This window comes from Schistocerca americana, chromosome X (assembly GCF_021461395.2).
Source record: "Schistocerca americana isolate TAMUIC-IGC-003095 chromosome X, iqSchAmer2.1, whole genome shotgun sequence".
Taxonomy (NCBI): Eukaryota; Metazoa; Arthropoda; class Insecta; order Orthoptera; family Acrididae; genus Schistocerca; species Schistocerca americana.
The window spans coordinates 194,521,715-194,810,072 of record NC_060130.1 but is presented as its reverse complement, the minus strand read 5'-3'; the positions used below and the strand labels follow the sequence as shown (position 1 = coordinate 194,810,072).

The window sequence follows — 288,358 nt, the reverse complement described above, 5'->3', positions numbered from 1 at the left end:
ATTGTTTCCATTTAGCATGGCTACTTGTGGACAGCATATCTGCTGTGACGATGATTTGTGACATATCCATAACCTGTTGATGCACTTGGCTCCATGTATCTCAAAGTCTCAAATTTCAGGGTTTTGAAATAATATGCTGAATACCAATTCTATAAAGCATAGTGCAAAATTATGTAGACCACACAATAGTTAAATTTCGAAGTGAATTCTCCTACTTTATTTGCACTATAGCATTGTTGATTGTCAGTTCAAGTTTTACATATTACAGTTTAAACAAGTGAGGAGACATGCACCTCCTCCTTCGTAAATGTATCCAGATGAGAATTAATTCAACCACTAATCAGAGTCACAATGTTTATTGAATTTCATGGTGGTATAACATGCAGTGACAGAAATATGTAGTTAACAGTGCACATTATATAACTTGCTACACAATCACCAACATGAATTATACTGTCCAGTAAATAATAGTGATTGAACATTAACACTTTGAGTTTACATATGTGACATATGTGTCATGCAGATGATGTCAAATCACAAATTTTCACATGAGATATTAGGCCTTTGATACTTAGTCTGGGACTTTCACGCAGAATGATATAGCATGTTTCTGAGTGCTAGCGTGTCACAGAACTTTCTGATGCATTGACGTTGTTCGTTTGGTAGTGCACCCATGAGTCTAACTCAACTCGACATAGAGATGTTACCTGGTTGCTGACCATTCACAGACTTTCACTTTAATCGACACTAGTTGGACACAACCCAGTGATTTTGGGGGAGGGGTGGCTATTTAAAGAAAGGCACAAGAACTTTATGTGATTTATGAAATTACTTAATTTTTTAAAATTTGGCTAGGTTAGATTTTACTATTTTGTGTGGACTCAAGGACTTTACTATTATCTAGCTTATGAAAAATGTTTCAGGTTAATGAACCATAAAATCATGTGGAACATCATTATGTTTTCGTAGTCTGAAATCCCATATCTACAAGTAGGGCATCTCTCCTGAAATCCATATACTGTGATCCTCAGTTATCCAAAATCTTAATTAATGACTGAATTAATTAGTGACAGTTGTTATGTGATTCAGAAAAAAATATAGCAAAAAAATAATTATACCATCACAGGCCAAAATCCCACTGACATTAAAGCAAAATAGATTATTGAAATTATGAGTGTCCAAACTTTTAATGTCACTTATCCCATATGTTAATTAATTTCAGATAATTTAAAATATGGTCATGAAAAATTGGGAATGTCTGTTTTTGAATGAGTGGTAATAATACTTCCTATCCTGCCCATTAGCTCAATATGTTTTCCCATTAAGTGTTGTTGCAGGAAATTTAATTAACCACAACTTTTAATTTCTGAGTACTTAGTAAAACTACATCATATTAATCAGGAAGATAAATACAGACAATTGAACCACAAATTTAAATAAAATTTCACATAAATAACAAATTTACACATTCCTGTATATCTTGCATGTTATGTGTGTGATAGCATTAGATACAGGATGAAAAAGTGAAAGAATTTTAGTTATTCATATGAGCAGAAAACACAACAGTTGCAGTAATTTACAACTTCCTATATCTGTTCACCCTCCAACTGAATTAAACAGATACTTATGACAATTAGCTTACTGGATAATTCAGTGTTCTATAAGAGTCTTACATGTATCAAAATACATAAAAAAGAAACAATGTTATCATAATACTTTAAACTAATTTTCAAATCAGGTATCCTAACTAAATGTTACCTAACAGCCTTCCCTGGCCATCTTATGACATAAAATTTTAAAAAATTTCGAAACATACAAGCGTGTAACTACAATATTTCAAAACACATTTATGTCAGAGAACTTCATGGGTCATAACTTATTCTTGATATTTCCCAAATTTTTCACCATGTTAACACAGTTCATTACTCATCATTGGCACCACCTTCACAAAAACCACACTCATGGTTTGCTGTAGGTTCTTTCTGGGATTTCTCCTTCAAATTTTCACTCACATCCGATATATTGTATTGTATAGTATAGTATTGTATTGTTCCAAAGTGGTGTTCGGCATTTACAAACATGAAAAGACAAACAAATTTTCTAAATTGGTGCACTAATAATTCCTATCTGTATATCTCCAATAAGAATGATTACTCATTAATTGGACATTTACGTGTTATAAAATAACACAGCTATCAATATAATGTCATACAGAGAATTTACAACAAAGATCTCCTCTGACTATGACTTAACTTTCTTGAAATGAAGATTGAGTTAGTGAAATTCATTGCATTTTTAATTTCTGTTAGAAAATGATATGAAATAGGTGGTGAACAGTACAGTATCATAGAAATGAACTTTGTAACAATTTATATTCAACAAGTCATTAAATAAATTAGTACTTTACTTAGCTTCATTAAATAATTTTCAGTATTATTATCATTTTTTTTTCATGAAAGCATCACTCTGTTTCTGAATACAGTGCTGTAATGTCCAGCAGGTTCTCAACAAGTTATGTCATATTACTTAGGCATGCCAGCACAACAAAAGAATATTATTCTCTTGTGTATCATTTCACTTTCCAGTTTATCAATGCTCATTATACCACTTATTTATTCTGTTTCAGACATGTTGACTGAAGAGGTACTTTTGCAAAAGAAGCTGTTACAAAGGCAGGGTCCCTAATCATTACTGTTTCATATATACTTCAAAGCACTTAATTCAGTTTGCCACTTCATATTCACTTTCTATTTCATCAATTCATTATAATATACTTCTCAATTACATAATACATTGCTACTTCATATACTTCATTCTGTTTGGCTTTATACACAAAAAATGACTCTACTGCATAATTCTCAACAGCAACCACCCATATTAATGACAAGACATTACTCTCTATCACATAGCAGAGAAAAATGTATTCAAATAATCACTTTATTTTCCTCATATTTGAAGAGCAAGTCTATGACACACTTTGTTCTCACTAAAATTTTGTGTATGCAACAGTTATTATTACTGCAATATTCTTTATTTTGGCCTGAAAGACTTATAATATGGCACATATGCACTGAAAAGATGAACTTTCATACAGACAACTGAACTTATTTAAATTTTACTTTGGGGCAATGACTTTCTGAATTTCATATACTTAGGAAAAGTTGGGTTAACTGATTCTCAAAGCTAATTCAACCATCACATTTATAAACAATTCAAGAGGGAAAATTGTTTTTTCATACCACAAATATGTTCCCTTAGGTGGGCTGTACTGTGTGAGCTAATATGGATGTTGTCTGTTAGCTACATTTGCAGATATAGATTAAAAAAACTGAAATCCATGGGTAAGAGTAATTTATTTTTGCATTTAACAATATCTCCTACAGTTTTACTTTTTTGAGTTAGATTAATTGTTTATTGCTTTATGATACTCCATGAAATATGAACTGTGCATGGAGTCATTTTCCCTTCATGCTGAAGATTGTTGATAAAGTGAAGGTGGGGTTAACTGTACCAGTAAAATTTGTCATTAAGTGGATTGGTGCAGTTAACCCCAGACAGTTGCAAAACATCTAATAAATTACATAAATGTAAGGTTTGCACGTTCAAGTAAAAACCATTTTTCATGCAGTTTCATTTCCTTGCTGTCAGAAATTGCCTGGAAATTCAACTTTATGTTGACCTCTAAAGGCTCTGATCTCATGAGTAATTTCAAAGAAACACATTCTAGTGCCCAAGAAAAATACCATATATAACACAGCCCTCGTTGGTGTTGCATTTCCTGACATTTGGAAAGGCTTTCATGTTAGTAGTATCAAACGTATCAGTTCTCTCGTATTTTATGCCTACAATTTTTTATCGTCTTACATATTGGGCAGACCTTTCCCAGTCTGACAACAAATAACAAATGATTCACTGGGAGAACATGCAAGCATATCTGCAGATGACAATGTTCAGAATCTTGGACACCAGCCAGAAGATAAGCAAACAGAAATTACACATACATTATAAGTTTGGCCATGTACTAAAGCTGGTACAAGTAAAAAAATGAGACACAGAAGGAAAGGAAAATAAACTGTCCTTAACAGTACAACAGTTAAACAATGGACAGAGGCAGCAGCAAAAGACAGAAGAGCAAAGCTATTGCCAAATAAGCATAAATTAAATTAAGTATGCCAAATACTAGCAGAAAGGAGCAGTAGCTCTGAAGATTCTGATCACGTCCAATACACTGATTCATCTGATGCTAACTTGTACACAAGTGTTGAAAATATTGAAACAGTGCAGAAAGGTGACTTTATTGTAGTTAAGGTACAAGGTAAAACTGTCACAAGTAGTCACAATTATTTGCTAGAGTGATTAAAATGTATGGTGATGACTGAAGTAAAAATATATAAGACAGTTGTTTATACTACAAAATTTGCAGCTACAGAAGAAGAAGATAATTTTTTTGCATTAAATGAAATAATTGCCAAACCACTCAATGCACTATGTCTCACTATGCAGGTAATTTGGTGTGACATCTCTAAGGCACTGACTTCTTAATAACAATGTCGGGTATTCACAAGAGCTACAGAAAAAGTTCGCTATTTACATTGTTCAGAGTGGTATTGAGAGTGACAGGTTCAAGTGTTCACACATTGCACAAGTTCGCCGAGTGACTCAGTCGCGGAAGCAGCAGAGCACTCGAACCGACCTCAACGTTTGAGACAATGGAGGTCTGGAGAACATGCACGAGTATGGTACTATCATGACTCGAAAGCGGGTCCGGGAGCTGATACGGACAAGACTGGCGGTGCGGAGCGCGATATCTGCAGCCCGACGGTGATGCGAATCGGTAAACTGGCACGGATGTCAATCTGGCCTCAACGCCCAATGTGACAGAGGCACAGGGACACAAACGCGCATCCAGGAGCTGCGACAGACACAGGAGGCATAGTCTGGGGTTACCAGCTGAAAGCGTGGTAAGCTGGAGACTAGGTCTCTACAGCAGATGGCGGCAGGTGCACGCCTGATTCTGACGGGTTCGGCAGCTCGGGCGATTTTTTTCTGCTGTGGGTGGTGTGGCGCATTGGTGATGCAGCACTGCTGTTTGAATCGGAGACGGTGGCTGGCGAGCGGGACGTAGTCCACTGGCGGCTGTGGTGGGAGCGACCGGTGCACCAGTGGTGGGCGCGGTCCGAGTGGCCGTGCCAGCTGCCTGGGTGGGGTGGTGTTACGCACACGTGGTGGCGTGATGACAGAAGGCTGCTGCTGTGCATCACCGGCGGCTATGGGTGCGGGCTCCGTCTGGCTACTGGCAGAGGGAGTGTCGTCTGTGATCAGGTCTTCTGCTGGGTCGAAGAAAAGCGTGGCTGCTGGAGTGGGCAAGACGTAGGCTGGCTTGACGCGGTCAATTGACACTGTAGATGGCTTCCCGTTGCATTTGATGACGAGCATTTAGTCACCTCGGCGATCACTTGGTGCAGTCTGCAGTAGGGCGGCCAGAGTGATGATTGTACTGCATTGATACGCAACATGACATGCGTGCAGCACTGTAGGCCAGTGTGCACGAATAGCTTCCTGATGCCTTGCTGCATCGGTGCGTCCGCTCGGAGGCTGGCCGTGTGAGTGCACAGATGTTCTGCCAGAGTGGGTGCCACGGTGTCGTGTGGGAGTGGTACTTCTTCAATGAAATCGCCCAGGATCGTCAGACGTTGACCGTAAACGAGGTCGGCAGGTGACGCACCGAACTCCTCTTTCGGCGTTACTTGCAGGCCGAGCAGCACCAGTGGGAGTGCCTTTGGCCATGAGGTGTCGTGGCAAGTTAGGGTGGCTTACAAAGTCCTGTGGAACCATTCGACCATGCCATTCAACGCCGGGTGGTAGCTTGTTGTCCTGTGTAGCCGGATGCCACACAATCTGGTGACGTGCGTGAACAATGCACAGTCAAACTGGCGGCCGCGGACAGTTATCACATGACTGGGACATCTAAAGCATTCCACCCAGCTGTCCACGAATGTGGTGGCGATGGTCTCGGTGGTGATGTCCGCAACAGGCATTGCTTCCGGCCAGCGAGTGAAGCGGTCCACCACGTTTAAGAGATACCGCTTGCCTCGAGAGACAGGAAGCGTGCCGATGAGGTCCACGTGAACATGCGCAATTCGGCGTGTCGCATCAGGGAAGGTGCTCAAGGGTGCGTGGGTGTGCCTCCCGACTTTGCCGCACTGACATGCCGTGCAGGTGCGCGCCCATTCACGGCAGTCCTTCCAAAGCCCGGGCCAGATGAAACGCGTGGCCACAAACATCGCAGTGGTGTTGGTGCTGGGGTGTGAATGTCTGTGGGCACAGTCGAAGGCACTGCTCCGGAAGGAACGGTCGGTGCATGCCAGTTGAGATGTCACACCAAATCTTCTGTGCAGAGCCGGGGACAGGCACCAGCTCCAGTTGCAGGCCGCTGGAAGTGTCGTGCCGGAAGCGGTGCACTTCATCACCACTCTCCTGTACTTGGGCGATGTCCTCAAAGTTCAAAGAGGGTGAGATAGCGGCACACGCTCGAGACAAATAATCGGCGACAATATTTTCTATCCCCTAAGTGTGTCGAATGTATGTTGTAAATTGCGACACGAACTCTAATTGCTTGAGTTGGCGCGGTGAACACTTTGTGTGGTTGTTATGGAACGCGTGCATAATCAGTTTATTGCCGGTGAAAATGACAAATTGTCGTGCTCCTAAGGACAATTGGAAGTATTTCACCGCCACATACACCGCAAGCAACTCTCGGTCATAAGCGCTCCAAGCGTGTTGCGATTTGTATAGCTTCTTAGAGAAAAAACCGAGAGGCTGTCAGCTCCCGCCGACGCACTGCTCTAACGCCGCACCAGTGGCGGCCTGGCTGGAGTCCAAGACTACAGCTAAGTATGCGTCATCTACTGGGTGAGCGATCAGTGTCGCTTCTGTGAGATTCCATTTTGAGTCCGTGTAGCTCTGCTCCATTTCGTTGTCCAATTCACAGGGGTCTTTCCCTTTGAGGTAGGACCGTGTAACGCCTTAGTCAACGGCTCTTGCTCGGCGGCAGCGTTGGGCAGGTGTCAGCGATAAAAGTTCAACTTGCCAAGGTAACGACGTAGTTTTTTGTGTGTCTGCGGTCGCGGCATGATCAGTATCGCTTGCACTTTCTCCAGTAGTGGCGTCGATCCGGTGGGGCTAATTAAATGGCCGAGGCACTCGATTTCCGTCACACCGAATTCGCATTTTGCTGCATTAATAACGATGTCGGCTTCACTCAGGCACTGAAAGACAGTCATTATGTGGCGGCAGTGGAGCTCGGTCGTCTTGGAAGACACCAAGATGTCGTCGAGGTATGCGAAACAAAATGGCAAGCCTCACAAGACGCCATCCAGGAACCGCTGCCAAGTCTGGGCAGTATTCCGAAGACCAAAAGTCACAAATAGGCTTTCGGATAGCCCAAAGGGCGTTACAATAGCTGTTTTTTCAATGTCTTCGGGCGCCAACGGAATTTGGGTGTATGCCTTTGCGCACTCTATCTTGCTAAACACCACGCAGCCCGCCAAAGCATAACTGAAGTCTTGAAGGTGTGGAACTGGGTATCAGTCCGACACCGTTCGCAAATTAAGGGCGCGGTAGTCCCCACATGCACGCCACGAATTGTCTTTTTTGGGTACCAAATGTAACACCAATGGCCATGGGCTGCTCGATGGTCGAATGAGGCCTTGCTGCAGCATGGCTTGAACTCTGCCTTTGCTGCTGCAAGTCTATCAGGCGCGAGTCGACGTGGGCGCCACAATGTGGGTGGTCCGGGCGTGGTTATTATGTGGTGCACCATCGAATGTTTAATGTCTCTCGGTGCGTTGGCTGGGCGGGTGAGGTCGGGGAATGTTTCAAGGATGTCACCGTAAGGACTGGGGCACTTCACAGGTTTAACACTGTAGAATGCAGCCTGCCGGAGCTGTCCCACTGTCTTTAAATTTGTTGTCACGTCGATGAGCTGGCCATTTGTGATATCGGCTAGCAGCCTGTAGTGGCCGAGAAAGTCCTCACCCAGAATCGGCTCATTGACACCGGCCACAGTAAAAGTCCATGATAATGTGTGGCATAGACCTAGATCTAAATTGCGGCTGTGTGTGCTGTAACTTTTAATTGCTGAATTGTTTGCCGCTGTGAGGGAGAGTGCCTCGACCCGCCTGCAGTCTCGTATCATAGAACAGGGGAATATCGGAAGGTCCGAACCGGTGTCGACAAGGTACCTCACTCCTGCACCCCGTTCCATGACAAATAGACGCTTCGATATCACACTGCAGCCGGGTGTGCCTAGGTCCGATCGTAGCTGGCATTTGGGTTCGAGCAAGGAGCCTGGCACGTGGTTGCTTCATTGCCAAAACGGGCATGGTACCAGCAGAAGCCGATTTGTGCGTGATCTGACATCTACAGGGTACAGTTGGAGCGGCTGTTGCTGCATTGCCAGCTGCGCTGCCTGTAGCCCGGTCTGCTGCTGCTGCAATGCGTGCTGCCCTCTTGCCGCGAGCGCGCCAACCAGTCGACTTGCGTGGAGAGAGTTGCCACCTAATCGGCCAAGTTTTGCACTAGCTTGTGCAGGTCAGCATCCAATGTGGGTGTGGGAGGCGCATGCCACCACTGAGGTGGCGGGGGCGGTGTCGTAAGCTTCCACACTGTTGTCAGCGCATCGTGCACGTGGATGTCCAAGTTAGCGACAGTGTCCAGCTGCATCTCCATCTGTGCTGTTATCACTGCCTGCACCTCAGCTGGGCGGCTGCGCAGCCAGATAGTGCATAACAGCGAATCTGGCACCATGTTGGACTGTGTGAGACTCCGTAAGTGACGCAGGAACTGCGAGGGCCTCTAGTCGCCGCATTCCTCTTGCCGCAGCAGTTGGTGCACTCGTTGTTCTTCAGATGATGAGATCCGCCGGATCAGCTCTTCCTTGAGCCGTCTGTAGGATGACTGCGTCAGCGGGGCATCTTGCACTTCGGCCGCGTAATTCTGGTCGAGCTGGCTCACTACGTGTCCAAATTTTGCCAGGTTGCAGGTTATGTGGTTGCTCATAAAGACTGCCTCCACTTGGCTGAACCACATTACAGGATCGCGCGGCCAAAAGGGAGGCAGCCTGATCAACATCCGACCAGTGCTTTTTGGCGTTCCAGTGATCATAGGAGGCATCACTGTGGCAGGGATTTGCGCGCCAAAATTGTCCTGGGCTGTCTGTGGCTGTGCAGCATCCGCACGTGTAGTCCATGCTTGTAGCTCACTCTCCAGCCCCTTGTTGCATGCGAATGGGTCTTCAACAGACTTTTGCAACTCTTCCAATGTCGCTATCTTAGCTCAGAGTGGAATCCTCACTAAAGAGTAAAGCACACAAAATAACACGACAAAGGAAATCACACAAAAAAGAATAACACTAGACAGCTCACGAACGAAACATATCCGCACAAAAACAATACAAAAAAAGAGTTCATACACCAAAAAAGTTTATCACTAAGGAGCACTGTTCAGCCTACTCGCGGTTCCACATTACTCATACCGACAAACGTTCGTCACCATGTGTTTTTAGCCTTGGATCACGTCGGGGTCACCAGTTAAGCGGGGACATGTGGTATCACTGTCATGATGTGCAGTGAACCAGCTTTATTGCCGTGCCAATGCAATGTCTTCAAGGGAGAGGCTTGGTGACAGAAACAACTAGGGCAGTTTTTGGTCATGACACATTTATTCTTTACTAGTTTTACCATAAGTAACAAATACCATTCATCAGTAATGTCCATCCATACAGGTGTGTTGAGCTAGCTGTACAGCTTGATCACCAATCCTGGAGGGTGTACACTCCAGTGATGAACCTTGGCACGACAGTGTGGACTGAATGAGACAAAAGCCGTGTCACCAAAAGTTTAGCTCCTGGCACGACCGGAGGCGCCGTGATATCTGTGATGGGGTGAAAGGCACTGCCAATGGAAGAGTGTACACCACTAAACAGGCGACTACATTTAGGACTGCGCACATGCATTTGCGGTGGAGTCACTTTCACTCGATGCATGTGGTCCACGGCATGAGAAGTCAGAGACATGTGTTGCGTCGCATTGATCAGCTCGCACTGTCTGTCTGCTTTGTCCTGTATGATCTGGAGTGGGATGCACCAATGCCAAAACTTGGTATAACGGTATAGCTGCACTCGTGAATGCCGAGCGTCGCTTACTTGTGTCGTCTGTGCAATAGTTCAGCCCTTTGCGGTTTTGAATGGTGTGGCCGCCACAAGCCTATCCTCAATTCATCCCAGTGGCTCGGGGAAGTGGTGTAGCCTGCTGGCCTCGGCTGTGGGATGCAACCAGAGATGGCAAATTGCAGCATTGTTTCCTCAACCATTATCTTTGGCTCTGTGATGATCTTGGATGCAGATTTCTAGGGCTACATTATTGAGTGGAAAGTCGTAGGACCCCTGTTGACAGGTCACGGGTGTAATACACAAAGGAAGGAGCTACTCATGTAGCAGGGGTATTTGTGGAGTGCTCAAGGTTTTTTTTAAAGCCTATGTGATACTTTGTATTCATCTCATAACATACATTTACAGATTATCTGATCATGCTGTACAGAATACACGTCAAATTTAGCCTTATGATATACATAATTGCATAACAGTATTTTTACCATTACTGGTTGATACTGGACACAGCACTATTATTAAATTGTTTTTCTTATGATGTGACGGTACATTACTTTTATATATGTGTACAATATTATACACAATTCTATAATATTAAACAGTCACACTGTAGAAATGATGGCCATAGTAATTATATAAAATTGTTTTTCTTATGATGTAACAGTACATTATCTTTATATATGTATCCAATATTATACCCAATGCTATAATATTAAACAGTCACACTATTCAAATGACAATTTCATTGTTGATAAATTCCTCAATTGAATAGTAGCATTTTTCCAAGAGGATATTATATAGTTTTCTCTTCAATGAACCTATCTCCATGCTCAGTACATTTCTACCCTTGAGTTTATTGTAAATTTTCATTCCCATGGACTGAGGTGTCCGTTGGTAGAGTTTTAAGTGATGTGGAAGCATGAAATTTTCTTTGTGTCTAGTGTTGTACGTATGTTTAAAATGGTTTTCTTCTGTCAGCTCAGGTTTACTATTTAAAAAGATGATAATTTAAAATCTGTACAATGCAGGGATAGGTAATATTTTTAGGTTCTTGAATAATTGGTGGCAGGATGTTCTTGGAGGGGCAGCACAGATTTTTCTAATAATTATTTTTTGAAGTAGCAGGATTCATGACATGTAGCTTGAATCCCCCTCCCCCCAAATTAAACCATATCTAATTACAGGTTCAAAGTAACTGTGGTTCACCGCTTTTCTGCAGCTTATGTCTAGTATACCACTGCAAAGGCAAGGCTGTTTAATTTTGGAGTTAAATAATCTATACGTGCTTGCCAGCTTAGATTTTTGTCCAAGTTTATTTCCAAGAATTTAATGGACAGAGCTTCGACCATAACTTGATTTTTGCGTACAATACTGAAGTCACTGATTTTTTATTGTTTGGTTCTAAATTGTGTAAAGAAGGTCTTTGAAAAGTTAAGTTTACGTCCATTTTCTTGAAACCATGTACCTAGGTTGTTTAGTGTGTTTATAACACCATCTGGAATTTCTCCCACATTTTGTTTTTGAAGGAGTACTGAAGTATCATCAGCAAACATGACTGGCTCAGCAGTGATATTAAGAGGTAAATCATTTATGTAAAAGAGAAATAATATTGGCCCTAAGATTGAGCCTTGATGGACTCATTGTGATAATGTACCCCCATGGCGTTAGTTGTTATGATTAGCATTTGCTACCTGTTTGTCAGAAAACGCCTGAGCCACTGCAGAGCATTTTGCCTGATGCCATATCTGTCTAGTTTATGAAGCATCATGGAGTGCTTCACAGAATTGAATGCCTTTGTAAGGTCACAGTAGACATGTGACATGTGACCATAATAAACTTTATGTCCTCCTTAGCTGAAGAGCATTTCGTTACCAGCTTGTGGACTGCAATATACAACTACAGAATGGATCGTGTGTTTGACGCTGTGTATGACTGTTTAAGTGTTTTAAACTCTAACAAACGTAATTTACAATACGCTCCTCTGTCCTCTCTACCATCTACATCTACATCTACATCCATACTCTGGAAGCCACCTGACGCTGTGTGGCAGAGGGTACATTGAGTACCTCTATTGGTTTCCCTTCTATTCCAGTCTCGTACTGTTCGTGGAAAGAAAGATTAATAGTGTGCCTCTGTGTGGGCTCTAATCTCTCTGATTTTATCCTCATGGTCTACTCGTGATATATACGAGGGTCGGTCAAAAAGTAATGCCTCCCATTTTTTTTCTACTTCAAGAAATTAAGTTAAGTGAAAAATTTGAATTTGGCGCCATTCCTCAAACCTTCTTCTGCAATCCACTGCAGTAGTAACTTTCTGTGTCAACAGGTGGCAGCACAGCAGAAGTTTGTAAGATGGCCGACATCGATGTTCGTTTGAGACAGCGTTGTGTGATTGAATTCTTGAATGCAGAAGGTGAAACGCCCATACGCATTCATGAAAGACTGAAGAAGGTGTATGGTGTTGTGACAGTGGATGTCAGCACTGTTAGACGATGGGTTCGTCGTTGTAAGGAAGCTGAAGGGCAAACACCGTTGACTGACGAAAAGCGGTGCGGCAGGCCTGTGAGTGCAGTGACTCCACACAACATTCAGCAAGTTGATGACATCATTCGTGGTGACCATCGGGTGACTGCAGATGAAGTGTGTCGCATTATTTCTCTTAGTAAAGGCAGTGTGATCACGATTATTAAACAATTGGGGTACTCAAAAGTTTGTGCACGGTGGGTTCCAAGAATGTTAACCGATCAGAATAAAGAGGCAAGGAAAACAATAGCCTCCCAACACTTGCAGCGCTTCCGTTTGGAGGGAGATGAGTTTCTGAAAAAAATTGTGACCGGGGACGAAACATGGGTGCATTTTTTGGAACCCGAATCAAAGAGGCAGTCAATGGAGTGGCGTCACACAGGCTCGCCGAGGAAGAAAAAATTCAAAACTGTGCGATCGGCAGGGAAAGTTATGGCAACAGTTTTCTGGGATACAGAGGGTGTGATTCTGGTTGATTTTTTGGAGCAGGGATGCACAATAAATTCTGTTCAATACGTCACAACCCTCAACAAACTTAAAGCACGTCTTCAGCGAGTTCGCCCAACAAAATCAATGGCAGATGTTCTTCTTTTGCATGACAATGCAAGACCACACACCAGTCGTCACACCTCTGACGAGATTGTCAAAATTGGATGGGAAGTTTTGCCTCATCCCCCATACAGCCCTGACCTGGCACCATCAGACTTCCATCTGTTCGGGCCACTAAAAGAAGCTCATCGTGGGATTCATTTTGAAGATGAGGAGGCCGTCAAAACACCCGTGCGTCAATGGCTTAGGAAGCAGAGCTGTGATTTTTACCGTGCTGGGATACATGCCCTTGTTCAAAGATGGACCAAAACTGTAGAGATGGGCGGAGATTACATTGAAAAATGACAAAATGATCCTCAATGTTGTGGTTTTCAACCTATGTAATTGCATTTAAATTTCCTGACAATTAAACGTAGAAAAAAAAATAGGATGCATTACTTTTTGACTGACCCTCGTACGTAGGAGGGAGCAATATACTGCTTGACTTCTCGGTGAAGGTATGTTCTCGAAACTTCAACAAAAGCCCGTACTAAGCTACTGAGCGTCTCTCTTGCAGAGAGTTTATCTATCATCTCCGTAACACTTTCGCAATTACTAAATGATCCTGCAACGAAGTGCGATGCTCTCTGTTGGATCTTCTCTATCTCTTCTATCAACCCTATCTGGTATGGATCCCACACCAGTGAACAGTATTCAAACAGTGGGCGAACAAGTGTACTGCAACCTACTACCTTTGTTTTCGGGCTGCATTTCCTTAGGATTCTTCCAGTGAATCTCAGTCTGGCATCTGATTTACCAACAATTAATGTTATTTGGTCATTCCATTTTAAATCACTCCTAATGCACACAATTGCTCTGATAGTCCATATTCTCTTACTTTGTTCATCAAACGCCCATAGGGAACTGTATCAAACGCCTTGCGGAAGTCAAGAAACACGGCATCTGCCTGGGAACCCGTGTCTATGGCCCTCTGAGTCTCGTGGACAAATAGCGCGAGCTGGGTTTCACATGATCGTGTTTTTCGAAACCCATGCTGATTCCTACAGAGTAGATTTCTAGTCTCCAGAAAAGCCATTATACTCAAACATAATATGTGTTCCAGAATTCTACAACTGATCGACATTAGAGATATATGTCTATAGTTCTGCACATCTCTTCGATGTTCCTTCTTGAAAACGGGGATGACTTCTGCCCCTTTCCAATCTTTTCGAATGCTACGCTCTTCTAGAGACCTACGGTACACCGCTGCAAGAAGGGGGGCAAGTTCCTTCGTGTACTCTGTGTAAAATTGAACTGGTATTCTATCAGGTCCAGCGGCCTTTCCTCTTTTGAGCAATTTTAATTGCTTTTCTATCCCTCTGTCATCTATTTCGATATCTACCATTTTGTCATCTGTGCGACAATCTAGAGAAGGAACTACAGTGCAGTCTTCCTCTGTGAAACAGCTTTGGAAAATGACATTTAGTATTTCGGCCTTTAGTTTGTCATCCTCTGTTTCAGTACCATTTTGGTCACAGAGTGTCTGGACATTTTGTTTTGATCCACCTACCGCTTTGACATAAGACCAAAATTTCTTAGGATTTTCTGCCAAGTCAGTACATAGAACTTTACTTTCGAATTCGTTGAATGCCACACGCATAGCCCTCCTCACACACATTTCACTTCGTGTAATTTTTGTTTGTCTGCAAGGCTTTGGCTATGTTTGTGTTTGCTGTGAAGTTCCCTTTGCTTTCGTAGCAGTTTTCTAACTCGGTTGTTGTACCACGGTGGCTCTTTTCCATCTCTTATGATCTTGCTTGGCACATACTCATCTAAAGCATATTGTACGATGGTTTTGAATGTTGTCCACTAATCCTCAGCACTATCTGTACTTGAGATAAAACTTTTGTGTTGAGCCGTCCAGTACTCTGTAATCTGCTTTTTGTCACTTTTGCTAAACAAAAAAATCTACCTACTTTTTTAATAATTCTATTTACGGCTGAAATCACCTATGCTGTAACAGCTATATGATCGCATGATCGCTGATTCCCTGTTCTGCGTTAACTGTTTCAAATAGTTCGGGTCTGTTTGTCATCAGAAGGTCTAATATGTTATCGCCACAAGTCGGTTCTCTGTTTAACTGCTCAAGGTAGTTTTCAGATAATGCACTTAAAAAAATTTCACTGGATTCCTTGCCCCTGCCACCCATTATAAACGTTTGAGTCTCCCAGTCTATATCTGGTAAATTAAAATCTCCACCCAAAACAATAGCATGGTCGGGAAATCTACTAGAGATATTTTCCAGATTTTCCTTCAGGTGTTCTGCCACAACAGCTGCTGAGCCAGGGACCTATAGAGACATCCAATTACCATGTTTGAGCCTGCTTTAACCGTGACCATCCCTCAAATTATTTCACATTCCAGATCTTCATCAATTTCCTTCAATACTATTGCACTTTTTATCGCTATAAACACGCCTCCCCCTTCACTGTCCAGCCTGTCTCTGCAGTATACATTCCAATCTGAGTTTAGAATTTCATTACTGTTTACATCTGGTTTCAGTCAACTTTCCGTTCCTCGTACCATGTGGGCATTGTGACTGTTTATTAATGAGAGCAGTTGTGGGACCTTTCTATAGATGCTCCTGCAGTTTACTATTACCACACTAATATTGTCATGCACTGTTGCGTTTTGCCTACTGCTACCTTGTCGCGTCCTAGAAGGCGTCTTGTTGGGGCAAGGGAGGGAATTCTCTAACACAAAAAAACCCACATGCACACTCCACACGTACTCCGCTAACTTGTAGCCGCCTCCTGGGTGTAGCGCATGCATGACCTATTCATGGGGACACTACAATTCTCCACCCGATAGCAGAGCTCGAGAAATTTGCACCCCAGATCTCTGCAGAATCGTCTGAGCCTCTGGTTTAAGCCTCCCACTCGGCTCCAAACCAGAGGCCCGTGATCGGTTCTGGGAATGACATTCAAAATAGTTAGCTCCGTTTCCACCCTGCGATCTAGGCAGCCACCTTCACCAACTCCGCCAACCGTCTGTATGATTGAGGATGACCTCTGAACCCAGACAGCAGGAGTCATTGGTGCCAACATGAGCAACAATTTGCAGTCGGGTGCACCCAGTGCTCCCTATCGCCGCCGGCAGAGCCTCCTCCACATCTCAGATGAGACCCCATGGCAAGCAGAGTGAACACTGGCCTTCTTCCCTGACCTTTCCGCTATTTCCCTAAGGGGATCCATCACCTGCCTAACATTGGAGCTCCCAATCACTAATAAACCCCTCCCCCCATGTGCCTGCTCGGACCTTGCTGAAGGAGTGGCCACATGTCCACTCACAGGTTGAGCGGGCGATGCCACACGGTCAGCCTCCACATTGACCCTCCGCCTCATGCGACGCGAACATCGTTGAACCCGCCACTCCCCTTGGGAAGAGGGTGGCCCAACTGTGCCCGGTACCCGCGAAGATGTCTCGACTGCAGGGACTGTGGGTGAAGCATGTAACACCTGGGGTGTACCATGCGATGCATCAGACTCCCCACTGCCCCTACACTCCGAGGCAGCAGCCTGAAGATGGCTGACTGTGGCCATCAGCATGTTCAGCTGTTCGCAAACAGTGGCCAGCTCCTCCTGCATCCGTACACAGCAGTCACACATCCTGTCCATCCCAAGGAATCAACAATTTACTGTAGAGCATTAAGTAATCAGTTTTGAACTAGACTGCTAATTCAGTAAAGGCGGCTAATAGCTGACTAAACTGTGGTTACTAGACGCTTCTTGTTGGAAACAATGAGACTAAGCACTAACTGTCTCTGGACTGTATTCGAAACAAACACAAAATCTATGGAACACTATTACTAGTGCTCGAAAATTAAAGTTTCCTAAAAGCAAAAACACATGGAAAAAGAAGTGACAAGTAAGAAAAACACAGTTAATAGTTAAATTTACGTTGCTTGCTGCACAGGAGATGTGTAGCAGACGGCAGTTACCACTGACAATCATGTGGTGTCAGCTAACAGATACCTTTCAGAACATTTCCAGAATGCTTTTTAACGACATTCTGCAGTATGTCTACTGATATAATAGAGATATATGCAAGTTCACTGCACTACTAGAAAAGAAAACCCTCTGCATCTAAATTGACATTGATCTGTGCTAAAGATGATAAAAAGTAGGTGGATTAATCAGCTGAGAGGGGCTGTAATGAGTTATGATTTAATGGTAGACTGATGATGCATTCTAGAGACAGCGAGAAGTTGTGGCAGGTCATGTATTGCACTTTCAACCATTTTTTTCTGATGTTTTCTCATAGTGTATCAGTTGTGTGGTATAACTTTCATTCAACTCATATATATATAATTGTATGTTCTACATGTGATTTAGAGAGCTATGTACCTGCGATCATTAACAGGAAACCCCTCCATACCACAGCCAGCGGAGCACTTCCAACGCATGTGCGATGAGCCATGTCTACCAAACCGATGGAAAACCTATTTCAGCATCCTCCTCTAAACAAATGAAGATGTATGCAAAGTACTCCATTCCCCTGCCACATCTTGAACATAAATTGAGGCAGGGGTTTGTGAGGTACTGTAATCCCTGCGTATACATTTGCTTCACAGTTATTGTGTTTGGAAGAGATTGTGTTCTGTTCTCATAGATAGTGCAGCATTGGTGTAGTCTGACATGTCAAACACCACTGCTATGCGTTTGTCTTTTTCCTCATAAGATGTGGTAGTTTCATAAATTTTCCATTGCTGACAGTCATTTTATATGACTGATGCGAGCGTAGAATAATTTTTGAACCATATTTGGACATGAACAGTGTGTGCTGTACACCTCCAGAAAGCTATATAGTGCATGTTTCACTAAGAATCTATTTTTTCTTCTTGGTGTAGAAGATGGTAGTTTTACCATCATAAAGCTTCTCACCATAGTAAGTAGGATAGAAATCTTAGAGGGTGAATATATGTCAGGTGTTGGACATATATTTACTCCATTGGAGTATTAATAGCATCGCATTCCATGTGACTAACATATTGGAAACCACACTGCTTTTACATTATAGCATGTTTAAGTGTTGAATCGTGTAGTTTTACAAGTGTATGTTCATGTTCTGTGACAATTTATCTTTTTCCAATACTACAGAATTGCTAGCACAAGTGATTTATGTACAATTTTTTAAACTCCTTCCTCCTGGAGTTCCATCATGCATAAACCATACGTTTCTTCTTCTTAATCATCTGTTATATCACCGTAACAGTCTCAAATGTATCAGGCTCGTATTCGCTACACACGAGTAAAGGGTGCTAACCTCCTCAGCATGGATGCATCTAGAGAGATCGTGTGTAATTGGATGAGTGATGTAAGATTGGTATCAAACAGTCTTCACAGAACAGCAGCTACAGTAGTGGAATGTGCATACTGGTCTGTATCGCTAGTACCAGTCGGTTGTGCAAGTTTGGAAGTCGTGTTATGCTCTTTCTGAAAGCACAATATCGAAATATATTGATTACGTGGTCTGGAAGTCAAGTAATTGGGAAAATTGCCTTATGGGAAACCTGGCAAATTTACGAAAATTAATGGAAAATACGTAAAACTGAGGTAAATGCGACAGAAATGTGGAGGAATAAGGGTACTTACATGATCGCCTGGGTGTACAAAAATCATTCCATTCCTCCACCAGTGTAATTGACAACTGATTCTGCATACTATCCATGCTCTATGGGTTTAAGTCCTACAGAATACCCCCATGTTCCACATGTGGTTATGCATTGTAAGCCATAAAAATGAAAGACGCAGTGTCCAAAGATTCAGAGATCATGATGACGACTACCGAGGCCACCAAAACAGTAACCCCACATGTGAGTGCAATAAGCACCACCAGTATGAGGAATAAATGCTTTTGGACTCTTAAAAAATGGAACACTGAGACATCTGCTACCAAATCACTGTGGAACATGAGTTTAAATGCAGACGTCATCACCTTTAGATATCTGTTTGGAAATGCTCTACATTACTGCAAAATTTACCAGTTTCCATATGTTGCAGTCTCATCCACATTTTCGTCAATAAGAAACACCACCTCTGTCTTTTATTTCAACCATCCTGTGTGTTTTGGGAGCAGCTTAGTTTACGCCATGGGATGTCCAAGTTTCTGTGAGAGCTCAAGGATCGAAAAGTGTTAATGTCAGTTTAACACCTGACACAGACCTCAAAGTCAAGGTAGAAAACCAAAATGTATGGTGGTGTACAAAGCTGTAGCCACACACTGTTTCGATGCATTAAAAAAAATCAGTGTATCAAACTGCTTATGAAACATCAACACAGGAACCCTCTATTGTGACTGATGGTCTGTAGGATATGGTCCTTCCTCCAGCACAGACGAAAAAACTTTGCACTGCTCTGTGCAAGCAACTTTAACCACTGGCCACCTGCTTCAGTATGCCAATACCTACATATTTAATAGGATCGCCAGATATGACAGCATGCAGAAAATATTTGTTTTCGACATATTGGAAATGAGAGGCATGTTAAAACCTTACCACCGTTCTCTACCAGGTGGCGTTGGTGAAGTTTTAATAGTTCATCGGATATTATAAAAGCAAATTGTGTGTGTGTGTGTGTGTGTGTGTGTGTGTGTGTGTGTGTGAGAGAGAGAGAGAGAGAGAGAGAGAGAGAGAGAGAGAAGAATAAGAAAAAGAAGAAGAAGAGAGAGTGGTTGGTTGGTTGTTTGGAGAAGGAGACCAGGCAGCGTGGTCATCGGTCTTATCGGATTAGGGAAGGATGGGAAGGAAGTCGGCCGCGCCCTTTCAGAGGAACCATCCCGGCATTTGCTTGGAGTGATTTAGGGAAATCACGGAAAACCTAAATCAGGATGGCCGGACGCGGGAGAAGAAGAGAGACTTTGCCATTAACAAAGGATCTGACGATCTGACACTATTACGCTGTTGTATATCTAGCGTAGTAATCATAGGAATATGATAAAGATTAGGACATGTACTGGGGGATATTTATAGACAGTCATTCGATATCGATGAATTGTAGGTGTAGTGCTTCCGACTTTCTTTGTACCATCCATGTATACCCTGCATAGTTGAGAATTTCCTTCTGCATGTTAGTGTTCTATTTTTCTCATTGCGATATCTCTCTGACCAATCAGTGATGGGTGGAGGAATAGACAGTCTTCTAACTAATAGAATGGTGGTGTCAGGACGTAATGGGATTTCGAGAGAATGAACTGGGATGTGGGACTTCCCAGGGGACATCACTTTCTCGTCGGAATCAGGTGGATACAAATGCTATACCATGGAACCTCACTTAACGAGCACTGCTCATAACGTGCAATTCGCATAACAAGCAAAACAAATGGTAAAAAATGACCCGATTAACGAGCAATGTTATACATAATGAGTGACGATGGCTAGTGTGATGTCACCAGCCTTTTGTGCATAGCAGGAGAAACGTTCAACAACATAAACACCTTTCATTGTCTGCAGCTACCATCTTAGTGCAGATTATGATCATACATTTTTCTAAATTTGTGTTCACATAGTGTTTTTCTGTTTGCAAACGTTAATAACTTTCATACAAATGTCCCTTAGATAAAGCCATTAGGAGACGACAATAAGAGAGAGAAAGTGGCCTTAGAAATGAAACGTAAAATCATTGAAAAACGCAAATGTGGTGTGAGCATTGCTGATTTAGCTTCCATGTACACTATGTGATCAAAAGTATTTGGACAGCTGGCTGAAAATCACTTACAAGTTTGCAGCGCCCTCCATCAGTAATGCTGGTTTGCACCATGACAAATGGGGATACTTTCACGAATACCAAACCTTTATTCTTTGCAGAACACATTGAAGACAAGTTTGGTGAAGTGGACTCCCTGAGAAAGATGCGGTGGGGTTCGTTGTTGATCAAAACTGCTTCAGCTGCCCGGTCTGTGGCCCTTCGTGCTTGTAACCATCTTGGCACAATTCCTGATTCCTGTGTCAATTACCCCCCCCCCCCCCCCCCCCAGTCTCTAAATATGGTTCAAGGTGTGAATTTTCACAGGGGCCTCATCCTTCAAACTGATGAGGAGCATCGGGACAATCTCAGATGGTGGGGTGTTCACTTTGTTCGGCGTGTTCAGAAGGGTCTGAAGTACAATCGCATTGATCCTGATGTCTTTATCCTGGCTTTTGAAGGGGGATTCCCTCCCTGAGAAAGTAAAGATTATGTTTTATCAATGTGATGTGATGCCGTATATCCCACCTCCTATGAGGTGTTTTAAGTCTTCCCGCTGTTCACGGGCCCCTCTCTGTGGTGACTGTGCACGTCCACTCCATGAGAGGAGTTCCTGTGTTCCCCATCCTGTGTGTGTTAATTCTCATGCCAATCACTCTCCACGTTCACCAGATTGCCCAGTTTATAAGAAGGAAAAGAAGACACAGGAGTATAAGTCCCTTGATCGTTTAACCTACACTGAGGCTCGTAAGAGGTATGCATGTCTTCCCCTGTGTCCCTGACGTCTAGTTATGCTTTAGTTACATTTTCACCCCTTCCTCCCCCTTCCTTACCCCAGTCCCGGACGGCTCTTCTCCCCCCTCCCCTGCGGCTCCCACACCTTCTCCTCCAGGCGCTGCTCCCCCTCCCAAGCCACTTCTTCAGCGTCTGCCAGTCAAGGGCGCCCCTCCCGGGGTGCCCCTTCCTGGCACCTTCCAAGCCAAAGCTCTACTGCCATGCGACGACCGTGAGAACCGTGGTCTGTTGGGCCCCAGGTCACCCGATCTCTTTATGTTCCCAATCTTGTTGCAGCTGTCTCCATTATGCCGCACAGCCCTCCTCGATCACAAACAGAAAAGAAGAAGAAACATAAGTCCTGGGACAGGGAGCCTCTTGTGTCACCAGAGGTCCCATCCCCAGCTTCACAGCCAGATTCTGACCTGCTGTTCATGGATGTCACCCCTTTCTTGTCGGTGATGGGTGGTGACCCGGTGGTATGACTGGCTTTAGCCTGTTCAACCCCCATTTGAATCATCGTTCTGTGGTTATCCAGTGGAATTCTAATGGTTATTACCGTCACCTTACAGAGTTGAAATCAGTTATTTCGTCTTACTGTGCAGCTTGTGTAGTTCTACAGGAATCTCATTTTACTGATAATCATTCACCGACCCTCTGTGGGTTCAGTGTTTTCTGTCGAAATCGGGTCTGACACCTGCGGTCTTCTGGTGGCGTTTGTACGTTAGTCCGTACAGATGTTGCTTGCACGTGACTTCCTCTTCAAACTACATTGGAAGCGGTTGCTGTTAGGTTCCACCTGGACTCTGAGGTCACGGTTCACAATCTTTATCTCCCTCCTGACAGGACTCTTACACCTGCTGCCGTAACTACCCTTCTTCAGCAGCTTCCTCCTCCCTTCAGCCTTCCCAGGGATTTTAATGCTCATCATTCCTTGTGGGGCAGTGCTTTTCCATCTAGACGAGGTCTTCTCATAGACTAGTTTATTACAGACCTCGACTTCTGCCTTCTTAATGATGGCTCCCCTACTCATTTCTTGCTGGTCATGGTAACTTTTCTGCCATTGATCTTTCTCTTTCTTCTCCCTCCCTCCTCCCTTCATTACTGGTCGCCACATGACGACCTTTATGATAGTGACCATTTCCCGTTGATTCTCTCGCTCACTTCCCGCTCCCCAATGGACAGGTTACCTCGTTGGTCTTTCCAATGCACCGATTGGCCTCTATATACTACACAGGTCATGTTTTCTCCCTCTTTGTCGGGTTGTATTGATGACATCCTACGTGACATGTCTGACGCGATTGTTTGCGCTGCTAGCGTTGCTGTACTGCGCTCATCTGGACCATTTCATCGCCGGCAAGTCCCATGATGGAGTACTGCCATTGCCATTGCCATCCGTGATCGCTGTCAAGCTTTGCAACACCTTAAGAGACACCTATCCGTTGCCAACCATATTACCTTTAAACGCCTTCGCAGTAAAGCCCTTTATTTAATCAAACAGAGCAAACGGATATGTTGGGAGCGCTTTGTTTCTTCCCTCGGTTCTACTGTCCGTATGTCACAGGTATGGGCTACACTTCACTCTCTCCAAGGTTGCCATCGGCAGTCCACCCTCCCAGGCCTTCACCTTTGTACGGACCCGTTGATTCTTGCAGAACATCTTGCGACCCATTTTGCATCAGCATCAGCCTCCTATCCAGCTTCTTTCCTTCACTGGAAACAGCTGGCCGAATCTTCTGCCTTATGTTTTACCCCTTGTCAGTCAGAATCTTAAAACAAACCTCTTACTGAATGGGAATTTCTTTCCACACTTTCTTCTTCTCATTATACGGCCCCTGGCCCAGACTCCATTCATGACCAACTGCTTCAACATCTCAGTGCTCCACAACGGCAACATTTTCTCCGGGTGTTTAACTGTATTTGGCTCCAGAGTGACTTCCCTTCTCAGTGGAGGGATAGCATCATGGTTCCTGGCCTTAAGCCTGGTAAGAACCCCCTATTTGTTGAAAGCTGTCGTCCAATTAGTCTGACAAATGTTGTTTGCAAGTTACTTGAATGGATGCTAGCCTGTAGGCTCAATTGGGTCCTCGAATCTCAGGATCTATTGTCCCCCTACCAGTGTGGCTTTCAAGAGGGACGATCTCCGATCATTTACTTAGCTTGGAATCCGCAGTTTGGCAGGCTTATTCCCAGCTCCCTATTTGGTTGCAGTATTTTTTGACAATCGCTAGGCCTATGACACAGCTTGGCGCCATCACATCTTACTTACACTTCATCAATGGGGTCTTTGGGGCCCACTCCCAATTTTTATCTGCCAGTTCCTGTTCCATCGGTCATTCATGGTTCGGGTTGGTACTGTTTTTAGTTCTCCACGGACCCAGGAGACGGGCATCCCACAGGGTTCTGTATTGAGTGTACTTCTTTTCCTCATTGCTATCAATGGACTTGTGGGTTTGGTGGGTCCTTTGGTCACCCCTGCTCTGTATGTGGATGATTTCTGCATCTGGGTTAGTTCCTTTTTGATGGCCTCTGCAGATTGGCAGCTCCAGAGAGCTATACGGTGTGCCTCTGCATGGTCCCTCTCACACGGGTTTCAATTCTCTCCTTTAAAATCGTGGGTGGTCCACTTCTGTCACCGTACTACGATCCACCCTGATCCAGAGCTCTATCTTGATGCACAACAATTGCCTGTGGTCCCACAGTTTCGTTTCCTGGGTCTTCTTTTCGACAACAAGCTCACTTGGCTGCCTCATATAAGACTTCTGAAGGTAAGATGTTTCCGTAAACTCAATGTCCTTCGCTTCCTTGCCCACACCTCTTGGGGTGTGGACCGCTCCCTCCTTCTTTGCCTTTATCGTGCTTCAGTTCTGTCTTGCTTGGACTATGGTTGTCAAGTTTATGGCTAGGCTGCTCCTTCCACACTGCACGTGCTGGATCCAGTCCACCATCATGGTATCCATTTGGCAACCGGTGCCTTCCCTAGTAGTCCTGTTGATAGTCTCCTGGTTGAAGCAGGGATACCCACCCTTTCTGTTCGGCGGTCCCAGCTTCTGGTGTCTTATGCAATCGCTGTCCGTTCCTCTCCCATACTTCCTATTCTGTCCTGTTCCAAAACCATGGACGCCACCCACCTGATTCCCGCCCTCGGACAGGTTTACCGGTTGGGCTCTGCTTTGCATCTCTTCACCGTGATTTTCAGCTTCCTTCTTTGTCCTGTCTTCCACGCTCCCTCCACCCACCTCCACCCCTGCTTGGTTAGTTCCTCAGCCCTGAATTCAGATGGATCTCCGCCAAGGTCCGAAAGATTCCATTTTATGGGAGTTTCGGGATGCTGCTGTTTTTTACACCGATGGCTCTAAATCTACAGATCATGTGGGATATGCCTTCACATCCTCTGTTGGAATGGAAAATCATCTGCTGCCACCTACATGTGGGGTGTTTACTGCGGAATTGATGGCAATTTCCCAGGCCCTTACCTTTATTAAACAGTGCCAACAAACAGTCCCAACACAACCGCATTATGTTATGTATGAACTCAATGAGTGCCCTTCTGGCTATTGACCCATGATTTTCGCGCCATCCCTTGGTCTCTGCCATCCGTGACCATCTCGCTGATATTCGCCATGCTGCTTGTTCCGTTGACTTCCTTTGTGTCCCTGGCCATGTGGGTATCCCAGGTAATGAGCTTGCTGATCGTTTGGCTGGGGGAGCAGTCACTTACCCCCCATTTTCTGTAACCCCTCCTGTAGCGGATTTACAGCTTGAAATCAAATCCCACTCCGCACTCTTGGGAAGCTACCTCCCTGTCTAATAAACTTCATGCGATTAAGGTGACACGAGGCCCATGGCATTCTTTCTTTTGCCTCTCCCGAAAAGACTCGACCACACTGTGTCATCTCCGCATTGGCCATACAAGGCTGACCCACAGTTTTCTTTTGCGTGATGAGCCAACCCCACTTTGTGATTGTGGAGCCTTCCAGTCAGTAGCCCACATTTTGGTTGAATGCCCCCTTCTTCTGGCTCTGCGTGCTAAGTACAGACTCCTCTGCACTTTACCTTTGATGTTGGCTGACGATTCCTGGATGGTCGAACTGGTTCTCGGTTTCCTCTGGGAAAGTGGTTTTTATTCTCAGTTTTAAGGTTTTTAATCTTTCTCTGGTGTTGGGGCAGGGCGGTGAGTTGGGATATCTCCCACTGTAAGCCGTGTTTGGAGATTGCCGACTCCCCTCCCTGGTCGAGATCCTCTTTTCTTCCCCTTTTACTCTGTTTTTATCACTGTTTAGGATTGGTTAGTCCCCTTTTCCGATACGCACTTCTACATTCTAGCGGTTGCACACTTTTAAGTTGCAGGTGGTCTTGCCTCTACTGCTTCAGAGGTGGGATATTTCCTGCCTCTAGCATAGCGTTGGGTTTGCTCTCTTGCTGACTTGCTGTTTTTACCATTGACGACGTGACTGCACTTTTACATTTTTTAGCCTTTTCCCTTTTATCTTTCTGACTTTTCTGAGATGTCACACTATCGGGATCGACCACATTTGAAACAAGGGACTGATGACCTTGCTGTTTGGTCCCACCAACCCCAATCAACCAACCAACCATCCTCCCGGATAAATGGACACAACCTCCACAAAAATTTGGCAAGTCAGGTGTTTGGTATCAACTTGTTTCTAATCCACCATGATTTCAGCTGTCATAGATATGGAGTAACACATAGATGATAGATGTAACAGTGGAGATGTGGTCCAGCAGAGGGTGAACGCCAATCAGGGATACTTCGAACCACAAATAAACAGAAAGTTGAAAGAAACTCAGATTTCGTGAGGTTACACCATAAGAGGTAAAACTAAATGTGCAAATTTTTCAAGTGATCTTCTGCAGAACAAAAAAATGCTTCAAATGGCTCTGAGCACTATGGGACTTAATATCTGAGGTCATCAGTCCCCTAGAACTTAGAACTACTTAAACCTAACCAACCTAAGGACATCACACACATCCATGCCCAAGGAAGGAGTCGAACCTGCGACCGTAGCAGTCGCGCAGTTCCGGACTAAAGTGCATAGAACCACTCGGCCAAACCAGGCAGTGCTGCAGAGCAGCTCATGACATCATCATCCAGATAATTAAAGCAAACTGGGACAGGCATAGTCAATTGCTCTAAAAATTCTTGGAAAATAGCAGGAATGCTAGCCACACCAATAGGAGGGTGCAAATATTGATATAAACCAAAAGGAGTATTCAATACCAGAACTCACCAAGACACTTTGTCCACAGTAACCAGCAGATATGCTTTTGACAAATCAATTTTAGAAAAGTACTGGTCACCCAATATTTTTGACAACGGTTCCCCCTTGCATGGGAGAGCATATGTATCCACAATCGACTGTGCATTGACAGTAGTACTGAAGTCGCCACAGAGGCGAAGTTTCCCTGACAGCTTCTGAACTACAGTCAGCAGAGATGATCATTCACTATCTATAACACATTGCACCAACCCTAGAGATTGAATTCTATCCAATTCTGCTTTCGCTTGAACTCCTCACACAGTTTTTCCGATAGAGAACACTGTACCTGATTGGATATAAGGTGAACTGTGCCAGTGATAGAAAATTTAAATGCTTGAAATGTGAAATGTGTCCATCCTGAACAAGTTCTCAACACCAGCATCATCAACCACCAAAAATTTAATGGAACTCCAGTACATTTTGTGGTGCATACTTGTATGTGGGAATGTGTTGTTTTATTAGTTTATGTTGTATGGCAAGTTGTTGATGTATTATTTTTGCTACATTGTCATGTCTTCTGGGGTATTCTGTATTTGCTAGTATTGTACATCCACTTGTGATGTGATCTACTGTTTCTGTTTGTTGTTTGCAAAGTCTGCATTTATCTGCTGTGGTATTGGGATCTTTAATAATATGCTTGCTGTAATATCTGGTGTTTATTGTTTGATCCTGTATTGCTATAATGAATTGTTCCGTCTCACTGTGTATATTGCCTTTTGTTAGCCATGTGTTGGATGCGTCTTGATCGATGTGTGGCTGTGTTAGGTGATACGGGTGCTTGCCATGTAGTGGTTTCTTTTTCCAATTTACTTTCTTTTTATGTGTTGGTATGCGATCTAAAGGGTTGTAGAAGTGGTTATGAAATTGCAGTGGTGTAGCCAATGTATTCATATGACCGACTGCTTTGTGTATTTTGCTAGTTTCTGCTCGTTCTATAAAGAATTTTCTTAAATTATCTACATGTCCATAATGTAGGTTTTTTTATGTCGACAAATCCACTTCCTCCTTCCTTTCTGCTTAATTCAATCTTTCTATTGCTGAATGTATGTGATGTATTCTATATTTGTGGCATTGTGATCGTGTAAGTGTATTGAGTGCTTCTAGGTCTGTGTTACTCCATTTCGCTATTCCAAATGAGTAGGTCAATATTGGTATAGCATAAGTATTTATAGCTTTCGTCTTGTTTCTTGCTATCAATTCTGTTTTCAGAATTTATGTTAGTCTTTGTCTGTATTCTTCTTTTAGTTCTTCTTTAATATTTGTATTATCTATTCCTATTTTTTGTCTGTATCCTAGATATTTATAGGCATCTGTTTTTTCCATTACTTCTATGCAGTCACTGTGGTTATCCAATATGTAATCTTCTTGTTTAGTGTGTTTCCCCTTGACTATGCTATTTTTTCTTACATTTGTCTGTTCCAAAAGCCATATTTATGTCATTGCTGAATATTTCTGTTATCTTTAGTAATTGGTTGAGTTGTTGATTTGTTGCTGCCAGTAGTTTTAGATCATCCATGTATAGCAGATGTGTGATTTTGTGTGGGTATGTTCCAGTAATATTGTATCCATAATTTGTATTATTTAGCATGTTGGATAGTGGGTCCAGAGCGAGGCAGAACCAGAAAGGACTTAATGAATCTCCTTGGTATATTCCACACTTAATCTGTATTGGCTGTGATGTGACATTATTTGTATTTGTTTGGATATTAAGTGTGGTTTTCCAATTTTTCATTTCTATGTTTAGGAACTGTATCAATTTAGGATCTACTTTGTATATTTCCAATATTTGTAGTAACCATGAGTGGGGTGCACTATCAAAAGCTTTTTGGTAATCAATGTATGCGTAGTGTAGTGACCTTTGTTTAGTTTTAGCTTGATATGTCACCTCTGCATCCATTATCAATTACTCTTTACATCCTCGTGCTCCTTTGCAACAGCGTTTTTGTTCTTTATTATTATTATTATTATTATTATTTATTTGTATAACATTTTTTATCAAACCCATACCCTGTTTTAGCTAAGTAATCCTTGAATGTATAAAATGTATTGCATAACAGGTACTTTTCAGCTGTATTTTTGAAAATTCTTTAATCTCTTTTGGTAATTTATTGTACAGTTTTATTCTTGGGTAGAAAGTGCTGTTTTGAGTTTTATGTTTATTTTTTCTTGGTAAATGTAAGTTGAGTCTATCTCTTGTTGGATGGTCATGGACAGAGCTGTTTGTGCAGTAATTACCAATGTTATTTTTGATGTGTACAACTGACGGCTAAATGTATTCACATGGAGCAGTTAAAATCCCCAATGTTCTGAACAGATCTTCACAATGTGCTTGACTACTATTTTTGGTTATTATTCTTATGGTTCTTTTCTGGGGTTTGAAAATTGTGTTCATATTTAGTGCATTTGTTCCCCAATAAAGAATGTCATAGCTAAGAATTGAGTGTACATATGAATAATATGTAACTAAAAGACACTGCATGTTACACAGTAATGATAGGATTCTAAGGGCATAACATGCTGATGACATTTTGTTTGCAAGTACCTTTGTGTGTTCACACCACTACAACTGAGAATAAATAGCCATTCCCAAAAATTTTGCACTTGTTACACAGCCTAGAGAGGTAAAATCTACATTTAATTTAACATGGTCTTTTTTCCTCTCCAAACTGAAATTCATGACATTAGTTTTCTTCATGTTCAGTGTCACCTTATTGCTTATTGACCAATCATAAACTTCCTTGAGAGTTTCATTTGCTTTCTCAGCAAGGAGTTCTCTTGCTTTCTCAGTGACTATAATATTGCTGTCATCAGGGAAGAGCCCCCCTGCGGGTCCGGGGTAAGAATAGGCCTGAGGTATTCCTGCCTGTCGTAAGAGGTGACTAAAAAGAGTCTCAACCATTTCAGCCTTCAACGTGATGGTCCCTATTGGGGTTTGACCCCCATTTTTCAAAATTCTACAGAAGTACGAGCCTTTTGGGGAAGGACACCTTACGTGGTGTATCACCGGTCCTCAGTGCATTAAGACCTTGACACTCATCATCATAACGGCGTCGTAACTGCACCCACTGTTCATCAATTTGGGCCTAAACACCTGATGGGTTGCACAGGTTATGCCCGTAGTGTGTCCCCATCTGCACCTTCAATCATGATGGACTTTCCATGGCACGCGAAATCCAGCACAGTAGCTAGCCCATTGTGGTGGGGTCGTCATGTACCCTCTAGGTTGTAGCCCCTTGACAACACAGGGATTGTACTACCGGTACCTGAGCTGCACCCTCCCCACGTAAGACAAGGAGTAGATGCCCGTCTACCTGGGGCATCAGGACTCCCGGCAATGGTCATCCTGCCAGGTGGCCCTTGCTGAGGCTGGGTGGTGCCTGTGGGGAGAGCCCCTGGTCGGAGTGGATGGTATTGGGGTGGACGTTTCGCAGATGAAACGTCAACATGAATCGGGGCACTCTGCGGCCGCGTCTTCTAAGAGGAAAGGTTCTGTCTCTGGGTCTGGTCTTTCTGCCTTTCCCCCCTTGGCCACTCCCTGGGAAGAAGGACAGACCCACCGGCTTGGGGCGAAATACTTCCCCCGCTATTTAGTCTGTTCTCGGACCAATGGGGGATGTTCACCACCTCCAACCCCATGTTCTTTGTACAGCATATCAAGGATATCTTCGGAGAAATTGATGCTCTTAGTAAAATGTGTTCGGGGTCCATTCTCATAAAGACCACCTCCGCTACACAGTCGGTGGCGCTCCAGGCATGTGACCAACTAGGGGACATCCCAGTGTCCATTGTCCCACATCTGGAGCTCAATAGGACGCAGGGGATTATTTTCCATCGGGAACTCCTGCTGCAATCTGATGAGGAGCTCAGGGCCAACCTGGAGCGCCGTAGCATGCATTTCATCTGGCGAGTCCAGCTCGGCCCCAAAGATCATTGCGTCGACATTGGGGCCTTTATTCTCACCTTCGAGGGGGATGTTGTCCCGGAGAAGGTAAAGGTGATGTGCTACCAGTGCGATGTTCGACCTTACGTCCCACCTCCTATGCGATGCTTTCGATGTTTGCGCTTCAGGCACATGTTGTCCCGGTGTGAAGCTGAGCCCCTTTGTGGTGATTGTGGACGTTGTCTTCTCGAGGGACATACATGCACCCCACCACCTCAGTGCGTCAATTGTCCTGGCCTCCACTCGCCTAGGTCTTTCAACTGCCCCGCCTATCAGAAGGAGAAGAAGATACAAGAATTGAAAACCTTGGACCGTCTGTCTTACTCTGAGGCCAGGAAGAAATATGACCGCCTCCATCCCGTGATGTTGACGTCGTTTGTTTCGGTCGTTCCACTCCTTCTGCAGTATCCTCACCCCTATCCTGTCCCCCCTCCACCTCCTCACCCCATCCAGGGTCTATGCCTCCGCCTCCCACATCCCTCCCTTCCAAATCCTCCTCCCTCATGGCCCCTGCCCCCTCTGCCCCAGGGGCCACCCTTCCTCCTCATCCTCATCCTCGTCTTCGTAGTCCTGAGAAGCGATCCTCTTCTCAGGTGTCCATCGGGGAAACGTTACGGACCCCAGCTTCCGAGGTCCGGCGTTCAAAAAAGGACCCGGAGCGTGAGGACTTTCTTCGGGTCCAGACCCCACAGCTCACCATACCTGTGACTCATCGGTCTTCCAGGTAGACCTCCAAGAAGAAGTCTTTATCCCCCTCTCCACCCCGGTACATTTCGTCTGATGCTCCATCTGACAGCCGCTGCTCCCGGCCGTCTTCAGTTTCGCCAGGACGCTCGGCTGCCAGGCGCTTAGCAGGCCTGTTGCCAGCAGACAATGCTGCCCGTCCTGTGCAACCCAATAATGTGGCCGCAGCTGGCGACGACTCGATGGAACAGGATCCGCCTCCCGACGGTTGTAGCGATGTTCCCTCGAAACCTGGCCCTCCGCGGCCATCGAGGTGACCGGCTCTGCCCCCGTTTCGTTCCCCCTTTCTCTGACTTGTGATGGCTCTGTTACATTGGAACATAAGAGGTATTCGATCTAATTGGGAGGAATTAAAACTGCTCCTCCGCCTGCACTGTCCGCTCGTCATTGATCTCCAGGAAACGAAGTTACGCCCAACTGACCGTATTGCTTTTTCCCACTATACCTCCAAACGATCTGACCTAACCCCTGTGGACTGTATTCCAGCTCATTGTGGGGTCATGTTGCTCGTTTGGGACGATGTCTATTACCATCCCATCCCATTGACCACCCCACTCCAAGCAATAGCTGTCTGTATTACTCTTTCTGCCTTTACTTTTTCTGTTTGTACTGTCTACACTCCATCGGCATCCGCAGTTAGTCGGGCTGACATGATGCACCTGTTTGCTCGGCGTCCTCCGCCGTTTTTATCGTTTGCTAACTTCAATGCCCATCATCCTGCCCATCATCCCCTTTGGGGTTCTCCTGCATTCTGTCAGAGAGGCTCCCTCTTGGTGGATGTTTTCAACCATCTCAATCTTGTATGCCTCAATACTGGCACCCCGACTTTCCTCTCGGACTCTACTCATACCTACTCCCACTTGGACCTCTCGATCTGTTCTACCAATCTTGCCCATTGGTTCGAGTGGTATGTCTTTTCTGACACCTATTTGAGCGACCAATTCCCCTGTGTTGTTTGTCTCCTGCACCACACCCCATCCCCACTTCCCTCGAGCTGGAACATACCAAGAGCTGACTGGGGACTTTACTCCTTCGTGGCGACCTTTCCAAACCAAGATTTTCTCAGCTGTGCCAGTCGGGTTGAATACCTCACGGCTGTTATCATCAATGCTGCCAAACGTTCCATTCCTCGTACTACCGCTCTTCACGTCACGTTTCAGTCCCCTGGTGGAATGAGGCTTGCAGAGATGCTATCTGTAATCTACGACCTGCTTTACACACTTTTTGCCGCCATCCTACGCTGGCGAATTGTATTAATTACAAACGACTCTAAGCGCAATGTCGTCGAGTCATCAAAGACGGCAAAAAAGCTTGTTGGGCCTCTTTCACAAGCTCCTTTAACAGTTTCACTCCCTCTTCTGTCGTCTGGGGTGGCCTACGCCATCTGTGGGGCATTAAGGCCCACTCCTTGATACTTGGCCTGACTTCAGGTAATGATGTACTTGTAGACCCTGTGGATGTCTTCAACGCCTTCGGCCGCTTTTTTGCGGAGGTTTCAAGCTCCGCCCATTACCGCCCTGCCTTCCTTCCCAGGAAAGAGGCAGAAGAGGCTCGGCGACCTTCCTTCCGCTCGCTGAATCTGGAGGATTATAGTTCCCCCTTTACCATGCGGTAACTCGAACGTGCACTTGCACTGTCCCGGTCCTCTGCTCCAGGGCTAGATGCCATTCACGTTCAGATGCTGACACACCTTTCTCCGGCAGGCAAATGCTTTCTTCTTCGTACCTGTAACCGCGTCTGGACCAAAGGTCAGGTCCCCACGCATTGACATGAGGCCGTCGTTCCCATACCCAAACCCGGGAACGATAGACACCTTCCTTCTAGTTACTGCCCCATTTCTCTTACAAGCTGTGTCTGTAAGGTGATGGAGCGCATGGTTAACGCTCAGTTGGTTTGGATTGTTGAATCTCGACAACTACTTACTAATGTTCAATGCAGCTTTCGTCAACGCCGCTCCGCTGTTGACCACCTTGTGACCTTGTTGACATTCATCATGAACAACGTTTTGCAAAAGCGCCTAATGGTAGCTGTGTTCTTCGATTTGGAGAAGGCTTATGATACCTGTTGGAGAGGAAGTATCCTCCGCACTATGCACAGGTGGGGCCTACGTGGTCACCTGCCCCTTTTTATTGATTCACTTTTAACAGATCGAATGTTTAGGCTACGTGTGGGTTCCGTATTGTCCGTCTTCCTCCAGGAGAACGGAGTGCCTCAGGGCTCCGTTTTGAGCATAGCCCTTTTTGCCATAGCGATCAATCCCGTTATGGATTGCATTCCACCGAACGTCTCCGGCTCTCTATTCGTCGATGACTTCGCGATCTACTGCAGTGCCCAGAGAACATGCCTCCTGGAGCACTGCCTTCAGCGTTGTCTTGACAGCCTATATTCATGGAGTGCGGCTAATGGCTTCCGGTTCTCTGAAGAGAAGACGGTTTGCATCAACTTTTGGTGATATAAAGCATTCCTTCCACCATCCTTACATCTCAGTCCTGTTGTTCTCCCCTTCATGGAGTCAACAAAGGTTTTAGGGCTCACACTGGACAGGAAACTTTGTTGGTCTCCGCATGTCTCTTATTTGGCTGCCCGTTGTACATGTTCTCTGAATATCCTACGTGTTCTTAGTGGTTCATCTTGGGGAGTGGATCACACTGTCCTGCCTCACTTATATCGGTCCATAGTCCGATCAAAGCTGGATTATGGGAGCCTCATCTACTTGTCTGCTCGGCCATACCTCTTATGCCGTCTCAACTCCATCAGTCGTTGGGGGTTACGTCTTGCAACCGGAGCTCTCTATACCAGTCCCGTCGAGAGTCTTTATGCTGAAGCTGCCGAATTACCATTGACCTACCTGCACGACATACTGCTTTGTTGGTATGCCTGCCACTGTTGTCAATTCCCGACCACCCCTCTTATCAGTCCTTCTTCGACGATTCTCTCGACCGTCAGTGTGGGTTGCATGTGTCTGCCCTGCTGCCCCCTGGAGTCCGCTTTCGTCGCCTGCTTCGACAATTGGATTTCACCCTCCCTAGCACCTTCAGAGAGGGTGAGAGCCCAACACCACCTTGGCTCCAGGCTCCGGTTCACATTCATTTTGACCTCAGCTCACTCCCGAAGGAGGGTACTCCGGATCCAGTGTATTGCTCGGGGTTTGTCGAACTTCATGCGCGACTCACCGGTAACACTTTTATTTACACTGATGGCTCCAAAACTGATGATGCTGTCGGCTGTGCCTTTGTCGTCGGGGACATCACCTTTAAATACCGGCTCTTCGACCAGTGTTCCAGCTTCACGGCTAAGCTTTTTGCTCTCTCTCAGGCCGTTCAGTACGTCCGCCGCCACCGCCATTCTCCATATGTACTCTGCTCTGATTCACTCAGTGCTCTTCAGAGCCTTGGAGCTCCGTATCCAGTCCATCCCTTGGTGCATCGGATCCAGCAATCCCTCCATTCTTTGCTGATGATGGCTCTCCTGTTAGCTTTATGTGGGTTCCAGGCCATGTAGGACTGCCTGGGAATGAGGCTGCTGATGCTGTGGCCAAGGCTGCAGTCCTCCTGCCTCGGCCATCCTCCCTTTGTGTCCAATCATCTGACATTAGTGGGGTTGTTAGTAAGAGGTTTGTGTCATTATGGTGGGATACTTGGTAGTCACTTCAAGAAAATAAGCTCTGGGCCATAAAACCGTTCCCAACAGCTTGGACAACCTCCTCCCGACCATCTCGGCGAGAGGAAGTCATTTTGGCCAGGTTTGTGGATTGGGCATTGCCAGTTTAGCCACCGCTACCTGCTATCTGGTGACCCCGCCCTGCAGTGCCCTTGTGGTAATGCATTGACAGTGCGCCATGTTTTATTGTTGTGTCCCCATTTTACTCAATCTCGTGTTGTCCTGTCTCTGCCCTCTACCCTACAGAAAATTTTAGCTGATGACGCTTGAACAGCTGCTCGTGTTCTTTGTTTTATTACTTTGACGGACTTATCCAAAGAAATCTAACTGTTTTAATTATTTTATCTGCGTCTTTGTAAGAACTTTCTTGTGTCCCCCCTCCCCTTGAGTTGTACCGAATTATGTGTGCACTTACATTTGTGACTCGGCACTAATGACCTCAGTAGTTGAACGCCCTAAAACCCTACAAAAAATAAAAAAAAAATTAAAAAAAAGATTCAGGGAAGGTGATTTCTTCACCGTGAGTAACACTACTGGAAAAGTCATTGATGTATATCAGGAACAATATTGGTCCTAATATGCTACCTTGCGGAACCCCTATTTTAATGTATTTTGGTTCTGATAAGTGTTTTACTAAATGCTTAGATCTATTTGAAGTATGTGTTATCTCTACTCTTTTTACTGTATCTGTTAGGTATGATCGAAACCAGTCATTAGCTACTCCTCTTATTTCTGATGCTTCTAATTTATTTAATAGAATCTTGTGGTCGACAGTATCAGACACCTTAGAAAGATCCAAAAATATGCCAGTGGCACACTCATCTTTATCAAGGCCTTCAAGTACAACTTTTGTGGATTCTAATGTGGCCGACTCCATATTTTTTGCCACTTCGGAAACCAAACTGAAAAGATTGTATTTATTCAGGTAATTCATTAATCTGTCTTTCATAATTGCTTCTATTATTTTTGAGAATGCCGACAGCAGGTAAATGGGCTGGTGATTGTCTATGTCTTCTGCATTACCTTTCTTAAGCAAAGGTACATTTCTTGCCTGTTTTAACTGCTCTGGAAATGCCCCTGATGTGAAGGATTCATTCATTATATTTTTTAAGGGGCCTTGTATAATCCCTATCCATTGTTTCAGTACACACATTGGTACTTCATCTAAGCCTACTGACTTTTTATTTTTTAGTTTCTGAATTGTTTTACTGACTTTACTCTCTGTGGTTGGAAGTAACATCGCCGTGTTTAGTGCAACATTATTTACAGGTGTTATGTTTATTTGGGGGAATTTTTGTCTCTGCAATACTTCAAATATGCTAGTTTACATAGTTTGCTAAGTGCTGTCAGTCATTTATTACTTTATCCCCCTCCCTTAGCAGTATGTTATTCTGCATTCCTATTTTTATAACATCCCAGACTGATTTGCTTTTATTCTCTGCATTATATATTATTTTATCATTAAATGACTTTTCTGCAGCAATCAGCCCATTCTTATAGATGTTTTTGTATCTATGACAGAAATTTAAGAATTCTGGATCTTTGCGAATCTTTTTCATGGAACTGAGGTGTTTAAGTGTTTGGGAGCACTTCTTTCTTAATACTTGCTGTTATCCATCTGTTTTTGTGAGATGTTGATACAGACATGCATACTTTTGGAAATTCCTTTTCAAAGTTAAATTTAAACAATGTGGAGAATTTAGAGAATTTCATATTCACATTGGTTTCCGTATACACTTCATCCCATCTTTGTTTTTCTAGTTTTTTTGAAAAATCTTTTATTTTTATTTCTGATAGATGTCATTTGTAGGCATGTAGTTTAGGGAATGATTCGATGCCTGACATTACCTAGTAATACATGAAACACATCAAAGTAACACAAATAAATGTTTTATTCGTAAACCTCTGAACAGTAACAGAAATAGGCCTCTCACGAATCCACACAATACGAGACACAGAACAATGAATGTAAAAAGTACAACTGGATAAACAGAGAGAGTCAGCTCTGCTCCATGCATAACGCCTCCCAGGGGCAGTCACCAGTCAGTAGTAGATAGACACGATAAAAAAGAAACACACACACACACACACACACACACACACACACACACACTCACACTCACACAAATTTCAAGCTTTTGCAACCCAAGGTTGCTTCATCAGGAAAGACGGAAGGAGTGGGAAAGACGAAAGGATGTGGGTTTTAAGGTGAGTGCATACCTGTCCTTTTTTTCCCCCTAAGGTCAGTTTTTTCACTCCCGGGATTGGAATGACTCCTTACCCTCTCCCTTAGAACCCACATCCTTTCGTTTTTCCCTCTCCTTCCGTCTTTCCTGATCAAGCAACCTTGGGTTGCGAAAGCTTGAAATTTGTGTGAGTGTTCATGTGTTTTTTATTGTGTCTATCTACCAGCGCTTGGTAAATCACAGCATCTTTGTTTCTTATATAAAATTTTCCCACGTGGAATGTTTCCCTCTATTATATATGTCACATGCACTGGCAGCAGGATACAGCATTGTCACAGAGCTTCTCTCAGTGAAATCCTGTATCAACAACTAGCTGCTCTTTGTTGTGGTTCTTTACCTGGTTTTGCAATATGTTGTGACTGTTTCTGTATTATAGCTTGAATTTAATTTATTTGTAACTCAGTTAAAATGGCATCTGAAGGTAGGATTTCTTTTCACGTTCATGATATTATGCATGTTCCTGAATGTGAGGTCATATTGCTGACCAGTAATGCAGATGATACCAATTTGTTATTGAAAATTGCTTGTTTACAATTTGTTTGCAGGTTAGAGAGAACAATGCTTTAAGGATGGCACAGATAGAATTACTCAAAATGAAATGAAAGTTTGATGCCTTGAGAGTTGTGGAGACTGAGAAAAAAATGATGGTTGCCTTGTTGCAGAGAAAGGATGAAGACTTAAAAACTCTGAAAATCTTGCTTGAAAATGAAAGGAAAGAAAAAACGACTATAATTAATGAAAAGGAATATTTTGAAAAAGAAAAGCAGAAGAAGTAGAAAGAATTAATAAAGAAAATCTTAGATTAAAAGCTGAGCTTGACAAATTAAATGAGAGAATAAAATCTAATCAGTTTGGAGCAGCAGGTAAACCAGTAGCACATTAAACATATGTCATTCATAAATACCAAAGTTTCACCAACTTTATTTTACTTTGTTTCTACTTTGATTTATTTATTTAAATTTGAAAGTTATTTGATCGGTTAAATTTTGTAGATCTGTAATATTGACATACAGCTTGCAGATGAGATTACTTACTTGGGATCATCAGCACTTAATACCTCTTTTCTATGGTTTATCTCCTTCATTTGCGCCCCTTTGTTTCCTTCCTCTCTTTTACTTTTTATGCTGTCACTCTGTCCATGCCACTTGCTGTCCCCTTCCCCCACCTCCCCACCCACCCCCACCCCCAGGAGGCTCATAACTCTTTCATTATTACATGCATGGTGAGCACGGCCCCCCAATCTATTGTAGTATCTCCATGCTTTCTTGTGCTGCAGTCTCCCATCTCCAACTATACTCATCTTACTTTCTCATGGAGGCAACCTTTAATGTTGACCTGGCTGTTGCCTAGGTTCTGCTTTATTTCCCTGAAATCTTAATTTAATTATATTGCACCAATTTTAGTTCCCTTCTAGGTTTAATCTTCATTTTTAATTTTCTTCTGTAATGTGGAATAACTGGAGAACAACACTGTCAGTAGCATCCACTACATACAGTGTTAAAGATAATCTGTGCATAATAACTGCTTAGACTCATACATGTGCTTAAAAGCCAATGTGGTAGCCAATCTGACATGGTGGGGTCATTACATACCCTTTCAGTGGAGCCCTCTGACAACACAGGGATCACACTTCTGATACTAACTTTCCATGCATGCCAAGTAGTAGATTCCCAACTTCATGGGGCATCAAAACTCCCGGCAATAGTCATTGTGCCAGATGGCCTCTGCTGTGGATGAGTTTTGTCCATAGGGAGAGCCCTAGACTGGAGTAGGTGGCATCAGGCAGACACTTTGCACATCAGACATAGAAAATTAAATTGTCACAATGGCTGTTCTGATCTGGTTGTCTCATCAGAGAGGTCTAGAAATTTCAATGCAGACAGTTCCAGTTCTGCTGGCGAGAAATGTACTAAAGCCCATAAATAATAGTCAAAGTAGGTATGGTATCCACTGGAATATAAATGCTTTAAACACTGATGCTTCTAACAACAAAAGCTCCAAAATAGATGAATTGGAAATCATTCGGTCAGAATGTGCAAATGTTACAGTTGCTTGTTTAAATGAGCACTGGTTTACAGAGGACGCAATTAAAATTCTAAACAATATAGGAAACTTCAGATTAGCAAGTAACTTTTGCAGAAGAAACAAGTCACGTGGAGGCTCATGTATACTTCTACATAGTGATACAAATTTTATGAGATGAGAAACTGTTTTTAATTATTTAAATGAAGAATGTGTGTTTGAGAGCTGTTTTGTAGAAATAGTGGACTCACTGACAAATATCATAATAATCTCAATATACAGAATTCCAGGGGCACCAACAACAGAACTATTTATATCTAAGCTTAAAATTATGCTAGAAGACCTTTGTAGATGAAAAAAAGAAAAAAATTCTAATATCTGCTGATTCTAGTATTGATATCATGTGTGATGGTAGCCACACTTTGATTCAATGACTTAGTAAAAAAATACGGTTTCAGATTGAATTTCCTTGAATCTACCAGAGACAATTGGAAATCAGCGACATGTATTGACAATGTTCTAACTAATTATGTATATGAAGATGTGTACAAATTTTTTCTAGATCAAGGTATTTCAGATCATTGTGCATTGTTCATTGACCTGCTAAAGACAGACAGGAACATTTCACGTGTGAGAACCCATACAAGGAGGAACTTTAGCAAAGAAAACTTGCAAACATTTAGTGAGAAGCTAAAAGAGAAAACATGGCCTTTTGATCATTGTAACTCAAGTGATGAAAACTTTGAGAAATTCCTAAATAGCTGTCTTGGTGTGTCTAATGAAACATTTCCACCTAGACTATGCAGCAATAAAATAAAAAAATAAAGTGAATTACCCAGGGCATAAACATTTCCAGTGTAAAGAAAAGGCAACTGCACGGAGAAGATTTCACTAAATATGTTAGATTCTATAAAACCATATTTAGGAGTTGTCAGGGCAGCAAAACAACTGGCAGATAACAGGCTAATATTAAACCATAAAAATAAGACAAAGGCTGTGTGGTCAGTCATTAAATCAGAGTTAGGTGTTTAATCCTGTAACCAAGCAATTTCAAATATTGACATTGAAGGAAATACTATTGTAAAAAAATCCAACTCAAATAGCAGAGTACTGTAATTAATTCCTTATAAATGAAGCAAAGTCTGATGTAGATGTAATATATTGCCACAACAAAGTAAATCCCTTTGTCCTAGGTGAAACCTCTGAAAACTTTACAAAATTCTTAAAAGTTTCTGTGGAGGATGTAGAAAATGCTATTCTAACATTGAGAAAAAAAAAAAAAAAAAAAAATATGCAGGTTGGGATGGAATACCCACCAAAGTTATTAAAGTGGTACACAATAAAATTGCAAACCAACTACCTCAAATAATGAATCAATGTTTTGAAGAGGGCTGTTTCCGAGAGGAACTAAAATATGCTGAAGTCAAACCACTCTTCAAGAAGGGATCAAGAGAGATCACAGGAAATTATCATCCTATCTCAATTCTCCCAGTCCTATCTAAAATATTTTATTTGAAAAACTTTCTGTTGAACAAATCCAAAACTTCATTGCAAAATATTCTGTTATTCTAAACAATCAGTTTGGTTTTCAGCAGGGGGAAAACACTGTAGATGGAGGAAACAGTTTCATTGAGAAAATAAGTACATCATTAGACAAGAGAAATAAGATGGCAGGAATTTTCTGCGACCTCACTAAGGTGTTTGATTCTGTAAACCATACATTGCTTGTTTACAAACTTGAAAAATATGGCATTAGCGGCAGTGCCCTACACTGGCTTAAATCCTACTCATCCAACAGAAAGCAAAGAGTTAGTATTTCTTCAAATGGCATATATTATTTTTCTGACTGGAAAAAAAAAAAAAAATTTCAGGTTGTTCCACAAGGCTCCATATTATGCTCAGTCCTATTTCTCTTTTATGTTAATCACTTACCATTAAATATCAGCTCCCCATCAGTTCTGTTTGCAGTTGATACTTCTGTCGTAGTTGAAGATCAGGATTCAGAAAAAAATGCCCAAATCTGTGATCAGTACCCTCAGTGCCCTAGAAACTTAGTTTCAGCTAAATGGGTGGAATCTAAACATATCTAAGACTCGCGTGATGCAGTTCAAAACCAAACAGTTAAAATGTGAGCATGCTAAGATTGTACACAACAACCAAGGTATAGAAGAAGTTGACTCAGTCAAATTCTTAGGTTTAAATGTAGATAAAAATTTGAGCTGGCAGGCACACATTGAATACCTGGCAAACAAACTGAGCAGCTTTGCATTTGCAATGCAAATATTATCAACTGCAACTGACATGGACACACAAAAAGTAGCATATACAAGCTACTTCAAATCCATTATTAGGTACAGTATTTTTTTGGGGGGTAACTTGACAAATAGTGCAGATACTAAAAAGACAGGAGAACAAATCATACAAAATATGTGCACTGCAAATCACAAACAACCACAATGACCAGTATTTAGAAAACTTAAAATATTAACTCTGCCATCCTTATACATTTATGAGATTATTATATTCCTGTACACCAGACATGAATTATTTGAGAGAAACCATTATGTCCATTCACGTGATACTAGAAACGAGAAAATTTTATGCTCCCCACCCACCACCTCAGACTGTATGCCCAGGGCCCTCAATACATGGGAATGAAAATTTGTAATAAATTAAAAGGGAACAAGTTAATGCAGATGAATTTAGACTCACTTAAAAGAAAGCCATATGAGGTACTGACACTGAAGTGTTAGTACTCAGTGGATGAATTCATGCAGGACAAACTGGAAATTTTTGAGCTGGACAATGTGTTACACGTTACAAGAAATATCCTTATAGTGTTATTATTTATTATAGTGCTATTATTTATTAATGTAACTGTTTTATAAATTTTTGACATGTCTCCTATATGCAAACCAAATGGATTGCAAATGTACATCATGAGATGAATAAAACACAAAACACAATTCCCCACATTGTCTACCTAATGGGCTAGACAGTTGGGAGCAAAACAATTTATTCAGTACCTGGTATGTACTATAGTAAATGGGAATACTGCTACAGTGAAAACACCATAATTTTTGTGTAGAACAAATTGAAGATAAATTTGTAGTTGACTCCCTCTGAGAAATGCACAATGGATCACTTTTAAGGCCACCTCTGCTGCACAATCTCAAGCTATTTAAACATGTGGACGACTGGGTAGCTTATCAATGACTATTCACTAAGCTGAACTCTGTCCTTGAGCTCTGGCAGGCTCATCAGTACTGACTTACTGCTGTGTCATCCTCAGTCAATGGGACTATTGGATGTGCAAAGGAGGGGTGTCAGGCCAGCACATGGCTGACCCAACTGTCAATTTTCATAACCTGGAACCGCTACTTCTAGGTCAAGTAGCTCCTCAGTTGGCATCACGAGGCTGAGTGAACCCTGTTCCAGTCCTCCCACCGAGGAAAAATCCCAGCAGTACCGGAAATTTAACCCAGGTCCACTGCGTGGCAATCAGTACTCCTGACTACTCTCTATAGCCCCATGTAAATCTCTAATCTGGTCCAAGGAAACCTTACACTGTAGATAGTCAAGAAGCTATAGGTTACTCTCAAATGGCACGGTTTCCATTTTTTTGCATGTTCAAAAATGTCCAAAGAATAACCGAACAGATACAGCTGCTTTCATCTTAGTATTTGAAGCAAATCTCCTCCCAGTGGAAGTTAATCATGGTTTACAGGTGTGAAATGAAACATTATGTCCTATCACCCATGAGGTCCTTCCAATGCATATGCTTTGGTCATATGTCATCCCGCCACATACCTTAAAATGTGGCAACTGTAGATGGCCATTCCATGAAGAGCCCTTTAAACAACCACCTTTGTAAAAGGTTTTTAGTTGTGCTGAGTCACAGTCATGCAGTATTTTTTAAAAGAATAAACCGCCATTTGACTGTGTATTACTGTATTTTTCTTCTGTACTATCTATATTTCAGATATTATGCCATTATCAAGTGCAATGCTAAAAGTTCTTAGACAATTAACACATTATATATGGTGAAAAACCAGATATAAATAGATATGATGACTGATGACCTCAGATGTTAAGTCCCATAGTGCTCAGAGCCATTTGAACTAGATATGATGCGTTAATGGTCTAAGAGCTTTTAGCATTGTACTCAATAATTATGCAAAATGTGAAATATAGGTAGTACAGATGAAAAATATAGTAATTTACAGTCAAATGGTGGTTTATTCTTTGTGTCTCACTTGCAAAAAAAAAAAAAAAAAAAAAAAAAAAAAATACACTATCCTCCACATTCACTGGCTTGCCCAGATTTAAAAAAGTACAAAATATAAATAAATTGAGCACCTGTCATACATTGATGCTAAAAAAAAAAACATGAATACTTACATCCTGCCCTGCCTTCTCTCATGGTTTCCATGGCCCCATCTTTCGGAACCACAATCTGCTCCCATCCAGAGAAGCAGCTCCCTCCTCTAGCAGGGCTCCCTCTTGGGACCCCTTTTCCCAGAAACCCCAACATCAGAGGTTTGACACCAACTATTGGCTGGAGTTGCCACATCCTGGGGGTGCCAGAGTTGTCTGCCCTTCATCCTTATCCACAACTGCTGTGGATAAGTCCTCGTTGGCCGTTGTGGCCAAGCGCTTCTAGGCGCTACAGTCTGGAACCGCTATGGTCACAGGTTCGAATCCTGCCTCGGACATGGATGTGTGTGATGTCCTTAGGTTAGTTAGGTTTAAGTAGTTCTAAGTTCTAGGGGACTGATGACCACTGAAGTTAAGTCTCATAGTGCTCAGAGCCATTTGAACCATTTTTGATAAGTCCTCACAAGATTGTTAGTGACCAACGGTTGTGAAACAGAAGGGAAATATCAGGAGAAGGCCATTCTAGTGACTCCAGAGGCATCAGATCTCTCCACTCATATTGATATGGAGCAAATGTTAATCGATATGATTGCATCCCCACTGGTGACAGATAGTGATTCTGGGGCATAACTGATCCTTCTGGCCCTTCTAGCCTAATCAGGACACCCAGCACATGATGATCTAATGAAACTGTAATGGATATTACTGTCACCTGCCAGAACTACATCATCTCATTTACTCATCTTCTGCAATTCGTGTTGCTCTATAACAAACATGCTTCACTGATGACTATTTCCCAATGCTGCATTGTTATCATGCCATCAATGAGTGAATTTCTGTTTGTACTACAGTGGAAGCAATTGCAGTGCATGTGAGAATGACCTCAGCAATCACTACCATCTCCAAGGCAGGCTATTATTTACCTTGAGATGACCAACTTAATCCAATAACTCCCCTCCCCCTCCCACCCTTTCCACCCTAAGAGGCTCATGGCTCTTTTGTGAGTTCGTGTGTGGTGCACATGAGGCCCTGAGCTATTGCAGCTCATTTTTGATTCCCTCGCTGCTTTTCCTTCTCCCTGCCCCCTCCCTCCCTATCCCTGCTACTTCCCTGTGGCCACCTCCTTCCCCTCTCTTGGTGTTCTGCTTCATGTTGACCTGGGTGTTCCCCTGGTTTCCTGTATAGGTTTCAATTTTGTTCATTTTGCCTGTTCTTTAACACTTTTGACGTTACAGTCCCCCCTTGAGGTTTGACCCCCACTTCAAAATTTCCTGTTTTTATTGTGAGCATATAGGAAAAAACTCCCTCCCTAGCATCTAAGGTGTGGATTCCTCTCCCCTCTCAGTTCCCCTCTCCCTTCCCCACTCTAGCCCCCTTCCACCCTGCTAGGTCACCAATACGTGTAGCCAGTCCGTGTGGTGGGGTTGTAATGTACTCATATGGCTGAGCCCCCTGACATCACAGGGATCACACTGCTGATACCTCAGCTGTTCCCTCCCCATGTGTGCCAAGGAGTAGTTGCTTGTCTTCTTGGAGCATTGGAACTCCTGGCAATGGCCACTGTGCCAGGCGGCCCTTGCTATGGCTGGGTGGCGCCCATGGGGAGAGCCTCTGATCGGAGTGGGTGGTATCAGGGCGGATGCTTGGCGCATGAAGTATATCAAGCTGCAAAAATCTGGCCATTCTCACACAGCTGTCTCTTCAAATGTTGAAGGATCCTTAAATGCTGTCTTGTATGACCTGGCAACCTTCCTCTACCAGGCTACACCATGGGAGGAGGGCCAGGATCCCCGTCTTGCGCTGAAACCTTTTCCCCGTTACCTCAGCTGTACTAGGACAGATGGGGATACATTCACCACCGCAAAGCCTTTATTTTTGTGGAAAATATAGAGGACAAGTTTGGTGAAGTGGAGTCCATTAGTAATATGTGGTCAGTCTACCTGTTGATCAAAGCAGCTTCATTCATACTGGCTTTTGAGTGGGATACCCTCCCAGAGAAGGTCAAGGTTATGTGCTACAGATGTGATGTGAAGCTGTACATCCCTCCACCTATACGGGGCTTTTGGGGCATATGCCTTCCCGCTGTACGGCGGACCCCTTGTGTGGTGACTGTGGCCACCTCGTCCATGAGGGAAGCCCTTGTGTTCTGCCGCCTGTTTGTGGTAATTGTGCTGACTGCCACTCCCCTCACTCACCGGATTGCCCGGCCTACAAGAGAGAAAAGACAACACAAAAATATAAGCCCCTGGATCGCATGTCTTACACTGAGACTCGCCAAAAGTATGAGAGACTCCATCCGGTGTCACTATCTTCAACTTTTGCCTCTGTTACTTCCTTTCCTCCTCCTCCTCCTCCTCCTCCTTTCCCCAGCCCTGCCCCACTCTCACCTCCACCTACCCTGCCATTCCCATGACCTCTCGTCAGGGAGTCACCCCCACCACATCACTCCAGCTGAAGAAGTGCCCCCCTTCTTCGGCATCTGCTGGTGATCGGGCTCCCTCCCGGGAACACTCTCCCCGGCATCTCTCAGTCCAGAAGACTGTTACCACCACTCAGCCACAAGGCCCACCATCTGTGGGCCCCAGGGTCTTTTGGTACCTGTACTGCCCCTCTGTTCTGCCCTCCTCCACCTGAGGAGGAAGAAGAAGAAGAAGAAGAAGAAGAAGAACAACAACAACAACAACAACATAAATAACGAAACAAGGCGTCCCTGGTGGCACAGAGGTGCCAACTCCCCTCTCGCAACCTTAATCTGACGTCTTATTTTTGGATGTGACCCCATTCTTGTCAGTGACAACTACTGACAAAGTGACCTGACATCCTCCTCGGCTCCTTCATGCCTACCTTGGACTTGTGCCACACGATCATCCAGTGGAATGGCAATGGCTACTATTGTCACCTACCAGAAATGCAACATCTTGTCTCCTCTTATTCTGCATTCTGTCTTGTTCTCCATGAAACACATCTCCATGGTGACCACTCTCCCACTTTACGTGGTTATCGGGCATTCTGTCAGAACCGTGCTGGACCTGGGATAGTATGTGATGGGGTCTGCACTTTGGTTCACTCTGATGTCCTTAGTGACTGGATCCCCCTATGTACCACCTTGGAAGTGATAGCGGTTAGAGTGCAAACGACTCTGGCAATCACCATTTGCAATGTCTACCTCCCTCCTGGTAGGCCACTTGCTTATGTTGCACTATCCACCTTAATTCAGCAACTCCCGCCTCCGTTCTCCTCCTTGGGGTTTCAATGCCCACCATCCACTGTGGGGGAGTGTCACATCAACGGGTCAGGGTATCCTAATTGACCAACTTATCACGGACTTCGATTTGTGTCTTCTCAGCGATGGTTCTCCTACACACGTCAGTGCCACTCATGACACCTTATCTGCTATCGATCTCGCGATCTCCTCCCCTGCCCTTGTGGCTTCCCTATATTGGTGATGCCATGATGACCAATGATCTTTGTGACAGTGACCATTTCCCACTGGCACTATCGTTCCCCTGCTGCCGCCAGGCAGACAGGCCCCCATGTTGGGAATTCCGCAGGGCCAATTGGCGTTTATACATGTCTACTGCCTGATTTGACACCTCCCTCTCAAATTCCATTGATGTAGTCGGGCAAGGCATCTCTGCCGCTCTTCTTCATGCTGCTGGCACTGCTATCCTCCTATCCACAGGGCCCCCTCATCATTGGCTGCTACCATGGTGGACAAAGGACATCGCAGTCACTGTCCAGGCCCGCCGACGGGCACTGCAGTGATTTAAGCAATACCCCTCCCAGACCAACCTCCTCCCTTTTAAGCATATTTGTGCTAAGGCTCATTACATTATTAAGCAGAATAAAAAGGAATGCTGGGAGCATTGCGTTTCCTCTCTGGGGACGTATACCTCTTTATCACAGGTTTGGTCGAAGGTCCGTAGTGCTCTGGGCTACCAGCAACAGTCAACTGTCCAGGGTCTGTACATCAAAGGAGCTCTGTACACTGATCCATTGGTCCTCGCAGAACACCTTGCGACACACTTTGCAATGCCATCATCGTCCGCTTCCTACCCTCCTGCCTTTCTCCAGCAGAAACACAGAGTTGAACAGACCCCCCTCCATTTCATCCCGCACCATGTTGAGCCCTACAATGGTCCTTTCGCTGAATGGGAATTGGTGGAGACTCTTAGCTCTTCACAAGACACAGCCACAGGGCCAGACTCCATTCACAATCAGATGACTCAACACTTGGACTTTCCCCAGAGGCAACAGCTCCTAAGGGTCTTCAATCAAATCTGGCTCAATGGTGCTTTTCCATCACAATGGCAAGACAGTATAGTTATCCCCGTCCTTAAGCCAGGGAAAACCCCAACATCTCTCGACAGCTACCACCCCATTAGCCTTACAAATGAGCTTTGTAAACTGCTTGAAAGGATGATAAACTCCAGATTATGCTGCATACTCGAATCTTGGGGCCTTTTGTCTCCACATCAGTGTGGCTTCCGAGGCAGGGCTATCTCCAACTGACTACTTACTCTGATTGGAATCAGCCATCTGACAGGCTTTTACTCACTGCCAGCACCTTGTCGCAGTGTTCTGTTACCTACATAAGGTGTATGGCATGGCTTGGTGCCATCGCATTTTAGTTACCCTCCATGACTGGGGCTTCTGTGGTTACCCTCCGATTTTTATCCGCAAGGTTCAAGTTGACACTTCACCACAGGGTTCTGTGCTAAATGTCATGCTCTTCCTCACTGCCATTAATGGGCTTGTGACCTCTGTTGGGCCTCTGGTTACCCTGGCATTGTACGTTGACGATTTTTGCACCTGGCGCATCCAATGGGCCTCTATGTGGGCCACCGCCCATGGCTTCCAGTTTTCCTCCTCCAGAATGCGGGTTATACATTTTTGTCGTCAACTCACAGTACACCCTGATCCAGAACTTTACTTAGGCAACCAGCTCCTTGATGTTGTAGCACAGTCCCGTTTCTTGGGCCTTATTTTTGATAACAAGCTGACATGGCTGCCCCACATTTGCCACCTAAAGACCACATGCATGCGGAAGCTTAATGCTCTCCACCTCCTGGCCCACACATCTTGGGGTGCAGACCGTTCCACTCTTCCACTCTTCTCCTTCTTTACCATGGTCTGGTTTTGTCCAGACTCTATTATGGTAGTCAGGTTTATAGCTCAGCAGCTCCTTCCACTTTGAAACTTCTTGACACTGTCCATCATTGTAGGGTGCATCTCGCTATTGGTGCCTTTCGCACTAGTCCTGTTGATAGTCTCCTCACAGAAGCAGAGATTCCCCCTTCCCCCATACGCACCCAACGGAGCCAACCCCTGGTTTCTTACACAGTCACCATTCACCAATTCCCTGGCCATCCTGTATACACTGTGCTCTTTGCCAATGAGGAATGTGTCCCTCCTAACACCTGCCCAGGGGTGGGATTGCCGGTTGCCATGCATCTCACTACCCTCTGCCGGGATCTCCATCTGCACTCACTGGACTGCACCCCATGTCTTTCCTCCCCCCCTTCCCCTCCCCTTGGATGGTACCTAGACCACGGATTAGGACCACTCTCTTCCAGGGTCCTAAGATCTCTCTTGCTCCTATGGTTTACTGGCAACTTGTAAGTGCCATCCTTGCAGAGTTCCAGGGTGCCACCGACTTTTACTCTAATGGTTCTAAGACTACTGATAAGGTGGGATACGCTTTCACGTCTCCTACCAGCATTGGGCACTATTTGTTGCCAGGATCATGTAGTGTATTTACAGCGGAGCTTCTAGCCATTTACAGGGCCCTCCTTTTTGTTTCTCAAGCCTCCCTCCATAGTGTTTTAATTTGTTCAGACTCCATGAGCAACCTTCAGGCTATCGATCGATGTTACTCTCATCATCCCTTGGTCTCTGCCATCCATGACCCTGTCTCTGCCCTTGAGCATGCTGCCTGTTCAGTCATCTTTCTCTGGGTCCCAAGTCATGTGGGAATCCCAGGGAATGAATTGTCTGACCGTTTGGCTAGAGAAGCAGATACTTACCCCCGTTTTCCTTTCACAATTCCAGCTGAGGCTATGCGAATCTATGTCAAATCTCTATTTGCCCAACAGTGGAATGTCATCTGGAGCGCTACTGCTCATAGTAATAAACTCCGCACAATCAAGGAGTCTACTGCAGTTTGGGGTACTTCTTCCTGCCCCTTTCGGAAGGAGTCCACTGTTTTATGTTGCTTACGCATTGGCCATGTGATGCCAGACTGGCGATATCTCACATATTGGCGCCATATTCCTTCTTTCGACCCTTCGCGCCAAGTATAGTCTTTCTGATTCCTTAAATTTAATATTAGAGGATTATTCACAGGTGATTGACCTGGTCCTCACATTCCTCCATGAAAGTGGTTTTTATTTCCTGGTATGAGGTTCTCCTTTAGTCTTGGAGCATGGGCGGGTTGGTTGTGATTGGGACTTCTTTTGGAGTCTTCACGGTCTGTGATCCCATGACTGCCTCCCCCCCCCCCCCCCCCCCCCTTTTTTCCAGTTTTTAGATTTAGTCTCACCTTTTATGCTTATATGGTGTGTGTTTAACGTTCATTCTTTTATAATTTTACTCCTCTGATTGAATCTGTTCATTTTTAGCATACTCTCTTTCTTATGTAACCCCCTTTGGAATCGCAGGACTGATGACTTCTCCGTTTGGTCCCATACTCTCTTAATTAATTAATTAATTAATTAATCAATCAGTCCCACCCTTTCCTCTTACTTTACAACTACAGTGCACACCACCACACCCTGGGGAAGTTCCATTTCTTCTGGTAGGCCTTCTGATTAGCCAACTTCTTTCCAATCTTGGTCTGTCTCCTCTCAATGACAATACTCCTACCCACTTTGTTGCTGCCCATAGCATCTATTCAGCTGCTGACCTTATGATCTCTTTCCCCTAAGTTCATGGCTTCGCTACAATGGCCTTTACACAATGATCTTCATAAGTGACCATTTTCAGTGTCCTATCACTTGTCACAGCCCTATGGACCAATAACCATGTTTGGCACTTAACAGAGCCAATGATAGTTGTATGCTTTTGCTATCATCTTTGTCCCCTGTCTGTCAGATTGCTTCAACAAGGTTGTGGGAGATGTCTTTGATACAATCTCCCATGCTGCTGGAACTGCTATTCTTCTTTCTGAAGGTTGCCTCAACCATTTTATGTGCTGTGGTGGACCAAAGACACTGCAATGCCCATTCAGGACTGCTGAAGAGCTATTAAACACCTTAAACAACATCCTTCACAGACAACCATCCTCCCTTTCAGGCAAATGAATGTAGGGAGCACTATGAACATTTAACTGCATTGGAACTACTTCAGGCACTTTCCTCATCTCACAGTATGGTCCCAGGCCTTGATTAAATTCATTATCAAATGATCCAACATCTGAATGAATATTACTCAGTTGCTCCATCTACTGAGGATCTTTAACCATATTCCTCTTCACAATGGTTGGGTAGCATTATCATACCCGTTCTTAAGCTAGACAAAAACCCTTTGTCCAGTGACAGATACGTCAGTTAGCCTCAACATTGACTTGGCTGCATGATATTTGTCAACTAAAGACTATCTGCCTGCAGAAGCTTAACTGTCTCTGCTTTCTTGCCCGCACCTCTTCAGGTGCTGATTACACTACTCTTCTCTGTATTTATCAGGCCCTGCTATTGCCACAGTAGGATTACGGTTGCCAGGTTTGTGTTTTGGCACCCTCTTACATTTTGAAACCGTTAGACCCAGTTAATCATCATGGGGTTAAGACTGGCCACTGGCACCTTCCTGACTAGTCCCCTAGACAGACTTCTTGCTGAAGCAAGAATCTTTCCTCTTTATTTCTGACTATACCAACTGTTGCTCACTTATGCTGTTACCATCAGACAATTCCCTAATCATCCAACTGATCACACATTTTTGACCGAGCGAAGTCGCGCAGTGGTTAGCACACTGGACCCGCATTTGGGAGGACGACTGTTCAATCCCATGTCCGGCCATCCTGATTTAGGTTTCCTGTGATGTCCCTAAATCAGTTCAGGCAAATGCTGGGATGGTTCACTTCCTTCCCCATCCTTCCCTAATCCGATGACACCAAACCCCAGATAGGATTACCAGTTGGCGTATGTCTCACAGCCCACTTAACTTCTTGAGAACGTACTCCCTGCATCCTCCCCTTTGGTCAATACCCAAGCTATGAATTAAGACCAATCTGTTTCAAGGTTCTAGAGTTTACAGTGCCACCATGACTTTTCAGCATCTGTTACTTTGAGTTTTAGTATCAGGGTGTTACCTGTCATTTATGCTCAGAAACCACAGACAGGATGACATGTGCTTTTACATCTCTCACCAGTCAGGAGAAACATTCAGCCCCAGGAACATGTAGTGTTCACACAGTGGAGCTGATAGCCATTAACAGAGCAGTAAGTTTTCTTAAACTGGCCTCCATTAATAGCTTTTTAATTTGTGGTTCAAGGAGCAATTTTCTGGGCATTTATCTAATGCTATTCTTGTAATCCTGTAATATCTGATACTTATAACCTCTCTCACCTTAGTCATACTGCTTGCATAGTTGTCATTCTCTGACCTCTAAGTCATGTGGCTATCCAGTGGAATGAAAACAATTGGCAAACAGTAAATATATAGCTAATGCCTCAAATAAATCAAAAGCAGTATGGCAGGTTGTCAAGAAAGAAACAGGTACTGAAGAAACAAAACATTTTAATTTCAAACTAGAAATTGGTGGGAATACTGTTACTAACACTCAGCACATCTGTGAAGAATTTAATGAGTACTTCATAACCACAAACAAAATTCGTAACTTCTTACTTCCACAAATAAGACCTGATGCAATACTGCAGAAATCGAGAGAGTTTAAATTTACTGCAGTATCGTGTCATGAAGTGGCTAACATCATACAATCCCTAAAAGATCTTAAATCTGTGGGCTGGGATGAAATTCCAACAAATATCATAAAGGCAGGAAGTGACAGCATTGCACCTCAACTCTGTAAAATAATAAACCAATCATTTGATGAGGGCTGCTTTCCAGACAGACTGAAATATGCTGAAGTCTGTCCAGTCTACAAAAAGGGAAAACATGATGATTTAGTAAATTTCCGCCCAGTGTCTATACTCCCAGTTTTCTCTAAAATAGTTGAACGAATAGTATGTAATCAATTAGAAAAGTACAATAAGGAAGGTAATATTATTCTCAATAACCAATATGGGTTTAGGAAGGGATGAAACACTTTACAAGCTGTAAATGAACTAATCTCCAAAGTAAGTAAATGCCTTGACAACAAACAAAGTGTATCTGGTATTTTTTGCGACCTCTCAAAGGCGTTTGACACAGTAAACCATAAGCTACTGCTCCAAAAATTGGGTACCTATGGCTTCCATGGAAAATCTGTAAGATGGTTTTCATCTTATCTCAAAAACAGATACCAAAGGTTGATGATACATCAAAAGGGAGAGAAAACTTGCTCTAGCTGGAAAGAAATTCAAGCAGGCGTGCCCCAGGGCTCGATATTAGGACCACTTCTGTTCTTATATTACATAAATGACATGCCTAGCAAAGTAAATACAGATACAATACTTTATGCAGATGACTCAACTGCTGTAGTCTGCTGCAAAAACACTGACGAATTAGTAAGGACCACGAAACAAACTCTACAAGAACTTGAACAATGGATAAAAGATAGCCGGCCGAAGTGGCCGTGCGGTTAAAGGCGCTGCAGTCTGGAACCGCAAGACCGCTACGGTCGCAGGTTCGAATCCTGCCTCGGGCATGGATGTTTGTGATGTCCTTAGGTTAGTTAGGTTTAACTAGTTCTAAGTTCTAGGGGACTAATGACCTCAACAGTTGAGTCCCATAGTGCTCAGAGCCATTTCAATTTTTTGATAAAAGATAATGCTATGTAATTAAATCTTGAAAAAACCCAAATCATACACTTCAGGACCAAACAAACTACTGAATGTATATCACAAATAGAATATTCAGGTAAAGAACTGACCACAGTTGATTCTGTAAAATTTCTTGGGATAGCTTTAAATAAAAACTTGCAATGGACCGACCATGTGGACAGTTTACTGAAGAGATTAAATAGTTTATTTTATGCAGTGAGGGTACTACACAAAGTAACGGATTTAACAGTGAAGAAAACTGTATACCACGTGTATTTCATAACACTTATAAGATACAGAATAATATTTTGGGGTACTGAAAAGACAAACCTCCTTCGAATCTTCAAACTAAAAAAAAAAAAAAAAAAAAAAAAAAAAATAGACATTCATGCAAACAACTATTCAAAAGCCTGGACTTCATGACAATCCCTTCCATCTTCATATATGAAATACTTCTCTTTGAACAGAAAAACTCGCATCTGTTTGAAGGAAATACATTCACACATGCCTATGAAACTAGACATAAATTGAAATACATGCTACCTTGTCACCGACTCACAGTATATGAAAATACTCCATATTACATGGCTCTGAAGATCAGAAATAAGATAAGGTCAATATTTGGGGAATCTACATTGGAGACCATTGGCACATACCTAAAAAGCAAATGTTATTATAGTCTAGAAGAATTTCTAAATGAATAAAAAGCAATGTTATAGTTTAGAAGAATTTATAAATAGGAATAGGTAGTAAAGATGCAAGTACAAATGGTATACTTTCAAAGCCGTATAGATCCAAAGTATACATGTTCACTTTATATTCGTGTTTATATATAGAATTATATGGCGGTTTGTATCCCGTTCAGTACATTCATACTTCATATAGGCGTGTGAAGGCTATAGTAATGATTTGATGAGTTACAAAAAGATTTAAAATATAATGTTGTATTTTTATTATAATAAGCAATGCACGTATGACGTATTTCCTGTAGTATACAAAATACTGTAACAACTTGGGTTAAAGACTGACGAGTCACCAATGTTCTCACTCGAATGATTGTATAAAAACATGTTATGTGACAATAAAGTATCTTATCTTATCTTACCTTATCTTATCAACTGGCTGACCATTTGACTAGAAAAGCAATTAAATGCCCACATATACTTTGATCACCCCAGATGGACATTTGCCTGTGCAAATAGTCTTTGCTCAGACTGAGGTGGAACATCTGGTCTGCTACTGCCCCTTCTAATAAACTCCACACTATCAGGGAGACTACTGCTACATGCCACTCCTCCTTCCATCCCTCCCAGAGGAAATCTACTGTTCTATGTCACTTCCTTATCACTCATACCAGACTAACTCACAGCTTTACTTCATGTAACAAGCTACCTCCACATTGTGGTTATGGGACCTTACAGACAGTAGTACACACAGCCCGGTCGAGTGCCTCCTCCTGGCTTTAATTCTTTGCCTCTAATATTGACAATTGACTCATGGGCAGTTGGACTGGTTTCCTGTTGTTCTCCATGAATTTTTTTTGTCAGATATGATGATTTTCCCACATGAACCATGGACCTTGCCATGGGTGGGAAAGTTTACATGCCTCAATGACATGGATAGCCGCAATGGAGGTGCACCCACAATGGAGGGGTGTCTGTCAAGAGGCCAGGCAAAAACAGTCTGGGTGATTGACTGATCTGGCTTTGTGAAATCAACCACAATGGCCTCACTGTGCTGCCACTGTGAACGGTTGAAAGCAAGAGAAAACTAAAACAGTAATTTTTTTACAAGAGCATGCAGCTCTACTACATGGTTACATGATGATGACCTCATCTTGAGTAAAATATTCTGGAGATAAAATAGTCCCCCGTGCAGATCGCTGGGCGGGGAATACTCAGGAGGATGTCATTATCAGGAGAAACAGGGTTATAAATTCAAAATCAAATAGGGGCTTTGTAGGAGTTGGTTTAATAATTAATAACAAAATACGAACACAAGTAAGCTACTATGAACAGCATAGTGAATGCCTTATTGTAGCAAAGTTAGACACAAAGCCCACACCCACCATGGTAGTACAAGTTTATTTGCCAACTAGCTCTGCAGATGAAGAGGAGATTAAGGAAATGTATGGTGAGGAAAAAGAAATTTGTCAGATAGTTAAGGGAGATGAAAATTTAGTAGTCATGGGAGACTGGAATTTGACTGTAGGAAAAGGAAGAGAAAGAAAAGTAATAGGTGAATGGGGACTGGAGGGAAAAGAATGAAAGAGGAAGCTGCCTGGTAGAACTTCGCACAGGGCATAATTTAATCGTAACTAACACTTGGTTTAAGAATTGTGAAAGAAGGTTGTATACGTGAAAGAGATCTGGAGATACCAGAAGGTTTCAGATTGTTATACAATGGCAAGACAGATTTCTGAACCAGTTTTAAACTGTAAGACATTTACAGGGGGCAGATATGGACTCTGACCACAATTTATTGGTTATGACCTGTAGATTAATACTGAAGAAACTGCAAAAAGGCAGGAATTTAAGGAGATGGGACCTCAACAAACTGAAAGAACCAGAGGTTGTAGAGCATTTCAGGAGGAGCATTATAGAATGACTGACAAGAACAGGGGAAAGGGATGCAGTAGAAGAAGAATGAGTAGCTTTGAGAGATGAAATAGTGAGGGCAGAAGAGTTCCAAGTAGGTAAAAAGATGTAGTAGAAATCATTGGGTAACATAAAAGATATTGAATTTAATCAGTGAAATGAGAAAATGTAAATATGCAATAAATGAGGTAGGTGAAAGGGAATACAAATGTTTAAAAAATGAGATCAACAGAAAGTGCAAAATGGCTAAGCAAGAATGGCTAGAGGACAAATGTAAAGATGTAGAAGCATATATTACTAATGGCAAGTTTGATGTTGCATACAGGAAAATTAGAGAGACCTTTGGAGAAAAGAGAACCACCTGTATGAATATCAAGAGCTCAGGTGGAAAACCAGTCCTAAGCAAAGAAAGGAAAGCAGAAAGGTGGAAGGAGCATGTAGAGGGTCTATACAAGGGAGATGTACTTCAGGGCAACATTATGGAAATCGATGAGGACATAGATGAAGATGAGAAGGGAGATATGATACTGCATGGAGAATTTGACAAAGCACTATAAGATTTAAGTCAAAATAAGCCCCAGGAGTAGACAACATTCTGTTAGGGCTATTGATAGCCTTGGGAGAGCCATCCATGACAAAACACTTCCATCTGGTGAGCAAGATATATGAGACAGATGAAATAACTGCAGACATCAAGAGGAATGTAGTAATTCCAATTCCAATGAGGGCAGGAGGTGAGAGGTGTGAAAATTACTGAACTATCAGCTTAATAAGTCACGGTTGCAGAATATTAACATGAATCCTTTACAGAATAATGGAAAATTTGGTGGAGGCCAACTTGGGAAGGATCAGTTTGGTTTCCATAGAAATGTAGGAACACATGAGGCAATATGACAACTTGTCATAGAGATAGGTTAAGAAAAGATAAGCCTACATTTATAGCATTTGTAGACGTAGAGAAAGCTTTTGACAATATTGACTGGAATACACTCTTTCAAATTCTAAAGGTGGTAGGGGTAAGATACAGAGAGCAAAGGGCTATTTATAATTTGTGCAGAAACCAGATGGCAGTTGTAAGAGTCAAGGTGCCCGAAAGGGAAGCAGTGATTGAGAAGGGAGTAAGATGGGCTTGTAGCCCATCCCTGATGTTATTCATTCTGTGTATTGAGGAAGCTGTAAGAGAAACAAAAGAAAAATTTGGAGTAGGAATTAGAAGCCCAGGGAGAAGAAATAAAAGCTTTGATGTTTGCCAATGACATTGTAATCTGCCAGAGGCAGCAAAGGACTTGGAAGAACAGTTGAACATAATGGATAGATGGATAGTGTCTTGATAGGAGGATATAAGATGCAAAATGAGGATAATGGAATGTAATAGAATTAAATCAGGTGATGCTCAAAGAATTAGATTGGGAAATGAGTTTTGCTGTTTGGTTAGCAAAATAACTGATGATGGTCGAAGTAGGGAGGATATAAAATGTAGACTGGTAATGGCAAGAAAAACATTTCTGAAGGGGAGAAATTTGTTAACATTGAGTATAGAGTGAATGGAATTAGGGAGATTAGAATTTTGTGGTGCAACTGAATTAAAGAAGGGATTGGTTGGTAGTACACATCAAGGGATTACAAATTTAGTACTGGAGGGGAGAGTGTGGAGCAAAAATCATATAGGGAGACTGAGAGATAGATGCTGTAAGCAAATTCAGAAGGATGTAGGTTACAGTAGTTACACAGAGATGAAGAGGCTTGCACAGGATAGAGTAGCACAGAGAACTGCATCACACCAGTCTTTGGACTGAAGACCACAACAACAACATAATGTTTTCAACTACTTTTGTGGTGGGGGTGGGTGGCTGTGGTTGAGGTGTCTCCCACCTTATGCTAGGTTTGGGAGACCATCAACCATACCCATCCCTCCCATTTGTTCCATACTTGTCTCCAACAACACGATGTGACACCATTGCTTATCAGTTATCCACAGAATCACGGAATGTAGATGCACACTTTCACTGAGATGTTATTTAGGAGAGCATATGGAATTTATGATACCCCTAGCCTGATATAGGCTCATATCTTTAGAGTATGCTAAACACATTGGTATCTTTTCCTCAGCTGTATGTGTATAAAGTTATCTTTGGTAGTGAATGCCTCTGTATGTTTGGACCAACTTTCATATCAAGGTGTATTTATTCATGTAATTGTTAATTCTTAATTGTAATTGTTAATTCATTGTAATATTGCAGGACCATATTGATGGGAGAAGAAAAGCCCTTAGATGCCAAATATAATCATTCTTATAACAATTTATTCTGCCACTCACATTTTAAAAAATCCACAGGAAAGCTTGTGATTGAACTACCTAGCTGACATCAAGCAGCTACTTTGTGGAAAGTGACACTAAGAAATACTTTCATCTCTTCTATTCTCACACCTTGTTGAATATTGAAACAACATTCTTTGAAAAGTGACATTGCATTTAAACTCATTTGAGAACTTCATTCTGGCCATTATTTTTCATTATTGAGCCTGTAATATTCAAAATTGATAATACTTTGTGTGTAATTTTTAACTGTCAGTATCCCGTGTTAAAAAGTCCTTTGAATACAAAAGAAGCACCTTGTACTATGTATTCAGGAGTGTAAAATTACACAGTAGAGCAACAGCTTTTTCAGTTGGTGACTTATGCTTGTTTTCAGTTAATCATTTACTATCTGATTATAGTTGAGCTTAAATTTATCAGAATGATTCATGTTTGTATTATTATTCTATGACACTAAAAAAAAATTTATTCACTTATTTTGTTGTCACTCAGATTTGTATATCCAATAATGCTTCTTTTGATGCTATCAACATTTATTGAGACTAGTATATTATGTATGGTAAAATGAAAACACCCTTTTAAGGATATACTGTAGTTAATTTTTCTACTGGACATGCTACCCTAAATGGTATATATTTTAGTGATGTTACACAATAATTTTCTTTAATTTTAGTAGAGAATCTACAGGCCTGTGTTGAGCTAAAAAGGCTGATGCTGAGCAAAGATAGAGATGGATATCAGAAACTCCTGGAAGAGCACAACCTGTTGAAAAAACAAAATAAAAGCTTGAAGAATGAAATGGGTCACCTGCAATGGCATGGGCATTCTAAAACTACTCATCAGTGTTCTTTTTATAGTCCAATCACTGTTAGTGCACAAGATAAAACTATAAGTAGTGTATCTGAGCATGGGGAAGATGTAAGTTTTTATTCCTTTATTATCACCACTGTGTTTTTCTTGTGTTTGCAATGTCTGTATACTATGGGATTTACTTGTAGGTGAAATGCATTTTGGGGTAATGTAGAATCAGATAACTTACACAGATTAAACAGTTTTGTCTTCACATATTTTTCAAATTCAAAATAATAATTAAAACTTCAGGCTTATCTCATGTGAATGTTAAAAGGAAGAAGGGAATTCCAGCAATAGAAAAATCGGTACTCAAGTTCCACAGCTTGCTGAAGTAGATGGAACAGTATCAATATTTTGCTCTGTTGATTTGAATATATCCACCTGATGATGAATGTATGATCACTTTGGTTATTCCAGCACTTGTAAAATGAACCATAAACAGGGTTATAATTTGAATATCTTCTTCTGTAGCAAAGTATCTAGCAATGAGTCAATTTGTTTCTATGTTAAAGTACATACCATGGCCTTTTGGCCTTTGTACTGGTGACCCAAGAGAAATGGTCAATATTCAGGGATATGACAAGAAGGACTATTCCAAGGAAAAAAGTCTAGTAAGCATGGGCTCTAAAATTCATTCCTTAAGCTCTATGAGAATATGTGCATCTTCGCTACTGGGAAATGTATCTCTTCTATTGAATAAGTGCTCACAGATCTTAAGGTATGCATTTCAGAGCCCAAGTTTACTAGATTATTATTATTAATTCCCCCCCTTCCTCAAATGATCATTCCTGTCATATTCCTGAATGTTGTCCCAGTAGAGTGCACGCAGAGTACCATTCCTAGAGTTACTGCGAGAACTGTCAGCCATTTGATGCTTCCAAAATAAATTTCATTATAGAGTATATGGTCAAAAAAGTATGTGCAAACATGTTTATAATTTTATTCATTGTTACCACTTTGTAGAAAATATAAAATGTAATGAATTTACCTGGAAACAGATGGAAAAAGTAAACAAACTGTTCATTATTTTGAAAGTAATCACCATAACTGTTGATAAACTTAACCCACTATGTGATACACAGCCAATACCATCATGGAAACATGTTTGTGGTTGCCTACCAAACCATGGTTGTACCCAGACATGCACCTCTTCATCCAAAGCAAATCTGTGGCCACAAACATCTTTCTTCAGGTGTCCAGAGAGGTGACTTATAATTAGTCTGATGAATTCCATTTCCATATTCTTCTGGAAACTTCATCTTGGGACACCAGCATAAAGGCCATGTTATGTACTTTAATATGAAAAGAAAATTGACTCTGTGTGTGTTGTGTGTGTGTGTGTGTGTGTGTGTGTGTGTGTGTGTGTGTAGCTCTCTAACCAGTCTCAAACTCTGCATTCGACTGTTTGCTGATATTCTTGAAAACCAGGCTTTACACCTCAAAAATACAAGATATGGAAGTAAAACTCTACCAGTAAGGAAGCTTTATTGTTGATTCATGTGTTTGTCATGCTTTTTGGTGCTTTATTTGTTTTCAGACTGAAGGTGTTCAATTGGTTCTCAGGCTCCACCAGAAGGTAAACGAAATGGAAAAAGAAAGAATCGAGTTGCAGAAACAAGTGGAAGAGGTAGAGAAAGAAAAAGATAGTCCATGTGGTGATACAGCATTTACACATGTTGGTTTTAGTGTATGACTTGAAGTGATGATTTAACTTTCAATTCTGTGTACTATAGTTCAATAATCTGTTTGATAGTATATTGGAATTTGATATCAAAAATAATATTGATTAGGGGGTTATTTTTTCTGTGTCTGTTTTTTGTAAGAATAAGATGTGTGTAACTCATCTACGATGGTTTGAGCATGTTTTACGGGCTGGTGATAACTCTATTGCCAAGGTGGATTACATGCTTGAAGTTGTTGGCAGTAGACCCTAAGGATGACCTAAGCAATGATGGGCTGATACAATTCATAAGGACCTTAAATGTTTGAACATCCACCTAGATGCAGCCCTTGATAGAGCAAAATGGAGACAACGGACCCATATAATGGACCCTGCAGGCACATGGGACAAATGCTGAAGGGAAGAAGAAGAAGAAGAAGAGTATTAGATGAGGACTTGAAATGCAATAAAGAACCATTTTGAATCATGGATGCTGTGCTGCTTTGATCTATACGATGGTTTTTTTTATGTATATTGACATAAGTTGCTTGCATTTATTTTGTTATGTTTCTTCAAACTTTCTTGCCTGACCAGTTCTGGACATTAACACTAGCTAACAACACATAGATGAATTTTGTAACCTACAATTTGAATGATACATTAGGATAGTACAAACTTTCTCACAAAATATACATACAGCTTATACAGTAAATGGATATTAAAATGCATCATCTCTGTGGTCAACTCCATTGTCATCTCTTGCTTCAAATTTCAGAAACAACATCCAAATGTTTCAAGGCTTTTTGTGGAGTGGGAACATATTGCTACTGAAATAGGGTTACAGTTGGTGGTTTTTGTAATTGACATCAAGAGGTGGTTTTATTGAGCCATCTCAAGCAGGGAAATCAACATTCACGAAGGTAGCTCATTGATGGTCAGATGAAGCAGGTTTTCAGGTTTTGGAGATGATGATGATGGGATGATGATGATGATGATGATGATGATGATGATGATGATAAAGCAAATTGAAAAAAAGTCATGAAGATCATGAAGATGATGTCAATTAATTTAAACCAAACAAGGGCTGTTAGGGGTCAAACAGGTATGGATTATTTGTTTAGGTTGCCCACAAACAGGTTATCATTTAATGCAAAACTGATACTGATCACAATTCCATGGAGTTTTTGTAGATTTAGGCTTCAAAAGAAAGAATTATAGGTCAGAATGTTACTGACTGAAAGGATTAGGATTTAAGTGGTGGATTCATATTGGGAGGTTACTGGGAAACGTTGTGTTCATGGCAATAAGGCTATGAGGATAGGGGATGATGTGTCAGGAAATAGCATCCACAGTGCAAAGCACAGGAGGAAGTGATTTAGTCTTTGATGTAAGAAGGCAGGCTGTGGACAATTGATTGGAGATGATGCTCAACAAAGGCTGGAGGATCTTTCTATGAGTGTGCTATATCCAGCTACAGTGAGGTGAATTGTAAGGGGATTAGTGGTATTAGTTTTGTGAAATTTGGGGTGTAAGTGAAGATAAGGGTTCAAGTGACTGACAATGTGTGCTCACATGGATTAAGGTAAGAGCTTTGGAAAGAGCTGCTGATGGTTGTGTAGGGATAGCATCCTACATCTACATGATTATTTTGCAATTCACATTTAAGTGGTTGGCAGAGGGTTCATCGAACCACAATCATACTATCTCTCTACCGTACCACTCCCGAACAGTGCGCGGGAAAAACGAACACCTAAACCTTTCTGTTCGAGCTCTGATTTCTATTGTTTTATTTTGATGATCATTCCTACCTATGTAGGTTGGGCTCAACAAAATATTTTCGTATTCGGAAGAGAAAGTTGGTGACTGAAATTTCGTAAATAGATCTCGCTGCGATGAAAAAGTCTTTGTTTTAATGACTTCCATCCCAACTCGCTTATCATATCTGCCACACTCTCTCCCCTATTACGTGATAATACAAAACGATCTGCCCTTTTTCGCACTCTTTCGATGTCCTCCGTCAATCCCACCTGGTAAGGGTCCCACACCGCGCAGCAATATTCTAACAGAGGACGAACGAGTGTAGTGTAAGCTGTCTCTTTAGTGGACTTGTTGCATCTTCTAAGTGTCCTACCAATGAAACGCAACCTTTGACTCGCCTTCCCCGCAATATTATCTATGTGGTCTTTCCAACTGAAGTTGTTCGTAATTTTAACACCCAGGTACTTAGTTGAATTGACAGCCTTGAGAATTGTACTATTTATCAAGTAATCGAATTCCAACAGATTTCTTTTGGTACTCATGTGGATCACCTCACATTTTTCGTTATTTAGCGTCAACTGCCACCTACCACACCATACAGCAATCTTTTCTAAATCGCTTTGCAACTGATACTGGTCTTCGGATGACCTTACTAGACAGTAAATTACAGCATCATCTGCGAACAACCTAAGAGAACTGCTCAGATTGTCACCCAGGTCATTTATATAGATCAGGAACAGCAGAGGTCCCAGGATGCTTCCCTGGGGAACACCTGATATCACTTCAGTTTTACTCGATGATTTGCCGTCTATTACTACGAACTGCTACCTTCCTGACAGGAAATCATGAATCCAGTCGCACAACGGAGATGATACCCTATAGGCCCGCAGCTTGATTAGAAGTCGCTTGTGAGGAACGGTGTCAAAAGCTTTCCGGAAATCTAGAAATACAGAATCAACTTGAGATCCCCTGTCAATAGCAGCCATTACTTCATGTGAATAAAGAGCTAGCTGCATTGCACAAGAACAATGTATTCTGAAACCATGCTGATTACGTATCAATAGATCATTCCCTTCAAGGTGATGCATAATGTTTGAATACAGTATATGCTCCAAAACCCTACTGCAAACCAACGTCAATGATATAGGTCTGTAGTTTGATGGATTACTCCTACTACCCTTCTTAAACACTGGTGCGACCTGCCGAATTTTCCAACCTGTAGGTACAGATCTATCGGTGAGCGAGCAGTTGTATATGATTGCTAAGTAGGGAGCTATTGTATCAGCATAGTCTGAAAGGAACCTAATCGGTATACAATCTGGACCTGAAGACTTGCCCATATCAAGCGATTTGAGATGCTTCACAACCCCTAAGGTATCTACTTCTAAGAAACTCATGCTAGCAGCTGTTCATGTTTGAAATTCTGGAATACTCCATTCGTCTTCCCTGGTGAAGGAATTTTGGAAAACTGCGTCCAATAACTCCGCTTTAGCAGCACAGTCGTCTGTAATAGTACCATCGGCACTGCGCAGCGAAGGTATTGACTGCGTCTTCCTGCTTGTGTACTTTACATACGACCAGAATTTCTTTGGATTTTCAACCAAATTTCGAGACAATGTTTCATTGTGGGACCTATTAAAGGCATCTCGCATCGAAGTCTGTGCCAAATTTCGCGCATCTGTAAATTTTAGCCAATCTTCGGGATTTCGCATTCTTCTGAACTTTGCATGCTTTTTCCGTTGCATCTGCAACAGCGTTCAGACCTGTTTTGTGTACCATGGGGGATCAGTTCCAATTCTTAGCAATTTATGGGGTATGAATCTCTCAAGTGGTGTTGCTACTATATCTTTGAATTTGAGCCACATCTCATCTACATATGCATAGTCAGTTCGGAAGGAATGGAGATTGTCTCTTAGGAAGGCTTCTAGTGACACTTTATCCTCTTTTTTAATTAAATTTATTTTGCGTTTCCAGAATGAGATTTTCACTCTGCAGCGGAGTGTGTGCTGATATGAAACTTCCCGGCAGATTAAAACTGTGTGTCCGACCGAAACTCGAACTCAGGACCTTTGCCTTTCGCGGGCAAGTGCTCTACCAACTGAGCTACCAAAGCACGACTCACGCCCGGTACTCACAGCTTTACTTCTGCCAGTACCTCGTCTTCTACCTTCCAAACTTTACAGAAGCTCTCCTGCGAACCTTGCAGAACTAGCACTCCTGAAAGAAAGGATATTGCGGAGACATGGCTTAGCCACAGCCTGGGGGATGTTTCCAGAATGAGATTTTCACTCTGCAGCGGAGTGTGCACTGATATGAAACTTCCTGGCAGATTAAAACTGTGTGCCCGACCGAGACTCAAACTCGGGACCTTTGCCTTTTGCGGGCAAGTGCTCTACCATCTGAGCTACAGAAGCACGACTCACTCCCCGTACTCACAGCTTTACTTCTGCCAGTACCTCGTCTTCTACCTTCCAAACTTTACAGAAGCTCTCCTGCGAACCTTGCAGAACTAGCACTCCTGAAAGAAAGGATATTGCGGAGACAAGGCTTAGCCACAGCGTAGGGGATGGTTCCAGAATGAGATTTTCACTCTGCAGCGGAGTGTGCGCTGATATGAAACTTCCTGGCAGATTAAAACTGTGTGCCCGACCGAGACTCGAACTCGGGACCTTTGCCTTTCGCAGGGACACAGTCGTTTTTTGTTTTGCGTTTGTTTCTGGTGGATTTGGAAGAAATGGTATTGAGCCTAGCTACAACAACCTTGTGATCACTAATCCCTGTATCACTCATGATGCTCTCTATTAGCTCTGGATTGTTTGTGGCTAAGAGGTCAAGTGTGTTTTCGGAACCATTTACAATTCACGTGGGTTGGTGTACTAACTGCTCGAAATAATTTTCGGAGAAAGCATTTAGGATAATCTCGGAAGATGTTTTCTGCCTACCACCAGTTTTGAACAAGTATTTTTGCCAACATATCGAGGGAAGGTTGAAGTCCCCACCAACTATAACCGTATGAGTGGGGGTATTTATTTGTGAAGAGACTCAAGTTTTCTCTGAAGTGTTCAGCAACTATATCATCAGAGTCTGGGGGTCGGTAGAGCGAGCCAATTATTAACTTAGTTCGGCTGTTAAGTATAACCTCCTCCTATACGAATTCGCACGGAGTATCTACTTTGACTTCACTACAAGATAAACCACTACTGACAGACACAAACACTCCACCACCAATTCTGCCTAATCCATCTTTCCTGAACACTGTCTGAGACTTCGTAAAAATTTCTGCATAACTTATTTCAGGCTTTAGCCAGCTTTCGGTACCTATAACGATTTCAGCTTCTGTGCTTTTTATTAGTGCTTGAAGCTCAGGGACTTTCCCAGTACAACTACAACAATTTACAACTACAATTCCGATTGATCCTTCATCCAAGCACTTCCTGTATTTGCCATGCACCCTTTGAGATTGCAGCCAACCCCGTACTTCCCTGAGGCCTTCTAACCTAAAAAACTGCCCAGTCCATGCCACACAGCCTCCGCTACCCATGTAGCTGCCAGCTTAGTGTAGTGAACTCCTGACCTATTCAGCGGAACCCGAAACCCCACCACCCTATGGCGCAAATCAAGGAATCTGCAGCCAACATGGTCGCAAAACTGTCTGAGCCTCTGATTCAGACCCTCCACCCGGCTCTGCACCAATGGTCCACAGTCAGTTCTGTCAATGATGGTGCAGATGGTGAACTCTGCCTTCATCTCGTAAGCAAGACCGGCAGCCTTCACCAAATCAGATAGCCGCTGGAATCCAGAGAGAATTTCCTCAGATCCAAAGCGACACATGTCATTAGTGCCAACATGTGCCACCACCTGCAGCTGGCTGCACTCTGTGGTCTTCATGGCATCCGGAAGGACCCTTTCCACATCAGGAATGACTCCACCCGGAATGCACATGGAGTGCACACTGGATTTCTTCCCCTCCTTAGCCGCCATATCCCTAAGGGGCCCCCTTACGCACCTATCATTGGAGCTCCCAACTACCAATAAGTCCACCCTCTGCGATTGCCCGGACCTTGAAGGCTGAGAATCATCCTCTGAAACAGGGCAGGCAGCTGCATCTGACTCAGCCAGAGACAGTACCTGAAACCTGTTTGTCAGAAGCACCGGGGAGGCTTTCTGATCAGCCTCCAGGGACGTCTTTCACTGCCTGCCACGCCTTGAAACGACCTCCCAATCAACCACAGGTGAGGGCTCAGCCCCACTTCGGGCAGGGGCAGCAACTGGGGCAACCACAGCGGCAGACAGATCTGGGGACAGACGGGACAAGGTTGACATCCCTGTGATACCCAAGTCCGGCTCCCCACAGTGGTAAAGTATGTAAGCAGTGGTGTTGAAAACATGAGGAGAGTTCCCTCTGCCTTGTGGTTACTTTGATCCATGACCATGCTTCTGGAGCCCTTTTCTGAAGGGGGCTGAAGTTCATTTTAAGGCTGAGGTTGTTTTGTAAGTGTGCAGTTCACCTTATTGGAAAGAGATCTGAGGCAGGAAGGTAATGTTAAGTTGGATGTGAGGAGTTCCTGGAAAGTTATCAGGAATGGCTGCTTAGAATGGATTGAGGACCACAATTAGTAGTGTTTGAGACAAGCTGCTGTGTGATTTTTTGCTGGCTGAGCTCAGTTGTGCAGATGATAAACAAACGAGTTGACTGAAGGGAACAAATAAAGGAAAGCAGGGCCTTGGCTATTCCATCATTCTTAAACTGGATTTGGAGCTAAATGAGAGGCATTTTGAAAGTACTGTAATGTTGCAGGGGCCATGTTCTTGCAAGACAATATATTGACAGTATTTATGTAGAAAGGGGTTAGGTGAAGGTGATTTCTCTACCTTAATGAATAAGTGACATATAAAACTATCTCTAGAAACATACTGCACCAGCCTTGCAATAGTTGTAGCAGCAATAGTTCACATGATCTCCAAAAGTAACAGTGTCACACTACCCTTAGGTCTATCAACAACTGTATCTTTCAGCCTAAGTAGGATCCAAGATGGGCCAGTTTCTCTCAACAGAATTCCAGGTGGCCACACTAAATAAAATTGTGTTCAGATGATCTTGAGGAAACAAAGCATGTGTAATGGAGTCAGGATGATGTTAGTGCTATTAATCTCACAATGGATGAGAATGATAGACTGAAAAGTAGGTTAGAAGAACCAGTTTCTCAGCTGTCATAGAATTGTAAAGACAGTGAAGGTAACATTATTATTTATATAGCCAAAGTCACGCAAGTCAAGTAGTCAGTGTCCCAGTGACGCGTGTTGACCCTGGGCTGTGGTATTTCCTTTGCTTGACACATGGCAGTGGGAGATTCCACTAGTGCAAAGAAGTCAGGCTGGGCAAGTGGCCACAGAAGTACTGAAGTCAGCACATTGTCTGGTGTGGAGCTGTGTCATGCCTGCCAACATCAGACACACAATGACAGAAAACTCTGGTGTAGGCTGGCTATGCTATCAGGTGCCAATGCAGCAGGCCAGGAGCTCGCATTGGACATGGTGCAGAAAATATGCAAGGATGGGCAATGAACCAAGGACACCAGAAGGTGCCCCAGAGTCAGTTGATGACAGCCAGCAGTATGCCTCTAGCTGGCAGGCAACAGTTTGGCTACTGGCAGCATTGAGATTACATGTGGGTCATAGATGCATAGGTAGAGGAGGTAGCACCTTGTTGTAGTTGAGATGACCCACTTTGCGTCGACGATCACCATGGAGTACTTTTCAGTGTATGGTGCAGTTGACAACAGTTGGATGAGGCATGCGATATTTGGGGCTGCTCGATCTGGCTCTGTTATGACAGTATGTCACTTTTGGCCACTTAGACCACAGAAGCAGCAGAGTGCCATGCCCTGGCAGGATGTAATCCAGGTAGTCACTGCAATAGCCTGGATCTCACACCATGCTGTGTGAACAGTGTTCCAGCCCCAGCAGCAGCTGGCAGGGTCTGGTATGTGGCAAATGTACACACTTCAGTGCTGGAGCAGAGGTTTCCTTCATGTCAGCTCAGTGTGTGTCCAGTACAGGCACCATAATTTGGTAAGGTACCTGGTGGTACATCTGGGTGTAGGTTGCAGACATTGATTTGGAAATGTAGTGCCATAACACATGATTAGTTCACATTTTCGTGTTTAAATGTGTAAGTACTACCACTAGCCTGAACTGAATCTTGCTGCTAAGAGTGATCCATCATTTATTGTGGTTTTTATGTGCTTCTACCTTGCCACTGCTGTGTAGCAATGTGTAATGTGACTCACCAGTCAAAGAGGAATCTTTCATGCTTCAGATATGCAGTGGCTGGTGTTTATGCTCAGAGCTCTCCTTCCACCCTATTACATGCATTTAGCAGAGTTACTTCAGGGCAGTGACTTCAGTACATGATAAAAACTGGATGATACTGGAAGATACATTTGCTCGCACATGATGTTGTTGGACAATTTTCTGCACTGTGCCCAGTGTGTATACTGCTACAATCAAAACTGAACAATGGTGCATTTGTCATTTATTTTGTATTGGACACACCAGTTTACACTTCCAGCAGAAATGTTACGTAACTGAGGTACTGCCAGTATATTTCGCATGTTGTCCCATAAGTGGCTTAGCTTCAGTGAGGAAGAGCTGTATGTTTTTGTGACTGAATCTTCCATTATCATATATACTGAGGTTTAGTCTTCTCTATTCCAAGCACAAATGTCAGATTTATTAACACATGTATATGTTTTACAAGGAAATAATTTTCTAGAACGTTAAAATATGGACACAAGAAATGGTGAATTTGGCTCCTCATAAACTTTATAATCATTAATGGGTTGTCTACATATATTAATACTACAATCATTTCTCTTTGAACTGTGCACATACTTTTTATGAAAATCTGTCTGGATCTTTGTATTTTTCCTATTAGACATATTGCTGTATTATAACTGGCATTTTTGCCTACCACCTATCCTTTTTAAAAGATCTTCACCTTTTCCAATTCTCCAGTTTTACTGGCTGGTCTGTATTATTATTATCTTCCCTTTCTCAGACGTTATGTCTGGCTAAAAATGGAAAGTGACGCGGACCTTGATCAAGCGTGACTTCCTTTTAACTGTACGGTATATGTTACATTGCATTTAGGAACTTTCGGCTAATTGAACATGTATCAATAATTACAGATTTCTGTAGTTGTGGTCCGCAGCTCATGGTCGTGCGGCAGCATTCTCGCTTCCCACTCCCGAGGTTCCCAGGTTTGATTCCTGGCGGGGTCAGGGATTTTCTCTGCCTCGTGATGACTGGGTGTTGTGTGATGTCCTTAGGTTAGTTAGGTTTAAGTAGTTCTAAGTTCTAGGGGACTGATGACCATAGATGTAAAGTCCCATAGTGCTCAGAGCCAACATCTGTAGTTGTATATATATGTTTGGATGTAGCTGTATTGCGTTGATGTACTGGTGGATATTGTGTGGTATAACTCCTGTAGTTGATAGTACAATTGGTATAAAGTCAGCTTTATCCTGATGCCACATGTCCTTGACTTCCTAAGCCAGTTGGATGTATTTTTCAATTGTTCTCCTGTTTTTTTCTGTATATTTGTTGTATTGGGTGTGGATATTTCGATTAGTTGTGTCAATTTCTTCTTTTTATTGGTGAGTATGATGCCAGGTTTGTTACATGGTGGTGTTTTATCTGTTATAATGGTTCTGTTCCAGTATAATTTGTATTAATCATTCTCCAGTACATTTTGTGGTGCATTTATTTATTTATTTATTTATCCATCTTTAAGCATTTACATGCAATCGATATTGTCATGAGTAATGTACAATTTACATATTAAGAAATATAACTATTGTGAGGTATCACACAAAGCTAAGGTATACATTTTAAAAGAACATACATAATAAAGGAATACATTTGATACATAAAGATAGCCCACATAACTAAAGTGTGCATTTTAAAGAATGTGCATAATAAAAGTATACATTTCATACATAAGGATTTCTCCACATGTTTAACAGTTAAATGTGGAACTACAGAGACAAAAAAAGCTTAGGGAGAGGTACAAACAGAGTTGCAAGTTGTTTCATAAGTCAGGTCTATTTTTGAAGAGTTTTCAAATTCTTTAACACTGTAAAAAGCTTTGTCTATCAGCCATTTTTTAGTCTTACTTTTGAACATATTAAGAGAGACACTTATTCCCATGTATTCATAACTCTCTTGTGTTTTCTTGAGTCGAGTTGTTGGTATGTCTATCTTAAATGTTTGACGAGTGTTATGATTATGAACGGACTGCCTAAGGTTTTAACTGTTAAAGTTTTCTTTTATGTACAAAAGGCAGCTGTATATAAAAAGAGAAGGGACTGTCATTATCTGTAATTCTTTGAAGTATGACCCACATGATATGTTATTTTTGGTAATCCCAGAGATGATCCTGATGGTTTTCTTCTGCCAAATAAAAATTTTCCTGGACCATGGAGAATTACCCCATAGAAGAATACCATAGCTAATATGGCAATGAAAGAATGCATAATAGGAATTAATCAGCAGGCTTTCAGAAACACATGTGCGTAATTTTTTCTGTAGATAGATAACTCGCGAAAGCTTTCGAGATATGTTGTCTATGTGACTCTGCCAGGTTAATTTCGTATGTATATGAAAAGAAGTTTGGTAGAAGTGTACTCAGTATCAGCATTGGATTAGCTGAAGGATATATTTACAGTCATTTCATAGTTAATAGCTAACTCATTGGCTTCGAACCAAATGTTGGATAATCTGAGAATATCTTTACTTTGCTCCTTCAGTTTATTTATGTCCTTCCCTGAATTGATGAAAGTTGTATCATTTGCGTAAAGCCCAGATTTGCATGGCATATTGCTGGTCAGGTCATTTATAAATATTATAAACAGTAATGGCCCAAGCACTGATCCTTGGGGTACACCTCTAGTGACGTTCAGTAACTGTGACTTTTGACCGTTGTAGCTTACAGTTTGCTTTCTGTTACTGAGATATGATTTAATGAGGGAGAGTTCCAGATCCCTAATGCCATAACACCATAGTTTCTCCAGCAGTATTGTTTGGTTTACAGAATCAAATGCTTTGCTTAAGTCCACTAGTGCGGCTTCAGCATATAATTCACATTCAAAAGAAGATTGCACAATAGAAACAACATTTTCAACAGCATTAATTGTTCATAACTGGGCCTTAAAACCACATTGAGACTTAGTCAGTACACGGTTTTTTGACAAATGCATGTTAATTTGCTTTTGTATGCAATATTCGATTAATTTTGAAAGAATAGGTATCAGAGAAATTGGACGATAATTATTAGTGCAGTTTTTATCACCCTTTTAGCGTAATGGAATTACTACTGTCTTCTTTAGACATTCTGGAGGAATACCACAGTCAAATATCCAGTTTATGAGTGTGAAGAGGGGGAATGATATCAAATTGATTATTTTTTTAAATCACAAAATTTGAGAGGCCATAAAGATCTTCTGATCTGGAATCACTTAACTTTGCCACTGAATTAATTACATCACGTATTTCCACATGTCCCCAATTACAGGTTGGCACAGTATCAGCAGAGTTTTGTAAAAACTGGTTTATATAAGTGGATTGTGAATTTGATTTTGAACTCTTCTTATGAGGAGATGAGGGATTAGGGTTTGCTGCATTGATAAAAAAGGTGTTAAATTCATCTGGGGTGACATTAACACCAGTTGTAACTTTTACACTATGACTACCTGTACCTAATTCTGCTTTAATGACCCTCCACGCAGCCTTACACTTATTATTGGAGTTTTTAAGGAAGATATCATTTGCTCTACATTTTGCTACTCTGATTTGTGATCTATAGTGTCTCTTGAGGCTAACATATGTTTCATTCTCAACACTACCATTTTTTACCTTATCATAGCATACCAAGACCATTAATCTTAGCTTCTGTAAATATGGTGTGAACCACCTATGTGGAGTAATTCTACCATGCTTTCTTGCCATAGTTTTGTTTTGTTTGGTAACGATTGGACAGGAGGTATTGAAAATTTCAGTTAAAGTACTAACAAACCTGCTACAAGCCTCCTCAACATTGTTGGAAGCATATATTATATTATTCCAGTTTAGTACCTTCAGCTTATCCCTGAAGCTATTTATGCCTTTATCATTTAATAACCTGACAAACCGGGTTGGTTCACTATCCCCCATTGTTTCATTAATTGTTAGTTTTGCCCATATACCTTTGTGATCTGTCAGATGGTCAACATTAAGGAGTCCCAATTCAAAATCATCTTTATGTATATTTGTGATAAAACTGTCGAGACAAGAAAGTTGCCTTGTGGGACTATAATTTGCACAGAAGAGATTATGGGATCCTAGCATTATAGGCAAATTAGTATTTTTGTGTGTGTTTTTTTTTCCTTACATCAAAATTTAAATCTCCTAAAAATACTGTCTTGTGTTTGGTATATTTTTCTGTATGGTGAATAAGTTTATCTAAACACTCTACAAATTGATCGGCATCACTATCAGGAGAATGGTATATTGAAATAATGTTGGTAGTAGCATGACAGCCGCTTCAAGAATGCCTTTAACACATATGTCCTTAACATCAACCACAGTATATCTTAACCCTAGGTTGTCACTTATATATATTGAGGAACCCCCATAACCTTCATTGGGTCTGCAGTAACTTGTAATTAAATTAAAACATGGTGGTACATACAGTTTTATCACTTCTTCTCTTAACCAGTGTTCATTAATACATAATACTATTCTATTGTTTCCATTCAATACAACACCAAGTTCATCAGCTTTATATTTCAGAGATCTAATATTTATGTGCATGAATAATATTGATTTTTCACAGCAAGAGGAAAGATGCATGATGTCTTGGGCCCAACGGGATGCACACATGGTGGTTTGCCTTTCACTGGTCCTCATGTTTGGTGTGGTGATGGTATTATGTTTCGGTAGTGGCTGGACTTCCTTGTGGCAGGCCATAAAAAATCATTACTTCTCTGTGGTATTTTTTTTGGTTCTGTTTGAGGCTCGGGTGGCAGACTTTTTTATTTCACTTCCTTCATAAATTATCTGGCATGGGGGATTTGATATAGGCCTACTTGATAACATATTTGTAAGGGATGGCTGATTTGATGCACTAGAGAACACTTCACTATGGGATGGAGATGATCAAATACTTACTTAGGTTTCTGTCTTCTTATCCGCTTAACAAGGTGACATTTTTGTTGTCTGTTTCTCAAGGTTCTTATTTGTCTCACATTTTACATAGTTTATGTGGGCAGGCTGAGTGGAGGCACTTGATAACACTTTGGCATAGGATGGTGGTGGTGATACAATACTCACTGTGGTTTCCTTCCTCTTTTCTACCAGTGACTGCAGTGGAACTGCTACAGTTGTTGTTGACACCATCTCTGCTTCTGTTGCTTGTGCTGCTGCTGTTATTGGTCTTGTTGCTCGAGCTGGTTCAGATGTTGCTGGTTTTGATGGTGCTGCCGTTGTTACTGAATTTCATCATGATGCTGTAACAATTTGTGGTTCTGCAGCTGCTTTAGTTGTTGTCTCCAGGACATATTCACTTCCTACATGGTTGCTTTCAGTAATGTATCAGTAGTTCATTGCAATAGTTGGTACTGACTCATACATACTCTGTTTTTCATATGTTTCTAATGTTTCATAAATTGCTTTGCACAGAGATGACTTGCCTCTTCTATTCAGGTGCATGCCATGTTTTGTAAAGCTGCATCTATCCAGGAAATCGACTGATAGAAATCTTATGTTTGGGTACACTTGACATACTGTTTGTATCTGTTTATTTGCTTCCTTAATTTCGGCTTTCACACATGAAGCAGATATGAGGTCATGCCTATGAGGTATATCAATAACAGTTACTTTTTGGTTTTCTATTGAACTGAAGGCACTTTTGAGACTGATAATAGCGTTAGCTAACTCGTTACAATACACGTCATTTGCTCCTCCAATTAATACAACATGATGATTTTTGTTGTCTTGTTGGTCCCGTAAAACGTCCCTAATAATTTCCCACATTGGTGCTCCTGGTTTCACATGACTGCATACTTTGTGTGTTTTCCCTTGACTATGCTATTATTCTTACATTTGTCTGTTCCGAAAGCCATATTTATATCATTGCTGAATACTTCTGTTATCTTTAGTAATTGGTTGAGTTGTTGATTTGTTGCTGCCCGTAGTTTTAGGTCATCCATGTATAGCAAATGTGTAATTTTGTGTTGGTATGTACCAGTAATATTATATCCATAATTTGTATTATTTAGCATGTTGGATAGTGGGTTTAGAGCAAGGCAGAAACAGAAAGGACTTAATGAATCCCCTTGGTATATTCCACACTTAATCTGTTTTGTCTGTGACGTGATATTATTTGAATTTGCTTGGATATTAAGTGCGGTTTTCCAATTTTTCATTACTATGTTTAGGAACTGTATCAATTTAGGATCTACTTTGTATATTTCCAATATTTGTAGTAACCATGAGTGGGGTACGCTATCAAAAGCTTTTTGGTAATCAATGTATGCGTAATGTAGTGACCTTTGTTTGGTTTTAGCTTGATATGTCACCTCTGCATCTATTATCAGTTGCTCTTTACATCCTCGTGCTCCTTTGCAGCAGCCTTTTTGTTCTTCATTTATAATTTTGTTCTGTGTTGCATGTGTCATTAATTTCTGTGTAATAATTGAAGTTAATATTTTGTATGTTGTTGGTAGGCATGTTATGGGGCAATATTTAGCTGGGTTTGCTGTGTCTACTTGATCTTTAGGTTCCAGATAGGTTATTCCATGTGTAAGTGTATCAGGAAATGTGTATGGGTCTGCAATGTAACTTAAATAATTTAGTTAGATGTGAATGTGTTGAGGTGAACTTCTTTAGCCAGAAATTTGCTATTTTATCTTTTCCAGGGGCTTTCCAATTGTGCATAGAATTAATTGCTCAGGTGACTTCATGTTGCAAAATTATCACTTCAGGCATTTGTGGTATTATCTCGTATGTGTCTGTTTCTGCTTGTATCCACCGTGCACGTCTGTTACGTTGTTCCGGGTTTGACCATATGTTGCTCCAGAAGTGTTCCATGTCTGTTATGTTTGGTGGGTTGTCTATTTTAATGTGTGTGTTATCTATTGTTTGGTAAAATCTCTTTTGGTTTGTGTTGAATGTTTGGTTTTGTTTCTTTCTATTTTTACTTTTTTTGTACCTTCTAAGTCATTTGGCCAATGCTTGTAATTTCTGCTTTTTTTCATTTAATTGCTCTATCGGTTCTTGTTGTGAGATTTTACCTAACCTTTTTCATTTTTTGTCTAATATTTCATTTCTTATGAATTGTGTTAGCTGTCCGATGTCTCTTCTCAGTTTTTCTATTCTAATCTGTAGCCTGTGTTGCCATGCTGGTTTTGGGGTTTCTTCTGTGTGTTGGTTGGTTCTGATCTCTGCCTAGTGTGTATATTTAGTATAGTGAGTGCTCCTATATAAACCAGTAGTTGTAACTCTTCCATAGTTGTATTTTCATTTATTTTGTTGTGTATGATTGTGTTGATAGTTGTTGTTGTTGTTTCGACTTGTGGGTTGTTTGATGGTCTATGCAAGAATGGTCTACTGTCTGTGTTTGTGTCTTTGTATTCCATATATATATATGTCAGCTGAAATTTTTCTTCTATATCTAACATGTGTGTCACTTCGTGTTCTATTTGTCCTTGTTCTGGTGGCTGTCTTAAGATTTCGTTTTCCTCTGATTGTTTAATTGATGCGTGGTGTTCTTTGTTTGTTTGCTCTGGGATGTTTGAGTCCATTACTGTATTTTATTCTTCTTCTGATTGCATATTATTTTGTTCCAGTATTTGTTGTACTTGCTGTTTGATGTTTTCTGATTCTGACTGAGGTATCCTGTTATTTTTGATTATTACACGGATCTGATCAGCTAGTCATTGTTCTGTTAAAAATTTTAATTCTGGATACCTGGTAATAAATGTTGTGTATACTTGTGATCTGTATCCAGTTGTGTTGGTTCCTAAGTTTGTTGCTTGGTAATAACAGAACATGAGGTATCCGTTAACTTCATCAGACCATCTCATCCTCTGTCTTAGTTTTCCTTCTAGGGTCGTTGCAGGATGCATATCCTGCAAAACACCTCTATTTGGATTTAAATCATTTTCCATGTGGCAACAGTGTCGTTACCATTGGGGACAGGCATAGGGTTCAAGCGTCATCCCCGACCATGACAGCACTTGTCCGAGGCTTCATTAGTTCTGTCCTGAACCAACTAATCACACTAAAAGGGGGGTTAGCCCTGTTAGTGGTTTGTTCTTTTCGTTGTCTTTTATGACTGGTGTATTATTATTATTATTATTATTATTTCTATTTTTCTCAGACCTTATGTCTGGTTAAAAATGGAAAGTGACGCGGACCTTCATCAAACGTGACATCCTTTTAACTGTATGGTATATGTTACATTGTATTTAGGAACTTTTGGGTTATTGAACACGTATCAATAATTACGGATTTCTGTAGTTGTATATATAAGTTTGGATGTAGCTGTATTGCATTGATGTACTGGTGGATATTGTGTGGTATGACTCCTGTAGTTGATAGTATAATTGGTATAATGTCAACTTTATCCTGATGCCACATGTCCTTGACTTCCTCAGCCAGTTGGATGTATTTTTCAATTTTTTCTCCTGCTTTCTTCTGTATATTTGTTGTATTGGGTATGGATATTTCGATTAGTTGTGTTAATTTCTTATTTTTATTGGTGAGTATGATGTCAGGTTTGTTATGTGGTGTTGTTTTATCTGTTATAATGTTTCTGTTCCAGTATAATTTGTATTCATCATTCTCCAGTACATTTTGTGGTGCATACTTGTATGTGGGAACGTGTTGTTTTATTAGTTTATGTTTTATGGCAAGTTGTTGATGTATTATTCTTGCTACATTGTCATGTCTTCTGGGGTATTCTGTATTTGCTAGTATTGTACATCCACTTGTGATGTGATCTACTGTTTCTATTTGTTGTTTGCAAAGTCTGCATTTATCTGTTGTGGTATTGGGATCTTTAATAATATGCTTGCTGTAATATCTGGTGTTTATTGTTTGATCCTGTATTGCAATCATGAATCTTTCCATCTCACTGTATATATTGCCTTTTCTTAGCCATGTGTTGGATGCGTCTTGATCGATGTGTGGCTGTGTTAGATGATATGGGTGCTTGCCATGTAGTGTTTTCTTTTTCCAATTTACTTTCTTCGTATCTGTTGATGTTATGTGATCTAAAGGGTTGTAGAAGTGGTTATGAAATTGCAGTGGTGTAGCCGATGTATTTATATGAGTGATTGCTTTGTGTATTTTGCTAGTTTCTGATCGTTCTAGAAAGAATTTTCTTAAATTGTCTACCTGTCCATAATGTAGGTTTTTTATGTCGATGAATCCCCTTCCTCCTTCCTTTCTGCTTAATGTGAATCTTTGTGTTGCTGAATGTATGTGATGTATTCTATATTTGTGGCATTGTGAGTGTGTAAGTGTATTGAGTGCTTCTAGGTCTGTGTTACTCCATTTCACTACTCCAAATGAGTAGGTCAATATTGGTATAGCATAAGTATTTATAGCTTTTGTCTTGTTTTGTGCTGTCAATTCTGTTTTCAGTATTTTTGTTAGTCTTTGTCTATATTTTTCTTTTAGTTCTTCTATAATATTTGTATTATCTATTCCTATTTTTTGTCTGTATCCTAGATATTTATAGGCATCTGGTTTTTTCATTGCTGCTATGGAAACACTGTGGTTATTCAATGTAATCTACTTGTTTAGTGTGTTTACCCTTGACTATGCTATTTTTCTTGCAATTGTCTGTTCCAAAAGCTATATTTATACCATTGCTGAGTACTTCTGTTATCTTTAGTAATTGGTTGAGTTGTTGATTTGTTGCTGCCAGTTGTTTTGGATCATCCATGTATAGCAAATGTGTGATTTTGTGTGGGTATGTTCCATTAATATTATATCCATAATTTTATTATTTAGCATGTTGGATAGTGGGTTCAGAGCAAGACAGAACCAGAAAGGACTTAATGAGTATCCTTGGTGTATTCCACACTTAATCTGTATTGGCTGTGATGTGATATTATCTGAATTTGTTTGGATATTAAGTGTGGTTTTCAAGTTTTTCATTACTATGACTAGGAACTGTATCAATTTAGGATCTACTTTGTATATTTCCAATATCTGTAGTAACCATGAGTGGGGTACACTATCAAAAGCTTTTTGGTAATCAATGTATGTGTAGTGTAGTGACCTTTGTTTAGTTTTAGCTTGATATGTCACCTATGCATCTATTATCAGTTGCTCTTTACATCCTCGTGCTCCTTTGCAACAGCCTTCTTGTTCTTCATTCATAATTTTGTTCTGTGTTGTATGTGTCATTAATTTCTGTGTAATGACTGATGTTAATATATTGTAGATTGTTGGTAGGCATGTTATGGGGCGATATTTTGCTGGGTTTGCTGTGTCTGCTTGATCTTTAGGTTTCAGATAAGTTTTTCCATGTGTAAGTGTATCAGGGAATGTGTATGGGACTGCAATGTAACTGTTAAATAATTTAATTGTTGGGTTCAAATTAATGATATGAATATAATAGAAGGTAACATTCCATGTGGGAGAAAAAATATATCTTAAAAACAAAGATGATGTGACTTACCAAACGAAAGCGCTGGCACGTCGATAGACACACAAACATACACACAAAATTCTGGCTTTTGCAACCAACGGTTGCCTCGTCAGGAAAGAGGGAAGGAGAGGGAAAGACGAAAGGATTTGGGTTTTAAGGGAGAGGGTAAGGAGTCATTCCAATCCCGGGAGCGGAAAGACTTACCTTAGGGGGAAAAAGGCCGGGTATACACTCGCACATACACACATATCCATCCACACATATACAGACACCAGCAGACATATACAGAGGCAAAGAGTCGATTAACTTAATCTGACCATCTCATCCTCTGTCTTTGTTTTCCTTCTAGGGTGGTTGCAAGAAGCATATCCTGCAAAACACCTCTATTTGGATTTAAATCATTTTCCCCCCCTCTGAATTTTTTGCTTGGTAATAACAGAACATGAGGTGTCGATTAACTTCATCTGACCATCACATCCTCTGTCTTTGTTTTCCTTCTAGGGTGGTTGCAGGAAGCATATCCTGCAAAACACCTCTATTTGGATTTAAATCATACAAGTAACACAGAGTAGTCACAACCATGGTGATACCAGACGCCAGGACATTGTGTCATGTTTTTTATGAATAACTGATCATGGTATTGCCACACATGCTGGAGCACCTGCTCTGCAGTAATGCATGATTTCTGTGTAGCTGTAAGCTTAACCAGTGAAAGGAAGTCAGGTTTTAAGCGTTGCTTACGTAAGTTTAAGTCTGGATTGGTAGTAGTTTCAGTAGTTTTTTTTTTTCAGCTAATACAACAATGGCTGTATCATTTTCATTACAGTGGTTCCATTGATATTAGCTGTAAGGCAGTTCCTGCTATGCCACAAGTTGTACCATTTACCAGTAGCACACTACCTCATAATTTTAGCCTCATCCTTTCTTTCTGTCATCCTTGCTCATAGCAGTTTATAACAACTATTTTGGTTGTAAATATGGATTAGATATAATACATTCCAGCCCTTTGAAAGTAAGGATACAGTGCCATGACATCCCTTTGGCATCCTAAGGCATCTTTTATCCCTAAAAATAACACCCCCCCCCCCCCCCCCCCCCCCCATGGGCCTCTCGGTCCTTCTGTGAGTACGTGCATGGCGAGCATGGGGCCCCGAGCTATTGCAGCCTTCCTTCTTTCCAGGGCTGCATTTCCTTGCCCTTTCCTTCCTTTCCTCTCCTTGCTCCTTCCCCTTCCCCCTCTCCTCTCCCTCTCTTGGTGTCCTTTTTTAAGTTGGCCCTGTTATCCTCCTGGTTCTGTTGGCTTTGCAATTTGGTTTTGTTGCGTAATCACCTCATCCTTTTGGCGTTCCCTGGTTCCCCTCTGGGGTTTGACCTCTATTACTAAACTTCTGTTCCGTAGTGTGAGCAATTTGGGGAAGAGTGCCTTACCTAGTGTCTCCGACATGTGCCCTCCTAGTTCATTCCACCTTTTCTTTCACATCCTTGTCTGATGCTAGGATGCATAGCCTGTACGGTAGGCAGCCCGTGTGGTGGGGTCGCTATGTACCCTTTTGGTTGAGCCCCCTGAACACACAGGGATCACACTTCTGATACCTGAGCTGTGACCTCCTCGTGTAAGCCTAGGAGTGGTTGCTTGTTGCTCTGGAGCATCAGAACTCCTGGCAATGGCCACCGTGCCAGACAGCCCTTGTTGTGGCTGGGTGGCGCCCATGGGGAGAGCCCCTGATTGGAGTGGGTGGTATCAGGGCGGACGCTATGCAAATGAAACGCATACAGGTCCAGAACTCTGGCCGTTCTTCTGCGGCCATCTCTCTGCGTGGAACTGATTCTTTTAGTGCTGCTTCTCCTGCTCCTTCGGCCTTCCTATCCATGGCTACCCCCTGGGAGGAGGGTCAGGCTCATCAGGTAGGAGCAAAACCTTTCCCCCACTATCTAGTTTGCACCAGGACTGATGCGGATACTGTCACCGATACCAAACCTTTCCTTTTTGTGGAACACATTGAAGACACGTTTGACGAAGTGGACTCTCTGAGAAAGATGCAGTCATGTTCGTTGTTGATCAAAACTGCTTCAGCTGCCCAGTCTGTGGCCCTTCGTGCCTGTACCCATCTTGGCACAATTCCTGTGTCCATTACCCCCCAACAGTCTCTAAACATGGTTCAAGGTGTGATTTTTCACAGGGACCTCATCCTTCAAACTTATGAGAAACTACGGGACAATCTCAGCTGGCAGGGTGTTCACTTTGTTTGGCGTGTTCAGAAGGGTCCGAAGGACAATTGCATTGATACTGGTGTCTTTATCCTGGCCTTCGAAGGGGATAAGCTCCCTGAAAAAGTAAAGATCATTATTTATCAATGTGATGTGAAGCCATACATCCCACCACCTATGAGATGTTTTAGGTGCTTGCGTTTTGGGCAGTCGTCTTCCCGCTGTTCGCAGGCCCCTCTCTGTGGTGACTGTGGACGTCCACTCCCTGTGAGGAGTTCCTGTGTTCCCCCTCCTGTGTGTGTTAATTGTCATGCCAATCATTCCCCACGTTCACCAGATTGCCCAGTTCATAAGAAGATACAAGAGTAGAAGTCCCTTGACCATTTAACCTACACCGAGGCTCGTAAGAAGTATGCACATCTTCACCCTGTGTCCATGACGTCTAGCAATGCTTTAGTTAAATCTTCAGCCCTTCCTCCGCCTCCCTTACCCCAGTCCCGAACCCCTCTCCTCCCCCCTCCCCTGCGGCTCCCACACCTTCTCCTCTGGGCGCTGCTCCCCCTCACCAGCCGATACGTGTCCCATTTCTTCGGCGTTTGCCGGTCAAGGGCGCCCCTCCTGGGATGCCCCTTACCGGCACCTTCCAGGTCAAAGGTCTGCTGCCACGAGATGACCACGAGAACCATGGTCTGTGGGCCCCCAGGTCGCCTGATCTCTTTCTGTTCCCGATCTTGCTGCAGCTGGCTCCTTTATGCCACACAGCCCTCCGTGATCTAAAACAGAAAAGAAGAAGAGACATAAGTTCCGGGACAAGGAGCCTCTGGTGTCACCAGAGGTCCCATCCCCACCTTTGCATCCTGATTCTGATCTGTTGTTCGTGGGTGTCGCCCCTTCTTGTCGGTGACAAGTGGTGACCCGGTGGCATGACTGGCTTTAGCCTGTTCAACCCCCATTTGAATCATCATTCTGCGGTTAGCCAGTGGAATTGTAATGGATACCACCATCACCTTCCAGAATTGAAATCCCTTGTTTCGTCTTACTCTACAGCTTTTGTGCTTCTACAGGAATCTCAATTTACTGATGATCACTCACTGACCATCTGTGGGTTCCATGTTTTCTGTTGAAATGGGGTCGGCCCCCTGCGGGCCTCTGGTGGTGTTTGTACGTTGGTCCGTACGGACGTTGTGGATTCCTCTTCAAACTACATTGGAAGCGGTTGCTGTTAGGGTTCACCTGGACTCTGAGGTCACGGTTTGCAATCTTTAGCTCCCTCCTGACAGGACTCTTACGCCTGCTGCCTTAACTGCCCTTCTTCAGCAACTTCCTCCTCCCTTCCTCTTTCTCGGGGTTGCTCATCATCCCTTGTGAGGCAGTGCATTTCCATCTAGATAGGGTCTTCTCATAGACCAGTTTCTTGCAGACCATCTATCTTTCTATCTATCTTTCTATCTATCTATCTATCTAGGTTGGTCTTTCCAATGTGCCGATTGGCCTCTATATACTGCACAGGTCGTTTTTTCTCCATGTTTGTCAGGTTGTATTGATGAAGTCCTATGTTACGTGTCTGACGCAATTGTTCGCGCTGCTAGCCTTGCTGTACTGCGCTCAAGTGGACCATCATGCCGCCGGCAAGTCCCATGGTGGAGTACGGGCATTGCCATTGACATTTGTGATCACTGTCAAGCAAGTCCTGTGGTGGAGTATGGCAATTGCCATTGCCATCCGTGATCGCAGTCAAGCTTTGCAACACCTTAAGAGGCACTCATCTGTTGCCAATCTTATTACCTTTAAATGCCTTCGTGCTAAAGCCCCTTTACTTAATCAAAAAGAGCAAATGGATGTGTTGGGAAAGCTTTGTTCCTTCCCTCTGTTCTACTGTCTTTATGTCATGGGTATGGGCTACACTTCGCTCTCTCCAAGGTTGCTGTCCAACCTCCCAGGCCTTCACCTCCTGGATGGCCTTTGCACAGACCCGTTGATTCTAGTGGAACATCTTGTGACCAATTTTGCAACAGCATCAGCAGCAGCCTCCTATCCGTCTGCTTTCCTTCACCAGAAACAGCGGGCCGAAGCTTCCACATTATGTTTTACCCCTTGTCAGTCAGAATCGTACAACAAACCTTTTACTGAATGGGAACTTCCTTCCACACTTTCTTCTTCTCATTATATGGCCTCTGGCCCAGACTCCATTCATAACCAACTGCTTCAACATCTCAGCGCTCCTCAATGGCAACATCTACTCTGGGTGTTTAAGGGGCTCCGGAACGCCCCTATACTTGCAATGTTAAAATAACGCTTATAAATTACATATTTCCTCACAAAGTATTTGAGGTAGGAAGTTGAACTTTTTACAGATTATTTATTGGAATATGGGCTACAACTTAACACAGGGATTTTACAAAATTTTAGTTCAGTTATTAAAGATGATTTTTTTTCAATTGTAATGAAAATTCACAACATTTTTTTGCAATTTTTTATTTATATATTCAAAAATATACAGTTTTTGGGAAAAAGGCTGTGTTAAATTATGCAGAAGGTACTGTGTAACATTTACTGAAAGTTTGAAACAAATATGTTTGGAAGATCCTTAGAAAACATGTAATTAGTATGAGAAAATAAAAGTTTTGGGAATCGAGCGACAAAGATTGGATTAACTTTTTAGTGCATTCCAGGTCCATAGCATGGATTATCTTCATCCTCTGCAAACTCCTCCTCCAGCTTCCTCTTGTTCCTCCTCCTGTTTACTCTTGCTTGTATTTCTAGACTCTTTACAGCCCTGTCTGCAGCCCGAAGGTGTTCCTTGTCTAAAGCAAGCATCACTCGTACCATGTTAGAATCTATCTTCATTCCCATATTTCTAAATACCTTCACCTTACAATGTTGCCATCATTGAAAGTTGCAACAGCATCATACACACCAAAGTGAAGTGTTTCTATTCCAACTAATACAGTCTTGGGGATTCTCGACCATATAACACTATTTACACTTTCATTGGGGTTTTGAGTTTTTCCGTGAATACACTTTTTCAACAGTTCAGGTGCTGCTAAGTCTCTGAAAATAGGTTTTATCACCTCCATTATTGCATGAGGCAGACTATGCTTATGAGTGTACACTTCACCAGTTAGCAATCCTTTGTTATATTTACACCAACTGTCTTCTTCTTTGGGACACAAGCTATGTTGGGGATTTTCATCGGTTGAAGAAGTATGAAAAAAAAGAGCCCAAACAGCCTTCTTCATTTCGTCGACACTTTGTGTATTTTGCCTAATAGCCATTCCATAATAGTTCTATATTTTGTCAATTACACTGTCAGTTAACCTTCCCTTCCCATCCAACCCTTTACCATCACTGAGTTTTTTGTTTTTAGTACGAAGCTTTCAGTCGCCAAAGTCTTGTTCCCATTCGCTTCTGTACGTGTCCAACACACTCAAATTTCTGCACTACAACATCATCACCATAGGGCTTCAGTCCTTGAACATGTTTGAAACTTTTAGAATCACCGTCACCAAGGTAATTGACATATCGCACTTTATCACACGCCTCAGAACGCTGGAATATACTGGCAACACCAGCCACTTCCATTCCTCCACTACTGCCACTATAGTTAGCTTTGCAATTATTTTCATGTGTACCTTTATATTTTTGTGGACATCTACAATACTTTGATATTACTGCTACATCTAAAACTTTCCCTGTATACATACTGGTGGCAGATACTACACCATGAAGAGATGTGTGTCCCCGTTTATGCCAGGTACCATCGAACGCTGCAGTCAAATCTCTGTTACCATTATTTTCCATTACTGCCTCTTCCACAGCGTTCTTCACAGATTCTATACAGACATCTTCTACTTTAGACCCTATTAATTTATTATAGGTCGTAAACTTGGTTGGGGGATTTGGAAGATTCATGATGCCACAGAAAATTGCACCTGCAGTAGCACCCTTACCAAGTGAACGCAAGGAATAAACAAACCTAATGTTGTGTTTGTAGATTTTGCTACCATTTTCTTCAGTTGCAGTTACTGCAACACTGTTCCAAAAGGTGGTCATGTATGAACACTTATCACATTTCAGTTGTATTTCACTAGCAAGTCCTACATGCTTTATTATAAAGAGTTCCAGACCAGCTTCACTGCAATGAATACATCTTACACAGTTTGAAAAAATTCGTTTGAGAACAAACATATCAAATATTTCATTCACATCCGATTCGCCCATAAAACATTCATAGTTTTCACTCATTGAACCAAGCTTCTTCTGTGAAATATTTTCTTTCCCACTTTGACTGCTATGGGCAGGTGTACTTGAGAGGTTAGGTTCACTCACTTGGTTATCATCTTTATTGTTTACATTAATAACACATACCTTTGGCTTTCCAACATTTCTCCTTTTCTAAAAAGCCTTCAGAGGATTTCTAATAACTTTACTTTTACTCATTATTATACTTCAACAAAACAGAGACTCAAGAAACAGAATTAATTACGAATATTTTCGAGATAACGACAGATTAAATAAACATGAAACAATCGACAATCACACCAGCGATATATATTGAACCATCACAGATTAGCCACAACACATACTTTATCTCACATCACTAAAATGTACCTGATGAACACGGACGTTAATAATAACACCATTTGACAGCAGTTTAACAGCGCTACAGTGGGTCACGCCCATGTAAAACACATTTCAAAAAAAATTTAAAAATAGTTGTAGTCTTCGGAATTGAATAAATTATATATCTATTAAAAGGTAATAGTCTACAGATTCAGAAAACGCAAAAAAGTAAAAATTGAACTTTTCATGATTTTGAGCCTTTCCGGAGCCCCTTAACTGTATTTGGCTCCAGGGTGACTTCCCTTCTCAGTGGAGGTATAGCATCATGGTTCCTGTCCTTAAGACTGGTAAGAACCCCCCTTTGTCGAAAGCTACCGGCCAATTAGCCTGACAAATGTTGTTTGCAAGTTACTTGAATGGATGGTAGCCCGTCGGCTCACTTGGATCCTCGAATCTCGGGGTCTATTGTCCCCTTACCAGTGTGGTTTCCAAGAGGGGCGGTCTCTGATTGATCATTTACTTCACTTGGAATCCACAGTTTTGCAGGCTTTTTCCCAGCACCCCATTTGGTTGCAGTATTTTTCAACTTTCGCAAGGCCTATGACACGGCTTGGCGCGATCACATTTTACTTACACGCCATCAGTGGGGTCTTCCAGGCCCACTCTCGATTTTTATCTGCCAGTTTCTGTTCCATCAGTCGTTCAGGGTTTGGGTTGGTACCGTTTTTTGTTCTCCACAGACCCAGGAGAATGGCATCCCACAGGGTTCCGTATTGAGTGTAGAACTTTTCCTCATTGCTATTGATGGCCTTGTGGCCTCTGTCAGTTCTTTGGTCACCCCCTGCTCTGTATGTGGATGATTTCTGCATTTGGGTTAGTTCCTCTTCGATGGCCTCTGCAGAGCGGCAGCTCCAGGGAGCTATACGGCGTGCCTCTGCATGGACCCCTCACACGGGTTTCAATTCTCTCATTTAAAACCATGGGTGGTCCACTTCTGTCGCCGTACTACAATCTACACTGATCTGGAGCTCTATCATGATGCACAACAATTGCCTGTGGTCCCACAGTTTCATTTCCTGGGTCTTCTTTTCGACAGCAAGCTCACTTGGCTGCCCCATATCAGACTCCTGAAGGTAGGATGTTTCCGTGAACTCAATGTCCTTCGCTTCCTTGACCACACCTCTTGGGGTGCAGACTGCTTCATCCTTCTCCGCCTTTATCAGGCTTTAGTGCTGTCTCACTTTGACTATGGTTGTCAAGTTTATGGTTCGGCTGCTCCTTCCACACTGTACCTCCTGGATCCGGTCCACCATTGTGGTATCAGTTTGGCCACTGGTGCCATCCATATTAGCCCTGTTGATAAACTCCTGGTGGAAGTTGGGATCCCCCCCCCCCCCCCCCCCCCTTCAGCCCTTTCCGTTCGGCAGTCCCAGCTTTTGGTTTCTTATGCAATCACTGTCCATTCCTCTCTCACTCATCCTTCCTATTCTATCTTGTTCCCAGACCGTGGACATCACCCACCTGCTGCTTCGAGGTCCGAAAGATTCCACTCCCCCGATGGTGTTCCGTTGTTTTTTCCGCCAAATTTTATGGGAGTTTCAGGATGCTATTGTTTTTTACACTGATGGCTCTAAATCTGCTGATCATGTGGGATATGCCTTCACATTCTCTGTTGACATGGAAAATCATCTACTCCCACTTACATGCGGGGTGTTTACTGCAGAATTGATGGCAGTTTCCCAGGCCCTTACCTTTATTAAACAGTCCCAACGCAACCATGTTTTGTTATGTACGGACTTAATGAGTGGCCTTCTGGCTATTGACCAGTGTTTTTCCTGCCATCCCTTGGTCTCAGAATTTTGGTGGAATGCTGCCTTCCTTTGGCTCTGCGTACTAAGTACAGACTTCCCCAAACTTTACCTTTAATGTTGGCTGACAGGTCCCAGATGGTCGAACTGGTTCTCAGTTTCCTCCGTGAAAGTGGTTTTTATTCTCAGTTTTAAGGTTTTTAACCTCACTCTGGTGTTGGGGCAGGGCCAAGATCCTCTTTTCTTTCCCTTTTACTCTGTTTTTATCACATTTTAGAATTAGTTAGTCTCCTTTTCCAGTACACATGTCTACGTTCTAGTCGTTGATGCAGTAGAGGCAAGACCACCTGCTATTTAAAAGCATTCAGAGGTGGGATATTTCCTGCTTCTAGCATAGCCTTGGAGTTGCTCTCTTGCTGACTTCCCTCATTTTGTTTTTACCGTTGACGGCACGACTGCACTTTTACATTTTTTAGCCTTTTCCTTTCATCGTTCTGACTTTTCTGAGATGTCAGACTGTCTGAATGGACCACATTTGAAACAAGGGACTGATGACCTTGCTGTTTAGTCCCTTCAACCCCAACCAACCAACCAACCAACCAACTGACCAACCAAAAATTACTCTCACACACCTTTGTGTCAGTCTGGAGCATCTGAGTTAGGCATATTGTAACCCATCCTCTCTGCCATTGACAAATCTCATCCACTAACATTAACACATAGCATCCCCCTTGTTTGGAGATCAGCATCACCTCGTGTGTCCTTAGTTGTGTGTATTTCTCCAGAGCTTTCCACTATTTAGAACAAACAAACATAATTTTGGATACACCCTCAAACTGAATACACAACCCATAGCTCACTACATAAACAGTACAAATAACAATAAAAAGTGCACAAAAAATACTACAGTTTGGAATGGTTCCCATAATCCAAGCATACTCTTCTTGACATGAAACCACAAGAAATGAACACCCTATCCCAAGAAAAATTCATGCAAAAGTAAAATAATATTGCAAGTAACCAAAATTCCTTGCAAAGACTGCACTCATGCCCATTTTTGGTGGCAACACCACCTGGGGAAATGGAATCTGCATCACCCTACGTCCCCCACATGAGAACACTGCCCATGGTCCATTGTTATACACCAGACATGATATAACTCATTCTGTTTTGCTGATATACATGTGTTCCACTCCTGTATTGCACTTCATACCAAGCCTATTACTAGAAAACAGATCAAAGTGAAAACACTAACAGAAAAATAAGAGAACTATACAAACACAACAGAATCTACCATGAAGTTTATCATGTACTCCATATCTCCCATACAATAAATCATACAAAAAATATTCATGAAATATGCATACAAACCACTTATGTGCGTGACCTGAGAGCATATGGTATCTTGTGTGCAGCCTGCATGCGAGTTTGATTCTTTACTCCCCTTTACTCTTGCCATCTATCTTCTTTCCAAGTAGTGGTGCTGGCAATTGTAGTAGTATCTGAAGCGCCTTTAAAAGATTAACTGTGCTCCACCTGAGCAATGGTTTGTGTGTCAGAAACTGCAATGGAATGTTTACTAGTGATGTCATTTCCACAGCTTGATATGGCCCATAATATTGCGTAATAAATTTCTTCAGTTTACTCTTTGGTTATAGGGGCCAGTTAACATTACCCTTCACTTGGCTCTGTACTCTGGCAGTTTAACTTTATACTGTCCCATTTTCTCTTGCCAATCGAATGCCTTATTGCTTGCCTTTTGCATTTGCTTTCTTATATCTTTTAATGCTTTGCGATAATTCCATATGTTTCCCATTTTTTCCCTATCATAGGTTTAATACCTCAAAAAGTTATGGCATCTTTCTTCCATGTGTCACCTTATATGGTTACAACCCAACACTAATGTGCGCCTTTCAATTATACACAGCCATTACACAGGGTAATTAAACATCCTAGTCATTATGGTGACTGTTGAAGTAATAGCTCAGCACCTTATCTATGGTTTGGTGAATGTGTTCAGTCCTCTCTTTAGACTGCAGGTGCAAGGACTGGTTCTTTGTTTCCAGATGTGTGATGGATGTAATGGCTGTTTCATTATCTCTGACATAATGATGGTGCCCTGTTCAGTGATTATCATGTTGGGGATGCCAAACTTCAGTAACCAGTTATTCACAATTGCTTGTGCTACTGTAATTGCTAGCTGATTTGTAATCTTTGCAAGGTAACACAAAAAGTGGTCTATGATAGTCAAAAAGGAGTGGTTTCCCATCATTTTTGGCTCAATGGACCCTAAACTGTTCATTCCAACCATCTAAAATGGCCTGGGTGATCCTGGTAATCATTGAATTGTGTAATCTTACCCTCCCTTGCATCACCAGTTGATTTTCACTCTTGTAAATAATTGACCGGCTTTGAGAGAAGTAAGATTTACGAATAAACTTTTTTACATATCTTCTTTCCTTATTGTTGGCTCTAGTTTGTCACATCTAGGGGTTGATTCTTGAAGCTTAAATTTTTTTGACTCTGTAGGTTTCAAATTACATGCTAACTATTAAGTAAGTCTGCTGTGTAATTTCTATTTTTGTGCTTTTTTGATATCACACTGTCTTTACAATTTCCATTTCCATAAAGCCAAGAATTGCATTGTTATTGCCAAAATTAAAATCTCATTCAATTCCATCAGATCCATACCCACTACTACTTCATTCTGCAGTACTAAAAATATTCAAGAGATTTTAGAAAACAAAAAGAGTTTACAAACTTTCTTGACAAAAGAGGGATCTTCACCAAGCTATATCATTTTATAGATGAGACCAGAAATAAATATTATCAGATTGTGCAATTAACAATAGGAATTTTAAGTATGCCAGATATTTTGTAATTTAAAATATTTCTAAAAGAAAAGTAATTGTAACTGTACATAGAGTGTCAATACATATAGATTGTGATAAAGTAATAAAATAATTTCTCCTTGTGCATTTTAGTCTGAAATATAATCATCGTCGTCGGCTGATACTCGTATCCGAGTTTTCATTTCTCTCCTGAGATTTCCTTTGTCACGGTTCAGGCATGGAAGTGTCGTTGATGGCTTAGCAATCCAATCCTAGCGTGGAACAGGCGGCCACAGACATTACAGCTGATGGAAGGTGGAAGACGTGGCTGAGCCTGGAGGAGTTTACGTCTCTGGCGTTTGTCATTCTCCATTCTTCGACGTTCCAGCTCAAAGTTTTGAAGAGCATTTGAGGTAACTGAGCGCCAGCGACTTCGGTCTTCTGCTATTGTGGACCAGTTACTCGGATCGATGTTCAAGTTTTTCAGATTTTTCTTGTACTGATCCTTATAACGTTTGAGAGGGGCACCTCGTGGCCTTTTACCTGTGCTCACTTTGCTGTACAGCATTTGGCGTGGAAGTCTGTCATTTTCCATCCGCTGGACATGTCCGACCCATCTGAGTTGATGCCCAATGATAAGAGCTTCCATGCTATGCATTTTTGCTTTCTCTAGAACAGCCGTGTTGGATATGAAGTCATCCCATTTCAGGTTCATGATATATCTTAGCTTCTGTTGGTTGAAGCGTTCTAGTTTCTTCAGATCGCAGCGATACAACGTCCAGGTTTCGCAACCATATAGCAGGGTGGAAATGACTACAGCTTTGTACACCATCAGTTTGGTGTACAGTGTTAGGTCTTTATTCAGGAAGACACGCATTGTAAGACGACCAAATGCTACATGTGCAGCACGTACTCTATTCTCCACATCTTTTCCAGATGAGCAGTTGGATGACAGTATGCTTCCCAGGTAGAGGAAATGGTCCACTTGTTCCAGGAGTGTATCATAGATGGATATGCTGAAGTCAGGAACAGAGGAGCCAGGAGTTGGCGGCACCATCACCTTTGTCTTTGAAATATTGATGGAGAGACCAAATCATTTGTACGCCCTGCTGAAGGAATCAACTGACAGCTGCAACTCTGCAGGTGAATGAGCTGGAGAGGCATTGTCATCAGCATACTGCAGCTCTGTCACACGAGTGGTACTGGTGAACCTTTTTGAATGGAGTCTGGACTGGTTGAATAATCCTCCATCAAACCTGTACTTTAGTTCTATTCCTGCATTGTTTACGGTTGTCTCGTAAAGCATAGCTGCCAGATACAATGCAAATAATGTAGGTGCAAGAATGCATCCTTGTTTAAGCCCACTTGTTATTGGGAATTCACCAGTCATTTCATTCTGGCAGAGGACCTGTCCAGTCATATCAACGTGGAGAGCTTCAATCAGATCAACAAAATGTTCAGGGCAGCCGAAGCGTTTTAAGACCATCCACATGGCTTCTCTGGGAACTGTATCAAAGGCCTTTTCTAGATTGTAGAAAACAAGTAGTAAAGGCTTTTGCTGTTCTCTGCACTTCTCCTGTAGTTGTCGTGCACAGAAGATCATGTCAATTGTCCCTCTTGAAGGTCGAAACCCGTATTGAGACTCAGGTAGTATAGTCTCTGAAAGTGTCTGGAGGCGATTTAAAAGGATTCTTGCAAAAATTTTTCCAGTGACAGAGAGTAGAGATATTCCCCGGTAGTTACCACAGACGCTTCTGTCGCCCTTTTTGAAGATGGTGACAATTGTGGAGTTCTTCAAGTCAGCTGGTACCTTGCGGGTTTCCCACATTAATATAATAAGTGAGAAGAGTCTAGTTTTTAGAGGCAAGCCGCCACCCTCAATAAGCTCCATCGGGATGCTGTCAGGTCCAGGAGCCTTCCCAGGTTTCACACTCTTGAGTGCCTTGCAAAATTCTTGAAAAGTTGGAGGATCAGCCAGCCAGGGTTTTGGAGGGTGCTGTGGGACATTTTTGAGAAAATCTCCAGCGGCAGTAGAAGAGCTGTTTAACAGTGAGCTGAAGTGCTCTTTCCAACGATTTAAGATGTCCTGACTTTCAGTAAGAATGGTGGAGTTGTCAGCAGCTTTAAGTGCTCCTGATGATGAGCAGATAGGTCCATACAGCTCTTTAATACCAGCGTAAAAGCCACGCAGGTTCCTTGCATCAGAAAGATTTTGGAGTTCTGTGGCTTTCTGTTGCCACTATTTGTTCTTGATTACTCGTATTTCACTTTGACATTTCTGCTTGAGGTCTAGAAAGTGTGCTTTCTTTTCTGCGCAGGATGGATCTTGAGCAAGGGATAGGTAAGCATCCCGCTTTGCATTGATGATGGCTTGGATTTCTCCGTGGTTGTCATCAAACCAGTCACTTCTTTTCCGTGCACTACAACCAACAACATTCTCAGCAGTTTCTTTGATGATGTTCTTTAATGTGGTCCATTCTTGTTCGACGTCATCTGTGGTTGCTGGAGCTTTGTTAAGTTGTTCGGACAGTATGTCTTGGAAGTGTGAGCGAACATTTTTGTTGTTCAGGTTGCTTATGTTGAATTTTCTGCGTGGTGGGTTTGAAAAGTGGGATCGTGGCCTGCGATACTTTGGTACTCTCAAATGGCTGACTAAAAGTCTATGGTCCGTCCAGCACTCATCGATGTTTAGTGCTGCTTTTGTGATGAGAATGTCTTTCTTGTCACGCTGTCGCGTAATAACGTAGTCTATAAGATGCCAATGTTTGGAGCGTGGGTGCATCCATGTGGTCTTATAACGGTTACGCAAACGGAATTGGGTATTGGAGATGAAAAGCTCGTGCTCAGCACATAGACCAAGAAGTAGCAACCCATTTGCATTGCAGTTTCCCACCCCTTGTTTACCCATGACATCTCTCCAAAAACGGTTGTCCCTTCCCACTCTGACATTGAAATCACCAAGTAAAATTAATTTATCTTGAATGGGTATTTTAGAGAGAGTACTGTTCAGTTGGTGGTAGAACTGATTCTTTGTGTCTTCATCACTGTCTAAAGTAGGAGCATATGCAGAGACGAAGGTGATGAATCTGTCTGAACCAATGGGTACTCTAAGAGTCATCAGTCTTTCATTAATTGAGACAGGTGTAAGTCGAAGATCTTTCACTATTTTCGTTTTTACGGCAAATCCTGCACCATGGATGCGTGGTTCTCCTGCATCCTTTCCCTTCCAGAAGATGGTGTACCCTGAACGTACCTCACTAATGTGTCCCTCACCTGAGAGTCTTGTCTCACTCAAGGCAGCTATGTCTATATCTAGACGGGCTAGTTCTTGGGTGATAAGAGCGGTTCTTCTCTCTGGTCTGTAATTGTTCGCGTCCAGGAGGGTCCTGACATTCCATGTCCCTATTGTCATAATCATTTCATTCTTCTTTTATTTACGTCTGCAGTATAAGGAGTGACCTACTGGGTGCGGATTCCCAGCCCGGTTCAAGTGTGACTTCCGATGTTTAGCCCACATTTTCTAGGGCCTTCCCCATTCAGGGTGGGCAGCGGTCATCCTAAATAGGCCTGCCCAGTCGCAGATGCAGGACCGGATTCCCGAGTAGTCACACGGGTTCTCAGGAAGGCGACCATCACACACCTGCCGCCAGTGTGCAGGTCCAGACTAGTAGCTTCCAGCCTCACTCGGAGCCTGCTACCATCGTCCTTATCCCATCGCCATTGGTCTTTAGAGAAAATGACAGGAGAAATTGCCATTTGCGTGAATTTCTTTAAGGTGGATTACAGCTTGCGAGGAAGTGACCCACACACTATAATTCTGGAACAATTCATCACGGCACATATGTATGTGACATGTGACTTCAGGTAGCAGAACTGCAACGAACTGCCGCGAGCTCTATGATGGCTGAGCGGCGCCTTTACAGCCAGTTCATCTGGCATGACCTCTTCCGCCTCCACGATCTTTGAGAACCTGGGATATAAGATTCTTCTTCCGCTCGCTTCGCCGTTGGGTTGGAGGGTAGATAATAGATACTAGAGAGGAAAGTGAAAGACACCCTTGGGCCTCGGAAACCTAATACCGTTGGGGTCGAAGAAACCAAGAGTTGGCCGAGGGGGGCCGGATAGGAAAGTAAACAGGAGAAGCCTGACACAAGTAAGTGGAAGTAATGCCAGGCTTAGCTAAGGGCCCGTGTGGTTGCCACCCACATACTCCCAAGACGGGAGCCCCCTGTGGACCTGAAATATAATACATCATATACAACATCATATGAAATTCTTTCAGTTAAATAGCTGAGACAATATTAACCTGTTCAAAAGGTAGAAAGTATTTTTTGTATCTATAACTTCTGTTGAATAAAGGTAATGTTAGAGGATGGTGTCCCTTTACAGTATCCCCTTCACAAAATTTTGAAACTGTTTGTTTACAATATTTTGTGACAGACTATAAAGTTTGACAATCGGTGTACAAAATGATGCCAAAAGGTTGAATACTGATGTATAGAAGTATCTGGTACATAACATATTACAGAAAACAGAAAAATATCTGCTATACAAGTCATAATCTATACATATGTCAGGGCATGGCATTCAGCTTTTCAGATCTGTGGAGCATACTGTTAAAAGACAAATAATACAAAGTCAAAACCTTATAACACTACACTATGGAAATAAGTACAGAGACTATAATTACAAATTGTAAGTACACATCCATAAAATCACACCTTCAAAGCCTTAAAAAGAGACGAGAAAAAATTCAGAGCCTAAGTGTGTGATGAGTGAACCGACTCTAAAAATACGACGATGGGTACAGACCAGAGGAATATACTCAATTATGAGTAGGAATATAGTACAAAATCAATCAGCTACATAAACCAGAGTATTTGAGGATATGTTGATTCATGAAAGGAGGGAGAGTCATAAATAGCTTTAAATGATGACATAATAAAGTAGCTTGAGGACAAAAATCAGTGTATGGAAGTAGACATGTATACATCTTGTTATATTGACCATTCTAGCAAATAGTATGGAAGACATACAAACTAACCTACATACATAAAGGTCTAGAAGACTCATTTACAACTGATAAAAAAAAAAATATACATACTGATTCAAAGTTACATAATGTATTGGGAATTTAATCCCCCTACTTAAAAAAAAAACTTACATTTATGTGAAATAACACTGTCTTTGGTAGTCTTGGTTAACAATTTACAAATCTCAGTCACAACACTGATGTAGTTGGCAGGTGCTTGAGTACATTACCCAGCACCTATGATTTCTTGTAAGTTGACTGGTCCAGCCAGGTACAGCCATACAGCAGTGTGGGAGTGAATCTACCCACAGCTTTCAGTTTCCTCCCTAGAGTTCTCAAACTTTCAGTCTAGCATTCAACCAAATCCTGAAACATTGTTTTATGTACTAATTATGCTGTTCAATACCTTCTTTACATCACACGGAGTATGCTCTCCCTATTAAGTTTCCAAAAGCAGTTACTTATGTGAGATGAGATTTAAAAATGGTTCACATATGAAACTTTGATAAACGGAGTTAACTGCAATGGAAAGAATAAACTAACAAGGTGATACACACAGATATACTAACATACTATTCATATTTTTTACAGTACAAATTATGTATATTATCCCATTTCAAAATTGCAAAAGGATCTACTCATGTAGTCTCATAGCATATATGTATCATATTCTAAAGCACAAATCTATTACAAAACATCATTATATAGTGCATCATAAATTTGAACAGCCTATAGATAAGACAAAACTCTAGGAATGACATTATCTTACATACTACATCCTTGATAAACACACCACAATTATGTAGTCCTATGAATCTGCAAACGTAGTGTGTATTTTCTTCTAGATAATTAAGCATCCATGGTCATAGGTCTTGTCCTCTATACTACAAGTTAACAGTACTTTAACATTTTACATACTTGCTTTACTTACCACTAGTTCCTCCTATCTTTACACGTGCAATGGACATTTCCACAAAACTCTTATTATGCTGGATCTTGTCTCTAAACAGTTCAGATATACCACAAATTGGTACCTGTCTCAAACAAACAGTTCCCTTCCCACTGATCAATCTTAATGTTAATGTATGGACATCCAAAACCTGAATCATCATCTCTGATAATAGACATTTCATGTAAAATATCACTTTCAATTTTGTCAAATGCTACATCCACACTGTTTTTACAGGGTTTAATCAACTTTACTGATATCATATAATCACTTTGGTTATTCATTTTGTCAGGTATAGATTAAAGACAAGGAATGGATTCCATAGTGCAACTGACCTCACTTATTACAGAAGGAACACAAAAAATATATTACTGTCAAAATTACACTTCCTGCTCAGATCTTCTTTGACTTCATTCCACCAATTTGGATATAAATTTTGACTAACTACAGCTAACTTATTCCAGAATGTGCATTTATCTATGTTACCATCAGTCTCGTCCAAAACAAACTTAAAAAGGTTTTGACCTTTTTCTCTTGGCTTACAGATAACTCATTACTCTGTGTGACATTAATGAAAAACTGCTTTGACTGGACTGGTATTCCAAGACTCTCACTTACATCAACACATACATCACCTTACCTTTATTCACAAATAACTCTGAAACTTCATTATTCTTAAACTCCACAACTACACGATAATCATCATAATCATAATCCCTGATGATGATTATGATTGATGATTATGATTGATGAGTATGATTGATGAGTATGATTCATGAGTATGATTGATGAGTATGATTGATGAGTATGATTGATGAGTATGATTGTTGATTATGATTGATGATCATACATTCATTCTGAATAAGCTACCAGTCTCAGACATACCAACTTCAGTCATTTCACGGCTCTCATTCGCATCTACATAAAAAATACTATCTAGTTCAGATCCAGTGGAGTCATCACCTGACTGGTATACATCAATAACTCTGTTTTCTGACCAAAAGAAGAAATCCTTAGTACATACTGCATCAAAACTCCCATTAGTGTCACATTCTGGTTTGTAATTGGTACTGACAACACTATAATTAAATATAGTATCTCAAAACTTTTTATCAAAACATAAGTGATAAATTAAAAGTGTAAATTGAAGGTCCCATGCTTTTTGTGTTTCCATGCCCCAAAACTATGGACCTTCATTGAGGCGGATTGCTGTTTCCCGAGTAGTTACATCTACGATTGTTTTTTCTATTAAATTGCCCTAGGTTATCCCCATTATTCCTATCCTGCTGATGTTAAAAATTTCTGTCTCTATTAACATTTTGATCCTGATAGAAGCTACCATTATGTCTGTTTCTGTAGTTATTACCGTTGTAATATCTCTCATTTCGATTATTATGGTACTTGCTTCTTTCTACTGCCCTATCCAGCCTGTCAACATATTGTAAAAATTGTTCAAGGCAATCATCAGGTCTGTGCACTAAATCCCACTGCAACCTTTTTGGTAATCTCCTTTCGAGTGCATCAGTCATTGCCATTTCATCAAATGGTTTATCAAGGTGCATAAATTTCTGAAGTTGATTGTTACAAAACTCTTTCAGGGTATTGCCCAATTCCTATAATTAGGACTATTCAAAAGTTCACTTTTAATTCTCCCCTGTTCAGCTTCTGACTATAATTTATTTAAAAAACTTTTTTTGAAACTTTGAGATGTTTCCCACTGACTTAAATTTAGATTTACCCAAGACAGAGCTTCGCCTTCAAGACATCTTTTAACAAATTTAATTTTTTGACTGTCACTCATGCCTGACACACAACTCTCTTTACAGTGGTGCAGAAGATCTACTGGATGTGAATTGTCTTACAGAAAAAATTTTGATTGGAATGTTGCACCATGCAACACTATTGTTTGAATGCAGATTTTTGTAAATACAGTTTTCCTGAACTGCTGAAATTTTTTGATCTAAAACATTTACATTAGTTTGCATATTGTTTTCAACATTTAAAATTCTTTGATTTAAACTACTAAAGTTCTGTTCCATTTTTTCTGCTATGACCTTCTGTTCAACTCTGATGTCATTAACATTCTTCATCTGTCTTGCAGACTCGGCAACTAACTCATTTTCCAAAACAATAAATATATTTTCTAAGACATCAACTTTTTTGTTCACACTTCTTAATCCCTCGGACAACCCATTTTTTAGCTCTGAAACGTGATTACTAAGTTGGTCTGTTTGGTATTGTACCTTATCCATTTTACTATTGTTTTCAACTTTTAGGTCATTTAATTGTCCTTGTAGTGAAGTAAATTTTCTATCATTGTCCGTGCTTATTTCAGTTGACTGCTCATTAATGCACTAAATTTACTGTTATTATCTGTCTTCATTTCCTCTAGCTTTGCTCAAATTAACTGCAAAATATTAGTTTTTATTGTTTCTTTGCTGACTACATTTTCACTTGGCTCATACATGTCCTGACTGGGTCCCACAGCTTTCACTTCTACGTCACACCTGCCCTCATCTCTATTCATTTTGTTAACAATCACACAAGTACACAAACAAATTAATTTCACAAATACTTTGTACTTAGCTTTCCTTTTTGATGTCCCTCATTGTAGTTGTAAAGTCCTCTTTCAATTGATCCGGTCCATCATTATGGGAAATATCTCATCACTGTTGTTATAACTTGGCTGTGCAGCTCTCGGTCTTCTTTCTCTGAGTGATGGGAAATTCAATATAAACTGCAAATGGCACAAATCACTGTCCCTTCTCTAACAGACAAAACTTCATTATCAGTCAATTGATCACGCCACCAATTGTAAAATTACCCTCCCTCACATCAACAGTTGATTTTCACTCTTCTAAATAATTGACTTGTTTCATAAGCTTTGAGAGGAGTAAGATTGACAAATAAACTTTTTTACTTACCTTCTTTTATCATCATTGGCTCCAGTTTGTCACATCTTGGGGTTGATTCTGGAGGCTTCCATTTTTTGACTTTGTAGGTTTTCATATGACATGATAACTGTTAAGTGAGTCTGTTGTGTAATTTCTGTTTTTGTACTTTTTTTATTGTATCACATTTCTCTATATCACACTGTCTTTACAATTTACACTTCCATAAAACCAAAAATTTTATTTTTATTGCCAAAATTAAAAACATGTCCAATTCCATCAGAGTTGTGCCCACTATTACTTCATTCTGTGGTACTAACAACAGTCCAAAGAGTTTACAAAACAGGGTTTACAAACTTTCTTGACAAAAGAAGAATTTTCACAAAGCTATATAATTATTTTATAAATGAGACCAGAAATATATTTAATAAATATTATCAGATTGTGCAATTAATAATAGGAATTTTAAGTGAGCCAGATATTTCGTGATTTTATTTTGTGATTTCAAATATTTCCAAAAGAAAATTAATTTTAACTGTAAATATACAGTTAATACATATCAATTGTAATAAAATAATGTCTTTTTATACATTTTAGAGTGAAGTATAATACATCATTCACAAAATCATATGAAATTCTTTTAGTTAAACCGATGAGATAATATTAACCTGTTTATAAGGTAGGAAGTTTTTTTTTTGCTATCGATAACTTCTGTTGAATAAAGGTAATGTTAGAGGAGGGTGTCCCTTTACCAGTGGTACTTGCTGATGAAGCACACTATGCACCTAGCACACAATTTCTCACATACTTTTCAACATCCTGTCTTCACACTCTTCACCAATATTGTTGAGCAACCTTACAATCTATTGTTCTTTGACCTCTGTGCCCAGTTAGAACGTGGTTGTGAACTTCTTTCAATACTTCTTCCCATAATGCAGCAGACATCATGATTAATGGCTCAAGCTTCAGTGCCCTACCTAGCATTCCATTGTGCATGGCAGATTGTGGCTATGTTTTGAATAGCTTGAAGTCAGCATCAGCAGTTAGCAGCTTCTATCATTCTGTATGGTTACAGCCAAGTGTCCATATGACACCAAACTTTCTGCTTAATCCGTCTGCATTTTATGTGCTTTCTGCCTGACTTATAAATCTCCTCCAGTCAAATTTGTTTAATTTCAATTCCCACCAAGTCCACCTGCTTGGAGCCTCCTTCAAGCTTAATAGCCATTTTGACACTGTGTGATCATTTAAGACTTTCAATTTCCTAGCATAAATATAGCGCCTGAAGTACATGATACCACACATCAAACTCAACATTTCCTTTTCCACACTCAAGTAATTTTGCAGCTTCATTTAACTGTTTTGATGCGTAGGCTGCAAGATGCTCTTTCCCATTCACATCTTTGCTTATAGTACAGCCTCCTGGCTAGCTATTTGCATCACAGGACAGAACAAATTCCTTCTCATAATTCAGAAATATTAACACTACGTTGTCTGGTGATACAACAGTGGTGTCGTGCACAAAATAGCGGTCAATGGCCGGCGACGCCACAGTGGTGTCGTCTGCATAGTATCGCTCAGTGGTCGGTGACACCACAGTGGTGTCATGAGCATAGTATGATGCAGGGGCCAGCGCCAGCACTTCAGTATCTTTTGCATTCTGTTGGTGTTTTGTTTAGGTAACAATAAGTTACACACATCAATAAGTTTTTTGTTTTTATAAGTACTTGCACCCTTTCATCATGGCAGATGAAAGAGAAAATAGGATTATTTACAATGAAGGTGCAGACGTCTTGTCTGACATTTTGAATGACTTGGCTGATTAGGAAGAAGACATAGAATATCAAAAAAATTAAAGTGAAGCAGAATCGTAGGAAGATAGTAAAATACGTCCAAGAAGAATTCAGTGAAGGCTACGGTTTCCAACTGATTCGGCTGAATCAGATGAAGAAGACAGTGCACAGGGGTCAGACTTTGATTTACCAAGGACCAATAATAAATTTTAAAGATCCTCGGGTCCAAACATATTTCCCAAAAATACACAGAGCATTGAGGATATCGTAGAATTAGATGTCGGGAACGATCTATTTCAATATATATGAGCAACGTATCCAACAAGTACTATAGTCAAAATTGCAAGAGAAGGAAACTGGATTTAAAAAATGCCAAATTTGTCAACGTTATGGGACCCAAGCATACAAATTGGTTTGGGCTGCTATACTTATGAGAATTATAAATACAGCAAGGATTGATTATTATTGGTCAACAAATCCATTGATAGACACACTGATATTTTGCAAAACGATGTCCTGCAACCGATTCAGACAAATATTATCATTTTTACATTTTTCCAACAGCAACAGTAAACTGGATAATGCCGACCGGCTAGTCAAAGTGCAATTCGTAATAGATTATTTTTCCAAAAAGTTTGAAGAAATGTTTAATCCAAGTCAGAACATCTCAACTGATGAAGGAATGACACCACTGGGTGGACAGTAAAATTTTAAAGTTTATAATCCATCAAAAATTATGAAATACAGCATACTCATTCGGATGCTGTGTGATTTGAGTACAGGATACATTTCTTCATTTGAGATATATTCCGGTGCTGGACAGCCTTTAGCAAAAACAGTGATGGAACTATTGACGCCTACTGAGGGAAAGTGGCACCACTTCTGCATGGCTGATTATTATAACAGTGTAGAACTTGCAAAGAAGTTACTTAAAAAGAAAATTTTAGTTTGTGGAATGACATGGCAAGATAGAGGATTTCTGGAAAATTAAAGCTCAGAAAAGTCAATGTTTTAGAAGCTTGTCATCTATGGAAAGGTGACAAGTGGCCAGTGACAAGCCAAGTAATCTGAATTAGTGCTGCCGGCACCAAGTGTATAAATTTGTATGAGATGTGTGGACGGCAAAGTGCTAACATGAGGCTAGTTGTTAGTGCTCCTTTTATCTTTTTTGAATATGAAATTGGGAAGATCTTAGCTGTAAGTTGGTTAGTTTTAGTGATGTACAAATCAGTGAAGTTGGCCATACATAAATATAACATTTCTGAACCTCATTCCATGTTGATTAAGTATGATGTGGAGTCATTTAAAATATTATGGAGGATTTATATTAATGCATGGTTTTGCAGTGATATGTACCACTAAAACTCTCTTGAACTTCCAGCTGCAGCAAGTGGTTTAAAACTCACAAGCTTTCAGTCAAGTACTCCTTGGCAACTGTCAAGTAGTGACTGTCTTTTGGTTGCTGCTAACATCCTTTACTGCTGCACTGCCTTACATGACATCACTGGTGCTCACTCCAGCACCATAAAGGGTAATGTTTGCATTGCGCCCCTGCTGCACCTGCTTCAGCTTTCTGATGGCTGTGTTACAATCCTTGCTCAACGGTAGGCTACCACCTTTGCTGAGGGTGTTTTCACAAACTTTTATCTATCACTTCTTTAATTATGCTATCCCAGAAGCAACTAGTCCATGTAATAAATGATGTCTCTTTGAATGCAGTATAATGTGAATATTCTAGAGCACGCTCTACTATCACTGATTTCTTATGACATGACAGGGGAAAGCATCTCTCGTGTTCTGTCTGACAGAAAACTGTCAATGCTCACACAGTATTTCATATACTCCTGGCATTCTGAGGCCTACATCACTTTTACAGGTCTCGTGAGTTGTCAAATTTTTGTTGGAGGCCTGTAGACTGAATCTGTTTCATACCCCTTTAAGAAGTGGCTAAAATTTCTGATTAATGAACCACAGAACGGAAAAAAACATAAGCTTCATTGAGTTTTATTCAGGGTCCTTCTGCTCCTGTGTTTTCAGGAAGGTGGTTTGTGAAATCTGGTAACTAGTGTATCTGTTTTCCTTGAATACTTTCTGTATGTGGCTCAGTTCCTTCAGCAGGTTTTCAGCATCTGAGACACCTTCCACACAATGCACTAAGATCCTCAGAACAGAATATTTTTGTGACAGATAGTGATAGCTGTTAATGTGCAGGTATCTGCAGTCTGCAGTATGTGTGGGTGGGTTTCCAGTAAACACTGTGGCTGACACACAAATTGCTTTATGGCAGATGAGGACATCAAGGAAGTGCAAGGCACTACCAGTCTCTACCTCCATTGTGAATTTGATGGTGTCATGGATATTGTTGATGTGGTCCAAGAATTCCCCAAGCTTTTTACATTCATGAGACCAGATGATGAATGTATTGTCAATGTAATGATAAAAGCAACTAGGCTTTGCAGGAGCCACATCCAGTGAAAAGCATTTGTCTGATTAAAACATTCTATATTCTCCATCATACAAAATCAGATGGACGGCCTCACATTGGAAAGTCCATTAGCTCTAGTTATACCCAACTTGTTTATGGAGAACATCATGCTGGACATGCCTCCTGCAAAGTCTGATTGCTTTTATCATTACATCAATGACACATTCATCATCTGGTCTCATTGATGTGAAAAAACTGGGGTAATTCTTGGATCACATCAACAATATCCATGATAAAATAATGTTCACAATTGAGGTGGAGACCTATAGTGCCTTGCTGTTCCTTGATGTCCTCATCTGCTGTAAGGCAATGTGTGTCTCAGTCACAGTGTTTACTGGAAATCCACCCACACACATCGGGATCTGCAAGCTAACAGCTATCACAATCTGTCACAGAAATGTTTTGTTCTGAGGACCTTGGTGCATCAATAGAAAGCTCTCTCATACACTGGAAGGTTGCCAAAGGAACTGAGTCACTTACAGAAAGTATTCAAGGAAAACAGCTACAACAATCGCCAGATTTCAAAAGCCGTCTTCCCAGAAACATAGAAGCAGAAGGGCCCCGAGAAGAAATATAAGCTTGTGTTTTTTCCATTCTATGGCTCAATAATGGGAAAGATCAGCCATTTCCTAAAGAGGCATGAAATAGATTCAGTCATCAGGGCTCCAACAAAAGCTTCACAACTCATCAGTCCTTTGAAAGATGGTATAGGTGTTTGAATGCCAGAAGTACATAAAATACTGTGTGGGTGTGGATATTTTTATGTTGGACAGACTGTGCATACTAATGAACAGTGCTGAGTAGAACACAAGATACTTTCACTTTTGTTACCCTGAGGGATCCATGGTAGCAGAGCATGCTCTGGAAAACAGACATCACATTTCATTCAAAAAGACATCAGTTATTACACAGATGTGTTGTTTCTAGGATATCATAATTAAAAAAGCAATAGAGATAAAAATTTGTAACAACACTCTCAATGAAGTTGATGGCCTATAGTTAAGCAAGCCTTGGGACCCTACCATCAGAAAATTGAAGTGGGTGCTGTGGGTGTGCAATGAAAGTATTACACTATATGGCAGTGGAGCAAACACCAGTGACATCAAAGAAGGAAGCACTGCTGTATAAGTATGATGGCAGCAACCAAAAGATAGTCACCACTTGACAATGGCAGAGGAGTACTTCGCCCAAGGGCTTGATGATTTTACACCATTTGATGTTATTGTGAGGTCAAGAGAATTTTATCATAATGGTTAATTGTTTATCAGATCACTGTTGATGTTAACCTACAGCACTATCCCAATTACAGTAAGCTGTGATCAGCAAGCCCGACCTCATGCACTTGCATGGCAGGTCTTAATTTTTTGTGGAGGTAAAGTTGCCTATTTTTCCCAGGTTTCAAACACATGTTTTTTATTTTTCCTAAATCAGTTATGGTGAATGATGAGATATTACTGTTGAGGAGGACATGGTTGATTTGTCATTACCAGAAGGATGTTGAGCTAATCTTCCTCAATACTTTATTAAATTGTACGCAGCTCATGTCACCCACATAAAACAAATGTCAGTTTCTAATCTGCAATTATCCTATATCAGTATCAAATAACCAGTATTGATTAAGAAGTGAAACTTTTTGCTCTCAACTCAGTCCTCTTGTTACAGGCTCATAACAGTTATCTACACTGCCTGTAGTTAATAGCTGTGATTTATGGGAACATTTCCTATTGTAAAGATTCAATTCAGTAATGACTTTCAATATAGTAGTAAGAAAGATTTGTTAGGAGGGATATTCTTAATGTAAACATATATTTAGAGGACTATACCATGACATGAAAGAATCCAGTTAGAGAACTATACCATGATAAATCAGAAAACTTAGACAGGCTGCAAATGACACTTTCTTAAAAGGGTACTTTTTCTAACTGTTGCTAATTAACTTTGTCTAATTATCAGAAATTGTTATTCACTTAGCAAATAAGATGGATAAATGGTACAAACTTGGATCCTCTTTGCAACTATTATTGAGAAATATTTCAAACAGTTGATTATACACTTTTTAGCGAGCTTCTGTGCAATGTATTTCTATCAGTGGAAGCAAAAGTTTCAGCATGGCATACTCCTATTTTTATGAGAATGTTTTATAGCTGTGTTATCATAAGACTTCTGTATCAAATGAGCAGCAGCAGGAGGCCACTTTTGTAATCATAATGTGGATGTGCCAGTTTCTACCCTTTGTATAGGTTTTTTTTCTGTGGTTGTGCAGTATGAAATAAGTGAAATGATTGGATGTAGATGTAGATATGAAGTGGAATGAATACCTCAGAATGGCAGTAGGGAAGGTGAATGGTAGACTTCATTTTAGTTGAAGAATTTTGGTAAAGTGCAGCTCATCCATAAAGGAGATGGTGTATAGAATGCTAGTGCTATTCATTCATTCAAGTATTTGGCATCCCCATCAGGTTGGATTAAAGGAAGACATTAAGCAGTTCAGAGTGGGCAGCTGGATATGTTACCAATAGATTCAATCTGCAATTTGTCCCATGGGTAGATGCTTGATAAGAAATAGTAAGATACAGCTAAACAAGAACAAAGGTCTATTACAACCACAATAGAGAGATTTAATAACAAAGGAAAACTCTTCTCAATAAAATACAATATAACTTCTCTGACACTAACAGGCACACACCTGGAACACTCAGTGAATAAACATTGTGGGGCATGAAGCCCATGCCACAGATAGTCCCTAATGACAGAGGTTGAGTGCTCAACATAGCTGGTTGACAGGTATGTCTCAGGATATCACTGGAAAGTTATAAGTGCTGCTGTGGTGGCTTCTGATCAGGCCCTGACTGATTAGCTGCTTAGAGGTTGTGTGTGAATTGGCCCAGAACCATGGTGTGGTGAACCGTCAAATCGTATTGGCTTGCACTGTAGTGTATAGATGGGACATGGAGGAATTCATGCCAATCCAGTTCTGCACACAACCCAGTTGAGGAAATAGGTCCCTGACGTGGAGGACCTCTGGTGGTGCTCGTCCTGCTGTCTGTCATCCTTTATGTGATCAGTTCAATGCAGTGAGGCAATACCTTGTACCTATGCAAGCCCATGATGGTTCAGTGTCTGAGGGGTTGCTGATCCCTTTAGGTGAATGAGGGGTACATGGCACCATCAGCACGCAAGTGTTATGAAGATGCTTTATGAACTTAAATGAGAATCCCTTGAGGAAAGATAATGCTCTTTCTGCAAGGCATTATTCCTGAAATTTAGAGAACCAACATTTGAGGCTGACTACATAATGAATCTACTGCTACCAACATGCATTTCACATAAGGATCATGAAGATAAGATGTAAGAAATTAGGGCCTGTATGGAGGCTTTTAGATATTCATTTCTTCATTGCTCCATTTGCAAGTCAAACAGGAGAGGAAGTGATTAATAGTGGCACAAAGTACCCTCTGCTGTGCACTATATGGTGGTCTGCAGTGTATGTATGTTGATTTGTTATTAGTAGTCAACCTGCTTAGCTGAGTGGCAATGTGTTTGCCTGCCATGCAGTGGGCCCAGGTTCGATTTCCGGCCGTGTTGTGTCACCACCACCACCACCACCACCACCACCACTGACATGCAAGCCACCCAGCGTTGCGTCACCTGAAATAAGACTTGCAACCCGGGGCTGAACTTTCCTGGATGGGGCCTCCCAGGCAACGAGGCTACAATGTCATAATTTTTGTTTTTTAAAAAGTGCTCATTCATAGTTAGCATTAGAGTATTTTAAACATGTTTATTATGGCATTTAGACATGGTGTTGAAACTGAAATAAAACTTGGATGTAGATTTTAGTCCATAACATAAAACAACTATTTCTTTAGGCAACATTTGATGTTGCAGGCTACACATGACACTGTTATACATTTGGTATGTGCAGTGGCTGTGGGTGTTTATTATTGGTATGATGAAACTGATTATAAAATAAACAGAGCTGCAAAAGACCCAACTATTAATATGAACAACCCCATTCACCAGTAGTGTTAAAAAGTATAAATAGCTCCATTTTCAACTAACTGTTAGGGAAGAGGACCAGAGAAAATTGACATTTTTACGGCATGTTTGTTTAACAAATACTCTGTTGAGAAATAGACTCCAATGTAGACACAGTTAAGAGACAAGGTTCTTCATACTTATAGATGTGTGACAGACTCTGAGGTAATCTCAAGTATGCAATACTACAAAGAACACGGCATATTAAGGTACCTCAAATTGTACATAAAAAATGATAAGTGACATCATTACATAAAAATCTTTTTTGAGCCAGGAACATAAACTGAGCAGTGTTGAGTCAGTTTAATTCTGTTTTAAGTATCTGTTACCTCTGAGGCATCATTCTTGAGACACCTTTTATATGTCAATTTCAGTTGCAGCAACTGGAAGTGGAAAATCGAAGATTACATGCAAATATGACTAAACTTCAGCTATCATTCAATGATTGCTGTTCTAATCAAACATTAGATGATGGTCCAGGATGAGAAGAATTGCTAAGTAAGATCAAATTGTTCCTTCATCATAGTAAGGATCTTTCTTGTTGCTGTTGTTCCCAAATGGCCACGTTCATGGTTTTCATTCTGAAAAACAGTTTTTTTTTCCTCCATAGATGCTCTTTCTAATAATTGAGGACTTCTGTAAGTGCAGGTTTTTACAAATACTGCCAGTTCTAGACAGAAATAATTATTCTATCATACTACATGCTAAAGGTATAAAATTGCTATAACACTAAAACAAATATAATAGATATAATGTTTGAGAATGTGTTCCTGATGTGCATTTTAAGTCTGTGTATCCAAATACTCTAGGGATGGTAACTTGACATTCACAGGTGACTGTTCAGCAGCATAACATCTGATTTTCTGCACGACTGGTGTTATTTTGTTATACTTGAATTAGTATTAATTTTATTTATTTATGACAGTGTTATAAATTTGTTCTCATTCAGAGCAGTACAATCAGCTGCAACTTGAAGTTGACAGATGGCGAGAGGAATGCATTCAGTTACACAGTATTCTAGCAAAGCAAATTGAAGGTTTGAAGAATGTTGCTAGTATCAACCATGGAAGTCATGTACACTTAATAAATGAGGTTGTGGAGCTAGTACTGGCATTTGAAGCACAGAAGAAGATAAACAGGTATGTGCAAAAATGCAGTACCATATCTTATTTTTGTTTGTTAAGTCTGGGAATCATTAACTCTTTAAACTGTAAATTCATGTAGGCAGCTGGAAGACGAATTGCACCAAGAGAAAAATAAGTGGCAAGCAGAAAGAGAACAACTCCAACAAGAAAATGAGAAACTCAGAGAGGAGAATGATAATCAGCACAAGCTTTTGTCTCCAAGCTTAACTAAAAGCCCACAAACTCAAACTGAGGCTTTTATGCAACATGAAATTATAAGAGTGACTTCAGAAAAGCTGGTGAATATTAATTCAGATCATATTAATGTTTAAAAACTTCATTAAAACAGCTTATAGCATGTACAGGATGTCTTAGGAGGAAACACACATGCATGAAGAGGTGATAATACAGACTGCTGTAATGGGGAAACAATGTATTATTCTATGCTTTCTTCTCAGTAACAAAACTTAACAATAGGAGAATGCATAGAGGACTGAGACCAAATCAGCAATAACAGTTGTAGTTTTCTGTGGTCTTTTTAAGAGTTCATAATTATGGCAATTTTTTAGATGTTTCCAGTTAGTCCCTTACTTAATGCTGAACTTCATGGCTAAGCACAAATACCATGCTGTTTTCTCTGTCAGGTACTAGTGGAAAATGTTTGTTGCTTTCATCTTGTGACCCAGCAGTGAAGTGTCCATTTCATTTTTCTTCTTTCTTTTTTTATTTTTTCTCTTTTTTTTCTTGTGTAGTTGACTGTGCTGAGTGCTTTTGCAGTGCAGTTTTTTTCTGTCATTGCAGATTAGCGTGGAATGAAAGTAAACTCTCACTTCACATACTTCATTCTTCAAATCAAATCCTTGGAGGGTGTTTGTAAAACTTTACATTCACATTTGATTGAGGAATAACCAACAGTACAAAATGCCCTCTCATAGTGACTGAGTGACACACTTTAGGGATGTTACCCCACCTCTCTTCTCTGCTTCCACCTTTTCCCTGCCTCATCCCCTTGTCCAGATTCCTGTGATGAAACTTTCTTCCATCACCACCATTAAAGCTGGTATCCTCTGGGTGAGCACCTACGCACTAACATGAGATAATTACCTTTATTATTCAATTAAGCAAAACTCTGACAGAAATTGTCTTTCCAGCCAAAAAAATTCATATTCTTGTTAATAAAAAAAACAGTTTATTTTCTATTGGAATCAATTTACACCTGCAGTTGTTACACAACTCATCTTCGGTCTTAATTTCTTCATGTTTGTTTTTTTTTCTGTGAAAAATTTCATTCTCTCTTTGTCAAACTAGTATTTGTATACTATGCTACTCCTAATTTCCTATAAACCATATTATAATTTTATCACTACTTTCATAACTTTTTATTCTATTTTAATAACAGCTATTAAACCCCACTATATTACTAAAACAACAATCACCCTTATGGCTGCATTCATTACTATGCAATGTTGGGTTTGAAACATTCCTTTTGTCCATATGTCAGAGCTTCTGTGACATTGCATGCAATTCCATCCATGGCAGCATTTGGAATGCACTACTCTTAGCAATGACCAGTGTGCTACACAAATAATGTGATTTACTGCTCTGTAGATTTAATCTGAAGCATTATTAGTAGAACTGGATAACTTCTCGGCACTGCCACACTACCCAGTAAGTTGAAATAAGGGTTGCCAGCCTTGACTTGACCTGTGAGAGAGGGTTGAACTTCTCACTACTCCAGAGTCAATAACTGAAAGCCCTGAACTTACCAAACTACTTTCAGGACAGATTCAGAGATATGAGCTCTGGACTGGAAAATGATAAATGCTGTCAGTTGAATACATCACTTCCAGCTGGCTACTGGCAGCTGTTGTCAATAATAACTTAAAAGGAAGTTCAAAGTCGATGTAAATGGAGAAAGAATCACACAAAGACATTACTCTAAAAATTTCTATCGAAGCTAAACATTCCCACATTGATCTCACTGTCTCAAACACTACTTTCCAGCTAACTAATGTCACTCCAATGTGATGGAAGTGCTGTGCTTACCTAAGAAATGTACTTGCACTTAAAAACACACTTTCCTGGAGCACTGAAAAGTTCAAACTGAAATCCATACTCCTTCTGAGTCTGTTTCCTGTAGTATGAGAAGTAACTTGGTTTATCATGAAGCTCTGCAGCTGGAAACTGGCTGAGGCAACTAAGATAATGGACAGGACTAGTGCACATGAGTGGCTGAGAAACAATATGTTAAAAGTTGAACAACAGCAATGCACATTCACCCAACCTCATCACGATTCCACATAATGGTCACTCACCTTCATTCCTATGTCAGTGGCATTCTTTCGTGAAGAGTAGAGTTGACTGGAACTGATGCTAAATTAACTTTCACATCTACTTTGCAGAATGTGGCAATAAGGCGTGTGTGAATATGTAAGTTATTAGATTACCAGTACATTTTTATTACGTTAACAGCAACTTGATATGAAATATTCTTTACGCAGAAATAAAATGTTGTAATGTCAACATATCTGTAATGGTTTCACTTCTCACACAGGCATGTTGGAAGATATACATGTGTTATGAAAATTGTCATGAACATTAGATTGATTATGGAAATTTTGATTGAAAGCATTATATTTACAATGATATGTGTTGCAGACATGTTGACTGTGTTGGGTACTAATCAAAGACTCAACTGGCTGTCATTTACCCTGTGCCAAGCTGCAGCTCATCTGAGAAAACTTTGCTGATACCATGAATAATTATGTAAGTTCCAGTTGTTATATTTTAAAATATTATTATCCAATTTATTGCTGTTTTTGTAATGAGTTAGCAGTTCATTGCCACTATATGCAAGCAGTATAGTGAAACTTCCTGACAGGCACACACTCCGCTGCAGAGTGAAAATCTTATTCTGAAAGCAGTTTAGTTTCTCCCAGTATTGCATCATCTGCTTCATTTCTTTGATTATGGTATACAATCTACTGGTTTCAGCATAGAAAAATCCTGGCAGCTTTGCATCTGTCATTTAGCTGCAGATTTCATGCTCATAATGCAGTAAAGAACTGAGCCAGAAATGTTAAAGCATTGTACTCCTTTACATTACTTACTGAATGCTTCCTCTCAGGATACTCTTGGTATGCCCAGAGTTACAGATTTCACCCTCCTGATACGACTATAAGATTGTAAATGCTGTGATCATCTTCTGTAGCTTCCCAACCTGTTTAATATATCCTTGAACTATGAAGTCCCTATTTTAAGAATGCTGATGAACTGTATTTAGTTTCTTGTGTTTTGTTAAACTTCACCCAATGTACATGGACCAATAATTACAAATGATTTGTGAGGAAATAAGTATAAGGTTTAATTGACAGAGATACAATGAATATATCTTATGATTTTTTGTGGCCAGAGAATGTGACTCCTGAGGATAACCTTTCGTGATACCTTCTCACTAGATAATAAGGAACTGTACATAAATCCTGCACATCCATCATTATTGAAAAAATCAGTATGGTCCAAGGAGAAATGCAAGATCTTTTTCATCTAACATCATCACTGGAATTTTTCTTGTAATGGTTTGCAAATAGATGCAATTTGTAGTGCAATCATTTCCCCAGCAGTTTTATAATTAATCCCACATTTATTATTCTTTGTTATTTTTTCCCAATCCATTGCCTGCAAATACAGTTTTGTTTCCTTATACTTTTACCACAATCAGTGCAAATGGCAAAATACATTTTGGATATATTAATTATTTCTAAATGTGTTGTGTACAAGTTCCAGGTTCTTCAAGAAAAACTAGATTTAGCTAAAGAGGAACTTTCACAATGCAAGAACAGCTTAAAATTGCAAACTGAAGTGCTGATGGATGCAGGGTGTAAGTATATTTTTAAGACCAATAAACAGGATGTTAAAATTATTCCATATTTTGAGAGGTGCTGTCATAATGATTGTGTAACTGCTTCAGAAACAATATTACATTTTTTCCCCTAGTGTTTTCCAGCAAATTAGATAACAATGCTGAAACAGCTGAAAACTCAATAGAGGAAATGCTAGTGAAGAGGCAAGGTCAAAGGAATAACAGAAGAGGGATAAGAAAGAAGGAAAGACATTACCAAGGAATTTTTGAGTTTCACAAAGAGGATATTAGACATATTGTTAGGCATGTGATATTTGGTCAGTATATATCCCTGAATAATTTTTCATTATGTTCACTCATGTGTTCTCTTTATTGAAGTGCTTCCATTGTTTATGAATTTTACATTCTTTTAATTGCAGAATTAAAGCCACATATTGCTGTAACATTACTGCCAGGATTGCCTGCATACATTTTGTTCATGTGCATTAGGCGTGCCGACTGTCAAAATGATTATGAGAAAGTATGATTACTCCTGACAGCAACTATCTACACCATCGAAAAAGTTACTAAGAAAGGCCATGATGATATTGATATAATGGTTTTGTGGCTTTCAAATACTGTGAGACTTCTGCATAATCTGAAACAGTATAGTGGAGACAAAACATTCCCAAGTGAAAACACATCACTACAGAATGAACAGTGTCTACAGAATTTTGATCTCACTGAATACAGAGAAGTTCTTTCAGATACAGCTGTAGAAATCTACCAGGTATGCCTTATATTTACTGCAATTTTGTAGCTGTTGTACAAACAACAGATTCCAGATGATGATGATAATTGGTGGTGGTAATGTAATCAATAGACAAGACTTGCTGCATCGACTGCAGTCAAGAAGTGTAGCATGGCCTCCAATTGCTTCTAAAAAATACTCTGTGGAATTTCTCATTTCTCAGTCCTAAGACCACCTGCGCACCAATTTCTACTTTCTTCTGAAACTCGTAAGTCCAACCATTCAATACATCTCATTATGGCTTGCTGCTATGAACCCACTGAAGAAATCTTCACTCTTGCCTATCAACACCTATAGTCTACTGCTTCCAGCCTAAAACACTACACCAGAGGTACTAATTACTTCTTCCATCAATTCTCGACATGTTAATCACTGTATCATCTCCATCTGCACTATTACACAAAGAGTAACTCCCCACTAATTCACCATAATTCTCCCTCAACAATCCTCTTACCCACCTTAATCCCTAATTTCTACACATTGAGAGAAGACTGTCAAGAGAAGCAGTCATCAGCTGAGTTCTGTGATTCTCAGAAAGTCGTTTTGGAACACAACGAGCACAGAACCCGTTATAGCCTAATCATTTGGACGTGATCCCATACAAAATGCATGAAGAAGTCTGTAAAAAGTTATGGCAGTGGAGATATGACAAAACTGATAGTTTTCATGAATTTCTTTAGTGATTTTCCTGCACCAGTTTGTTGCTGACTACTGATGGCAGTGTGGCTGGTGATCATGTTTTAACATGCTACAGCTCACTGTAAACATTGCACTAAAATTATACCATTTCTCATAAAATGTGTGCTGGTATGCAAATAAAATGGACGAAAAAATGTTTTGTAGTGCTCTCCATATGATAACCAGAAACAAGTGTCAAGTGCTGAAATGGTCATCCACACTATGCTCAACTCAAAAAAGCAATAAAACTGTCTGTTTTGATTGCACATGCTCTGGTGTGACATTATCCCTGGTGGCACTAAGGGCATGATGTCATTCACAAGTCAGTATTTTTCTTTGAAGATGTCTGTAAGGTGCTGTGAAAGCAATATGGTAAATTCAGTATATGTTCTACTGAAGAGGCCCTTTTCCAGTAGATTTTTGGAGAAGAAAGGAAGAATTAGAGTTAGGTACACCTATTCCAAATTTAAATCCTAACAAATCTGGATCAAACTGTGTGAGTAGAAATGGGTGGATGCCCCTTTGAACTTACTATCATATGTCACCTGCATGGGCCATAAAAAATGTAAAGATCTCTCTAATAATTTGTGAGTAAAGTATGAGGGATTTGTGAGCAATACTTGACATATCAGTGCCATGGTGCACTGGTCAAGCATGCCAGCTGGCAGTTTGTCAGCTCACATTTGATTCTTGTTGCTCTGTGCTTCTTTTCCCTCATCATAATGATAAAGTTTCAATTATAAAATTTTAAATACATTTAAACAGTTAAATTTATATTGGTAAAATTAATATATTCAATTTAGTAAAGATTACTACACTTGTAAGTCAAAAGGTTGTAGGTGGTGGTAAAAAAGTGAGTATATGAGGAGATTTAGTATGAAAGTGTATGAAGAGCATTGGATTTGTGTTTGTGATGTGTACAGTGTGTTATTTTCTTTCCATGTTTGTTATTCATGAACAGTAATGCGTGGGGTAGAAGGGGTGAAAGATCTAGGACATCAGTGCATTAACAAAAAAGAAACAATGGAAATCATAAACATATAGGGTGGGCAGCAATCTGTTTATTTACTGATAATAATGTGATGTACAGGAACTTTTCACTGTTGTGTGACTGTAATGGGATACAAGATGCCTTAGACAAGATTTCTACTTAAGATACAATATAGCACTGCTTGTTTTCATAAGAGGTGTGATGCAGTGGTCCTCTGGACATAAATACATGTCAGACAGACCACTACATTGTACTTCTGAACAACACAGGCACTGCAATATCTTATTTAACTACCAGCACTGGGCAAGTGACTTTCAATTAAAATGTCTCCCCTGTATGGGAATAGACATAATGGATGTACTAGTGTAGGTTATAGACATATGGTTAACAACATATAGAAGATCAATTCTGCCCATGAGGTATGCTTGGGTAGCTTAATGGTAAGATGACCTCTTGCAATAAGCAGAAAATCAGGGTTCAAATCCCAGCCCAGCACAAATTTTCATTATCGTCATTCCATTATAGGGCTGCTTGTTGTCCATATTTCAACTACAAATTTATTTGAAGATTCCTAGTTGTCATGAATGGCAGCTAGCTCTTCATGTACAAAAATGTAAGTTAATGTGGATGAGTAGGGAAAGAAATTTGTTCTGTAACAGCATTAGTAGTGTGCCACTTGGCACAGTCAAATCATTTAAACATGTGAATGTAATGTTGCAAAGCAATATGAAATGGAATGTGCATGTGAGGATTGTGGTTGTGAAGGTGGATGATAACCAGTTTTGTGGTTACCTGTAAAGCAGATGTCATATAGGATACTAGTGATCTATTCTCGAATATTGATTGAGTATTTTGGATCTGCAGCAGATCATATTAAAGGAAGACATTGAAGCAGTTCAGAGGTGTGTTGCTAGACTTGTTACCAGTTGGTTTGAACAACACACGAGTATTATGGAGATACTTCAGCGACTCAAATGGGAAGACGATGTTTTTGAAGAAAACTATTAAGAAAATTTAGAGAAATGGTATTTGACTCTGACTACAGAATGATTCTACTGCCACCAAATATACTTTCCATATAAGTACCAAGAAGATAAGACATGAGAAATTAGGGCCCACACAAAGGTGGACAGTCATTTCTCCCATGCTATATTTTGAGTGTAGCAGGAAAGGGAATGACTACCACTGGTAAAGGCTACACCCTGCCACGCATCATGTGGTCAACTGACGAGTATCTACATAGATGTAGATAAAAATATCATACATGAGCTTAGTTCATTATGTAAGGCTAATATCACAACAGTATTAAGTCAATCCTGTCATGACGATACAGTCAAAAAAAATCTGTTTATATTTGTAGTATTGTAGCACATTGGTAAAATTTTGCATGAGCCACCAGTGTTAGATGGACAGCAATTTTTGTCATCATCATCATCATCATCACAATAGAACAATTATGAAAATATATATTCACATAAACAAAGATTTCTTCATACTGTTGATGGTCTTGATTTTTTAGGAGTGGACACAGCTCCCAGGATATTTCCAACAACATTTTTCAGTGTATAAAATTCAGAATCCAACGTTCCCTAACCACATATGTGAAATATTTCATGAGAAAATTCCAAGATAAACAAGGCTTTCAGAATCTGCATTTCAAAAAGAAACCAGAGAAACATAAAAATGACTTTTTAACTGATTTGAAGTTTGAGTGAAAAGAATACTTGGCAAACCCTTAGGCAAAAGCAAATACTAACTCATCTTGAAAAAAGTAAATAAATAAATTTGAATTTTGTATAACTACTAATTAGCAATATTAAAGAAAAATACTTACACTAAGACAAAAACTGTAAAGCAAATATTAACGCATTAGGGGCAACAAGACTAAAACTAACACTCAGCAATCTGAAAATTTTAACTTGGATGCAGAAAATTCTAAGATAAATGATTTGTTTTCTTATTCAATTGACTTCCTAAAGTTACTAAATTTTTTGAAAAGTTAATACTATTTTGAAAACAGTCTTTTCTGTTACTTTCATCATAACTGTAAAATACTATATCATCTGCACTATTGTAGATTACTATACCAATTTCGCTACTGAAAAATGCGATACCATATCTTAGAAACAAGTCCTCTGTACCTTTTTGGCACTACCATGGCTACAGTACTATTTTAAATTGTCAGTAGTTCATGAAATACTGTGTGCAGCATAGACACTACTAAAACGTCAAGGCATTTGTTAAAGTTTTGTGTGCTACATAAGCACTACTCAGTTCCAGGATACTAGATTGTGTGTATAGTAGTTCAAACATAAGTCCGGTGTGCTAACATGGCACAGCTTCAATTCGGGATACCACATTGTAAAATCTAGCACTTAACTAAAAGTTCTTTATGACAATTTAAGTCCAAGTCCAGTTGAGGGTACCATGTAGTGTGTTTAAACACACAGCCCAGTTCACTATCAGTTTGGTTCAACTCGTGGGTGAGGATAATATACAACATCAATGAAATAACATATTTATTAACACTATGGTAAATGTCCATAGAACATGTCATATAACAAACACTGAAACCATAAAAATGAAAATATCCTCTCCAGATCATGGTGTTGTCTGAAATTTACATACCATTTCTGGTTGAATATTCACTTAAAACCGGATTTAATTGGACAATGTCCACAAAGGTAATACACAAAATTATATACTGTACACAGATGATATTATGTATCAAATTTAGGAAAGCAAGTGCCCACAGATGTCAATAACTCGCCCGATATCATTTACGCACTTCGGTGAAAATAGGATTTGCTTGCTTTGTGTCATAGACATCTACATAAAATCGCATGGTGCCTTCTGTTTACAAGTAGTTCAAAGACAAAGAATAGTATACATATATTACTAGTTATCAGACAGTATCTTCAAGGTATTTACAAAAATGATAGTGTTATGCAGTTTTTTTTTTATGCGGTGTGGGTATAGTATTCAGTGGCAAAGTAGTCTTTGTACCTGTTAGTATCATTCAAGAATCACTCCCATACTCATAGTTGCTTACATAAATAACAAAACAGCAAAGAAAATATGTAACACCACTTAGATATTAAAAGTCATTGTGTGGGATATGGTTGTGGTGAAACACTTTAAAAACTTAAAAACTAGAATTTCTGTACAAATAAATGCAGATCATTACATGTTTTAGTAATTCACTATTGGGTTGTAACACTTGGTGCACATCAAGCACAAAACAAATTCATTATAAGTCTGCCATCTGGGGTAAAATGTTTCAAAAACTTAGTATATACCTCATCATGTTTTCAGAAAAGTAACTATATAACTCCCATCATTCATCAGATTTTCAGAAATAGTAACAGAACAGTTATATGTCTCAAGTATATAGTCTGATACAATAAGTAGTTCAATTTATAGAGCCTTTTGAATATTGAATACATCTACCCACAAGTGTTCAGATGTGTTTTCTTGACTTACCTTGTAAGATTCAGTGTAAGTAAAAAGATTTCATAAGTTCAGAAATAAACATTTCTGACTTCTCATTATCTTTCAACAGTGTACAAGTATGTAGTGGTGTATAGGTATAGTTGTTAATTCCCTAAAAACATTCTCCAGCTTACTTCCTATTTGAAAGTGTCACGTACTTCACATTAATTACCAACAAGACACTTAATCACTTTCCAGTGCACAGATTACTGACATGTTGCCTAATTACAAAAGGTGTCACACTTCACATAGACCCAACCTTTCTGCATAAATTTAACTGAGTATTTACTTGCATCTGTTACTTCAGACCGAAAACAACTTGCTCTACAAACCTTGCAGACTATATGTGTCTTTCATAAACTTTCTCCATGGTAAGAAAAAGTTATGTTCCCTATCCAGTCCCTACCCAACATCATTCTCCTCATCACATAAGTAATACATAAATACTTCATTAAATACATCTAATATCTCCTCATTGTATCAACATAATAACTTTACCTATTATCCTCATAATATCACCTTATTACTCCACTAAATACTTGTTGTTGTTGTTGTTGTTGTGGTCTTCAGTCCTGAGACTGGTTTGATGCAGCTCTCCATGCTACTCTATCCTGTGCAAGCCTCTTCATCTCCCAGTACCTACTGCAAGCTACATCCTTCTGAATTTGCTTAGTGTATTCATCTCTTGGTCTCCCTCTACGATTTTGACCCTCCACGCTGCCCTCCAATACTAAATTGGTGATCCCTTGATGCCTCAGAACATGTCCTACCAACCGATCCCTTCTTCTGGTCAAGTTGTGCCACAAACTTCTCTTCTCCCCAATCCTATTCAATACTTCCTCATTAGTTATGTGGTCTACCCATCTAATCTTCAGCATTCTTCTGTAGCACCACATTTCGAAAGCTTCTATTCTCTTCTTGTCCAAACTATTTATCATCCATGTTTCACTTCCATACATGGCTACACTCCATACATATACTTTCAGAAATGACTTCCTGACACTTAAATCTATACTCGATGTTAACAAATTTCTCTTCTTCAGAAACGCTTTCCTTGCCATTGCCAGTCTACATTTTATATCCTCTCTACTTTGAGCATCATCAGTTAATTTGCTCCCCAAATTGCAAAACTCCTTTACTACTTTAAGTGTCTCATTTCCTAATCTCATTCCCTCAGCATCACCCGACTTAATTCGACTACATTCCATTATCCTCGTTTTGCTTTTGTTGATGTTCATCTTATATCCTCCTTTCAAGACACTGTTCATTCCATTCAACTGCTCTTCCAAGTCCTTTGCTGTCTCTGACAGAATTACAATGTCTTTGGCGAACCTCAAAGTTTTTATTTCTTCTCCATGGATTTTAATACTTACTCTGAATTTTTCTTTTGTTTCCTTTACTGCTTGCTCAATATACTGATTGAATAACATCGGGGAGAGACTACAACCCTGTCTTGCTCCCTTCCCAACCACAGCTTCCCTTTCATGTCCCTCGACTCTTATAACTGCCATCTGGTTTCTGTAAAAATTGTAAATAGCCTGCCGCTCCCTCTATTTTGCCCCTGCCACCTTTAGAGTTTGAAAGAGAGTATTCCAGTCAACATTGTCAAAAGCTTTCTTTAAGTCTACAAATGCTAGAAACGTAGGTTTGCCTTTCCTTAATCTTTCTTCTAGGATAAGTCGTAAGGTCAGTATTGCCTCACGTGTTCCAGTGTTTCTACTTAATAATACTTAAATACTACTTGATACTTAATTCTTAAATAATAACAATAATAATAATAATAATAATAATAATAATCCCCGTGGAGGCCCGGGAAAAGAATAGGCCTCTGGTATGTTGTTCTGCCAGTTGTAAAAGGCGACGAAAAGAACAAACCACTAATAGGGCTAACCCCCCTTTTAGTGTGATTAGTTGGTTCAGGACAGAACTAATGAGGCCTCGGACAAGCGCTGTCATGGTCGGGGACGACGCTTGAACCCTTTGCCTGTCCAAAATGGTAATGACACTGCTAGCCACACGGAAAATGATTTAAATCCAAATAGAGGTGTTTTGCAGGACATGCTTCCTGCAACCACCCTAGAAAGAAAACAAAGACAGAGGATGAGATGGTCTGATGAAGTTAACTGACACCTCATGTTCTGCTATTACCAAGCAAAAAACTTAGGAACCAACACAACTGGATACAGATCACAAGTATACACAACATTTATTACCAGATACCCAGAATTAAAATTTTTAACAGAACAATGACTAGCTGATCAGATCCGTGTAATAATCAAAAATAACAGGATACCCCAGTCAGAATCAGAGAACATCAAACAACAAGTACAACAAATACTGGAACAAAATAATATGCAATCAGAAGAAGAATAAAATACAGTAATGGACTCAAACATCCCAGAGCAAACAAATAATGAACACCACGCATCAATTAAACAATCAGAGGAAAACAAAATCTTAAGACAGCCACCAGAACAAGCACAAATAGAACACGAAGTGACACACATGTTAGATATAGAAGAAAAATTTCAGCTGACATATACAGAATACAAAGACACAAACACAGACATTAGACCATTCTTGCATAGACCACCAAATAACCCGCAAGTCGAAACAACAATAACAACTATCAACACAATCTTACACAACAAAATAAATGAATATACAATTATGGAAGAGTTACAACTACTGGTTTATATAGAAGCACTCACTACACTAAATATACACACTAGGCAGAGATCAGAACCAACCAGCATGGCAACACAGGCTACAGATCAGAATAGAAAAACTGAGAAAAGACATCGGACAGCTAACACAATTTATAAGAAATGAAATATCAGACAAAAAACAAAAAAGGTTAGGTAAAATCACACAACAAGAAGCGATAGAGCAATTAGATGGAAAGAAGCAAAAATTACAAGCATTGGGCAAATGACTTAGAAGATACAAAAAAAGTAAAAATAGAAGGAAACAAAACCAAACATTCAACACAAACCAAAAGAAATTTTACAAGACAGTAGATAACACACACATTAAAATAGACAATCCACCAAACATAACAGACATGGAACACTTCTAGAGCAACATATGGTCAAACCCGGTACAACATAACAGACATGCACGGTGGATACAAGCAGAAACAGATACATACAAGATGATACCACAAATGCCTGAAGTGGTAATTTTGCAACATGAAGTCACCCGAGCAATTAATTCTATGCACAATTGGAAAGCCCCTGGAAAAGATAAAATAGCAAATTTCTGGCTAAAGAAGTTCACCTCAACACATTCACATCTTACTAAATTATTTAACAGTTACTTAGCAGACCCATACACATTCCCTGATACACTTACACATGGAATAACCTATCTGAAAACAAAAGATCAAGCAGACACAGCAAACCCAGCTAAATATCGCCCCATAACATGCCTACCAACAATATACAAAATATTAACTTCAGTCATTACACAGAAATTAATGACACATACAACACAAAACAAAATTATAAATGTAGAACAAAAAGGCTGTTGCAAAGGAGCGCGAGGATGTAAAGAGCAACTGATAATAGATGCAGAAGTGACATATCAAGCTAAAACTAAACAAAGGCCGCTACGCTACGCATACATTGATTACCATAAAGCTTTTGATAGTGTACCCCATTCATGGTTACTACAAATATTGGAAATATACAAAGTAGATCCTAAATTGATACAGTTCCTAAACATAGTAATGAAAAATTGGAAAACCACACTTAATATCCAAACAAATTCAAATAATATCACATCACAGCCAATACAGATTAAGTGTGGAATATACCAAGGAAACTCATTAAGTCCTTTCTGGTTCTGCCTTGCTCTGAACCCACTATCCAACATGCTAAACAACACAAATTATGGATACAATATTACTGGAACATACCAACACAAAATCACACATTTGCTATACATGGATGATCTGAAACTACTGACAGCAACAAATCAACAGCTCAACCAATTACTAAAGACAACAGAAGTATTCAGCAATGACATAAATATGGCTTTTGGAACAGACAAATGTAAGAAAAATAGCATAGTTAAGGGAAAACACACTAAACAGGAAGATTACATATTGGATAACCACAGCGACTGCATAGAAGCGATGGAAAAAACCAGATGCCTATAAATATATAGGATACAGACAAAAAATAGGAATAGATAATACAAATATTATAGAAGAACTAAAAGAAAAATATAGACAAAGACTAACAAAAATACTGAAAACAGAATTGACAGCAAGAAACAAGACAAAAGCTATAAATACTTATGCTATACCAATATTGACCTACTCATTTGGAATAGTGAAATGGAGTAACACAGACCTAGATGCACTCAATACACTTACACGATCACAATGCCACAAATATAGAATGCATCACATACATTCAGCAACAGAAAGATTCACATTAAGCAGAAAGGAAGGAGGAAGGGGATTTATCGACATTAAAAACCTACATTATGGACAGGTAGACAATTTAAGAAAATTCTTTCTAGAACGATCAGAAACTAGCAAAATACACAAAGCAATCACTCATATAAATACATCGGCTACACCACTTCAATTTCATAACCACTCCTACAACCCTTTAGATCACATAACATCAACAGATACGAAGAAAGTAAATTGGAAAAAGAAAACACTACATGGCAAGCACCCGTATCATCTAACACAGCCACACATCGATCAAGACGCATCCAACACATGGCTAACAAAAGGCAATATATACAGTGAGATGGAAGGATTCATGATTGCAATACAGGATCAAACAATAAACACCAGATATTACAGCAAGCGTATTATTAAAGATCCCAATACCACAACAGATAAATGCAGACTTTGCAAACAACAAATAGAAACAGTAGATCACATCACAAGTGGATGTACAATACTAGCAAATACAGAATACATCAGAACACATGACAATGTAGCAAAAATAATACATCAACAACTTGCCATACAACATAAACTAATAAAACAACATGTTCCCACATACTAGTATGCACCACAAAATGTACTGGAGAATGATGAATACAAATTATACTGGAACAGAACCATTATAACAGATAAAACACCACCACATAACAAAGCTGACTTCATACTCACCAATAAAAAGAAGAAATCAACACAACTAATCGAAATATCCATACCCAATACAACAAATATACAGAAGAAAACAGGAGAAAAAATTGAAAAATACATCCAACTGGCTGAGGAAGTCAAGGACGTGTGGCATCAGGATAAAGGTGACATTATACCAATTATACTGTTAACTACAGGAGTCATACCACACAATATCCACCAGTACATCAACGCAATACAGCTACATCCAAACTTATATATACAACTACAGATATCTGTAATTATTGATACATGTTCAATTACGTGAAAGTTCCTAAATGCAATGCAACATATACTGTACAGTTAAAAGGAAGTGACGCTTGACCAAGGTCCGCGTCACTTTCCATTATTGACCAGACATAACGTCTGAGAAAAGAAAGAATAATAATAATAATAATAATAATAATAATGATAATAATCACCTACAAAAAATCACCTGCTTCATCCTGCACAATAGATAAACTTCACAAAATAACGTAATGTAGTATAAGACATTAGATTAGATTTACTGTCATTCCTTTTGATTCGTAATCAGGAGGTCCTCCAGGATGTAGAACATGTCAGACAAACAATAATACATGACAAATAAAGTATTTACAACTAAAACACATAAGCTAATGTACCTTCCAAAGGTCCCAAGTGGAATGATTGTCATTTTTTTAATGTACACTATATAAAAGGATCATTTTACAACACTCATTTACTAAGGTCACATTAATACACAGATTTTAAAATTTTTAAAAATGTTTATTTTATTTATAAGGTAATAAACACATAACTACTACAGTACTTATTTACAGTGAACACATTATTGCACTGAAATGGTGCAGAAGTTTGATTGTAACACACACAAAAATCTGTTGGTTCGACTGAGAAATTCATGAATGGAGTAGGAGGAGTTGGCTACCAATAAATCCTTTAGGCTTCTCTTAAACTGAATTTCATTGGTTGTTATGTTTTTTATGGCTGTTGGCAAGTTATTGGAAATGTGTGTTCCTGAATAAGGCACACAATTTTTTACAAGAGTAAGTGACGTCAAATCCTTGTGAAGTTTATTCTTATTTCTAGAACTGATTCCATTAACTGCGCTGTTTTTTTGAAAAAGTGATATATTTTTAATGACAAATTTCATTAATGAATGAATATATTGTGAAGCAGTAGTTAGTATCCCTAGTTCCCTAAACAGGCCTCTACAGGATGTTCTTGAGTTCATACCACATATAACTCTTATTGCACATTGCTTTAGCTTGGCTTGATGAATTACCCCAAAAAATAATCCCATATGACATGATGGAGTGAAAGTAGTCATAGTATGCCAGGTTTTTCATTTTTATATCTCCTATGTCTGACAGAATTCGCATTGAAAATGGAGATTTGGTTAGACACTTCTGCAGTTCTGAAGTGTGCTCCTCCCAGTTGAAATTATTATCAAGTTGTAATCCTAAGAATTTAACACTGTCCACTTCTTCTATCTGCTTGTCATCATCTGTTAGGCATATACTCGTGGGACAATCCTTACAAGTTCTGAACTGCATTTAGTGTGTTTTTTTCAAAATTTAGTGACAATGAATTGGCTAGGAACCAGTGATTAATGTCCACAAATATTTTATTAGCCGGTCTTTCTAAGACTACACTTGATTTGCTATTTATTTCAATGTTTGTATCATCGGCAAACAAAATGAACTTGGCATCTGGTAATGTTACTGATGAAAGGCCATTGATATACACAAGAAAAAGTAAGGACCCTAAGATGGAACCTTGTGGGACCCCAGATGTAATTAGTTCCCAGTTGGCTGATGCCTAATAGCTCAATACATGTTTCTTTCTTAATAACACCCTTTGTTTCCTGCCAGAGATATTAGATTTGAACCATTTTGCAGCATTTCCTGTTACACCATAATACTGTAATTTACTTAAAAGGATATTGTGATTTACACAGTCAAATGCCTCTGACAGATCACAATATATACCAGTTACTTGCAATTTTTTGTCTAATGAATTAAGTACATTTTCACTGTAAGTGAAGATAGCCTTCTCAATATCAGAACCCTTTAGAAATCTGAACTGCAACTATGACAGTATGTTATTTGTGATAAGATTCCACTGATAAATGACTGGTTACACAGATAGCTTAATATGTTACTTAACTCAGAATCACATTCTTTAATTAACTGTGTTGATATTTCATCATACTTACCAGATGTTTTTGATTTTAAGGATTTTATGATGGACGTTGTATCGTATTGTATTGTGTGGAACTGGGAACCTAGAAATGATGGAGAGGCTTTTTCCATGCCATAGCCCTCAGTGGTTTACAACCCAACAACAGGCTACAGCAGTCCACTCACCCCACTACCGCCCCACACCAAACCCAGAGTTATTGTGCGGTTCGTCCCCCAGTGGACCCTCTTCCCTAGTAACGCTTCACACCAGAGTGTAGCCCCAATGTTTTATGTTTTTGTGGTAGACTAAATATGGTGTACACATACGCGGAGAAAATTTTTGCACAGCAATCGCTGACATAGCGTAGCTGAGGCAGAATAAGGGGAACCAGCCCGCATTCGCTGAGGCAGATGGAAAACTGCCTTAAAAACCATCCATAGACTGGCCGGCATACCGGACTTCGACACTAATCCATCGGGCAGATTCGTGCCAGGGACTGGCAGTGACTAGCAGTGCATTAGACGGCACAGCTAATGGTGTGGGCCAAGATGGACATTACTTCTGTTGGGGTAGTGAGGGTCAGATTCATATTATGGAAGTTACTTGAAATGTCTGGTCTAAGGTATCCCACGGCAGCATCTACAGAATCTGGCAACCCCATCTTTTCAGTAACAGTTGTAAAATGTTTGTTAAGAAGTTCTGCAACATTATACACATCTGTCACCAATGTATTATTTACTCTTAATGCTATTTGCCCCGCTTCATATCTGGTTCTACCAGTCTCCCACTTCACTATATCCCATGTTGTCTTTATTTTGTTATCTGATATGACTATCTTTTCCATGTAATATATTTGCTTTGATGTCCGTATTACAGTCTTTAATATTTTGCAGTATCTCTTGTAATGTGCTATAGCGTCATCATCAGAACTGTTTTGGATTGACAGATACAGTTTTCTTTTTGTTTTACAAGACACCTCTATTCCTTGAATAATCCATGACTTCTTTGTAGACTGTGCTCTAACCTTGGCTAGTTTTGGGGGAAAAGTGTGTTCAAATAAGGTAAGCACTTTATTAGCAAAAGTGTTATATTTTTCATTCATGTCATGAGCACTGTAAACATCACTCCAGTGAATGTCTCTGAGGAGTGTCCTAAAATAATCAATTTTTGCCTTATTGATTACCCTCTTGAGTTCAGATTTAACATATTTTATATCCTGTTCAGTATTAACATTTAACAGAAGGAACTGCTTGCCATGCTCTGAGAGGCCATTGACTATTGGTTTTGTAATATAATTCTGCTGATTGTTAAAATTCTTAACCAGCAGCTGTTTATGCTGATGTAACAAGCTAGAATTATGTTTTTTTGGTTTCTTTCTCAAACTGAAGGTTTGTCTCAATCCTAACCTCTCTTAAAACTTGGTTTCTTTCTGTCCTCACTACCCTAAAAAGAGTCTTCCCTGAACACTATAACCACTGGTATTTTATCACTCATGACAGTCCCTCCCCCCTTTAACTGTCCTGCTATTTGCTCAGCCAGTTTATCCTTCCCTTTTCTGTTGAGGTGAAGGCCATGCCTAGTATAATCCCACATATTGAGAGAACCAACAGGAACCACAGCAATGTGTGACCCTGCACCTGACATAAGCAGCCATTCCAACTCCAAATTCGGGAGGACGACGGTTCAATCCCGCATCCGGCCATCCTGATTTAGGTTTTCCGTGATTTCCCTAAATCACGCCGGGATGGTTCCTCTGAAAGGGCACGGTCGACTTCCTTCCCCATCCTTCCCTAATCCGATGAGATCGATGACCACGCTGTCTGGTCTCCTTCCCCAAACCAACCAACCAACTCCAAATTAACTCTACTGACAGAAGAGTTCAAATTGGGTTGGTCATGGTGCCCAAGAGCATATACTAACTCAACACTAGTATGGTTCGATGCTGATGCAATCTTTGCCAGGTCACACTATGCACTGCACCCAGGAACTCTGTCAATATCTTACCTGGCCCACCCACTGTAACCACGGTGTCTTCCGTAGTGAAATCTTTGCAAAGTGATCCTAAATCCTCTGTCACCTGCTCCAGACCAGCACTAGATTTAAAAAAATTGGTGACCTGGTATTCTCATTCTAGTTCATCGTGCAAAACTTGGCCAACACCTCTTCCATGGGAACTACCTAACACCAACACTTTCTTTCTCTTTACTGATTTCCCTACATTCCTACTTTTCAATTTGCTGCTGAAAGTTTGTTGTGCCCTGTCTACACCTGCAACTGCTTGAGGCTCACCAGCTTCTAACCAAAGCAACAGGTCAAATCTATTTTCCACATTCACCACGAAGCTGTCAGACAAAGTTCTAGGCCTGTTCCTCCTGTTGCCATTTCTCGCCTCTTTTTGCCCTTCTCCCTCCTTAACGTGTCAAGATCCCCCCTGGCCTCATCTAACTCAGCCTGAAGGGTGCCAATTTTCCCCTCCTGTTCTAGTATCATCCTACCTCTACTACATATCCTATGAAACCACTGACGAGTATCATTTACTTCCCCCACTCCCACGCCACTACAGTCGCCCACATGGAAAAAACTTCAGCACCCGTCACACCAAAGCGCCGATCTAAGATTCTATGGCAAGTCAAGCACTTTTCACTCATGATAAACGTAATAGTTGATTAAGAATAAGTCAATTAAATTACAGGTAAACACGAAAATATGATTCCACAAATTTGGCCTATACGCAACTGTGTGTAAAGAGAAACAACAGCGTGAATTTTCTGAAACAACAACTTAAACTTTACACTACTTTCTGGAAATGTGAGTTAAATAATGAAAAGGTATTCTACAGTTAAATGGCTGGAGAGAGCAAATAACAATTGAATGAAATTCTATCACCTAGCTGCATTCAGAGAAGTATTTGAATTACTCATGTCAATCTGTGTCAGTAATTATACTGTCTGAATATACAACAGTGGATGAACAACTGGTTGCATTTAGAGGCAAATGCAGTTTCCGACAGTATATACCAAGCAAGCCTGCAAAATGTAGTTTGAAAATTTTCACCTTATGTGACGCTAAAACATGGTATACTTTGGGGATGGAAATCTATGTTGGGGAAACACTTAGAGGGTCCCTTTGCACTGTCAAACTCGCCTAAGGAGATAGTAAGTAGACTTGTACAGCCTATCGGAGGCACAGGACGCAATGTGACACTAGACAACTGGTTTTGTTCCATACCACTGACTGAAGAGCTCCTGAAAAAGAAACATACAATAGTAGGAACTTTTAGGAAGAATAAGAGGGAGATCCCTCCAGACTTTGTTTGCTCAAGAGGTCATGAACTTAGAAGCAGCCTTTTTGGATTCAGAAAGGATATCACCATGGTTTCATATGTGCCAAAGAAGAGCAAAAACATTATTCTTCTTTCACCTTTGCATCATGACTGTGCCATTGACACAAATACTGCAGAGGAAAAGAAACAAGAAATTATAACAATGTACAATAAGACCAAATCAGGTGTGGACACAATAGATGAAATGTGCGCTACTTATTCAACCTCAAGAAAAACTAGACGCCGGTCACTTGCCCTATTTTTTTGAATGATTGACATTGCTTACAATAATGCCTTCATCATATATGCAAATAATAACAATGAGAGGATTTCCCGAAGAATGATTTTACGTGATGTCAGAAGGTCATTAGTAAATCCCATAGTGTGTAAGAGAGCAGCCACTCACTCCCTGCCTAAACAAGTTAGACAGAAAGCCACAAAAATGGCAGGAATTGAAGACAGCAACAATGCACCACCTTCTGAACAAAGGATACTTAAGCCCAGGTGCTGCACAGTTTGTCCTCGGGCTAAAGATATAAAAGTTAAATTGCACTGTGCTCGATGTTTGAAAGTTATGTGTGTAAAGCACATGAGAAATGTGTGGGAAAAGAGCTATGATAACGCACTCCTTGCAGCCAGTGATAGTGACTGATTTCATAAAATGTTTGTATGAATTGACTGAACAAACTTTTAATTATAAATATAAAGTCTTACACCTGTAATACAGTATGAAGAATAACAGAAATAAATAATTAAACAAAATATTGTAAGAAAATGGGAATTATTGCATATGTTTCAAATAACCCAGTTTAGTACTAAAGTAACATTAAATAAAACGCTAATATACTGGGAGATAACATTCTAAATAGCCATTTGTGAAGTAAACATATTCATATCAGTGATATGCTGCACAACAGTGTCATTATAGCCACTATTATTTTGGGTGTTAGCAACACCCTACGCGACTATTAACGTTACGAAAAGCCACGTGACCACATAAGGGTTAAGGGTCAGAAAGGTAACACTCCCTACAATCACTTCATTACTTTCAAATACACTTCACTAGGCAACTGTACTTTCACTTATTACATTATACAAACCCTTTACAAGCTAGTGCATGACGCTAAATAGCTCTGGTGTATTCTTCTACTAATACCTATATATACCCTATACTTCCTCAATATTCCCCAAAAAATTGTGTACATACAGTGTACTAACCTCATTACTCCTGCCATTATACATCCTTTTACACTTTCATGTTTACTGGTTACTCAGGGCACTCAAAATAATTTGATACACTTGTACATTTTGTAAAATTCCATTACCTTACCTTTTTGCTATAATCAAAAAACTTTTTTCCCTATGAACAGAAAAACATCCTTCTGATTACTTTTGTACTCATAAAATAATCAAATAGTTGTTAACTCTCTGAATTTTACATAATCAGTGTTGTATAGGTTTTATGTTACTGTTTACTGTCAAAAATGACTGTTCACCAATGTTTCTGCCAACCGGGAGGGTTTCAGTTTAATCTATCACCTCTACTATCATTATCTCTCACATGTGTGGGGGACTAGTTACTATTTGTCCATTTTCCACCACTATTTTCAAAATTCCCATCACCATTTCTGTTCCCAGAATTTCTATTCTCATAAAACTGTTGGTCCCCATGGTTTGATGCTACATCCTGATAATTTCTAAAATTATTTGGATTCCTGTCATTCCTTGCCAGGATGTTGTTGTTATGTCCTTGGTTAAAACTGTCATTATTATTTGAATTTCTATTATTATTGTGATTACTCCAGTTAAGCCTCCTGGAATCTGTACTGTGGTGGCCAAACCTGTTACACACCCTGTCCAACGTTTCTACATATTTCAGGACTGGTCTACAGAATCATCTGGCCCATAGAGTAACCCCATTTCAATTATTTCTGGTAGCCTTCTCTTAAGTGCACCTATGTGAGTTAATTCATGAAAAGGTTGGTCTAAGTGAGAATGTTTCATGATCTGGTCTTCGCAAAACTCTTTCATATCCCCATTCTGCTCCCTGTACATCGGACCATTTAAAAACTCACTCTTTATCTGTGCCTGTTCAGTGTCAGACCAAAACTTTTTCAAAAACACTTTTTGAATTCATCTATGGATAAATTGCTACAGTCACGTTGGATGGCCTATGACAGCCCTTCCCCTTCTAATGTTCTTTTAATAAACTTAATTTTTAATTCATCACTCAGACCAGGGAGAAAACTATCATGGCAATGTCATATAAAATCAACTGGATGGAAATGCTTGTCACCGAGGAAACATTTTAGTGGCATAGTAGGAAGGCTTGGGTGTCCTACATTGCAGATTTTTTTTAGATAAGCCCCATCTTGTTTTTTTTTGGTAATAGTGACATCACTATGTAAGTCTAACACATTTGAGTCTGTTATCTCAGATATTTGCTGAACTTTTTTTATCTATTTCTGAGGCAACACTGTCTATTTTTTCATTTTGCTTATTTATAAAGTTTACAGCTTGTTTACTAGTGTCTCCAACAGCATCTTTACATCTAACTTCAAAAGCACCTATCTCAGATCTGAGACCCTTGTCTACTTCCTATGGTTTTGTCTCTAATGATTGAATTTTGGATTCTGAAGCCTCTAACTTCCCCTCTACTTTTTTCACATGTTCATCTGTAGCTATCACTTGCGAAAAAACACCAACTAAGTCTTTTTTAATATCTGAAATTTGTGCATTAAGCTCTGCTCTAATGACATTACATTCTGAGACTATTGACTTTCAAGTTTTTCACTATTTTTCTCTGTCGATGACAGTTTTTTCACTATTTTTCTCTACCAATGACAGTTTTTCACTATTTTTCTCTATCAATGACAGTTTTTCACTCTTTGTTTCATTGATGACATCAATGCAGTAAACATGTCTTGTAAATTTAACTGTTTCGGTTTTTCACTCGCATTGTTTCACTTACGTGCAACTGTACTTGTTTCTCATGGTCTGGAATCAAATATAACACACTACTGTCTAAAAATTTCGATTCTGCATGGATTTCATTTAACTTTTTTGGTCAACTATTGCCTAATGCATCCTGAAACATGCCTTTATTGGCTATGTCTTTTTTAAAGTCATTAGTTGAAGCTGGTAGCTTCAGCATATTTATTTCATTGTTCTGATCATGATCCATTTGTTGTAAATTTGTTCATAAATTATCAGTGCTAGAAAAAATGCCAGTCAGAATGTCCACACAACATTGCACTGAGAAAGTACAAAAATAAATTTTTTAATTGGTACTTAGCTTATTATTGTCCTGGATTGGGTAGGTGGTGTCAACTTTCGTAATAATGATTCAACCTTTTAAAACCATGTATGTCCATAGTGTTGTGTCATTCCAAAACTTCTCAACATGTACTATGTCAAACAATATTTGGTTTAAGATCATTACACTTTGCAACACAATTACATGCTTTTTGATCACCTGAAACATAAACACTGTCAAAAATCCAAACGTATAAGTATCCTGGCCACAAGGGCACCACTTTAACGACCTCCTTTGTTATGCACATTGGATGACTGTTAATTGTAATAATTGTTCATTGAGTAGAAATACTGTTGGGCAGATCTAGTGGTAGATTTAAAGAAAAAATACTCTTCTTGTTTCCTTTTTTAAAGGATCTCCTTCAATCCATTCCTTGAATTTCTTCTGTGTGGAAGCCAGGTTCTCTTTTAGGTCTGGAAACCCTATAGATTGACATGCTTCTTGAAATGACATAGACTACAAACTGATTCATATGTAGTTTTAAATTTTAATAGTCCTATATGCCTTGCTGACGTCAACTACAATGATCACTCAGCGAAATACATTCCATTTGTCTGAAACTCCAGACAACTTTACATTTTTCCTTCCTTCCTTCCCGACAGACAACATACAACCAACTGGCACCCACTTCACATCATTTCATAGTACATCAGTAAAGATTTAGGCATACTAAGAGCAAAACAGAACATTAAATCAAGAATAATTTACAGAAAATGAAATTCACTCAGCAGCACAATAGAACAATTATGATAATATATGTATTCACATGAACAAAGCTTTTTTTTTTTGTTTTTTGTAGTACAGTAATTTTTATGAAATTCTTTTATCACAGGGGTTAATTGTGTTAGCACGACATATTATACAGTCGGAGTTTAAAACATTTCAAATAAGATTGAAAAATGGCTGAGATTGTAAATTTGAGAATATACATGGTCCAAATGGCTTATTGCACATTACAATGAGCACCACCTTCATTCATCACATTCAGTTCCCATACAATAATTATTTTTAATGAATGTCAGTGACACTGAGATATTTATGCCACTAAAAGCAATGTTACTGAATGGCTTTCCATATCTGCCATGATTTTTAATTGCAATTCCCATTCTGAACAGTTACTATAGCAAACAAGAAGTTTGGTGTAACAGTATTTTAGATTGAAATTTGGAAGGTTCACTTGTATATTAGATAAGAACTGTCATACTGAAAACTTCTCCACTTTTGAGAGAAGCTAGTACTAACAACGTCTCATTTGATGTATCATTGCAAATTTCAGTAGTGAATAACTATTATGAGCAGTGGACATGATTTTGCTGTGTTGCTCTGTATGAAATTGACAGCTTCTGTCATGTAGTTCAATTGGGAATTTTGTTTGAAGTGGGTCCGATAACAAGTCATTGCCTTCAGATATCAGATGTGCCATTTGAGGCCTTTTATTTCTGTGGTTCTGGTATTTCATCAGTTCAAGAAGTTAAACTTTCCTGGATATTTGCTTAAAAAGTTGTAAATTTAAAAAAGAATAAGGTTTGACGTGACATCCATATTGTCTCTAATACATTTCTTTCTTTTTTTAGTCTGAATGTGGAAAAGGGCATGTTGTTGTTGTTGTTGTTGTTGTTGTTGTCTTCAGTCCTGAGACTGGTTTGATGCAGCTCTCCATGCTACCCTATCCTGTGAAGCTTCTTCATCTCCCAGTACTTACTGCAACCTACATCGTTCTGAATCTGCTTAGTGTATTCATCTCTTGGTCTTCCTCTATGATTTTTACCCTCCACAGTGCCCGCCAGTGCTAAATTTGTGATCCTTTGATGCCTCAGAACATGTCCTACCAATCGGAACCTTCTTCTTGTCAAATTGTGCCACAAACTCCTCTTCTCCCCAATTCTATTCAATACCTCCTCATTAGTTATGTGATCTACCCATATAATCTTCAGCATTCTTCTGTAGCACCACATTTAGAAAGCTTCTATTCTCTTCTTGTCCAAACTATTTATTGTCCATGTTTCACTTCCATACATGGCTACACTCCATACAAATACTTTCAGAAACGACTTCCTGACACTTAAATCTATACTCGATGTTAACAAATTTCTCTTCTTCAGAAACTCTTTCCTTGCCATTGCCAGTCTACATTTTATATCCTCTCTACTTTGTCCATCATTAGTTATTTTGCTCCCCAAACAGCAAAACTCCTTTACTACTTTAAGTGTCTCATTTCCTAATCTAATTCCTTCACCATCACCTGATTTAATTTGACTACATTCCATTATCCTCGTTTTGCTTTTGTTGATGTTCATCTTATATCCTTGTTTCGAGACACTGTCCATTTCATTCAACTGCTCTTCCAAGTCCTTTGCTGTCTCTGACAGAATTATAATGTCATCGGTGAACCTCAAAGTTTTTATTTCTTCTCCATGGATTTTAATACCTACTCTGAATTTTTCTTTTGTTTCCTTTACTGCTTGCTCAATATACAGATTGAATAACATTGGGACACTGAACTCACATTCGGGAGGACGACGGTACAATCCCACGTCCGGCCATCCTGATTTAGGCTTTCCGTGATTTCCCTAAAATCACTCCAGGCAAATGCTGGGATGGTTCCTTTGAAATGGCACGGCCGATTTCCTTCCCCATCCTTTCCTAATCTGATGAGACCGATGACCTCGCTGTTTGGTCTCTTCCCCCAAACAACCCAACCCAATAACATCAGGGAGAGGCTACAGCCCTGTCTGACTTCCTTCCCAACCACTGCTTCCCCTTCATGCCCCTCGACTCTTATAATTGCCATCTGGTTTCTGTACAAATTGTAAATAGCCTATCGCTCCCTGTATTTTACCCCTGACACCTTCAGAATTTGAAAGAGAGTATTCCAGTCAACATTGTCAAAAGCTTTCTCTAAGTCTACAAATGCTAGAAACATAGGTTTGCCTTTCCTTAATCTTCCTTCTAAGATAAGTCATAAGGTCAGTATTGCCTCACGTGTTCCAATATTTCTACAGAAGCCAAAGTGATCTTCCCCGAGGTTGGTTTCTACCAGTTTTTACATTCGTCTGTAAAGAATTCGTGTTAGTATTTTGCAGCTGTGACTTATTAAACTGATTGTTCGGTAATTTTCACATCTGCCAACACCTGCTTTCTTTGGGGTTGGAATTATTATATTCTTCTTGAAGTCTGAGGGTATTTTGCCTGTCCCATACATCTTGCTCACCAAATGGTAGAACTTTGTCAGGACTGGCTTGTCAGGACTGGCTCTCCCAAGGCCATCAGTAGTTCTAATGGAATGTTGTCTACTTCCGGGGCCTTGTTTTGACTCAGGTCTTTCAGTGCTGTGTCAAACTCTTCATGCAGTATTGTATCTCCCATTTCATCTTCATCTACATTCTCTTCCATTTCCATAATACTGTCCTCAAGTACATCGCACTTGTATAGACCCTCTATATACTCCTTCCACCTCTCTGCTTTCTCTTCTTTGCTTAGAACTGGGTTTCCATCTGAGCTCTTGATATTCATACAAGTGGTTCTCTTTTTTCCAAAGATCTCTTTAATTTTCCTGTAGGCAGTATCTGTTTTACACCTAGTGAGATAAGCCTCTACATCCTTACATTTGTCCTCTAGCCATCCTTGCTTAGCCATTTAGCGCTTCCTGTTGATCTCATTTTTGCCTGCTTCATTTACTGCATTTTTATATTTTCTCCTTTCATCAATTAAATTCAAGGATTTATACTAGCCCTCGTCTTTTTACCTACTTAATCCTCTGCTGCCTTCACTACTTCATCCCTCAACGCTACCCATTCGTCTTCTACTGTATTTCTTTCCCCCATTCCTGTCAATTGTTCCCTTATGCTCTCCCTGAAACTCTGTACAACCTCTGGTTTAGTCAGTTTACCCAGGTCCCATCTCCTTAAATTCCCACCTTTTTGCAGTTTCTTCAGTTTTAATCTACAGTTCATAACCAATAGATTGTGGTCAGAGTCCACATCTGCCACTGGAAATGTCTTACAATTTAAAACCTGGTTACTAAATCTCTGTCTTACCATTATATAATCTATCTGATCTCTTCTAGTATCTCCAGGATTCTTCCGTGTATACAACCTTCTTTTGTGATTCTTGAACCAAGTGTTAGCTATGATTAAGTTATGCTCTGTGCAAAATTCTACCAAGCAGCTTCCCCTTTCATTTCTTAGCCCCAATCCATATTCACCTACTATGTTTCGTTCTCTCCCATTTCCTACTCTCGAATTCCAGTCACCCATGACCATAAAATTTTCATCTCCCTTCACTACCTGAATAATTTCTTTTATTCATCATACATTTCATCAATTTCTTCATCATCTGCAGAGCTAGTTGGCATATAAACTTGTACTACTGTAGTAGGCGTGGACTTCGTGTCTATCTTGGCTACAATAATGCGTTCACTATGCTGTTTGTAGTAGCTTACCCACACTCCTATTTTCTTATTCATTATTAAACCTACTCCTGCACAACCCCTATTTGATTTTGTATTTATAACCCTGTATTCACCTGACCAAAAGTCTTGTTCCTCCTGCCACCAAACTTCACCAATTCCCACTATATCTAACTTTAACCTATCCATTTCCCTTTTTAAATTCTCTAACCTACCTGCCCGATTAAGGGATCTGACATTCCATGCTCCGATCCGTAGAACGCCAATTTTCTTTCTCCTGATAACGACGTCCTCCTGAGTAGTCCCCGCCCGGATATCCGAATGGGGGACTATTTTACCTCTGGAATATTTTACCCAAGAGGATGCCATCGTCATTTAACCATACAGTAAAGCTGCAGAGACATATGCAGGAATAATTTTAAAGGAGGCATATAATGGGGCCATTGCCATGTGGCTTGAAAGGATATATAGCTGCAACTGACGAAAGAAGGTACCACACTCTGAAAATGGCATATTAGTAAAACACTATTAACAATCTCTTGATACTGCCATTACTGATTTTGGCTTACAGTTAATTCATGAAGAAGGAATTCATATATGTATGTATTATCATACTGTGATTCATCAGTTAAGCACTAAGAAATCACCACTAACACAACAATAATTTGTTATAATTTTGAGATGCTGAATGTATTATGTTGCACGTAAAGAGCTATTATCATTACTTGTTGGGCAATATGTGTCTGCTGGATTGACTGGGAATCAAAGGAAAGAGAAGAGAAAATGATATGGGAAGAGCCATGCTGCTACGGGATACTATATTAACACTTTGCTGGCTGCATATATCGTACAAATTGATCCCAACAGTGGTAATTCAGATTACTTGGCTTGTCACTGGCCATTCTTGACATTATTAGGAGATATCATCACTAGTTCTTGTAAGTTCTCGATCCTGTTCCCCTACTTACATGAAATTTCGAAGATATACGTATGTAAATAAATACAAAATTTGTTTGTTTCAAATGTTTGTTCATTTAAACTTTTTGGAAAAATAATCAATTATGAGTTGCACTTTGAAAAGCTGGTAAGCATTATCCAGTTTATTTTGCTGTCAGAAAAATGTAAAAATGATAATATTTGTGTGAATCGCCTGCGGGACAGCGCTTTGTCAAATATCGGTGTGTGTAGCAACAGATTCGTTGACCAATAATCATCAATCCTTGCTTTTTTTTTTTTTTTTTTTTTTTTTTTTTTTACAGTTTCCATAAGGATAGCCAGCCCAAATACACACGCGCACACACACACACACACACACACACACACACACACACTCTCTCTCTCTCTCTCTCTCTCTCTCTCTCTCTCTCTCTCTTTCTTTATTTCAATACACGAACACTATCCCAATAGCTTGAAGTGCATATAGGAATCTCTGTTATATTCCAAAGAATGATTGGTGTCAAGACAATGTCCTGCAGTGGCAGATTTACTTGGCTGTTGTAAGTGTGCATGCCATTTATGCTCAGAATATTGGCCTTTCACAGTCCTGATAGTCTGACCAATATATGACATGAAACAGCTGCAAGGAATACAGTAGACAACCACCTTACGTGAACCAAGATCATCCTTTATGTTACCTAAAAGGACCCCAATTTTAAATGGTTATTAAAACACACACATCACATTGTATTTCCACAGAATATGACCAATCCTGTTTGAAATGCTTCCTGTGTAAGGCCAAAAAGCCGTAGAATTTGGTACCACCTCAGTATTATCATGGCTCACACAGTGCATAGTTGGTCAAGAGTGCAACATATGTCTTATCTCTCTTTCACTACAACCATTCCGACAAAAGGTGACTTCAAGATGGACTAACTCTGCTGACAAACTCTCAGGGCCCAGGATGACATGGGCCCTGTGAACCAAGGTTTGAAGTACCCCTTCATGTTAAGCTGTATGGTGAAAACTATTAGCCTGCAGATACAAGTTAGTGTAAGGAGGCTTCCTATAATTGGCATGTCCCAATGCACAATCCACCTTCCTCCTAACCACCACATCAAAGAATGGAAGACAGCCACCCTTTTCCACCACTGTTGTGAAGTGAATATTGAGGTGGGTTGAATTCAGGTGTTCTAGAAAGTCATTCAAATTCTCACTGCCATTAGGCCAAACAACAAAAGAATCTTCTACATATCTAAAAAAAAACATGCAGTTTTCAAAGCCATAGACTCCAAGGTAAGTTCTTCAAAATCTTCCATAAACAAGCTGGCAATGATAAGTGACAACTCCATCTGTCCACTCATAGTACTGCTCATTGAATAAAAAGGAAGTGAGTTAACACATGTTGAAATGGGTTCATTAATTCAGCACCAATCCTAACCTCAATCAACTGTAATGAATCGGACAGAAGTATATGAGTGAAAAGAGAGAGAGACCACATCAAAACTTACAAGAATATGTCATTCAAATGCATTCACTCTAACTGATCTACAAAATCTGCTGAGTTCTTAACATGGTGCTTACATTGACCTACTATACGACTCAACAGAGTAACAAAGTTTTTTTCTACACAATGTCAGAGCAACAGTCTTAATCACAATCTTATGAAGAGGAGCCTCTTCCCTGTGGACCTTAGGGAGGCCAAGTACCCTAGAGAGAACAGCACAATAAGAATTGAGGCTCTTGATATTCTCCTACCATAAGGAACTTTTTCCAGGAGGTTGTTAGTCTTTCTCTCAACACTTTTTGTTGGGTCAGAACCGATCCTGCGATATCAGACAGTTGACGGGTCAACTCTAAGTGAATGTAAAGCAGTCCTCTCAGCTGCTGTGATATTACTCTTGGGTGTACGTCCCCCAGTCAACACACAATATGCCTTCCTCCTAGTATATTCTGCAACATAAGGAGGTAGTTTAAAAACAGTGTGTACAAGAGAACTTATAGAATCAACCACTGGCAAATGCTTTGGAGCACCAATAAAGCTGCTTCATCAAAAAGCTTTCTCCATGAGACATATCACAGAATGTTGAGATACAGTATAGATTCCAAGCCACAGAAACATTCAAACTTTGCCAAATGCCTGGCAGTTACAGAATGAAATTCCCAGTGCCATGAAGCATCATCCACCAATCCCAAGAAAAAGCTGAAATTTTGAAGCAGGCGTTGAATGAAGCTGAAAAAATTCCTTGGAAACAAAATCCAGCTGTCAGTGAGTGTAATGGATCCTCTCATAAACAATATCTAGGCTAGTGCATTGCTTGATAAGACTAGTGGAAGGAGAATTAATATGATGCACTACTTTGGCAAACGTTGGAACAATATTTTGATCACAACGCTGCAGTAAAAACGACACTGCACATTGCAATCTTACTGTACTGCTGCAGAATTTATCCAACCTCCACAAGCAGTGATTAGTTCTATTGGGAGGAAATTAACAATGTGAGATTTAGTTTCTTCTGGCATATACAGTGTTCAAATAACTTAAGAGAATGCAGCTGGGTGGCATTGTTGACAACTGCAGATACTTCAACAGGAACATACCTTGCCATTTTCAATGCAAAACTGCAGAAAGTAAGCACTGTGTTGACACCCACTTACTTTTTATTCAATGACCAGTACTGTGAGCAGACAGATGGAGTTGTAATGGGAAGCCCATTGTCACCCATCATTACCAATTTGTATATGGAAGATTTCGAGGAACACACCTTGGAGTCTGCAGCTGAAACTAGCATGTTTTTTCAGATACGTAGATGATAGTTCTGTTATTTGGCTTCATGGCAGTGAGAACTTGAATGACTTTCTAGAACACCTGAATTCATTCCAGGGAGGAGAGAGAGAGAGAGAGAGAGAGAGAGAGAGAGAGAGGGAGGAGGAGGAGGAGGAGGAGGAGGATTGTTATTGAACTTCGCTATTTGAGCAAGTGTAGGTGGATTACCATTTACCATATGGGTACCCAACTTTACAGTGTTCAGACTGTGTGCTGCAGAATTTGCATTGTCAGTAGTGGTAGCATCATGACTTGCCATTAGTAGGAATACTAGTACAGAGACAAAGTGCTGAAACGTAAGTATCAATGTGCATTACAGCTGCAGACAGTCAATAAGGGTCTGGGCATGTGAGCAGAGCTTTACTCATATAACTTTTTTTTATCAAAACAGCAGCACTAGTGTTGCTGCTCTTCACAAGTGTCATGCATTAAAGTTATATGAAGAGGTCCTCTTTCTACACCAGTGTTGAAGAATATGATTCAGAAGTCAGAACTAACTGACAATTTGGGAATTACTCCTGAAAAAGGCCGGTGGCCAGTTGTGTCACATGTTGTTGAAGAATGTACTGTTGCCATGGCTGAGAAAGCTGGACACAATAATGATCTTCAAGCTGTGCCACAACTGCTGAACATTCCATTGTCCTTTGTTCAAAAAGTGCTGCAAACAATTGAGATGGTATCCAGGCTATCATGGATGCAGGAGGTCATAACATTGAGCAATATTTGTAACTTGGAATGTAAACATGGCAATTTATGTGTTGAAATTTCTCCCTACTCACTCTATATGTGACTTATTATAATTTATGCTCTGTATTTTATGCATGCCCAAGCCATAGAACAGATTTCTGTTAACTATTTTGTGTCTGTCTAAATTTTTCATGTGCAAAATCCAGATCTATCTTAACTTTCTGAGAATCTTTCTTAAATACCACCTAATGTTCTCCCATTGTGTTTAATAGTGCAATAATTCTTCATCATGTGACCTGTGAGTATTATCTAACAATTCCCACCTAACTGATTACCTCATGAGGCTATGCCTAGAAAGTGATTTCATTACATTTCAAGTGTAACCTTCATATGCTCCTTGCAAGACTCATGACCTGAACTGAAATTTAGTCTCCTCCTTAACCTCAGCTTCTTAGTGTGTCATTGCATAGGATAGCTTTTGAATTGGAACACAACTTATTGATGCAGATTAAATACTGAATAAGACGTAGATACTGTACTCAAAGTATGAAGAAACAAGCTAATTTTATACAGTGTTATCATGGAAATGTGACTCTACTAAGAACCATGCACAGACTGCACAGTTCAGTGTCAAATTTTTGAGTAGTTGGAGCTAGGTTCATTTGGTAAAACTCGAAAATTTTCATTAAGGTGATAGGCACTTGATTCACTTATTGTATTTATGAAATATTCAAAATAATACCCAAGTTCTAGCTCAAATTAGATCACACCTACTGAATATTGTACCCTTATAGTGTGTAACTACTACACGGCTACATGATAAGAAAGTGCAGACTGATTCTGGGATAACTGTCCAAATCATGTAGCATGTAATACCCCGAGATGATATGCACACCATAGTATGAGATGCAACAGAGGTGCACAGAGGTGAAGAAACAATGTTGATCAGGTCTGTTTAAAGTTTTGTGGATTTTGTAAATTTCTTCAGTTTTGAAGACATGGTTTATAGTCTTTGTATTCTCTTTGGTTTTCTTATGTAAGTGCTGAGAAACATTACAGACTCAATTATACGCTTCCTTTGTTAATTAATTAATTAATTAATTCTTAAATCTTTGCATGGAGGACATAAAGTAGGGATTTTTTTCTGTTGGCTATATAGAGGATTGAATATCTGCATTAAAAGATTGAAGTAAGAACATGTTTTAGTCCTATTTTGAGTTTCCTTAACAGATTGTTTTGGTCTCATTTCATCTATGAAAGTAGCAGTTTTATGAATTCATCTACAAGGTATATAATAACGGTCCCCAAAATAATGTCTGTCATTCACATGCCATTATTCAGAGTCTTGCTGGGCACATACAAGAAAAGATAGAGCCACTGGTGGTGCCAGCTATTCTTGAACATGAAGAAATAAGTGGTTTGACAAGTCAGATAGCTAGTGGAAAGAGAGGAAGAGCTGTGTTGTCATCATGGGATTCTGAGCCATTTTTGGGTATACAGAAGTCATTGGATGCACTCTTGCAGGAACTAAATTATATCTATAAAGTTATGGGGAACCATGGTGTTGACCCAGAACTTACTGTCCAGATATTTCAGCAGGTGAGATGACCAATTTTCTAACAGTAAGTTACATGATCCTAGACTATAAGGAAACTGCTGTATTTTGTAAATACTGAAGTCTCTAGTAGATTGCAAACCAGAAATAAAAGAAAATACCCATGACAATGTTACCATTTTAAGTGAAGTTGTGTGTTTTAATTTTGCAGGTATTCTACTTCATCTGTGCCATTTCAATGAATAATCTACTGCTCCGAAAGGATTTGTGTCATTGGAGTAAAGGAATGCACATAAGATATAATCTATCACATCTTGAACAGTGGTGTCGTGACATGAGACTACAGGTACATGTAGTGTTATCAGTAGTCTATTTTTTTTCCTCCTCCCTGCAAAGAACAACATTAATGAAACGTGGAGTATTCATAGGCTTTGGCTTATGGAACCACTTTTGTATTGTCAAATCAACAACAATAAGGATTTAGGGAAATCAATGCAGTCCCTTTAATCTCATTATGTTGTGGGAAAAATAATGTTGTTTTAGACTATTATGTAACTAAAAATTAAATCTGGTCTGATTAGGTCACTTACTTGGGGTATTATACAGTGTTTTGCCTTGGGACACCCTCTTTTCCTGTTACTCAACAATGACTTGTCATCAAGTGTAGCAGATGACTCCAAAGTAACTTGCAGATAACATAAGGAATAGACTGTCATCTCGAACCGCATAATGTAGCCCTACAAATAACATATCAGAGGGAAATCTGTTGATGTGTCACATATAAGAGTGTAACTCTGTTACAATAAAAATGTACTATAAGTAAATTTTATTGAATAATTCCTTTTGGATTGGCGTTATTACAGCCATCAATAATGTCCTAATCATGTAGTGTGGTACGTCAGACTTCTAGGACTGAAGACAAGTGTGGCAACTCTTGTGGAAGGCATGTACATTTCATCTGCAAATGGTGAATGTAGATAACATGCTTTACAATAATAATACCAATATCTACAGTCAGCACCTGTGGTATGCTTTAACTACTTTACTTTGAATTGTATTTAATTCCTTGATGTCATGTGGGATAATATTGTGAGGTATCTCAGCACAGGTGCCTAGGATACCTTCTACTCTAAAAACATGACAGATACACTTACATTAAACTAACTTCATGACTGATGTTTCATTGTATGGAGCAGTAGATCTGTATTGAAATAATTTACAGAAGAACCTCCCATCTCCATAGTGAACTGGATTTTATTGTACAAGGTGTACAACTTTGCTTCCGCCATTTTCCCCCTACATTTGAGGCTTTAATGAAACAAATGGTTACACGTGTTTCATTCAAAGTATTTTCCATTGCTGGCCACTACTTTCTCCCATCTTTCAGGCAGTGTATGAATCCTGCATCAAAAAAATTGTTCAACTTTTGAAGCAATCCATGAATCGATCCAGTTTGTGGCTTCTTCATGAGATCGTAAGTGTTGGTCAGCCAGGCCACGTGCCATTGATCTAAACAGGTGATAGTCTGAGGGAGCAATGTCTGGAGAGTACAGCAGGTGGGATAGGACTTCCCATTTTAATGTTTCCACGTATGTTTTGACCTCTCTTGCAATGTGGGGTTGAGCATTGTCGTGCTGCAAAATCACTATATTGTGCATCTCACTGTATTGTGGCCGTTTGTCTTCTAATGTTCCACTCAAATGCACCTAATTGCATTCGATAGCAAGCATCTGTGATTGTTTCATGTGGTTTTAACACCTCATAGTACACGATGCCAAGCTGGTCCCACCAAATGCAAAGCATTAAATTGGAGCCATGAATATTCGGTTTGGCCATCAATGTGGAAGCATGGCCAGGATATCCCCATGATTTTTTGCATTTAGGGTTATCGTAATGAACCCATTTTTCGTCCCTGGTCACAATATGATGCAGAAATCCCTTCTGTTTTTGCCTTTAAAGCAACTGTTCACAAACCCACAAACACCATTAAACGTCTCTTGGTTTCAGCTCACATGGGACCCAACTTCCTTCTTTCTGAATCATGCCCATAGCCTTGAGAAGTTTTTAAATTGCTAGATGTGTCACTCCCACTAATTGTGGCAATTCTTCTTGAGTTTGACACGAGTCTTTACTCAGCAATGTCTCCAATTCTGCATCTTCAAAAACATTCTCTCTTCCACCATGCCAGTCAACGACATTAAAATCACTGTTCTTGATGCATTGAAACCACTCAAGACACATTCTTTCACTAATAGCATCCTTACCATCCATACTTGAGAGCATTCAATGAGACTCAACCACTGTTTTCTTCATATTGAAACAAAACAGTAACATCTCCCACAAATCATGAGAACTAGGCTCATAAAATGACATTTTCAATCAAGTACAACTTCATGATGCAGACAAAAATTGACTAATGTTTGACTGAGGTTATGTTGACTGAGGTCCAAGCTAACTGCCTGATGTCTGCGATCTGTTTGTTTCGACTGCTACTTACTATTGTCGCCACCTATTGGCAAACAGTGTAAGCAAAGTTGTACACCTTGTATTGTGACTTTAAATGTTGTAGGAATGCATTTATCTAGTGATACCATTCCATAAACACTTCACATTGCCAACATACCTGATCCAGTATTTAATTTTTCAGCTCATTGTTGCTTTCACAGGAAGAGCACTTGTTCAATTTGTTTGTAAAACACCATGTAGTTAGGACTAATAAAAGAAATCCATAGCTATGTCATTAGATGGTCTGTAGTAAGTGTTCTCAAACAGAAAATAATTCTGTTTTGCATATGTTTCAGTGGTAATTGTTGATGTGTAGCACTATGGAATTCAGCTTAGGTATGTGTAAAAGGTATCTCGATTTGTTTTTGCACTCATCAGTGGGAGTATTTGTATACAAGCTAGTGATGTTAAACGAAACTACCCTACCTGACAAAGAAAGTGAACCTGCAAGAAGGGAAAAAAAATAAACTTCACAGTTTGAGAAGTTATGTGATGTTGCAGCAGTGGTTACAAAACTGAATCAAATTTACAAAGAGCTTAATAGTAGGAGTCCACTTATCAGTATGATGTTGCAGCCCTCTGAGATTGATGTATGCACTTCTTTGGTTGAAAAAGGTGTCATAAGGAGTTTGTGACCTCTCCTGAGACAAGTTGGCCAACAACTTTTGTAACTAGTCCTTAATATGCTGCATGCCAGCATGGGATGTTAGTTGAGATCCAAGCTGATTGCACACATGTTCCGTCAGGGGCAGTTCTGGGGATTTTGTTGGCCACCGGCAAACCTCAACATCATGCAGACAGTTCATAGATACACATCTTGTGTGAATGACCATTATCCTGTTGAAAAATGGTACCATAATCTTCTTGCATGAGAGGTAACACACAGAATGCCTGTGGTGTACCATTGTCTTTCAGAGTTTTCTGCGTCAGTATAACCTGTTACCTGGAGTTACACCCAATGGCTTTACACCTCGTAATGCCAGGAGTAGCACCTTGTGCCTCTACAAAACCATGAAAGAATGGGACCTCCCCCAGACTGGCATTGTACTCACCAATGATGGTTATCCAGGGTAGTACAAACTTCAGTTCATCAACAAAGACAATGTGACATCATTAATTAGCAATTTATTCTTCCTGGCCGTACCATGACTCAAAAAAAAAAAAAAAAAAATAGTCTGTATTGTGGTTTTAATGACAACCTCATGGGATGGTAATTCTCTGGTGAAACTGCTGCTGGTTTCTGACCAAAGGTATGGAATGACACAGAATGTAGCAAGAGTTCATTATTTGTTCTCAGAAGGCAGATGTAAGTCAGAAGGGGTTACAGTGTTGTTAGTGCAAACTATGAGAGTCCCTCTATGTGGTGGTTAGGTGCGGTTCACTGAAACATTAACAATAAGTATATGAGCCCTCACACTCCCATACAGTCAAACAGTCACTGTCACATACAAATGCCATCAGATCTGGATATTGTACAATATGATGAGGCAGCCAATTGAAGACCCACAATGAGGCCCCTTTCAAACTCTGTCAGGTGGTGATAACACTGTCTAAAAAGAGTATGTGGCACCTCCACGTTCTTCACAGTGATCATTCAACATCTTACACTGTCCATGCTCCTTATATATCCTACCAGGCTTGGTAACAACAATTAACTCAAACAACAGTAATGGACTACCTGCAACTCTAATCATTACATACTCAACAATCGTGCATATGTATATGAAAGTAAATTGATATCTGACCATGGCTATTAAGTGACTTTTTGTCAGGCAGTGTAGTTAAAGCCAATATTGTTTGAATTTTAGCTACAAGAGCTGAGGAATTTCTGATGCCAAATATTAGTTTAAGTTTTGTTTTCTTATTGTGATGTAATCTAGTTTCTTCCATAGTAATCAACAAGAAGCAGAGAAACTGGACACTACTGGCTGTCATACGTATGTAACATAGGTAAACCAAAACATCTAGGAGCCATTGGAGTAATATTTTTAAGTGTCCAGCTGCTGGTTTCTGACCCGAAATTTTTACATGATTTTATAATGTTTTGTTCCTCTTGGTTGTTAGAAGCTGCAATTGGATCTTCATACAGATTGTGAAATTTAGAATTATTTAGGCATTTTTATTTTTTGACTTTGTTAGTGATAACATCGCTAGACACAAGTTTCCTCGTGAACTTGATAATTGTATTAATTTCACCACACAAAATAGCATCACTATTGGCAGCAGCACTTTTTAATTGTGATCTGGCAAATGTTTCATAGAAGGATCTCCCATTAACACAATTAAAGGTCTATTTATCACTTACAGAAAAACAGCTACTTCTACTGTGACCTGTGCAGGATGGTACCATCCAGTCACAAGTAAGCAGCTTTCAGTTCCTTTGGTGTGTCACCTCTCACTGGTTCCATTATCCAAATCTGATTTTCAAACAATATCCATAACTTAATCATTATTTTAAATTAAAGACACAATGAAATATTAAGAGCAGATCAGTGTGTACAAAATCAACTGCAAACACATTGGAAAAGTATAAGTGGTCAGTCAAGCAGATCTGTTTCAGTTAGGTTGTCAGAACACCAGAGAAGATGGACACTATGGAAGATGGGTTCAACCTTGCACAACATCTCTTAAAAGAAAATAATGCATTAAGATGTGTGCTGCAACATTTTACATAACTTTAAGAAAAAAGGTAAATGGATAGTTTAAATCAATAAACGTATGATATAGAATACCACCTTAGTTTTGAATGACAAAACAGTTTTCATTCTCATTTCAAATTAAGGTTCATTTATGCAGATGTTAGATTAGAACATTAAAATCAATTTCATCATTATTTTTTGTCAAATAAAACAATTACCATACAATGACACTCTGTCTCATCATTTTATATATCTTCATATGTGTTTCAATAATATTGTGTAGAAGCCATATCATTCTATCTACAGTTGTGATGATTGGCTGTTACCTGTCTGTTGTGCTGCCACAAAGAACAAAGTTAGTTTATCCACATACAAGTAAACAGCAAACACACAAATGGTACAATAAACAGTAGAACATAATCTGAGGATGAGCACCTGCTGTGCTGTCCTTATATGGAGGAGATCTCCAGCAGATGCACCATGTGCCATACCATATGCCCAAATTACGGGCAGCCTCTGGTGGCCATCTCGCACAGATGCCATTGGTAGAGTATGAGTGTAGTGCACTGGTAACCTGGTAACATGGATCATATCCATATGTACAGGATTATAGCACCCCTCCCCCTTACCAAAAGGGCACTCGTCTGATGACGGAATTGGGGCAAATGATGACACAACCATGACCTATGTGGTGGGCATCGGAGATGCTGGTGGCTGTGGGAGGAGACTCTGGCCTGGAACTGATGAGTAAAGGTGGAAGTGACGTTGCCCCTGACATGTGCAGTGGCCACCTCTTGCACAGTGCCATAAGTGAGGGCCGGTGAGAATGGTGTTGGTAGCATCTAGACATCTGGGTCCTCAGAGTGGCAGAACTGCACCAATGCTGAAGTCACTAACCACCTAGGCCAGGAAGAGAGCTTTACCACCTGATGGGTTGAACACTGACAGCAGGCCGTGACAAGACACACAATGTCTTCGTCAATGCCAGGCCAGAAGATGTGTCGATGGGTCAGTGACTTGGTATATCATTTGCTAAGAGAAAACCACCATTACACACTGGAAGGTGGTGACAAAGGACAGAATAGCTACATAAAAAATCAGAAGTCCTGCCCAAAGACCTGTCTGGCCAACCAAGTTGAACAACTTGGTGCAAAGTCAGGTTGACAGCAACAGCAGCTGCAATCCAGAAGCCTGCAATAGGAAACCCTTCCACTATACATTATGCCTCAACATCTAAATGAAAACAAAGGCACTCTTCCTGATCAAAAGTAGGGTATGGCCCTGTCAGAATCAGGGACAGTCCATTGACATTGACATGCTGTGCAGTAGGCCAAAAATGTATTTCATAGTTGTAGTGAGACAGAAACAAGGCCCCACACTGGAGGCAATCTGCTGCTTTGTCAAAGTACAAAGCAGAAGGACTAAACAACAGAACCATGGGCTTGTGGTAAGTAATGAGGTGGAACTTAGATCCATACAAGAATACATCAAACTTTTTGAGGGTATAGATGATAGCAATGCCTCCTCCTCAACTAGGCAGTAGTGCTGCTGAGTGGAATTGAGCATTTTTGACATGTCAACTATCAGACATTAAGAACCATCCTCATGACCATCAGGCCATACTTAGAGGAGCCTGTAGCCAAGACCATTTGGTGGCCAGGGTGCCAGGAGAAGAATGCAGCATACATTTCAGAAGCATTAATGCATGCTGCCAGGCCGATGTTCAGTCAAAAGAAATGTCCTTGTGGTGAAATTTGTGGAGGGGAAGGTCTGCTGTGGGCACAGCCAGAATGAATTTATGGTAGTAAGCAATTTTCCCTAAAAGCAGTTGGGTGTTCTTTGACATTGGAAGGGTGAGGCAAAGAGCTGTGACAGCAACATGATGACATGAAGGTTTTACAACAGGGCCAGCCACATTGTGCCAAACTTCACGCATGCAATGGGTGTGGACCGTGGGCAGGACAACGCCCAGCCTGTCACTTGGCTTTGCTCAGTCCTCCTTGGACATACAGGGAATGTTGTGACATTTCATTTACCAGTGTGGTGCAGCATTTTTCAGTTGGCACAACTTTCTGAGTTTGGCAGAATTGCACTGTCAGTGCTGTTTAACCTTTGCTGTTTGTTGATGGTATGGAAGGATGTTCAAAGGTCCACTGGTTGTTTTACAAAAAGAGGCAGTCTAGCAATTTATCACTGCAATCCTTTAAAGTGAATAGGAATGACAGAAGAGAGGGATGAGAATTCTCTGTTCGCGTAAGTGACAGGTACTGTATATTTGCTATGAAATGAAATTACAATACTATGCAACAAGAATTTGAAGGTTTAGTTGACAATGAAGGAGCAAAAAACTGTTATGATACATATGGGATTCATTGTTCTGTAAGTCAAATTGCATGTTATGATACATTTGCAGGCCTGGAGTGCCTGAAGAAATTGATGGTATGACCAGTAAAATTTCTGAAGTCACACACATTATTCCATTGTCAGTTGCAATAGATTTCAATAGAACTGAACAAAGGGTGCAGAGATTTCATATATTACTGAAAGTACATTCATTAAGTCAAGGGGCATGCCTGGAATGATTTCTTGACTTAAAAGTCACTATTGTTGAATTTATGAAGGAAAAAGGAGAGCAGGAATGAAAATTTGAACATCCACAATGGAGTACAGACTTTGCATTTGAAGCAGACTCGACTGCACACTATCCACACTTCTTTCTGATTTTATGTGGATGCATTTGAAAAGAAAATTGCGGTGTAGAACGGATACATTCTGGCAAAGACAGTCCAGTTCCATAAGCTGACTAGCACGGAAGAAAATACAAGGTTTGAGGAATCCATTGTGGCCTTGCAAGAATTTCAAGGATAGTTTTATAAAGATTTTGAGGACACTGTCAATTGTATATCTATTTCTTAGACCCTTTGTTTCAGTTGAAAGTGCCCCTAATCTTATACAGATGCAATTGATTGAACTGCCTTGTAATTCTAGTTTTCATTAAAAATCTTTCTGCATTAAAACTGTCCAGAACGTCTATATTTTACCAGGTAGAGTTTCAAAGTCATCATAATGAGATTACAAAAGTGCTACAATGTTTCAATCATCATATTTGTGTGAAAAACATTTTTTTTTGACTGTGAAACTAAATAAGTCACAATTATGTGGCAACTTGAGTGCAAAACTGTGAAATTGTCTGCATCTGTCCATATACCAACAGTTGCTACCAGATAAAAATTATGTCTTCGATGAGCCAAAAATAATTAAATAATACCAAAAATTTGTTTCTTTGTTAGCTATGTTGTTGGTAAATGTGAAATATAAAACCACGTAGTATGCAGTGTGCTTGTACTGCCATTTACATAAGGTGTGTTCCATTTTCCCATCTTCTCCCACCTTGCACTGAGACAGTGTATCATGGCAATAGCGGAAACATGAAGGGAGGCTGAGCACTTTGGCCCTTGTGTCTGGGCATGGCCTGGGAGCTGAAATCTTGATCAACCCTACTTTATGTTATCCTGAGAGAACTCAAACCCCAAATACACAATTGATGGCTGCAGTATGTAAGGCCATGACCAAATAGCATAAGTTGCATAAATGCTGTTCCTTGGATACACCCACCGTGACAATATCATCAGCATAGTTGATGCATGCCAGAACAGACATCATCAATTGTTCCAAAAATGCTGAAAAAATCACAGGTGTGCCAGCCACACCAAATGGGAGGCACTGATTTTGTTATATCCCAAATGGCGTCCCAGTCACAAGGAGCCTTTTTGGATCCTCATCCAATGCAACCTGTAAATAGGTTTCAGATAATTCGGTTTTAGCAAATAACTAGCCTCCTATAAGTCTGACCAACAACTCATCCTGATGGGGCAAAGGGTGAGTGTCAATAATAGTGTGAGTGTTATCGGAAACTTTATAGTCACTGCAGAGGTGCTACTCACCATTTGAATTTTTAGCAGACAGTTAGGGTAGGCCACATATTTGTTGTAATAGGCTGTAAGACCCCAAAATCATCAGCCTATACAATTCCGATTTCATTTGTTTGTTCGAAGCTACAGGAATAGGGCACGCATGTAAAAATGTGGCTGCACAGTAGGTTTCAAGGTAATGTGGGCTGTAAAATTAGTGGCACAACCTAAAACATAAAAAAATGTGAACTCAGAATCTGCGAATCTAACTGCAGCTAAAGGGACCTCATCAGAAGCAAGGTGCACTGCATCTACAATAAAAAACCAGAAACATGGAAAGCATCCGGACCAAATAAATTGTTGGCACCTGCATCATCCACTACCAGAAGAGTTAAGGAATGAACCACAGATTTATACACAGTCAAGCTGTAAATTGCCCCAGAGCTGGAATACGTTGTTCAGTTGTAACTCGCCAGATGTTAAGTACACAGACACGATGCCATACATACCAAATTAACATAGGTTCACAAGTTCAGCAATGTCAGAGCTGCATATGTGTGTCTATTACTCACACTTCAATAAACAGTTTGTTAAAAGTCATAAGCATTGGAGATACACAATTAACACCTGCAGAAGAGGGCTTGGAATGACGCATGCAAAATATTATATATAGTGCACGCAGCTTCTGCACCCTCATCGACAGTGACAAATGACAACCAACCACCTCGCCCATCTTTCCCACACTATTTCATGTAGCATGTCAAGGCTATGTGCCCTAGGCACTGGGTAACTTGCCATCTACATCTACATGGTTACTATGCAATTAACACTTAAGTGCCTGGCAGAGGGTTCATCGAATCATTTTCGTACTACTTTTCTACCATTCCACTCTCGAATGGCGCGTGGGAAACAGGAACAGCTGAATCTTTCTGTTCGAGCTCTGATTTCTCTTATTTTATTATGATGATCATTCCTCTCTACATAGGTGGTTGTCAACAAAATATTTTCGCATTCAGAAGAGAAAGTTGGTGATTGAACTTTCATAAATAGATCTTGCCATAAAGAAAACTGCCTTTGTTTCAGTGACTGCCACCCCAACTCACGTATCATGTCAGGTGACACTCTCACCCCTATTATGCAATAACACAAAACAAGCTGCCCTTTTCTGCACTTTTTCGATGTCCTCTGTCAATGCCACATGGTAAAGATCCCACACTGTACAGCAATATTCCAGCAGAGGATGAACAAGTGTAATGTAGGCTGTCTCTTTAGTTGGTTTGTCGCATCTTCTAAGTATTCTGCCAACAAACCGCAGTCTTTGTTTCGCCTTCCCCAAAATATTATCTATGTGGTCTTTCCAATTTAAGTTGCTCATACTTGTAATTCCTAGGTATTTAGTTGAATTGACAGCATTTAGATTTGTGCGATTTATCATGTACCCGAAGTTTATCGGATTTCTTTTAATACCCATGTGGATGACCTCACACTTTTCTTTGTTTAGTGCCAACTGCCACTTTTTCCACCATACAGAAATTCTCTCTAGATCATTTTGTAATTGGAATTGATCGTCTGATGATTTTAATGGACAGTAAATTACAGCATCATCTGCAAACAATCTAAGGGGGCTGCTCAGATTATCACCTAGATAATTTATGTACATCACGAACAGCAGAGGGCCTATGACACTACCTTGTGGAACACCAGATATAACTTCTGTTCTACTTGATGATTTACTGTCTATTACTACGAACTGTGACCTCTTTGAGAGGAAATCACGAATCCAGTCACACCACTGAGACAATACTCCATATGCACGCAATTTGATTAATAGTCACTTGTGAGGAACAGTATCAAAAGCCTTGTGGAAATCAAGGAATATGGAATCGATCTGAGATCCCTTGTCAACAGCCCTCATTATTTCATGGGAATAAAGAGCTAGCTGCATTGCACAAAAAAGATAATTTCTGAATCCGTGTTGGTTATGTATCAATAAGTCATTTTCTTAAAGGTGATTCATAATGTTAGAGTACAGTATATGCTCCAAAATCCTACTGCAAATTGAGGTCAGTGATATGGGTCTGTAGTTCAGTGGGTTACTCCTATTTCCTTTCTTGAATATTGGTGTGACCTGTGCTTATTTCCAGTCTTTAGGAACAGACCTTTCGTCAAGTGAGTGGTTGTATACAATTGCTAAGAAAAGCGCTATTGTGCCTGCATACTCTGAAAGGAACCTGAGTGGTGTACTCCACCCTCCCCTCCTCCTTCCCCCAAGAACTAACTGATTTCAAACAACCAGGAACAGACGTTGCTGTGGTGACATCACACCAAGCCTCAGTCTAATCACCAATAGCATGAAATGCCTCAAAAGATTGACTAATATTCAACACTTCAGCCAAAAATAGATTATCAGACTGTAGTCTGTATTGATGCCCCTCCTTTCCGGAGCCAATCGAATGGTGGCAACACAGACCATAGAATCAGCATGTGAATCTTGACAAGCATCAGTAACAAACTGATATTTGCAACTGAGGCCAAAAATAGATTATCAGACTGTAGTCTGTATTGATGCCCCTCCTTTCCGGAGCCAATCGGATGGTGGCAACACAGACCATAGAATCAGCATGTGAATCCTGACAAGCATCAGTAACAAACTGATATTTGCAACTGAGGCCGTAGGACTGATGGGGCTATTTATGTCAACAATAGAACTCAGCATGTGCTGCAGTTACATGCATGCACTTTTGGTGATAATTGGAGAAATTACACACTTACACATTTCATCAAATCAAAGTGATGATGGTTCCTGGAGTGGGACAAGATGGAACAACAACTGGTAAATTTGAGGGGAAATCCAAGAAGTGAACAAAGCCTTAAGCATGATTGCACTGGTGACACCAAAAACAAAGTGGTGTTACCTAAGCCACTTCTCATAAGCCAATTGTCTTCAGACCCAACACAATAATGGGGAAAGGGTAGTGGTTATGCTGACAACATAGAAGCCTACCTACACAGTCAGTGTGGCTGACAAATTTGTGGTAGCAACTGAAAGGGCCTCCTTTTCCTAAAGGAGAGATTTCAGCACTGCTTGCATGGACATGAGAACTGACAGAAAAACCAAATACACTGAGCATGATGAAGTGAACACCACACTCAACACCAATTGTGTCATAATGTTAGACATAAACAATAGTGCGGCCCAAAGAACAATGTTTGTTTATTCATGTACAAGTAAACAGCAAACATAGAAATGGGGAGAATTTTGGGAGAACAGAAGAGGCTCTCTCCTGGAACTGCAGAGTATGCAGTAGGAACATTTTGATTGGGGAACAGGAAAGGAAAATCTATGCCCTTCAGACACAGTCGGAGGGAGCAAGGAAGGAATTCATAAGGATCAAGGGAGATAGGGGGAGGAGGGTGGCTGGGAAGTGGCAGCTGGTAGGAGGATAGGAAGAAAGAGAACATTATCTGACAGTTTTATCGTCAACAGCAAAAACAGGCATCTACCAGTACCAGAGTTACATGGAGAAGAGCCTCAGGTAGAATGAGGAGCAGGAAATATGCAGCACACTTCAACCATGGCCAAGAAGTCTAGGAATGTACAAAGTGTTAGGAAGAAGAAAGTGCTGCTGCTAGGTAGTAGCCATGGTTGAGGTGTAGGCCCTCAGTTAAAGGAAAGTTTAGGGGCAGCGTACCAGGCCACCAGTATATTCAAGCCAAATGCAGGGCTAAGTCATTTGATAGAGGACCTAGGGTCTTTATGTAAGGATTTCACGGAAGAGGACCATGTAGTGATAGTGGGTGGGATGGGAAACAGATTGGACAGGGATGGGGCATATGACATAGGTGGTGACACGGACAAGATAGCTTCCCTGACTCATGGCACCAACGTACACTTTGTTGAGCTGTTCCTGGTTCATGATCAACCACACCTTGATGGAGCTGTGAGGTGAATCAATGTGGGGTTAAGGATGGCTCTGAGGACAACCAACTTTGCTCATGTTTCTCTGCTGCCCATCGGGATTATCAACAGATGGGGTTTCACTAGGCATGGCCTGCACCTAAACAGGACTGGGAAGGGAAGATTGATACAGCTGATTCATGAAAGTATAGGGAGTGGATCTTGGGCCACACATGGTCAAATAACTGTTGTCATAGGTAGGAAAAGTAGGTCTTTTTTAGGATAAATCCAGACACCAGGTTCCCCTCATAGAGATTATCTCAAGCAGTTTAAAAAATACTGAAACAATCACTCACAAGACATATTTTAACACTTCAAATTTCACACGTACCAGATGTCGCAAAGAAAAACAAACCATCGGAAAGAGTAACATGGGGCATTTCACAGACTTAACAATCCTCCATCAAAACATGCAATCAATAAAAATTAAAATACAACTATTAGAAGTTGAGCTCCAATCTTTGAACTGCACAGTAGTTTGTATTACTGAACACTGGTGTAGAGACACAGAAATCGAATATGTAGTATTATCATTGTATGGAATGGCAACTATTTCAAGGGGTGGAGGATCATGTATTTATATTAGAAAAGGAATACAGTTCAAATGAAGACATGACCTCAGTACAGTAAGTGAAGTTAAACACTTTGAAATATCAGCTACTGAATTAACAGGGCTTGATATAGCCAAGAAATTAATCCTTTTGTGTGAGTATAGATCTCCCAGTAGTAGTGTGGACATTTTTTTCAATAAATTAACAGAAGTTCTAGAAGTAGTCTGAAGTGCAAAGGTCAACATTATTCTGTGTGGGGATATTAACATCAACAGTAATATCATAGATGAATCCAGCAGCACCTTCATAAACATCCTTCAGAGTTTTGGCATGTCCCTATTGGTCAATAGTGCAACAAGGGTTACTACAATGACTGCATCAGTAATTGACCCTGTGGCCACAAATATGGACAGGGAAAAATGTGATTTAGCTGTAAAAGATCTCAAACTATCAGACAATCTCTGTCAAATAACAGTAGTAAAATCAGGCATCGAATCATTCCCTAAACTCCAAGTCTACAAATGACATCTATCAGAGGGAAACCAATGTGAATATGAAATTCTCTAAATTCTCCACATTGTTTGAATTTAACTTTGAAAAGGCATTTCCAAAAGTATGCATGTCTGTATGAACATCTCACAAAAACAGATGGATAACAGCAGGTATTAAGAAGTCCTCCAAACAATTAAACAACTCAGTTCCAACAAAAAGATTTGCAATGATCAAGAATTCTTAAATTTCTATCACAGATACAAAAAGGTCCTACAAGAATGTGCTGATTTCTGCAGAAAAGTCATTTAATGATAAAATAATATATAATGCAGAGAATAAAAGCAAAACAGTCTTGGATGTTATTAAAAAAGGAAATGGAGAGAGGCAAACAAATGCAGAATAACATACTGCGAAGGGAGTGGGATAAGGTAATAAATGATCCACAACACTTAGCAAACTATATAAATGAGCATTTTTCAAGTATTGCCAACAAGTTACAGCAAAAATTCCCCAAAACAAATATAACACCCGCAAATAATGTTGCACTAAATACAATGATGTTATTTCCAACCACAGAGAATGAAGTTAATAAAACTGTTCAGTAACTAAAAAATAAATTGTCAGCAGGCTTAAATAAAGTACCAGTGTTTGTACTGAAACAATGCATAGGGATTATACAAGGCCCCTTAACAAATATAATAAATGAATCCTTCACATCAGGGATATTTCCAGAGCAGTTAAAGCAGGCAAGAGTTGTACCTTTGCTTAAGGAGTACAGTATAATGCAGAAGACACAGAAAATTACCAGCCCATTTCCCTGCTGTCAGCATTCTCAAAAATAATAGAAGCAATTATGAAAGACAGATTAATGAATTACCTGAATAAATACAATCTTTTAAGCGAATCACAGTTTGGTTTACAAAGTGGCAAAAATACGAAGTCAGCAATAGTAGAATTCACAAAAGTTGTACTTGATGCTCTTGACAAAGATGAGTATGTCACAGGCATATTTTTGGATCTTTCTAAGGCGTTTGATACAGTCAACCACAAGCTTCTATTAAATAAATTAGAAGCATTACGAATAAGAGGAGTAGCTAATGACTGGTTTCCATCATATGAAGCAGATAGGGCACCAAGAATAGAGAACACATACTTCAAATAGAACTAAACATTTAGTAAAACTCTTATCAGAACCAAAATACATTAATATAGTGGTTCCACATGGTAGCACATCAATGACTTTCCCACTTGTGTTACTCGTGGTGAAAAAATTGTCTTTGCTGATGACAGCAATATTATAGTCATGGAGAAAACAAGAGAACTCCTTGCCAAGAAAGCAAATGAAACTCTCAAGGAAGTTTATGATTGGTCAATAAGCAATAAAGTGACATTTAACATGAAGAAAACTAATGCCATGAATTTCAGTTTGAAGAGGAAAAATGACCATGTTAAATTAAATGTAGATTTTACCTCTATAGACTGTGTAATAAATGCAAAATTTTTAGGAATGACTATTGATTCTCAGTTGAAGTGGTGCGAACACACAAAGGTACTTGCAAACAGAATGTCATCAGCCCTTAGAATCCTATCATCAGTGTGTAACATGCAGTGTCATTTAGTTACATATTATTCATATGTACACTCAATGATTAGCTATGGCATTCTTTTTTGGGGAACAAATGCACAAAATATGAACATAATTTTCAAACTTGTAATGTTCTGTTCAGAATACTGGGGATTTTAACTGCTCCTTGTGAATTCATTTACCAGTCAATTGTACACATCAAAAATAACATTGGTAATTACTGCACAAACAGCTCTGTCCATGGCCATGCAACAAGAGATAGATAGACTCAACTTACATTTACCAAGAAAAAAAAAACATAAAACTCAAAACAGCACTTTCTACCAAGGAATAAAACTGTACAATAAATTACCAAAAGAGATTAAAGAAATTGCAGATATACACTTCTTTAAAAAGACAGCTAAAAGTGCCTGTTATACAATATATTTTATACATTGAAGGATTACTTAGCTAAAACAGAGTAGGGGTTTGATAAAAAAAAGTTATACAAATAAATAAATAAATAAATGATGATGATGATGATGCTGATAAAACATACAACATTCCACATTCCACATAACACCTTCACTTAGTTTTTTTCCTTCTCTTTTCCTTTCTAGAAATACTTACCCCCAAGCTATGCATGGCACAATAGTAACGTCTCTTCCTCTTTCTGAGCTCAACATCTTACTCTTTATGGAGGAATGCTGATTCAGTTTTTCAGGATAGCAAATGGGAAGTTGCGGTACAGAAAATGGCCCATGTGCAGTGACTGATAGTGAGATATGACTGAACAGTGTGGCATTACATTATTTAACAAATTATTTGTTAAAAAAAGTATTCTATACCAGGAGTAAATCTAATGGTTGTCTCTAACTAGAAGTCTAGAAATGTGTGTGTCTACTAATTAGCTTATTTTAAATTGTTCTAAACTTGTAAATACTTTTACATGTCCAATATCCTTGTAATAAGAGATCTACGGATGAATAAATCTGCTGCTGCTGCTGCTGCTGCTGCTACTACTACTACTACTACTACTACTACTACTACTACTACTACCACTACTAATAATACTACTACTACTACTACTACAAATGGCAATTATTATGACTTGAAACCTAAGTTGGTTAGCTCTTTGTGAGCTACTGTTCTCAGTATCCATGGAAAGTGGTTGAAGGGCAGTGAAAGTATGAGTAGGTGACATGTTGGACAGCTGCACCCCACCAAAGGACACGGAGATTGAAAGTTTGTCTGCTCTGTAACACAGATTAAGAAAGATCCAACAACATAGTACAACACTGATGCAAGCACAAATGTTTCAGAGCACACCATGCTTTGCACATTGATATTTACTGGTCATTTTATGAATGTAACAATCTCTAATCTTCTTTATTATGTGTCATATCAATCTGGTATTGACAGTACTTAATGAGTCTTCATTTTACAGAGTCCCTCTAACAGGGATACCTGAAAAACAGTGATTATTTAATTCAGTATCCAGTAAAAATGTGTATCAAATATAATTATGAAAGGCCAGTATAGTGAGAAAAATATCAGTGGTACAGTAGCAATGTATGAATATCAGTATTGTTTTGGCAGTTTATTGATATTTCTAACATATTGGTGGTCTATCACTGTCATCTGTAGCCATTCATTTCAGTGAGTAGGAATAACTGCACCAGCCATCCCAGTTTCCCATTTGTGACTGAGTTAAGTGATTTAATAATGCAGTGAAGTGGATCTGCGTACTCCTGCAGGGAATAGAGTTTTATAGGAGAAAAGCTATCATTTGTAGGAACCCCACTCTGCATTTGTGTTGTAGAGTGCTCCCCTTTTTTGTGAATAATAATCAAAGATGTCCATGTGACACTAAAATCATTCATCTGTCTTTGTTCATGGAATTTCATACAGGACCAGTCCTAAATTTTCTACTCCTCACCACTGATTTCTTTTTTGACCCTTTCACATTATCACAAGTGTTCCTCCCTTTCCTGGCTGTACTATCAACAGAGCATTAAAATTTGAAAGGAAATGGGAATCTACATAGATCTTTTTTACCAGTATTCCACTAGTTTTTACATAAAATGGTACTTCAGATGATCACCAGCAGAAGTCCACTTATGACACATAACTTGATTATATCAGTGCCCACATTTGGTAAACTGAAGAATTGAGATTTCTTTTGTGGATGTCTATTCAATTCTGCTGTTCAATACAGACCAAAACATAGTACTTGGTGTTCTCTTAATTATTTTAAATGCAGCAAAATTCAGTGTTTCAAATGGTTAATTATCGCATTTGTTCCAGTATACTGATGTGCCAACCACATTACAGCCCATAATTCAGGCTGCCCACTTGCTACAGGCTCGTAAGCTGGATGAAGATGTTCAGCATGTATGCAATATGTGTGATAAACTTTCAATGTTGCAGGTATGTATTCAAAATTAACTGTATCATTGTTTCAAATTCGTGTCAGTTATAACTGATTTAATAAATTTTGCACATGATTAGATTGCTCACTGTGATGGTTCTTACATAGTAATGCATCCACTCATGTTAAAGACTGGTTTATATACCATATGGGTTAGGAAGAAACATATTTATAAAGACTTGTGAGCTACAGTTGTTTTTTCATTAAAGTAATTAGCATTTCTTGGTGCTTCATATGTATATTATACAGCAACTGATGATGTAATTCTCTGCAGCTAGAACAGGTTGTTCCAACTTATGTGCTTGTAATAATTTGTGGATTGCTCCAACCAGTGTTGGTGTCAGTGAGGAATTGAATTAGCCTGCACAGCAGCACCTTGTAATCTGACAACTATAACTGGTGCACATTATGTTATTGCCAACAACAAATTTGGAGTGTTACATTAACTAAAAAATGCAGGAAACAAAGGAAGTAAATAATAAGGAACTCTATTAATAGTATGTAATATGTTCATTAGGCTTCTGAAGTTTGACGTTTTTCCATATTAAGAGGAAATATTGAGAATCAAAGTGTTTGCAGTGTTACTGTGGAAGATTCATTGTAACCTCATAAAGAAAACTCCCTTCTTTGCTTTTTACTCTTGCTATGAACAAAAAAAGTGATAACATTAGTATATATATACCCAAACATGCACATGATCATGACCATATTTTTGTATAGGTTGTGAAACATTTTTGCTGTAATGAAAAATCCCACTAGGACAAAGTCAGTGTGCTGTGGTATCTTTCTTCCATTGAAGTTAGAAATACAAGATTCACATATTTTAACTTTGGTAGCGGTGACAGATCATGGAATGAAACCAGGAAAGGATTGTTGAATAATTTAATTTCCATTTCCAAAATATTGAGCTCCTGCAGTCCCTTTTTAAAGACATGCTTAACTGGTTTATCTTGACTTGGTAATCAGTAAAACTAGTAATCTTAAAGAAGCCAGGTGACCCAAAAATGTTAAATTGCAGTTTCTCATTTGTGTCTCAAACATAGCTTTTCCAAGAACACTCAGATTTTGTTTTGCACATCAACCATTTAATTCTCCATCCATTGCAGTAACATTTTAAATTGTTCAGATATATTTTCATGTCTGCCAGGAATGCTAGCTCTGATAAACATTTTAAATCTTTCAGATATTACACTTCTTTCCCTATCACTTTCGCAAATGGAAAAGCTTGCTCACAAATGTGAAAGTAATTAACAAGAAATTACCAATCAAGCTAACTGTGGTGTGGTTAGGTATGTCCTCATACTTTGCATCCATATCATTCTCCTGCCATGGTTGCCATGTCCAAGTTCCAGCGAGTTGCAATTTGTTGGGAAGGGAAACTCCTTAAAATCTCTGTAACTCCTTTCGAGACAAATATTATGCATCTGCTACCAGACTTATTGCTACAATAAACTTTTTTTTTCAGATGTAACCCTCTTGATATTTTGCTTTTAAGTCTGTTAGATCTCTGAGTATTTTGCCCACTATCTGCTCCTAATGCCCTGCGTGGGAGCATGTACAAGGGTGTGCTGAAAATTTATGCCTCCAAGTTTTTTTATACATAAATTCTTAATGCATTTTAAATAAAGCACATGTTATTAACATTCTACATCTTTATTCTTCATTTATATATAGTTACAGCCCTCTGCCATGAGAGGTCTCTGAATTGTAGCATGTAACATGGTGGTGAGTAATGTAACTATGTCAGTGGATTAGAAACAGCATGCTAAAATCAGATTCTGGGTTAGAAGAGTTTGTCCACACATGCTGCTCCTTTAGTATGACAAAGGTAGATCACAAATTAGCATTGTGACATCTGCAACAATCATCCACCTTTGTTTCACTGTCATCGATCATCCTCCATTTAATTCCAACTTGGCACAATCAAATTTTCATTTTTCCAAAACTTAAAGAACACCTTCAAATATGTTACTTTGACAATGAAAAAGAGGTGCAAGCCGAGGTGAGGTTCTGGGTCCATCAAGCAGGTCAAATATTCTGCAATGACTGTACCAAGAAATTGTCGTCTCAGGGAGAAATGTGTTACCAGGATTACTATACTGAGAATAGAGATACAGACTGGTAAGAATATTTGTTTTATTTAGGAATCTTAGAGTTTTCGTGTAGAAAATTCAGAGGCATTGCTTTTCAGGATGTCTTCGTACAGTCATGTTGTATGGTATACATATTGGCAAAATTAAATACTTCGTGACATACACAACACTGCAGGCATCCATCTATATAAGTAAATGGAATTGTCTCCTCCTGCAACAAAGGCATGGGGCTTTCATGGCTAACGATATCTGCCATTGTCAGTGTGAGAACACAAATGTGTTGGCATTCGTTATATCAGATATGGTGACATGATACTTGCAGACAGAATATCATTAGAATTTTATGTGCTTGAAGTCTTAATGAGTATCAGCTGTTGTCTCTGAATTATGTACTATTTGTATGTACAATTAATTCTTCCTTCTGAAATTCTTCTTTGAGGAACAGTTTTGTCTGTCTCCATTTTATCAGATACTGAAGTTAGGAGAAAGTTGACATCCTTACAAATGTAATGTTGCAGCAGTAGTAGTAGTACAGCTATTAATTTAATGAATATTTCTGCTGTAGTTATTACTGCATTTTATTTTGTATGGATCTAACTGCTACACATGTTTTTCAGATAATCAAAATACTCAATCTGTATACAACCATTGATGAATCTGAAGAATGTGTTCCTGTCAGCTTTATTTGTAGAATACAGGCCAAGCTCCTGGAAAGAAGTGAACCTCAGAAACAGGTATGGAGAAATGAGAGCAAATTGCTGCTCTTGCAATGTTTCATAACTACTGAACCTTTTAGAGAAATTGTTAGACGTCTATAAACCATGTAATGTGTTGCATTTTCTACACTGACAAAGGTACCACAATTAGCCTTCTTCATTTTAATTCCTCTCAGCAGTATGATGTTTTTGTAGTCCAATGAAAAATTAATTAGTCCTGGAGAGCTCTTTGAGAGTAGTGTTCCATTTTCTGACTGACCACCTCGATAGCTTTGACAGTGACATCTCCCACAGTTTCTCCCTGACCTATACTATTACTCACTATCTAGTATTTTGTGTGTGATATCACTGATCAGCAAGATGGTTGAATGATACGACATCCAATCAATTCCCTAAGGATGACAGCTGAAATTTTGTTAGCTACATGGGTTTAGACTATTTTTTGTTTATTATATACTTAGTTGTGAATGCCATATATCCATATTCAATCCCATCTAACTGTTTACCCTTTGCAGATGGTAAGTACCTAATAAATATTCAAGATTTAGAAAGAATGATATGGTGTCTAACAGTCTCTGCAGTACCATAGCTGTTAAATTGCAGTGCTAGTTTATCGTTACCAAAAGACAAAAAAAAGTTTTGCAGCACCTTAGTACCTATAGATATGTATGGGTAAGAATTCTACAGGAGCAGGGAGGGGAAGAATAAGCCTTCAGGAAAGAAAATATTTACCATGAAACAAAGCAATCAGCAAAATAAAAGCAGTCTGAAAATGCATATCCGTATAACCAAAAACTGCTGCTGGGTAACACTGGAGACTGTATTCTTGAAGTCTGTCTCCTCTTCAGTGGCAGCCCTCCTGTGGTCCAGAGTGGTTTCTCCTTCTGTAGTTAAAAACTTGCCTTCACAGGTGTTGCAGCAGGAATCTTGGAAGATCATAGGAAACTAGTCCTGTACTTCAGCTATTGAGTACGAGGGGTATGCCCCCACAATGGTTACATGATCTGCCCAACTCTCCCCCTCCCCCTCTCCCTCCCCCTTTCCCTCGCCCTCCCCCTCCCCCTTTCTCTCGCCCTCCCCCTCCCCCTCCCCCTGCCCCTTCCTCTCGCCCTACCCCCATCTACCCCACCCCTTTACCCCTTTTTGTGTAGAAAGGATGGCACTATTCCAGCTGGGTAATAAAATTTATTGCATTGAGTCAGCCTAAAGGTTTCATTGTGCCCTGTACCCATTGCTCTTTCACACTAGAGAGGCATATTCCACGGCAGAAAAATAATGTCACTGTAGTTGCACAGATTGTTGTACAGTGTGCAGCAGCTGGACTCTTGTCCCGGGAGCAATTGGTCCCTGCAAGCAGCAGCCACTTGGGCGTGGTCACTCATTGGCTACCTCTGCAAGATTCCTGTTCGCCTTCATTCACCACTGACACCTGTTGTTTGTGGCTCTTGTGACAGTCATATGCCAAGCACCAACTGCAGGTGTCAGCATAGCTGTGTGTGAGTGGGTTGCAGCCAGCTGGCCAATTGCTTGCTGTCATCCTGCTGCCCACCTGCCCTCTTCCCATTAAGTGAGGGCATGGTCGCCTCCTTGCACTGATGCAGTGCTAACGTAATAGTGTGAAATAAAGTATTAATTTTGGCAGCCACCTCTTTCTGAACCTTCACCAGCCTGCTACCTTGCCTCAACCATTTGCTGTCTGCCATCCTTACATTGTAGTAGCCCCTCCATCTCAGGCTTGGCCATAATTGGCACCAGAATTGGTGGCATCTCCAGTAGGCACCAGATGGTGCATTGTCCAAGCAACACGATGTCTGGACCACTGCCTACAGTGTCAGCACAGTAGGGGGAGTGAGAGAACTATTGGTTATCTTTGTTGTGTGTGACAGACATGGGATCTAGCAGTAACTATCACCATAACTTGAAGTTATTTGTTTTAGGTCAGAGCAACTGGATAATGTGTCTGAGTTTCAGGACAATGGTAAGGCTCAGTATATGGAGCATGTTAGATATTCACAAAGTAATCTGCTCGGGAATTCTGCAGTGTGGGCTGAGTGAGTATATGTAACTTGCTTTACGTCCTACAATATGGCCATGTTGCAAGGCTGTATATGGAGTGTAGTGTTAATGATAAGGTGTAGTTTGTAATTTATTTATTTTTTCAGGTTGTGAACTGTTGCATATTTATACTTTGTGTATTGTGTGTGGATGATGAGTAAAGGTGTTGCAATGGCAGTCACACATGGTGCAGTTTGGAGCTTAAGGCAGTTCATTTTTTTTGAAAGAAAAGATAGTACAGTTGTCAGCAGATAAAACAGTAATGGGGGCAAACTGCAGTTAAGGATGAGGAAATGGCATTGCTCCAGGCACCAGACCAAGTAATAGATCAGCTGCTGCACGCCCCCCCCCCCCTCCTCCTTTTCCTGGAAGGTCATCTGAGGACGTGGTGGTATATGTTGAGAACCCAATGATGTCAGCAGGTATTGGTGATTAGTCCAATGTTCAGTTGTTGTTGGTGTCAAAATTACATCTAGTGGAAGAACTGAAAACTACTGTGGGATATACAAAGGCACTAAGAAATCATAAATCTTTGAGCAGATAAACTAGGGGCTTCTCAAGAGGTACAAGAAGCAGAGCTGTGCAATGTTCTTTCAGGAATGATTGAGTACTGTTACAAGGAGGCATTGACAAGCCATAGCGGATTATGCCAACAGTATATGCAAGGTGAATATGTACATACATATGAGCTGGGACAGAAGAATGAAGCAAATATTCAATACAATGGAAAAACAGACAAGGCTGAAAATTTCACTTTCATTTACTCATTGACAAGTTTTGGCTTGGGATACATTTTCAAATTATGCAGATAGTCAAAATGGTATTTCCCAAAATATAAGACCCATATCAAGATAACAAACGTGTATACCCCCCCCCCCCCCCCCCCTGCAGGTATGGGGGTTAGAATAGGTCTGAGGTATTCCTGCCTGGCATACGAAGTGACTAAAAAGAGTTTCACACATTTCGGCCTTTATGTGATGGTCCCCTGTATGGTTTGACCTCCATTCTCAAAAATTTTCCTGAAGAGCGAGCCAATTGGTGAAGGGTGTCTTACAAGGTACATCGTGTCCATCATGCATTGAGATCTTTAGCCCACTTTCTTGTTGTCGCATTGCAGTCCTGCCCATTCTCCATCTCTTGGGTTAGGACAAATTCCTGGGTGTGAGTTCCACCATGCACTATGCAGTGTCAATGTCTGTGTTGACTTCTTGGCACCTGATATCCAGCACAGTAGCCAGTCCGTTATGGTGGGGCTGCCATGTACCCTGTTGGTTGTAGCCCCTGACCACACAGGGACCGCTCTGCTGATGCCTGTGCCATTAACTCCACATGTATGCCAAGTGGTAGATGCCCATCCTCCTGGGGCATCAGGTCTCCCAGCAATGCCCATCCTGCCAGGTGGCCTTTACTGCAGCTGGGTGGCACCCGTGGGGAAGGTCCCTGGTCGGAGTTGGTGGCATCTGGGTGAATGACAAGCGATGAAGCGTAGTCCATCATCTCTTGCTGGTGGTGAAACACTAGCAGCCTCTAAGCGATCACAAGCTCAATTCAACGCACAGAATTATGAATAAGAATCGTTATCCTCCCTGGCCACACCATGGGAGAAACGTCAGGCTAAGGATGGCGACGGATCTTATTCACCCCAGTACCTTGAATGTTCAAGAGCTGATGGGGAATCTCTCATGACGATGAATCCTCACTTTTTTGTTGAGCATTTAGAGGACAAGTTCATGGAGGTGGAGGGCTTGTCCAAAATGAGATCTGGGTCAGTCTTGATCAAAACCACATCCTCTGTCCAATCACAGGAGTTACTTGGTTGTGACAAGCTGGGGGATGTTTCTGCAACCATCATGCCCCACAAGAGCTTACATATGGTCCAGGGTATCATATATCACAGATAACTTCTTGTGCAGTCCTACAATGTGCTGCGTGCCAATTTAGAGCGGCGAGCTGTACATTTCATCCAGTGTGTCCACTGGGGTCCGAAGGATAATCAGGTTGCCACCGGTGCCTTCATCTTGGCCTTTGACGGTGATACCTTGCCCAAGAAGGCCAAGGTGATGGTCTAATGGTGTGATGTAAAGCCCTATATCACTCCGCTGATGTGGTGCTTTAAGTGCTGGAAGTTCGGCCATATGTCTTCCCGCTGTATTTCCAGCGTCACGTGCTGAGATTGCAGACGCCCATTACATCCCAATTCTCCGTGTGCCCCACCTCCCATCTGTGTCAACTGTGGAGAGCACCATTCACCTTGCTCGCCTGACTGCAGGATTCTCCAGAAAAAAAGGAAAATCATGGAGTACAAGACCCTGGACAGACTGACCTACACTGAGGCTAAGAGAAAATTTGAACGCTTGCATGCTGCGTGTATGACATCGTCTTACACCACCGCTACAACAGTTCTGGCACCATCAGCTCCTCCAACCCCAGTCACCTCTCAGAGCCAGAAGACTACACCTGCCCCGTTGATGGTGAGGGCGTTTCCCTCCCTGTTGCTCCTGCACCACCTACTTTGGGAGCAACACTCCACCAACCATCGGGAACGTCCGTCCCCACTTCTAAGCCAGAGAAGCACAAGTCTTCTTCAGCTTCTCTGGCTAGGAAGGGGTCCCTTGGGTCACTCCCTTCCCAGGTTTCTTCTAGTGGGAAAGATGACGCCCGCCAGTGGCTGAAGAGCCCAAAAGCAGCTGGTTGTAGGGCTTCACGCTCATCATCAGTCCCAGAGACTGAGCCAATGAAGTCCTCCCAGCCAGGGAAACCCAAGGAGCAGCGAGAGAAATCCAAAAAGAAAACCCCTAAGAGGAAGGAAATTTCAGTGGCACCCACACCACTGCTACCTACAAGCTCTGCCTCTGACGATGAGGTGGAGATTCTGGCGTCTGCTGAGGACCTAGATCTCACCAGACCCTCAGACACAATGGATATAGACTGCTCAGGCAATAAATCAGAGGCAGCAGGTGACTCTGAGGCGTAAACTGCCTCAGTGAATGTTCCATGTCTTCCCAGTCTCACGATGTCATCCTCAAGTTGAACTACGGCTTGTTTTTCCACCGCCTGGCTGAGCTACGGCAACTGTTAAGCTTTACACCTGCTATCTGCATTACCCTCCAGGAAACCTGGTTCCCAGCAATGCGAACCCCTGCCCTCTGCGGCTATAAGGGATATTACAGAACCATAGCAACGATAATAGTGTGTCAGGTGGAGTTTGCGTTTATGTCCTAAACTCAGTCTGTAGTGAACATGTGCTCCTTCAAACCCCTCTTGAAGCTGTGGTTGTCAGAATAAGGACGACGCACAAAATAACTGTCTGCAATGTATATCTTCCTCTGGATGGTGCAGTGCCCCTGAATGTATTAGCTGCACTAATTGATCAACTCCCTAAACCTTTCCTACTTCTGGGAGATTTTAATGTCCATAACCCCTTGCGGGGTGGTACCATGCTTACTGGCTGAGGCAGAGATGTCGAAACTTTACTGTCGCAATTCGACATCTGCCTCTTAAATAATGGGGCCGCCACACATTTCAATGTGGCTCATGGTAGTTACTCGGCCATTGATTTATCAATTTGCACCACAGGACTTCTCCTATCTATCCACTGAATAGCACATGACGACCTGTGTGATAATGACCACTTCCCCCGCGTCAGGCACAAGGACGCCTGCCCAGATGGGCTTTGAAAAAGGTGGACTGGCGAACTTTCAGCTCTGCTGTCACCGCTGAAGCTCCCCCACATGGTAACATCGATGTGATGGTTGAGCAGGTGACTAGCACAATTGTTTCTGCGGCAGAAAACGCGTTCCCTCGCTCTTCAGGCTGCCTGAGGCGTAAGGCAGTCGCTTGGTGGTCGCCGGAAGTCGCTGAAGCAATTTAGGAGCATCAGCGAGTTCTACAGCAGCATAAGCGGCACCCTTCCCTGGAGCACCTCATACCTTTTAAACGGCTCCGTGCCCATGTTCACTACCTTATCAAACAACGGAAGAAGGAGTGTTTGGAGAGATAAGTCTCCAGCACTGGGTGCCACATGGCACCTTCGCAAGTCTGGGCTAAGATCAAACGTCTTTTCAGGTACCAGGCCCCAAAAGCTGTCCCTGGTGTTACCGTATATGGCGAGTTATGTACCGACGCAAAAGCAATTGCCGAGCACTTTGCCGAGCACTTTGACCTGCACTTTGACCTGCACTTTGCCGAGCACTTTGACCTGCACTTTATCGAGCACTTTGACCTGCACTTTGCTGAGCACTTTGACCTGCACTTTGGCCTGCACTTTGGCCTGCACTTTGACCTGCACTTTGCCGAGCACTTTGCCACGCACTTTGCCACGCACTTTGACCTGCACTTTTACCTGCACTTTGACCTGCACTTTGACCTGCACTTTGGCCTGCACTTTGGCCTGCACTTTGCCGAGCACTTTGCCGAGCACTTTGGCCTGCACTTTGGCCTGCACTTTGGCCTGCACTTTGACCTGCACTTTGCGTTGGAGAATTACCCTGCAGCCTTTCGCACACTTAAACAGCGGCTGGAAGGGAATGTCCTCTCATTCACTACATGCTGCAGTGAATCCTATAACGCCCCATTTACAGAGTGGGAGCTCCTCAGTGCCCTTGTACATTGCCCTGACACAGCTCCTGGGCCTGATCACATCCACATCTAGATAATTAAACATCTCTGATCTGCCTACAAGTGACATCTTCTCGTCATCTTCAACCAGCTCTGGTGCTATGGCATCTTTCCATCGCAATGGCGGAAGAGCACCATCATTCTGGTACTCAAAACCGGTAAAAACCCGCTCGATGTGGATAGCTATCGGCCCATCAGCCCCACCAATGTTCTTTGTAAGCTGCTGGAATGTCTGGTATGTCGGCATTTGGGCTGGGTCCTCGAGTCACGTGGCTTGCTGGCTCCATGTCAGGGCGGCCTTCACCAGGGTCACTCTACCACTGATAATCTTGTGTCCATAGATTCTGCCATCTGAACAGCCTTTTCTTGACAGCAACACCTGATTGCCATCTTTTTTTGACTTACATAAAGCATAAGACATGACTTGGCGACATCATATCCTTGCTACATTGTATGAGTGGGGTCTCCATGGACCACTCCTGATTTTTATCCAAAACTTCCTGTCGCTCCATACTTTCCATGTCCAAGCTGGTGCATCTCAATAGTTCCATCCATATCCAGGAGAATGGAGTCCCTCAGGGCTCTGTATTGAGTGTCTCTCTATTTTTAGTGGGGATTTACGGTCTAGCAGCAGCTGTTGGGCCCTCTGTCTCACCTTCTCTGTTTGCAGACGACTTCTGCATTTCGTACTGCTGCAGAAGTACTGTTGTTGCCGAGCGGCACATACACGGAGCCATCGACAAGGTGCAGTCATAGGCTCTAGCCCATGGCTTCAAGTTTTCAGCCACAAAGTCGTGTGTCATGCACTTCTGTCGGCGTCGTACTGTTCATCTGGAACCCGCACTTTACCTTAATGACGATCCACTCACTGTAGTAGACACATATCAATTCCTAGGACTTTTTTCGACGCTCGATTGACTTGGCTCCCTCATCTTTGTCAGCTTTAAGCAGAAGTGCTGGCAGCACCTCAATGCCCTCCGTTGCCTGAGCAACACCAATTTGGGTGCAGATCGCTCTACACTGCTGCAGCTCTACAGAGCCCTTGTCCAATCCTAAATTGACTATGGGAGTGTGGTTTATGGTTAAGCAGCGCCTTCAACATTGCATTTACTCGACCCTGTGCACCACTGTGGGATTTTATTATCGACAGGAGCTTTTAGTACGAGTCCAGTGACCAGTTTCCTGGTGGAGGCTGGTGCCCTCCACTGTAGATCGGACGTGCGCAACTGCTCATAGTTACCCTCAGCATCCGAATTACCATCTCCTTTTCCTGCCCGCGGCAGTCCATCTCCCGCATCGGCGGCCCAGATCAGGGCTAATGATTGTGGTTTGCGTGCGGTCCCTTCTCTCCAAACTGGAGTCCTTCCCTTTACCAGCTCTAGTTGCGGTCTGTTCACGTACGCCTCCATGGTGTACACCTTGGCTGCAGCTTCGTCTGGACCTTTTGCATGGCCCTAAGGACTCCGTTAACCTTGCCACTCTCGACTGTCACTTTCCTCTCAATTCTTGACGTGTCCCGGGGCTCTGAAGCGGTTTACACCGATGGCTCAATGGCTGGTGGTCATGTAGGCTTCGCATATGTTCATGGAGGACATGCTGAGCAGCACTCCTTGCCAGTTGACTGCAGTGTTTTCACTTCAGAGCTGATGGCCATATCTCGTGCTCTTGAGTACATCCACTCATGCCGTGGCGAGTTATTTCTCCTGTGAACTGACTCATTGAGCAGCTTACAAGCTATCGACCAGTGCTACCCTTGCCACCCTCTGGTAGCGTCCGTTCAGGAGTCTATCTATCTTCTGGAACAGTCCCGCCATTCCGTGGTGTTTGTGTGGACACCAGGATACGTCAGAATCGTTGCTGACAGGCTGGCCAAACAGGCAATGCAGAAACCGCTTCTGGAGGTAGGCATCTCCAAAGCTGACCTGCGTTCTGTCCTGCACCACAGGGTTTTCCGGCTTTGGGAGACAGAATGGATAACAGCATGCACAACAAACTGCATGTCATTAAGGACACTACGGATGTGTGGAAGTCTTCCATGCAGGCCTCTCGCAGGGAATCAGTTGTCCTCTGCCAGCTCCGCATTGGCCATATGTGGCTAACGCATGGTTACTCCACTGCGAGGACCCACCTCAGTGTCACTGTGGCCCCCTAAATGACAGTTGTCCACCTCTTGCTGGACTGCCCACTTTTAGCCACTCTGCAGCAGACTTTTAACTTTCCCAGCACCCTGACTTTGGTGTTGGTCAACAATGCCTCCACAGCAGCTTTAGTTTTACGTTTTATCCGTGAGAGTGGGTTTTATACTTCTATCTAGGTTTCGGTACATGTCCTTTGACCCTTTGTGTCCTCCACCCTAGTGCTTTTAGGGTGGAGGTTTTAATGTGTTGCAGAGTGACTGGCTTTCCCTTTTTTTCTCGTGGTTGGCTAGCCACTGTAATCTGCTTTCATGTTTTACTCTCTTCTGTTTCTAGCATCCCTGTTGTTTCCTTGTCCTCTTTTGTTCCTTTTAGTGTTCATTGCCTTCCCTTCATTCTTGTGGCTTTTCCTTTCTTTCTGTTTTGTGTTATATGTTTCGTCCGTTTTATTCTCACACTTGTGGCATTATGTTATTAGGAACAAGGGACCGATGACCTCATAGTTTGGTCCCTTCTCCTGCCTTTAAACAAAGTAACCAACCAAACATGATAGGTAACAAAGTGAAAATGAATAGTTATAGAGTATACAATTATTTTTTGGGGTTGCGATTCTTTTTCCCCATTAGTGTCATCAATTTTGTAGCAGTTTTTCTCAAGCAGCAGTTCCACAAGGGCACAGGGCTATAGCAGACAAGGAGATGACATGGAGTCTGTGCTTCAGATTTAGTACCACAGTGCAGCAGACCTTCCTGGCTCACTCCAGCAGCAGCCCAACTCCTGTCATGATGGCAACGAGGCAACAAATTGCAACCTATGCACAGCAGCTGTTTCTCACCACCGCAGTGGACATGCCTCTGTGCCACATGCAGAGGCTGCCTGGGTGCAGTGACTCATTTGCAGGATTGTCTACCTCTGCAAGATTACTCTTCACCTTCATGCATTGCTGACACCCATAGAACGGGGCAAGGCCATCTCCCAGTATGGATACAGTGATAATGTAACAGTGCAAAACAAAACATTAATTTTGACAGTCTCTTCTCTCTCGTCCTTCACCAACCACGAACTCCCCACTGTCTCCCACCCTGACATCATAGCCAACTGTCCACCCCAAGGTCACCTATAACATGCAACTGTTATGAGCACCCACAGAAAGTGGTGGTTGAAGGATGGCGAAAGCACTGGTAGGTGATGAGATGCTGAATCTCCAGGTCAGAGACTTGCCGGCTCTATAAAGGCAGACAGGGAGTGCTCAGTGGTAGATCTGATGACACAGTGCTGAACAGGCAGAAGTGTTAAGGGGCGCATAGTTTTGTGCACATTAATGAAAATAAGCCCCCACAACAGACAACCCTTGTGTGTTCACATGTTGACCCAATGACACTGCCAGTTGTGATCGCAGTGGCCACAGAATCAGGGAGATTAAGCCATGAATCAATGTAAATGTCTTGCTTAGTTAGATGGATCACATTTCTTGTTACACAAGATCAGTAATTGTGTCTGGATATACAGGCCAGGATGCAGGCCAATTGGAGTAGTTTTATTCTCTGTTGGACATTCACCTTGTTTTTCGTGGGAAGTATAGAAATAATCAGACACATTAAAGCTATGGAGTATATGGACACTGTTGTAGACCATTTACATTCCTTCATGCTTGATTTCTTTCTGCCAGTGATGGCATCTTCCAACATAACTTTCCATGTCTCATGCCTGGAAACATCCTGTAGTGATCTAGGAGGCAATACAGTTACCTTACGTTGATGTCTTTACCACCAGATTCACCTTATTTGAACCTACACATTTAGTAGCATAACAATGCTTCAATCTGGTTCCTGACAATACTATATGTAGCTCACAATGAGTTGCTCCACCCCACAGATGAAATGCACAGACTTGTCTTAACAAGGTTTGGTCTTGGCTGGTTCTGATTATACAAACATCAAAAAACATTTTGCATCACCCCGGTTCCCAGAACTCCTAAAGATAGATGTTGACTGTGGATATTGTATCACAGACACAGTCCCTTTGACTGTTCAGAGATCCCCCTGCGGGTAACGGGGGTTAGAATAGGACTGAGGTATCCCTGCCTGTTGTAATAGGTGACTAAACGGAATCTCGCACTTTTTGGCGCTATAAGTTCTGGTCCCATTTTATGATTTGACCTGCCAGTTTCCAAATTTTACAGATGTGCAGGCCATATGGGGAAGGACACCTTACATGGTGCAAGAGTTGTCCATAGTGCCCTTAGATTCGATCGCCTGAACCTCTTGTCATGGCTTTGCATATCCACCTGCAACTCAAGTATTTGCGCGAGGACACTTTACAGGGTATGTCACTTGCTTCTGTTGTCTCCTGTCCTCATTCGCCCCCATGACAGTATTGTATTTCTCTGCACCCACTATCCAGCATGGTAGCCAGTCCGTTGTAGTGGGGCTGTCATGTACCCATTTGATAGTAGTCCCCTGACAACACAGGGATTGCACTGCTGATGCCTGAACTGTAAACTCCCCATGTATGCCAAGAAGTAGATGCCTGTCTTCCTGCAGCATCAGGACTCCTAGCAATGGTCATCATGCCAGGTGGCCTTTGCTGTGGCTGGGTGTCACCTATGGGGAGAGCCCCTGATCGGAGAGGGTGGCATCAGGGCAGATGACCTGCAATGAAGTTGACTAAGTCATCTCTCGCTGGTGACCATATGCCACCAGCAATCTCTGCGAAGGGCAAGATCGAGTACAATGCTGACAGATATGACACTAAATTGTTTCCCCCCCCCTCACTACACCATGCGAGGAACAGTGGGCTACAGAAAGAAGAGAGCCATATTCGCCTCGGTATTTAGTCTGTAGCAGAATAGACGGGGACTCTTTTCTACCTATGAAGCTTCAATTTTTTGTTGAACATCTTGAGGATAAGCCTGGGGAAGTGACAGCACTGTGCAAGAAGAGCAGTGGTGCAGTCTTTATTCAGACAGCACCCCAGCCCAATCCTGGCGTTACTCGCTTGTGACCAGCTGCATGATATTCCAGTTTCCATCACTCCCCATAAAAGCCTCAACATGGTCCAGCGGATTATTTTCCATTGCGATCTACTCTTGCAGTCTGATGATGAGCTACGTGGCAATCTAGATTGTTGGGGTGTTCATTTCATCTAGTTCGTTTACAGGGGACCCAAAGACAACAGGGTTGCTACTGGTGCCTTCATCTTGGCCTTTGAGGGTGATTCATTGCCTGAAAAGGTCAAGGTGATGGTTTACCACTGTGGTGATAAACCATACATCCCTCCCCCTATGCAGTCCTTTAATGCTGGAAATTCAGGCACGTCTTCCCACTGCATTTCCACCACCACATGACAAGACTGCAGACATCCACTGCATCCAGACACTCCCTACCATCTGTATCAACTGTGGAGACCAGCACTCCCCCTGCTCACCAGACTGCACAGTACTCCAAAAGGAGCTAAAAATCATGAAATACAAGACCTTGGACCGGTTGACTTACTAAGAGGCTAAACGTAAATTTGATCGATAACACCCCATTTGGTTGATCTCCACATGTGCTGCTGCTACATTACAATTGCCATCACAAGTACCACCCATACCACACTCTGTGCGCCACGAACAGGGGGCCCTCTAGGCCACCAGAATACATCCGCCCCCTTGGTGGTAGGGGGAAAATCTCCTTTCGTTCCTCCCATAGTACCTACTTCGGGAGCAAGGCCCCCCAAATGCAGGGGACATCAGTCCCCTCTCTCCAGCCAGAGAAGCAACAGCCTCCTCCAGCTCCTCTCATGCAGAAGGGGCCCTTGGTACCCTCTCTCCCAAGGTCTCTACTAATGACACAGGGGGGACACCCACCAGTGGCTAAAGGAGCCAAAAGCTGCTGGACGAAGGGCTTCTCGGTCTTCCTCTGTGCCTGAAACTACTTCAGAGAAGTACTCCCAGCGCCCATAAAGAGAAGCAAGAGGGCAAGCAAACAAAGAAGTTCGCTAAGAAAAAGGACCCTCCAGAGACCAATTATGCACCTGCAGTTGAGGTGGATATCTCACCATCCCTTAAGGACCTGGATCTCACTGACATGTCATCCACAATAGGAATGGATACAAATACTCAATCGGTGGCAGCAGGTGACCCTGAGGCGTAACCTGCCTCCTTGCATGCTTCATGCCTTCCCAACCTCACGATATCGTCATCCTCCAGTGGAATTGCTGCAGTTTTTTCCACAACCTGGCTGAGCTACGGCAACTGTTAAGCTTTACACCTGCTTTCTGCACTGCGCTTCATGAATCTTGGTTCCCGGCAATGTGAGCCCCTGCCCTCCATGGCTATACGGGATATTACAAGAACAGTAGTGCCTATTATAGTGTGTCAGGTAGAGTTTGTGTCTATGTCCTGAACTCAATATGCAGTGAAACTGAGCCCCTTCAAACCCCTCTTGAAGCTGTGGCTGTCAGGAAAAGGACGACGCAGGAAATAACTGTCTGCAACATATATCTTCCTCCAGATGGTGCAGTACCCCTGAACACATTGACTGCACTGATTCATCAACTTCCTAAACCTTTCCTACTTTTGGTAGATTTTAATGGCCATATCCCCTAGTGGGGTGGCACTGTGCTTACTGGCCAAGGTAGAGATGTCGAAACTTTTCTGTTTCAACTCGACCTCTGCCTCTTAAATACTGGGGCCACCACACATTTCAGTGTGGCTCATGGCACTTATTCGATCATTGATTTATCCTTCTGCAGCCCAGGACTTGTCCCACCTGTCCAATGGAGAGCCCACGACGACTTGTGTGGTAGTGACCACTTTCCCATCTTCCTGGACGTCCAACAAGATGGGTTTTAAACAAGGCAGACTGGGAAGCTTTCACTTCTGCTGTCACCACTGAATCTCCCCACAAGATGCCATCAATGGTAGTTGAGCAGGTCACTATAATGATCATTCCTGTGGCGAGAAACACAATCCCTTGTTCTTTAGGGTTCCCCCCAGTGAAAGTCAATACCTTGGTGGTAATCAGAAATCACTGAGGCCATTAAAGAGTGTCAGCGAGCTCTACAGCGAGATAAGCAGCACCCTTCCCTAGAGCACCTAATAGCTTTTAAAACAGCTCTGTGCCCACGTTTACCACCTAATAAAAAGATGGAAACAGGCATGTTGGGAGAGGTATATCTTGACCATTCGGTGCCATATATCACCTTCCCAAATCTGAATGAAGATCAGATGTGTTTGTGGGTACCAGACCCTGACAGGTGTTACTGGCATTAACATCAATGGCACTTACCTACTGACACAAATGCAATTTCTGAGCACTTTGCTGAGCATTATGCCCCAACCTCCATGTCGGAGAATTATCCCCCAGCATTTTGCACCCTCAAACAGTAGATGGAAAGGAAAGCCCTCTCGTTCACTCAATGTCACCATGAACCATATAATGCACCATTTACAAAGTCGGAGCTCCTCTGCATCCTTGCACATTGCCCTGACACAGTTCCTGGACGAGATCGGATCTGCAGTAACATGATCAAACATATCTTGTCTGACTACAAGCTACATCTCCTTGTCATCTTCAACCAGATCTGGTGCGATAGCATCTTTCCATCGCAATGGTGGGAGAGCACCATCATTCCAGTGCTCGAATCCAGTAAAATCCCGCCTGATATGGATAGGTATCGGCCCATCAGCATCACCAACGTTCTTTGTAAGCTGTTAGAATGTATGGTAAATCAGCGTTTGTGTTAGGTTCTGGAGTGACGTGGCCTACTGGCTCCATGCCAGGGCGATTTCCACCAGGGTCACTCTTCCACTGATAACCTGTTTCCCTCAAGTCTGTAATCTGAACAGCCTTTTCCAGATACCAACATCTGGTTGCCGAATTTTTTGATTTATGAAAAGCTTACAACATGACCTGGTGACATCATATCCTTGCCGCATTATATGAGTGAGGTCTCCAGGGCCCGCTCCAGATTTTTATCCTAAATTTCCTATTGTTCAGTACTTTCCGTGTCCAAGTTGGCACCTCTCATAGTTCCCCCATATCCAGGAGAATGGGATCCCGCAGGGCTCTGTATTGAGTGTATCTCTATTTTTAGTGGCTATTAACTGTCTAGAAGCAGCTGCCGGGTGTTGGTCTCGCCTTCTCTGTATGCAGACAACCTCCTCCAGTACTGGTTTTACAAGTGACGCCTACAGGGAGCCATCCACAAGGTGCAGTCATGGGCTGTAGCCCAGTGCTTCCAGTTTTCAGCCGCGAAGTCGTGCGTCTTGCTCTTCTGTCAGTGTCGTACCATTCATCCAGATCTTTTAACTTAATGATGATCCACTCACTGTAGAGGATACATATAGATTCTTAAGACTGGTTTTTGATGCCCAACTGACGTGGCTTCCTCATCTTCATCAGCTGAAATGGAAGTGCTGGCAGCACCTGAATGCCTTCTGCTGCCTGAGGAACACCAACTGGGATGCAGATCGATCTGTGCTACTGCAGCTCTACAGAGACCTTGCTCAATCCTGCCTTGAATATGGGAGTCTTGTTTATGGTACACCGGTGCCCTCAGTATTGCATTTACTCGACCCAGTACACCATCGTGGCATTCAACTAGCAACGGGAGCTTTTAGCACAAGTCCAGTGACCAGCTTCCTGGTGGAGCCCGGAGTACCTCCATTGAAGGTTAGGCATGTACAGGGGTTCATTCCCACATTGGAAGCCCAGGTCAGGGCTTACAAGTGCAGTTTGCATCCGATCTCTTCTGTCTGAAGTGGAGTCCTTGCCTTTACCACCATATACTTGAGGTCTATTCACGTACACCTCCATGGTGTACAACTAGGCCAAAGCTTTGCCTGGACCTTCCACATGGCCCTAATAAATACAAATGTTTGTGGGAGTTGCATTCACTAGTAGTTCATAAGAAATATAAACTGTCTTACCAAGCTACACAAGTGATGTGTGGAGTGGTACATTACAAACAAGCGCAGATATGATAATTTAACAGTGAGTTTGTACTATCATAGTATTTTAACAAATGAGTAAAAAATACAGGGCAAACAAATTGTGGTTATCATATGTTAAGGACGGGCTGCAAAAGTTGACATGTAGCTATAGGAATACTAAAACTCAAGCAGTTGAACTCAGCTGGGTATGTTTTGAGAAGATTTAACAAATACATAAAAAAAAGTGTGATGGCTCTTCACCAATGTGAGGAGTTAATGTACAGTGTTTCCTGTTAAGTGCTATTTAGTGATTATAACATATTTGTATTACAAAAAGGCATAGATGTTTTGTGTTTATTCAGGACCCCTAGGCAATACTCTTTTTGAATACATTCATGAAATCATTAACATGCCAACTGATGAGTTCGTTTCCACATTATTTCATTTGATTGGCAAGCATCAAGTATAAAAGTATAATTTTAGCATTCAACAATGATGAAATCAAAGTATGCATTGACTGCCAGACATGGTCAAACACACCAGGAGTTTCTTTGATTGCAACACCTGCAAAGAATATTCTTGTGACGAGATCCATTTCAGACTACACAAGCTTACGATACATGAGAGATTTCATGGCTCTCCAGAAAGAAACCAAGACTCAAATCGAGTGACCTGGTCCACCATGCCCAATCAATTAATGCAATAATGACTTATTCAAACACCTATGAATATCCAATCCAAAATGAGCATGCACCCCATTATGCTGGAACCACATGCTGTGCGTCACATTTACTGTAGCATTTTCAAGCAAACTGGGAAGAACCTGTTCCAGAAAAGTCTGATAATAAGCGGGATGGTAAAAGGTACTGCTCAATGAAGCACTCACTGACCAAACCCTCCCACATGTTAGCTGTGAATTGATGTTGTGCAAAATGGTGCTGCATGCCGCGAGCATTTCCTGGTACCCATAACTGCTCATTGTGGTAAAGGAATACACCATCTCCCCTCCAGATGTGTGTGTGTGTGTGTGTGTGTGAGTGTGTGTGTGTGTATGGGTGTTTTGCTATGGAAGTACACTGGTTCATGTTGTGTATTTTATTCATCACTGTTTGCATAACCTTGTTGCTCTTGCAGGCCACATTGCTGATGGACACAAAATTCATGTTCCCAGTAAGATTTCCTTTTAATCCATCAAAAATCAAGCTTGAAGATATAGAAGTACCAGAGGTGTTGAACCTACCAATGCTGAAGAAAGTTTCAACTTGTGAGAGTAGTGTTCATCAGGAAAACAGAAATGTGCCCTACTACAAGGTTTACGTAGATTTCCTTCTGGAGATCTGAGTTCTGAAGTAATAAATGTAAAAATTGTAATGAGATATGTATTTAATGTTAAACAGTCATCAGCATCCTATAAATGTAAACTTCTTTATTCCTTCACTCTAATATTCATTTCATTCTTAATATATCGTTATTATGTTAATCTATCTGCTTACAGTTATTTTGTTCATCAAAAATATTATATATAAAATATCTTTTATAATTATTTAAAATGTTTGCAATTTGTGTACATATGGCTTTTGTTGAAATATGTGATTAATGTTTGGCTTTCATGTGCGAGTGCGGGGGAATGGGGTGGAGGTACTGGGGTTTTGTTTGTGTGTGTGTGTGTGTATGTGTGTGTGTTTGGATCTGTATAATGTCCTAAATCACTGTCAACAACAAATATTTGCAGATGTAAAAACAGATGTTGTCATGACAACTTTGTTTACTTGCAACACAACTGTCATTTTTCCTCCTCTATCTGTGAAATCAAAACTTTGTTCTAAAAGTCAAAGAATGTGTATATACTATGTGGAGCAGTGTTTTAAGCTCTCTTAATTCTCCACAATGATGGTTTATTTAAATGTCATGGCACTACTAGACTATTATTCCTTTTTGTTAAAATTATTTCAAGAAAAATAGGATTCAGGAGACAGAGAAATAAAATGTTGTCATCTGACAGATCAGTAACCATGAAGAAACTGAAATACATAAGCCATTTTTCTTTCAAGGACATTGATTGTTCCTCCGTATTCTCACTTTTGCCTAATATGAAAGAAAAATTTCTATCGTATCTTTGGTATTCTGTTTATCTCGCCACCTTCTTCCTCTTATATTGCTTCTTCATCATCTGTTCCTCATTAACACTTAGGTAAAACTTGCATGATTAATTTCAGGATGATCTTGTTTTTCATTTGTAGTCATTTCTCAGTGTCTGCCAACTAGGTATCTATTATAATTTACTCCAGGCCTCTTAAATGTAAAGTTGTATCTCCTGTACTCAGGCAGGACTGCTTTTTTTATTTTCCTTTTTTTAGTGACAAGTTACTTCCAGCCACTTATGAGTGCCAAATTACTTTGTTGTAATCATAATGTGGTTTGTCTGCAAATGAACAGTACAAATATAAGTCTGGAAGTTGTTACAAGAATTTGGTTTCTGGCCGGTACTGCCATGTAAATGAATATCAGATCTGCTATATGTAAGTGATTTACAGATATGACTGGTTTTTAGTATCAATTTTGTACTAGTTACTGTGTGCATAATGGGCCTCCAGCGAGCCTTTGTTATTATTTAGCTAGAGATTTCCATTCAGACTAAGGCATTTCATGTTAAAAGGTAAATAATGAGTTGTACCCTGATAAGGATATTTAAAAATGGATTTTCTGTTTCATTTCATATGGGTATCAGTTAGTATGGTCTCATTTTTTTTAAACATTTTAGCTTTTTCACAATATCCATATCAACCATACAAAAGAAATTACTGTGATGATAAAGAAATCAAGTTAACTTCTTTCTTTCTGTCCGTTCTGTGTAAGTGATTTTTGTCAGAAATAATATAATTTTTTAAATTGTTGGGACTCGCCATGATAATGTAATTTGACCATGTGTTACAGAGATATTGCAAGTTACTGGTTGACATGCACAGAACATTATGGTCACCAACCTTCCATCAATAGCAGTGTCATCTTGTGAGGAATGACTGCTACACACACACACACACACACACACACACACACACACACACTGTGTGTGCATGTGTGCGTGTGCGCGTGTAGAATGGGGAAGGTGCGCAGTCTGAGTTCGACTGACGGCAGTGAGGGCAGATGGTAATGGCCCGAGGCTCAGCATGAGCATATTGGAAACTCCACAACTTGTCAGGTATTTGAGAAGTGCTGTGGTGATTGCCTTCAACACATGGTGATACCACATCCAAACGTCATGGGGTTGAGGGACTGCCACTCATAACAGATGTCGGACGTTGTAGGCTGAGCAGACTGGTAAAACAGAACAGGCAGTAAACTGTAGCAAAACAATCCTCAGTCTTAAATACTAGGCAGAGTACAAGTATGTCTGAACACACAGTGCACTGAACACTCGTAATGGTGGGCCTCTGCAGCCAATGACCCAAGCATATGCCCATGTTAACACCACAAAGAGCAAGTGACCATTGGCACTGTACATTGGTGCAGTGGCAGAGCATTGAATCCCGATGCCATCATCATCATGCCAATGGGTGGGTGCAAATCTGTCACCTTCCAGTGGAACATCTCCTTCACACCTTCACTTGGAATGGAGACAAGCTGGCAGTGGCTCCATTATGCTTTGGGGAACATTCAAGTAGACACTCACGGGTCCAGTGGAGCTTACGCTAGGCCATGATGGATAAGGAGTATCGTACATTGGTTGCAGACCACATGTACCCCTTCATGACAATCATGTTTACCGACAGCAGTGGCATTTTTCAAAAAGATAATGTGATATATCACAGGGCCATGAGTGTGACAGAATGGTTCAAGGAACACAGTGGTGAGTTCCAATTTATGTGCTGGCCACTTCAATTAGCCAGATCTGAACCTGATTGAATGTGGCATCAGAGGTCATCCCCCCCCACCCCCCCCCCCTGGAATTTATGGAAATCGGGTGCCTTGGGTGTCCAGGTGTATTGCCAGCTCCATACAGTGACCTACCAAGACCTCACTGCTTACATGCCATTATGTGTCACCTCACCACTGTTATCCATGTGAAAACGGTGGACATGCTCCCTATTAAGTGTGTGTGTGTGTGTGTGTGTGTGTGTGTGTGTGTGTGTGTGTCTGTGTTCCAAGTGTCTCATACAGACAATCACATTTGACATCAAAGAATGATTCATTGTCAATAAAATGAAAATTAATGAAGAAATAACACATCATATCATATGCAGCCTTAGCAACTTTGGAAAGCCATGATAATCTGGAGGCTGTCAAACTGCTGTGATTCATGACTGACAGTAAACCTTTGATTTTAAAATGTAATTGCCTATTGAAAGGGTGAGAGGGGGGGGATGAACTTCCTTTGATAGTTTCTAATTCTTTTATTTTTTGCTCTTACGCCATGTTTTTCTAATTATGACTCAACATAATGACATTACTTATATCTTCTTATTTGTGTGAAAGATTATTATTATGTATTGGTTTAAAATCTGTACTGTAACATTTGTTAACTGTGGGTATCATGTATCAGGCAGAAGTTTGGTGCTCATCTTGCAAATTCAAGTAAATTATTGAAATATTATTTTCTCTGCTGACTAATATTGATTGTTAATCAAAAATCACTTTTTCATTTTTAAAAATTTAATACTAATAGGCCCTCAGATGGCTAAAAGTAAAACAAATGAGGTTATTAGTAAATCCATCATAAATGTGATAGGCAGACCCACTCTTTGAGAAGATCTGCATGAGGAGAACTTTTCATCTTAATGACTCTTTTTGTTTTTCCTGTTACATATTTTGTGTAACACCTACTAGATATTTCTAAATCAGTCATTGGCTTTAGCTGAAGTATAAAATATTTCTTGGGCTAAAATGTAGGTAAAAAGGAACAGAGACTTGAAAAAATTTATTTCCATCATAATTCAAGATTATGGTGTTAACTATACTATGGAAAGATGCATAATTTTACTTCTGTTGTCAGTAAATAGTGTGAGACTTTGAGAACATAAGATGTAGAAACGAATTGTATTGTTCCTCTGACTATGACTGAATAAAAATTTTAAATCCATAAAAAGCTATTTTAGTCACTGTTAACTGTAAATATTGCCGAGCTTATCAGCGATCATGAATACTGGCCACATCAAAGAACAGAATTAAATGGGAATAGTGACCTAACTACAGGGTCTTTAAATCAGAATTTATCATTCAGGCATTGCCGGTGCTACTGTAGTAATGACCCTCCACTTGAGGTGTGAGTAGTTACAGTGCTTATTGTAAATTATTCTCTTCTAAGATAATCCAAAAATCACATTTCCTTATTTTTATTAAAAAAGTAGAATTACTATAAAGATACAGAGTTGTTTCAGATAAATGAGAAATATATTTTCAAAAGTCTAGTCATGATAATTTCATCCCTTCTGTATCTTTAAATGACCACACTGAATAATACGAGGGTAGTCCACAAATTAAGTTCTGTTTCTATTTCTATCTGCAGCAGCTACTCTGCCTCAATGAGAGGACATGTAAGCCATTTTCAAATTGCTACTGCCGACATGTGCTTTGTAGTGCTTCTTTATAATGTCAGCCATAATTGAAAATGCCGTCACGTGTGAAATCAGATCTGCGATTCATTTTCTAAATGCAAAGAAAGTTAAACCAAAGGAAATTCATTGGAAAATCTGTGAGGTTTATGGACAAAATGCTATGAGTGATTCAATGGTTAGAAGATGGGTCAGACTGTTAAATGAAGGACGTGATCAAGTTCACGATGAAGAATGGAGTGAACGCCCGTCTGTGGTTACTGATGAACTGGTTCACACAATTGAAGAGAAGATTAAGCACAACCATAAGTTTACACTTAGTGCCCTTGCTATGAAAGTTCTGCAAATCTCACTATCACTAATTCATGAAATTGTTACTGAAAAACTGAAACTTCAGAAACTTTGCTCATGTTGGGTACCCAAATTTCTTGCTGAAAAACACAAAAAACAATGGATGGGCAGTGCACTTCAGTTTTTGACACAGTACAGTGAAGAAATCGATGGTTTTCTTTCTCAGATAGTCATGGGGGGGGGGATGAAACTTGGGTAATGTAAGACACCCCTGAAACAAATCAGCAATCAATGGAATGGAGGCACACTTCATCCCCAACAAAGGTTAAGCCTAAGCAAATCTTGACACCTCTGAAAGTCATGTGCACCGTTTTTTGGGACAGAAAAGGCATTTTGCTGATTGATTGATTGATTGGCCTCATGGTAAGAAATCAATGCACATGGTTACTGAGAGACCATCAAGAAATTGTGCCGTGCAATACAGAACAAGCGCCAAGGATTACTGTCAAAAGGTGGTGTTTTTTCCCCTACCTCACAGCTCTTATGAGAATTTCACTGGAATGCATTTGATCATTCTCTGTACAGCCCAGACCTTGCTCCTAGCTCTCTTCTTACACCTAAAATCTGTCCTTGGTAGTCAACACTTCAATGATAATGACAAGCTAAAAGAACATGTTACCACATAGTTGAATACACAGGTGGTAACCTTCTATGAAGAAGGCATACAAAAACTTGTGCCACGGTATGACAAGTGTCTACAAAATTTTCGAAGCTATGTAAAAAAGTAGTTTAACAGTTGCAGACTTTTTACAATAAATATTTTTTTTGTCTGTGTCTGTGCACGTTTGTTTTATATAACCAAATGGAACTTGCTTTGTGGACATATCTTGTAAATTAATAACTGTGAAGATCTATAATCAAAAGTGATGTCTAATTATTTTAAGCATATAACTGAAATTTTTGATACTTCAATTATGAACTTTTTTTAACTGCATTTCATAGTTCACTCCCACCTTCATAGTTTAGTGGTCAGTGTGGCTGAATGACATTTAAGGGGCCTGGATTTGATTACCAGCAGAGTCAGCAGTTTCTTCTGCTTGGGGACTGGGTATTGTTTTGTCCTCATCAATACCGGCATGTAAGTCATCAAAATGAAATCAACTAAAACGACTTGCAGCTGACAAACTCCCTGAAAGGGTACCCCTGGCAAAATATGCCATATGCACATTTCATTTTCATAGTTCAAAAGTCAGAGAAGAAGGAAGACTAATGTTGTAAGTTGAGGTCACTTGTGTTTATTTCATAGTAATGTCCTGCAACCAATTCAGACAAATATTATCATTTTTACATTTTTCCAACAGCAACAGTAAACCGGATAATGCCGACCGGCTAGTCAAAGTGCAATTCCAAAAAGTTTGAAGAAATGTTTAATCCAAGTCAGAACATCTCAACTGATGAAGGAATGACACCATTGGGTGGACAGTTAAATTTTAAAGTTTATAATCCATCAAAAATTATGAAATACAGCATACTCATTCGGATGCTGTGTGATTCGAGTACAGTATACATTTCTTCATTCGATATATATTCCGGTGCTGGACAGCCTTTAGCAAAAACAGTGATGGAACTATTGACACCTTCTGAGGGAAAGTGGCACCACTTCTTCATGGCTGATTATTATAACAGTGTAGAACTTGCAAAGAAGTTACTTGAAAAGAAAATTTGAGTTTGTGGAATGACATGGAAAATAGAGGATTTCTGGAAAATTAAAGCTCACAAAAGTCAATGTTTTAGAAACTTGTCATCTATGGAAAGGTGACAAGTGGCCAGTGACAAGCCAAGTAATCTGAATTAGTGCTGCCAGCGCCAAGTGTATAAATTTGTACGAGATTTGAGGACGGCAAAGTGCTAACATGGGGCTAGTTGTTAGTGCTCCTTTTATCTTTTTTGAATATGAAATTGGGAAGATCTTAGCTGTAAGTCGGTTAGTTTTAGTGATGTACAAATCAGTGAAGTTGGCCATACATAAATATAACATTTCTGAACCTCATTCCATGTTGATTAAGTATGATGTGGAGTCATTTAAAATATTGTGGAGGATTTATATTAATGCATGGTTTTGCAGTGATATGTACCACTAAAACTCTCTTGAACTTCCAGTTGCAGCTAGTGGTTTAAAACTCACAAGCTTTCAGTCAAGTGCTCCTTGGCAACTGTCAAGTAGTGACTGTCTTTTGGTTGCCGCTAACATCCTTTACTGCTGCACTGCCTTACATGATGTCACTGGTGCTCACTCCAGCACCATATGGGGTAATGTTTGCATTGCGCCCCTGCTGCACCTGCTTCAGCTTTCTGTGGCTGTCTTACAATCCTTGCTCAACGGTAGGCTACCACCTTTGCTGAGGGTGTTTTCACAAACTTTTATCTATCACTTCTTTAATTATGCTGTCCCAGAAACAACTAGTCCATGTAATAAATGATGTCTCTTTGAATGCAGTATGATGTGAATGTATGTGTATGATGTGAATACTCTAGAGCATGCTCTACTATCACTGATTTCTTATGACATGACAGGGGAAAGCATCTCTCATGTTCTGTCTGACAGAAAACTGTCAATGCTCACACAGTATTTTATATACTCCTGGCATTCTGAGGCCTACATCACTTTTACAGGTCTCGTGAGTTGTCAAATTTTTGTTGGAGGCCTGTAGACTGAATCTGTTTCATACCCCTTTAAGAAGTGGCTAAAATTTCTGATTAATGAACCACAGAACGGAAAAAAACATAAGCTTCATTGAGTTTTATTCAGGGTCCTTCTGCTCCTGTGTTTTCAGGAAGGTGGTTTGTGAAATCTGGTAACTAGTGTATCTGTTTTCCTTGAATACTTTCTGTATGTGGCTCAGTTCCTTCAGCAGGTTTTCAGCATCTGAGACACCTTCCACACAATGCACTAAGATCCTCAGAACAGAATATTTTTGTGACAGATAGTGATAGCTGTTAATGTGCAGGTATCTGCAGTATGTGTGGGTGGGTTTCCAGTAAACACTGTGGCTGACACACAAATTGCTTTATGGCAGATGAGGACATCAAGGAAGTGCAAGGCGCTACCAGTCTCTACCTCCATTGTGAATTTGATGTTGTCATGAATATTGTTGATGTGGTCCAAGAATTCCCCAAGCTTTTTACATTCATGAGACCAGATGATGAATGTATTGTCAATGTAATGATAAAAGCAACTAGGATTTGCAGGAGCCACAGCCAGTGAAAAGCTTTTGTCTGATTAAAACCTTCTATATTCTCCATCATACAAAATCAGATGGATGGCCTCACATTGGAAAGTCCATTAGCTCTAGTTATACCCAACTTGTTTATGGAGAACATCATGCTGGACATGCCTCCTGCAAAGTCTGTTTGCTTTTATCATTACATCAATGACACATTCATCATCTGGTCTCAATGATGTGAAAAAACTGGGGTAATTCTTGGATCACATCAACAATATCCATGACAATATCAAGTTCACAATTGAGGTGGAGACCTATAGTGCCTTGCTGTTCCTTGATGTCCTCATCTGCTGTAAGGCAATGTGTGTCTCAGTCACAGTGTTTACTGGAAATCCACCCACACACATCAGGATCTGCAAGCTAACAGCTATCACGATCTGTCACAGAAATGTTTTGTTCTGAGGACCTTGGTGCATCAATAGAAAGCTCTCTCATACACTGGAAGGTTGCCAAAGGAACTGAGTCACTTACAGAAAGTATTCAAGGAAAACGGCTACAACAATCGCCAGATTTCAAAAGCCATCTTCCCGGAAACATAGAAGCTGAAGGCCCACAAGAAGAAATATAAGCTTGTGTTTTTTCCATTCTATGGCTCAATAATGGGAATGATCAGCCATTTCCTAAAGAGGCATGAAATAGATTCGGTCATCAGGGCTCCAACAAAAGTTTCAAAACTCATCAGTCCTTTGAAAGATGGTATGGGTGTTTGAATGCCAGTAGTACATAAAATACTGTGTGGGTGTGGATATTTTTATGTTGGACAGACTGTGCATACTAATGAACAGTGCTGAGTAGAACACAAGATACTTTCACTTTTGTTACCCTGAGGGATCAGTGGTAGCAGAGCATGCTCTGGAAAACAGACATCACATTTCATTCAAAAAGACATCAGTTATTACACAGATGTGTTGTTTCTAGGATATCATAATTAAAAAAGCAATAGAGATAAAAATTTGTAACAACACTCTCAATGAAGTTGATGGCCTATAGTTAAGCAATCCTTGGGACCCTACCATCAGAAAATTGAAGTGGGTGCTGTGGGTGTGCAATGAAAGTATTACACTATATGGCAGTGGAGCAAACACCAGTGACAACAAAGAAGGAAGCACTGCTGTATAAGTATGATGGCAGCAACCAAAAGATAGTCACCACTTGACAATGGCAGAGGAGTACTTGGCCCAAGGGCTTGATGATTTTACACCATTTGATGTTATTGTGAGGCCAAGAGAATTTTATCATAATGGTTAATTGTTTATCAGATCACTGTTGATGTTAACCTATAGCACTATCATAATTACAGTAAGCTGTGATCAGCAAGCCCGACCTCATGCACTTGCATGGCAGGTCTTAATTTTTTGTGGAGATAAAGTTGCCTATTTTCCCAGGTTTCAAACACATGTTTTTTATTTTTCCTAAATCAGTTATGGTGAATGATGAGATATCACTGTTGAGGAGGACATGGTTGATTTGTCATTACCAGAAGGATGTTGAGCTAATCTTCCTCAATACTTTATTAAATTGTACACAGCTCATGTCACCCACATAAAACAAATGTCAGTTTCTAATCCGCAATTATCCTATACCAGTATCATAGAACCAGTATTGATTAAGAAGTGAAACTTTTTGCCCTCCACTCAGTCCTCTTGTTACAGGCTCATAACAGTTATCTACACTGCCTGTAGTTAATAGCTGTGATGTATGGGAACATTTCCTATTGTAAAGATTCAATTCAGTAATGACTTTCAATATAGTAGTAAGAAAGATTTGTTAGGAGGGATATTCTTAATGTAAACATGTATTTAAAGGACTATACCATGACATGAAAGAATCCAGTTAGAGAACTATACCATGATAAATCAGAAAACTTAGACAGGCTGCAAATGACACTTTCTTAAAAGGGTACTTTTTCTAACTGTTGCTAATTAACTTTGTCTAATTATCAGAAATTGTTATTCACTTAGCAAATAAGATGGATAAATGGTACAAACTTGGATCCTCTTTGCAACTATTATTGAGAAATATTTCAAACAGTTGATTATACACTTTTTAACGAGCTTCTGTGCAATGCATTTCTATCAGTGGAAGCAAAAGTTTCAGCATGGCATACTCCAATTTTTATGAGAATGTTTTATAGCTGTGTTATCATAAGACTTCTGTATCAAATGAGCAGCAGCAGGAGGCCACTTTTGTAATCATAATGGGGATGTGCCAGTTTCTACCCTTTGTATAGGTTTTTTTTCTGTGGTTGTGCAGTATGACATAAGTCAAATGATTGGATGTAGATGTAGATATGAAGTGGAATAAATACCTTAGAATGGCAGTAGGGAAGGTGAATGGTAGACTTCATTTTAGTTGAAGAATTTTGGCAAAGTGTAGCTCATCCATAAAGGAGATGGTGTATAGAATGCTAGTGCTATTCATTCATTCAAGTATTTGGCATCCCCATCAGGTTGGATTAAAGGAAGACATGAAGCAGTTCAGAGTGGGCAGCTGGATTTGTTACCAGTAGATTCAATCTGCAATTTGTCCCATGGGTAGATGCTTGATAAGAAATAGTAAGATACAGCTAAACAAGAACAAGGGTCTATTACAACCACAATAGAGAGATTTAATAACAAAGGAAAACTCTTCTCAATAAAATATAATACAACTTCTCTGACACTAACAGGCACACACCTGGAACACTCAGTGAATAAACATTGTGGGGCATGAAGACCATGCCACAGATAGTCCCTAATGACAGAGGTTGAGTGCTCAACATAGCTGGTTGACAGGTATGTCTCAGGATATCACTGCAAAGTTATAAGTGCTGCTGTGGGGGCTTCTGATCAGGCCCTGACTGATTAGCTGCTTAGAGCTTGTGTGTGAATTGGCCCAGAACCCTGGTGTGGTGAACCGTCAAATCGTGTTGGCTTGCACTGTCCTGTATAGATGGGACATGGAGGAATTCATGCCAATCCAGTTCTGCACACAACCCAGTTGAGGAAATAGGTCCCTGACGTGGAGGACCTCTGGTGGTGCTCGTCCTGCTGTCTGTCATCCTTTATGTGATCAGTTCAATGCAGTGAGGCAATACCTTGTACATATGCAAGCCCATGATGGTTCAGTGTCTGAGGGGTTGCTGATCCCTTTAGGTGAATGAGGGGTACATGGCACCATCAGCACACAAGTGTTATGAAGGTGCTTTGTGAACTTAAATGAGAATCCCTTGAGGAAAGATAATGCTCTTTCTGCAAGGCATTATTCCTGAAATTTAGAGAACCAACATTTGAGTCTGACTACATAATGAATCTACTGCTACCAACATGCATTTCACATAAGGATCATGAAGATAAGATGTAAGAAATTAGGGCCTGTATGGAGGCTTTTAGATATTCATTTCTTCATTGCTCCATTTGCAAGTCAAACAGGAGAGGAAGTGATTAATAGTGGCACAAAGTATCCTCTGCTGTGCACTATATGGTGGTCTGCAGTGTATGTATGTTGATTTGTTATTAGTAGTCAACCTGCTTAGCTGAGTGGCAATGTGTTTGCCTGCCACGCAGTGGGCCCAGGTTCGATTTCCGGCCGTGTTGTGTCACCACCACCACCACCACCACCACCACTACCACCACTACCACTGACATGCAAGCCACCCAACATTGCGTCACCTGAAATAAGACTTGCAACCCGGGGCTGAACTTTCCTGGATGGGGCCTCCCAGGCAACGAGGCTACAATGTCATCATTTTTGTTTTTTAAAAAGTGTTCATTCATAGTTAGCATTAGAGTATTTTAAAAATGTTTATTATGGCATTTAGACATGGTGTTGAAACTGCAATAAAACTTGGATGTAGATTTTAGTCCATAACATAAAACAACTATTTCTTTAGGCAACATTTGATGTTGCAGGCTACACATGACACTGTTAAACATTTGGTATGTGCAGTGGCTGTGGGTGTTTATTATTGGTATGATGAAACTGATTATAAAATAAACAGAGCTGCAAAAGACCCAATTACTAATATGAACAACCCCATTCACCAGTAGTGTTAAAAAGTATAAATAGCTCCATTTTCAACTAACTGTTACGGAAGAGGACCAGAGAAAATTGACATTTTTACAGCATGTCTGTTTAACAAATACTCTGTTGAGAAATAGACTCCAATGTGGACACAGTTAAGAGACAATGTTCTTCATACTTATAGATGTGTGACAGACTCTGAGGTAATCTCAAGTATGCAATACTACAAAGACCACTGCATATTAAGGTACCTCAAATTGTACATAAAAAATGATAAGTGACATCATTACATAAAAATCTTTTTTGAGCCAGGAACATAAACTGAGCAGTGTTGAGTCAGTTTAATTCTGTTTTAAGTATCTGTTATCTCTGAGGCATCATTCTTGAGACACCTTTTATATTTCAATTTCAGTTGCAGCAACTGGAAGTGGAAAATCGAAGATTACATGCAAATATGACTAAACTTCAGCTATCATTCGATGATTGCTGTTCTAATCAAACATTAGATGATGGACCAGGACGAGAAGAATTGCTAAGTAAGTTCAAATTGTTCCTTCATCATAGTAAGGATCTTTCTTGTTGCTGTTGTTCCCAAATGGCCAAGTTCATGGTTTTCATTCTGAAAAACAGTTTTTTTCCCTCCATAGACGCTCTTTCTAATAATTGAGGACTTCTGTAAGTGCAGGTTTTTACAAATACTGCCAGTTCTAGACAGAAATAATTATTCTATCATACTACATGCTAAAGGTATAAAATTGCTATAACACTAAAACAAATATAATAGATATAATGTTTGAGAATGTGTTCCTGATGTGCATTTTAAGTCTGTGTTTCCAAATACTCTAGGGATGGTAACTTGACATTCACAGGTGACTGTTCAACAGCATAACATCTGATTTTCTACACGACTGGTGTTATTTTGTTATACTTGAATTAGTATTAATTTCATTTATTTATGACAGTGTTATAAATTTTTTCTCATTCAGAGCAGTACAATCAGCTGCAATTTGAAGTTGACAGATGGCGAGAGGAATGCATTCAGTTACACAGTATTCTAGCAAAGCAAACTGAAGGTTTGAAGAATGTTGCTAGTATCAACTATGGAAGTCATGTACACTTAATAAATGAGGTTGTGGAGCTAGTACTGGCATTTGAAGCACAGAAGAAGATAAACAGGTATGTGCAAAAATGCAGTACCATATCTTATTTTTGTTTGTTAAGTCTGGGAATCATTAACTCTTTAAACTGTAAATTCATGTAGGCAGCTGGAAGATGAATTGCACCAAGAGAAAAATAAGTGGCAAGCAGAAAGAGAACAATTCCAACAAGAAAATGAGAAACTCAGAGAGGAGAATGATAATCAGCACAAGCTTTTATCTCCAAGCTTAACTAAAAGCCCCCCCTTTTATGCAACATGAAATTATAAGAGTGACTTCAGAAAAGCTGGTGAATATTAATTCAGATCATATTAATGTTTAAAAACTTCATTAAAACAGCTTATAGCATGTACAGGATGTCTTAGGAGGAAACACACATGCATGAAGAGGTGATAATACAGACTGCTATAATGGGGAAACAATGTATAATTCTATGGTTTCTTCTCAGTAACAAAACTTAACAATAGGAGAATGCATAGAGGACTGAGGCCAAATCAGCAATAATATTTGTAGTTTTCTGTGGTCTTTTTAAGAGTTCATAATTATGCCAATTTTTTAGATGTTTCCAGTTAGTCCCTTACTTAATGCTGAACTTCATGGCTAAGCACAAATACCATGCTGCTTTCTCTGTCAGGTACTAGTGGAAAATGTTTGTTGCTTTCATCTTGTGACCCAGCAGTGAAGTGTCCATTTCATTTTTCGTCTTTCTTTTTTTCATTTTTTCTCTTTTTTTTCTTGTGTAGTTGACTGTGCTGAGTGCTTTTGCAGTGTAGTATTTTTCTGTCATTGCAGATTAGCATGGAATGAAAGTAAACTCTCACTTCACATACTACATTCTTCAAATCAAATCCTTGGAGGGTGTTTGTAAAACTTTACATTCACATTTGATTGAGGAATAACCAACAGTACAAAATACCCTCTCATAATGACTGAGTGACACACTTTAGGGATGTTACCCCACCTCTCTTCTCTGCTTCCACCTTTTCCCTGCCTCATCCCCTTGTCCAGATTCCTGTGATGAAACTTTCTTCCATCATCACCATTAAAGCTGGTATCCTCTGGGTGAGCACCTACGCACTAACATGAGATAATTACCTTTATTATTCAATTAAGCAAAACTCTGACAGAAATTGTCTTTCCAGCCAATAAAATTCATATTCTTGTTAATAAAAAAACCATTTATTTTCTATTGGAATCAATTTACACCTGCAGTTGTTACACAACTCATCTTCAGTCTTAATTTCTTCATGTTTGTTTTTTTTCTGTGAAAAATTTCATTCTCTCTTTGTCAAACTAGTATTTGTATACTATGCTACTCCTAATTTCCTATAAACCATATTATAATTTTATCACTACTTTCATAACTTTTTATTCTATTTTAATAACAGCTATTAAACTCCACTATATTACTAAAACAACAATCACCCTTATGGCTGCATTCATTACTATGCAATGTTGGGTTTGAAACATTCCTTTTGTCCATATGTCAGAGCTTCTGTGGCATTGCATGCAATTCCATCCATGGCAGCAGTTGGAATGCACTACTCTTAGCAATGGCCAGTGTGCTACACAAATAATGTGATTTACTGCTCTGTAGATTCACTCTGAAGCATTATTAGTAGAACTGGATAACTTCTCGGCACTGCCACACTACCCAGTCAGTTGAAATAAGGGTTGCCAGCCTTGACTTGACCTGTGAGAGAGGGTTGAACTTCTCACTACTCCAGAGTCAATAATTGAAAACCCTGTCCTTACCAAACTACTTTCAGGACAGATTCAGAGATATGAGCTCTGGACTGGAAAATGATAAATGCTGTCAGTTGAATACATCACCTCCAGCTGGCTACTGGCAGCTGTTGTCAATAATAACTAAAAAGGAAGTTCAAAGTCAATGTAAATGGAGAAAGACTCACACAAAGACATTACTCTAAAAATTTCTATCGAAGCTAAACATTCCCACATTGATCTCACTGTCTCAAACACTAATTTCCAGCTAACTAATGTCACTCCAATCTGATGGAAGGGCTGTGCTTACCTAAGAAATGTACTTGCACTTAAAAACACACTTGCCTGGAGCACTGAAAAGTTCAAACTGAAATCCATACTCCTTCTGAGTCTGTTTCCTGTAGTATGAGAAGTAACTTGGTTTATCATGAAGCACTGCAGCTGGAAACTGGCTGAGGCAACTAAGATAATGGACAGGACTAGTGCACATGAGTGGCTGAGAAACAATATGTTAAAAGTTGAACAACAGCAATGCACATTCACCCAACCTCATCACGATTCCACATAATGGTCACTCACCTTCATTCCTATGTCAGTGGCATTCTTTCATGAAGAGTAGAGTTGACTGGAACTGATGCTAAATTAACTTTCACGTCTACTTTGCAGAATGTGGCAATAAGGCGTGTGTGAATATGTTAGTTATTAGATTACCAGTATATTTTTATTAGGTTAACAGCAACTTGATGTGAAATATTCTTTACACAGAAATAAAATGTTGTAATGTCAACATATCTGTAATGGTTTCACTTCTCACACAGGCATGTTGGAAGATATACATGTGTTACAAAAATTGTCATGAACATTAGATTGATTATGGAAATTTTGATTGAAAGCATTATATTTACAATGATATGTGTTGCAGACATGTTAACTGTGTTGGGTACTAATTAAAGACTCAACTGGCTGTCATTTACCCTGTGCCAAGCTGCAGCTCATCTGAGAAAACTTTGCTAATACCACGAATAATTATGTAAATTCCAGTTGTTATATTTTAAAATATTATTATCCAATTTATTGCTGTTTTTGTAATGAGTTATCAGTTCATTGCCACTATATGCAAGCAGTATAGTGAAACTTCCTGACAGGCACACACTCTGCTGCAGAGTGAAAATCTTATTCTGAAAGCAGTATAGTTTCTACCAGTATTGCATCATCTGCTTCATTTCTTTGATTATGGTATACAATCTACTGGTTTCAGCATAGAAAAATCATGGCAGCTTTGCATCTGTCATTTAGCTGCAGATTTCATGTTCATAATGCAGTAAAGAACCGAGCCAGAAATGTTAAAGCATTGTACTCCTTCTTTACATTACTTACTGAATGCTTCCTCTCAGGATACTCTTGGTATGCCCAGAGTTACAGATTTCACCCTCCTGATATGACTATATGATTGTAAATGCTGTGATCATCTTCTGTGGCTTCCCAACCTGTTTAATATATCCTTGAACTATGAAGTCCCTATTTTAAGAATGCTGATGAACTGTATTTAGTTTCTTGTGTTTTGTTAAACTTCACCCAATGTACATGGACCAATAATTACAAATGATTTGTGAGGAAATAAGTATAAGGTTTAATTGACAGAGATACAATGAATATATCTTATGACTATATTGTTCCAACTTATGTGGCCAGAGAATGTGACTCCTGAGGATAACCTTTCATGATACCTTCTCACTTGATAATAAGGAACTTTACATAAATCCTGCACATCCATCATTATTGAAAAAATCAGTATGGTCCAAGGAGAAATGCAAGATCTTTTTCATCTAACATCATCACTGGAATTCTTCTTGTAATGGTTTGCAAATAGATGCAATTTGTAGTGCAATCATTTCCTCAGCAGTTTTATAATTAATCCCACATTTATTATTTTTTGTTATTTTTTCCCAATCCATTGCCTGCAAATACAGTTTTGTTTCCTTATACTTTTACCACAATCAGTGCAAATGGCAAAATACATTTTGGATATATTAATTATTTCTAAATGTGTTGTGTACAAATTCCAGGTTCTTCAAGAAAAATTAGATTTAGCTAAAGAGGAACTTTCAAAATGCCGGAACAGCTTAAAATTGCAAACTGAAGTGCTGAAGGATGCAGGGTGTAAGTATATCTTGAAGACCAATAAACAGGATGTTAAAATTATTCCATATTTTGAGAGGTGCTGTTATAATGATTGTGTAACTGCTCCAGAAACAATATTACTTTTTTCCCCTAGTGTTTTCCAGCAAATTAGATAGCAATGCTGAAACAGCTGAAAACTCAATAGAGGAAGTGCTAGTGAAGAGGCAAGTTCAAAGGAATAACAGAAGAGGGATAAGAAAGAAGGAAAGACATTACCAAGGAATTTTTGAGTTTCACAAAGAGGATATTAGACATATTGTTAGGCATGTGATATTTGGTCGATATACACTCCTGGAAATTGAAATAAGAACACCGTGAATTCATTGTCCCAGGAAGGGGAAACTTTATTGACACATTCCTGGGGTCAGATACATCACATGATCACACTGACAGAACCACAGGCACATAGACACAGGCAACAGAGCATGCACAATGTCGGCACTAGTACAGTGTATATCCACCTTTCGCAGCAATGCAGGCTGCTATTCTCCCATGGAGACGATCGTAGAGATGCTGGATGTAGTCCTGTGGAACGGCTTGCCATGCCATTTCCACCTGGCGCCTCAGTTGCACCAGCGTTCGTGCTGGACGTGCAGACCGCGTGAGACGACGCTTCATCCAGTCCAAAACATGCTCAATGGGGGACAGATCCGGAGATCTTGCTGGCCAGGGTAGTTGACTTACACCTTCTAGAGCACGTTGGGTGGCACGGGATACATGCGGACGTGCATTGTCCTGTTGGAACAGCAAGTTCCCTTGCCGGTCTAGGAATGGTAGAACGATGGGTTCGATGACGGTTTGGATGTACCGTGCACTATTCAGTGACCCCTCGACGATCACCAGTGGTGTACGGCCAGTGTAGGAGATCGCTCCCCACACCATGATGCTGGGTGTTGGCCCTGTGTGCCTCGGTCGTATGCAGTCCTGATTGTGGCGCTCACCTGCACGGCGCCAAAAACGCATACGACCATCATTGGCACCAAGGCAGAAGCGACTCTCATCGCTGAAGACGACACGTCTCCATTCGTCCCTCCATTCACGCCTGTCGCGACACCACTGGAGGCGGGCTGCACGATGTTGGGGCGTGAGCAGAAGACGGCCTAACGGTGTGCGGGACCGTAGCCCAGCTTCATGGAGACGGTTGCGAATGGTCCTCGCCGATACCCCAGGAGCAACAGTGTCCCTAATTTGCTGGGAAGTGGCGGTGCGGTCCCCTATGGCACTGCGTAGGATCCTACGGTCTTGGAGTGCATCCGTGCGTCGCTGCGGTCCGGTCCCAGGTCGACGGGGACATGCACCTTCCGCCGACCACTGGCGACAATATCGATGTACTGTGGAGACCTCACGCCCCACGTGTTGAGCAATTCGGCAGTACGTCCACCCGGCCTCCCGCATGCCCACTATACGCCCTCGCTCAAAGTCCGTCAACTGCACATACGGTTCACGTCCACGCTGTCGCGGCATGCTACCAGTGTTAAAGACTGCGATGGAGCTCCGTATCCCACGGCAAACTGGCTGACACTGACGGCGGCGGTGCACAAATGCTGCGCAGCTAGCGCCATTCGACGGCCAACACCGCGGTTCCTGGTGTGTCCGCTATGCCGTGCGTGTGATCATTGCTTGTACAGCCCTCTCGCAGTGTCCGGAGCAAGTATGGTGGGTCTGACACACCGGTGTCAATGTGTTCTTTTTTCCATTTCCAGGAGTGTATATGCCTGAATAATTTTTCATTATGTTCACTCATGTGTTCTCTTTATTGAAGTACTTCCATTGTTTATGAATTTTACGTTCTTTTAATTGCAGAATTAAAGCCACATATTGCTGTAACATTACTGCCAGGATTGCCTGCATACATTTTGTTCATGTACATTAGGCATGCCGACTGTCAAAATGATTATGAGAAAGTACAGTTACTTCTGACAGCAACTATCTACACCATTGAAAAAGTTACTAAGAAAGGCCATGATGATATTGATACAATGGTTTTGTGGCTTTCAAATACTGTGAGGCTTCTGCATAATCTGAAACAGTATAGTGAAGACAAAACATTCCAAAGTGAAAACACATCACTACAGAATGAACAGTGTCTACAGAATTTTGATCTCACTGAATACAGAGAAGTTCTTTCAGATACAGCTGTAGAAATCTACCAGGTATGCCTTATATTTACTGCAATTTTGTAGCTGTTGTACAAACAACAGATTCCAGATGATGATGATAATTGGTGGTGGTAATGTAATCAATAGACAAGACTTGCTGCATCGACTGCAGTCAAGAAGTGTAGCATGGCCTCCAATTGCTTCTAAAAAATACTCTGTGGAATTTATCTCATTTCTCAGTCCTAAGACCACCTGCGCACCAATTTCTACTTTCTTCTGAAACTCGTAAGTCCAACCATTCAATACATCTCATTATGGCTTGTTGCTATGAACCCACTGAAGAAATTTTCACTCTTGCTTATCAACACCTATAGTCTACTGCTTCCAGCCTAAAACACTACACCAGAGGTACTAATTACTTCTTCCATCAATTCTCAACATGTTAATCACTGTGTCATCTCCATCTGCACTGTTATACAAAGAGTAACTCCCCACTAATTCACCATGATTCTCCCTCAACAATCCTCTTACCCAACTTAATCCCTAATTTCTACACATTAAGAGAAGACTGTCAAGAGAAGCAGTCATCAGCCGAGTTCTGTGATTCTCAGAAAGTCGTTTTGGGACACAATGAGCACAGAACTCGTGATAGCCTAATCATTTGGACGTGATCCCATACAAAATGCATGGGCCATAAAAAATGTAAAGTTCTCTCTAATAATTTGTGAGTAAAGTATGAGGGATTTGTGAGCAATACTTGACATATCAGTGCCATGGTGCACTGGTCAAGCATACCAGCTGGCAGTTTGTCAGCTCACATTTGATTCTTGCTGCTCTGTGCTTCTTTTCCCCCGTCATAATGATAAAGTTTCAATTATAAAATTTTAAATACATTTAAACAGTTAAATTTATATTGGTATAATTAATATATTCAATTTAGTTAAGATTACTACACTTGTAAGTCAAAAGGTTGTAGGTGGTGGTAAAAAAGTGAGTATATGAGGAGATTTAGTATGAAAGTGTATGAAGAGCATTGGATTTGTGTTTGTGATGTGTACAGTGTGTTATTTGCTTTCCATGTTTGTTATTCATGAACAGTAATGCGTGGGGTAGAAGGGGTGAAAGATCTAGGACATCAATGCATTAACAAAAAAGAAACAATGGAAATCATAAACATATAGGGTGGGCAGCAATCTGTTTATTTACTGATAATGCTGTGATGTACAGAAACATTTCACTGTTGTGTGACTGTAATGGGATACAAGATGCCTTAGACAAGATTTCTACTTAAGATACAATATTGCACTGCTTGTTTTTGTAACAGGTGTGATGCAGTGGTCCTCTGGACATACATACATGTCAGACAGACCACTACATTGTACTTCTGAACAACACAGGCACTGCAATATCTTATTTAACTACCAACACTGGGCAAGTGACTTTCAATTAAAATGTCTCCCCTGTATGGGAATAGACATAATGGATGTACTAGTGTAGGTTATAGACACATGGTTAACAACATATAGAAGATCGAGTCTGCCCATGAGGCATGCTTGGATAGCTTAATGGTAAGATGACATCTTGCAATAAGCAGAAAATCAGGGTTCAAATCCCAGCCCAGCACAAATTTTCATTATCGTCATTCCATTATAGGGTTGCTTGTTGTCCATATTTCAACTACAAATTTATTTGAAGATTCCTAGTTGTCATGAATGGCAGCTATCTCTTCATGTACAAAAATGTAAGTTAATGTGGATGAGCAGGGAAAGAAAATTGTTCTGTAACAGCATTAGTAGTGTGCCACTTGGCATAGTCAAATCATTTAAACATGTGAATGTAATGTTGCAAAGCAATATGAAATGGAATGTGCATGTGAGGATTGTGGTAGTGAAGGTGGATGATAACCAGTTTTGTGGTTACCTGTAAAGCAGATGTCATATAGGATACTAGTGATCTATTCTCAAATATTGCTTGAGTATTTTGGATCTGCAGCAGATCATATTAAAGGAAGACATTGAAGCAGTTCAGAGGTGTGTTGCTAGACTTGTTAGCAGTTGGTTTGAACAACACACAAGAATTATGGAGATACTTCAGCGACTCAAATTGGAAGACGATGTTTTTGAGGAAAACTATTGAGAAAATTTAGAGAAATGGTATTTGACTCTGACTACAGAATGATTCTACTGCCACCAAATATATTTTCCATATAAGTACCAAGAAGATAAGACATGTGAAATTAGGGCCCACACAAAGGTGGACAGTCATTTCTCCCTTGCTATATTTTGAGTGTAGCAGGAAAGGGAATGACTACCACTGGTAAAGGCTACACTCTGCCATGCATCATGTGACCAACTGCCGAGTATCTACGTAGATGTAGATAAAAAGATCATACATGAGCTTAGTTCGTTATGTAAAGCTAATATCACAACAGTATTAAGTCAATCCTGTCATGACGATACAGTCAAAAAAAATCTGTTTATATTTGTAGTATTGTAGCACATCGGTAAAATTTTGCATGAGCCACCAGTGTTAGATGGACAGCAATTTTTGTCATCATCATCATCACAATGGAACAATTATGAAAATATATATTCACATAAACAAAGATTTCTTCATACTGTTGATGGTCTTGATTTTTAGGAGTCGACACAGCTCCAAGGATATTTCCAACAACATTTTTCAGTGTATAAAATTCAGAATCCAATGTTCCCTAACCACATATGTGAAATATTTCATGAGAAAATTCCAAGATAAACAAGGCTTTCAGAATCTGCATTTCAACAAGAAACCAGAGAAACATAAAAATGACTTCTTAACTGATATGAAGTTTGAGTGAAAAGAATACCAGGCAAACCCTTAGGCAAAAGCAAATACTAACTCATCTGGAAAAAAGTAAATAAATAAATTTGAATGGGTTACTTCTCGCAAAAAAAAAAAAAAAGGTCCGATGTCATAATGCTGATGAATTTTGTATAACTACTAATTAGCAATATTAAAGAAAAATACTTACACTAAGACAAAAACTGTAAAGCAAATATTAATGCATTAAGGGTAACAAGACTAAAACTAACACTCAGCAATCTGAAAATTTTAACTTGGATGCAGAAAATTCTAAGATAAATGATTTGTTTTCTTATTCAATTGACTTCCTAAAGTTACTAAATTTTTTGAAAAGTTAATACTATTTTGAAAACAGTCTTTTCTGTTACTTTCATCATAACTGTAAAATACTATATCATTTGCACTATTGTAGATTACTATACCAATTTCGCTACTGAAAAATGCGATACCATATCTTAGAAACAAGTCCTCTGTACCTTTTTGGCACTACCATGGCTACAGTACTATTTTAAATTGTCAGTAGTTCATGAAATACTGTGTGCAGCATAGACACTACTAAAACGTCAAGGCATTTGTTAAAGTTTTGTGTGCTACATAAGCACTACTCAGTTCCAGGATACTAGATTGTGTGTATAGTAGTTCAAATATAAGTCCGGTGTGCTAACATGGCACAGCTTCAATTCGGGATACCACATTGTAAAATCTAGCACTTAACTAAAAGTTCTTTATGACAATTTAAGTCCAAGTCCAGTTGAGGGTACCATGTAGTGTGTTTAAACACACAGCCCAGTTCACTATCAGTTTGGTTCAACTCGTGGGTGAGGATAATATACAACATCAATGAAATAACATATTTATTAACACTATGGTAAATGTCCATAGAACATGTCATATAACAAACACTGAAACCATAAAAATGAAAATATCCTCTCCAGATCATGGTGTTGTCTGAAATTTACATACCATTTCTGGTTGAATATTCACTTAAAACCGGATTTAATTGGACAATGTCCACAAAGGTAATACACAAAATTATATACTGTACACAGATGATATTATGTATCAAATTTAGGAAAGCAAGTGCCCACAGATGTCAATAACTCGCCCGATATCATTTACGCACTTCGGTGAAAATAGGATTTGCTTGCTTTGTGTCATAGACATCTACATAAAATCGCATGGTGCCTTCTGTTTACAAGTAGTTCAAAGACAAAGAATAGTATACATATATTACTAGTTATCAGACAGTATCTTCAAGGTATTTACAAAAATGATAGTGTTATGCAGTTTTTTTTTATGCGGTGTGGGTATAGTATTCAGTGGCAAAGTAGTCTTTGTACCTGTTAGTATCATTCAAGAATCACTCCCATACTCATAGTTGCTTACATAAATAACAAAACAGCAAAGAAAATATGTAACACCACTTAGATATTTAAAAGTCATTGTGTGGGATATGGTTGTGGTGAAACACTTTAAAAACTTAAAAACTAGAATTTCTGTACAATTAAATGTTGATCATTACATGTTTCAGTAAGCCACTATTGGGTTGTAACACTTGGTGCACATCAAGCACAAAACAAATTCATTATAAGTCTGCCATCTGGGGTAAAATGTTTCAAAAACTTAGTATATACCTCATCATGTTTTCAGAAAAGTAACTATATAACTCCCATCATTCATCAGATTTTCAGAAATAGTAACAGAACAGTTATATGTCTCAAGTATATAGTCCGATACAATAAGTAGTTCAATTTATAGAGCCTTTTGAATATTGAATACATCTACCCACAAGTGTTCAGATGTGTTTTCTTGACTTACCTTGTATGATTCAGTGTAAGTAAAAAGATTTCATAAGTTCAGAAATAAACATTTCTGACTTCTCATTATCTTTCAACAGTGTACAAGTATGTAGTGGTGTATAGGTATAGTTGTTAATTCCCTAAAAACATTCTCCAGCTTACTTCCTATTTGAAAGTGTCACATTCTTCACATTAATTTCCAACAAGACACTTAATCACTTTCCAGTGCACAGATTACTGACATGTTGCCTAATTACAAAAGGTGTCACACTTCACATAGACCCAACCTTTCTGCATAAATTTAACTGAGTATTTACTTGCATCTGTTACTTCAGACCAAAAACAACTTGCACTACAAACCTTGCTGACTATATGTGTCTTTCATAAACTTTCTCCACGGTAAGAAAAAGACATGTTCCCTATCCAGTCCCTACCCAACATCATTCTCCTCATCACATAAGTAATACATAAATACTTCATTAAATACATCTAATATCTCCTCATTGTATCAACATAATAACTCTACCTATTATCCTCATAATATCACCTTATTACTCCACTAAACACTTAATTAAATACTTAATAATAATAATAATAATAGATAACACACACATTAAAATATTGTGATCTCTATCCAGTTGTGTTGGTTCCTAAGTTTGTTGCTTGGTAATAACAGAACATGAGGTGTCGGTTAACTTCATCAGACCTTCTCGTCCTCTGTCTTTGTTTTCCTTCTATGGTGGTTGCACGAAGCATGTCCTGCAAAACACCTCTATTGGGATTTAACTCATTTTTCGTGTGGCTAGCAGTGTCATTACCATTATGGATGGGCATAGGGTTCAAGTGTCGTCCCCGACCATGACAGCGCTTGTCCGAGGCTTCATTAGTTCTGTCCTGAACCAACTAATCACACTAAAAGGGGGGTTAGCCCTATTAGTGGTTTGTTCTTTTTGTCGCCTTTTACAACTGGCAGAACATACCAGAGGCCTATTCTTTTCCCGGGCCTCCACAGGGATTATTATTATTATTATTATTATTTCTTTCTTGTCTCAGATGTTATGTCTGGTTAAAAATGGAAGTGACGCGGACCTTGATCAAGCGCGACTTCCTTTTAACTGTACAGTATATGTTACATTGCATTTAGGAACTTTCGGGTAAATGAACAAGTGTCAATAATTACAGATTTCTGTAGTTGTATATATAAGTTTGGATGTAGCTGTATTGCATTGATGTACTGGTGGATATTGTGTGGTATGACTCCTGTAGTTGACAGTATAATTGGTATAATGTCAACTTTATCCTGATGCCACATGTCCTTGACTTCCTCAGCCAGTTGGATGCATTTTTCAATTTTTTCTCCTGTTTTCTTTTGTATATTTGTTGTATTGGGTATGGATATTTCGATTAGTTGTGTTGATTTCTTCTTTTTATTGGTGAGTATGATGTCAGGTTTGTTATGTGGTGTTGTTTTATCTGTTATAATGGTTCTGTTCCAGTATAATTTGTATTCATCATTCTCCAGTACATTTTGTGGTGCATACTTGTATGTGGGAACATGTTGTTTTATAAGTTTATGTTGTAAGGCAAGCTGTTGATGTATTATTTTTGCTACATTGTCATGTCTTCTGGGGTATTCTGTATTTGCTAGTATTGTACATCCACTTGTGATGTGATCTACTGTTTCTATTTGTTGTTTGCAAAGTCTGCATTTATCTGTTGTGGTATTGGGATCTTTAATAATATGCTTGCTGTAATATCTGGTGTTTATTGTTTGATCCTGTATTGCAATCATGAATCCTTCCGTCTCACTGTATATATTGCCTTTTGTTAGCCATGTGTTGGATGCGTCTTGATCAATGTGTGGCTGTGTTAGATGATACGGGTGCTTGCCATGTAGAGTTTTCTTTTTCCAATTTACTTTCTTCGTATCTGTTGATGTTATGTGATCTAAACGGTTGTAGAAGTGGTTATGAAATTGCAGTGGTGTAGCTGATGTATTTATATGAGTGATTGCTTTGTGTATTTTGCTAGTTTCTGCTTGTTCTAGAAAGAATTTTCTTAAATTGTCTACCTGTCCATAAGGTAGGTTTTTTATGTCAATAAATCCCCTTCCTCCTTCCTTTCTGCTTAATGTGAATCTTTCAGTTGCTGAATGTATGTGATGTATTCTATATTTGGGGCATTGTGATCGTGTAAGTGTGTTGAGTGCTTCTAGGTCTGTGTTACTCCATTTCACTACTCCAAATGAGTAGGTCAATATTGGTATAGCATAAGTATTTATAGCTTTTGTCTTGTTTCTTGCTGTCAATTCTGTTTTCAGTATTTTTGTTAGTCTTTGTCTACATTTTTCTTTTAGTTCTTCTTTAATATTTGTATTATCTATTCCTATTTTTTGTCTGTATCCTAGATATTTATAGGCATCTGTTTTTTCCATCGCTTCTAAGCAGTGGCTGTGGTTGTCCAATATGTAATCTTCTTGTTTAGTGTGTTTTTCCTAGACTATGCTACTTTTCTTACATTTGTCCATTCCAAAAGCCATATTTATATCATTGCTGAATACTTCTGTTATCTTTAGTAATTGGTTGAGTTGTTGATTTGCTGCTGCCAGTAGTTTTAGATCATCCATGTACAGCAGATGTGTGATTTTGTGTGGGTATATTCCAGTAATATTTTATCCATAATTTGTATTATTTAGCATGTTGGTTTGTGGGTTCAGAGCAAGGCAGAACCAGAAAGGACTTAATGAGTCTCCTTGGTATGTTCCACGCTTAATCTGCATTGGCTGTGATGTGATATTATTTGAATTTGTTTGGATATTAAGTGTGGTTTTCCAATTTTTCATTACTATGTTTAGGAACCGTATCAATTTAGGATCTACTTTGTATATTTCCAATATTTGTAGTAATCATGAATGGGGTACACCATCAAAAGCTTTTTGGTAATCAATGTATGCATAGTGTAGCGACCTTTGTTTAGTTTTAGCTTGATATGTCACCTCTGCATCTATTATCAATTGCTCTTTACATCCTCGTGCTCCTTTGCAACAGCCTTTTTGTTCTTCATTTATAATTTTGTTCTGTGTTGTATGTGTCATTAATTTCTGTGTAATGACTGAAGTTAATATTTTGTATATTGTTGGTAGGCATGTTATGGGGCGATATTTAGCTGGGTTTGCTGTGTCTGCTTGATCTTTAGGTTTCAGATAAGTTATTCCATGTGTAAGTGTATCAGGGAATGTGTATGGGTCTGCAATGTAACTGTTAAATAATTTAGTTAGATGTGAATGTGTTGAGGTGAACTTCTTTAGCCAGAAATTTGCTATTTTATCTTTTCCAGGGGCTTTCCAATTGTGCATAGAATTAATTGCTTGGGTGACTTCATGTTGCAAAATTATCACTTCAGGCATTTGTGGTATCATCTTGTACGTATCTGTTTCTGCTTGTATCCACCGTGCATGCCTGTTATGTTGTACCGGGTTTGACCATATGTTGCTCCAGAAGTGTTCCATGTCTGTTATGTTTGGTGGATTGTCTATTTTAATGTGTGTGTTATCTATTGTATTGTAAAATTTCTTTTGGTTTGTGTTGAATGTTTGGTTTTGTTTCCTTCTATTTTTACTTTTTTTGTATCTTCTAAGATGTTTGGCCAATGCTTGTAATTTCTGCTTCTTTTCATCTAATTGCTCTATCACTTCTTGTTGTGTGATTTTACCTAATCATTTTTGATTTTTGTCTGATATTCTGATATTTCATTTCTTATAAATTGTGTTAGCTGTCCGATGTTTTTTCTCAGTTTTTCTATTCTGATCTGTAGCCTGTGTTGCCATGCTGGTTTTATGGGTTTCTTCTGTGTGTTGGTTGGTTCTGATCTCTACCTAGTGTGTATATTTAGTGTAGTGAGTGCTCCTATATAAACCATTAGTTGTAACTCTTCCATAGTGGTATTCAATTATTTTGTTGTGTATGATTGTGTTGATAGTTGTTATTGTTGTTTCGACTTGTGGGTTATTTGGTGGTCTATGCAAGAATGGTCTAATGTCTGTATTTGTGTCTTTGTATTCTGTATATGTCAGCTGAAATTTTTCTTCTATATCTAACATGTGTGTCACTTCATGTTGTATTTGTACTTGTTCTGGTGGCTGTCTTAAGATTTCGTTTTCCTCTGATTGTTTAATTGATGCATGGTGTTCTTTGTTTGTTTGCTCTGGGCTGTTTGAGTCCATTACTGTATTTTATTCTTCTTCTGATTGCATATTATTTTGTTCCAGTATTTGTTGTACTTGTTGTTTCATGTTTTCTGATTCTGACTGGGGTATCCTGTTACTTTTGATTATTACACGGATCTGATCAGCTAGTCATTGTTCTGTTAAAAATTTTAATTCTGGGTATCTGGTACTTTGTGATCTGTATCATCTAACACAGCCACACATCGATCAAGACACATCCAACACATGGCTAACAAAAGGCAATATATACAGTGAGACGGAAGGGTTCATGATTGCAATACAGGATCAAACAATAAACACCAGATATTACAGCAAGCATATTATTAAAGATCCCAACACCACAACAGATAAATGCAGACTTTGCAAACAACAAATAGAGACAGTAGATCACATCACAAGCGGATGTACAATACTAGCAAATACAGAATACACCAGAAGACATGACAATGTAGCAAAAATAATACAACAACAACTTGCCATAAAACATAAACTAATAAAACAATATGTTCCCACACACAAGTATGCTCCACAAAGTGTACTGGAGAATGATGAATACAAATTATACTGGAACAGAACCATTATAACAGATAAAACAACACCACATAACAAACCTGACATCATACTCACCAATAAAAAGAAGAAATCAACACAACTAATCGAAATATCCATACCCAATACAACAAATATACAAAAGAAAACAGGAGAAAAAATTGAAAAATACATCCAACTGGCTGAGGAAGTCAAGGACATGTGGCATCAGGATAAAGGTGACATTATACCAATTATACTGTCAACTACAGGAGTCATACCACACAATATCCACCAGTACATCAACGCAGTACAGCTACATCCAAACTTATATATACAACTACAGAAATCTGTAATTATTGATACATGTTCAATTACCTGAAAGTTCTTAAATGCAATGTAGCATATACTGTACAGTTAAAAGGAAGTGACGCTTGACCAAGGTCTGCGTCACTTTCCATTTTTGACCAGACATAACATCTGAGAAAAGAAAGAATAATAATAATAATAATAATGCTAATAATCACCTACAAAAATCACCTGCTTCATCCTGCAGAATAGATAAACTTCACAAAATAACGTCATGTAGTAGAAGACATTAGATTAGATTTACTGTCATTCCTTTTGAGTCATAATGAGAAGGTCCTCCAGGATGTAGAACATGTCAGACAAACAATAATACATGACAAATACAGTATTTACAACTAAAACACATAAGCTAATGTACCTTCCAAAGGTCCCAAGTGGAATGATTGTCATTTTTTTAATGAACACCATATAAAAGGATCATTTTACAGCACTCATCTACTAAGGTCACATTAATACACAGAATTTAAAAGTTTTAAAAAATGTTTATTTTATTTATAAGGTAATAAACATATAACTACTACAGTACTTATTTACAATGAACACATTACTGCACTGAAATGGTGCAGATGTTTGATTGTAACACACACAAAAATCTGTTGGTTCTACTGAGAAATTCATCAATGGAGTAGGAGGAGTTGGCCACCAATAAATCCTTTAGGCTTCTCTTAAACTGAATTTCATTGGTTGTTATGTTTTTTATGGCTGTTGGCAAGTTATTGGAAATGTGTGTTCCTGAATAAGGCACACCTTTTTTTACAAGAGTAAGTGACGTCAAATCCTTGTGAAGTTTATTCTTATTTATAGTATTGATTCCATTAACTGTGCTGTTTTTTTTTGGAAAAGTGATATATTTTTAATGACAAATTTCATTAATGAATAAATATATTGGGAAGCAGTAGTTAGTATCCCTAGTTCCCTTAACAGGCCTCTACAGGATGTTCTTGAGTTCATACAACACATAACTCTTATTGCACGTTGCTTTAGCTTGGCTTGATGAATTACCCCAAAAAATAATCCCATATGACATGATGGAGTGAAAGTAGTCATAGTATGCCAGGTTTTTCATTTTTATATCTCCTATGTCTGACAGAATTCGCATTGAAAATAGAGATTTGGTTAGACACTTCTGCAGTTCTGAGGTGTGCTCCTCCCAGTTGAATTTATTATCAAGTTGTAATCCTAAGAATTTAACACTGTCCACTTCTTCTATCTGCTTGTCGCCATCTGTTAGGCGTGTACTCGTGGGACACTCCTTACAAGTTCTGAACTGCATTTAGTGTGTTTTTTCGAAGTTTAGTGACAAAGAATTGGCTAGGAACCAGTGATTAATGTCCACAAATATTTTATTAGCCAGTCTTTCTAAGACTACACTTGATTTGCTATTTATTTCAATGTTTGTATCATCGGCAAACAAAATGAACTTGTCATCTGGTAATGTTACTGATGAAAGGCCATTGATATACACAAGAAAAAGTAAGGACCCTAAGATGGAACCTTGTGGGACCCCACACGTAATTAGTTCCCAGTTGGCTGATGCCTAATAGCTCAATACATGTTTCTTTCTTAATAACACCCTTTGTTTCCTGCCAGAGATATTAGATTTGAACCATTTTGCAGCATTTCCTGTTACACCATAATACTGTAATTTACTTAAAAGGATATTGTGATTTACACAGTCAAATGCCTCTGACAGATCACAAAATATACCAGTTACTTGCAATTTTTTTGTCTAATGAATTAAGTACATTTTCACTGTAAGTGTAGATAGCCTTCTCAATATCAGAACCCTTTAGAAATCTGAACTGCAACTATGACAGTATGTTATTTGTGATAAGATTCCACTGATAAATGACTGGTTACACAGATAGCTTAATATGTTACTTAACTCAGAATCACATCCTTTAATTAACTGTGTTGATATTTCATCATACTTACCAGATGTTTTTGATTTTAAGGATTTTATGATGGACGTTGTATCGTATTGTATTGTGTGGAACTGGGAACCTAGAAATGATGGAGAGGCTTTATCCATGCCATAGCCCTCAGTGGTTTACAACCCGACAACAGGCTACAGCAGTCCACTCACCCCACTACCGCCCCACACCAAACCCAGAGTTATTGTGCAGTTCGGCCCCCAGTGGACCCTCTTCCCTAGTAATGCTTCACACCAGAGTGTAGCCCCAATGTTTTATATTTTTGTGGTAGACTAAATATGGTGTACACATACGCGGAGAAAATTTTTGCACAGCAATCGCTGACATAGCGTAACTGAGGCAGAATAAGGGGAACCAGGCCGCATTCGCTGAGGCAGATGGAAAACTGCCTTAAAAACCATCCATAGACTGGCCGGCATACCGGACTTCGACACTAATCCATCGGGCAGATTCGTGCCAGGGACTGGCAGTGACTAGCAGTGCGTTAGACCGCACAGCTAATGGGGTGGGCCAAAATAGACATTACTTCTGTTGGGGTAGTGAGGGTCAGTTTCATATTATGGAAGTTACTTGAAATGTCTGGTCTAAGGTATCTCACGGCAGCATCTACAGAACCTGGCAACCCCATCTTTTCAGTAACAGTTATAAAATGTTTGTTAAGAAGTTCTGCAACATTATACACATCTGTCACCAATGTATTATTTACGCTTAATGCTATTTGCCCCGCTTCGTATCTGGTTGTACCAGTCTCCCACTTCACTATATCCCATATTGTCTTTATTTTGTTATCTGATATGACTATCTTTTCCATGTAATATATTTGCTTTGATGCCCGTATTACAGTCTTTAATATTTTGCAGTATCTCTTGTAATGTGCTATAGCATCATCATCAGAACTGTTTTGGATTGACAGATATAGTTTTCTTTTTGTTTTACAAGATACCTCTATTCCTTGAGTAATCCATGACTTCTTTGTAGACTGTGCTCTAACCTTGGCTAGTTTTAGGAAAAAAGTGTGTTCAAATAAGGTAAGCACTTTATTAGCAAAAGTGTTATATTTTTCATTCATGTCATGAGCACTGTAAACATCACTCCAATGAATGTCTCTGAGGAGTGTCCTAAAATAATCAGTTTTTGCCTTATTGATTACCCTCTTGAGTTCAGATTTAACATATTTTATATCCTGTTCAGTATTAACATTTAACAGAAGGAACTGCATGCCATGCTCTGAGAGGCCATTGACTATTGGTTTTGTAATATAATTTTGTTCATTGGACTTTTCTATAAAGATATTATCAGTAGCTGTTTGTGAGTAATTGGCTACCCTAGTTGGGAACTTTAAAGGGGGGTTAAGTTGAATTATAGTCTTACTAACTCAAATAAGTTCATATTGGAAGAGTCTTCAAGCAAATCTACACTGAAGTTGTTTTTGGTTGTTAACTGGGCCAGTACAGATTCAATGTGGATTATGAACAGATTAAAGTTTGCCTGCATGTGCTCGATATACACTTAATATTATGAAGGATTTGTTTATGAAATTCTGCTTCTGTTGCACATGCTTCCATATGCCATTCTAGGCAAAATTTATGAATGTCTATGTTCTTAAATTTATGACAGTTCCTGATGACTGTGACAACTCCTCCTTTCTCCATTTCTGCTCTACAAAGGTGAGATGCTAACCTAAACCCTGTAACACTTAAAAGTACTATACCAGTGGTCACATGATTTTCAGAGAGGCAGATTACGTCAGCTGGGTTTGAGGACTCTAATTAATCTATGCAGCTAATTACTTCATTAATGTTATTTCTCAGTCCTTGAATATTTTGATGCAATAAAAATAGCTGACATTTCACATTGACAGAGTTAAAATTTGGTAGAGTTGAGACTTCTGCTGATTGTTAAAAATTCTTAACCAGCAGCTGTTTATGCTGATGTAACAAGCTAGAATTATGTTTTTTTGGTTTCTTTCTCAAACTGACGGTTTGTCTCAATCCTAACCTCTCTTAAAACTTGGTTTCTTTCTGTCCTCCCTACCCTAAAAAGAGTCTTCCCTGAACACTATAACCACTGGTATTTTATCACTCATGACAGTCCCTCCCCCCTTTAACTGTCCTGCTATTTACTCAGCCAGTTTATCCTTCCCTTTTCTGTTGAGGTGAAGGCCATGCTTAGTATAATCCCACATATTGAGAGAACCAACAGGAACCACAGCAATGTGTGACCCTGTACCTGACATAAGCAGCCATTCCAACTCCAAATTAACTCTACTGACAGAAGAGTTCAAATTGGGTTGGTCATGGTGCCCAAGAGCATATACAAACTCAACACTAGTATGGTTCGATGCTGATGCAATCTTTGCCAGGTCATACTATGTACTGTACCCAGGAACTCTGTCAATATCTTACCTGGCCCACCCACTGTGACCACGGTGTCTTCCGTAGTGAAATCTTTGCAAAGTGATCCTAAATCCTCTGTCACCTGCTCCAGACCAGCACTAGATTTAAAAAAATTGGTGACCTGGTATTCTCATCCTAGTTCATCCTGCAAAACTTGGCCAACACCTCTTCCATGGGAACTACCTAACACCAACACTTTCTTTCTCCTTACCGATTTCCCTACATTCCTACTTTTCAATTTGCTGCTGAAAGTTTGTTGTGCCCTGTCTACACCTGCAACTGCTTGAGGCTCACCAGCTTCTAACCGAAGCAACAGGTCAAATCTATTTTCCACATTCGCCATGAAGCTGTCAGACAAAGTTCTAGGCCTGTTCCTCCTGTTGCCACTTCTCGCCTCTTTTTGCCCTTCTCCCTCCTTAACATGTCAAGATCTCCCCTGGCCTCATCTAACTCAACCTGAAGGGTGCCAATTTTCCCCTCCTGTTCTAGTATCTTCCTACCTCTACTACATATCCTATGAAACCACTGACGAGTATCATTTACTTCCCCCACTCCCACACCACTACAGTCGCCCACATGGAAAAAACTACAGCACCTGTCACACCAAAGCACCGATCTATGATTCTATGGCAAGTCAAGCACTTTTCACTCATGATAAACGTAATAGTTGATTAAGAATAAGTCAATTAAATTACAGGTAAACACGAAAATATGATTCCACAAATGTGGCCTATACGCAACTGTATGTAAAGAGAAACAACAGCGCGAATTTTCTGAAACAACAACTTAAACTTTACACTACTTTCTGGAAATGTGAGTGAAATAATGAAGAGGTATGCTACAGTTAAATGGCTCGAGAGAGCAAATAACAATTGAATGAAATTCTATCACCTAGCTGCGTTCAGAGAAGTATTTGAATTACTCATGTCAATCTGTGTCAGTAATTATACTGTCTGAATATACAACAGTGGATGAACAACTGGTTGCATTTAGAGGCAAATGCAGTTTCCGACCATATATACCAAGCAAGCCTGCAAAATGTAGTTTGAAAATTTTCACCTTATGTGACGCTAGAACATGGTATACTTCGGGGATGGAAATCTATGTTGGGTAAACAGCCAGAGGGTCCCTATGCACTGTCAAACTCGCCTAAGGAGATAGTAAGTAGACTTGTACAGCCTATTGGAGGCACAGGACGCAATGTGACACTAGACAACTGGTTTTGTTCCATACCACTGACTGAAGAGCTCCTGAAAAAGAAACGTACAATAGTAGGAACTTTTAGAAAGAATAAGAGGGAGATCCCTCCAGATTTTGTTTGCTCGAGAGGTCATGAACTTAGAAGCAGCCTTTTTGGATTCAGAAAGGATATCACCATAGTTTCATATGTGCCAAAGAAGAGCAAAAACATTATTCTTCTTTCATCTTTGCATCATGACTGTGCCATTGACACTAATACTGCAGAGGAAAAGAAACAAGAAATTATAACGATGTACAATAATACCAAATCAGGTGTGGACACAATAGATGAAATGTACGCTACTTATTGAACCTCAAGAAAAACTAGACGCTGGTCACTTGCCCTATTTTTTCGAATGAGCTATGATAACGCACCCCTTGCAGCCAGTGATAGTGACTGATTTCGTAAAATGTTTGTATGAATTGACTGAACAAATTTTTAATTATAAGTATAATGTCTTACACCTGCAATACAGTATGAAGAATAACAGAAATAAATAATTAACCAAAATATTGTAAGAAAATGGGAATTACTGCATATGTTTCAAATAACTCAGTTTAATACTAAAGTAATATTAAATAAAACGCTAATATACTGGGAGATAACATTCTAAATAGCCATTTGTGAAGTAAACATATTCATATCAGTGATATGCTGCACAACTGTGTCATTATAGCCACTATTATTTTGGGTGTTAGCAACACCCTACGCGACTATTAACGTTACGAAAAGCCACGTGACCACATAAGGGTTAAGGGTCAGAAAGGTAAAACTCCCTACAATCACTTCATTACTTTCAAATACACTTCACTAGGCAACTGTACTTTCACTTATTACATTATACAAACCCTTTACAAGCTAGTGCATGACGCTAAATAGCTCTGGTGTATTCTTCTACTAATACCTATATATACCCTATACTTCCTCAATATTCCCCAAAAAATTGTGTACATACAGTGTACTAACCTCATTACTCCTGCCATTATACATCCTTTTACACTTTCATGTTTACTGGTTACTCAGGGCACTCAAAATAATTTGATACACTTGTACATTTTGTAAAATTCCATTACCTTACCTTTTTGCTATAATCAAAAAACTTTTTTCCCTATGAACAGAAAAACATCCTTCTGATTACTTTTGTACTCATAAAATAATCAAATAGTTGTTAACTCTCTGAATTTTACATAATCAGTGTTGTATAGGTTTTATGTTACTGTTTACTGTCAAAAATGACTGTTCACCAATGTTTCTGCCAACCGGGAGGGTTTCAGTTTAATCTATCACCTCTACTATCATTATCTCTCACATGTGTGGGGGACTAGTTACTATTTGTCCATTTTCCACCACTATTTTCAAAATTCCCATCACCATTTCTGTTCCCAGAATTTCTATTCTCATAAAACTGTTGGTCCCCATGGTTTGATGCTACATCCTGATAATTTCTAAAATTATTTGGATTCCTGTCATTCCTTGCCAGGATGTTGTTGTTATGTCCTTGGTTAAAACTGACATTATTATTTGAATTTCTGTTATCTATTCTATTTATCGTCCATGTTTCACTTCCATACATGGCTACACTCCATACAAATACTTTCAGAAACAACTTCCTGACACTTGAATCTATACTCGATGTCAACAAATTTCTCTTCTTCAGAAACTCTTTCCTTGCCATTGCCAGTCTACATTTTATATCCTCTCTACTTCGACCATCATCAGTTATTTTGCTCCCCAAATAGCAAAACTCCTTTACTACTTTAAGTGTCTCATTTCCTAATCTAATTCCCTCAACATCACCTGATTTAATTTGACTACATTCCATTATTCTCGTTTTGCTTTTGTTGATGTTCATCTTATATCCTTGTTTCAAGACACTGTCCATTCCGTTCAACTGCTCTTCCAAGTCCTTTGCTGTCTCTGACAGAATTACAATGTGATCGGTGAACCTCAAAGTTTTTATTTCTTCTCCATGGATTTTAACACCTACTCTGAATTTTTCTTTTGTTTCCTTTACTGCTTGCTCAATGTACAGATTGAATAACATTGGGTCACTGGACTCACATTCGGGAGGACGACGGTTCAATCCCACGTCCGGCCATCCTGATTTAGGCTTTCCGTGATTTCCCTAACATCACTCCAGGCAAATGCTGGGATGGTTCCTTTGAAATGGCACGGCTGACTTCCTTCACCATCCTTTCCTAGTCTGATGAGACCGATGACCTCGCTGCTTGGTCTCTTCCCCCAAACAACCCAACTCAACACTCTCTCTCTCTCTCTCCTCTCTCTCTCTCTCTCTCTCTATCTATCTATCTATCTATATATACATATCTCAATTTCAATACCTTTCGTAGGAACACTATCCCAATAGCTTGAAGTGCATATAGGAATCTCTGTTATATTCCAAAGAATGATTGGTGTCAAGACGATGTCCTGCAGTGGCAGATTTACTTGGCTGTTGTAAGTGTGCATGCCATTTATGCTCAGAACATTGGCCTTTCACAGTCCTGATAGTCTGACCAATATATGACATGAAACAGCTGCAAGGAATACAGTAGACAACCACCTTACGTGAACCAAGATCATCCTTTATGTTACCTAAAAGGACCCCAATTTTAAATGGTTATTAAAACACACACATCACATTGTATTTCCACAGGATATGACCAATCCTGTTTGAAATGCTTCCTGTGTAAGGCCAAAAAGCCGTAGAATTTGGTACCACCTCAGTATTATCATGGCTCACACAGTGCATAGTTGGTCAAGAGTGCAACATATGTCTTATCTGTCTTTCACTATAACCATTCTGACAAAAGGTGACTTCAAGATGGACTAACTCTGCTGACAAACTCTCAGGGCCAAGGATGACATGGGCCCTGTGAACCAAGGTTTGAAGTACCCTTTTATGTTAAGCTGTATGGTGAAAACTATTAGCCTGCAGATACAAGTTAGTGTAGGTAGGCTTCCTATGATTGGCATGTCCCAACGTACAATCCACCTTCCTCCTAACCACCACATCAAACAATGGAAGACAGCCATCCTTTTCCACCACTGTTGTGAAGTGAATATTGAGGTGGGTTGAATTCAGGTGTTCTAGAAAGTCATTCAAATTCTCGCTGCCATTAGGCCAAACAACAAAAGAATCTTCTACATATCTGAAAAAAAAAAAACATGCAGTTTTCAAAGCCGTAGACTCAAAGGTAAGTTCTTCAAAATCTTCCATAAACAAGCTGGCAATGATAAGTGACAACTCCATCTGTCTGCTCATAGTACTGCTCATTGAATAAAAAGGAAGTGAGTTAACACATGTTGAAATGGGTTCATTAATTCAGCACCAATCCTAACTTCAATCAACTGTAATGAATCGGACAGAGGTACATGAGTGAAGAGAGAGAGAGAGACCACATCAAAACTTACAAGAATATGTCATTCAAATGCATTCACTCTAACTGATCTACAAAATCAGCTGAGTTCTTAACGTGGTGCTTACATTGACCTACTATATGACTCAACAGAGTAACAGTGTTTTTCTACACAACGTCAGAGCAACAGTCTTAATCACAATCTTATGAACAGGAGCCTCTTCCCTGTGGACCTTAGGGAGGCCAAGTACCCTAGAGAGAATAGCGCAATAAGAATTGAGGCTCTTGATATTCTCCTGCCATAAGGAAATTTCTCCAGGATGTTGTTAGTCTTTCTCTCAACACTTTTTGTTGGGTCAGAACCGATCCTGCGATATGTGGAATCAGACAGTAAATACTGCATCCTTTTTTTGGGTCAACTCTAAGTGAACATAAAGCAGTCCTCTCAGCTGCTGTGATATTACCCTTCGAGTGTACGTCCCCCAGTCAACACACAATATGCCTTCCTCCTAGTAAATTCTGCAACATCAGGAGGTAGTTTAAAAACAGTGTCTACAAAAGAACTTATAGAATCAACCACTGGCAAATGCTTTGGAGCACCAATAAAGCTGCTTCATCAAAAAGCTTTCTCCATGAGACATATCACAGAATGTTGAGATACAGTATAGATTCCAAGTCACAGAAACATTCAAACTTTGTCAAATGCCAGGCAGTTACAGAATGAAATTCCCAGTGCCATGAAGCATCATCCACCAATCCCAAGAAAAAGTTGAAATTTTGAAGCAGGCGATAAATGAAGCTGAAATAATTCCTTGGAAACAAAATCCAGCTGTCAGTGAGTGTAATGGATCCTCTCATAAACAATATCTAGGCTTGTGCATTGCTTGATAAGACTAGTGGCAGGAGAATTAATATGATGCACTACTTTGGCAAATGTTGGAACAGTATTTTGATCACAACACTGCAGTAAAAACGACACTCCACATTGCAATCTTACTGTACTGCTGCAGAATTTATCCAACCTCCACAAGCAGTGATTAGTTCTATTGGGAGGAAATTAACAATGTGAGATTTAGTTTCTTCTGGCGTATACAGTGTTCAAATGGCTTAAGAGAATGCAGCTGGATGGCATCGTTGACAACTGCAGATACTTCAACAGGAACATACCTTGCCTTTTTCAATGCAAAACTGCAGAAAGTAAGCACTGTGTTGACACCCACTTACTTTTTATTCAATGACCAGTACTGTGAGCAGACAGATGGAGTTGTAATGGGAAGCCCATTGTCACCCATCATTACCAATTTGTATATGGAAGATTTCGAGGAACACACCTTGGAGTCTGCAGCTGAAACTAGCATGTTTTTTCAGATACGTAGATGATAGTTCTGTTATTTGGCTTCATGGCAGTGAGAACTTGAATGACTTTCTAGAACACCTGAATTCAAACCAGGGAGGAGGCAGGAAATGGGAGAGGGAGAGGGAGGGGGAGGGACAGCATTGTTATTGAACTTCGCTATTTGAGCAGGTGTAGGTGGAAAACCATTTACCATATGGGTACCCAACTTTACAGTGTTCAGACTGTGTGCTGCAGAATTTGCATTGTCAATAGTGGTAGTATCATGACTTGCCATTAGTAGGAATACTAGTACAGAGACAAAGTGCTGAAACGTAAGTATCAATGTGCATTACAGCTGCAGACAGTCAATAAGGGTCTGGGCATATGAGCAGAGCTTTACTCATAGAACTTTTTTTTATCAAAACAGCAGCACTAGTGTTGCTGCTCTTCACAAGTCTCATGCATTAAAGAAATATGAAGAGGTCCTCTTTCTACACCAGTGTTGAAGAATATGATTCAGAAGTCAGAACTAACTGACAATTTGGGAATTACTCCTGAAAAAGGCCGGTGGCCAGTTGTGTCACATGTTGTTGAAGAATGTACTGTTGCCATGGCTGAGAAAGCTGGACACAGTAACGATCTTCAAGCTGTGCCACAACTGCTGAACATTCCATTGTCCTCTGTTCAAAAAGTGCTGCAAACAATTGAGATGGTATCCAGGCTATCATGGATGCAGGTGGTCATAACATTGAGCAATATTTGTAACTTGGAATGTAAACATGGCAATTTATGTGTTGAAATTTCTCCCTACTCACTCTATATGTGACTTATTAAAATTTATGCTCTGTATTTTATGCATGCCCAAGCCATAGAATAGATTTCTGTTAAATATTTTGTGTCTGTCTAAATTTTTCATGTGCAAAATCCAGATCTATCTTAACTTTCTGAGAATCTTTCTTAAATACCACCTAATGTTCTCCCATTGTGTTTAATAGTGCAATAATTCTTCATCTGAGAGTATTATATAACAATTCCCACCTAACTGATTACCTCATGAGGCTATGCCTAGAAAGTGATTTCATTACATTTCAAGTGTAACCTTCATATGCTCCTTGCAAGACTCATGAGCTGAACTGAAATTTAGTCTCCTCCTTAACCTCAGCTTCTTAGTGTGTCATTGCATAGGATAGCTTTTGAATTGGAATACAACTTATTGATGCAGATTAAATACTGAATAAGACGTAGATACTGTACTCAAAGAATGAAGAAACAAGTTAATTTTATACAGTGTTATCATGGAAATGTGACTCTACCAAGAACCATGCACAGACTGCACAGTTCAGTGTCAAATTTTTGAGTAGTTGGAGCTAGGTACATTTGGCAAAACTTGAAAATTTTCATGAGGGTGATAGGCACTTGATTTTCTTATTGTATTTATGAAATATTCAAAATAATACCCAAGTTCTAGCTCAAATTAGGCAGACTGATTCTGGGATTACTGTCCAAATGGTGTAGCATGTAATACCCCGAGATGATTTGCACACCATAGTATGAGATGCAACAGAGGTGCACAGAGGTGAAGAAACAATGTTGATCAGGTCTGTTTAAAGTTTTGTGGGTTTTGTAAATTTCTTCAGTTTTGAAGACATGGTTTATAGTCTTTGTATTCTCTTTGGTTTTCTTATGTAAGTGCTGAGAAACATTACAGACTCAATTATATGCTTCCTTTGTTAATTAATTAATTAATTCTTAAATCATTGCATGGAGGACATAAAGTAGGGATTTTTTTCTGTTGGCTATATAGAGGATTGAATACCTGCATTAAAAGATTGAAGTAAGAACATGTTTTAGTCCTATTTTGAGTTTTCCTTAACAGATTGTTTTGGTCTCATTTCATCTATGAAAGTAGCAGTTTTATGAATTCATCTACAAGGTATATAATAACTGTCCCCAAAATAATGTATATCATTCACATGCCATTATTCAGAGTCTTGCTGGGCACATACAAGAAAAGATAGAGCCACTGGTGGTGCCAGCTATTCTTGAACATGAAGAAATAAGTGGCTTGACAAGTCAGATAGCTAGTGGAAAGAGAGGAAGAGCTGTGTTGTCATCATGGGATTCTGAGCCATTTTTGGGTGTACAGAAGTCATTGGATGCACTCTTGCAGGAACTAAATTATATCTATAAAATTATGGGGAACCATGGTGTTGACATAGAACTTACTGTCCAGATATTTCGGCAGGTGAGATGACCAATTTTCTAACAGTAAGTTACATGAACCTAGACTATAAGGGAACTGCTGTATTTTGTAAATTCTGAAGTCTCTAGTAGATTGCAAACCAGAAATAAAAGAAAATACCCATGACAATGTTACCATTTTAAGTGAAGTTGTGTGTTTTAATTTTGCAGGTATTCTACTTCATCTGTGCCATTTCAGTGAATAACCTACTGCTCCGAAAGGATTTGTGTCATTGGAGTAAAGGAATGCAGATAAGATATAATCTATCACATCTTGAACAGTGGTGTCGTGACATGAGACTACAGGTACATGTAGTGTTATCAGTAGTCTATTTTTTTTCCTCCTCCCTGCAAAGAACAACATTAATGAAACGTGGAGTATTCATAGGCTTTGGCTTATGGAATCACTTTTGTATTGTCAAATCAACAACAATAAGGATTTAGGGAAAGCAATGCAGTCCCTTTAATCTCATTATGTTGTGGGAAAAATAATGTTGTTTTAGACTATTATGTAACTAAAAATTAAATTTGGTCTGATTAGGTCACTTACTTGGGGTATATACAGTGTTTTGCCTTGGGACACCCTCTTTTCCTGTTACTCAACAATGACTTGTCATCAAGTGTAGCAGATGACTCCAAAGTAACTTGCAGATAACATAAGGAATAGACTGTCATCTGGAACCACAAAATGTAGCCCCACAAATAACATATCAGAGGGAAATCTGTTGATGTGTCACATATAAGAGTGTAACTCTGTTACAATAAAAATGTACTATAAGTAATTTCTATTGAATAATTCCTTTTGGATTGGTGTTATTACAGCCATCAATAATGTCCTAATCGTGTAGTGTGGTACGTCAGACTTCTAGGACTGAAGACAAGTGTGGCAACTCTTGTGGAAGGCATGTACATTTCATCTGCAAATGGTGAATGTAGATAACATGCTTTACAATAATAATACCAGTATCTACAGTCAGCACCTGTGGTATGCTTTGACTACTTTACTTTGAATTGTATATACTTCCTTGATGTCATATGGGATAATATTGTGAGGTATCTCAGTACAGGTGCATAGGATACCTTCTACTCTAAAAACATGACAGATACACTTACATTAAACTAACTTCATGACTGATGTTTCATTGTATGGAGCAGTAGATCTGTATTGAAATAATTTACAGAAGAACCTCCCATCTCCATAGTGAACTGGATTTTATTGTACAAGGTGTACAACTTTGCTTCCGCCATTTTTCCCCAACATTTGAGGCTTTAATGAAACAAATGGATACACTTGTTTCATTCAAAGTATTTTCCATTGCTGGCCACTACTTTCTCCCATCTTTCAGGCAGTGTATGAATCCTGCATCAAAAAAATTGTTCATCTTTTGAAGCAATCCATGAATTGATCCAGTTTGTGGCTTCTTCATGAGATCATAAGTGTTGGTCAGCCAGGCCACGTGCCATTGATCTAAACAGGTGATAGTCAGAGGGAGCAATGTCTGGAGAGTACAGCAGGTGGGATAGGACTTCCCATTTTAATGTTTCCACGAATGTTTTGACCTCTCTTGCAACGTGGGGTTGAGCATTGTTGTGCTGCAAAATCATTTTATTGTGCATCTCACTGTATTGTGGCCGTTTGTCTTCTAATGCTCCGCTCAAATGCACCTAATTGCATTTGATAGCAAGCATCTGTGATTGTTTCACTTGGTTTTAACACCTCATAGTACACGATGCCAAGCTGGTCCCACCAAATGCAAAGCATTATCTTGGAGCCATGAATATTCAGTTTGGCCATCAATGTTCAAGCATGGCCAGGATATCCCCATGATTTTTTGCATTTAGGGTTATCGTAATGAACCCATTTTTCGTCCCTGGTCACAATATGATGCAGAAATACCTTCTGTTTTTGCCTTTAAAGCAACTGTTCACAAACCCACAAACACCATTAAACATCTCTTGGTTTCAGCTCACATGGGACCCAACTTCCTTCTTTCTGAATCATGCCCATAGCCTTGAGAAGTTTTTAAATTGCTAGATGTGTCACTCCCACTAATTGTGCCAATTCTTCTTGAGTTTGACACGAGTCTTTACTCAGCAATGTCTCCAATTCTGCATCTTCAAAAACACTCTCTCTTCCACCACTATGCCAGTCAATGACATTAAAATCACTGTTCTTGATGCATTGAAACCACTCAAGACACATTCTTTCACTAATAGCATCCTTACCATTCATACTTGAGAGCATTCAATGAGACTCAACCACTGTTTTCTTCATATTGAAACAAAACAGTAACACCTCCCACAAATCATGAGAATTAGGCTCATAAAATGACATTTTCAATCAAGTACAACTTCATGATGCAGACAAAAATTGACTAATGTTTGACTGAGGTTATGTTGACTGAGGTCCAAGCTAACTGCCTGATGTCTGCGATCTGTTTGTTTCGACTGCTACTTACTATTTTCGCCACCTATTGGGAAACAGTGTAAGCAAAGTTGTACACCTTGTATTGTGACTTTAAATGTTGTAGGAATGCATTTATCTAGTGATACCATTCCATAAACACTTCACATTGCCAACATACCTGATCCAGTATTTAATTTTTCAGCTCATTGTTGCTTTCACAGGAAGAGCACTTGTTCAATTTGTTTGTAAAACACCATGTACTTAGGACTAATAAAAGAAATCCATAGCTATGTCATTAGATGGTCTGTAGTAAGTGTTCTCAAACAGAAAATAATTCTGTTTTGCATATGTTTCACTGGTAATTGTTGATGTGTAGCACTATGGAATTCAGCTTAGGTATGTGTAAAAGGTATCTCGAATTGTTTTTACACTCATCAGTGGGAGTATTTGTATACAAGCTAGTGATGTTAAATGAAACTACCCTACCTGACAAAGAAAGTGAACCTGCAAGAAGGGGGAAAAAATAAACTTCACAGTTTGAGAAGTTGCGTGATGTTACAGCAGTGGTTACAAAACTGAATCAAATTTACAAAGAGCTTAATAGTAGGAGTCCACTTATCAGTATGATGTTGCACCCCTCTGAGATGGACGTATGCACTTCTTTGGTTGGAAAAGGTGTCATAAGGAGTTTGTGACCTCTCCTGAGACAAGTTGGCCCACAACTGTTGTAACTAGTCCTTAATATACTGCATGCCAGCATGGGATGTTAGTTGAGATCCAAGCTGATTCCACACATGTTCCGTCAGGGGCAGTTCTGGGGATTTTGTTGGCCACCGGCAAACCTCAACATCATGCAGACAGTTCATAGATACACATCATGTGTGAATGACCATTATCCTGTTGAAAAATGGTACCATAATCTTCTTGCATGAGAGGTAACACACAGAATGCCTGTGGTGTACCATTGTCTTTCAGAGTTTTCTGCGTCAGCATAACCTGTTACCTGGAGTTACACCCAATGGCTTTACACCCCGTAATGCCAGGAGTAACACCTTGTGCCTCTACAAAACCATGAAAGAATGGGACCTCTCCCAGACTGGCATTGTACTCACCAATGATGGATATCCAGGGTAGTACAAACTTCAGTTCATCAACAAAGACAATGTGACATCATTAATTAGCAATTTATTCTTCCTGGCCGTACCATGACTCAAAAAAAAAAAAAAAAAAAATAGTCTGTATTGTGGTTTTAATGACAACCTCATGGGATGGTAATTCTCTGGTGAAACTGCTGCTGGTTTCTGACCAAAGGTATGGAATGACACAGAATGTAGCAAGAGTTCATTATTTGTTCTCAGAAGGCAGATGTAAGTCAGAAGGGGTTACAGTGTTGTTAGTGCAAACTATGACAGTCCCTCTATGCGGTGGTTAGGTGCAGTTCACCGAAACATTAACAATAAGTATATGAGCCCTCACACTCCCATACAGTCAAACATAGTCACTGTCACATACAAATGCCATCAGATCTGGATATTGCACAATCTGATGAGGCAGCCAATTGAAGACCCACAATGAGGCCCCTTTCAAACTCTGTCAGGTGGTGATAACACTGTCTAAAAAGAGTATGTGGCACCTCCACGTTCTTCACAGTGATCATTCAACATCTTACACTGTCCATGCTCCTTATATATCCTACCAGGCTTGGTAACAACAATTAACTCAAACAACAGTAATGGACTACCTGCAACTCTAATCATTACTTACTCAACAATCGTGCATATGTATATGAAAGTAAATTGATATCTGACCATGGCTATTAAGTGACTTTTTTGTCAGGCAGTGTAGTTAAAGCCAATATTGTTTGAATTTTAGCTACAAGAGCTGAGGAATTTCTGATGCCAAATATTAGATTAAGTTTTGTTTTCTTGTTGTGATGTAATCTAGTTTCTTCCATAGTAATCAACAAGAAGCAGAGGAACTGGACACTACTGGCTGTCATACGTATGTAACATAGGTAAACCAAAACATCTAGGAGCCATTGGAGTCATATTTACAAGTGTCCAGCTGCTGGTTTCTGAACCGAAATTTTCACATGATTTCATAGTGTTTTGTTCCTCTTGGTTGTTAGAAGCTGCAGTTGGATCTTCATACCGATTGTGAAATTTAGAATTATTTAGGCATTTTTATTTTTTGACTTTGTTAGTGATAACATCCCTGGACACAAGTTTCCTCTTGAACTTGATAATTGTATTAATTTTACCACACAAAATAGCATCACTATTGGCAGCAGCACTATTTAATTGTGATCTGGCAAATGTTTCATAGAAGGATCTCCCATTAACACAATTAAAGGTCTATTTATCACCTACAGAAAAACAGCTACTTCTACTGTGACCTGTGCAGGATGGTACCATCCAGTCACAAGTAAGCAGCTTTCAGTTCCTTTGGTGTGTCATCTCTCACTGGTTCCATTATCCAAATCTGATTTTCAAACAATATCCATAACTTAATCATTATTTTAAATTAAAGACACAATGAAATATTAAGAGCAGATCAGTGTGTACAAAATCAACTGCAAACATATTGGAAAAGTATAAGTGGTCAGTCAAGCAGATCTGTGGCAGTTAGGTTGTCAGAACACCAGAGAAGATGGACACTATGGAAGATGGGTTCAACCTTGCACAACATCTCTTAAAAGAAAATAATGCATTAAGATGTGTGCTGCAACATTTTACATGACTTTAAGAAAAATGGTAAATGGATAGTTTAAATCAATAAACGTATGATATAGAATACCACCTTAGTTTTGAATGACAAAACAGTTTTCATTCTCATTTCAAATTAAGGTTCATTTATGCAGATGTTAGATTAGAACATTAAAATCAATTTCATCATTATTTTTTGTCAAATATAACAGTTACCATACAATGACACTCTGTCTCATCATTTTATATATCTTCATATGTGTTTCAATAATATTGTGTAGATGCCATATCATTCTATCTACAGTTGTGATGATTGGCTGTTACCTGTCTGTTGTGCTGCCACAAAGAACAAAGTTAGTTTATCCACATACAAGTAAACAGCAAACACACAAATGGTACAATAAACAGTAGAACATAATCTGAGGATGAGCACCTGCTGTGCTGTCCTTATATGGAGGAGATCTCCAGCAGATGCACCATGTGCCATACCATATGCCCAAATTACGGGCAGCCTCTGGTGGCCATCTCGCACAGATGCCATTGGTAGAGCATGAGTGTAGTGCACTGGTAACCTGGTAACATGGATCATATCCATATGTACAGGATTATAGCACCCCTCCCCCTTACCAAAAGGGCTTTCGCCTGATGACGGAATTGGGGCAAATGATGACACAACCATGACCTATGTGGTGGGCATCGGAGATGCTGGTGGATGTGGGAGGAGATTCTGGCCTAGAACTGATGAGTAAAGGTGGAAGTGACATGGCCCCTGACATGTGCAGTGGCCACCTCTTGCAAAGTGCCATAAGTGAGGGCCGGTGAGAATGGTGTTGGTAGCATCTAGACATCTGGGTCCTCAGAGTGGCAGAACTGCACCAATGCTGAAGTCACTAACCACCTAGGCCAGGAAGAGAGCTTTACCACCTGATGGGTTGCACACTGAGAGCAGGCCGTGACAAGACACACAATGTCTTCGTCAATGCCAGGCCAGAAGATGTGTCGATGGGTCAGTGACTTGGTATAATAGAGCCCTCCACTTTCCCAGCTGTAGGAACTGAAGCACACCATACTCTACAGCCACTGAAATCACAACCCTGGATGATAGCCCATCATTTGCTAAGAGAAAACCACCATTACACACTGGAAGGTGGTGACAAAGGACAGAATAGCTACATAAAAAATCAGAAGTCCTGCTCAAAGACCTGTCTGGCCAACCAAGTTGAACAACTTGGTGCAAAGTCAGGTTGACAGCAACAGCAGCTGCAATCCAGAAGCCTGCAATAGGAAACCCTTCCACTATACATTATGCCTCAACATCTAAATGAAAACAAAGGCACTCTTCCTGATCAAAAGTAGGGTATGGCCCTGTCAGAATCAGGGACAGTGCATTGACATTGACATGCTGTGCAGTAGGCCAAAAATGTATTTCATAGTTGTAGTGAGACAGAAACAAGGCCCCACACTGGAGGCAATCTGCTGCTTTGTCAAAGTACAAAGCAGAAGGACTAAACAACAGAACCATGGGCTTGTGGTAAGTAATGAGGTGGAACTTAGATCCATACAAGAATACATCAAACTTTTTGAGGGTATAGATGATAGCAATGCCTCCTCCTCAACTAGGCAGTAGTGCTGCTGAGTGGAATTGAGCATTTTTGACATGTCAACTATCAGACATTAAGAACCATCCTCACGACCATCAGGCCATACTTAGAGGAGCCTGTAGCCAAGACCATTTGGTGGCCAGGATGCCAGGAGAAGAATGCAGCATACATTTCAGAAGCATTAATGCATGCTGCCAGGCCGATGTTCAGTGAAAAGAAATGTCCTTGTGGTGAAATTTGTGGAGGGGATGGTCCGCTGTGCGCACAGCCAGAATGAATTTATGGTAGTAAGCAATTTTCCCTAAAAGCAGTTGGGTGTTCTTTGACATTGGAAGGGTGAGGCAAAGAGCTGTGACAGCAACATGATGACATGAAGGCTTTACAACAGGGCCAGCCACATTGTGCCAAACTTCACGCATGCAACGGGTGTGGACTGCGGGCACGACAAGGCCCAGCCTGTCACTTGGCTTTGCTCAGTCCTCCTTGGACATACAGGGAATGTTGTGACATTTCATTTACTAGTGTGGTGCAGCATTTTTCAGTTCTGAGTTTGGCAGAATTGCACTGTCAGTGCTGTTTAACCTTTGCTGTTTGTTGATGGTATGGAAGGATGTTCAAAGGTCCACTGGTTGTTTTACAAAAAGAGGCAGTCTTGCAATCTATCACTGCAATCCTTTAAAGTGAATAGGAATGACAGAAGAGAGGGATGAGAATTCTCAGTTCGCATAACTGACAGGTACTGTATATTTGCTATGAAATGAAATTACAATACTATGCAACAAGAATTTGAAGGTTTAGTTGACAATGAAAGAGCAAAAAACTGTGATGATACAGATGGGATTCATTGGCCAGGAGTGCCTAAAGAAATTGCTGGTATGACCAGTAAAATTTCTGAAGTCACACACATTATTCCATTGTCAGTTGCAATAGATTTCAATAGAACCGAACAAAGGGTGCAAATGGCTCTGAGCACTATGGGACTTAACATCTTAGGTCATCAGTCCCCTAGAACTTAGAACTACTTAAACCTAACTAACCTAAGGACATCACACACATCCATGCCTGAGGCAGGATTTGAACCTGCGACCGTAGCAGTCCCGCGGTTCCGAACTGCAGCGCCTAGAACCACACGGCCACCTCGGCCGGCCTGAACAAAGGGTGCACAGATTTCATATATTACTGAAAGTACATTCATTAAGTCAAGGGGCATGCCTGGAATGATTTCTTGACTTAAAAGTCACTATTATTGAATTTATGAAGGAAAAAGGAGAGCAGGAATGAAAATTTGAACATCCACAATGGAGTACAGACTTTGCATTTGAAGTAGACTCGACTGCACACTATCCACACTTCTTTCTGATTTTATGTGGATGCATTTGAAAAGAAAATCATGTTGTAGAAGGGATACATTCCGGCAAAGACAGTCCAGTTCCATAAGCTGACTAGCATTGAAGAAAATACAAAGTTAGAGGAATCCATTGTGGCCTTGCAAGAATTACAAGGATAGTTTTATAAAGATTTTGAGGGCACTGTCAATTGTACATCTATTTCTTAGACCCTTTGTTTCAGTTGAAAGTGCCCCTAATCTTATACAGATGCAATTGATTGAACTGCCTTGTAATTCTAGTTTTCATTACAAATCTTTCTGCATTAAAACTGTCCAGAATGTCTATATCTCACCAGGTAGAGTTTCAAAGTCATCATAATGAGATTACAAAAGTGCTACAATGCTTCAATCATCATATTTGTGTGAAAAACATTTTTTTGACTATGAAACTAAATAAATCACAATTATGTGGCAACTTGAGTGCAAAACTGTGAAATTGTCTGCATCTGTCCATATACCAACAGTTGCTACCAGATAAAAATTATGTCTTCAATGAGCCAAAAATAATTAAATAATACCGAAAATTTGTTTTTTGTTAGCCATGTTGTTGGTAAATGTGAAATATAAAACCACGTAGTATGCAGTGTGCTTGCACTGCCATTTAAATGAGGTGTGTTCCGTTTTCCCTCTTCTCCCACCTTGCACTGAGACAGTGTATCATGGCAATAGGGGAAACATGAAGGGAGGCTGAGCACTTTGGCCCTCGTGTCTGGGCATGGCCTGGGAGCTGAAATCTTGATCAACCCTGCTTTATGTTATCCTGAGAGAACTCAAACCCCAAATACACAATTGATGGGTGCAGTATGTAAGGCCGTGACCAAGTAGCATAAGCTGCATAAATGCTCTTCCTTGGATGCACCCATCATGACAATATCATCAGGATAGTTGATGCATGCCAGAACAGACATCATCAATTGTTCCAAAAATGCTGAAAAAATCACAGGTGTGCCAGCCACACCAAATGGGAGGCACTGATTTTGGTATATCCCAAAGGGCATCCCAGTCACAAGGAGCCTTTTTGGATCCTCATCCAATGCAACCTGTAAATAGGTTTCAGATAATTCAGTTTTAGCAAATAACTAGCCTCCTATAAGTCTGACCAACAACTCATCCTGATGGGGCAAAGGGTGAGTGTCAATAATAGTGTGAGTGTTATCGGAAACTTTATAGTCACTGCAGAGGCGCTACTCACCATTTGATTTTTTAGCAGACAGTTAGGGTAGGCCACATATTTGTTGTAATAGGCTGTAAGACCCCAAAATCATCAGCCTATACAATTCTGATTTCATTTGTTTGTTCGAAGCTACAGGAATAGGGCACACATGTAAAAATGTGGCTGCACAGTAGGTTTCAAGGTAATGTGGGCTGCAAAATTAGTGGCACAACCTAAAACATAAAAAAATGTGAACTCAGAATCTGCGAATCTAACTGCAGCTAAAGGGACCTCATCAGAAGCAAGGTGCACTGCACCTGCAATAAAAAACCAGAAACATGGAAAGCATCCAGACCAAATAAATTGTTGGCACCAGCATCATCCACTACCAGAAGAGTTGAGGAATGAACCACAGATTTATACACAGTGCAAGCTGTAAATTGCCCCAAAGCTGGAATACATTGTTCAGTTGTAACTCGCCAGATGTTAAGTACACAGACACAATGCCAAACATACCAAATTGACATAGGTTCACAAGTTCAGCAATGTCAGAGCTGCATATGTGTGTCCACTTGTTGCCTGAACTCTTTGTCTATTACTCACACTTCAATAAACAATTTGTTAAAAGTCATAAGCATTGGAGATACACAATTAACACCTGCAGAAGAGGGCTTGGAATGACGCATGCAAAATATTATATACAGTGCACGCAGCTTCTGCACCCTCATCGACAGTGACAAATGACAACCAACCACCTCACCCATCTCTCCCACACTGTTTCATGTAGCATGTCAAGGCTATGTGCCCTAGGCACTGGGCAACTTGCCATCTACATCTACATGGTTACTATGCAATTCACACTTAAGTGCCTGGCAGAGGGTTCATTGAACCATTTTCATACTACTTTTCTACCATTCCACTCTCAAAGGGTGCATCAGAAACAAGAACACCTAAATCTTTCCATTCGAGCTCTGATTTCTCTTATTTTAATATGATGATCATTCCTCTCTACATAGGTGGTTGTCAACAAAATATTTTCGCATTCAGAAGAGAAAGTTGGTGATTGAACTTTCATAAATAGATCTTGCCATAAAGAAAACTGCCTTTGTTTCAGTGACTGCCACCCCAACTCACGTATCATGTCAGGTGACACTCTCACCCCTATTATGCAATAACACGAAACAAGCTGCCCTTTCCTGCACTTTTTCGATGTCCTCCGTCAATGCCACGTGGTAAGGATCCCACACTGCACAGCAATATTCCAGCAGAGGATGAACAAGTGTAATGTAGGCTGTCTCTTTAGTTGGTTTGTCGCATCTTCTAAGTATTCTGCCAACAAAGCGCAGTCTTTGTTTCGCCTTCCCCAAAAATATTATCTATGTGGTCTTTCCAATTTAAGTTACTCATACTTGTAATTCCTAGGTATTTAGTTGAATTGACAGGCTTTAGATTTGTGCGATTTATCATATACCCAAAGTTTACTGTATTTCTTTTAGTACCCATGTGGATGACCTCACAATTTTCTTTGTTTGGTGCCAATTGCCACTTTTTCCACCATACAGAAATTCTCTCTAGATCATTTTGTAATTGGAATTGATCGTCTGATGATTTTAATAGACAGTAAATTACAGCATCATCTGCAAACAGTCTAAGGGGGCTGCTCAGATTATCACCTAGATAATTTATGTACATCAGGGACAGCAGAGGGCCTATGACACTACCTTGTGGAACACCAGATATAACTTCTGTTCTACTTGATGATTTACTGTCTATCACTACGAACTGTGACCTCTTTGAGAGTAAATCGTGAATCCAGTCACACCACTGAGACAATACTCCATATGCACGCAATTTGATTAATAGTCACTTGTGAGGAACATTATCAAAAGCCTTGTGGAAATCTAGGAATATGGAATTGATCTGAGATCCCTTGTCAACAGCCCTCATTACTTCATGGGAATAAAGAGCTAGCTGCATTGCACAAAAAAGATAATTTCTGAATCCGTGTTGGTTGTGTATCAATAAGTCATTTTCTTAAAGGTGATTCATAATGTTAGAGTACAGTATATGCTCCAAAATCCTACTGCAAATTGAGGTCAGTGATATGGGTCTGTAGTTCAGTGGGTTACTCCTATTTCCTTTCTTGAATATTGGTGTGACCTGTGCTTATTTCCAGTCTTTAGGAACAGACCTTTTGTCAAGTGAGTGGTTGTATACAATTGCTAAGAAAAGCGCATACTCTGAAAGGAATCTGATTGGTATACTCCACCCTCCCCTCCTTCTTCCCCCAAGAACTAACTGATGTCAAACAACCAGGAACAGAAGTTGCTGTGGTGACATCATACCAAGCCTCAGTCTAATCACCAACAGCATGAGATGCCTCAAAAGATTGACTAATATTCAACACTTCAGCCAAAAATAGATTATCAGACTGTAGTCTGTGTTGATGCCCCTCCATTCTGGAGCCAATCGAATGGTGGCAACACAGACCATAGACTCAGCATGTGAATCCTGACAAGCATCAGTAACAAACTGATATTTGCAACTGAGGCCATAGGACTGATGGGGCTATTTATGTCAACAATAGAACTCAGCATGTGCTGCAATTACATGCATGCACTTTTGGTGATAACTGGAGAAATTACACACTTACACGTTTAATCAAATGAAAGTGATGATGGTTCCTGGAGTGGGACAAGATGGAACAACAAATGGTAAATTTGAGGGGAAATCCAAGAAGTGAACAAAGCCTTAAGCATGATTGCACTGGTGACACCAAAAACAAAGTGGTGTTACCTAAGCCACTTCTCATAAGCCAATTGTCTTCAGACCCAACACCATAATGGGGAAAGGGTAGTGGTTATGCTGACAACATAGAAGCCTACCTACACAGTCAGTGTGTCTGACAAATTTGTGGTAGCAACTGAAAGGGCCTCCTTTTCCTAAAGGAGAGATTTCAGCACTGCTTGCATGGACATGAGAACTGACAGAAAAACCAAATACACTGAGCATGATGAAGTGAACACCACACTCAACACCAATTGTGTCATAATGTTAGACATAAACAATAGTGCGGCCCAAAGAACAATGTTTGTTTATTCATGTACAAGTAAACAGCAAACATAGAAATGGGGAGAATTTTGGGAGAACAGAAGAGGCTCTCTCCTGGAACTGCAGAGTATGCAGTAGGAACATTTTGATTGGGGAACAGGAAAGGAAAATCTATGCCCTTCAGACACAGTCGGAGGGAGCAAGGAAGGAATTCATAAGGATCAAGGGAGATAGGGGGAGGAGGGTGGCTGGGAAGTGGCAGCTGGTAGGAGGATAGGAAGAAAGAGAACATTATCTGACAGTTTTATCGTCAACAGGAAAAACAGGCATCTACCACTACCAGAGTTACATGGAGAAGAGCCTCAGGTAGAATGAGGAGCAGGAAATATGCAGCACACTTCAACCATGGCCAAGAAGTCTAGGAATGTACAAAGTGTTAGGAAGAAGAAAGTGCTGCTGCTAGGTAGTAGCCATGGTTGAGGTGTAGGTCCTCAGTTAAAGGAAAGTTTAGGGGCAACGTACCAGGCCACCAGTATATTCAAGCCAAATGCAGGGCTAAGTCATTTGATAGAGGACCTAGGGTCTTTATGTAAGGATTTCACGGAAGAGGACCATGTAGTGATAGTGGGTGGGATGGGAAACAGATTGGACAGGGATGGGGCATATGACATAGGTGGTGACACGGACAAGATAGCTTCCCTGACTCATGGCACCAACGTACACTTTGTTGAGCTGTTCCTGGTTCATGATCAACCACACCTTGATGGAGCTGTGAGGTGAATCAATGTGGGGTTAAGGATGGCTCTGAGGACAACCAACTTTGCTCATGTTTCTCTGCTGCCCATCGGGATTATCAACAGATGGGGTTTCACTAGGCATGGCCTGCACCTAAACAGGACTGGGAAGGGAAGATTGATACAGCTGATTCATGAAAGTATAGGGAGTGGATCTTGGGCAACACATGGTCAAATAACTGATGTCATAGGTAGGAAAAGTAGGTCTTTTTTAGGATAAATCCAGACACCAGGTTCCCCTCATAGAGATTATCTCGAGCAGTTTAAAAAATACTGAAACAATAACTCACAAGACATATTTTAACACTTCAAATTTCACACATACCAGATGTCGCAAAGAAAAATAAACCATTGGAAAGAGTAACATGGGGCATTTCACAGACTTAACAATCCTCCATCAAAACATGCAATCAATAAAAATTAAAATACAACTATTAGAAGTTGAGCTCCAATCTTTGAACTGCACAGTAGTTTGTATTACTGAGCACTGGTGTAGAGACATAGAAATCGAATATGTAGTATTATCATTGTATGAAATGGCAACTACTTCAAGGGGTGGAGGATAATGCATTTATATTAGAAAAGGAATACAGTTCAAATGAAGACATGACCTCAGTACAGTAAGTGAAGACAAACACTTTGAAATATCAGCTACTGAATTAACAGGGCTTGATATCACCAAGAAATTAATCCTTTTGTGTGAGTATAGATCTCCCAGTAGTAGTGTGGACATTTTTTTCAATAAATTAACAGAAGTTCTAGAAGTAGTCTGAAGTGCAAAGGTCAACGTAATTCTGTGTGGGGACATTAACATCAACACTAATATCATAGATGAATCCAGCAGCACCTTCATAAACATCCTTCAGAGTTTTGGCATGTCCCTATTGGTCAATAGTGCAACAAGGGTTACTACAATGACTGCATCAGTAATTGACCATGTGGCCACAAATATGGACAGGGAAAAATGTGATTTAGCTGTAAAAGATCTCAAACTATCAGACAATCTCTGTCAAATAACAGTAGTAAAATCAGGCATCGAATCATTCCCTAAACTCCAAGTCTACAAATGACATCTATCAGAAGGAAACCAATGTGAATATGAAATTCTCTAAATTCTCCACATTGTTTGAATTTAACTTTGAAAAGGCATTTCCAAAAGTATGCATGTCTGTATGAACATCTCACAAAAACAGATGGATAACAGCAGGTATTAGGAAGTCCTCCCAAACACTTAAACAACTCAGTTCCAACAAAAAGATTTGCAATGATCCAGAATTCTTAAATTTCTATCATAGATACAAAAAGATCCTACAGGAATGTGCTGATTTCTGCAGAAAAGTCATTTAATGATAAAATAATATATAATGCAGAGAATAAAAGCAAAACAGTCTTGGATGTTATTAAAAAAGGAAATGGAGAGAGGCAAACAAATGCAGAATAACATACTGCGAAGGGAGCGGGATAAGGTAATAAATGATCCACAATGCTTAGAAAACTATATAAATGAGCATTTTTCAAGTATTGCCAACAAGTTACAGCAAAAATTCCCCAAAACAAATATAACACCCGCAAATAATGTTGCACTAAATAAATACAATCTTTTAAGCGAATCACAGTTTGGTTTACAAAGTGGCAAAAATACGAAGTCAGCGATAGAAGAATTCACAAAAGTTGTACTTGATGCTCTTGATAAAGATGAGTATGTCACAGGCATATTTTTGGATCTTTCTAAGGCGTTTGATACAGTCAACCACAAGATTCTATTAAATAAATTAGAAGCATTAGGAATAAGAGGAGTAGCTAATGACTGGTTTCCATCATATGAAGCAGGTAGGGCACAAAGAATAGAGAACACATACTTCAAATAGAACTAAACATTTAGTAAAACTCTTATCAGAACCAAAATACACTAATATAGTGGTTCCACAAGGTAGCACATCAATGACTTTTCCACTTGTGTTACTCGTGGTGAAAAAATGGTCTTCGCTGATGACAGCAATATTATAGTCGTGGAGAAAACAAGTGAACTCCTTGCCAACAAAGCAAATGAAACTCTCAAGGAAGTTTATGATTGGTCAATAAGCAATAAAGTGACATTTAACATGAAGAAAACTAATGCCATGAATTTCAGTTTGAAGAGGAAAAATGACCATGTTAAATGTAGATTTTACCTCTATAGACTGTGTAATAAATGCAAAATTTTTAGGAATGACTATTGATTCTCAGTTGAAGTGGTGTGAACACACAAAGGTACATGCAAACAGAATGTCATCAGCCCTTAGAATCCTATCATCAGTGTGTAACATGCAGTGTCATTTAGTTACATATTATTCATATGTACACTCAATGATTAGCTATGGCATTCTTTTTTGGGGAACAAATGCACAAAATATGAACACAATTTTCAAACTTGTAAAGTTCTGTTCATAATACTGTGGATTTTAACTGCTCCTTGTGAATTCATTTACCAGTCAATTGTACACATCAAAAATAACATTCATAATTACTGCACAAACAGCCCTGTCCATGGCCATGCAACAAGAGATAGACTCAACTTACATTTACCAAGAAAAGAAACATAAAACTCAAAACAGCACTTTCTACCAAGGAATAAAACTGTACAATAAATTACCAAAAGAGATTAAAGAAATTGCAGAAATACACTTCTTTAAAAAGACAGCTAAAAAGTGCCTGTTATACAATATATTTTATACATTGAAGGATTACTTAGCTAAAATAGAGTAGGGGTTTGGTAAAAAAAAGTTATACAAATAAATAAATAGATGATGATGATGATGATGATGATGGTAATAAAACATACACCATACAACATTCCACATTCCACATAACACCTTCACTTAGTTTTTTTCCTTCTCTTTTCCTTTCTAGAAATACTTATCCCCAAGCTATGCATGGCACAATAGTAACGTCTCTTCCTCTTTCTGAGCTCAATATCTCGCTCTTTATGGAGGAATGCTGATTCAGTTTTTCAGGATAGCAAATGGGAAGTTGCGGTACAGAAAACGGCCCATGTGCAGTGACTGATAGTGAGATGTGACTGAACAGTGTGGCATCACATTATTTAACAAATTATTTGTAAAAAAAAGTTTTCTATACCAGGAGTAAATCTAATGGTTGTCTCTAACTAGAAGTCTGGAAATGTGTGTGTCTACTAATTAGCTTATTTTAAATTGTTCTAAACTTGTAAATACTTTTACATGTCCAATATCCTTGTAATAAGAGATCTACGGATGAATAAATCTGCTGCTGCTGCTGCTGCTGCTGCTGCTATTACTACTACTAATACTACTACTACAAATGGCAGTTATCATGACTTGAAACCTAAGTTGGTTAGCTCTTTGTGTGCTACTGTTTTCAGTATCCATGGAAAGTGGTTGAAGGGCAGTGAAAGTATGAGTAGGTGACATTGTTGGACGTCTGCACCCCACCAAAGGACATGGAGATTGAAAGTTTGTCTGCTCTGTAACACAGATTAAGAAAGATCCAACAACAGAGTACAACACTGATGCAAGCACAAATGTTTCAGAGCACACCATGCTTTGCACATTGATATTTACTGGTCATTTTATGAATGTAACAATCTCTAATCTTCTTTATTATGTGTCATATCAATCTGGTATTAACAGTACTTAATGAGTCTTCATTTTACCGAGTCCCTCTAACAGGGATACCTGAAAAACAGTGATTATTTAATTCAGTATCCAGTAAAAATGTGTATCAAATATAATTATGAAAGGCCAGTATAGTGAGAAAAATATCAGTGGTACAGTAGCAATGTATGAATATCAGTATTGTTTTGGCAGTTTATTGATATTTCTAACATATTGGAGGTCTATCACTGTCATCTGTAGCCATTCATTTCAGTGAGTAGGAATAACTGCACCAGCCATCCCAGTTTCCCATTTGTGACTGAGTTAAGTGATTTAATAATGCAGTGAAGTGGATCTGTGCGCTCCTGCATGGAATAGAGTTTTATAGGAGAAAAGCTATCATTTGTAGGAACCCCACTCTACATTTGTGTTGTAGAGTGCTCCCCTTTTTTGTGAATAATAATCAAAGATGTCCATGTGACACTAAAATCATTCATCTGTGTTTGTTCATGGAATTTCATACAGGACCAGTCCTAAATTTTCTACTCCTCACCACTGATTTCTTTTTTGACCCTTTCACATTATCACAAGTGTTCCTCCCTTTCCTGGCTGTACTATCAACAGAGCATTAAAATTTGAAAGGAAATGGGAATCTACATAGATCTTTTTTACCAGTATTCCACTAGTTTTTACATAAAATAGTACTTCAGATGATCACCAGCAGAAGTCCACTTATGACACATAACTTGATTATATCAGTGCCCACATTTGGTAAACTGAAGAATTGAGATTTCTTTTGTGGATGTCTATTCAATTCTGCTGTTCAATACAGACCAAAACATAGTACTTGGTGTTCTCTTAATAATTTTAAATGCAGCAAAATTCAGTGTTTTAAATGGTTAATTATCACATTTGTTCCAGTGTACTGATGTGCCAACCACATTACAGCCCATAATTCAGGCTGCCCACTTGCTACAGGCTCGTAAGCTGGATGAAGATGTTCAGCATGTATGCAATATGTGTGATAAACTTTCAATGTTGCAGGTATGTATTCAAAATTAACTGTATCATTGTTTCAAATTGGTGTCAGTTATAACTGATTTATTAAATTTTGCACATGATTAGATTGCCCATTGTGATGGTTCTTACATAGTAATGCATCCACTCATGTTAAAGACTGGTTTATATACCATATGGGTTAGGAAGAAACATATTTATAAAGACTTGTGAGCTACAGTTGTTTTTTCATTAAAGTAATTAGCATTTCTTGGTGCTTCATATGTATATTATACAGCAACTGATGATGTAATTCTCTGCAGCTAGAACAGGTTGTTCCAACTTATGTGCTTGTAATAATTTGTGGATTGCTCCAACCAGTGTTGGTGTCAGTGAGGAATTGAATTAGCCTGCACGGCAGCACCTTGTAATCTGACAACTATAAATGGTGCACATTATGTTATGGCCAACAACAAATTTGGAATGTTACATTAACTAAAAAATGCAGGAAGCAAAGGAAATAAATAATAAGGAACTCTATTAATAGTATGTAATATGTTCATTAGGCTTCTGAAGTTTGAGATTTTTCCATATTAAGAGGAAATATTGAGAGTCAAAGTGTTTGCAGTGTTACTGTGGAAGATTCATTGTAACATCATAAAGAAAACTCCCTTCTTTGCTTTTTACTCTTGCTATGGACAAAAAAAGTGATAACATTAGTATATATATACCCAAACATGCACATGATCATGACCATATTTTTGTATAGGTTGTGAAACATTTTTGCTGTAATGAAAAATCCCACTAGGACAAAGTCAGTGTGCTGTGGTATCTTTCTTTCATTGAAGTTAGAAATACTAGATTCACATATTTTAACTTTGGTAATGGTGACAGACCATGGAATGAAACCAGGAAAGGATTGTTGAATAATTTAATTTCCATTTCCAAAATATTGAGCTCCTGCAGTCCCTTTTTAAAGACATGCTTAACTGGTTTTCTTGACTTGGTAATCAGTAAAACTAGTAATCTTAAAGAAGCCAGGTGACCCAAAAATGTTAAATTGCAGTTTCTCATTTGTGTCTCAAACATAGGTTTTCCAAGAACATTCAGATTTTGTTTTGCACGTCAACCATTTAATTTTCCATCCACTGCAGTAACATTTTAAATTGTTCAGATGTATTTTCATGTCTGCCAGGAATGCTAGCTCTGATAAACATTTTAAATCTTTCAGATATTACACTTCTTTCCCTATCACTTTGGCAAAAGGAAAAGCTTGCTCACAAATGTGAAAGTAATTAACAAGAAGTTACCAATCAAGCTAACTGTGGTGTGGTTAGGTATGTCCTCATACTTTGCATCCATATCTTTCTCCTGCCATGGTTGCCTTGTCCAAGTTCCAGCGAGTTGCAATTTGTTGGGAACGGAAACTCCTTAAATTCTCTGCAACTCCTTTAGAGACAAATATTATGCATCTGCTACCAGACTTACTGCTACAATAAACTTTTTTTTTCAGATGTAACCCTCTTGATATTTTTCTTTTAAGTCTGTTAGATCTCTGAGTATTTTGCCCTCTATCTGCTCCTAATGCCCTGCGTGGGAGCATGTACAAGGGTGTGCTGAAAAGTTAGGCCTCCAAGTTTTTTATACATAAATTCTTAATGCATTTTAAATAAAGCACATGTTATTAACATTCTACATATTTATTCTTCATTTCTATACATTTGCAGCCCTCTGCCATGAGAGGTCTCTGAATTGTAGCATGTAACATGGTGGTGAGTAATGTAATTATGTCACTGGATTAGAAACAGCATGCTAAAATCAGATTCTGGGTTAGAAGAGTTTGTCCACACATGCTGCTCCTTTAGTATGACAAAGGTACATCACAAATTAGCATTGTGACATCTGAAACAATCGCCCACCTTTGGTTCACTGTCATCATCATCCTCCATACAATTCCAACTTGGCACAATCAAGTTTTCATTTTTCCAAAACTTAAAGAACACCTTAAAATACACTCCTGGAAATTGAAATAAGAACACCGTGAATTCATTGTCCCAGGAAGGGGAAACTTTATTGACACATTCCTGGGGTCAGATACATCACATGATCACACTGACAGAACCACAGGCACATAGACACAGGCAACAGAGCATGCACAATGTCGGCACTAGTACAGTGTATATCCACCTTTCGCAGCAATGCAGGCTGCTATTCTCCCATGGAGACGATTGTAGAGATGCTGGATGTAGTCCTGTGGAACGGCTTGCCATGCCATTTCCACCTGGCGCCTCAGTTGGACCAGCGTTCATGCTGGACGTGCAGACCACGTGAGACGACGCTTCATCCAGTCCCAAACATGCTCAATGGGGGAAAGATCCGGAGATCTTGCTGGCCAGGGTAGTTGACTTACACCTTCTAGAGCACGTTGGGTGGCACGGGATACATGCGGACGTGCATTGTCCTGTTGGAACAGCAAGTTCCCTTGCCGGTCTAGGAATGGTAGAACGATGGGTTCGATGACGGTTTGGATGTACCGTGCACTATTCAGTGTCCCCTCGACGATCACCAGTGGTGTACGGCCAGTGTAGGAGATCGCTCCCCACACCATGATGCTGGGTATTGGCCCTGTGTGCCTCGGTCGTACGCAGTCCTGATTGTGGCGCTCACCTGCACGGCGCCGAACACGCATACGACCATCATTGGCACCAACGCAGAAGCGACTCTCATCGCTGAAGACGACACGTCTCCATTCGTCCCTCCATTCACGCCTGTCGCGACACCACTGGAGGCGGGCTGCATGATGTTGGGGCGTGAGCGGAAGACGGCCTAACGGTGTGCGGGACCGTAGCCCAGCTTCATGGAGACGGTTGCGAATGGTCCTCGCCGATACCCCAGGAGCAACAGTGTCCCTAATTTGCTGGGAAGTGGCGGTGCGGTCCCCTACGGCACTGCGTAGGATCCTACGGTCTTGGCGTGCATCCGTGCGTCGCTGCGGTCCGGTCCCAGGTCGACGGGCACGTGCACCTTCCGCCGACCACTGGCAACAACATCGATGTACTGTGGAGACCTCACGCCCCACGTGTTGAGCTATTCGGTGGTACGTCCACCCGGCCTCCCGCATGCCCACTATACGCCCTCGCTCAAAGTCTGTCAACTGCACATACGGTTCACGTCCACGCTGTCGCGGCATGCTACCAGTGTTAAAGACTGCGATGGAGCTCCGTATGCCACGGCAAGCTGGCTGACACTGACGGCGGCGGAGCACAAATTCTGCGCAGCTAGCGCCATTCGACGGCCAACACCGCGGTTCCTGGTGTGTCCGCTGTGCCGTGCGTGTGATCATTGCTTGTACAGCCCTCTCGCAGTGTCTGGAGCAAGTATGGTGGGTCTGACACACCGGTGTCAATGTGTTCTTTTTTCCATTTCCAGGAGTGTATGTTACTTTGACAATGAAAAAGAGGTACAAGCCGAGGTGAGGTTCTGAGTCCATCAACCAGGTCAAATATTCTGCAATGACTGTACCAAGAAATTGTCGTCTCGGGGAGAAATGTGTTACCAGGATGACTATACTGAGAATAGAGATACAGACTGCTAAGAATATTTGTTTTATTTAAGAATCTTAGAGTTTTCATGTAGAAAATTCAGAGGCATTGCTTTTCAGGATGTCTTCGTACAGTCATGTTGTATGGTATACATATTGGCAAAATTAAATACTTCGTGGCATACACAACACTGCAGGCATCCATCTATATTAGTAAATGCGACAAAGGCATGGGGCTTTCATGGCTAACGATATCTGCCATTGTCAGTGTCAGAACACAAATCTGTTGGCATTTGTTATGTCAGATATGGTGACATGATACTTGCAGACAGAATATCATCAGAATTTTATGTGCTTGAAGTCTTAATGAGTATCAGCTGTTGTCTCTGAATTATGTACGATTTGTATGTACAATTAATTCTTCCTTCTGAAATTCTTCTTTGAGGAACAGTTTTGTCTGTCTCCATTTTATCAGATACTGAAGTTAGGAGAAAGTTGACATCCTTACAAATGTAATGTTGCAGCAGTAGTAGTAGTACAGCTATTAATTTAATGAATATTTCTGCTGTAGTTATTACTGCATTTTATTTTGTATGGTTCTAACTGCTACACATGTTTTTCAGATAATCAAAATACTCAATCTGTATACAACCATTGATGAATCTGAAGAATGTGTTCCTGTCAGCTTTATTTGTAGAATACAGGCCAAACTCCTGGAAAGAAGTGAACTTCAGAAACAAGTATGGAGAAATGAGAGCAAATTGCTGCTCTTGCAATGTTTCATAACTACTGAACCTTTTAGAGAAATTGTTAGACGTCTATAAACCATGTAATGTGTTGCATTTTCTACACTGACAAAGGTACCACAATTAGCCTTCTTCATTTTAATTCCTCTCAGCAGTATGATGTTTTTGTAGTCCAATAAAAATTAATTAGTCCTGGAGAGCTCTTTGAGAGTAGTGTTCCAATTCCTGACTGACCACCTCGATAGTTTTGACAGTGACATCTCCCACAGTTTCTCCCTGACCTATACTATTACTCACTATCTAGTATTTTGTGCGTGATATCACTGATCAGTAAGATGGTTGAATGATACGACATCCAATAAATTCCCTAAGGATGGCAGCTGAAATTTTGCTAGCTATGTGGGTTTAGACTATTTTTTGTTTATAATATACTTAGTTGTGAATGCCATATATCCATATTCCATCCCATCTAACTGTTTACCCTTTGCAGATGGTAAGTACCTAATAAATATTCAACATTTAGAAAGAATGATATGGTGTCTAACAGTGTCTGCAGTACCATAGCTGTTAAAATGCAGTGCTAGTTTATCGTTACCAAAAGACAAAAAAAAGTTTTGCAGCACCTTAGTACCTATAGATATATATGTGTAAGAATTCTACAGGAGCAGGGAGGGGAAGAATAAGCCTTCGGGAAGAAAAAATATTTACCATGAAACAAAGCAATCAGCAAAATAAAAGCAGTCTGAAAATGCATATCCATGTAACCAAAAACTGCTGCTGAGTAACACTGAAGACTGTATTCTTGAAGTCTGTCTCCTCTTCAGTGGCAGCCCTCCTGTGGTCCGGAGTGGTTTCTCCTTCTATAGTTAAAAAGTTGCCTTCACAGGTGTTGCAGCAGGAATCTTGGAAGATCATAAGAAACTAGTCCTGTACTTCAGCTATTGAGTAGGAGGGGTATGCCCCCACAATGGTTACATGATCTGCCCAACTCTCCCCCTTCCTCTCCCCCTCCCCCTTTCTCTCGCCCTCCCCCTCCCTCTTTCTCTCGCCCTCACCCTCCCCTTCCCCCTTTCTCTCGCCCTCACCCTCCCCATCCCCCTTTCTCTCGCCCTCGCCCTCGCCCTCACCCTCCCCCTCCCCCTCCCCCTTTCTCTCGCCCTACCCCCATCTACCCCACCCCTTTACCCCTTTTTGTGTAGAAAGGATGGCACTATTCCAGCTGGGTAATAAAATTTATTGCATTGAGTCAGCCTAAAGGTTTCATTGTGCCCTGTATCTATTGCTCTTTCACACTGGAGAGGCATATTCCACGGCAGAAAAATAATGTCACTGTAGTTGCACAGATTGTTGTACAATGGACAGCAGCTGGACTCTTGTCCCGGGAGCAATTGGTTCCTGCAAGCAGCAGCCACTTGGGCATGGTCACTCATTGGCTACCTCTGCAAGATTCCTGTTCGCCTTCATTCACCACTGACACCTGTTGTTTGTGGCTCTTGTGACAGTCATATGCCAAGCACCAACTGCAGGTGTCAGCATAGCTGTGTGTGAGTGGGTTGCAGCCAGCTGGCCAATTGCTTGCTGTCATCCTGCTACCCACCTGCCCTCTTCCCATGAAGTGAGGGCATGGTCGCCTCCTTGCACTGATGCAGTGCTAACGTAATAGTGCGAAATAAAGTATTAATTTTGGCAGCCACCTCTTTCTGAACCTTCACCAGCCTGCTACCTTGCCTCAACCATTTGCTGTCTGCCATCCTTACATTGTAGTAGCCCCTCCATCTCAAGCTTGGCTATAATTGGCACCAGAATTGGTGGCGTCTCCAATAGGCACCAGATGGTGCATTGTCCAAGCAGCACGATGTCTGGACCACTGCCTACAGTGTCAGCACAGTAGGGGGAATGAGAGAACTATTGGTTATCTTTGTTGTGTGTGACAGACATGGGATCTAGCAGTAACTATCACAATAACTTGAAGTTATTTGTTTTGGGTCAGAGCAACTGGATAATGTGTCTGAGTTTCAGGACAATGGTAAGGCTCAGTGTATGGAGCATGTTAGATATTCACAAAGTAATCTGCTCGGGAAATCTGCAGTGTGGGCTGAGTGAATATATGTAACTTGCTTTACGTCCTACAATATGGCCATGTTGCAAGGCTGTATATGGAGTGTAGTGTTAATGATAAGGTGTAGTTTGTAATTTATTTATTTTTTCAGGTTGTGAACTGTTGCATATTTATACTTTGCCTTTGTGTATTGTATGTGGGTGAGGAGTAAAGGTGTTGCAATGGCAGTCACGCATGGTGCAGTTTGGAGCTTAAGGCAGTTCATTTTTTGAAAGAAAATTTAGTACAGTTGTCAGCAGATAAAACAGTAATTGGGGCAAACTGCAGTTAGGGATGAGGAAATGGCATTGCTCCAGGCACCAGACCAAGTAATAGTTCAGCTGCTGATTGCCCCCCCCCCCCCCTTTTCCTGGAGGGTCATCTGAGGACGTGGTGGTATTTGTTGAGGACCCAATGATGTCAGCAGGTATTGGGTATTAGTCCAATGTTCAGTTGTTGTTGGTGTCAAAATTACATCAAGTGGAAGAACTGAAAACTACTGTGGGATATACAGAGGCACTAAGAAATCATAAATGTTTGAGCAGATAAACTAGGGGCTTCTCAAGAGGTACAAGAAGCAGAGCTGTGCAATGTTCTTTCAGGAATGATTGAGTACTGTTACAAGGAGGCATTGACAAGCCATAGCGGATTATGCCAACAGAATATGCAAGGTCAATATGTACATAAATATGAGCTGGGACAGAACAATGAAGCAAATATTCAATACAATGGAAAAACAGACAAGGTTGAAAATTTCACTTTCATTTACTCATTGACAAGTTTTGGCTTGGGATACATTTTCAAATTATGCAGATAGTCAAAATGGTATTTCCCAAAATATAAGACCCATATCAAGATAACAAACATGTATACCTCCCCCCCCCCCCCTTCAGGTATGGGGGTTAGAATAGGTCTGAGGTATTCCTGCCTGGCATACGAAGTGACTAAAAAGAGTTTCACACATTTCGGCCTTTATGTGATGGTCCCCTGTATGGTTTGACCTCCATTCTCAAAAATTTTCCCAAAGAGCGAGCCAATTGGTGAAGGGTGTCTTACAAGGTACATCGTGTCCATCATGCATTGAGACCTTTAGCCCACTTTCTTGTCGTCGCATTGCAGTCCTGCCCATTCTCCATCTCTTGGGTGAGGACACCTTCCTGGGTGCGTGTTCCACCATGCACTACGCAGTGTCAATGTCTGCGTTGACTTCTTGGCACCTGAAATCCAGCACGGTAGCCAGTCCGTTATGGTGGGGCTGCCATGTACCCTGTTGGTTGTAGCCAATGACCACACAGGGACCGCTCTGTTGATGCCTGTGCCATTAACTCCCCATATATGCCAAGTGGTAGATGCCTATCTTCCTGGGGCATCGGGTCTCCCAGCAATGGCCATCCTGCCAGGTGGCCTTTACTGCAGCTGGGTGGCGCCCGTGGGGAGGGTCCCTGGTGGCATCAGGGTGAATGACAAGCGATGAAGAGTAGTCCATCATCTCTTGCTGGTGGTGAAACACTAGCAGCCTCTAAGCAATCACAAGCTCAATTCAACGCACAGAATTATGAATAAGAATCGTTATCCTCCCTGGCCACACCATGGGAGGAACGTCAGGCTAAGGATGGCGACGGATCTTATTCACCCCAGTACCTTGAATGTTCGAGAGCTGATGGGGAATCTTTCATGACGATGAATCCTCACTTTTTTGTTGAGCATTTAGAGGACAAGTTCGTGGAGGTGGAGGGCTTGTCCAAAATGAGATCTGGGTCAGTCTTGATCAAAACCGCATCCTCTGTCCAGTCACAGGAATTACTTGGTTGTGACAAGCTGGGGGATGTTTCTGCAACCATCATGCCCCACAAGAGCTTACATATGGTCCAGGGTATCATATCACAGAGACCTTCTTGTGCAGTCCGACGATGAGCTGCGCGCCAATTTAGAGTGGCGAGGTGTACATTTCGTCCGGCGTGTCCACTGGGGTCCGAAGGATAATCAGGTTGCCACCGGTGCCTTCATCTTGGCCTTTGACGGTGATACCATGCCCAAGAAGGTCAAGGTGATGGTCTAATGGTGTGATGTAAAGCCCTATATCACTCCGCCGATGTGGTGCTTTAAGTGCTGGAAGTTCGGCCTTATGTCTTCCCGCTGTATTTCCAGCGTCACGTGCTGAGATTGCAGACGCCCATTACATCCCAATACTCCGTGTGCCCCATCTCCCATCTGTGTCAACTGTAGAGAGCACCATTCGCCTTGCTCGCCTGACTGCAGGATTCTCCAGAAAAAAAGGAAAATCATGGAGTACAAGACCCTGGACAGACTGACCTACACTGAGGCTAAGAGAAAATTTGAACGCTTGCATGCTGCGTGTATGAAATCATCTTACACCACTGCTACAACAGTTCTGGCACCATCAGCTCCTCCAACCCCAGTCACCTCTCAGAGCCAGAAGACTACACCTGCCCCCTTGGTGGTGAGGGCATTTCCCTCCCTGATGCTCCTGCACCACCTACTTTCGGAGCAACACTCCACCAACCATCGGGAACGTCCGTCCCCACTTCTAAGCCAGAGAAGCATAAGTCTTCTTCAGCTTCTCTGGCTAGGAAGGGGTCCCTTGGATCACTCCCTTCCCAGGTTTCTTCTAGTGGGAAAGATGATGCCCGCCAGTGGCTGAAGAGCCCAAAAGCAGCTGGTCGTAGGGCTTCACGCTCATCATCAGTCCCGGAGACTGAGCCAGTGAAGTCCTCCCAGCCAGGAAACACAAGGAGCAGCGAGAGAAATCCCAAAAGAAAACCCCTAAGACGAAGGAAATTGCAGTGGCACCCACACCACTGCTACCTACAAGCTCTGCATCTGATGATGAGGTGGAGATTCTGGCGTCTGCTGAGGACCTAGATCTCACCAGACCCTCAGACACAATGGATATAGACTGCTCAGGCAATAAATCGGAGGCAGCAGGTGACTCTGAGGCTTAAACTGCATCATTGAATGTTCCATGTCTTCCCAGTCCCATGATGTCATCCTCAAGTCGAACTACGGCTTGTTTTTCCACTGCCTGGCTGAGCTACGGCAACTGTTAAGCTTTACACCTGCTATCTGCTTTACACTCCACGAAACCAGGTTCCCAGCAATGCGAACCCCTGCCCTCTGCGGCTATAAGGGATATTACAGGAACCATAACAACGATAATAGTGTGTCAGGTGGAGTTTGTGTTTATGTCCTAAACTCAGTCTGTAGTGAACATGTGCCCCTTCAAACCCCTCTTGAAGCTGTGGTTGTCAGAATGACGACAACGCAGGAAATAACTGTCTGCAATGTATGGATGGTGCAGTGCCCCTGAATGTATTAGCTGCACTAATTGATCAACTCCCTAAACCTTTCCTACTTCTGGCAGATTTTAATGTCCATAACCCCTTGCGGGGTGGTACCATGCTTACTGGCTGAGGCAGAGATGTCGAAACTTTACTGTCGCAATTCAGCATCTGCCTCTTAAATAATGGGGCCGCCACACATTTCAGTGTGGCTCATGGTAGTTACTCAGCCATTGATTTATCAATTTGCACCACAGGACTTCTCCTATCTATCCACTGAATAGCACATGGCTACCTGTGTGATAGTGACCACTTCCCCATCTTCCTGTCACTGCCCCAGCGTCAGGCACAAGGACGCCTGCCCAGATGGGCTTTGAAAAAGGTGGACTGGGGAACTTTCAGCTCTGCCATCACCACTGAAGCTCCCCCACATGGTAACATCGATGTGATGGTTGAGCAGGTGACTAGCACAATTGTTTCTGCAGCAGAAAACGCGATCCCTCACTCTTCAGGCAGCCTGAGGCATAAGGGAGTCGCTTGGTGGTCACCGGAAGTCGCTGAAGCAATTTAGGAGCGTCAGCGAGTTCTACAGCAGCATAAGCGGCACCCTTCCCTGGAGCACCTCATACCTTTTAAACGGCTCCGTGCCCGTGTTCACTACCTTATCAAACAACGGAAGAAGGAGTGTTGGGAGAGATAAGTCTCCACCACTGGGTGCCACATGGCACCTTCGCAAGTCTGGGCAAAGATCAAACGTCTTTTCAGGTACCAGGCCCCAACAGCTGTCCCTGGTGTTACCATAAATGGTGAGTTATGTACCGACGCAAAGGCAATTGCTGAGCGCTTTGCCCTGCACTTTGCCCTGCGCTTTGCGTCGGAGAATTACCCTGCAGCCTTTCGCACACTTAAACAGCGGCTGGAAGAGAATGTTCTCTCATTCACTACATGCTGCAGTGAATCCTATAATGCCCCATTTACAGAGTGGGAGTGCCTCAGTGCCCTTGTGCATTGCCATGATACAGCTCCTGGGCCTAATCACATCCACAGCCAGATAATTAAACATCTCTGATCTGACGAAAAGTGACATCTTCTCGTCATCTTCAACCAGCTCTGGTGCTATGGCATCTTTCCATTGCAATGGCGGAAGAGCACCATCATTCCGGTACTCAAAACCGGTAAAAACCCGCTCGATGTGGATAGCTATCGGCCCATCAGCCTCACCAACGTTGTTTGTAAGCTGCTGGCATGTCTGGTATGTCGGCGTTTGGGCTGGGTCCTCGAGTCACATGGCTTGCTGGCTCCATGTCAGGGCGGCTTTCGCCAGGGTCGCTCTACCACTGATAATCTTGTGTCCATAGATTCTGCCATCTGAACGGCCTTTTCTAGACAGCAACACCTGATTGCCGTCTTTTTTGACTTACATAAAGCATAAGACACAACTTGGCGACATCATATCCTTGCCACATTGTATGAGTGGGGTCTCCATGGACCACTCCTGTTTTTTATCCAAAACTTCCTGTCGCTCCGTACTTTCCATGTCCAAGTTGGTGCCTCTCAATAGTTCCATCCATATCCAGGAGAATGGAGTCCCTCAGGGCTCTGTATTGAGTGTGTCTCTATTTTTAGTGGCGATGTCGAGCCCTCTGTCTCACCTTCTCTTTTTGCAGACGACTTCTGCATTTCGTACTGCTGCAAAAGTACTGTTGTTGCCGAGCGGCGCATACAGGGAGCCATCCACAAGGCACAGTCATGGGCTCTAGCCCATGGCTTCCAGTTTTCAGCAACAAAGTCGTGTTTCATGCACTTCTGTCGGCGTCGTACTGTTTATCCTGAACCCGCACTTTACCTTAATGATGATTCACTCACTGTAGTAGACACATATCAATTCCTAGGACCTTTTTCAACGCTTGATTGACTTGGCTCCCTCATCTTTGTCAGCTTTAAGCAGAAGTGCTGGCAGCATCTCAATGCCCTCCGTTGCCTGAGCAACATCAATTTGGGTGCAGATTGCTCTACACTGCTGCAGCTCTACAGAGCCCTTGTCCAAACCTGAATTGACTATGGGAGTGTGGTTTGTGGTTAAGCAGTGCCTTCAACATTGCATTTACTCACCCTGTGCGCCACTGTGGGATTTTATTAGCGACACGAGCTTTTAGTACGAGTCCAGTGACCAGTGTCCTGGTGGAGGCTGGTGCCCTCCACTGTAGATCGGACGTGCGCAACTGCTCATAGTTACCATGAGCATCCGAATTACCATCTCCTTTTCCTGCCCGCGGCAGTCCATCTCCCGCATCGGCGGCCCAGATCAGGGCTAATGATTGTGGTTTGCGTGCGGTCCCTTCTCTCCAAACTGGAGTCCTTCCCTTTACCAGCTCTAGTTGCGGTCTGTTCACGTATGCCTCCATGGTGTACACCTTGGCTGCAGCTTCGTCTGGACCTTTTGCATGGCCCTAAGGACTGTGTTAACCTTGCCGCTCTCGACTGTCACTTTCCTCTCAATTCTTGACGTGTCCCGGGGCTCTGAAGCGGTTTACACCGATGGCTCAATGGCTGATGGTCATGTAGGCTTCACATATGTTCATGGAGGACATGCTGAGCAGCACTCCTTGCCAGTTGACTGCAGTGTTTTCACTTCAGAGCTGATGGCCATATCTCGTGCTCTTGAGTACATCCACTCATGCCGTGGCGAGTCATTTCTCCTGTGAACTGACACATTGAGCAGCCTACAAGCTATCGACCAGTGCTACCCTTGCCACCCTCTGGTAGCGTCCTTTCAGGAGTCCATCTATCCTCTGGAACAGTCCCGCCGTTCCGTGGTCGTAGTGTGGACGCCAGGATACGTCAGAATCCCCGGCAACGAACTTGCTGACAGGCTGGCCAAACAGGCAATGCAGAAACCGCTTCTGGAGGTAGGCATCTCCGAAGCTGACCTGCGTTCTGTCTTACACCACAGGTTTTTCCGGCTTTGGGAGACGGAATGGATAACAGCATGCACAACAAACTGCATGTCATTGAGGACACTATGAATGTGTGGAAGTCACCCATGCAAGCCTCTCGCAGGGAATCAGTTGCCCTCTGCCGGCTCCGCATTGGCCATATGTGGCTAACGCATGGTTACTCCATTGCGAGGACCCACCTCAGTGTCACTGTGGCCCCATAAATGGCAGTTGTCCACCTCTTGCCGGACTGTCCACTTTTAGCCACTCTGCAGCAGACTTTTAACTTTCCCAGCACTCTGACTTTGGTGTTGGTCAACAATGCCTCCACAGCAGCTTTAGTTTTACGTTTTATCCGTGAGAGTGGGTTTTATACTTCTATCTAGGTTTCAGTACATGTCATTTGACCCTTTGTGTCCTCCACCCTAGTGCTTTTAGGGTAGAGGTTTTAATGTGTTGCAGAGTGACTGGCTTTCCCTTTTTTTCTCGTGGTTGGCTAGCCACTGTAATCTGCTTTCATGTTTTACTCTCTTCTGTTTCTAGCGTCTGTGTTGTTTCCTTGTCCTCTTTTGTTCCTTTTAGTGTTCATTGCCTTCCCTTCATTCTTGTGGCTTTTCCTTTCTTTCTGTTTTGTGTTATATGTTTCGTCCGTTTTATTTTCACACTTGTGGCATTATGTTGTTAGGAACAAGGGACTGATGACCTCATAGTTTGGTCCCTTCTCCTGTCTTTAAACAAAGTACCCAACCAAACATGATAGGTAACAAAGTGAAAATGAATAGTTATAGGGTATACAATTATTTTTTGGTGTTGCAATTCTTTTCCCCCATTAGTGTCATCAATTTTGTAGCAGTTTTACTCAAGCAGCAGTTCCACAAGGGCACAGGGCTATAGCAGACAAGGAGATGACATGGAGTCTGTGCTTCAGATTTAGTACCACAGTGCAGCAGACCTTCCTGGCTCACTCCAGCAGCAGCCCAACTCCTGTCATGATGGCAACGAGGCAACAAATTGCAACCTATACACAGCAGCTGTTTCTCACCACCGCAGTGGACATGCCTCTGCGCCACATGCAGAGGCTGCCTGGGTGCAGTAACTCATTTGCAGGATTGGCTACCTCTGCAAGATTACTCTTCACTTTCATGCATTGCTGACACCCATAGAATGGGGCAAGGCCATCTCCCAGTATAGACACAGTGATAATGTAACAGTGCAGAATAAAACATTAATTTTGACAGTCTCTTCTCCCTCGTCCTTCACCAGCCATGAACTCCCCACTGTCTCCCATACTGACATCATAGCCAACTGTCCACCCCAAGGTCACCTATAACATGCAACTGTTATGAGCACCTACAGAAAGTGGTGGTTGAAAGATGGCGAAAGCACTGGTAGGTGATGAGATGCTGAATCTCCATGGCTGATCATAGAATGTGGAGGTCAGAGACTTGCCAGCTCTGTAAAGGCAGACAGGGAGTGCTCAGTGGTAGATCTGATGACACAGTGCTGAACAGGCAGAAGTGTTAAGGGATGCATAGTTTTGTGCACATTATTGAAAATAAGCCCCCACAACAGACAACCCTTGTGTGTTCACATGTTGACCCAATGACATTGCCAGTTGTGATTGCAGTGGCCACAGCAGCAGAGAGATTAGACCATGAATCAGTGTAAATGTCTTGCTTAGTTAGATGGCTCACATTTCTTGTTACACAAGATCAGTAATTGTGTCTGGATATACAGGCCAGGATGCAGGCCAATTGGAGTAGTTTTATTCTCTGTTGGACATTCACCTTGTTTTTCATGGGAAGTATAGTAATAATCAAAGACACATTAAAGCTATGGAGTATATGGACACTGTTGTAGACCATTTACATTCCTTCATGCTTGATTTCTTTCTGCCAGTGATGGCATCTTCCAACATAACTTTCCATGTCTCATGCCTGGAAACATCCTGTAGTGATCTAGGAGGCAATACAGTTACCTCACGTTGATGTCTTTACCACCAGATTCACCTGATTTGAACCTAGACATTTAGTAGCATAACAATGCTTCAATCTGGTTCCTGACAATACTATATGTAGCTCACAATGAGTTGCTCCACCCCACAGATGAAATGCACAGACTTGTCTTAACAAGGTTTGGTCTTGGCTGGTTCTGATTATACAAACATCAAAAAACATTTTGCATCACCCCGGTTCCCAGAACTCCTAAAGAGAGATGTTGACTGTGAATATTGTATCACAGACACAGTCCCTTTGACTGTTCAGAGATCCCCCTGCGGGTCCGGGGGTTAGAATAGGACTGAGGTATCCCTGCCTGTTGTAACAGGTGACTAAAAGGAATCTCGCACTTTTTGGCGCTTTAAGTTCAGGTCCCATTTTTTGATTTGACCTGCCACTTTGCAAATTCTACAGAAGTGCAGGCCATATGGGGAAGGACACCTTACATGGTGCAAGAGTTGTCCATAGTGCCCTTAGATTCGATCTCCTGAACCTCTTGTCATGGCTTTGCATATCCACCTGCAACTCAAGTATTTGCGCGAGGACACTTTACAGGGTATGTCACTTGCTTCTGTTGTCTCCTGTCCTCATTCGCCCCCATGACAGTATTGTATTTCTCTGCACCCACTATCCAGCATGGTAGCCACTCCATTGTAGTGGGGCTGTCATGTACCCATTTGGTAGTAGCCCCCTGACAACACAGGGATTGCACTGCTGATGCCTGAACTGTAAACTCCCCATGTATGCCAAGAAGTAGATGCCTGTCTTCCTGCAGCATCAGGACTCCTAGCAATGGTCATCATGCCAGGTGGCCTTTGCTGTGGCTGGGTGTCACCTGTGGGGAGAGCCCCAGATCGGAGAGGGTGGCATCAGGGCAGATGACCTGCAATGAAGTTGACTAAGCCATCTCAGGCTGGTGACCATATGCCACCAGCAATCTCTGCGAAGGGCAAGATCAAGTAGAATACTGACAGATATGACACTAAATTGTTTCCCTCCCTCACCACACCATGCGAGGAACAGTGGGCTACAGAAAGTAGAGAGCCATATTCACCTCGGTATTTAGTCTGTAGGAGAATAGACGGGGACTCCTTTCTACCTATGAAGCTTCAATTTTTTGTTGAACATCTTGAGGATAAGCCTGTGGAAGTGACAGCACTGTGCAAGATGAGCAGTGGTGCAGTCTTGATTCAGACAGCACCCCAGCCCAATCCTGCGCGTTACTCGCTTGTGACCAGCTGCATGATATTCCTGTTTCCATCACTCCCAGAGAAAGCCTCAACATGGTCCAGCAGATTATTTTCCATTCCGATCTATTCTTGCAGTCTGATGATGAGCTACGTGGCAATCTAGATTGGCGGGGTGTTCATTTCATCTAGTGCGTTTACAGGGGACCCAAAGACAACAGGGTTGCTACTGGTGCCTTCATCTTGGCCTTTGAGGGTGATTCATTGCCTGAAAAGGTCAAGGTGATGGTTTACCACTGTGATGATAAGCCATACATCTCTCCCCCTATGCAGTGATTTAATGCTGGAAATTCAGGCACTGCATTTCCACCGCCACATGACAAGACTGCACACATCCACTGCATCCAGACACTCCCTACCACGTGTATCAACTGTGGAGAGCAGCACTCCCCCTGCTCACCAGACTGCACAGTACTCCAAAAGGAGCTAAAAATCATGAAATACAAGACGTTGGACTGGTTGACTTACTAAGAGGCCAAATGTAAATTTGATCGATAACACCCCATTTGGTTGATGTCCACATGTGCTGCTGCTACATTACAATTGCCATCACAAGTACCAGCCATACCACACACTGTGCGCCACGAACAGGTGCCCTCCAGGCCACCAGAATACATCTGCCCCCTTGGTGGTAGGGGGAAAATCTCCTTTCGTTTCTCCCATAGTACCTACTTCGGGAGCAAGGCCCCCCAAATGCAGGGGACATCAGTCCCCTCTCTCCAGCCAGAGAAGCAACAGCCTCCTCCAGCTCCTCTCATGCAGAAGGGGTCCTTTGGTACCCTCTCTCTCAAGGTCTCTACTAATGACACAGGGGGGACACACACACCAGTGGCTAAAGGAGCCAAAAGCTGCTTGACGAAGAGCGTCTCGGTCTTCCTCTGTGCCTGAAACTACTTCAGAGAAGTACTCCCAGCCAGCCCATAAAGAGAAGCAAGAGGGCAAGCAAACAAACAAGTTTGCTAAGAAAAAGGACCCTCCAGAGACCAATTATGCACCTGCAGTTGAGGTGGATATCTCGCTATCCCTTAAGGACCTGGGACTCACTGACACGTCATCCACAATAGGAATGGATACAAATACTCAATCGGTGGCAGCAGGTGATCCTGAGGCGTAACCTGCCTCATTGCATGCTTCATGCCTTTCCAACCTCACGATATCGTCATCCTCCAGTGGAATTGCTGTGGTTTCTTCTACCACCTGGCTGAGCTACGGCAACTGTTAAGCTTTACACCTGCTTTCTGCACTGCCTATTATAGTGTGTCAGGTAGAGTTTGTGTCTATGTCCTGAACTCAATATGCAGTGAAACTGAGCCCCTTCAAATCCCTCTTGTAGCTGTGGCTGTCAGGAAAAGGACGACGCAGGAAATAACTGTCTGCAACATATATCTTCTTCCAGATGGTGCAGTACCCCTGAACACATTGGCTGCACTGATTCATCAACTTCCTAAACCTTTCCTACTTTTGGGAGATTTGAATGGCCATATCCCCTAGTGGGGTGGCACTGTGCTTACTGGCCGAGGTAGAGATGTCGAAACTTTCCTGTTTCAACTCGACCTCTGCCTCTTAAATACTGGGGCCACCACACATTTCAGTGTGGCTCATGGCACTTATTCGATCATTGATTTATCCTTCTGCAGCCCAGGACTTGTCCCACCTGTCCACTGGAGAGCCCACGACGACTTATGTGGTAGTGACCACTTTCCCATCTTCCTGGACGTCCAACAAGATGGGCTTTAAACAAGGCAGACTGGGAAGCTTTCACTTCTGCTGTCACCACTCAATCTCCCCCACAAGGTGCCATCAATGGTAGTTGAGCAGGTCACTATAATGATCATTCCTGTGGCGAAAAAAACAATCCCTTGTTCTTTAGGGTTCCCCCCAGTGAAAGTTAATACCTTGGTGGTCATCAGAAATTGCTGAGGCCATTAAAGAGTGTCGGCGAGCTGCACAGCGACATAAGCAGCACCCTTCCCTAGAGCACCTAATAGCTTTTAAAACAGTTTGCCACCTTATAAAAAGATGGAAACAGGCGTGTTGGGAGAGGTGTGTCTCGACCGTTCGGTGCCATATATCACCTTCCCAAATCTGAATGAAGATCAGATGTATTTGTGGGTACCACACCATGACAGGTGTTACTGGCATTAACATCAATGGCATGTTACCTACTGACACAAACGCAATTTCCGAGCACTTTGCTGAGCATTATGCCCCAACCTCCATGTCGGAGAATTATCCCCCAGCATTTTGCACCCTCAAACAGCAGATGGAAAGGAAAGCCCTCTCGTTCACTCAATGTCACCATGAACCTTATAATGCTCCATTTACAAAGTCGGAGCTCCTCTGCGTCCTTGCACGTTGCCCTGACACAGTTCCTGGGTGAGATCAGATCTGCAGTCACATGATCAAACATCTCTTGTCTGACTACAAGCTACATCTCCTTGTCATCTTCAACCATATCTGGTGCGATAGCATCTTTCCATCGCAATGATGGGAGAGCACCATCACTCCAGTGCTCAAATCCAGTAAAATCCCGCTTGATATGGATAGGTATCGGCCCATCAGCCTCACCAACGTTCTTTGTAAGCTGTTAGAATGTATGGTAAGTCAGCGTTTGTGTTAGGTTCTGGAGTGACGTGGCCTACTGGCTCCATGCCAGGGCGATTTCCACCAGGGTCACTCTTCCACTGATAACCTGTTTCCCTCAAGTCTGTAATCTGAACAGCCTTTTCCAGAAACCAACATCTGGTTACCTAATTTTTTGATTAATGAAAAGCTTACAACATGACCTGGTGACATCATATCCTTGCCGCATTATATGAGTGAGGTCTCCAGGGCCCGCTCCAGATTTTTATCCTAAATTTCCTATTGTTCAGTACTTTCCGTGTCCAAGTTGGCACCTCCCATAGTTCCCCCATATCCAGGAGAATGGGATCTCGCAGGGCTCTGTATTGAGTGTATCTCTATTTTTAGTGGCTATTAACTGTCTTAGCAGCAGCTGCCGGGTGTTGGTCTCACCTTCTCTGTATGCAGATGACCTCCTCCAGTACTGCTGTTACAAGCGGCACCTACAGGGAGCCATCCACAAGGTGCAGTCATGGGCTGTAGCCCAGTGTTTCCAGTTTTCAGCCGTGAAGTCGTGCGTCTTGCCCTTCTGTCAGTGTCGTACCATTCATCCAGATCTTTTAACTTAATGATGATCCACTCACTGTAGTGGATACGTATAGATTCTTAAGACTGGTTTTTGATGCCCGACTGACGTGGCTTCCTCATCTTCATCAGCTGAAATGGAAGTGCTGGCAGCACCTGAATGCCTTCTACTGCCTGAGGAACACCAACTGGGATGCAGATCGATCTATGCTGCTGCAGCTCTACAGAGACCTTGCTCAATCCTGCCTTGAATATGGGAGTCTCATTTATGGTACACCGGTGCCCTCAGCATTGCATTTACTCGACCCAGTACACCATCGTGGCATTCAACTAGCGACAGGAGCTTTTAGCATGAGTCCAGTGACCAGCTTCCTCGTGGAGGCCGGAGTCCCTCCATTGAAGGTTAGGCATGCACAGGGGTTCATTCCCACATTGGAAGCCCAGGTCAGGGCTTACAAGTGCAGTTTGCATCCGATCTCTTCTGTCTGAAGTGGAGTCCTTGCCTTTACCACCTATACTTGAGGACTATTCACGTACACCTCCATGGTGTACAACTAGGCCAAAGCTTTGCCTGGACCTTCCACATGGCCCTAATAAATACAAATGTTTGTGGGAGTTGCATTCACTAGTAGTTCATAAGAAATATAAACTGTCTTACCAAGCTACAGAAGTGATGTGTGGAGTGGTACATTACAAACAAGCACAGATATGATAATTTAACAGTGAGTTTGTACTATCATAGTATTTTAACAAATGAGTAAAAAATACAGGGCAAACAAATTGTGATTATCATACGTTAAGGACCGGCTGCAAAAGTTGACATGTAGCTATAGGAGTACTAAAACTCAAGCAGTTGAACTTCAGCTGGGTACGTTTTGAGAAGATTTAACAAATACGTTAAAAAAAAGTGTGAAGGCTCTTCACCAATGTGAGGAGTTAATGTACAGTTTTTCCTGTTAAGTGCTATTTAGTGATTATAACATATTTATATTACAAAAAGCCATAGATGTTTTGTGTTTATTCAGGACCCCCAGGGCAATACTCTTTCTGAATACATTCATGAAATCATTAACATGCTGACTGATGAGTTCGTTTCCACATTATTTCATTTGATTGGCAAGCATCAAGTATAAAAGTATAATTTTAGCATTCAACAATGATGAAATCAAAGTATGCATTGATTGCCAGACATGGTCAAACACACCAGGAGTTTCTTTGATTGCAACACCTGCAAAGAAAATTCTTGTGACGAGATCCATTTCAGACTACACAAGCTTACGATACATGAGAGATTTCATGGCTCTCACAGAAAGAAACCAAGACTCAATAAATCCAGTGACCTGGTCCACCATGCCCAATCACTTAATGCAGTAATGACTTATTCAAACACCTATGAATAGCCAATCCAAAATGAGCATGCACCCCATTATGCTGGAACCACATGCTGTGCGTCACATTTACTGTAGCATTTTCAAGCAAACTGGGAAGAACCTGTTCCAGAAAAGTCTGATAATAAGTGGGATGGTAAAAGGTACTGCTCAATGAAGCACTCACTGACCAAACCCACCCACATGTTAGCTGTGAACTGTTGTTGTGCAATATGGTGCTGCATGCTGTGGGCATTTCCTGGTACCCATAACTGCTCATTGTGGTAAAGGAATACTCCATCTCCCCTCCAGAAGTTTATATATATAATAGAGGGAAACATTCCACGTGGGAAAAATATATCTAAAAACACAGATGATGTGACTTACCGAACGAAAGTGCTGGCACGTCGACAGACACACAAACATACACATGAAATTCAAGCTTTCGCAACAAACTGTTGCCTCATTAGGAAAGAGGGAAGGAGAGGGAAAGACAAAAGGATGTGGGTTTTAAGGGAGAGGGTAAGGAGTCATTCCAATCCCAGGAGCGGAAAGACTTACCTTAGGGACAAAGAAGGGGTATACACTCGCGCGCGCGCCCCTCCACACACACACACACACACACACCCACACCCACACCCACACACACACACACACACACACACACACACACACACACACACACATATATCCATCCGCACGTACACATTGTGTGTGTGTGTGTGTGTGTGTGTGTGTGTGTGTGTGTGTGTACCCCTTCTTTCCCCCTAAGGTAAGTCTTTCCGCTCCCGGGATTGGAATGACTCCTTACCCTCTCCCTTAAAACTCACATCCTTTTGTCTTTCCCTCTCCTTCCCTCTTTCCTGATGAGGCAACAGTTAGTTGCAAAAGCTTGAATTTCATGTGTATGTTTGTGTTTGTTTGTGTGTCTATCGACCTGCCAGCACTTTCATTCGGTAAGTCACATCATCTGTGTTTTGCTATGGAAGTACACTGGTTCACGTTGCGTATTTTATTCATCACTATTTGCATAACCTTGTTGCTCTTGCAGGCCACATTGCTAATGGACACAAAATTCATGTTCCCAGTAAGATTTCCTTTTAATCCATCAAAAATCCATCTTGAAGACATAGAAGTACCAGAGGTGTTGAACCTACCAATGCTAAAAAAAGTTTAAACTTGTGAGACACTAGTTCATCGGGAAAACAGAAATGTGCCCTACTACAAGGTTACATAGATTTCCTTCTGGAGATCTGGGTTCTGAAGTAATAAATGTAATAATTGTAATGATATATGTATTTAATGTTAAACAGTCATCAGCATCCTATAAATGTAAACTTCTTTATTCCTTCACTCTAATATTGATTTCATTCTTAATATTTCGTTATAATGTTAAGCTATCTGCTTACAGTTTTTTTGTTCATCAAAATTATATATAAAATATCTTTTATAATTATTTAAAATATTTGCAATTTGTGTGCATATGGCTTTTGTTGAAATATGTGATTAATGTTTGGCTTTCATGTGTGTGTGTGGGGGGGGGGGGGGGGGGGGAGGAGGGAAAGTAGTCGTGTTTTGTGTGTGTTTGGATCTGTATAATGTCCTAATTCATTGTCAACAACAAATATTTGCAGATGTAAAAACAGATGTCATGACAACTTTGTTTACTTGTAACACAACTGTCATTTTTCCTCCTCTATCTGTGAAATCAAAGCTTTGTTCTAAAAGTCAAAGAATGTGTATATACTATGTGGAGCAGTGTTTTGAGCTCTCTTAATTCTCCACAATGATGGTTTATTTAAATGTCATGGCACTACTAGACTATTATTCCTTTTTGTTAAAATTATTTCAAGAAAAATAGGGTTCAGGAGACAGAGAAATAAACTGTTGTCATCTGACAGATCAGTAACCATGAAGAAACTGAAATACATAAGTCATTTTTATTTCAATGACATTTATTGTTTCTCCGTATTCTCACTTTTGCTCTAATATGAAAGAAAAATTTCAACCATATCTTTGGTATTCTGTTTATCTCGCCACCTTCTTCCTCTTATACTGATTCTTCATCATCTGTTCCTCATTAACACTTAGGTAAAACTTGCATGATTGATTTCAGGATGATTTTGTTTTCCCATTTGCAGTCATTCCTCAGTGTCTGCCAACTAGGTATCTATTATAACTTACTCCAGAGCTCTTAAATGTAAAGTTGTATCTCCTGTACTCAGGCAGGACTGCTTTTTTTATTTTCCTTTTTTTAGTGACAAGTTACTTTCAGCCACTTATGAGGGCCAAATTACTTTGTTGTAATCATAATGTGGTTTGTCTGTAAATGAACAGTACAAGGTGTCTGGAGGCTGTTATAAGAATTTGGTTTCTGGCCAGTACTGCCATGTAAATGAATATCAGATGTGCTATGTGTAAGTGATTTACAGATATGACTGGTTTTTAGTATCAATTTTGTACTAGTTACTGTGTGCATAATGGGCCTCCAGCAAGTCTTTGTTATTATTTAGAGATTTCCATTCAGACTAAGGCATTTCATGTTAAAAGGTAAATAAGGAGTTGTACCCTGATAAGGATATTTAAAAATGGATTTTCTGTTTCATTTCATATGGGTATCAGTTAGTAAGGTCTCATTTTTTTAAACATTAGCTACAATTTTCACAATATCCATATCAACCATACAAAAGAAATTACTGTGATGATAAAGAAATCAAGTTAACTTCTTTCATTCTGTCTGTTCTGTGTAAGTGATTTTTGTCAGAAATAATATAATTTTTTTAAATGATAATGTAATTTGACCATGTGTTACAGAGATATTGCAAGTTACTGGTTGACATGCACAGAACATTATGGTCACCAACCTACTATCAATATAAACCTGTCCAATAGCAGTGTCACCTTGTGAGGAATGACTGCTACACGCGCGTGTGTGTGTGTGTGTGTGTGTGTGTGTGTGTGTGTGTGTGTAGAATGGGGAAGGTGCGCAGTCTGAGTTTGACTGAGGGCAGATGGTAATGGCCCGAGGCTCAGCATGAGCATATCGGAAACTCCACAACTTGTCGGGTATTTGAGAAGTGCTGTGGTGATTGCCTTCAACACATGGTGATACCACATCCAAACGTCATGGTGTTGAGGGACCGCCACTCATAACAGATGTCGGACGTTGTAGGCTGAGCAGACTGGTAAAATAGAACAGGCAGTAAACTGCAGCAAAACAATCCTCAGTCTTCAATACTAGGCAGAGTACAAGTATGTCTGAACACACAGTGCACTGAACACTCGTAGTGATGGGCCTCTGCACCCAATGACCCACGCATATGCCAGTGTTAACACCACAACATCAACAACTACAATTGAAAAGAGCAAGTGACCATTGGCACTGTACATTGGTGCAGCGGCAGAGCATTGAATCTCGATGCCATCATCATCATGCCAATGTGTGGGTGCAAATCCGTCATCTTCCAGTGGAAGATCTCCTTCACACCTTCACTTGGAATGGAGACAAGCTGGCAGTGGCTCCCTTATGCTTTGGGGAACATTCAAGTAGACACTCACGGGTCCAGTGGAGCTTACGCTAGGCCATGATGGATAAGGAGTATCGTACATTGGTTGCAGACCACATGTACCCCTTCATGACAATCATGTTTACCGACAGCAGTTGCATTTTTCATCAAGATAATGTGATATCACAGGGCCATGAGTGTGACAGAATGGTTCAAGGAACACAGTGGTGAGTTCCAATTGATGTGCTGGCCACCTCAATTAGCCAGATCTGAACCAGATTGAACACAGTTGCGATGCGATTGAACGTGGCATCAGAGCTCATCGCCCCCCCCCCCCCCCCCCCTGGAATTTATGGAAATCGAGTGCCTTGGGTGTGCAGGTGTATTGCCAGCTCCCTACAGTGACCTACCAAGACCTCACTGTTTACATGCCACTATGTGTCACCTCACTGCTGCTATCCATGTGAAAACAGTGGACATGCTCCCTATTAAGTGTGTGTGTGTGTGTGTGTCATATAGACAATCACATTTGACATCAAAGAATGATTCATTGTCAATAAAATGAAAACTAATGAAGAAATAACACATCATATCATATGCAGCCTTAGCAACTTTGGAAAGCCATGATATCTGGAGGCTGTCAAACTGCTGTGATTCATGACTGACAGTAAACCTTTGATTTTAAAATGTAATTGCCTATTGAAAGGTGAAGGGGGGGGGGGGATATGAACTTGCTTTGATAGTTTCTAATTCTTTTATTTTTGCTCTTACGCCATATTTTTCTAATTATGACTCAACATAATGACATTACTTATATCTTATTTGTGTGAAAGATTATTATTATGTATTGGTTTATAATCTGTACTGTAACATTTGTTAACTGTGGGTATTATGTATCAGGCAGAAGTTTGGCGCTCTTCTTGCAAATTCAAGTAAATTATTGAAATATTACTTTCTCTGCAGACTAATATTGATTGTTCATCAAAAATCACTTTTTCATTTTTAAAAATTTAATACTAATAGGACCTCAGATGGCTAAAAGTAAAACAAATGAGGTTATTAGTAAATCCATCATAAATGTGATAGGCAGACCTACTCTGACAAGATCTGCATGAGGAGAACTTTTCATCTTAACGACTCTTTGTTTTTCCTGTTATATATTTTGTGTAACACCTACTAGATATTTCTACAGTCAGTCATTGGCTTTAGCTTAAGTATAAAATATTTCTTGGGCTAAAATGTAGGTAAAAAGGAACAGAGACTTGAAAAAAATGTATTTCCATTGTAATTCAAGATTATGGTGTTAACTATACTGTGCAAAGATGCATAATTTTACTTCTTTTGTCAGTAAATAGTGTGAGACTTTGAGAACATAAGATGTAGAAACGAATTGTATTGTTCCTCTGACTATGACTGAATAAAAATTTTAAATCCATAAAAAGCTATTTTAGTCACTGTTAACTGTAAATATTTCCAACCTTATCAGCGAGGAATAATCTGTGCGCTGAACTTTAACTGTTTTTAGCAGTTCTGATGGATAGTGAATATGAGTAACATGCTTAGCTAGGAACATGATGTACATAAAATATTTCTTTCATGTGCAGATTTTCTTAAAACTGTACCATTGTTAAGAAAGTTGTATAATACTCATTGTTCATGTACTTCCTCACAGCCTCTAAAGGAACCAGGTGATGCTATATTTAGTTTAAAAACTGTTTTATGAAAAATTTAAAAACTGGTATTTTGTATGAGCTGTATCCAAACCAATATTTTAATCTCCCCCCAGTGCTATTAACCCTGCTTCTTCCCTTCTGTATGTACACCACAATGTTATTTTTGGGATGTAACTACCATTTCATTCATTTAAAACTATAAAATATCACATTAGACTGACAGAAATATGTTCTTCATGAATACTGGCCACATCAAAGAATGGAATTAAATGGGAATAGTGACCTAACTACAGTGTCTAAATCAGAATTTATCATTCAGGCATTGCTGGTGCTACTGTGGTAATGACCCTCCACTTGAGGTGTGTGTAGTTACAGTGCTTATTGTAAATTATTCTCTTCTAAGATAATCCAAGAATCACATTTCCTTATTTTTATTAAAAAAGTAGAATTACTCTAAAGATACAGAGTTGTTTCAGATAAATCAGAAATATATTTTCAAAAGTCTAGTCATGATAATTTCATCCCTTCTGTATCTTTAAATGACCACACTGAATAATACGAGGGTAGTCCACATAGTAAGTTCCGTTTCTATTTCTATCTGTGGCAGCGCTACGATCGCAGTTCCGAGCATGCACGGCAGTTACTCTGCCTCAATGAGAAGACATGCAAGCCATTTTCAAATTGCTTCTGCCGACATGTGCTTTGTAGTGCTTCTTTATAATGTCAGCCATAATTGAAAATGCCGTCGCGTGTGAAATCAGATCTGCGATTCATTTTCTAAATGCAAACAAAGTTAAACCAAAGGAAATTCATTGGCAAATCTGTGAGGTTTATGGACAAAATGCTATGAGTGATTCAATGGTTAGAAGATGGGTCAGACTGTTCAATGAAGGACGTGATCAAGTTCACGATGAAGAATGGAGTGAACGCCCGTCTGTGGTTACTGATGAACTGGTTCACACAATTGAAGAGAAGATTAAGCACAACCATAAGTTTACACTTAGTGCCCTTGCTATGAAAGTTCTGCAAATCTCACTATCACTAATTCATGAAATTGTTACTGAAAAACTGAAATTTCGGAAACTTTGCTCATGTTGGGTACCCAAATTTCTTACTGAACAACACAAAAAACAACGGATGGGCAGTGTACTTCAGTTTTTGACACACTAGAGTGAAGAAATCGATGGTTTTCTTTTTTAGTCATGGGGGATGAAACTTGGGTAATGTAAGTCACCCCTAAAACAAAACAGCAATCAATGGAATGGAGGCACACTTCATCCCCAACAAAGGTTAAGCCTAAGCAAATCTTGACACCTCTGAAAGTCATGTGCACCGTTTTTTGGGACAGAAAAGGCATTTTGCTGATTGATTGATTGGCCTCATGGTAAGAAATCAATGCACATGGTTACGGAGAGACCATCACGAAATTGAGCCAAGGATTACTGTCAAAAGGTGTTGTTTTTTCCCCAACCTCACAGCTCTTATGGGAATTTCACTGGGATGCATTTGATCATCCTCTGTACAGCCCAGACCTTGCTCCTAGCTCTCTTCTTACACCTAAAATCTGTCCTTGGTGGTCAACACTTCAATGATAATGACAAGCTAAAAGAATATGTTACCACATGGTTGAATACACAGGTGGCAAACTTCTATGAAGAAGGCCTACAGAATTTTAGAAGCTATGTAAAAAAGTAGTTTAACAGTTGTAGATATTTTACAATAAATATTTTTTCTGTGTCTGTGCATGTTTGTTTTATATAACCAAATGGAACTTGCTTTGTGGACATAACTTGTAAATTAATAACTGTGAAGATCTATAATCAAAAGTGATGTCTAATTATTTTAAGCATATAACTGAAATTTTTGATACTTCAATTATGAACTTATTTAACTGCATTTCATAGTTCACTCCACCCTTCATAGTTTAGCGGTCAGTGTGGCTGAATGCCATTTAAGGGGCCTGGATTTGATTACCAGCAGAGTCAGCAATTTCCTCTGCTTGCGGACTGGGTATTGTTTTGTCCTCATCAATACCGGCATGTAAGTCATCAAAATGAAATCAACTGAAACGACTTGCAGCTGACAAACTCCCTGAAAGGGTACCCCTGGCAAAATATGCCATATGCACGTTTCATTTTCATAGTTCAAAAGTCAGAGAAGAAGGAAGACTAATGTTGTAAGTTGAGGTCACTTGTGTTTATTTCATAGTAATGTAATGTCCTATGCAGAGAGTAAAAATAACTTGCAATATTGGCTGAGAGTATAATCCATTGGCTACAATCTCTGGAAGAAACACTGTTTGATAACATTTGACACAAACTTTGCTAACTACTTGTAAAATTAATCTGAGGCAGCAATTTAGCCTCTTGGAAAATAAAGTAGTAAGGAAGTAAGTTTATTTTTCAGGTATAGTAGTATCTCCATATTGTCCATGGCATTATGATCTCACAATTAAGTGTGCATCAGGAATATTAATGAAACATGAACATGAAAACTACAACTGAAACCACTGAAACCACTGAAGATCACTTGATGCACTTATCAATGTCATATACACATGCATTGGTTCTTTAGCTTTGGATAGGAAAGGTAAAATAAACAACAGGTGCGGCAGTGAAATGAGAGATTTGGCAACACTGGAAGTAGGAATCACAAAACGGGAGTGATGCCACTGACCCTGATATTTATGTTCAGTGGAGATGCCATCATGGGCCAGTGAACGTGTTGTTGCCACGAAGGTGATTTCCAAAAATGACAACTAAGCAGCTATGCAGTGTGTTTTTTGTACTCTTTACAATCTCGCAAGTCATGCCCCTGTCCCATCAGCACATGCTATCAAAGTACAGGTACAGAACTTTGTGGAAATGGGTGATGAGGTGCAAAAGAGGGATGGAAGTGCAAAATGGGTGTGTACACTAGAGAATGTTGCAAGAATGGAAGAAGCCTTCAGCCAAAATTCCAGGCATTCTGCACAAAAGCATGTGCTGAAACTTGACGCAACAGATTGCAGTGAGTGGTGAATATAGCACAAAGAACTGCAAAACTACCTATACAAAATTCAGATAGTGCCAAAAACTGATGCAAACGAGCTCCTGAAAATACTATTCTTTCACCAGAAATTTTTGGGGTTCAAGAACCACCACCCATGTCTGTGCAACAATCTGAAAATGAATGATGAGGTGTCAGGCTTTGCTGACAAGCAAAACTTTAGCGACTGATCATGTGAAAATCCTGAAATTCTTCATGAAACACAACTTCAGTCATAAAGTGGTGGTGTGGTGCAGTATATTAATGTTTGGAATTGATGGGTGCGATTTTTTCTAAGACAACTGTGCTAATGCCAGTACCATGAATACAAAACATTATGTTCACATAGTGAAACACACCCTAATGTGACAACTTCCTGATCTTCCTGTAACTTTAGAGACATTCTTTCAACAAGACCATACCTTGCAGCATTCCATTAATATGCTACAGAACATCTTTCCTGGTCATCTGATCTCCAACAGTGGGGACATTTCCTGGCCTCCAAGATCCCCTGACCTTCCAGTATGTGATTTGTTCCTTTGGGGTCATTTGAAATCTCAGATCTTCCAGTGGACCCACCAAACACCATCCAGGAAATGAAGGACCAAATTCAGGAGGAAATTAATTGAAGTTCAGTGCCAGTCTTGATAGATGTGAAGTCTAACTTCTTTAAGACATGAAATGTGTGGTCAGCTACATGACATCATTTCAAGTGATTGTCATCTTGAAGTGCAAGCATTGTAAACTTATTTTATTTCTTTTCTAGCACTGTGAATAAATTTTTATTGGTGGTGGAGGTTTCAAGATCATCAATTTCACTGCCATACATGTTAGTAAGAAAATTAGGATAAGTGGCAAGTTTGAGGAAAAATGTTAAGGAACTTCTGCTAAGAGATGTATAGTTCCTTAGAGTTGGAGAGCGGAGAGGAGGGGAAGAAATGAAAAAAAGCCTTAATAGTGAGTGTGACTTAACATGTTGACTGCCACATGCATAGTGACGGATGTTTCACCACCAGGCCAAACCAGGCACACAGTGTTAGGGTTGAGTCTCTGCTATGACCTCACGGCAGTCATCATATTAATGGAGATTCCAGTGTCTCAGTGCATACATTTTCTTTCTTAATAAGATAAGCTGTTAGTAGACAAGAAGAAGAAAGAATGAGGGAGGAAGATAAGAACAAAGTATTAAAGGAACTCGGTATACATTCTTGACAAATGCAGCATAGAGTTCTCAGTGCTTACAGACAAACAGCACTGCATGAAATAACTGCAGAAACTGTTGTGGGACATGATGAATGTATCCGTTAGGACAGCATGGTGAAATTTGGTGTTAATGGGCTATGGCAGGAGACAACCAACAGGAGTACCTTTGCTAACAGCACGATATAGACTGCAGTGCCTCTCCTAGGCTCATGACCACATTGATTGGACCCTAGATGACTGGAGAACTGTAGCCAGGTCAGATGAGTCCCTGTTTCAGTTGGTAAGAGCTGAAGGTAGGATTCTAGTGTGGTGCAGACCCCATGAAGCCATGGACCCAAGTTATCAACAAGGCACTGTGCAAGCAGTTTGTGACTCCATAATGGTGTGGACTGAGTTTACACAGACTGGACTGGATCCTCTGGTCCAGCTGAACCAATGGTTGACGAAATGGTTATGTTCAGCTACTTGCAGGCCATTTGCAACCATTTATGGACTTCATTTCTGTGGATGACAATTGACCGTATCACCACACCACAACTGTTCGTGATTAGTTTGAAGAATATTCTACATGATTTGGCCACCTGGATCACTTGACATGAATCCCATCAAGCACTTATTGTACAAAATTAAGATGTCAGTTTGTGCACAAAATCTTGCACCAGCAACACTTTCAGAATCATGGGTGGCTGTAGAGGCAGCATGGCTCAATATTTCTGCAGGGAACTTCTAATGACTTTCTGAATCCATGCCACATAAAGTTGCTGCACTACGTCAGGCAGAAGGTGGTCTGACAATATATTAGGGGGTAGCCCACGACTTCTGTCACTTCAGTGTATAAGGTGAACAGAAACTGGAAGTTGTGGAAGGCCATATTTTCATCTAAAATAAACAAAGAAATATGTTATCCTAACATTATCTCTGTAACGAGAATCGAGTTCTTTCTAGCAGATATAGTCTAACATTTTCATTAACTGTGGTGGTGCACTTTCTCAATTCGGTTGTTAGAAATCAAGGAATATGGTCTTTGCCCTTGAGGTCCACACAGGAAGAAATGGCACGGTGAGTAGTCTGGGAAGAATGTACGTCTTGTGGCAGTTACCTTGAAAAATAAAAACAGGGTAAACATCTCATTCGAAATTGGTTACTCCATTTGTATATTAGCATGGGGTTAATTCATCATGCCTGTGGAAATTTTACTTAACTATTCGTGATGATTACTTCCCACAAGCCCTCATCCCATTCAGTGGCACCCCTAAAATATCATGAAACATCTTATTAGATAATAATGATGTAGATGCATTCTCTGCATGTCATTGAGGTTGATGTTGCAGAAGACGAATGAAATTCAAATTGGCATCCAAATGCCCATCAAATTGGAACAACACTGCCATGGATATTTAAGAACTTACCTGTAATTATCTGTCAGTAACACTGTAATATTTTCCAGCAACATTAAAAATAGCATCAACAGTAAGCTATATCTGGCTCAATTTACTATGCCAAAGGTCCAAAATGCATTCTTTGAGAGAATGTACTGATGTTCATTGCCCGTGAATTCATTGTCTTATGAAATTGTCCACTATGTGTAACTGGGGAGCATCATTTCAAATTGCATAATGACAAAAAAACTCAATACCTGTAACCTGGGAAATTTTTCACAAATTTTAAAATGTGAAGTTGTTATGTTTGAAATGTTGTTCTAGAAACATGAAAAAGTGAAATCAACTTTGCAATTCTGTTCTTCATATTTAAGGAAAATGTGTCAGTCTTAATACACCATGACTAAATACAAATATAAAAATAATGAGGCAAATACATAACTAAGTATTTATTTTTGTTACTATTGTAGAATAATAGTGTTAATGATGTCCTTTTTGGCGCCATTTGTCTTTGAAAACACTTTTATTACACAATAAATATGGTCATAATCATTTCATATCAAACTCAGCATGTCTTTCTGGTAAATATTTTGATTTATAGAATCTTGAGAATGGCCATTCTTTTGGTTTCTCTTAATATTTGGTAAGGTCCTCATGCTCCTTTCAAGCAACTACAAGCTGATGTACAAACCCCGTCCTCACTGCCAGTTACAATAGGAACTGCACCAATGAAGTTTGCACAGAAATCTAAATCTCCTATGCTCTTCCAGTCATCCCCAAAATGTTTAGATAGTAAGTAGAAGATTCACATCAGTCATCTTTGCTTTGCCTGTATGGTGAAATCACTGATGGTTCTCCCCCTGCACGTCCGGGGGTAAGAATAGGCCCTAGGTATTCCTGCCTGTCATAAGAGGCGATTAAAAGGAGTTTCCCACATTTCAGCCTTTATGTGACGGTCCCCTGTAGGGTTTTTAACTCCATTCTTCAAAATTTTCCCGAAGATCAAGCCAATTGGGGAAGGGAGCCTTACATGGTGCATAATGTCCATCGTGCATTGAAATCTTTAGCCCACTTCCTCATTGTCGCATCTCAGTCCCGCTCATTCCCCATCTATTGGGCGAGGACACCTTCCTGGATGTGTTTTCCACCATGCATTGTGCAGTTTCGCTTTCTGTGTCAACGATGACCATGGATTTCTTTGCACCTGATATCCAGCACAGTAGCCAGTATGTTGTGGTGGGGCCGCCATGTACCGTGTTGGTTGTAGCCCCCTGACCACACAGGGATCGCTCTGCTCATGCCTGCGCCATTAAATCCCCACGTATGCCAAGGGGTAGATACCCATCCCCCTGGGACATCGGGACGTCCGGCAATGGCCGTCCTGCCAGGTGGCCTTTGCTGTGGCTAGGTGGCACCTGTGGGTAGTGCCCATGGTCTGAGTGGGTGGCATCAGGGCGAACGACACGCGATGAAGCGTAGTCCATCATCTCTTGCTGGTGGTGGTGAAACACTAGCAGTCTCTAAGCGATCACAAGTTCAATTCAACGCACAGAAGTGTGACGCCAAATCGTTCCCCTTCTTGGCCACACTTTGGAAGGAACATCAGGCTAAGGATGGCAGTGGAACTTATTCGCCACGGTACCTTGTATGTTCGAGAGCTGATGGGCAGTCTTTCATGACAATGAAGCCTCAGTTTTTTGTGGAGCATTTGGAGTGGTGGAGGGATTGTCCAAAACGAGATGTGGGTCAGTCTTGATCAAAACAGTATCCTCAGCCCAGTCACCAACATTACTAGCTTGTGACAAGCGGATGTTTCTGTAACCATCACACCCCATAAGAGCTTAAATACAGTTCAGGGTATCCTATTTCACAGAGACGTCCTTCTGCAGTCTGGCGATGAGCTGGGCCCCAATTTGGAGTGGCGAGGTGTACATTTCGCTCCTGTAGTTGTTCTGTTGTGGTACTACTGAAGTTGCGATATCTTTCTGAAAATAAATCAAAGATATACTGAATGAGTGAAAAGAACAAACATAAGTAGAATAACATCACTGTATGTCAAATTAGAAAAGAATTAAATATGTACTGATTAGTAACATGAATTTTGTGTGTAGAGTATACCACTCCATTGCCAATGAAGCACCTAGGAGTGAAAACTGCTGCATCTGAGCAAATATTAAGCTGTCAAATGGTGAAGCATATAATCAGCTAATCTGGTAACATGTTGCATTCACAATGTAAATGGGCAGCTGCGGACAGTGATGCTAGTGTTTACCAAGAGTCATTTTATAGGTGCATGTTCAAGGCCTTAAGCATTTGTGACGAAGCAAGCTGGGATCTCTTTACTTCCTCTCTTATTTTTCCACCTGCCTCCTTAAATTATTTTCATTTTAATTTTTGCCTAGTTACCTTTACATGTATGAATATAATCTGCATTTCCATAAAAGAGAAATGCTGGCCCTCTGTCTTAAGGAATATAGCACGAGGTCTAATTTTGTGCCTACTTTTGTATATGTAATTAATTTCCTAATTTATTTTGACCCTTTCCTAGTTAAATTTTTGTTATAGGGTGAAATCAGTAATTGTTTTGTGACAGATTCTATTGTTGACTTATAAACAAATATAAATTCTGTAGTAAATATAAACATTTGGAAGAAAAACTACTCAGATTCTTAAAGTATCTATTTGGCTGTATTCAAAAACATATTAGCAAAGTCAGCCCTTAATTAATTCCAAAATAATTACCAGGTTTGTCAAAAGTATTGTTTGTGTAACTATATTAATTTCATTATTTAAACAAATGATTCGGCCTAATCTTTGTGGTAGAAGGAACTACTAAAAAGAATGAGTTATGAGTTAAATTTTAATTATAATTTCTGTAACTTATACAGTGAAAATGTAAAGCTTCAGTGCCTATTATTGTGAGGATATACAAAAAACTGATTTTTGGTGCTGAGACACTCAGTCCACAGCCGATTTTCAGACAGGATTTATGTATTCGTTAAATTAACAACAATCCATCAACTTAACAGTGGAATAAGTGTAACACAAATAAGCCGTGTGTTAGAACAATTAATGACAATGTCTGTTCAATTTATTTGAGAAATAGTGTCATCGTATTATTCTGCAAGAACTGCCTAGTTAGGTTTTTACTGCTCATAGATATTCAATGGCAAACTATTGTAGCAATATGCTGATGTTGCCTGCAACCTATTAATGAGGCTTTTCAACATTAACCCATAGTTAATCCGCCATATAATTGTGTAATATTGGGCAGGTTGTGAACAGCGAAAGTAAAGAACTGTGAATCGCAATTGTGCAACTGTTGGCCACATCATTTACAGTAGTCAGTGTTGAGCTTCCACCCACTATTTTTCAGCTAGTATAACAATGCAGCACGCCGACACAGAGGACTATCGAGGAAGAAATAAAGCAGGCAAACGTCACACATTCTAACAGCTCCTTCACAAGATATACATTTACTAACATGGCTTGACATAAATAAACCATCACAATTTCGAAAGAATAGTGAGTCCTTCTACTCATCCACCATGTTCTTTACATCCCACCAAGAAGGTGAACTTACAGGGCTATGGAACAAGTAAACAACCAAACATTGCTTAAGCCCTACATTATATTAACAAGAAACTATCACAATACTGCTTAATAATAGTTCTGTCTCTGCCAGATAAAAGTGTTCTAATGAATTAGAAAGAAAGCTGCTGTGACTTCAGTTACGTTAGGTAGCTGCAGACTGTCTTAACAGGAACTTAGTATCTACTTAGTTAATTAAGTATTTTTCAAAGAAAACAGTAACCTAAATCTGTTATTACACAGGATAGTTTACAACATACTACTTGCCATCCATCCAAAGGAGGAATCAAACCCTTGCACTAAGATAAGCAGTGGAAGGAGACATCACCAGGAATGTTTTTAATTGGCTGAGATAACCAATTACTAGCTGTATGTCAGATGGGAGCTTCTCAAATATCTTCACACCATAGGATATAATTCCTAAGTTAGATTTCTGTCTTGTATTGATAGTGCAGATCACAGTTCAGCTTGAACTGATTTTTCACAGCCACACTACAGTTCTTTCATGACACCTATATGCCCACTATAATGACTGATTTTTTTTTTACCCACCAGACAGCATTCTCAGGTGCAGTATGATGCACAGGATGGGGAGAGCCAACTGTTGCCTTATCATCAGATGGTGCATGTTTGCAGCACTGCTGGAGTGGTGCTGCTGTGGCCAGGCGTGAACTGTACATACTTCTCACTACATTCAGTGTGTACATGTTTTGTTCTCTGGCCATAGCTACACGAGCCACAACAATGCTGGAAATATGCAATAAATATGTCCCATCTGATAATAAATCTCTTGTGAATTCAAAACCAGTCATGGTAAATAGAAACTGAAGAATAAAATCAAAGGTGCCTGGTTGCTGGAAACCTTTACACCATTTTAAACCTGAACTGAAATTGCTTCTTCTGGCAACATCTGCCTGAAGAGAGGTATTTAACAAAAACCTTGTGGCATAAGACTACGATTGCTTGGGCTATTTAGAACTAAATGTCAATATTCCTTCACAGCAGTGACAGAGACCAATATGTTCATTATTATTACTTTTCAGCCAGTGAGCTAGCTGCTAATCTGTAAGTAGCTAGAATGTAGACACAGAAGACACAGAGTGTAAAACCAATGTAACCTACACCATTTTGGTACAAACAGACCAATGATCCTTGGAACATAGCATTATTTCTAGTTAGACACACAAACTATATCTGAAGAACAAAATCAGTCTATATAAAGGGATCTACTGCTCTATTATAAAACGTAGATTGGCAAAACAAAAATCATGACTCCACCCACCTGTTTTGAACAGTAATGTCATCAACATGGTTTAAACTATTTCAAGCACATACAATACGGTGACCTTGACATTACTTATTACAACTGCAAACAAACATAAATAACATGTGAAGTCTTTAACTCCAACATCAGAATGATACTGACAGGAGAACTCTATGACGGAGGTGGGTTCGGGCGCGGACAAATATACGACAGTAAGAATAATGACATTACAGCAAAACAAATATTTGCCCAAAAATCAAGCACATGAAATCCTCAAAATTTAACACAAATTAATTACAAAAACAAAATCTATTGGTGTTGTAAATTTCGGTATCTCAAATGAGGACTACAATACCAGTAACCCATACACAACTAAAAAACTCAACACCACAATTTTCACCTACATAGCTCCAACAAAGCCCTCGACACCAGGAACCAACATACAACTCTAAAACATGGTGTTGCAAATTTCACTTCACCCATAATACTCAAGCAAATGTCTTGATATCGTGAACTTGCACCCAACTCCAAAACCCGATGACACAAATTGACCTATATAGCACCAAAAAACAAAGCCCACTGTACAAAAAGAAACACACTCAAATGCTAAAATCTATTTTCCACACTTTCACTTACTCTACCTAATGCAAAGACCACAGTACATATTCTAATGGTACATCATTAACCATGATATCAACCAATCACAGTCCAACACAATTACCACACACTGACAAGAAAAATTCCAAAATTTATGAAAAGTTGGTCATCACCAATTTCAATATACACAAAGAAACTATAGTCAACAAACACATACCATACATAGTGTGGTATCAATGTTCGATACCACACTTGTTAGGGGTTGAAGTTATCAACCACAGTCCTTATTAGTGTCGTTGGACCTGCGAGTTGCGACCAGCGCCGCTCCGTGGCTTGTATCAAGTTTCTAGCGAGCTCTCATCCACTCTTGCTCGGGACGTCAAGTAGTAAAGCCTTCAGCTGATAGGAAGCAACCTCTAACAAGGCACTTAGTAACATATGGCCCAAACGAGGCCTCAGTAGCTATCTGTTTATAATTATATGTACGCAGCCAAGAAGAATCCTGTACAACCAGTTAAGTACAATATATATTATTTTTTTACCAACGACTTAATTATTTTAGTAGTTGGAGATCCAGACCATTCACCCAGCACGTTATCGATGTTACTGACAAATCTGCTGTGATTTATATGTTTCTATTTAGCATTGGCCACCAGTCAACACTGGTGATGACTCGTTCGTCGTCGTCATAACAATTGGCGACAAGGTTAAAGGTACAGATTTTTTGGAAAGTGGAACAGTGAAAGCAGCCGATTTATACATGTTTACAGACTATATACCCGGCTGTGCCACCCATCCTCTCCACATAGTGTGATTGTGAGCGCATGACATTTTTTCCTACTCCCGTTTGTGATTATTTGCTTTCGTTGTGATGGCAAATCCAGAGGCAGAACTGTTACGATTACAGAATCAGCAGCCCAACGCACTACTACACACATTGGGACTGCTCGTCCAGGGACAACAACAAGCTGTGCCACAAGTACCGGCGGCACAGGAGCCGGCCGTACAGCAGGTCACAGCCCCGCCGTTTCGCGTATTTGACTTCTGCGTGGAAAGCTGGCATGAGTGACACGTACAGTTTTCACACCACCTTGCTGCATATGACATCCAAAGTAAAACACGGCTGCATGTGCTTTTATCTTGTGTTGGCGTGGCATCGTACCGCATTCTCCTCAAACTCTTCCCGAGAAGTTCTCCAGATCAGCACAGTTTCGAAGAACTTGTTCAGGAATTAACTGATTATTACAAGGAAAGTGTGAATGTTGTCACTCAGCAGTACAAATTTTTCCGCACAAAACGTGCACCTCAGCAGAGTTACCGTGAGTGGGTAGCCACTTAGCAAGGCCTCACTCGCAACTGTGGCTTTTCACGTTCTTGTGGCATATCATATTCTGACATAATGGTACAGGACACTATTGTGCAAAACGTGTCAGACACACGCATTAGAGAGCAAATTCTTAAATTATCCAACCCCACTTTAGAACAGGTGTTGGACATTTTGGACAGGCAGGACACTTTGGATTTTGCTGCAAATTCTTTTGAATCGCCTCCCGCTGTCTGTCAGGTTAGCAAGCTGGCTGCACGCGCATCACACATACATGATGCTGTACCGGCTCGGTGCGCGCCTGCCCAATTCACTTCCAGGAAACAGACACCTGTTATGCGCCGGCAGAAGCCGCCTGCTTTGCGCTCATGTCCGCAATGTACTTCAAAGCACTCACACCAGAACTGCCCATCGCACAAGGCCGTGTGCCATTTTTGCAACAAGAAGGGACATATCCAGGCAGTGTGCCTCAAAAGACAAAAGTCTAATGCTCCATACTATGTTTCCAGACAAAGTAGCTTCCACCAGAACGGTTTCCAAAATGAGCCGTAAGCAATGGAAATAAATGTTGTACATTCGCCTCCAGTACCTGTGACATTGCCCGAGTGTGTGAATTTTCTTTGTGATGCCAGTGCAAGCCAACATAAGGAGACCCGTCACACACGATCTGCCTGTCAACATAAGCCAGTGCACACTGCTTCTCAATGCCATTTTTCGCTGATGGCAGAACAAACTGTTTGTAGACCTGAACATTCAGAATCATATGATCCCTTTTCAGTTGGACACTGGCGCTTCTGTTACACTCATGAATCATAAAACTTAGGAATTGCTTGGTTCACCTCCATTGAGTAACACAAATGTTACGTTAGCTACCTACAGTGGTCAAAGAATCAGGTTTTAGGACTGGGCAGTTTGCCAGTGACATACCGTGGGCAAACTCAAGTGATTTCTTTTCATGTACTGTGTTCACCCTCATCTGTAAACATTCCTGATCTTGATTTATTTGATGTATTCTCCTTAATTATGCACAATGACATACTAGCCGTCACTAAACGTGTTCCCACCAACAGTGTTTCCGAACTATGTCAAGAGCTTGCTGATATTTTTTCGCCAGGTTTAGGGCGCGAGACAAATTTTCAGATGCATACCGAATTGAAGGACAATGCACAACCTCACGCGCTTTCTAGATTAAGTTGCTAAAACACTGCATGCACTTAAGGAACAAGGAGTGATTGAACCAGTGACAGCATCACTATGGGCTTCACTGTCGGTTATCTTAACAAAACCATCAGGCAAATTGCAACTGTGCATGGATTTTAAAGCCACCATCAATCCTCAACTTGTTGTTGCAAGATTTCCTATGCCACGTCCAGAAGACTTGTTTGACAAATTGTGTCAAGGTAAATATTTTTCCAAGTTAGATTTGCAAGATGCATATCGTCAAATTCCTGTGGATGACGAATCCCACAAGATGCTCGTCATGAAAACGCATTTAGGTCTCTACAAATTTAAGAGGCTTCTGTTTGGATGAGCCTCTGCACCTGCACTATTTCAGCAGTACTTACAGACTCTGTGCATCGATTTCTTCAGTGTCTAATTACCTAGATGACATCATAGCTTCTGCTTCTACACAGCATGAACATTTGCATAATTTGAGACAGTTATTTGAAGTGTTACATGAGAATGGACTTAAACTCAATAAGGACAGGTGTACATTTTTTTCTGAACAGTTATCCTACTTAGGACACGTAATAAACTCTCAAGGCATCCACCCAAGTCCGGATCATATAAGAGCAATATCAGAGCTACCAGCATGCAAGACAGTTAAATAATTACAATCCATCCTTGGAAAGCTCAATTATTATCACAAGTTTTTGCCTCACGTATCATCTCTTGCAGCAGCGTTACATCGACTATGTTGAAAGAACGTTTCGTTCAATTGGCCGCCTGAATGCGAATGTGCCTTTCAGCAGCTTAAATCTGCGTTGTTATCTAGTACATAACCTCTTGGCCTCATGGTTGACGCTTCCGATTTTGGGATCGGAGCTGTTCTTGCACACAAAATTGGTTTGCACGATTGCCTGATTGCATTTGCATCAAAGCTACTCTCCTCTGCACAGCGTAACTACTCGCAGATCGAGAAGGAAGCTCTTGCTTTGATTTTTGGAGTTACGAAAACCCACGCCAACACATTACCCAGATAGCCAATAGCTGAAGACTTGCTGTTCGACTCTTCCGAACAGGCTTGTATGTTCACTGGTGTGCAAAATGATGATGCAGTAGAAAGTTTTTCTGCTGACTTTTGTTGTATAACCCCACAGCAACAGCTAACAACCTAGTATTAAGTGTTGTTTTGCTTTATGTTACTAAGCAGCGGCCTTTGTCTAAAATTTGGATCGAAGATCCATTGGTTCATCTTTTTTTTGTGCAGACGACTTTTTGTCCAACGTGGTGTTATTTTGCTCTGCACAGAGATCGATCAGTCTCGTATTATTGTTCCTCGTTCTTTGCAGTCACCTGTGCTACGACTTCTTCACCAAGGTCATTAGAGAATCATACAGACAAAACAGTTGGCTCGCCGTCACCGTACCTGGTTTGGTATTGTTGCTGACATACCCAAGATTTGTTCTTCTTGTTCTGTGTGTGCAGAAAACCAATCCGCACCACCGCAGAAAATTTTCTCTTGGCCTAAGGCAACTTTGCCACAGAATAGTTTACATTTAGATTTCGCTTGTCCTGTCTGGGATGCACGATGGTTAATTCTTTTAGCAGTTTTCCATCTGTTGTTCACATGTCATCAACATCATCTGCTACCATCAAATACTTGTCTTCTATATTTAGCATAGAAGGATTGCCACAAGTCATTGTCACCGACAGTGGACCTCAATTAGTGTCTGCAGGGTTCAAAACCTTTTATGAAGCTAATGGTATTCAGCATTTAACTTCAGCACCACTCTCCCCTCAATCGAATGGAGCCGTTTAAGGATTCGTTCGGACATTTAAGTCGCAAATGATTGACTCATTCTTGTGAGGATGCTCTTTTGTTGTTTTTGTCTTTGTACCGATCACAGCCATGTGACGGTGCTTTGCAGGTGAATCGCTGCAAGGTCATCCTCACAGAACTCTGCATTTGTTGCATCCCCCACACCGCGTTTCTCTGCCATGACAGACCCACAAATTCTTGCCAGATGATACTGTCTATTTTCATCATTCCCACGGCAATCGCCGATGGTGGAAAGGGTGCACCCTTTGCCATCTTGGCAGTGCTATGTTTGTCATATCAGGTCCATCTGGTGAGGTGTCCAGGTATTAGAAGCAGATGCGTCTCTAGCCCTGGTGTCTCTGCCACTTGCCCTATGTTTCCAGTGTCGGCGCCGTCGGGGGTGCCCCTGAAGGGCTCTCTTTCTTGCTCTCCTCACCCTTGGGTGCCAGCACCCGTAGCTTCACCTTTTCCGCGCGATGACATGCCAGCGCGCATACCATGTCTCACAGGGGAGTCGCCCGCAGTGCCAGCAACGCTGCGGGGACCAGATGACCATATGGACCAGGTGCCTTCAACTGTGATAAGCCACAGTGAAATTCAGGTTACAACGCCATCCAACACCTCAGAACAGTCTGCACTTCCTGATTTCCAGTCTTTGATGCCGGTCAGGTGCCCCGACCCGATGGAGGTCGACCCTTCGGTTGCTCCCATAGTTGTAGAAGCGCAGATGCCTCATGTTGATGTGCACCCTGGAGTAGATTTCCAGGCGTTTCCTGTATCCCGTTGGTCGGAATGGCAAGGTGTAGGTGGGCACGCCTCGCCTGCAGTCAGGCTCCCCACCTCCTCAACTACATCAGCATGGCATCCCCCACGTGGCGGCCATAAGCCACATTCAACTGCCGTTTGCAGATTTGCGAGGGGGTAATGTGGGATCAACGTATGATAACAATTGTCAGGGGTTGAAGTTATCAATTGCTGTCCGTATTAGTATCATTGTACCCATGAGTCATGACTAGCGCCGCTAGCGCTGCTCTGCGACTTGTATCATGTTTCTAGCAAGCTCTCGTCCACTCTTGCTCGGAATGTCAAGTAGTAAAGTAGCATAGCCTTCAGCTGATAGGAAGCAACCTCTAACAAGGCACTTCGTAACGTATGGCCTAAGTGAGGCCTCAATAGCTATCTGTTTATAATTATATGTATGAAGCCAAGAAGAATCCTGAACAACCAGTTAAATATATGTAATATTTTCCAATGACTTCTAGTCATTGCAGATCCAGACCATGCAGCCAGCACCTTATTGACATTACTGACAAACCTGCTGTGATTTATATGTTTCTATTTAGCACTGGCAACCAGCCAACACTGGCGACAACTCGTTCATCGCCATCATAAAACATACAATAAAAGCAAAAATATCTCCCACTGCAACAAGTAATGACCTACCCATAAATATCTGTATCTTATTCACAATTGAAGAAAAAAGAAAAAAAAATTAATATTAAATCTCTGACCATAAGAAACACATGCCACTAATGTTTCCAAACATAAAAATGAATCCATCAGGCACAATGTGAAAATTCAAACTATCTCAGCAGAAAACCAGCAGAAATTCTTCCAATAGTAACCTGAAACATTCAATTCATGTCAAACAACTCACTAACAAACATCTAGCACAAGAGAGCGCCTCCAAATACTACAACACACCATCTACAAACACACAGAAACATCAAACCTCACCATGACATTAACACCACATCGCAGGTACGTCACAGGTCTAAGCAGATGGGTGTAGCATCAGCACCTGACCTTGAGCAAATAACATGACAGTAGCCTCAGATAGTAAATGTGAAGCGGAAAGCAAAAAGGGACCTCTTGTCGGAAGAGTAAAATTTTCAGTACAAGCAAAAACATTCAATAATGTGTAAAATATCAATTTTCGTTTTATATATATATATATATATATATATATATATATATATATATATATATAATACTTTATTTCATTCTGTACACACTCGTATTGATTTGAAACTTGTTTCAATGCAACAAGAGTCAATTATATCATTAAAAACAATCTATGTTAGTCTGCGGAAAAGGGACCTCTTGCTGTTATGGGGAAATAACATTGGTTCGACAAGAGGTCCCTTTTCTAAATATCGCAGCTATACATGCAGTACTTCCCAAAATAGCATCTCTTAAATTTTAGAAGCATTTTAAGGAGCTCAGAGTAATTTCGTATAAAATAAAACCATTTTGTGATTTCAATAATGCCAAACAACACACGTGGTCCTATTTTTGCGAATGCCTACAGATGTTGCCAATGTATAGTTGGTAGCCCTTAAAGAACAGCTGACAGCTGACGTTACAAATTCGTGTTTACAGCTTGCTCAGTTTAAAGTATGCAATGTGTGAAGATAGAATTATGAAAGCACTAAACGATATTGGTGTTGGTGGTGATTTATATGATAAAGTTTATGAAGTATTTCGAGATTATTTTTCTGGAAGAATGCCAAGTAGAGACAAATCAAGTGATGAGGAACTGGAACCTCAAGGTGATGAATCAGTTAACCTATCTGGTATTTCTTTATTACAAGACATTCCGAAGTTTAATGAAGCCTTAGGTAACAACGATAATGTTACTGATAATGTTATTATTGAAATAGAATGAAAAGTTAATAGTGATCAAGTTGTAGATGAGAACAATGGTGCTGAAGACTTTGACCTGATGGCTGCATAAATTTAATTGACTCTTTTGATGCTGACAGAGATCATGCTCTCGTTTCAGAGTTTTTAAAAGCAGGTTGCGGGTGCAAAGAAGAATGTTGCAATTACTGTTCAGTTGATGACTATTTGGAAATACGTCATGAATGTGCTGAGATTGATCAGTATGAGAACAATGTCAACACATTAGATCAAGTAATTTTAGGCCAATTGCTGTGTGTAACTTCAGATTCTCCTTTGACAGCTCGTAAACATAAAGTACAAACTGAGAGGAAACAACCAGAAGTAAATACTAAGTAAAAGGTCGGCATGTTTGTAAAAACACTTACATGTTTTCCAACAATATTAAAATTAAAAGACTAAAGTGCTCTAACAAAAATGTAAAATGATACAGGATTGACTGTCAAAGCTCATGGTAATGCAAGAAAACTTCCTAAGAATGTGACTTCTTTTTCTGAGTCAGAGTTTGTTGTAAAGTTTTTACACAACTACGCAGAACAACACGCCATAATTTTACCAGGCAGAAGTAGCACTCAATTTAATGCAAATTTCAAACTTCTACCTTCAAGTGCTAATAAAGCCAAAATTTTTGAAACTTACATGGCTTCCTTTACAAATGATATGCCCGTAAAACCAGTATCAAGTAAAGTGTTCTGTAATATTTGGAAAGAGATATGCCCAAAAATAGTTGTCATGAAGCCCAAATCAGATCTTTGTGCATTTTGCCAATGGCATTTCACTCCAGGAACTGCAATGGCATCAGTGCCTGAAGAAACTAAAATGGAAACTATTGAAAAAATGAGGTCCCATCTACAACTTGTTGCAAAATAAAGAGAGTTTTATAAGGGAACTATCAAAAAGACTAAGGAAAATTTTGAAGATGGTGATAGAAGTTGTGTACACTACGGTTTTGACATGGCCCAGCAGGTTTACATACCCAGTAACCCGTTGCAGCCTGGACCTATTTAGTTCTTGGTTCCATTCAGAATAGGAATATTTGGGGTTATGTGTGAGACTGTGAACAAACAAGTAAACTATCTACTCCCAGAAAGTGTAGGAACAACAAAGGGATCCAATGTTGTTGCCAGTCTTTTCCACAACTACTCGAAAAACTACAGTCATGCAGAAGACAATGTTCATTCATGCTGACAATTGTGTAGGTCAGAACAAGAACAACATCTTATTACGATATCTTGCTCGGAGAATCAGTAATAACAAAAATAAGAGAACTGTTTTGTCATTCATGCCAGTAGGTCACACACAACTTGCATGTGACTGGGCATCTGGACTTTTAAAGAAAAGATTTAGGGTCACCTATATCTCTTCCATACAAGAGTTCGCCGACTGCATTGAGAAATCTACATCTACAACACATGTTAACACATGCTGTTGGAAATGAAATAGGTGAAGTTGCTGTGAATACATATGACTGGCCAAATTTCTTGAAGGATAGTAATGCTAACAAAGTACCTCATATAACTAAATACAACCACTTTGAGTTCAACGTTAGCTCCAAAGGTAGAGTACATTGCAAATTGGACATTGATGGAAATGAATTTGTGTATTGCATCTTCCCCAATGACAATGAACCCACTGGGTTTCCTGCTGCAGTAATTCCTCCAGGCATGAAAAGACAACGAAAACAGTACCCTTTTAAAAACATCAGGACCTATTGCAAAGAGAACTACAAAGACATTATGTGTCTTGAAGTAGGCTCAGAATGTGAACCAGAAACTCACGTCAGCAACAGTAAAGATCCTGATGAAGAACCTGAACAAACAAATATTCCAGTAAAAAAAAGAAGAGGTGAAAATGCTCTTGTTAAAGTGCCTTTAACCCCATTCAGCCTTTTTTTTATGAACAGAAAATCAAGTCGTTTGGCAACTACAAAATATGGGACCTCAGTAATCTATTTTGGAGGATTTGTGACTTCCAATTTCTTGTGGTTCTAGTGCCATTAATTGCTCCAGGATCAAAATTTGATCCAAAAGATGCCATACCATAGTGTAAAAATATAAATATTATGCCAAAAAAATAAGCACGGGGCTTGCTATATATTTCTGAACAAGGGGCCAATTTATTTGGTTTCAAATGTATTTACACTATGATGTGATATAGGTCTCAGGGAGTAATCCACTTATTGTGAAGTGTTAATTAAAAAAACTCCAAACCACTTGACAAAGGACGAAAGGATAGCGTGTTCAGCTTCGAAGTCTAGACAAAGTTATTGTAGTAGTGGACACAAGGAATCGGATATTCTAACCACTGCTTCTCAGTATATTTATTCCTTAATGAAATTTGTTGAAAATAATGTGCCTATTTACAACCAATAGCTCAATATATTATATCGATACTAGTGATAAGAACAGTCTATATAAAAACCTAACATCACGTACCTTGGTCCAAAAAGGCGGCCAATATTCAGGAACATACAGATTCAGTTAACTGCCAGCAACCATTAAAAACTTGGCTTCAGATAAATTGCAGCTTAAACAGAGTTTAAAAGACTTTTTGTTAGGAAACTCATCTATTCTGTAGACGAATATCCTAACAGGGACAGTTATACCAGCTTATGTAAAAATTTCTGTTTTGACAGAACTTGGTCACAACAGTTAAGATTTGGTACGATGGGTATGACGATAAATTTATCAAATACTTATAACTAGGTTTCATTCTGATAGTGTATTAATTCTGTAAATATTAGCAGTTCCAATTTGTTGTAATATGTTCACATATTGTGACAATCTCCTGACAAATGATTGGGGAAGTGAGTGTTGTATTCATGTGTTCTATATTTTTTATGTTATACTTTCTGACATTTTCCATGCCCATGAGAGTCGTGTCATTTTTGGGTCTGTGGAACAAAAACTTAATCTAATCTAGAAAGAAAATTTCATCTCATCAAAACAGTCAATAGAAATTGTGAATTAAATTTCATTGTGGGGCTTTAAATATCTAGTAATGGAATAATAATATATTTTTGTGTAAAGTTCACAGTCATATAGATTACCACATAGTCCAGTATGAGTATGTATTTAGAATATGATTTATAACCTGTTTGTAATGTTTAGTTGTGTCTCAGCTACATTTTCTGACATGATAGAGAAAGAATTCAAAGTATGACTAGTAGTAAATTTGGCAAAAATTACAGTGATCCCTTAGACTGCCCTCATCTGAAGAAAAGTTGAATTTCTAATTTATAATTGAGCTTACTGTTGATCTGCTAATGTTATGACCAACCTTGCCTTCCACTTGCTGAAACATGCACTGATTACCCTGAAAGTAACATTGTTATTAAATTTACTAGTAGAGAATTAAAATTATAATAGAGATTTTCTCTCTCTCTCTCTCTCTCTCTCTCTCTCTCTCTCATCATCTGGGGGACTACATCCTATGGGTTTAGATTGTAGACAATGTCTAGCATAACCATAGGTGTTCAAACTGAGTGTCTGAATTCAAGTCTTCATGTGACCTGAAAGAAATGATAAATAATTGTACAACATGTTTTGAGTCACTTGTTCAGGATAATGACAATTCTGTGTTCCTCTTGCTTGTAATGACTTGTTTATGTGTAGATGTCGATGCATTAAGGTTGATTACATGCATGTGTTGGCCACCAGTAGCTGAGTGGTCAGCGCGACGGACTGTCAATCCTAAGGGCCCGGGTTCAATTCCCGGCTGGGTCGAAGATTTTCTGCACTCAGGGATTGGGTTTTGTGTAGTCCTAATCATCATCATTTCATCCCCATCGATGCACAAGTCACCAAAGTGGCGTCAAATCAAAAGACTTGCAACAGGTGTACATATTTGTTGTATCGAAGAAAATATCTTACTTGTGAATTCACTATGGTACTGCAAAACATTTAACTGCAGCTGCTAGGTAAATAAACAAACTTAAAACTTTTTGCAGGGCAAATCATCCTGTGGAGCAGATACAGAGTAGAGCAAGTTATACATGCGAAACAATAACCTTGTGTTTTTTGCCTTGTTTGTGCAGACAGGGACAGGTAGGGCCAAAAAGGAAGAGGAACAGATAGCTCTAAAAATATATGAGACTTTGGTGACAAATGCATGTAATGTTGCAAACCTCTTAAACAAGTACTTTGTTTCTATTACTGACTGCTTGGGCTTTTCAGGTTCAGTAAACAGT

At 40.4% G+C, this 288,358-nt stretch overlaps 3 protein-coding genes across 3 annotated transcripts; 2 read left to right on the top strand and 1 right to left on the bottom strand.

The window, feature by feature from the left end:
* Positions 1–93,460: 93,460 nt before the first annotated feature.
* On the bottom strand, positions 93,461–94,633 carry LOC124555908 (craniofacial development protein 2-like). The gene has a single exon (XM_047129965.1). It carries the CDS (start codon positions 94,631–94,633, stop codon positions 93,461–93,463), a length of 1,173 nt encoding a protein of 390 aa, XP_046985921.1.
* Positions 94,634–114,079: 19,446 nt separating this feature from the next.
* LOC124554786 (unconventional myosin-Vb-like) lies at positions 114,080–181,699 on the top strand. Its single transcript, XM_047128434.1, has 4 exons — positions 114,080–114,164; positions 161,643–161,765; positions 164,477–164,593; positions 181,436–181,699. Exons 2-4 carry the CDS (start codon positions 161,739–161,741, stop codon positions 181,640–181,642), a joined length of 351 nt encoding a protein of 116 aa, XP_046984390.1. The 5' UTR covers positions 114,080–114,164; positions 161,643–161,738; the 3' UTR covers positions 181,643–181,699.
* Positions 181,700–188,054: 6,355 nt separating this feature from the next.
* LOC124555906 (unconventional myosin-Va-like) lies at positions 188,055–262,117 on the top strand. The gene is made up of 9 exons (XM_047129964.1): positions 188,055–188,117; positions 193,840–193,963; positions 194,414–194,603; positions 197,128–197,249; positions 200,294–200,643; positions 222,604–222,861; positions 223,029–223,163; positions 240,488–240,610; positions 261,992–262,117. Exons 1-9 carry the CDS (start codon positions 188,055–188,057, stop codon positions 262,115–262,117), a joined length of 1,491 nt encoding a protein of 496 aa, XP_046985920.1.
* Positions 262,118–288,358: the final 26,241 nt, after the last annotated feature.

Coding starts and splice junctions, on each gene's coding strand:
- LOC124555908 (XM_047129965.1), bottom strand. CDS start 94,633: ATGACAATAGGGACATGGAATGTCAGGACCCTCCTGGACGCGAACAAT.
- LOC124554786 (XM_047128434.1), top strand. CDS start 161,739: ATGTGTGATAAACTTTCAATGTTGCAG. Junction 161,766..164,476: donor ATAAACTTTCAATGTTGCAG/GTATGTATTCAA, acceptor CATGTTTTTCAG/ATAATCAAAATACTCAATCT. Junction 164,594..181,435: donor GAAGTGAACCTCAGAAACAG/GTATGGAGAAAT, acceptor TTGCTCTTGCAG/GCCACATTGCTGATGGACAC.
- LOC124555906 (XM_047129964.1), top strand. CDS start 188,055: ATGGGGCTAGTTGTTAGTGCTCCTTTTATCTTTTTTGAATATGAAATT. Junction 197,250..200,293: donor AGACATGTTAACTGTGTTGG/GTACTAATTAAA, acceptor TTTTAATTGCAG/AATTAAAGCCACATATTGCT. Junction 200,644..222,603: donor CAGCTGTAGAAATCTACCAG/GTATGCCTTATA, acceptor GCCATTATTCAG/AGTCTTGCTGGGCACATACA.